General features: G+C 36.7%; 13 protein-coding genes and 3 non-coding genes across 43 annotated transcripts; 6 read left to right on the top strand and 10 right to left on the bottom strand.

Moving 5' to 3' along the window:
• Positions 1–1,693: 1,693 nt before the first annotated feature.
• Positions 1,694–8,942, bottom strand: dhrs7b (dehydrogenase/reductase (SDR family) member 7B). 2 transcript variants are annotated; one of them, XM_067373436.1, is made up of 7 exons: positions 8,903–8,942; positions 6,971–7,128; positions 6,749–6,864; positions 6,319–6,529; positions 4,112–4,204; positions 3,450–3,602; positions 1,694–2,528 (listed from the first exon to the last, which is right to left on the bottom strand). In XM_067373436.1, exons 1-7 carry the CDS (start codon positions 8,917–8,919, stop codon positions 2,323–2,325), a joined length of 954 nt encoding a protein of 317 aa, XP_067229537.1. In that variant the 5' UTR covers positions 8,920–8,942; the 3' UTR covers positions 1,694–2,322. The 2 variants fall into 2 exon arrangements, with proteins under 2 accessions (XP_067229537.1, XP_067229546.1); XM_067373445.1 differs by having other exon boundaries at positions 2,393–2,528; positions 3,427–3,602.
• A 422-nt stretch (positions 8,943–9,364) lies between these two features.
• Positions 9,365–29,887, bottom strand: cramp1 (cramped chromatin regulator homolog 1). 3 transcript variants are annotated; one of them, XM_067373480.1, is made up of 20 exons: positions 29,789–29,887; positions 27,509–27,879; positions 26,130–26,329; positions 25,555–25,708; positions 21,768–21,851; positions 21,617–21,665; positions 21,353–21,438; positions 20,906–21,029; positions 19,409–19,490; positions 18,364–19,197; positions 17,376–17,544; positions 16,415–16,575; positions 15,805–15,873; positions 15,613–15,694; positions 15,225–15,335; positions 14,952–15,121; positions 14,677–14,863; positions 14,429–14,581; positions 10,920–11,056; positions 9,365–10,554 (listed from the first exon to the last, which is right to left on the bottom strand). In XM_067373480.1, exons 2-20 carry the CDS (start codon positions 27,876–27,878, stop codon positions 10,432–10,434), a joined length of 3,345 nt encoding a protein of 1,114 aa, XP_067229581.1. In that variant the 5' UTR covers position 27,879; positions 29,789–29,887; the 3' UTR covers positions 9,365–10,431. The 3 variants fall into 3 exon arrangements, with proteins under 3 accessions (XP_067229581.1, XP_067229571.1, XP_067229562.1); XM_067373470.1 differs by lacking the exon at positions 29,789–29,887 and adding an exon at positions 28,261–28,889; XM_067373461.1 differs by lacking the exon at positions 29,789–29,887 and having other exon boundaries at positions 27,509–28,888.
• A 3,338-nt stretch (positions 29,888–33,225) lies between these two features.
• jpt2 (Jupiter microtubule associated homolog 2) lies at positions 33,226–39,461 on the top strand. Its single transcript, XM_067381750.1, has 5 exons — positions 33,226–33,407; positions 34,226–34,377; positions 36,885–37,030; positions 38,489–38,531; positions 38,658–39,461. Exons 1-5 carry the CDS (start codon positions 33,352–33,354, stop codon positions 38,939–38,941), a joined length of 681 nt encoding a protein of 226 aa, XP_067237851.1. The 5' UTR covers positions 33,226–33,351; the 3' UTR covers positions 38,942–39,461.
• Positions 39,462–45,516: 6,055 nt separating this feature from the next.
• Positions 45,517–81,980, top strand: mapk8ip3 (mitogen-activated protein kinase 8 interacting protein 3). Of its 17 annotated transcripts, none has more exons than XM_067381751.1 (33): positions 45,517–46,425; positions 50,817–50,937; positions 51,044–51,114; positions 51,370–51,458; positions 53,231–53,254; positions 53,562–53,706; positions 54,426–54,654; positions 57,595–57,697; positions 57,904–58,022; positions 58,540–58,551; positions 61,794–61,851; positions 61,930–62,082; positions 63,681–63,738; positions 64,268–64,416; positions 65,515–65,571; positions 65,771–65,941; positions 66,860–67,019; positions 69,996–70,046; positions 73,004–73,090; positions 73,174–73,326; positions 75,181–75,346; positions 75,442–75,636; positions 75,712–75,868; positions 77,415–77,534; positions 77,637–77,717; positions 78,252–78,319; positions 78,447–78,595; positions 78,682–78,853; positions 79,048–79,161; positions 79,760–79,798; positions 80,473–80,634; positions 80,715–80,861; positions 80,942–81,980. In XM_067381751.1, the coding sequence occupies exons 1-33, from the start codon at positions 46,126–46,128 to the stop codon at positions 81,061–81,063; spliced, it is 4,002 nt and encodes a 1,333-aa protein (XP_067237852.1). In that variant the 5' UTR covers positions 45,517–46,125; the 3' UTR covers positions 81,064–81,980. The 17 variants fall into 17 exon arrangements, with proteins under 17 accessions (XP_067237852.1, XP_067237858.1, XP_067237861.1 ...); XM_067381757.1 differs by having other exon boundaries at positions 66,893–67,019; XM_067381760.1 differs by having other exon boundaries at positions 66,917–67,019.
• A 279-nt stretch (positions 81,981–82,259) lies between these two features.
• nme3 (NME/NM23 nucleoside diphosphate kinase 3) lies at positions 82,260–85,963 on the bottom strand. Of its 2 annotated transcripts, none has more exons than XM_067373503.1 (5): positions 85,285–85,476; positions 83,469–83,599; positions 83,260–83,361; positions 83,057–83,169; positions 82,260–82,977 (listed from the first exon to the last, which is right to left on the bottom strand). In XM_067373503.1, the coding sequence occupies exons 1-5, from the start codon at positions 85,364–85,366 to the stop codon at positions 82,860–82,862; spliced, it is 546 nt and encodes a 181-aa protein (XP_067229604.1). In that variant the 5' UTR covers positions 85,367–85,476; the 3' UTR covers positions 82,260–82,859. The 2 variants fall into 2 exon arrangements, with proteins under 2 accessions (XP_067229604.1, XP_067229595.1); XM_067373494.1 differs by lacking the exon at positions 85,285–85,476 and adding an exon at positions 85,915–85,963 and having other exon boundaries at positions 82,261–82,977.
• A 2,326-nt stretch (positions 85,964–88,289) lies between these two features.
• On the bottom strand, positions 88,290–91,276 carry mrps34 (mitochondrial ribosomal protein S34). The gene is made up of 4 exons (XM_067373514.1): positions 91,189–91,276; positions 90,070–90,392; positions 89,933–89,975; positions 88,290–89,236 (listed from the first exon to the last, which is right to left on the bottom strand). The coding sequence occupies exons 2-4, from the start codon at positions 90,385–90,387 to the stop codon at positions 88,938–88,940; spliced, it is 660 nt and encodes a 219-aa protein (XP_067229615.1). The 5' UTR covers positions 90,388–90,392; positions 91,189–91,276; the 3' UTR covers positions 88,290–88,937.
• A 915-nt stretch (positions 91,277–92,191) lies between these two features.
• Positions 92,192–112,706, bottom strand: spsb3a (splA/ryanodine receptor domain and SOCS box containing 3a). 2 transcript variants are annotated; one of them, XM_067373527.1, is made up of 7 exons: positions 112,558–112,706; positions 97,522–97,668; positions 97,179–97,356; positions 96,893–97,080; positions 94,854–94,956; positions 94,616–94,741; positions 92,192–93,831 (listed from the first exon to the last, which is right to left on the bottom strand). In XM_067373527.1, exons 2-7 carry the CDS (start codon positions 97,645–97,647, stop codon positions 93,476–93,478), a joined length of 1,077 nt encoding a protein of 358 aa, XP_067229628.1. In that variant the 5' UTR covers positions 97,648–97,668; positions 112,558–112,706; the 3' UTR covers positions 92,192–93,475. The 2 variants fall into 2 exon arrangements, with proteins under 2 accessions (XP_067229628.1, XP_067229638.1); XM_067373537.1 differs by lacking the exons at positions 97,522–97,668; positions 112,558–112,706 and adding an exon at positions 97,466–97,510 and having other exon boundaries at positions 97,179–97,351.
• A 2,371-nt stretch (positions 112,707–115,077) lies between these two features.
• atp6v0ca (ATPase H+ transporting V0 subunit ca) lies at positions 115,078–119,979 on the bottom strand. Its single transcript, XM_067381769.1, has 3 exons — positions 119,690–119,979; positions 117,193–117,376; positions 115,078–116,172 (listed from the first exon to the last, which is right to left on the bottom strand). Exons 1-3 carry the CDS (start codon positions 119,763–119,765, stop codon positions 115,965–115,967), a joined length of 468 nt encoding a protein of 155 aa, XP_067237870.1. The 5' UTR covers positions 119,766–119,979; the 3' UTR covers positions 115,078–115,964.
• Positions 119,980–121,599: 1,620 nt separating this feature from the next.
• On the bottom strand, positions 121,600–121,671 carry trnac-gca (transfer RNA cysteine (anticodon GCA)). The gene has a single exon. It is a non-coding gene; the product is annotated as a tRNA-Cys (tRNA).
• Positions 121,672–121,865: 194 nt separating this feature from the next.
• lasp1 (LIM and SH3 protein 1) lies at positions 121,866–139,971 on the bottom strand. The gene is made up of 7 exons (XM_067381771.1): positions 139,683–139,971; positions 136,064–136,158; positions 131,542–131,626; positions 129,103–129,210; positions 126,558–126,648; positions 126,382–126,470; positions 121,866–126,295 (listed from the first exon to the last, which is right to left on the bottom strand). Exons 1-7 carry the CDS (start codon positions 139,749–139,751, stop codon positions 126,122–126,124), a joined length of 711 nt encoding a protein of 236 aa, XP_067237872.1. The 5' UTR covers positions 139,752–139,971; the 3' UTR covers positions 121,866–126,121.
• Positions 139,972–142,941: 2,970 nt separating this feature from the next.
• Positions 142,942–143,013, top strand: trnac-gca (transfer RNA cysteine (anticodon GCA)). The gene has a single exon. It is a non-coding gene; the product is annotated as a tRNA-Cys (tRNA).
• A 2,171-nt stretch (positions 143,014–145,184) lies between these two features.
• trnac-gca (transfer RNA cysteine (anticodon GCA)) lies at positions 145,185–145,256 on the top strand. The gene has a single exon. It is a non-coding gene; the product is annotated as a tRNA-Cys (tRNA).
• A 1,487-nt stretch (positions 145,257–146,743) lies between these two features.
• On the bottom strand, positions 146,744–151,858 carry arl5c (ADP-ribosylation factor-like 5C). The gene is made up of 6 exons (XM_067373548.1): positions 151,476–151,858; positions 150,734–150,794; positions 150,454–150,601; positions 150,237–150,320; positions 148,873–149,024; positions 146,744–147,959 (listed from the first exon to the last, which is right to left on the bottom strand). Exons 1-6 carry the CDS (start codon positions 151,519–151,521, stop codon positions 147,911–147,913), a joined length of 540 nt encoding a protein of 179 aa, XP_067229649.1. The 5' UTR covers positions 151,522–151,858; the 3' UTR covers positions 146,744–147,910.
• Positions 151,859–155,189: 3,331 nt separating this feature from the next.
• cacnb1 (calcium channel, voltage-dependent, beta 1 subunit) lies at positions 155,190–192,313 on the bottom strand. Of its 5 annotated transcripts, none has more exons than XM_067381773.1 (14): positions 192,126–192,313; positions 186,658–186,744; positions 172,177–172,296; positions 170,270–170,392; positions 169,766–169,902; positions 169,554–169,621; positions 166,992–167,020; positions 165,831–165,911; positions 165,680–165,738; positions 165,360–165,469; positions 161,949–162,100; positions 161,331–161,426; positions 160,836–161,021; positions 155,190–157,244 (listed from the first exon to the last, which is right to left on the bottom strand). In XM_067381773.1, the coding sequence occupies exons 1-14, from the start codon at positions 192,216–192,218 to the stop codon at positions 156,774–156,776; spliced, it is 1,812 nt and encodes a 603-aa protein (XP_067237874.1). In that variant the 5' UTR covers positions 192,219–192,313; the 3' UTR covers positions 155,190–156,773. The 5 variants fall into 5 exon arrangements, with proteins under 5 accessions (XP_067237874.1, XP_067237873.1, XP_067237875.1 ...); XM_067381772.1 differs by lacking the exon at positions 166,992–167,020 and adding an exon at positions 168,070–168,215; XM_067381774.1 differs by lacking the exons at positions 166,992–167,020; positions 186,658–186,744; positions 192,126–192,313 and adding exons at positions 168,070–168,215; positions 181,065–181,305.
• Positions 192,314–197,223: 4,910 nt separating this feature from the next.
• Positions 197,224–200,077, top strand: rpl19 (ribosomal protein L19). The gene is made up of 6 exons (XM_067373559.1): positions 197,224–197,283; positions 198,556–198,662; positions 198,746–198,868; positions 199,133–199,253; positions 199,592–199,702; positions 199,875–200,077. Exons 1-6 carry the CDS (start codon positions 197,279–197,281, stop codon positions 199,996–199,998), a joined length of 591 nt encoding a protein of 196 aa, XP_067229660.1. The 5' UTR covers positions 197,224–197,278; the 3' UTR covers positions 199,999–200,077.
• A 9,309-nt stretch (positions 200,078–209,386) lies between these two features.
• Positions 209,387–247,931, top strand: st8sia6 (ST8 alpha-N-acetyl-neuraminide alpha-2,8-sialyltransferase 6). Of its 3 annotated transcripts, none has more exons than XM_067381784.1 (7): positions 209,387–209,478; positions 239,971–240,042; positions 240,247–240,327; positions 240,559–240,703; positions 240,787–240,899; positions 241,087–241,179; positions 243,955–247,931. In XM_067381784.1, exons 1-7 carry the CDS (start codon positions 209,402–209,404, stop codon positions 244,433–244,435), a joined length of 1,062 nt encoding a protein of 353 aa, XP_067237885.1. In that variant the 5' UTR covers positions 209,387–209,401; the 3' UTR covers positions 244,436–247,931. The 3 variants fall into 3 exon arrangements, with proteins under 3 accessions (XP_067237885.1, XP_067237887.1, XP_067237884.1); XM_067381786.1 differs by lacking the exon at positions 209,387–209,478 and adding an exon at positions 228,526–228,672; XM_067381783.1 differs by lacking the exon at positions 209,387–209,478 and adding an exon at positions 233,081–233,849 and having other exon boundaries at positions 243,955–247,927.
• Positions 247,932–253,738: the final 5,807 nt, after the last annotated feature.

Consider the following 253,738-nt stretch of genomic DNA (forward strand, 5'->3'; position numbering starts at 1 on the left):
GCATTTTGAAACATTGTTCAGTATTACCAGAATTGCACAAAGATATTCACTGATACACAGCCAAAACATTAAGACCAGTTGTAGGTGAAGCAAATATCATTGATCATCTCCTAACAAGGCCACATATTATGGTCAGGGTAGATTAGATTGTAAGAAAACAATCAGTACTCATAATCAACATGTTGGATGCAGGAATAAAGATCTGAGCAACTTTGAGTTGGGCCAGATTGTTATGTTAAGGTGATTTGGGTTAGAGAAAGGTTTGTGGGTTGCTCCCTGCCAGCAGTGGTGAGAATTTGCCAACAGAATTGGCCCGACAGGGTGTTGGGCACCCAAGGCTCATTGATGCATGAGGCCAACAAAGGCAGACTGGTCCGAGCCAACAGAAGGTCTACTGTGGCACAAGTCACACAAAATTTTAATGATCTTTTGGAGCAGTGGAAGAAGGTCAACTGGTCTGCTGAGTTCTGTTTGCTTTCACATCTTGGATGGCTGTGTACGACTGCACTGTTTACCTGGGGAAGTGATGCACGGTAGGATGACAACAAGCCTGTCGAGGGAGTGTGATGCTCTGGGCAATGTTCTGCTGGGAAACCCTGGGTTTGGCAATTCATGTGGAAATAAATTTGACACATGCCTCAACATGGCAGACCATGTGCACCTGGTGCCAAGGCTGATTATCTCAAGCCCCCAGGTGTTGCCTTGGCCTCCAAATTCTCCAGATTTCAATCCAGTCAAGCATCTGTGGGATGTGTTGGACCAAAAAGCCCGATCTACGGCGACTCCATCTCGCAACCTACAGGACATGCTGAACGTCTTGGTGGTAGATACCACAGGACACCCTCTGGTGTCTTATATAGTCCATGGCAGCACACAGAGGATCAACAGCATATTAGACAGGTGGTCATAATGTTTTGGCTCATCAGTGTATAACACTATATATAACACTACTATAATTCATGACGTAATGGATTCATGGATTTTAAAATGGATTCACCGTCTGACCTGAGAACGTAATGTTCTCAGGTCAGAAGGTGAATCTATTTTAAAAAAAGCTTTCTCAGAAAGAGAACATGAAACTAAAACAGATCTCATTTTAGGTAGTGCAGGATTTTAAGGGGACCGGAATAGGGCTTTTTTTTTTTTTTAAATAAAACATTTTAGTGTAGAGGAATTGAACAGTTTTAAACGATGTTGTGATGTTCAAATGGTGTACTGAGTTTCAAAGGAAACTGTAGGCCTGAAACTGAGAATGCGTAAATAATCTTAAGGCATCTGAAAGATATACTTGTGGAAAAATAATTGGGCAAAATACCACATATTTTTAAATCTGCGAGATGTGAATCAGTGGAAACGAAAGACTGAATGTGGCAGTAAATTTTCCTCTGTTTAGACTGACCATTTGAACACCATTTAAATAACATTGCCTTGACAGATCTGTCTGCTGAGTTTCCTCCACCAACATTATTTGGAGACCAAAATCACCTGGGCTGGTATTGCAAACTCCTTTTTTGAATGTTCAATATTTAAAAAAAACAATATCAAGGAAGCAAGTTTCAAATGGATAGTTTTCATGAACCAACATCATGGGTTTCTTGAGGAAAAATATCCCTTTATATGTCACTTAATGCAAAATGTAGAATGTTTTTCCTCCAAAGCACAACAGCTCAATCATGCACATCCATTTCCCAGGATCTTATTGAGAGCTGCAAATGTGTGGTGCATCGCTACCAAACGAAAATGAGTCATTAGTATCTGTCATAACCAGATTATCATGATGCGCTCATTGCAGACTGCAGTGATGCTTCACATCTGTTTTTATTTTTTGTTTTTGTTTTTTGTTGCTATGGAGACCTATTTAGGACAGAAGGCAGGTGAACAACTGCATTAAAACATAAATCATTAAATGTTCAAATTAATTCAACTTCATGTTAGAATAAGGGGCACCAGAACATTATGATAATGAGTGATAGCCAAAAGGAAACTACGAAGGGAAATGTGATGATTTATAACTGTAGGCAATTAAAGATGACATGCAACAGGGTGCATAGAGTGGAAAATTAATTTCATAATAAATTAGGGTTAACAAGTAGACAATAAATTAACAAACCATTTAATCCAGTACAATATAAATAGACAAAATCTAGTTCTTGTATGATAATGGTTTGTTCTCCTTATTTAAGGACTGGTCATTTTGCTGTTGTGTTTTTCACAGATCAGGGATGTTTCAATTCATTTTTAAATATCTATTAAATACATTCCGTTAGCATACAAATTACACTTTTTGGCTAAGATGCAAAGATTTTTTAATACTGTTTTCTCTTATTCTTCTTTCACTCTCTGTTCTTTCACGGCCCGTGAAGCCATCAGTCTGAAGTAGAGAGCAGGCCAGAGTGTACGAAGATAGATGGCTGCAGTAGGCAGCGGCCCGGCCAATACGACGTCTTTCTGTTTGTGAAAGACTGCCTTCAGAACAGCACGCGCCACGTCCACTGGATCCCACCCCTTTGCTGTGGTTTTGTCCATTACTTCAGACCCAAATGTACAAAATAAAAAGAAAAACTTCTTAAAGGATTCGTTCACTTTCAAATTAAAATTTTGTGATAATTTACTCACCTCCATGTCATTTAAGATGTTCATGTCCTTCTTTCTTCAGTTGAAAAGAAATTAAGGTTTTTGATGAAAACATTCCAGGATTATTCTCCATATAGTGGACTTCAATGGTCTCCAAACGGTTGAAGGTCAAAATTACAGTTTCAGCGCAGCTTCAAAGGGCTTTAAATCATACCAGACGAGAAATAAGGTTCTTATCTAGAGAACCCATCGCTCATTTAAAAAAATAAAAATAAATAAATTATGTATGTTTTAACCATAAATTCTCATCTTGAACTAGCTCTCTTCTTCTCCATTTGAATTCCAGCAGTGTAGACACTACTAAGTGTATTACTGCCCTCCACAGGTCAAAGTTTGAACTAATTGTTATATACTTGCAATAGCATATTGTATATGGCAATTTAGTTCAAACTTTGACCTGTGGAGGGCAGTAATACACTCAGCAGTGTCTACACTGCTGGAATTCAAATGGAGAAGAAGAAGAGAGCTAGTTCAAGATGAGCATTTATGGTTAAAACATAAAATTTGTAATTTTTTTTTTTTAGAAAATGAGTGATGGTTTCTCTAGATAAGACCCTTATTTCTCATCTGGGATCACTGTAAACTGTAATTTTGACCTTCTACCGTTTAGGCTCCATAGAAGTCCACTATATGGAGAAAAATCCTGGAATGTTTTCATCAAAAACTTTAATTTCTTTTCGACTAAAGAAAGAAAGACATGAACATCTTGGATGACATGGGGGTGAGTAAATTATCAGGAAATTTTAATTTGAAAGTGAACTAATCCTTTAAAAAATATATTTCATAACTCACACTCAAGAACCGCATTCTCTCACCTCCATACTGAGAGCCGTCCCCTGTGACTGCATTGATGGACAGGTTTGTTCTGATGTAACCTGGGCTGATGACAGACACCTGCAGGCCGAACCTGTCGACCTCTGCCCTCAAACAGTCAAAGTAGGCTTGCGTCGCATGCTTAGATGCAGCATCTGACAGAACACATTACAGATATGCAAGCAAACCTTATCACTTGTTATGGTTTTATTCATGAAGAAAATTCTTGATGAGGACATTGAAGATCTCAATGAAGATTACTGCAGCGTAGCAGTGACAAAGTACATGTAGTAGCACCTTATGTTCAACTGAGTCGGAATGAACACCGAACATCCTAATCTCAATCCTTTTATCCTGTGACAGTTTACCAACCCCTAATGTAAATGAAGTTGCTCCTGTTGTAACAGCTGTGTTCTGTTGAAATTGAGATGGTCTGAGATGGTTCCCATTCTACAATTCATGACCATTTGTTCAGGATGTGATCGGCTCAAGTGGTGCAGAAACAATGAAAAAGTTGACTTTGTTCATCTCTATGATAATTTTGTGGAAGCCATTTTGTGGAAAGAGCTTGTTCAAGCACCTATCTTGGAGTAGAATCTGGGTCGAGGCAGAGATCTTCATTTCCATCATCTGAATACCTGTTTTGTTGTGTATGTATACTCACATGCAGATCTGTAGGGTATTGAAATCTTTCCCTGCACACTGCTGATGACAACGATATGTCCACTGCGTCTATCGATCATTGAAGGCAGAATGGCTGGACAGGACAAAAAAATAACGTGTAATAATAATGTGATATTATAATGTAATATATAATAAATTACATTTATTTATATTAATAACATATTTCACATTTAATATCATTTTTACACATTTTAAACGTCTAAACAAACTGTAAAATAGGAGCAATGATTAAATATGAGTCACATATTTCAGGTCTAAAAATACAACAAGTGTAGTATTTGTAAAAATTATGGTGGATTTGCTCGGGTGCAATGACAGTTGCTTCAAGCAGAGTGATACAAATGGTGAAAAGGTAAGAGCGCTGTTATCACTAAAATATCGCATGGTTATCAGCCAATCAGAAAGATCTGTTGCATATATGTATATGTATATATATTGCCAAAAGTTTTGGGTCGCCTGCCTTTACGTGCACATGAACTTTAATGACATCCCATTCTTAATCCGTAGGGTTTAATATGAAGTTGGCCCACCCTTTGCAGTTATAACAGTCTCAACTGTTCTGGGAAGACTTTCCACAAGGTTTAGTGTGTTTATGGGAATTTTTGACCATTCTTCTAGAAGCGCATTTGTGAGGTCAGGCAGTGATGTTGGCGAGAAGGCCTGCCTCACAGTCTCCGCTCTAATTCATCCCAAAGGTGTGCTATCGGGTTGAGGTCAGGACTCTGTGCAGGTCAGTCAAGTTCCTCCACACCAAACTCGCTCATCCATGTCTTTATGGACCTTGCTTTGTGCACTGATGTGCGGTCATGTTGGAACAGGAAGGGGCCATCCCCAAACTCTCCACAAAGTTGAGCATGAAATTGTCAAAAATGTCTTGGTATGCTGAAGTATTAAGAGTTCCTTTCACTGGAACTAAGGGGCCAAACCCAACCCCTGAAAAACAACCCCACACCATATTCCCCCCTCCACCAAACTTTACACTTGGCACAATGCAGTCAGGCAAGTACCCTTCTCCTGGCAACCGCCAAACCCAGACTCGTCCATCGGATTTCCAGACAGAGAAGCGTGATTCGTCACTCCAGAGAACACGTCTCCACTGCTCTAGAGTCCAGTGGCGGTGTGCTTTACACCACTGCATCCGACGCTTTGCATTGCACTTGGTGTTGTAAGGCTTGGATACAGCTGCTCTGCCATGGAAACCCATTCCATGAAGCTCTCTACGCACTGTTCTTGAGCTAATCTGAAGGCCACACGAAGTTTGGAGGTCTGTAGCTATTGACTCTGCAGAAAGTTGGCGACTTCTGCACACTGTGAGCCTCAGCATGTGCTGATCCCGCTCTGTGATTTTACGTGGCCTAACACTTTGTGGCTGAGTTACTGTTGTTCCCAATTGCTTCCACTTTGTTTTGATACCACTAACAGTTGACCATGGAATATTTAGTAGTGAGGAAATTTCATGAATGGACTTACTGCACAGGTGGCAACCTGTCACGGGTCCACGCTTGAATTCACTGAGCTCCTGAGAGCGACCCAATCTTTCACAAATGTTTGTAGAAGCAGTCTGTGTGCCTAGGTGCTTGATTTTATACACCTGTGGCCATGGAAGTGATTGGAACACCTGAATTCAGTGATTTGAAGGGGTGTCCCAATACTTTTGGCAATATAGTGTTCATATACACACGCACTACTATTCAAAAGGTTTTTTTTGAAAGACATGAAACTGATCAAACATGGGAATAAAGACATTTATAATGTTACAAAAAATTTTATTTCAAATAAATGCTGTTCTTTTGAACTTTCAATTCATCAAGGAATCTTGAAAAAAAAATTTATCACTGTGTCAACAAAAATATTAAGCAGTACAACTGTTTTCAACATTGATAATAATCAGAAATGTTTCTTGAGCATCAAATCATCATATTAGAATGATTTCTGAAGGATCATGTGACACTGAAGACTGGAGTAATGATGCTGAAAATTCAGCTTTGACATCACAGGAATAAATTACATTTACAAATATTTTTAGTAATAATATTTCACAATATTACAGTTTTCACTGTATTTTTGATCAAATAAATGCAGCCTTTTTTCCAATTTATTTATTTATTTTTTTAAATCTTTCCAACCCCCAAAAATAAACTATATAATAGTTTCACTGATCTCTTTCTTTGACTCGTATTCACTCACCTTGTGTAAGAGCAACAGGACCGAAGTAGTTGGTCTCCATGACATCTCGCTGAACTGAGACTTGGGTGTCCAGGATGTTGCCACGGTAACTAATGCCGGCATTGTTTATAAGGACATCAACATGACCGTGGCACTTCAAAATCTCCTTGGCGGCACTGGAAACCAGAGATGTGCTGGAGAGGTCAAAGGTGACAGTGCAAGGAGTGTAAGTCTGAAAAAGAAAGTAATAAATAAACCTAGTTAAGAGACTGGACATAAGATTGGATACATTCGCATTTACATTTTTGCTTAGTGTAAATAAATGACACCTTATTTTTCACATGAATTCACTATATAACCACAATCGCATTTTTAAACAGGCATAAAAGATAACATAACTTTGACTGAACAGCCAAAAAGGAGAGTAACAGATTTGATTGAAGGTTTTCACCTGTATTTTTCCATTGTTTTTATTTCTCAGCTCCTCAACGACCTCCTGCAGTCTCTTCTGGTCCCGTCCGCAAAGGATCAGTCGGGCCCCCGCCGCGTGGAAGACCCGGGCACACTCTGAAAAAAGACAGATTAAGACATTAAACAATGATTTAATATCTAGTTAAATGGCACTGATAAGACATTATGATAAGTATTATAAGAGAGTTTATGTGCATGTAACCTTTGCCCAGGCCTGAGCTGGCTCCAGTGATCACCACCACTTTATCCTGTAGATTTTGCTTGTGTCTGAGTCTCTGGATCACTTTCAGCAAAATCAGCAGCCCAACAGTCCCAGCAGCCAGTGGTGCAACACCTAAACCTAACACACGCTCCATGTGCCTGTACACACATGAATTTATTAATTTACATTTATAAAAACTCATCTCAACCCAGCATCTTTATCTAGAAGTAACATGGCAGCATTCAGTGAGAACGCCACTGACCAAGTTAATGTGGATCTGTTTACATGGGAGACAGAACTGTAAATTGTAAACAATATTTTAAAGAAAAACAGAAAATGTTATTGTAAATTTATTTAGTAGGCTCTTTTAACATATTTTGACCTCACACTAAGAGACTACATGGAATATTTGTATTTGAAAAAATGAACTAGTGAAGATAAAAGATTAAAGTCAGCATGAAACGGAGGTTGCAATAGGTTTTTCTTACCTACTGTGTGTCAAGGTATTTTATTGTTAACTATAATTTTTGCTAATTGAAATAAGCCGAATATATATATATATATAAACTATATAAATATTAGATGAAAAAATTAAGCTTAAAAAACAGGAAATTTGTCATGCTGCCTTGGCAACTAACTGAAATTAAGGGGGTTATGATCTTTTGACATATAATAGGTCTTTAAAACATCCATCAATTTTCATAGCTTAAAACGTCCTCCTTTTAATAAACGGAGCATTTATTTAAACAAGCTGCAAAAATGGTTTGTTTGGATATTGTGGGATCTGTGACTTTTGAACCAGATATCTGCATATGACTGCCACCAGAACAAGACATCGACAAATAGTTACATAATTGCACCATACGTCCCGGCCACAGGCAAAAGATACAGTTAAATTTCTGACATACTCCATGTGCTTGAGTCTGTCGACAACAGGACAAATAGAAGAGTGAAAGAACATTCCCTTTGATGTATCTGGTTTAAACAGCTTGTTTCTCTTCAGAAGGACACCTGTGCATCAGGAACAAGTGGATGATTTATTTATAATGGCAGAGGATTATGTTTATTCTGAGCATTTGACTGCATATTGTTTAGTAAACGAGGCAAGTAGTTATTTGCGAAAGATGAAACAGCCAACTTTATTGGATCTTATGGCAGCTACATGCAAACTGCAAGTTAACAATTTCATAATACTTTGTATGGATATTTTTTTGAAAACACTTGCGTGCAATAGCGAGTGGGCGTTCCTATGCAGTGAGGCTAGCCAATCACAACAGTGGCCGTTTCTGACAGAGGTTCAGAATGAGGGAAAATATCATTCTTCAGAATATATATATTTGTGCAAAAACGTTTTAACATTATATGTGAACCTCAAGGAACATTATTAAATATTACTATTCATATTAACATTATTAATATTAAAATAAAAGATCCATGTCATGACCCCTTTAAAATGACTGAAATAAAAATAAAGCTAAATAGAAATACAAAAAATGACAAAAGCACATGAAACTGCAAAAGCTTTAAAATGAAAATAAAAAATAATAGCTAATTTAAAATATTAATAAATTCTAATAGTATGTAAATAATACTGATATAACTCTTCATTAGTGGTAAAGTGTTGAGACATTTTAGTGATTGATTTATCGTAATAATAATACAAAAATCTTAGCCTCTTCGAAAATACTGAACCATGTTTTCACTGATGTGTAGTAGTACAGTAACTAATACACAGCAACTATCCTGACTAGCAAGTCACGTATAAAGGTTTCAGTGCGCTGTGCAACCGAACTTATTTTCACAAAACATACCAATCCATTTCTCCCTTCTCAGTATCTCTAATAATCGTTATCTCTAAAGGCTGTTGTATCTACATGCACTGTTTTGTAAATATATAAAATGAACAGGCAGGGATATTGACACATGACCTACCTAAAGCTGAGACCCATTTGATTGAATGGAGAATCCGGAACTCGACAACATCACGTGATTTCAGCTGTGCCCGAAGGGGCGGGGCCATAACGCCCTCTACAGAATCCAGCAAGTAAACGCATCAAAACAATGGATATATATATATATATATATATATATATATATATATATATATATATATATATATATATATATATATATATATATATATATATATATATATATATATATATATATATAAAAATGTGTATATAATTTATTTCAACAAGTTGCCAAGGCAACATTTATCACTTTCATTTAAGTTGATTACTATAATAATCTAAAACAGAAAAAAATCTATAAAAACCATATAGACAAATGAAAAAGTCAAAACAAAACAAACTTTAAAAACAAAATGGAAAATATAAAAAAATAATAATCTCAAATAACACTGACAGACACATAGATTTGTTGTAGCTCTATTTATACACAGTGGGTTTTAAACCCCCTTTTAACAACACAGAACTCTTTAAAACAGGGGAGAGGAGCTCCTAAATGCCTGCATGTGGCATGTTAAACAACAACAAAAAACACTGTCTCAGTGAGTTATCAATAAATAATCCAAATGACAATAATTTACAATATGTTACAAAAGCAGTAAATACTGGGGTCTGTTATTGTCTATTTACATCTGTGCAAACACTCATATATGTACACACGCACACACACACACACACACACACACACACACACACAGTTGCACATAAGAAAACGTTTCAGAATCTACCACTTATTGGCTTCATATTCATTCAACAAGAAATATAAATCCTAGTGTTGTGGAAAAAAAGCATAAATTGAAAAGAATATGCTCAATCTCACTTTTGATGCAACTACACTGCATTTGTGTTATCAGTCATTTTGTTTAGTGTGTTAGATATTCAGTCTTTGTAATAATCTCACAAAAAGAAGCCCTTGTCCCTTTTAGTAGTGTGGCATTCACCAACTGAAGACATTCAGATGAAAATAAACCAATCAGAATCTGAGGTCTCATAGACGGAGAGTGTGTGCAGACGCACTCTTATGGCTTTAGAGAGTTTTGCACAAATGTGTTGTGTACAATAGAAAGAAGTAACAAAGACAAAAACACATACACGGCTACACTTACAGATGCATGCACATGTACGCACACAAAAGTGAAACGAAGACATCACAGACAGATAGACAGATGAGAAGACTATATTTGTTCAGATATGGCAGGTCTTATTTTTCTGTACATGAGGTTGCGCTGTAAACTGTTTTTTTTTTTGTTGTTGTTTAAGTGTCCTGGGTGTGGCTCAAAAGACAACAGCCACATAATAATCAACACACACTCACTCTCTCACACACACACACACACACACACACACAAACCCACACACACACATTAGAGCCCAAAGGCGGTTGTGGACCCTGCCAGTCTATTGCACTTCCTACATCTGAACCACACTCTGGTTAACATTCTTCTGTCCAATATGAAAGGGGCATGGCTGCGACAGGATCCGCCCCTCGTATCAGTCCCCTGGAGGAGGTGGGAGAGTCGGTTCTGTGACAGACAGCTCCTGTGCGAGGTCATTGAAGCGGGCGATGTAGTCGACGCTGCTCTCACTCATCATACAGGCTAGCTGGGTATCGACCTATAGCAAGAACACAGCCTATCAGCGAATGTCCAAATGCTTTTTGGGTCTGCAGCTAGGGCTGCATGATAAACCGAATAAAACCGTAATCGGGATATGGCTTAGTGTAATTGTCAAATTGCAGAGGCAACAATTTAATTAATAATTACAGATAATTATTCATATAAAACACTTTGAAAGATGAGGACGGATGCCACATTTAATTTGCATATGAATTAATTTCAAACACCCTCACTTCCTGTTTATTTCCAACTTAAGCCAGGATGTGAAAAAACATGAACAGGAACACCTGGTGATTAATGTGCCATATCGAATAACATTAAGCTACCAGACAGCTGTTGGGGACTTTCTGTGTTTCCTCTCACCTCGGCTACATCCGGCAGGCCGCGGGACTGAAAACAATCGTGGGAGTTGCTGTCCAGTAAACTTGGTCCAAGTAAGGCTGTGTTACTCGAAGGGGGCAGGGCTGTCCTTCTTGTCTTATCAGGAGATGCCAGACTTGCTGCAAATCAGGAAAACAAAGATGCGCTTGTCAATAGTGCTGAGACTGATGAGGGTTTGCAGTAAGAACACAGATAGGGAACATTTTGGATTCAGTATGATACCAGCCTCTGGAAATCTCAGTATCAATGCTAAATAGATACCTTAAGCAACATATAAAATTATGAAATTAAACTAGGGTTGCCATCGATTAATTCAATGCTAATTAGCCCTGCCTCCACCAACTAGCATGAGCTCAGAGATCCACTTGGTCAACTGAGGTAAACGCTGCACAACATCTGACACATAACGGTAATTAATATGATTAGCCTTTTGTTTAACTATGTTATCAAACAGCTGCTAATAATGTGTTGCTAATGTTACACAAACCATGTTCAGAGTCAGACAGCTTCTAACAATCAGTATGATTAGAAACACTTTGAACAACTCAAAACGTCGGTGGAGATATGGGCATATACATCGTAATATGCATCATACACTCGATATATTGCTAAATCTACCCGATTTTTCATATCAACATAAAAACATTCCAGGATAACCTGGCTTCTCGTGACTCCCTTGCTTCAGAGCGCTCATAGTTAATGATATGCTAAAGCCCGCCCGCACTTTTACATGATTACAAGGTAGTTTGTGATGTTACAAATGCCAGCAATTTCAAACCATGTTTTTGTTTTTTGTCTTTAGATCACTGCAGTTTTAAAGAGAAAATACTCAGCAATGGTGTTGACATGAATTTGCACATAGTTTGCCTGAAAGCTTATTAAAAACACCACATAGACATATCAACGACTTAAAAAAAAATTTGATTTTCACCACATGGGGACTTTAAGGGTTGGTAAGATTTTTGAAAGAAGTCTCTTCTGCTCACCAAGTCTGCATATATTTGATCAAAAATACAGTAAAACAGTAATATTGTCAAATCTTATTACAATTTAACTGTTTTTCTATTTTAATATATTTTAAAATGTCATTTATTCCTGTGAAGGCAAAGCAGAATTTTCAGCATCATTACATGATTCTTCAGAAATCGTTCTAATATGCTGATTTGGAAGAAAAAAATCTTATTATAAAACTGGCGAGTTGCTTAATATTTTTGTGGAAACCAGGAAACATTTTTTCAGGATTATCCGAGAAATCTGAGAAGTTCAATAGAGTAGCATTTATTTGAAATGATCTTTTGTAACATTATCACTTTTGAACAGTCAACATTATTAATTAATCAAAAAAAAAATAATGCGTCTTTGCTGAATAAAAGTATTAAATTCTTAAAAAAACCTTACTGACAGAAAACTTTTGAATGTTGTGTATATACAGTGGAGCAAAAAAGTATTTAGTCAGCCACCAATTGTGCAAGTTCTCCTACTTAAAAAGATGAGAGAGGCCTGTAATTTTCATCATGGGTACATTTCAACTATGAGAGACAAAATGAGAAAAAAAAAAAAAAATCCAGAAAAATCACATTGTCTGATTTTTAAAGAATTTATTTGTAAATTATGGTGGAAAAGAAGTATTTGGTCAATAACAAAAGTTCATCTCAATACTTTGTTATATACCCTTTGTTGGCAATGACAGAGGTCAAACGTTTTCTGTAAGTCTCCACCAGGTTTTTACACACTGTTGCTGGTAGTTTGGCCCATTCCTCTATGCAGATCTCCTCTATAGCAGTGATGTTTTGGGGCTGTCACTGGGCAACACGGATTTTCAACTCCCTCCAAAGATTTTCTATGGGGTTGAGATCTGGAGACTGGCTAGGCCACTCCAGGACCTGGAAATGCTTCTTACGAAGCCACTCCTTCGTTGCAAGGGCGGTGTGTTTGGGATCATTGTCGTGCTGAAAGACCCAGCCACGTTTCATCTTCAATGCCCTTGCTGATGGAAGGAGGTTTTCACTCAAAATCTCACGATACATGGCTCCATTCATTCTTTCCTTTACACGGATCAGTCGTCCTGGTCCCTTTGCAGAAAAACAGCCCCAAAGCATGATGTTTCCACCCCCATGCTTCACAGTAGGTATAGTGTTCTTTGGATGCAACTCGGCATTCTTTCTCCTCCAAACACGACAAGTTGAGTTTTTACCAAAAAGTTCTATTTTGGTTTCATCTGACCATAAGACATTCTCCCAATCCTCTTCTGGATCATCCAAATGCTCTCTAGCAAACTTCAGACGGGCCCGGACATGTACTGGCTTAAGCAGGGGGACACGTCTGGCACTGCAGGATTTGAGTCCCTGGCGGCGTAGTGTGTTACTGATGGTAGCCTTTGTTACTTTGGTCCCAGCTCTCTGCAGGTCATTCACTAGGTCCCCCCGTGTGGTTCTGGGATTTTTGCTCACTGTTCTTGTGATCATTTTGACCCCACGGGGTGAGATCTTGCGTGGAGCCCCAGATCGAGGGAGATTATCAGTGGTCTTGTATGTCTTCCATTTTCGAATAATTGCTCCCACAGTTGATTTGTTCACACCAAGCTGCTTACCTATTGCAGATTCAGTCTTCCCAGCCTGGTGCAGGTCTACAATTTTGTTTCTGGTGTCCTTTGAGAGCTCTTTGGTCTTGGCCATAGTGGAGTTTGGAGTCTGACTGTTTGAGGTTGTGGACAGGTGTCTTTTGTACTGATAACGAGTTAAAACAGGTGCCATTAATACAGGTAACGAGTGGAGGACAGAGGAGCCTCTTAAAGAAGAAGTTACAGGTCTGTAAGAGCCAGAAATCTTGCTTTTTTGTAGGTGACCAAATATACTTATTTTCCACCATAATTTGCAAATAAATTCTTTAAAAATCAGACAATGTGATTTTCTGGATTTTTTTTCCTCATTTTGTCTCTCATAGTTGAAATGTACCTATGATGAAAATTACAGGCCTCTCTCATCTTTTTAAGTGGGAGAACTTGCACAATTGGTGGCTGACTAAATACTTTTTTGCTCCACTGTATTAGGGCTGCCCTCAACTAAAGAATTTTCTAGTTCATATAAGCGATTAGTCGACTAATAGCACATGTATATTAATAAGCCATTTAAATCATAATAACGAGCTTTTAATTGCCTATATAATACATTGCCTAATGCGGTCGTGGGTCCTGAAAATGTGCAGGTGTCAGTTCGGTTAAAGAATGGGGTTTTTATGTTTGTGAAAAAGAAAAAAAAAAAACGCTGTATGAACGCAACCGTATTAAGTGCCACAGCCATACTAGCCATTAGCAACTGCTCTAGAGTTTTGTTTTGTGCGAAACATGACAGGGGATTAGGGATGAACATAAACAGTGCGTACCTTGACGCATAGTTCCAGCCCTAGTTTCCTACCGTTACTGGTGTAAATTAAGTCTAAAATAAAAAGCCATAGATAACAGGGTATTGAGATGAGACGTGTTTGATACTTACAGAGTAGGCAGCCGAGACTTGAATCAGTAGAGTCACTGGGGTACCACTGAGGGTCATGTGTGGGGGACGGCATCCAGCTGTCACATGAAGAGGGAAGTAGCTTAGATCTATCACTCCCATTCAGCTTAGGAGGTGAGAGCAATGATCCATCACCTGGGAAAGACACAGAGACCAAAAGTGAGTGAGTACCCACTGACAGAGACATTCATCTAATACCCATGTTCAACACCATAGGTAACAGGTCATACCATAGTGCGAGTTGATGGCGAGCTCAATAATAGAGTCGCTGATTTGAGTTTGTGGCTCTCCAGATGGAAGAGACTCCTCTGGGGGGCCCGGTAGAGAGATATCCAATAGGGAAGCAACACTAGGAGGGGCCAAGAGGGAGTCCCCACCCCCTGGAGATGGTGGAGAGACGCCATTCTGCAGGGATTCCTGCAGACAAAGAGAACAAACAGACCAAGATATGATCAGCTGTGCATCCAAAAGTGAAAGAGGATCTAGGGAGAGGATTATTTCTTACCTCAGAAGGCTCCTGATCAAGTAGATCAGGCTCTAGCTCAGGTGCAGCAGGTGCCGAGTCCATGGCCTCCTCAGACTCCACAATGGCCTTATCTATATTTGGGGCTTCCACTTCCCGACAAGGGCTGCCAGGGATAATACCTGCGGATTTTGCAGCCAGGTCAATTGCACCTGAAAAAAATTCAAGAGAAATTCAAGAGTGTGTAGTTGTGGGATTCAAATGTTCAGTGCATGAATGCATCTTTTATCATTTCGTTTCTAATTTAATTCTTACTGGACAGCTGAGTAGTGGGCGCAGGACTAGCTGTAGTGGACAAAGCTTTTGAGGAAAGTTGGCGGTTGGATGGGGCGAGACGAGCTTGTATTGGACGAAAAGAACCAGTGCCTGAGAAAAAGATTTTAAAAAGAATGGTGGAATTAAGATCAGATCACTCAAAAATACATACATTTCATTGCTTGACTTCAAGTCACTTATCATTTAAATCTAACAATTTTATTTTTTATGAAATATTTGCTTGAGTTTTTTTTATTTTTTTTATAAAATGTCACTTGATGTGTGTGATGACATTAACATGTGGCATAAGTGTCCAAATACTTCATGTGCAAATAAAGGTGCATTTAAAGGTGTGCACGAGTGTTATGCATTTGTGTGGATTTATCACCTGTAGCAGATGAATTGGAGAGAATGGAGAAGGAACACACATGAGGCGAAGTGTCTCCGGTGGTTCGTGGCAGCAGCGTTCGCTGTGAAAAAAATGCATGTACAAACTATTATTATTTGTAAGTAACAAATACAACTGAAGAACAGCTCCAAGCCCCACTTCCTATTGGTTTTTCCTTCCATCCGCACTCACCTGAACCACGAGAGGTTTCCTTAGTGGACGGCCTCTCCCTATTTTCCGCTGCTTTGAAAATATATCTGACTGAAGACAAAATAAAGCATAATTAGTTGAAAAAGGCTGTTGATGGAAACAGACAAAATTGTTGCTGATTAAGAAATTATATTTTAAAAAATTAATAAATTAATTTACATTAATAATTTATTCACCAATGGGGCCTTAAATTGATCAAAAATGACATTTTTAAATCGTTACAAATGAATGCTGTTCAGTTTAATCTATTCAACAATCCTGAAAGAAATGTATCAGTTTCCACAAAATTATAACAAATATTATGTTTGCAAAATTGATAACCGTTTCTCGATCACCAAATCATCAGCATATTTGAATGGAAGGATCATGTGACACTGAAGACTAGAATAATGATGCTAAAAATGCTGCATTTAAAAATATATTTAAATAAAAAAAAGTTACTTTTAATTGTAATAAAATTTCACAATATTACTTGTATACATGATTTGGCCAAATAAAAACTTTTCTGAAATGCATTTCATTATTATATTTAAATATAAAAAGGCTTTTCCAACATGTCCTATCACTTTCTAGAAACACTGACACTACTCACACTGATGGAGTCCAGTTGCTGGCGAAAGGCTAGCTCCGCCTCCTTATTAGGAGAGAACATCCGCAACTGGCGGGAGCTGTTAGGAGGCAGGGTTGTCGGGACAGCAAACCCTTCACTGTCACCTCCGGAGGCCAGCAGTGAACGCGGCAGGTTCCTTCCACCTGCGGAGAACACATCTATTTAAATTTCAGCTGGTCAAATTGATACAGAGCAGGAGCATTGCAATGCCATTGTCACAATATTGATTCAATTTTTTTTTCTTTTTTTCTTTTCCCAAGAAGAAATGATATGAAACTTCAGGTTTTTCCCGGATGTTACCTGTTGCTGGTCTATTGATGTGGGAACTATAAACTCACTTAATATACTCACTTTACATGTAAAATATTTCAGTATTTAAATTCTTTCTTCTCTACAAGTTTAATGTGCAACTTTAAGTAAACCATTTGTAGAATGATTTCTCTAAAACTTTAATATGAGAGCAAGGTGAACACCTGTTTAACCAGTTGTCAAAAGTACTGACTTCGGTACCTATCTGTACTGAAATTTTAAAAATGTGACGCTTTGAGCGCTGTTGAGCGGATTCGTAAACACCTCTGATTGGCCATTGTGTTGACGCGCTCATCGGATATGCCAGTGATTGGCTACAATGATCAACGCATGGGAGCATTTGAAAGCACACGGAAGTGTTTGAATATTAAAGCGTTTTGAAAGTGGGAGCGCGAGCGATTGGAAGCAGGTGTCTAACAGTGGACCGATCCAAGCTCAAAGCGTCACATTTTTTAAATTTCAGTACCGACTAGGTACCGAAAGTCGGTACTTTTGACAACTCTAGTTTGGCGCAAAACTATCTGCCAAACAAAGGCAAATAGGGGCAAACGGTTTAGAAAACAATTATTTCTACAATTCCAGATTGCAGAAATGACACATCTCAACTCAAAGAAACAATTTTATCTACGTGTACCTGTGATGACTGCATTATTAAGAAAGATTTTGGAGCGTGCCGCATGTTGCTGTCGCCCCCAGCTAGGACTGCGGGTCGCCCCAGCTGCAGTTCTGCCTGGAGGAGTCACAGATGATTCCTCTTGACCTGATTTCAATGGTGAAGTGCCCACTGAACACACCTCTGGAGTCTAGGAGAGCGAAAATAATAAATAAATATTATAATAATAAAATGAAAACACTTTTTGTAAATTAATCTAAAACATACTGCAGTTTTTTAAATAAATATTTTTTTAAATATAAATAAATACATGTAAATACAATATAAATATATTCAAACACAGAATCACAGAAGAACAACTTCTAAGGAAGAATTAGCGTTAACTGGTCTTATATTTATTTATATAAACAGCATTCATTTGCAATTTCTAACAGATGCTTGTTTTGTGCAAGTGAACACGCCGAGAGAACTACAGCCGACTGTCAGCCAGCACGTGCGTTCTGCTCCTGCGTGTAAGGAGACCGCTGTCTATTTTTTCATACATATTCATCTATATTTGTAATTGAGAAAGGGAGACCAGCACTGCAGGCTGCAGATACACAAACCGTAAACAAAGCAGCACGTGCTTATTGTTTTGAATATCATTCATGCTGATCACTTTCTATATTCCACTCGGCTCACGTTAATATTAAACATCCACCCAGAAACACTCAGGTACATGACAGAAAATTAGAACAGCCTTCTGTCTGTACCGCCTTGACTGTTTGCCCACTGTTTTGCTATTATTCTCGTGCTTCGACTTCACTAAACTGAACAGCCAATCAGAGTTCTCTCTCTCGCCCGACACAGATTCTACATGTTGAATCTGCCCCCCAAAAAATGACAGCGTCCAACTAGAGCCACCGGGAAAACCTGGTCAGTCGGTGCTGAAAAACGGTCTGACATTGCCTGATCATCGGCTTGGTGCGTCAGGCTTAAGGTTTAAAAGAGAAAAAAAAAACAGACTCACTGGTTTGGGGTTGACCTCTGATGACACGAGTCTCAGGAGACACCGAAGCACACTTTGAGCGCTGGGCAGGGCTGAGGGGTGGGGCTTAGGTTGCCATTCATACTCCAACTGTAGTTTCCCAGGTTTACCCAGCATGAGGTAGAGTTCTGCCAGTGTCACATTCTCAGAGCCCTGTGAGCTCCAACCTTCTTCTCGGATTTGTTGAGGAGATCGTTCCGTCCCGACCACTTCCTCGCCACGCCCTTGAGGCTCTGACTGTGGCGGTGCTTTTTCTGATGCAACTCCACCAACTGTTCCAGGCTCCTCAATCTGGCCGTCTATAAGGGTGGAGTCTCCCTGAGTGACAGTCTCTTTGTCCCGCCCACTAGCATCAGTCTGAGTCTGACTCACTGCCTCTTGCTCCACAGTCCCCACCACATTTCCCTCCTGTCCAATGGGGAGTGGTGGATTGATGGTTGGACTGAGTGGAGAGGTAGTGTTCAGGGTGGGGTTTACAATGGTCTCCAATGCTGGAGCTGAAGTGCCACTATCAGAGGCTTCAACAGGATGCCCATCGCTTCTTTTTGGGTCTCCTCCCATCAGGCCAGACTTGCCTGATTTTCCTCTAGCAGGCTGAATTCCCAGAATATGAGCTGCAGGCAAGTCCCTAATACCCGTCCGGCCACGACCACTCTCCTGCCAGTGTACCGTGCAGGAAGCCTTGGAGTGCACAACACGAGCCACACCTGGCAAAGTAGTAACTGTGCTGTTCTCTGCTGGAAATAAGAACAGGTCCTCCGACTCGCTAGACTGGGCTAGGCCGTCTAGAGCTTCTCGTTCCGCTAGACTCTTACGCTACGCGTGACAAGTTAAGGAGAATTACTGTTATAAAACAAATAGGGATGGATACTGACTGTAGCATGGAGATCTCTGACAAATTTCCCAAACAAAGCAACCAAATCTATCACAAAAGTATTTCATAAAACAGAGGAAGGAAGAAGGAAGGAAATTAAGCTCTTGACTGTGCATACTGAGACATCTGACCGAGATCTGAGTGGAAGGATACAATTCGTTGATCCTGGACGGCCCACTTTTGCTTCAGGAATTCAATGAGAGTGGAGACCTTCCGGTGCAACTCGACAACCATCCTACAAACAAAACACAAGCATGGTTCAAATTTGTTGTAACTTTAATGCCACAATGAAACTGAAGTATCATATCGACAGGTTTTTTTTCCCGAATATCGGAGTGTAACGTATTATCGGAAAAAGTGGTTCTTGGTTCTATGTATCGGTTGATGACTGTATTTGCTGAATGGAAGCAAATTAATGCAAGCTTGGAGGGGTGGGTTTAAGTGGACAAAATGATTGGAGAAGTCTACCAGAAAGAAATCTGATGTTTCGCCAGCAGAACAACTTATGATATTTTTATTAAAAATTGTAAGGTCAAAAAAATTAAACATGCACGGATGAACTGCTCACAATAAGATCAATAGCATGCATTTAAAAAAATGGAAGTCAATATGAAATCAAAATGCATTTTCTTGACTCCAAAACTAAAAATGAAGCAAAAATTATTATTAATTAATTTAACAAAAAATAACATTCATATAACGTTACAACATTTCACTTGAAAATGCCAATACTAATAGAACTTTAGATAAACAAAAAAACAAACCCCAAAAAAAAACAAATGATATGAAAACAAATAATAACAATGACAGCATGGAAACTATGCTAAATCAAAAAAAAAAAAAAAAAAAAACATTTTACAAAATCTATTATAATAGATATAATATAAATTATTCAAGCATACTTTTTAGCAAGCTGAAAACGCTAGGCACTCTGCTGAAAACGCCTATCTGTGAGCGCTTGAGAGCGCTTCAGCTGCGCAGCGTTTTTTTTTCAGTTGAGACGCTTTGTTGCTATGATACGGAATATCCGCGACACTGTTACCTATAACTGATTGTGCAGGTAATTTGTTTCAGACTAAAATGTTCACACAATGTGGAATTACTTGCCATGTATGTTCGGAGACAAGCAATATTAATTTCTCATCCATTTTGTTTCTGTTTGTTGATGTCGCTGTGCAGCAAGAATGTTGTGATAGTTGGTCAGTGTTGTATTTGTCCCACCCCTCCTCCACTCTGATTGGACGGCTGGCTAAAAAGTGACAGTGATGAGCGCAGCGTTTTACTCAAAGTTGAACATTCTTCAACTCGAGGCGACCAGTAAAAAACGCCCAGCTCTCAGCGCTTGAGCGTGAAAAAGACGCTCAGCGCCTCTTTACGCTCCTGGCGTTTAAAAAATGCGGCACTCCCATTAAAATCAATTGAAAAAGTATGCTAGTAGCTGGAAAAAACGCTCCGGTGGACACACGGCCTAACAGTCCAATCAATTCCCAGATTCCCAGAAGTAAAAGCATTTCATGTTGTCTTTAAGATTTCAAAATAATAAAACTTTTGCAGTAATCAATGAAATAAGCCAAGTGAAGGTAAGATTTAAAACAGGTGGATCAGTGGAGTATGCACGAAAGGTCATGAGTGTGCATTAGTGAAGCTAACCTGAGCCGAGGATTGTGGGCTAGACTCTGAACCCGAGTCCAGGAGTGGTTGCTCCGGGGTTGAAGTTCGACGGCCACCTTCAAGGGTAAACGCACAGGCTTCTGATCCTCCTCATCACTCACACCTGAAACGGAGAATGAAAAGAAGAAAACTATAAAGCCTACAACACTTTCTCCATGACTCTGATTGATAGTGGCCTAAATCTGCATTATCTGCGCATTTCCAATCAGTCCCACATCCTGAAACCATGGAAACAAAGAAAAATCACTCCTCCTACACCCTGGAGAGCAGCCATGGCACACTCATCCGTTGTCCCGGTCCACCAAAATACCCATAGTGCTCCATTTTCTCAGCTTTCTTTTGTTACCCCCTATTCAATCTGTTCAACTCATTAACTAAATCAATCTTTTAAGAGTGTTTCTTTTTCTCTCTCACACACACACACACCATCTGGATCGCAGAGTTTCTTCAGCGCGCGGCACATGGGAGCTTTGATCCTCAGGTTTCTGCCTTTGGAGCGCACTGTGGTGGCCCTGAAACAAAACACACACAAAAAAAATAATAAATGTACCCCAATATGATCACAACCAATAAAGATGTACAGTAGATGCTCCAATTAGATATGACCTTACTCATCACTACTGTGTATTATTGAAATTTATTTTTCTCTCTCTCACACACACACACACACACACACACACACGCACTTACCCCTGTTGGATAAGCTCATTTAGTTTGGCCACATTTTTGTCATCCATCACTAGAAGGAACAGGAAGACAAAATATATTCAATATGTTCCCATGTGCAACCACTTAAAATGTCCCCCCTTGATCTAGAAAACCAATTGACTGATATACTTACAGCCTCCGACCTTCTTCCTGAGTTCAGCATAACAGATGAGGCCATAGAGCTCCTGAGAGGACTTTTTCAGGACACGAGAATACACTGAGAAAGATGGACAAAAGGAAGCAATAGAATGGGAGAAAGAAGAACATGAAATTGAGACAGTCAGATCAAAAATACAGTAAAAAAAATGTAATATTACAACAATGTTTTCTATTTCAATCTATTTTATTTATTCCTGTGATGGCAAAGCTGAATTTTCAGCAAATATAGAAGTGTATATTATATTTATATATATACATATAAAATGTGGAATATAGAAGTAGAGTTTAATGTTGTTTATAATACATGTATATATGCTAAACATGTATGCTTCAAATCAGAATAAGGATACAATATATAATCATTAACATGCAGGCAAATGTGGATACTGTGGGCACACTCATTATTTGATAATTCCTTAAATGACAAAAACCAGGCGATGTGGCAGCCGAGAAGATTAAACATCAAAGATGAAGGTGACAGAATGAATTTAAATTTAATGCCAGGTACATCTTTGTTGTGCCAAGTTGACTGATGGACAAACAAATTATGTGTGACCCAAGGGGAAACAAAACCCAATGTGAGCCATGTGTTCTGAAAATTGCTGGAAAATAATACAGCTAACTTGAAGAGGCATTTGAATGTGCACTATCCTGGAATTCATGCTGAGAAAATGAAGGTTCAGTGGGCATGGTAGTCAACAGATGATCTGAAAAAATGGCTATGCTACTGTTGAGTTTAGAAAAAAGGCAGACCATTTAAATTGGTACTTTTTTGTTCCTGGCATTTGTTACCCATGCAAGCATTACCTTAACATTGAAGCAGTAAAGCTTAGCTAATACTATCACAATTACCATGGAGGAATTACCACTAAATAGCAACATACAATTTTTATAAGTAAGTTTGTTGCTTACACACTAAGTTTCAGGAATGACAACAACATTTAAATACGGGAGTGAATCCCCTAAATTATTGTTACATGTATGTACGGGACAAAACTCTCTCGAAACTCGGATGATTGACAGCTTGGAAACCATAGCAACGTTCTGGCATCTCGTGTGTTTGGGGTCCATTATTGTCATCAAATTAATATTACAGCAACAAAATACTCATTTTCAGCAATTGTAACCGAAGCAGAGTGCACAGATTGCGGTGTTGCCATGTTCACTTATTTCAAAAGTTTTTGAGCTTGTTGTTTTAAGCTCGGCTCATAAAGTGAATGAGTTTACAAAGTTATTAACCCTTGTGCATTCAAAAAAAAAAGTTACACTTAGGTTAAAAATGGACAAAAATGTCCATGCCAAAAAACTGTCATAGAAATATGATTTATTAATATTTTTTTCCACTTTCACTGATGTCAATTTTTTAACCAGCATCTGTTCTATCCATAGATACCAAATATTCATTAATTTTAAGAACTTTAACCCTTTAAATGCTGGTTTGTTTACATAATGCCATAGGTGTTTTTTTATGAAAAAATTAAAAATAGTAGTTAATTTTCATAAACTAAATGCTAAGCAGAATTTTTTTTCTTTGCTTATTAGATTCTTGGGTGGGTCAATGAAGAACAACAACATTAATTTTGAGGCATTTATATTTTTTTTGTAGTGTCAATTTTTTTAAAAAACTAACACTTAGGTTAAAAATGGACAAAAATGTCCATGCCAAAAAACTGTCATAGAAATATGATGTATTAATATTTTTTTCCACTTTCACTGATGTCAATTTTTTAACCAGCATCTGTTCTATCCATAGATACCAAATATTCATTAATTTTAAGAACTTTAACCCTTTAAATGCTGGTTTGTTTACATAATGCCATAAGTGTTTTTTTATGAAAAAATTAAAAATAGTAGTTAATTTTCATAAACTAAATGCTAAGCAGAATTTTTTTTCTTTGCTTATTAGATTCTTGGGTGGGTCAATGAAGAACAACAACATTAATTTTGAGGCATTTATATTTTTTATGTAGTGTCAGATTTTTTACAAAAAATAACACTTAGGTCGATAATGGACAAAAATGTCCATGCCAAAAAACTGTCATAGAAATATTATATATTAATATTTTTTCCACTTTCACTGATGTCAATTTTTTAACCAGCATCTGTTCTATCCATAGATACCAAACATTCATTCATTTTCAGAATTTTAACACTTTACAAATCGGTTTCTTTACATCCTCGGCTTCTAATGCACCTGTGTGCTCAGTGTCAGTGGGCAGCACTAGTTTCAGAGCTTCCTCTGCTGAGTAACGTCTCTTCAAACAATGAAATGATCAACCCCTCAAGCACCACATATGTATAGGTTTGGCTGTGAGGACACCTGTGTGAACTCAAACTTTGTATAAAATCTACCAGACTGAAAAATCAGTATTTTCTTGTGGTGAAAACTAAAATAATGTGTTTAGGGGCTTCTGAACGTCTACTTCAAATTCAAGCGTAACTTTTATCTCCGTACAAAAACAATAACAAGTGAAAAAGTGCAATCAAGGGTTAAGATGCGTGTTTGGTCAAAAAGAAGAACCTTAAAGCCTTCTTTGACCTTTTTCATAGTTTTCACCTGACCCTATGACCCTGCCAAGGGTGTGACTCATACATGGAGTGGGATTTTTGATTGCCAGTATGATATAATTTCTTTCAAACTAATTACACAAATTAAATTTTCAGTAAACACCTGCAAACTACACTCTGACATCCTTACCAGTATACCCACACAATTATAGCTGCATTATTTTTCAAATTGACTCTATCATAGACTATAATATGCATAAGCAGAAAACTCAAATAAAGCGAGTATTTCTTTTATATGCCAAATTTGAAAATATGGCACAATCTAGTAAAAAATGGTAAAAATGTAAAATTTGAAGCCTTGCCGATAGAATGAATGCCTATTTGCAAATATTGTATCATTTTATAGTCAAATGGCCCTGGGTTAAAAAATTGCAGTTTTAATGGGTTTCAATGTGGACATTTTTGTCCTTAAGGTCCTAAGTGTGAGTATTTTTTGTACGGAGGGTAAAATTGATTTTTTGAAGGAAATGAGGGTAAAATATTAAAATTCCAATAAAAATAAACACCTGAGCCAAAATTCATGTAGTTGGCATTAACAAAGGCACACTTAGAACAAAAAACAAAACTGAAATGGACAAAAATGTCCTTAAGGATGCACAAGGGTTAAAGTGAGCATACACGAGTCGCAAAATTTTGGTCTTATTTTTCAGCATAAACCATTTGGATTTATTCCAGTTTATGACGGGCTTGTTCTTTGCTGTTTTTCTAGAAAGATCTGGCAACACTCAGTGATTGTGCTACTTTCCCTGTTATGTCTTGCACTGCACATACAGAAAAGAGAAACATCTCTGATGTATGTTAAAAACGTCATTAACAACAAGTTGTTCAGTTTGGTTTGGTACACACCGCGTAGACATTTCTATAAATGCGGTTGTCACTATCTGTATTTTTCTAGAGTTAATGCAGTTGTAGTATGTGGTTTTCATTCCCATAAATTGCTGAACTGTGTGTACAGAACAGGATTAAGCACTAAAAGGTGAACTGACAACCGAATTTAGTTGCAGTGTGTATGTGGCCAATAATCCCAAGCGTTTGAATGGTAGTGTGTATATTTAGGAACTAATCTTGACAACTAACCATCTGGTGAGAAGCTGGACAGGGGACGCCTCTCCACAAAACAATATCTTCCTATCAAACAAATGACTCCACTGTGGTCTGTAAATGTCATACAATATTTAAACTGTCATTCTTACCGTTGGTGAAATCGATGTGTTTAGAGATTTTGTGCCAGGTCCTGTAGTAGAAATGGCGCACCTGCTCCTTGTTCTTCACCATACTTGCCGGTTTACCCTTCTTCTTATATTTAAGAGCAATATTGTTCTGAATAGCCTCAAAATCCTTCCCATGCTATAAGAGGACAGGAGAGAAAATGACAAACAGTTATCCATAGCTGGAGATTTAAATAAAATACAAAAAATATGAATCTTTCAGGTACATGACAAATTAAAATGTAGTAAGACATAAATATAAGACATCACAGACCTCAACTCTACCTTTAGAGATGACATGTAAATAAATTAAACCTATTAGGACAGTAAAAATTTCAGTCTGTCCCTTGCAAGTAAAGGAGGGAGGGAAACTTTGATAATGGAACTGATTCAGGAATTCTGAAAATTCTATTCTGTAACCGTCCCATAAAATGAACTAATTGAGTTGTTTTTCAAAACACCATTTAAAAAAAAAAAAAAAAAACTACAGTTTACTAAACCTCCAGAGTGCCGCCAAGAGCTTTCAGTGAGTTTTATTATCATTAAAGTTGACAAATAACCTCATAAAGTCCTTCAAAGAAACTGTTCTTGTCCTCAGTGCTCCATGACTCCCACTGTCTGCGCACTCGTTTCTGACTCCCCCCTTCCTCCTTCTCTGCAGGACCCTGGCCCTTTGGGGCCGATTTGGATGCTCCACCTGCCCCAGAGCCGGCTGAACCTGCAGCGGCTGGCAGACACACAGAGGGTCCTGCTTCTGCACCTGAGAAAGAGAGGGGAAAAGAAAGAAGGTTAGTATGTCATTTCTAACACATGCTGTAATTCTTGCAGAGAAAAGCTTTGCAACAAGTCCAAGATCAAAAAGTACTTGTAAGTATGTATAAATACAACACAACACTAAACAAACTGTCACTTATATACAAAATATATCAATAGAGATTGCTAAAATGAGCTAGCTTAATTTGGACGGCTGTAAAACAGATCTACTCAAATTTACTCATAACACTTTGGACAGTTACGTTTATTTTTGGCTTAACACAACAGATTTACAAAACCAAAGAAACATTTCCTCTCTTTTAAAAATCAAAGAACCCCCTCAAACCAATAAAAAAATAATATTCAAATAATAGCATAATGTCAGACTGAGTCCTAATGGAAAAAATATTCTTTTTCTGTTCGTAGTTTGGAAGGCCACACAGATTATTAATCTATTTCAAGCTTTGTATGCGCCGTGTTAATGTGGGTGTATATGTCAGCAGGAGTGTATGTGCATGTCAGGAAGTATGCATGGAGTCCCGACTCCCTCGGAGGGCGTCTAGACCTGCTACTCAGTGCACTGATCCAAAAACAACACGTGGAGAACTGGAGATGCCAATAACTCTCTCCACTTACACACAAGAGCATGCAATGACAGCACCCCAGAATACATTACAGCCTGCAAGGCTATTGTCTACATTTAATATAAACACTGATTCCCTTATAACCCCTGTGTACATTGAGATCAGGTCATTCAGATTCCTAATTACAAGAGTGATCTTCTCCTGATCAGATGCACAGCTGGCTGCTGCATCAGAATTAAACTCCTAACAACAGTGATTTGTCACCTGCTGAATGACAGCTCATTGACATGAAAAACGTATAAATATTGAGTCTGCTAATTTGAAATAGTGCACTGACACTTATTAAGTCATTTAATATGGTTACAAACATCCAAAACATTCCAGAGCAGAGATTTAACAGGCTTCAGTTTGAGTAGTTTGTCAAGTCACTCTCACTCCAGAAAGCGAGAGAGCTTCCCCGCGTTACGTCAAATAAAAAGCAGCCCACAAACTCCCAAATCATTATGCAAATGCCTTAAAACACGACCAAAAGTGAGATAAAAGCACAGAGATTGGGTTCACTGACAGGTGAGCACCGGACACACGTCGAGATGGCCACTCACCTTTCGCTTTCGCACCGCCGTGACCGTTCAGCGCCGGGGACGAGGCATCTTTCCGTATCCGTTTGCTCGGAGGTCGCACGCTGGAGCGAAGAAAATGATGCTGGTCCTGGTTGTTTGGGGCGGCCAGGACCGGGGAAAGGGCTGTCGGGTTCACCTGGACCCCGGGTGGACTTGATGTTTGGGTGGAAAGAGTCGGAGCCAAACCGGGGCTGGCCGTGCTTGATGGATTAAGTGTTTCCTCTCCGACTCTCTTTGTACTCGTCTCCTCGCTCGCCTGATCTGCGCTCTCTCCATCCTCGCCTCCTTCGGGCTTTCGGTCCGGTTTGTTCGGCCCCTCGACTCCCGAACCGCCCCCTTGGCCCACTGTCATCCTGCGCAAACACAAACGAAGCACATTCGTAAACATTTTCCGCGACTCAAAACAACGATCAACTTGGAAAGACGACATTCTGCTCAACTCAACATGGCCGCCGCTGTTTGTTTCAAATCCCCTCTCACCGTCCCGACAAATCGCATCGAAAAATAGCCATTCGCTTATTCACGAATGTGACCAAAAACACAGATTCTGCTTTCACCCCAGCCTCCCTTTTGTGCAGTTTCGCGTGACTCGAGTTGCAAGCTGCCCTTTATTTATCTTGAAATTCAAGCGCGAGCGCCTACACTTTAGCGCCCTGCAGAAACGACAGACGACAACGCAAATCTTTCGCGCATTCGACCTCTATCTAAAGTGCTTGTTTCTCAAGCACTCTTACCCATTCTCGAGCTCTTCGGAAGCAGACGGCGTCTTCTTTCTCTTCACCATGAGTTCGAAGATTTTCGAGACCAAAACTTGACGGATTTGAACATATTCAAAGCGCAAACGAGGTCAGGCAAAGTCGTCCTCTCCTGGCTGCTGCTCCTACTGGGGTTCAACTCCGCGCAGCGCAACTGGGAGCTCTCGTAGCCACAGCAACTCTGACTCATAAACTCACTAGTTTTATCACAACAACAAACACCTGTCATTTAGCATATGTTTGTGATAAAACAACACACGGTGACGCTAACTTTGAATCTGACTGCTCACCGGATCTGCTTTTGAGGCATTTCGGTCAATACAAACCAATGCACGCGCACACAGCCAATATTCTCTCTCTGGACTTTGCTTACACTATCTACGTCACCATAACTAACTAACAGAGCAGAAGCTGATTTATTATTAACATTTTAATTTTGCTCAGTGACACCCACAGTCCCAGTTTATCCCAATATAAAATGGCTACAGTGCTCGTTGATTTCATCATCTCAACAACAAGCAGGACAGACTTGATAGAGCACATATAGATCACGAGAGGGGGTGTGGTATGGTGCTTTGCATACACAGCAATAAATTAAACATTAAACACCCGCAATAGCGCATATAACAGTGACTTCTTCTCGAATCTTTCATCTTTACCGTTTAGTTTTGTTTTGTTTTAAATAAAAAGTTTGCACTGGTCGCTTGACAATGTTTTGCTTGATTAGGGTGTGTCTTTAGTTCATAAGAGCTTAAAAACCTTTGACATAACAGACTTTGTCAAACAGGTCAAATATTAAAACACCTTATCCTTGATAATCGTGGATGTTTGTGCATGTTTAGATGTTAGAGGCCCGTTTCTTCCCATTATGTTAGAAACATTATTGCAGCCAAGGCTGTGAACTCTATATAGTGGGTGCAAACAACTTTTAGCTTGATTTATCGCATGAGTTACATCATCATAATGTCTTTATGAAATAAGATACAGCTAGGCTAGGCAATGTCGACCTCAGCTGCTCAACCACTGCTACCAACAGCTGCAGCTGTCAATGCTGTCAGTGTCCAGTCCAGGTTGAATCAAGCAAAATGCTTTTATATTCCCCCTTTGAGCATTCGGTTAAGACATGTAGATGTTTGAACAAGTATAAAACTAAACTAGTTTGCCTGGGAAGAAGCCCATATGACTGAGCACAGAGAGTGACAGGTACAAATGAACTATCTGAAATACATTGTTAACTTTTGCACAATTGTAAATACTACAAATCCAGGTGATTTAGCTATCAAAATATGTATTTTGGGGGCTTACAGTAAGAGGCTGTTAGTCTGATTACACCATTAACGAATTGCAACAACTGACACCTAACCAGCAGCACATTCATTGACAAAGTTGCTCCGCTAACTTGCTAGCTAAACAGTTACCGTTTCGTTTGCGGTAAAGTCGTGTAATTAGCTCAGACATGTAATCAATAATGTCGTATTGACAAAAATCGATTTTACAAGTCCTATACCTGTTTAGGAGATGCCTTGTTGGCCTTGAGAAACTCCACGGTATCCAGAAAGACCAAACAGAGGGGTAGCAGGAGAACCACTGAGAAGTGCATCCCTTCCTGTTTTCCTCTGCTGTCAGGCACGCCTACCACAACTCAAAAACAAATCCCCTGATTGGTCAATGTGATGCGCATCGACGCGTTCGTAAAATGATTGACGGAGAAGTTGACCCAATCAATCATGGAAGAACAAGAGGGGGCGTTTTTTCAAAGCAGCCAATCAAAACGTACGTTCAACCTGCGTCATTTCATTCATCTAGCAAATGTTTTAAAATAACGGTCCCACCCAAAATGAACAAAGACCGACAGAGACACTCAAGGGAAACATGCGGGAATCAGTTATTATTGTTAGCGAAAGTCAATGTGATTTAATATTCTATATTTTATTTCATTTTTTAATATTCGATATTTTAATTGTTATGTCCAGAACAAAATACTATGCTCAGTACAATATATCATAACAATATAACTCAACATAATATAACACGTCGAGGGTTTAAAAAATATACAAAGCACAATAAGGTCTTAAAAGCACTGAAGAAAAAAATATATAAATATATAATTTATATATATATATATATATATATATATATATATATATATATATATATATATATATATATATATATATATATATATATATATATATATATTAGTAGTATATTAGTAGTATGTTAGTACTGATCATCATAATAGAATTTCCAGAAATCATACAGTAAAAAAAATTCTGTTTTGTAAATTTATACCTACAATGTACTATAATAAAAAAGATCACATATGCCTTATTTTCAATACCCTTTTCATAATTTGTCATAACACAAATTAATATAATTTATATGTGATGTGATCTACGAAAAACCCACCACATGGTGAAATTTTACCTATCACATGTTTCAGTACCATAATTAGAGCCCTTTCCAAATCTGTTTTTACTTCTTTCATAGCTTGTCTGTAACAAAAGTTATGGTTTCTTTCTTTCTTTCTTTCTTTCTTTCTTTCTTTCTTTCTTTCTTTCTTTCTTTCTTTCTTTCTTTCTTTCTTTCTTTCTTTCTTTCTTTTAAAAATCTGTTTATTGAACTTTTACAATAATACAATAATAACAGGATACAGATAAAGGAGAATCATGAAAGAATTTTTTTTTTTTTCCTCTGGGGAGTGGGGTGGGAAAAATATTCTTTCATGATTCTCCTTTCATGATTCTCCTATATATATATATATATATATATATATATATATATATATATATATATATATATATATATATATATATATATATATATATATATATATGTTTAAAAAATAATTTAAAAAAATAAAATTTAAAATTTAAAAAATAAATAATAATAATAATAATAAAAAGTAATTAAGCAAACTAAATAAAACATAAAAAATAGAGAAAAAAAACTCTAAATGTCTAATCGCTCTGATTTTCAGGACTGGAATTTTGAGAAAAACAGTTTAAATAACTGTCACCCCCTTTTTTCACATAGACATGAAAATGCACTATCCAAATATAAATGGTTGTAATTCAAGAATGCTTTATAGACCTAAGGTTGGTATAGTTTTAAGTTTATGAAAATGTAAAAATATAATTTTTTATTTATAATAATATATTACAAAGCATGTTTTACTCTTAAACTGCAAGAAAATAAAAGCCAAAAATGTAAACATAGCAAGTTTTAGGTTGAAACATTTCAAAAATGAGCATTCAGTAAAGTTTGTTTGGGCGCAGTACCAAACTTTTTCACTAGATGACACCCAAGCTCCATATCTAACCATTAAAGGGCACCTCCATTTATTTGAGTGATCTGAACCATATATTTCCATATTTTCATACATTTTATGAAGTAGACATCATATTCAGAAGTAGTATGGTCAGGATTTGATTTGAATTCAACCACTAATAAACACATTGTGTGTTCATTATAGCTCCGTTGTTCTCTTGTGCTCCGCCTTCTCACGATAACGTTGTATTAGGAAAAAAAAAAATATTTGCGTGCAGCTTATACAGGACTGGCGGGAAATTTGCATTAATACACCTTCATTCTACATGTTATGTGTGGTTTATTAGATAGTTGAACCGTCTTTGTAGTGTTAAGAGAGGGAAAGCTATGGCCGCTGGGAGTGTAAAAGTTGAGTACTTACAATATCCCAAATCTTTGCAACTATTTGTAATTGTGAGAAAATTGCAATTTTAACCAAGGCTCCGGGACGTGTAAGGAGTCGCCTGTCAATTGCGTCATACCCGCGTTACCCTCGGTTTCCGGTTTTATTTTGTAGAAACCATGGAAACACCAAAGACGCTTTAATATATTACAATAGACAAGGGAACAACTTTTTTGATATATTTATAGACAGAAAACTAATTATTGTTATATAGCTCAACACATTTAGTCTTATTGTTTAAATCTAATTTTCTTGATTTTTTGCGAGTACCATTACCATGCCTCAGAGAAAAACACTATTTTGTCAAGTAGCTAACATAGCATAATCAGATGCAGCTTTATTTTTAGTAACAGTAATACAGCATTTTCTCAATCATACAATGCGTTTTAAAATTCTTACTGCAGTGTGCAACAAGTGTTTCACAGCAGCTGCCGAGCGAACGCACAGAGTAACGCTATAACATCATTTTCAGCACAGTCAAATGTATCTAATATGATAAACAGAGCTATGTTACCTCATTCTCATGACCGGAAAAGCGGAAGCGGCGCCGGCGGCTGTGACATAATAAAAGTCCGCTGCTCGTGAGGCGTGTGTTGCACAATCGCTCCAGCGGCCTCGTTCAGCTTCCACAACACTCGCTCCTGCTCTGCTTCATACTACAGTAACTATAATAATCGCATCCATGAACATGATTTCTTCCCGAGTCCTATCCCTATTCTTTTGCACCCTCCGTTGATGTGAAGACCACATCTCCCAAGATTCCGCGCTCAAACCTGGTGTCATCAAGCTACGCCTTTGTTTTGAATAGGCCTCTAGCGGACAGAAAATCTTACATATTGCACCTTTAACAGGCAAATTTTGGCAAGATATTTTCAGAGATGATAGACAAGATGTTATAGAATGATAATTGAATGAAAACCCAATTTGGACAAAAAAAATTACATTCGACCTATTTTTTTACTTTACTGAAATGTTCAATCGCGACATCCGACGGGTTTTCCCAGATCGCATCACATTTATATTTTTCTCTATGAATTTATGTATTTTATTTCACGACAGACAGGGAAGTAAGACGAAGTAAACCAATCATCATCGGATCTCACTCAGTCTGTTGGCCATATTTAACCTCACAGCCAATAGATTTCTGCTTCAGTCAGATTGATTTGTACCAGAGCCATTCCCAGAATCATATTTGTAGCTCTACCCCAAACACATATGAGCTGTCTAAGCCTTTCTGGGCGGGGTCAGTCAGACTTGACTTTTTTCTTCGAGTTAAGCGGTTGTGGCAGAGCACTTTCTGCAGGAGGGCTGTTGTTGAAGTTTTTGGGTCACGTCGCAGCAGACCGAGACAAGCAATCATGACTTCAACAAACATGTTTCAGGGGCTTGATAGTAATGGCAAACCAAGTTCAAGGTATGGGCTGTGTGCTGACGGTTAATCTGGAGCAAACCAGTGTTTGTCGCGGGTTCAATGTTGACACTTTGATCTGTTTATCTGAGCCAGCAATCATGATTCTTTACGGGGTGGAAGAGGAACTTTAGCATGGCCAAGCGCTACATGCTAACTCATACTAGCTAAGCAACAATTATTGTGTTAAATGTACCGTGTGAGGTCACATTTCTGGATATAACTATTTAAATAAACAGTCGTGGAGTGTGTGTGTGGTGGTTAAACACGATATTACAATTTACAAAAGTATATTGGTTTTAATTTAGTCAATATTGTTTGTTAGCCGTTAGCGGCAAATGTCCCGAGGCTCAAAGTTTTATCAGCCACAGAGACGCATTTGACTTTTAATCAAATACGCATTTGCAAATTAAAAGGAAGGCTACGTTTAAAAAAATAAAAGAATAAATATAAGTTTGTGCACAATCCAGACTTTGAAGTAGGCACATTTCCTGAAAGTGTTGCTGCTCGGAAACTAGATCATGCCGCAGGCTTTCGTTTTGTTTGTTGTGCAGGGCTTTCATTTTCGTTCATAAATGAACGAAATATTATTAAAATTAAGCGTTTGATGTTAAGGTAAAACTTGGTGGCCCACATAAAATCCTGACCGCCTAAACTCACAACTGCAACTGCAACGTTCCGCCTCACACATATATGGTGGCGTCGTTCTGCAAAGTTATGTGTTGCTTTAGGACGTTTTATTAATCTGCAGTTTTCAGTATTGATGTATAATGTATAACACTCGTGGTGTGAATCCGTGTACAAATTTGCATGTCTGTATTTAGGGTACTAAGACCTCCAGGTGGAGGGTCCAGCAATCTCTTCGGTGGTTATGAAGAAGACCCTTCTGCCTCCAGAAGGCCAAACAAAATGTCCTCCTCTATTTTCGCTCCTGCAGAAGAGTCTCAGGGGAGTCCCAAACGCTCCAATCCCCCAGGTGAGCTTTCAGCAGACGCCGTGTTTTCTGGCTGGGGCCTCTTGCATTCTCTGAGTCATATTCATCACCACACTGTTACTCATTTTGATGTGTTTAAGTCTCCCTCTCAGCTGCTATGCAAACCAGCACTTTTGCATTTGTTATCTTGTCACCAATAGCAACATCAATGCCTTTACCTCAGTCTGATAAATTAACCAGTCAGTTAACTCTGTGAGGTCATACACAGTCTGAACTGATGAAATTTCACATCTACATAAAGTTAAAGGTCATATTGCTACTAGCAGCTCTATCACAGGATAAGAATTGAGTTCAAAGTGCCTATATAGTTTTTAGACTAAAGGGGTTAGTTCACCCAAAAATGAAACTTCTGTCATTAATTACTCACCCTTATGTTGTTCCACACCTGTAAGACCTTCGTTCATCTTCAGAACACAAATTAAGATATTTTTGATGAAATCCGATGGCTCAGTGAGGCCTGCATTGACAGCAAGACAATTAACACTTTCAATGTCCAGAAAGATACTAAAGACACATTTAAAACAGTTCATGTGACTACAATGGTTCAACCTTAATGTTATAAAGTGACTAGAATACTTTTTGTGCGGCAAAAAAAACGAAATGACGACTTTTTAACGATATCTAGCGATGGGCGATTTCAAAACACTGCTTCATGAAGCTTCGAATCTTTTGTTTCGAATCAGTGGTTCAAAGCGTGTATCAAACTGCCAAAGTCACGTGAACCATTGAAATTCTGAAACGTTTTGAAACACGTATGACGTAACAAAGTCTCGTTTACTGAAATGAAATCACTTCGGCAATTTGATACACGCTCCGAACCACTGATTTGAAACAAAATATTTGTGAAGCAGTGTTTTGAAATCACCCATCAACTAAAAACTATATAGACATGTTTTAAAAAAAAACTAATGAAAATGACAAATGCATAATTACTAAAACAATAAAGGCACAATATGTAAAATTTTTGGATTAAAATATCCAAAAAAAAAAAAAAAAAACCACTAGAACAATGTTATATATTTTGTTGACTTGTGTATCCCAAAATGTTCCCAAATGTTTCCAAGAAGGTTTAAATCCAGAGAAATAAGTAATTTTAACCAGGACACGGATCGAGCATTGTAACAGAGTAGCATTGTAACAACACACAAATGTATCTAATATGATATAAAAGCACTGCGTTACCCCACATACGCGTAAGTGCTCGCCTGTGACATGATAAAAGCTCCACTGCTCTCGAGCCGTGTGTCGCGCTTGTCTCTCATTAGCAACTCCAGCGGCCTTGTTCCGCTTTAACGGCTTTCAGCCACACCCAGCTTCATACTACAGTAATGTTAATAAATCTTTAACACATTTACTCATACATGAATATGATTTCTGCCTGAGCCCTGTTGGATTCTTTTCCACTGGCTGTAGATGTGAAGACAACACCTCCCATGATTCCGCGAAATGAAATAAATAAGCGCCCTCTACCGTCAAAAAAACTCCATATTGTGCCTTTAAAGGTACAATTTGTGATATTTTTTTCTGCTAGAGGTCGCTAGAAGCCTATTCAAAACAAAGGCGTAGTTTGATGACACCAAGTTTTAGAGCAGAAACTTGGGACATGTGGTCTCTATCTCAACGGACGGTGCAAAAGAATAGGGATTGGAGTCTGGAAGAACTCATGTTCGTGGATGCGATTATTAACGTTACTGTAGTATGAAGCAGAGCAGGACCGAGTGTTGCGGGAGCTGAACGAGGAGCTGGAGCGATTGATCAACACACGGCTCACGAGCAGTGGGACTTTTATTATGACACAGTCGCCGGCGCCGCTTCCGCTTTTCCGGTCATGAGTTTACGGGAGCTGTCCTTGTCGACAGAACCAGCGGCAGATGGTAAACAGTAATTATGTTCCATAAATAAGTAACACAATCCACCATAAAACGTGCAAGAAGTAAATAAGGAACTGCTTGAAGCAAGCTACTGGTTTGCTGGACGCTAGAGACTACTTCCGCATTTGTCCACGGCACTGTTGTCATGTGGTTTCTACGTCAGTAAAGGCGGTAACAAAGGGAACTGACGTCATTGACAGGCGACTGCACTGCCCCGTGTCACTGTTTAGAATGGGAATTTTCTCATGATTTACAAGTAGTTGAAAACATTAGAGATATTGTTAGTAATCAGCTCGACAAAATATATAACACTAGCCTAGTGGTTTTTGGATATTTTACTGCAAAAATTTTACATATTGTACCTTTAACTAAAATGGAAAATAGAAAAACAAATTCAAAATATTAACAAAACTGTAATAGTATGTTAGTGATACTAAAATAACATTGCTGCAAAGCTGACATTCACTTGTGTAAATTAATATTGTTTCATTGAGAATATAATTGTACATCATTGTTTGAATATATTTATAACAAGTATATATGATGTTCCAGTAATTGCCATAACTAGCATTAGTGTATCTTAACAAGCTCTGATTTATGTGTCTCTTATTGTCTCAGGTGGAAAGAGCAGTGGGATATTTGGGGAGCCAGAGGCTCCTACGGCTCGGAGCAGGCCAACTCACCATGGTGGAGCATCCAGTAACATCTTTGGGGCCGCAGAGTCAACCCAACCTTCTGTGAAAAGTCATCCCAACAAACCAAAGGTAGACAATCTCTAGCCAACACCTTGTACACCTGTGTTTGTTTGTTTGTTTGTTTTTTAATAAATATATTAAGACTTTACGTTGCTACTAAAATGCATCATGGTTTCCACAGAAATCTTAAGCAGCACAACTATTTTCAACATTAATAACAATAAGAAATTTTTCTTGAGTTTCTTGAGCACCATAACAGAATGATTTCTGAAGGATCATATGATGCTGAAGACTGGAGTAATGATACTGAAAATACAGCTTTGACATCACAGGAATAAATTACATTTTAAAATATATAAAAATATAAAAGTTATTTTATATAGCAGTATTTCAAAATATTAAGCAGGGCTTGACACTTGCCCGATCGGGCCAGTGCAGCATCATCACAAAAGTTTATAACTTGCACATGTTTTTAATCCATGCCCATTTAAATATTCAAATGCAAGAAGATGCGAAAGATAACTCGATCCGGTAATAGCTCAGAAAGCACACAATTATAGAATTGAGTTCTCTTTCATGTCTTCTTGCACTTGAATGGACATATTCACACATTATTATGTAAAAATGCTAGTATTGGCAAGTATCCTCATAAAAATAGTCTATTATGTCTTAAGTGAATGTAAACAGTTTAGAAAAGGCATTTGTAACCGTATATTGGATCCGTGCATTGTTTTAAAGTGACAGCAAACTAATATACCTGCTGCTGTCTGTGTTTTTAATGTTAATCACTCACTGCTCTTGACTGAATATCTTTTATAACTTTAATACTAACAATAATGATTACTCTACCTTTAACTTATACACTGAGGACTATGCAGTGTCATTTTAAATTGGATTATTTAAAATACTCTACCTGGAAAAACCTGAAAAGCACTGTTTATTACTTGTAAACTAGTGAGTAATCCAAGGCACTCGAATCAAGTAAAAAATAATGTTAAAAAGCCTTTATTTCATCTCGGCTAATTCTTAAGAACAGGTGACGCATACAGACTGCACACCTTTATTTAGCACTATTTATTTCATGTGTATGTTTGTTCTGTTATTTATTTGTGCTGTTCCTCAATTTAATTTGTTCTTATTTTATTATTGACTATTTACTTGTCTTTAACAGTTTTTGAAATTTTAAAAAGCCTGTAGTTTTTGGAGTTATTTAAGGTTACATGGGTCAAAAACAACAAAAAAACAGTAACTAGGCCTAATTTATTTTATTTATAATATATTTCTGGTAGGCAAGTGAAAATTTGATATTGTGGAGCTCAGTTACTGATTTACGGTATTTTTTGTTTTGTTTTTTAAATCCAATTAATGCATTCTTGTTGAGTACAAAACTCTACTTTTAAAAATATTCATACCTTTCCAAGCCCAAACATTTGAACAGTAGTGTATGTAACTCAACACAAACCATAATTGAACTCAAAATCTGTATTTCCACCCATTTTAATTCTCATGCCCTTTTGTTCTCTGTAGGACAACTTAAGTGTGGGTGTACCTGCTACTCCAGATCCACCAGGTAAAGAAACGCTGTGATTTACAAAATGTTAATCCTCATCTGTTCTTCACACCCTAGTCTATTTCTCCTCAGTCTGTGTTGTTGGCATGCCGTTCCTTTTCCCAACGATTTTGATCTCTCTTGCAGCCCCAGTGCCTAAGCAGGCGACTGTAGTTGAGGAAGTGAAGGTGGAGCCAGTGTCTCCTCAACCCACTCCTGAAAAAGAGGCAGCAGCCCCTCCCCCTGCACCTGCCCCTGCTCCCGCCCCCGCCCCCACTCCCACTCCTGCGCCAGCAGCCAATCAGAATTCTGAGCCAGCCACACAGAAACCAACAGAAAAAGACCATGAGCCACGCCTCGGACCACGACCTCGCTCTCACAACAAAGTGCTCAACCCACCAGGTGGAAAGTCCAGTGTGGTTTTCTATTAGCCACAAGTGCTGCTTTCTATCATTGTCACTTCCCATCTTCCATCCTCTTTTAACTTGTACTAAAACTTATCCTCTCTTATTTACTTTTTCTTTTGGTTATATCTTTACCCTGAAGTCTGTCACTCTTCATTCCTTTATTGCTTTTGCACTTTCTTATTCATTCCTCACTTTCCCTTTCTCCTCTTCATCTAATAAGAATCACTGTTAACGGTCACTCCAACAACTGAATGGTTGTTTCCTTTCAAATGGTTTGCATATACTGTTGTTTCTCTGTATTGATTATGTTCTCTCAGTTTGCTAATGTATTAAATGCAAGTTTGCCTCATGAAACTCAGTACAGTCTATGCAGTGTTCAACTGGAACCACTGTTGGTCGCCAAAGCAAGCTCTTCAGTATCGCCTGTTCAGATCTTCCTTTGAAACTCAGTGAATGTGATCTGATGGCAATGGAAAATTTACTTTTGTGCAATAGGGTGACATCTTTTTTTTTTTTTTTCCTCTTGCATTTTTTTTTAGTAAGACACAAAGCCAAATGTAAAAGTAATGGCTCCGATGCAAAACCAAACAGAATGCACAGTTGTTGTAATTGATAATCGCCGAAGCACACATGTATGGCAGTGGACAGAATGTGTACAATCAGATATCACTAACACATCACACTATGTGTGTGCAATGTCCATACATGCATTTGAATGTAACCAGAGACCCTTAAAAATGCCCTCTGATATGCTTGATTCTGTACTTGAAAAGAGTTGCTCCGCCATTAATGTTTAATACTTCTGTTTAATTTGGCCTTTGTTCCCAATAGCCATCTGCTTTATTCTTTACATGGCAGTTGGAAGGTCAAATATGACACATCTGCGAGCATGTGTGGGCATTTCCCACATTACTGGTGCCATCCCTGCCCAAAATACTTCAGTGGTTGCTTGGCAATGTGACTGGCTGTGATGATGTCACAGAGGCCTGTTTCATACAATACACTTGTGTATTGTTCATTTGTGTGCTGTATTGTATTGCTTTTTTTCCCATGACAATAAAAGGATGTTTTACCATGTTGCTCAAAATAAACAGAAATCTTCATTTAAAAAGTTACTTGTGTGCATGTGCTTGCTGAATTTTAGCTTCCTGACTCAGTCGGGTCAATGTCAATGATTCTTGAGTACAAAACAGGCAGAATTACAACTAAATTGGTCTGTGTAACACTGAATTGTTTTTAGTTTGTTTTGGTGCAAGGCCCTGCTTTAATTTTTCAAAATATGTGTCATCACTGTCAGATACAAATATATTTGTGCACTTGTCATGTAAACTGTTTATAAGTACATAAATATTTAGTCCTACTTGAGCTCATAGCAGGTGAAATGGAAAGATGATCTTGTGGGTGGAGGCTGAATTTGATATTGCCTGATTTTTATTAATGTTTCTCAAGTAGCAACACAGATGTGAAACCTTATAAAAGGTATATTTTTAACTCTCTGGTATTCTCGGCAGCCAGAAGAGATGGCAATAAGCATAATTTTTACTGCTTATAAAAGTGTTTTCAGTCATATTTTGTTTTTGTTTTATTTGGATATATTTATATATTACCAAAGTATTTCATTGTTGCTGATTGATTTACCCCCAAAAAATTGCTCTGTATTTTTTGTATTTCACATTTGTGTTTGTTCACAAAAATCACTAAGTTTCCTTCCATTACCGATGAAGTACAATTTTTAAAAAATCTAAATGTAATTTTTTTTCAGTCTACCAGAAGGTTAAATAAATACAATTTACATTTCCTTCTGTTACAACACTAATGATGTTTCTTTCAAAAATACCTTTTCTTGATATTTTTAAAGGGATGGTTCACCCAAAAACAAAATTTTTGTCATCACTTACTGACCCTTCCAAACTTGTATGAGTTTCTTTCTTCTGTTGAACACAAAAGATATTCAAATCAACAGTTGATGGTAGCCATTGACTTCCATAGTAGGAAAAAAATGTTTAAAATTTGAATGCATTGTTTTCTATGAGTGTACGCACACCGCATACCTGCGCCCAGCGACGACTCAGAAAACAATTAGAAAACAATGCGTTCGAATCTTAAAGAGGTGTCGCAGCGCTGAGCTTCGCATTCGGTGTGCGAGCCCCTTAAGAGTCAATAACTATCGTCAACTGTTTGATTACCAACATTCTTTAAAATATCTTCTTTTGTGTTCAACAGATGAAAGAACTTATAAAGGTTTGGAACAGCATAAGGGTGCACTATCCCTTTAAATTGGAAGTATTCTGCATGAGGTATTGGGTTATGATCTGATTTTATGATCTAGTTTCATGACCTTTGTTCAGGAATCAGGGGTGAATACAATGTTACAGAAATGACAAAAGTTTGCTAATAGTTTTAGAGGTATTTAACTAAAATTTACTTTTTTCATGAATCTGCAGACTATGCCACATTAAAGGGTTAGTTCACCCAAAAATGTCATTAATTACTCACCCTCATGTCGTTCCATCTTCAGAACACAAATTAAGATATTTTTGATGAAATAATATGACTTGCCTATAGACAGCAATTTAACCACCACTTTTACAGGTCACCCAGGTCTTACGGGTGTGGAACGAGATGAGGGTAAGATATTAATGATAAAATATTTTAATTTTTGGGTGAACTAACCCTTTAACAGAAAGGCTACTCGCTGCAGAGCCAATGGGTGGACCTTGACGTCCAGCTCCGCCTCGCTGGTTGGAATGGGTGGAGCTAGACGGTCCAACCACACCCTAACCCTACTATAACTCCAGGTCCAGAGAGTATGGCAAGCCGTTTTGACTTTTATTCATTCTCAGGATATGAATTCTGGATATCAACAATTCAATTCTTGATATCAGGAATTACATTTCTAAAAGTAACAATGTTAATTCTTGATATTATGAATTTTCACTATAGTTAAAATGCTAATTTTTGATAAAGAGAATTACATTTCCACTAGTAAAAAACACTTGATATCTGTAATTGTATTTTCACTATAGTGAAATGTCACCATAGGCTGCCATTCAAATTCACTTGTTGATATCAAGAATTGATTTCTTACTAAATCCAATTTCACATATGAGAAATACAATTCTTACTAGTAAAAATCACAATTTTTGTTATCATTAAACAGTTGAGTTTTACCTTTTTCGAATCCATTCAGCCGATCTCCGGTTCTGGCGGTACCACTTTTAGCATAGCTTAGCATAGTTCATTGAATCTGATTAGACCGTTAGCATCGCGCTTAAAAATGACCAAAGAGTTTTGATATTTTTCCTATTTAAAACTTGACTCTTCTGTAGTTAAATCGTGTACTAAGACCGACGGAAAATGAAAAGTTGCGATTTTTTAGGCTGATATGGCTAGGAACTATACTCTCATTCCGGCGTAATAATCAAGGAACTTTGCTGCCGTACCATGAGTGCAGCAGTGCAATGATATTACGCAGCGCCCGTGAGCCCCTGCTTGCACAGGGAACGTGCCTTGCAACCATGGAGACGTTTGTGAGAGACGCTGCGTAATATCATTGCACTGCTGCACTCATGGTACGGCAGCAAAGTTCCTTGATTATTACGCCGGAATGAGAGTATAGTTCCTAGCCATATCAGCCTAAAAAATCGCAACTTTTCATTTTCCGTCGGTCTTAGTACACGATTTAACTACAGAAGAGTCAAGTTTTAAATAGGAAAAATATCAAAACTCTTTGGTCATTTTTAAGCGCGATGCTAACGGTCTAATCAGATTCAATGAATTATGCTAAGCTATGCTAAAAGTGGTACCGCCAGAACCGGAGATCGGCTGAATGGATTCGAAAACGGTAAAACTCAACTGTTTAACTCTAGGGAAGTTGGAAAATGAGCCTATTTTCAAAAAAAGTGGAGTGTTCCTTTAACAACATCAGCATTGCTATGACTGTGTATATTAGCATTACCTGTAGATGTCAATTTCTGTAGCCACTCCACAGTCGAAAGTCTTTTGCTTTTTGACTACGGGTGAATCTCCAGTTATCACTGATGATTGTCATTTGTACCTTTCTGGATTACAATCCACCATCAAAATAAGTTGATTTCAGCTGCTGTGAGAAAAGGCTATAAATGATCCACTACAAGCAGCATCCTCACGTGATAAAACCGACTAGCCTGAACCGGACTCCTTCCTTTCTGTTTACAGACATGACGTAATGACACACAGAAGAACTGCTACATGCTCAAATTTCCCGCGGAAATCCACCAGGTCACTCTTATTATAAAACATTATTACAAGCTTACCGTTGTGAATCAAGCTAAGATAAGGAGATAGTTTTGAACACTGGCTGGTTATGTACTTGCTCAAAATTGACTTTGGATCATTTTTAACCAAAAAAAGTTACGGACTGCAGCTTTAAAATGAAAATGTAATTTAATATTTTTTTGCAAAGATAAAGGACAAAATATGTTTGCAGTTACATATTAACAATGTCATAGTCAGGTATATTTAATAAAAACAAGTCTAACACAAAAAATCTAGCTTGTATTGTTGTGTTACTTTTGACCCACCTGACGGGGACGAAAGTAACAATGTGCAATTTATGTTCAAAGTGAAATTATATTGAAGCCGTTCTACATATATACAAAATTCCACCTGGTACTGATAGATCACACTTGTGAGTTATTGACCACAGCAAAAAAATATATCGCTGTCTAAAACATTAAATTTGAAAATTACATTTTTGGGAAAAATGGTACTTTCGTCCCTGCTCTCCCCAACTACTAACAAAGTAATTAATGATATAAAAAATTATGATTTTTCTAGTGAGAATTGTATTTCTGATATGTGAAATTGGAATTGACCCTTCGCCGGGAGTTTGATTGACAAGCGATCTAACCAATCAGAACGCCGAATCCGCCATTTTGTCTGACAAAGCAGTCAGGAGTTAGAAGATTAACCTCGGTGGACTTGAACGTGAAAAATGGTGTGGACTGACGTCTTTCCACAATTGAAACAACATTCCTTCTGATGTTCATTCATATTTATTTGATGATATAAATTAACTAGTAGGAAGGGATGATCGGTTCACAAGCAGTTTGAGCTGAGGCGCTACAGATACGACACATTAAAGCCACAAAATGGTTTTTATTGTTCAAATTTATTAAAAAATACACAATTTGAAAGCTGGGACTTTGTTTAATATAATAAGTAACCTGCTTTGTCTTGTCTGTCGATGTGTTGTCAACCCGGAAGTTAGCGGCGCACGGGTTCACTCGATTGAAAGCCTATGCATTTTTCCCACAGACTTTTGGAAAATCGCAGAAAATAAGCTCTGTGTTTAACAAAGGGTTATGACACTTACACGTTTTGTCTATCAAGATAATCTTTACAAGTTAACACAACATTTATAGATTTTGAAGCCTAAATAAAGTCGTCAGATATAAAAGGCTAAGAGTAGGCTATAAACGGACTACAGCACACCATGGTCGCGGATCAACGTTGTCACCACCAAACTTTCTCAAACTGTATTTAGAAACATTCTCGCTGATTATGATCTGTGCTGTGTATGAATACTTATCCACTTTTTCATGAGAAATGCTGTCCAAATGTCCTGTTAGTCATGATGACGTCGAAAGTCCCCGCCAAAGGAAGTAGTCCCTTTTAGCAATTTGTTAGCAACCGCCGATTTTAAGACACAGTAAAAGTTTAAAAAATCACAAGCGGGTTATAACTGGTGTGTTTTATGTCATAGATCAAAACGTGAAAATATTTAGAGGCTTTGTTAACCACAGACCTCATTTTAGGCGATTTAGCAAAAACCCATTCAAAAAACCCATAGACTTTACGGCGTTGGAACCGGAAGTCCTAAAATGCTAACTCGCTTCCGGGTTTTGCATACAAAAATGCGTAATCCCTGAGGCACTCCATTATTGATATAAAAAAAATTTGCATTTAAACTAGTGAAAATTGAATTGTTGATATCAAGAATTAATATGTAATTCCAGATATCAAGAACTGATATTGTTGATATCATATCGAGAATGAATAAAAGTCAAAACGGCTTGCCATACAGAGAGGGGGCACTGCATTGCATTGACAATTGACTTAATCGCAATGCCATTTAAAGACGCGTGGGGGCTTGTGAGCAACATGATGCAATCTGTGATGGGTTTGGCCAGAACTTTTGCGGTCGGCTCTAAAAAATTGCTTCTGTGATGATGCCTTAAACCTATTATCTTCAACTAGGAAAGTGACCTTATGCATGATTCCCTGGCCCCCTGGTTTATTTAATAGTGTTGACAGCTCGTTAAAAAATAGGCTACATAAAAAAAAAACCTAGCCAAATAAGTTAAGAACAAAGAACAGATATATTTACTAATGCGTTAAAGTTCACATTTAATAGCCTACTTATTTACGTGATATGATATATTAGATATAACAATAACACAACTGGCCATAAATAATGTCTTTAATGATGTTCCTACAGCAGCAATGAGACATCACTATTCAGGCCTGCTCCATGCAGGCGCTGTGACGTCAGCTGGCCCCTCCATCATCAGCCTGCGAGAGTCACCGACGGAAACAGCATCACGAACCCCCGCCGCCCTGTCAACCACCGGACTGATTTCTAATGCCAAAAATGATCTGACATAGCGCTAGAAGACACTATCCGATTTTCAATGACAGCCAGAACCTATAGGCACATCGCACGGTAGCCGTTTATTCCCGTATTTATTTATGAATTAATTTATTTATTTATTTTCCTCCATTGATTTTTCCAGCAATGGCTGGGCTCGCGAGCTGCGGCTGCTGAGAGGCAGGTGCGTCGTCAGACAGACGCTCGCTGGGCGTGATGTGATGCGATGGATTTCGCTCCAGTGCAGCGGAGAGACAGACGCAACCGGGGAATAATCGGGCGGTAGCGAGGCGCGTGTGATCGTGCTGCCGACACTGGCGCAGGAGAGCGCGGGCGGGGAAGAGGGCTCGTCCCCTCGCGAACGCTCCGTCTGATCAACAATTATTGAATATTAAACGTTCGTACGTCCCGAAATCCGGCTGTTGCTGGTGAAACCGGGCCGTGGAGCGCAGTGGCATCATGTGCACCTGATGACATTGTCATGAATTCATAGAAAACATTTCGCCATTTCGTGTCGTGTCGCCGGTGATTTATTTATTCTTTCTCTAATAACGAGCTTCGATCAAACGCCGCCAAGATGATGGAGCTGGACGAGGTGGTGTACCAGGACGATTATGGGGCCGTGTCTGTCATGTCAGAGCGGGTGTCGGGCCTGGCCAGCAGCATTTATCGGGAGTTCGAGCGCCTCATCAAGAGCTACGATGAGGAGGTGGTGAAGGAGCTGATGCCGCTGGTGGTGAATGTTCTGGAGAACCTCGACTCGGTTCTGACGGAGAACCAGGAGCATGAGGTGGAGCTGGAACTTCTCAAGGAGGACAACGAGCAGCTCATCACGCAGTATGAACGGGAGAAATCGCTGCGCAAACAGGCGGAGGAGGTAACTTAGGCTAAATAATAATATTATCTCATTACACACACCTTCATTCAGTGCAGGGAAGTTAATTTGACCATAACTGAGTCTGTAGACATTTACAAGAGCATTGTAAACATTGACAACTCTGTAAATCCTGACATAATAGTAGGAAAAATCTATCTTTTATCCATACATCAGGCAATTTGGTTGATTTGGTTAATGATGTAGTGAGAATTCACTTCTGATGAGGAAAAAACACCTCAGTTTTACTCAGAGGCCCAAACCGAGAAAAATTGAGTATAGCAGACTACATAAAATGCATATAAATATCAGTTATCAGTCTATATCTCCCAATAATATGTCTTAAGATGACATTTAAATGCTTAGTTTTATGGTCAAAGCTCTTTAATTGTATGGGACAAAACATATAAAGCATGCAAAACAATGATGATAGATACATACAATATACAAATGAACACTTCAGATGCAAAAGCCTCTAAGTGCCGTCTGAAATGTTCTTCTAAAATGAGCATTTTTATCAAGCTTGTATGTTTATGTTCAGTTATTTCACTTTAATGGCAATGAAAAGGACCTATTACGAACCTAAACATACAAGGTTGATAAAAATCCTCATTTTAGAAGAAAATTTCAGATGACACTTAGAGGCTTTTGCATCTGAAGTCTTCAAATATACAAATAAATGTTCAGATATACAAATGTTCCTCAAAAAGCCTTATGTATCATGATTTTCTAAAAGAAAAAAGATTTATAGATAATCAAGTAAACCTATGTTGCTTCAATCTAGTAAATGTCCATTTTGATATACAATATAAAAGTAATTGTTTATTTTATATGAAAATAATTAAAGATGCAACATGCAAATGATAGCGAAAATGCATGTGTAACATGACCTGAAAGTGTTAATTTTTAGAATTGTACTAAAAGGCATTTTACTTATTAAAAAGTATGAACTATCAATTAGATGGCAGAAGGCATGTAGTATATTGTTTGCAGTGTTTCAAGCAAAGTTTTGTTGGCTTTATAGGAATAAAACCTCTATCTATGCACATTCACATTAAGTACTACCTTTTTGTTTTATTTACACACAGTAACTGAATGTTGTAAACGATTATTGCTGCTCTTTGAGAAAAGTAATTATGCTGTAATATCTGTTTGACCTGGTCAATTCATTGCCCTTGAACCTGGGACATCCACTTGAGAAACCTGAGCCACCAAATACAGTCCTGTCATGTGCCCTATAGTTCCTTCAGAAATCCCTCTGTTTTATCCCATAATGAACTATATGTGTTGCTCTGCCTATGCACTCTGAAAATAAATCTCTAAATCCTATGCAAAAGATTATCTCATGCACACGTTTGTACATAAATCATATGCAGACATCCTTTTTTTTTGTGCATCAGCACAGGCACTACCACTATGACCAGACAGCTACAGGGAACAGATGCCCTTTATGACCCATCATCTCCACATGCTAACATTGCAAAAACATTTTCCAAATGTAACTATATTATCGACTGCACAACTAGAGCATTATTGGCATTCTTGTTGTGTTAAGCTTTATATCAGAGTTTAAACAGTACAAGTAGGCTGTAATGAAAATGTGAGTGTGTTTCCTCTTTAAGCGGAAGTCATTGTTGTAATTGTAAAGATTTAGTGTGTGAAAATAAAATGGAGAGTGATGATAGAGCAGAAAATTATTTTACCACAGGACAGAAAGAAGTAGGCTACATATAAGAGAAAATTGAGGCTGTTTTTTAGATTCAGAGAAGTAACATGTGCTGATGTGATGGAGTGTTGCTTCTCACCTATTACTTGGTTACTTTCACACAGTGTGTACAGTTTCTACAGTGTGAATGCTGGGATTTGCTATGTCGATCCATGCACATGTGTAATAGTCTATTTTTTCTTTTTGTTTATTTTGTTCTCCTTTCTTTTTTTTGGTGAACGATTTTTATTCCAAAGAACCAGCATTTTTAAATAATGTGTTTTTTTCTTATGTTTTATTTCTATACTGTATTATATATATGCTCTCATAAAATATGTTTAAGATAGTACTATAAACTATATAATAAACTATATTATATAATCATTTCACAATTGTTTCGTTCCTGTCCAAAAATAATAGATTTTTAGGGAATTGGGAATTTTGCGTGTAGCGGGCTTGTTTATACTGCAGAAAGAAACAGTCTGTGGTTTAAAACAATATGATTCATTGAATAAAAATAGTTAAGTGTTAGGAATAGCTATTTTCTGTTTTCATGTTTTAATGCAGCAACACAAAGATTTATTTGCTTGGGGTCTAGAGGACAAAACTGGGAGGATGATGGGCGGGGGGTGATTATGGGTAATCAATTGTCTCATAGAAGGAGCTTGGCTGACGCTGTAACCCGATTCTCATGTTATGAGACAGACAGAAAGCACAGAGTGAGAGAGATAGTGAGGGATGGAGAGAGAGAGAGAGAGAGGGAGGGAGTAAACAGCATTCTCCAATTTCGCATCCTGTGGGATTATTGCAGTAGAATATAATGGCCACAGTGAGAACATTCAACTCACTTGCCTGTATTAACGCACATTCTCACTCTTACAACAAAAAGTTCTATATAGAACCTTAAATGATTCTGTCAGGTGCTTCATAGAACCTTTTAGACCAGGGGATTCCATCAAGGGATCATTTTATGGATTACTTTTAATTAATACATTTTGTTTTAAAGGGTACATAACACACACAGTTTCCGCCAATCTCATGTTAATCTTGAGTATCTATAGAGTAGTACCGCATCCTTCATATCTCCGAAAAGTCTTTTATCATATTTATAAAAGATATATGCGCTGTACCGACTCTTTCCGAAAAAAGCTGAGCTCCTGGTGGCATGCCGTTGGCAGAGCTAACGTGTCACGAGCACGTGCAGCTTTTGCGTAGAGATCGTCTTGCAAGCTGCGACATCATTATAAATAAATTCTGCTCGTTATGACATAATACAGGGCCATACTTGAAAAAAACTTTCGGAAACTTATCAGAATTCGAAGGAGTGTATTTGGCACAATAATACGTACGTCATAAGTCATACGTCCAAGTCATGTTTTGAAGCTTTGGCCATTTTGATTAAATATATGAATTAAACAGCTTTTAAACATACCATCACGTGGAAAAAAAAATGAACTAACCTATAAAACATGAAAGTGTAGTGCAAGCATTTAAGACATTTCTCCTTATATAGAACCTTTTTTGGCATAAAGGGTTATTTAAAATTGCGTTCTTAGAAGAAGAACCTTAGGGTTCTATATAGAACCCCATTGAACTTGTGTATGTAAAACAGCTTGATATAATACAATTATCAAACCTCATGAGAGAAATCAGAATGTCTAATGTTAATGTTATTAATGTTATTTTAAACATCATTAAAATAAACATGCAAGTTTAGATGTAATTTAGCTTTAGAAAAACTGACATATCTTACAGTATAACATCTTAATGAATACAGATTATTTATGATATGCATGAGGTATAAGAAGTTTTTATATTCAAAGGTTTTTTTTCTTTTGCCTCATATTCACATCTTTCTAATGTATGGTGACGCAAGAGTTTGCACGTTATTGAGTTTGTTTGGGCATCTGAACCGGCCTGCCATGGCAACATCAGCTCAGCCAATGATAGATGGGGGAGACCTGTTTGAAAACACACATTATTTTTGTCCATTTTATTTGGTGAATCTTGTGACGCCAAAAAAACCCACTTCACCTTTAATGACTGTTTATGATTAAACTGCAGTATTAGTATTGAATGAGGGATCTTGTAATGTCAATGTATAGTCTGAACTCTAATCAGCATTCTGGGATTACATATAAAAATCTTTACATAACATCCTAACATCTATATAATCCCAAATGTAGACATGCTGCTGATATGGGACATATATAGTACTGCAGAAAAGACTTTATCAGTCAAAAACCCATTAGAATGACATGATGGACCTTTTGTGATGTTTTTATTGAAGGGGGATTTGAAGTTTATAGTGTTAGATGGAGTGTGTTTGGTTTTTCCCTCTCTTTGCAGTGCTGGGATTACTGAATTCCAGGAGGCTGTCTGTGGCTGGGCCGCACTGCAGAAAGAGCCTATTGTGTTCCACTTAAATCCTTGCAGCTCAAAGTCACCACACACTGCACTTGGAGTGTGTGTGTGTGTATGTGTGTGTTATGTACCCGGTAACTGGTTGTGTGTGTAAATGTGACTGTATTGTATTCAAAAAACAATCCCTTCTCCAAATGTTTCTTTGACCTTGTGCTGTTCTGCTTCATAATCTATCCATCCATCCATCCATTTCAGGCCTTCACCTGATTCAGGCTGTAAGTTAAAGGATCTGACCATGTATGAATGTGTGTGTTTGTTTTAACAGAAGTTTATTGAGTTTGAAGATGCCTTGGAGGCAGACAAGAAGGAGTTGCAGTCCATGGTGGAGACTTTGGAGCTACAAACAAAACAACTGGAGCTTAAGACCAAGAACTATTCTGACCAGAGTGAGCCTGTGCACTACATTGAACTGCATTCGTTCCTATGCACACATTGACACAAACAGATATTTGAGTATCTTTCTCTATGCTTCTGTGTTTCCCTCTCTTGTAGTCTCTCGTCTGGAAGAACGAGAATCAGACATGAAGAAAGAGTATAACGCCCTTCACCAGCGACATACAGAGGTCAGAAGAACCCCCTTTTCTGCTTTCTTCTATTTTTTATCTGCTAAAAAATTGCTCTTTGTGATTATAATCTTTTATTTATTTTTTTTGGTATGGAAAATGAACAGAAACTTCATGGAAATTCACTTTAGGACCAATGAATTTCCATGAAGTTTCCATTCATTTCATTATTAGCAATAACTCAAAAGTTACAAATACAAAGCTCCACTTCCTGAAAATGTCAGCATACAATGACACTGATTTTATTTTCTCCAGATGATACAGACATATGTGGAACACATAGAGCGCTCAAAGATGCAACAGTCAGGTAGCAACCAGTCCGAATCCACAGGCTGCGGACGGACGTGAGTAACTTGTATAGTTGGCGTAATGCAGCCATTCCAAGCCTTTGTTTAAATTCAGAGTTTGGAATGTGCATTTGGAATTCATTTGTGTTTTGCATGTTTCTTTTGTGCTTTTAAGTAACATGTTTTGTGGGTAACCAGTTTATTTTATATTTTGGAATTTCAAACTGCAGACTAGTATTCTCTTATTTTGGAACATCAGCTATGGCTCTGTATTGCAGTTTGGATGTATGTATTGGAATAGTTTAGATTTTGATGATACAAAATGGCCCATTATTGGAACAGTTGTCTTGGAGACAGTGTTGCTAGGCACTGGGTGATGATGCTCAGTGACAGATTGTCATGTCTTGCTTAGTCAGATCTAGTGTTGTGGCTGGCTTTTAGTCATACTCGATTATTCACACATCTACTCAAGCTTCACACATTTCTATTTTCATTTAAACAGAGTCAGCTGATTTTAACTAATTAAACATTTTCACAGACATACTTACAGGCCCAAATTTTGGTACATAATTTGTTGTTAGAGTCAGAACTGATTTTTTTTTGTGTCTGATTCTTTTGCCTAAGAATAACCACGATTTCAAATGCTGTAAACTTAATTAAAATATATATATATATATATACAGTCAAACCAAGATTTATTCAGACACTTTTCATTAATTAATACAGTTTGTCAGGTCAAAGTGTCTGAATAATTTTGGTTCCAAATTTGTATAAGTTTTACTGGTAGTCCACGGTATGAATAATTTTTGGGTATAATACGTCACAGTTTACTTTATTTTGCTATCCTTACTTACATAAATGAACTATAGTGTCCTGCACCCACTAGTAAAAATATATAAAAAATATAAAAAATGTCTGAATAATTTTTGGTTTGATTGTATTATTAAATTATGAATTTATCAAATACAAAGCTTTTAATTAGCTTTGGGGTTTAACCTTGACATGTCTGAGCTGAATTAGTAATCTGTACTGCTGATTACTCATTACTGCTGGGTTTGGTACAACAGGTTGAGAAAACTAAACATTATATTGCTACATGGCATTGTTTACAAGCTATTTTAATGACGTCTTTCCGCGGTTGAAACACTGATTAAGCGATTACATGAGAAATTATATGTTTCAGTAAGTTGTACTGTATCTTTCAACATACCTCAAGATGTTCATTCACGTTTTTTGTGTAACTAATATTAACGAGGAAGAGATGATCGCGTTCATTTGCGCTCCGTGCTACCACTTGAACTGAGGTGTCTGTACAGCATCAAAATAGCATTTATTGTTTGAATTTTGTTATAAAATGGACAGAATTTGAAAGATGACACTTTGTTTCTTATCGAAAGTAGCAAAACATAGAGCTTATTGTGATTATTTTTAATGCTGGTTAAAAGTAGTTAAGTTACAGTGCATTACCGCACACGCCCCCTTCTGGATTGGAGTGTGGATCGCCTGTGACTGACTGTATTCGTCATCTGACTGTATGCTCAGAACCTTGACATCCGTACCATGACGTTTCGAGACGAATACATGTATATTCAATAATGTTATTTATTATAAGGTATCCTGTGACAGTTCAGCTCTGAGATAATCAAGGTGTTTTCAACATGAATCAGTTCCATCCTATTCTTTTACACACTGTACACTGTATGTAACGTGACTTTATGTCCAGTGTTAGTATAGTCACTGTGTTTGTGAGTGTGTTCACTTTTTTTTTTCTTTCTTTCTTTCTTTCCTTCTTTCTTTTTGTGTGTGTGCCGCTGTGTGTGTCTCTGCAGTCAACGACACAACTGGAGGAAAAGGTAAAATTGCCCGCAATCTCTGACAGTTTCCCAAACCCCTGTCTCTCTGCAGCCCTTATATCTCCTGTTTTACTCCTTTAAAATAAAAAAATTAATGAACCCCCTGCCCATTCACCCAAATACCCTGCCCAGTTCAGCAGTCTTAGTGTCAGAGACTGAGAAACCTGTACCTCTTTCTCCTATGTGGTTTTGTGTCTTTATATGTTTTCACCCTGTCCACTGAGTTTTTTGCTCATTTTTATGTGCCAATGTTGGGTTTAGTGGGAAATATTTACCTTCTACTTCTCTCTCTTTATTTTTTCTGCAGTAAAACAGAGCGCCCCCCATCATTGAGTTTGTTTCCTGGCGGAGATGGCATGGTACGTGGGGGTCCTGGGGGGGCTAGAATGGTATCGTCAGACGTCTGGCATTCGAGTGATCTCAGCAGACCTGTCTACGCCCCTGGCTACCAGGTGTGACAGATATGACTCCACCCCGAAGCGCCAGGGGAGGAATCATGATAATCATCATTCTGTCAGACACACCCCCTTAAGCCTGCTTGTGTCGAGATCAGGTTCATGGGTGGTTGTTCGATGGACACCAGCAGGCCTCCAAGGGTCCATGATTTTGGTTTGACCGTCCGGCCTCTGCCTTGCTCTGTGACGTTTTTGTCTTATTTTAGCTATCTGAAATGAACAGATGTGTTTTAAACAAGCTGATTGAATAAACTGAATCTCACCTATATGAAGTATCTGTCAGCTGTGCACACATAACTTAACATCTGTTCTTTGAAGGAAGAGAAAACATGTCATTCTTCACTTCCTGTTTTCCAAATGACTCAAGTCACGTCATGAGTATAAGCAGTTTGAGTTTTGGTGCTTTGTTTGACAAAGCTTTTTATCTGTGGACCTTTCCTGTTGCCATTTCAGCTTCTAGAATTTTTATCTCAAAGATAAATATTTTTATATTCAAAGGATATAGTTTTACTGCACAGATATTTTAGCATTTATAAACATTGTTTGAATTTGTATGACAAAATATTTTTGCTTTGCTAGTAAGTCTAAATATTTGTGGATCAAACAACAAGTAATATCCTATTTAACAGTGTAGAAGATTAAGTTTAGAGGTTTAGCAGAATATGTTCATTATTAAAATGCGTATGTGTGTAATATGTTGTTTCCTTTCATTTAAGGAGGATGGCTCCGATTCAGACTCCGTCGCAGCCACACCCAGCAGCACAGGCAGCAAATCAAACACTCCCACCTCATCTGTTCCCTCGGCAACAGTTACCCCTCTGAACGATGGGCTGGTATCGGTGGAAGAGTTGAACATGCAACGGGGGCGGAGCCGCAAAAATACAAAGCGTCTTAGCAGAAACATGGAGGTGCAGGTCTCTCAGGAAACCAGAAACGTCAGCATTGGTGAGAGAGAGGGAGAAGAATTAGGGCAAACTGAAAAAAAAAAAAATCATTCTAATATGCCGATTTGGTGCTCACAAAACATTTCTTGTTGTGGATATAACTGATATATTTTTTCAGAATTCTTTGATGAATAGAAAGTTCAAAAGAACAAAATAATATTTCTAACAGTGTGTCTTTACAGTCATTTTTGATCAATTTAATAGACCCTTTTCTTAACGGTCATCAATATCGTAAAAAAATGTATGCACGTTGTAACACTATGGCTCCTATTTTAATGATGTAAGTGCATGGTCTGAAGCGCACAGCGCAAGTGCACTTAGAACGTGTCCGAATCCACTTTTGCTAGTTTAAGGATGGGAAAAATGGTCGGTGCACCCGGCGCATTGTCTAAAAGGGTTGTCCCTATTCTCTTAATGAGTAATGGGAGTGTTTTGGGTGTAACGTGCAATAAACCAATCAGAGTCTCGTCTTCCATTCCCTTTAAAAGCCAGTTGCGCTCGTGCCATGGCGGATTCGCTATTTACAAGATCGAATTTGCAAGCGGAAAAACTGAATGCGTCTATAGTGAGGAAACGGATCTGCTCGTACGTGAGGTTAAAGTGCGAGCAGACCATCTACGGGAAAAGCCGGATTCCACCAAAGCATTTTTATCTTTATGCACACAATAATAATCTTTTACATAGCAATCCTTTTACTTTTAATATTTGGCATGTTTGTGAGCTGCTGCGCGTCCCTGTGTGTGTAATAAGCAGAGTGTACACATGTTGTGCACCCGCCTATAGGTGCATATCACTAACGCGCTCTTTAAATAACAAAACAAATATTGTGCCATTGACTTTAGACCAGGTTTCTGTTGGTCAATGGTGCAGTCTATTTCAGTTGCCTAAAAATAGTAAAGCATCAACAATGCACCAGAACGCACCTCGTTTTCAGATCGGCACGACCATGGGCGCACAAATGGGCGCAAATGCATTTGCAATTTAAACAACGTGGCGCAGGACGTCAAAATTATAACTGCATCAAGCTGAAACTTGCAAAAAACACTTGCGTCTCGCCTGGCGCCGCATTGCACCGGGTGTATGATAGGGCCCTATTATATTACATTTGCATCAAATTACAAAAAAAAAAAAAAAAAAAAAAAAAATATATATATATATATATATATATATATATATATATATTCATAACAGTTTTTATATAAACATAATACAGATGAAAGTCTTACAAAATGTATACAAAATATACTATACACAAAAAAGAATAAAACAAAAGAACCCCCCACCCCCACCCCCCACGAACAGGCACCAGATACAATGAAAAATTTACACGTTAAAAAAAGACATACGTCATCAAACATAAACAAAACATTAAACCAACATGTCCTCCAACCAATACGACCATATAGGTCGTTTGTCACTTCCCTTAAATATGACCCATAGGAGCGTTTACTAAAGTTGCGCCCCTATCGACAACAGGACACTTTCATTTTAATGCATTGTTCCCTTTTATCTGCATCTTATTTCGGGTTTTGCGTAGTTCAGTTGGCAATGCATTGGAATAACAATATGCAATCATGTGATCATGCGATTGTGGGTTCTATCCCAGCGAAGGCATGTGCTCATAAAGTGTATATGCACTATAAATCACTAAGGATAGGTTTAGGGTTGGGGTAGGTGTAGTCGTTAATTAAAAAATGAGTTTCGCTAAATGAAAATAGGAGAAATGGTGTAAAAAGTCCACACATTACATATAAATGAACATGCATTTTGATTGGTAACGAGGGTCATACGTCATTTCATAATGACAGACGTAACACGACACTCATTATCGTTGTCATTATTTTTACGCCGGCTAGAGGGCGCATGACTTTAAAACATAAATATCGGTCGTAATAAGGTGCTTGAAAAACAACCTATAGGGACAGTCTCCATTCTAATCCACCCTTTTTGCTATCAACATACTGAACATAAGAGACAATTGCTGAGAATGTGTTAATGCTAATATAGGGTCAGAACATCCAAGCAAAGCTAATTCAAGATCTGGACTGATATCTTCTCCAAAAGCATTTGAATATCACTGAAAAATATTTTTCCAAAACTCAGAAATCTTAGGGCAAAACCAAAAAGTATGAGCATGCGTGCCATCTGAGCTTTTACATCTATCAAATAATGGGGAAACTAGTTAACGCTGCTGTGAGGGTGTTTATAATGATGGTAAATATGACATCTTTATCTCTTCTGACTGCCGTTATCTATTTTTAAAGTTGTGAAAACACTATTGTGGAGTTTTTCTTTTACTATTTATGCAAATGAAACACGCAAAAAAAAATTCAAAGTCTCTCATTCACTGCTATAAAAGTTTACCCAACTATGATGACTTCTGCTTCTGAGAAACCCGGAAATGTGAAAAGGGTCTATTGATTGGAATGGAATATAGGGCTGTCAAACGATTAATCACGATTAATCGCATACAAACTAAAAGTTTGAGTTTGCATAATATATGTTTGAGTACTGTGTGTAATTAATATGCATATATAAATACACACAAGTTAATGTATATATTTAAGTGAAATATGTTATTTATGTACAAAAATATTTGTATTTATATATAATATAAATTATATAAAAATATCAATAAATACATATACTTGTAAATATTTCTCAAATTTGTACATGAATGTGTTTGTATTTATATGTACATAATAATTACACAGAGTACTCACACATATAGTAGGCAAACTTAAACTTTTAGTTTGTATGCGATTAATCACAATTAATCGTTTGACAGCCCTTATGGAATACTGAATAGAAGTATTAAAAACACACAATTTTGTGTAGATTACATCTACAGATTTACAAACAATGCAAAATTCAAATGTTCCCTTACAGGACTATGATTGTGTGTTCTTCTTTTCAATCATGTGTGTGTGTGTGTGTATAGGTATGGGCAGTAGCGATGAATGGTCAGAATTTCAGGAAATTATAGACTCGACACCAGAGCTAGAAATGCGCTTGGACCCTCGAATCTTTGGAGGAGGAAATAGGTAGACGAATACACATCATCCACACCATTAAATAGTGAATAAACAGTACAAAATACTCAAGTTTAAGTACTAAAGGACAATCAAAATCAGTTTCAAATCATTAAGAATACTGTTTAGAAAGTTGCTTTGTGGAATTGTATAGGATTCAGCAGAAATCACACAAGCTTTGAAGTGAAATTATGACGAGAACTCTTGTTCCTTTGAAGTCCTTCTCAGGGCATTGTGAATGAGGCATTCGGCATCAACACAGACTCTCTGTACCATGAGATCAAAGACGCCAAGTCTGACATCATCGGTGATGTGGACGCAGGAGCAGAACTTCTCGGTAAGTTTCATAGTTCAGATTATGACCTTTATTGAACATTTTGCCTCATCATTTGATTGACACTTTAACATAAATGCAGATTACCTTGATTTATATGTAACCTGCATTTAAGATCAATGTTTTTCCTTTTTTAAAAAATATATTTTATGTACCATTGCTAAGCGTATGGTGGCTAAGGGCCTTTCTTCCTTGCACTTTGAACTGCATGCCCTTTGTCAGGAAGCCCACACTGCTGGATGTATCCTCAAAGCAAGGTCTCTTGGGATATCACGCTTGCTTCATGGCTGTATCTCCTGCCCCTAAGCACATTTTGGTGTGATGAAGTTGTTTGAGTACTTTCTGTTATTTACGTTGGCAGTTTTCTGATTTGTTTTGTTTCATTATCAAGGTAGAGCTGTTGATTTGTTTATCTCAGTGTGAAGGTGGATCTTTCTTTTGATTGGCCGTCTCACTCACTGACCCTTGACCCCTCTCTGTGCTTCCTTCCCGTGTGTGCTTCTCTCGGCCACGCCCCTAGGGGAATTCTCAGGTGTGTATCTGATCACTGATTGGTTGGTATTTTTATTTCTCATTCTTTTTTGCTCTTTATTATCTTTGCATGGATTTAACATAACAATACACATTAGAAAACTCTATTAGTCATATTACATTAAAGACCACATTGAACTATACTTCAGAAACACATAACAATAAAAGGTTACACTTTATTTTAAGGTGTCCTTGTTACAGTTTAATTATACATTTAAATACTGAATAATTTTAATTAACTACCCCACGGTTTCACAGAAAAGTCTTAAAGGGATAGTTCACCCAAAAATGAAAATTCTGTCATCATTTACTCACCCTCAAGTTGTTCCAAACCTGTATGAATTTCTGTTTGGTTACTGACATTCTTCCAAATATCTTCCTTTGTGTTCAACAGAAAAAAGAAATGTATACAGGTTTGGAACAACTTGAATAAATGATGACAGAATTTTCATTTTTGGGTGAACTATCCCTTTAAGCCTAGTCCCAGATTAATGGCTAATGGTTTGTTTCCACCGAGCAGTACGATACGACACTCAATTATTTCCGTTTCGATTGTCAGAAGTTGTGATTTGTATCAAAATACTGAACTGTACCGCTTTTTTGGTACCTTTCCATTGGGGTACCTAGCACAGTAGTCCGGTACCTAAAGGGTGGAGCTAGACTCACTGCAGACTGTTGATTGGTTGACAGAGAATCGCCACTTGCGTGTGCTAAAAGGGGAATGACAACACAAGAGGTGCCATTTTTTAAATATACAGTTGAAAACAAAAACAATGTCGGTGTGCATCAAACAAACAACCACATGCCGAGAAGCAAAAACAAGGTCTGCTGCATGTCCTCTATTGTTGTTTACTGTGTCGCTTTCTTCTTCATGTGAGAATGATGTTGGTCGCTACTTAGTTTCTGGCATACACCACGCCTATCAAGTAAGGGTAATTGTTAATGGTGGAAACGCAAGCCGGATCAGGGTTTACCATCCCGAATCATACTGTACTGTACAGCTCGGTGGAAACGAGCCATAAAATGCATGTTTGAGCTGTTTTAACTAAAAGCAACTTGCACTGAGATATCTTAAAATATGTCAGTTTCATTGTTTTGTCTCAAGATGCACACCAGTGATGTTTTTTTCTAAGGCACGTTTATAAAAGCTACTTAAATGCCCTAATTGAACTAAGATCTAATCCTGGCTTAATCTAAACCCTGTCTGTGAAATCGGGCCTACGTGTACTTAAAATAGGGTTAGAATTTGGTTTGGTTCAGTGTTAGTCACATGTAATTATGCATATTTTATAGTTATTGCTATAACAACTAGATGTAACATGAGTAACAATAACACTAAAATAAAGTGTTATCCATTAAAAAAAGATATTTAAAACACTTAAAAGTACACTACTGTTCAAGTTTGGGGTCAGTTAGTTTTTTTTTTTTTTAAAGAAATGAATACTTTTATTCATCAAGGACTTCAGCAAAAGTGTCAGTAAAGGCATTTGCATTGTTAGAAAACTTTCTATTTCAAATTAATTCAGTTCTTTGAAACTCCTGGAAAAATTATCACTTTCCACAAAACTTTTAAGCAGCACAACTGTTTTCAACATTTATAATAATCAGAAATCTTTCTTGAACACTAAATCATCATATTATTATGATTTCTGAAGGATCACTTCTGTCAGGACCACTATCGTCAAATATGATAGATAATGCATAGAGTTTGTATTGGCGGTATGGTTCTGTTCTGGGCAAGAACTCCCTGTGCATCCATGCAGCCTAGCATGGATAAGAGCAGGGAGAGCAGCAATAAACCCCCCAGGGTAAACAGAACAGGACCAACAGATATCATTAAATGTCATGATTTAACATACACATTTTTCAAGAATTAGTCTGATTCAGGGGGAAATAATAAGGCCAATCCTGACTGAAGAGAGGAGGAGCTGGGGATGGAGGAGGGTAATTTGCTCCTGAGAAATGCAATAGCTGCTGATAATACTGAGGAGCTTATATATAGATGCCTAATAAGCGTCGTATTCCTATAGGTAGACATAAGTCACCTGGGAGTCAGCTGATGCAAGCTTGACTGACGTGACCTGCCAGAACTGACGCTAACGCTAGATGTGACACTGAAGACTGGATTAATGATGCAAAAACGCAGCTTTGTCGTCACAGGAATAAATTACACTTAAAATATACTCAAATTTACAATTTTAAAAATAACAACTATATATATATACATTTTATTTTATTTTTTCATATTGTATTTTTGATTAAATAAATGCAGCCTTGGTGACTTCCTTCAAAAAAATTAAAATCTTACCAACCCCAAACTTTTGAATGGTCTTTAACAAATAGCTCCTTTGTAATTGTTATATTGTTCGCAATTATTGGCAATTATTTAAAGATAAAGGTCTGATATATTAAAAAAATACTTTAGAGTGTACTAGTGACAGCTGATGATTTTATTACATTTTCTTTAAAAAGGATCAGGTGTGTGTGTGTGTGTGTGTGTGTGTGTGTATGTGTGTGATGATAAATATCTAACATGTGCCTGTCCATTTTTCTCTCTTGCTCTCTTCATCTTTTTAATTCCTTCTCTTTTCACTTCCATCATTATCTTCCTATTTTAATATCCTTTTCTGTCTTCAAATTCATACCTGTACTCCTCCTGTCTTTTGGCTGCCTCCTCTTTCCTTGCCACTTTCCCTCTGTTTCCTCCTTGGCTCTCTATTTCAGTCCGGGATGATTTCTTTGGTAAGGCTCATAGCCTCCTTTTCCCCCTCATGTTGTTTTCAGTGGGACATTGTGACACTTTCCTGATTTGTAGCGATGCTTTTTGTGAGATGTTCTCCTGTGCTTCTGCTCTTCTAATCCTATTAACTCCGGCTGCTCAGTGCTGTGCTTTCAAATGCATGGCTTTTCAGCTCATATGAATCATATTATTTTAATCAAGTCAGTTTGGATGTTCTCCAGTCCACTTATCAAGTTAGACTGTGATTATGTCCCAGTAGATGTCCTGTAAATGAAACATTGAAAGGTCATTATTTAATGCCACGATAAAGAACTGAGCTGATTTCACTCATTTTTTTAAATGGCTACTAAAGTAATAAATGCATTGTAATTCTTTGTGTCTGTGGTGTAATTTCAATCAATTGCGAATTTGTATTTTTGAATCGGCTGTCCCTTAGTCTATTCATTTGAGATTTATCAAGTTCATAGTGGTCTGTACTCCTGCTAACACTGCATATCCCATAGGAATGGGGAAAGAGGTGGAAAATCTACTAACAGAGAACAAACAACTACTGGAGACCAAGTAAGAGATAGAGACAGTGTATTTGCACATGTTATGTATGCATCTGCATGTTTTGACAAAGTAATTTGCCGTGTGTAGGAATGCCCTGAATATTGTGAAGAATGACCTGATTGCTAAAGTGGACGAGCTGTCGAGTGAACAGGAAGTTCTCCGGGAAGAGCTGGAAACAGTGAAACAGTCCAAGAGCAAAGTGGACCAGAGAGTGAAAGAACTGGAGGAGGAGCTAAAGAGGTCTGGAACTGTTAAGTTTTCTGTCCCAACATTGACATTTGTTAGTTAATTGGTCCTTAATAACTATTTTAAATCAGGGCTGTAACCAGTATAGGACATTGAGGGAGACCAGTCCTCCCAACAATGAGATATGACCACATTGTCTCCCCAATATTTAATATTATTGATGTACTACATTACACAGAGGGTTGTTAGGATGACAAGAAGTTACGTTTTTAGGCTGATCTGCCTCAGTGGTCTAACAGCGCACGTCAATGTCAAAATGATTGAGATGGCAAATCAGATTAAAACAAGGCGAGCTTTGCTATTCACAGAAGCTGAACAGGAATTCAGTTTTAAGCTTGAAAGAGTGTGAGAAAACTGAGGGCTTATAAACACAAGAATGACAATCAACTAAACAGAGAACAGGTGCGAAACTAATTACAAACCATGGTAACAAACAAGAACTCAAGCAAATACTGTGAAAGAAAACCAAACCATCCAAATCTACCACACCGGAAAAAAAAATGGAAAAGCAGTGCAGTTGAAGGCAAAAACATGTTCTGTATGAACAGCCCCTTAAGCCCTGGGCATACTTAGTTTTTTTACGTGTACGCTAGTGCACACACACAGCCTTGGAAAACTATACTTCATTTGACTCATACACAGACATTCGACACATGCGCAGTTTTGAGCAATCTCTCGCTACGAGTTACAGCCCATGTCAGCATCTTTGTGTTCTTTCATGCTAGAGTTGTACGAATGAGGGTAATTTCTAACCTCTTCACACAATCTTTCGTCTGTGTAGGCCTCCATTGTCACTGTAGCTCGCATGTGTTCTGGTCTTTTCTGTTTATGCAGTTTTTCTTGGACTACCTTGTGAATCGACACCCCCAGGGCACAGTTGCCACCTTGTGGATAAAATAAATTACTGCAATTAATGTGAACGTGCGACCTGCGCGTACAAGTATGTGCAGTTACAATAATCTGGTAGTCACGCGCACTGTACGCTGACCCTCACGTACATGTAAAAAGTGAATTATACTTTGGGCATTAGTTTGTCTTTGAAAGTGGCTCATGGTGTTTTTTAGAGTCTCTAAGGCCCTGTTTACACCTGTTATTAAGATGCATTTTGGTCGATCGGATCACAAGTGGACGACGCTATATACAGGTGTAAATGGGATCTAAAATGTTTTGAGCTTGTCCAATTTCGACCACTTTCAGAGGTAGTCGAAAACGCATTCAACCGGATTGCTTTCGTAGCGTAGACGCTCATGTGGTCAAATGTGTTCAAACAGCTACAAAAGACTGCCTATTCTCCACCTACTAACCTAATGCGTAAACATTATGGGAAGTTTGCTAGCCAGACATGATTTAAACTTTGTCGCTGAAGACCTAAGTTTGGTTTGAAGACAAAAAACGTACCAAGCACAATGCTCTCGAAGAAATCAGGACAGAAATGGTTAAAACTGACAAAAGTGCTGGATTAAAACACCAGGTGTAAACAGGAATGTGTGTCCCTCATTTACTTGTGATCGACCAAAACAGGGTGTAAACAGGGCATAAAAGTCTCTATCTTTTCACTCTAATTAAAGTCTGAATGTCTCCTTTGATTAAAGGTTGAGAGCTGAAGCATTAGGAGCATCTCAGGACTCTAAAGATGAGGGTGGAGAGGATGTAAGTAAAACACTTCAGTCTCATTTCCAAAAACCTTTGCTCTGCTCCAAAAACTAGTGAATTGCCTCACCGAAGTGAAAAAGTAGTAGTAATTTAATTATGATTACTCCAAGAACATCCTGTTTTAGCTCAGTTCAAAGGCAGCATGGCATGAAAAAATTGCATTCACTAGGTTTTGGAACTGATAAATGATAACTGAAATAATGTTTGTTCTTATATCATTAATAACATTAATACCATCTATGACTTTATAGTCAGATTTTTTAATGTATTAATAAACTGCAAAGTGCAAATACACAGTCAGTGGTTGGATGTGTGTATTACCAATCACTTCTACAGGCCTTGCTTTGTTTTGCACTAACAGTTTTTAATTAAAACGCTCTGCGCGGTAAACCTTTAACCTTCTCTCAATGCTTCAGTACCCACATATTTGATGCTGTGAAATGCTGAAGAGCTGATGCACTAACCTCCGCTTCACTGCTGCTGTGTTTTGTGGTGCTGCTCTGTTCTGTGTGGCTCTGTGGTACAGTACTCATCTCCACTGCAGGACGATGTCGCCATGACGCAGAGACGACGGTTCACACGTGTAGAGATGGCGCGTGTACTGATGGAGCGCAACCAGTACAAGGAGAGACTGATGGAGCTTCAGGAAGCTGTGCGCTGGACCGAGATGATCAGGTGAGGGAGAAGCAGCCACATACATAAAATCTCACATCCAAAACAACATTAATTTAGATACTTACAAGCCTCTGTTATCGTGCATCCAAGCATGTGAAAAAAATCTCATACATTTGCAAATCTAAATGACTTCATCAATAGTGTACTCATAAAAAACGGTCAATAGGGGTGTAAAATATATTGATGCATTGTAATGTAATGCATAAAATGGAACAAAACACCCATGATAATAGTAATGTACATAGATAACATACACTACCATTCAAAAGTTTGATTTTTTTTTTTTTTAAAAGTTAATTTTATTTAGCAAGGACTCCAATTTACAATACAATCTCCAATACAATTTAGAACATGAAAAAAGATTTTAATTTTTAAATATATGCTGTTCTTTTGAACTTTGTTCATCCACAAATCCTGAAAAATAAAATGTGTTATTGTTTCCATAACAGCACAACTGCTGATAATATGATTGACAAATGAGCAGCTCAGCATTTATAATAATAAGTGTTTCTTGAGCATCAAATCATCATATTAGAATGATTTCTGAAGGATCATGTGACATTGAAGACTGGAGTAATGATGCTGAAAATTCAGCTTTGACCTCACAGGAATAAATTACATTTAAAATATATTATACAGTTATTTTAAATTGTAATAACATTTCACAATATTGGTGTTTTTGCTGTGTTTTTGATCAAATAAATGTAGTCTTGTGAGAATAAGAGACTTCTTTTCAAAACATTAGAAAATCTCAGACCCAAAACTTTTGAACAGAAGCATAATTAAGAAAAACACTATTAAAATAACATAATCACATGTGATGCATCATGCAGGGACTTCTGGGAATGTCCTTTTACTGTTTTCCATTGTACAATATAAGGTGGTTCTTAAAAAAAAACAATAATTTACTGTGAAAATATATGTATTTTCTTGTTATGTATTACATGGATTAATTCATAATTTTTCCTTAAAAAAACAAATGTTTACATTTAATGAAATTTTGTTGTGCTATTAAGTTTTAGCATTTTTAATACTAGCATCTATTTGATGTAAAAAAAAAAAAAAAAAAAAATGTCTTTGTCCATTTCACTTCCACAGGGCATCTCGGGAGAGTCCTCCTCTACCAGAGAAGAAGAAATCTATCATCTGGCAATTGTGAGTATAACGGCAGATTTAGACATTTTGTCTTTGTTTCTAACTCTTAAATCAGTATGTTAAAGAATTGGATTGATTTCACACCATTGACATGTCTTAATGTTAAAATAGAGAGATGTTACTAATTGTATTATTTATATTCCACCTGATTTTTCCCGTTCCTTTTCATACTCACTTTGCTCTGCGTCTATGTGTCCAGCTTTGCACGTCTATTTAGTTCATCTGCGAGCCCTCCTCCAGTGAAACGGCCGTACACCAGTGTCAACATTCACTACAAGTCTCCTTCTCCTGCTGGCTACAACCAGAGACGCTCCCAAACCATGTGCCAGATCTCCACTTCCAACTGCATACTGGAGTTCCTGCCAGAAGAGTGAGAAGAAACACACATATCTGTCTGTGTTTTTGTCCCATATGTCCTCATGTCCTCATCCACACATCCACCTGTCTGTTTGCCCTCCCTCTGTGCCCTCAAAGTGTATTCTCTCTCTCTCTCCTGCTCAGGCAAGCTGACTCCTGCTAAATGGTGTGTGCTAATGCTGCATTTGACTGTTAGCTGTTGCACACTCACACGTTTACTTAGCTTACCTAGGGAAATATCATAGGCCTCTATTGTTTTCAAATAAAACTAACTAATAATAAAAACCGCAGACTAAATCTAACATAACCTCTAAAAAAGTTTCTTGCATTTTTAGAATAAAAATAAATTTGATTTTTGGTTGTGGGGTTCAGTTCTCAGTGAACATATATCATCATAAATGTGTATTATTTTATTATTATTATACCATTCATTAATATTTTGAATTAGCTTTTATTTTTATATTTCCAGTTATCATTTCAATTTTATTTTTTTTGTTTTTTAATTTTATTAATAAAGATTTTGTTCATTTAAGTTAAAGTTTTCATCTAATATTAATTTAATCTTTATTTCAATTAACAAAAATGATTTCTAACAGTTTTAGTTTTAGTTTACAATAACACTGCTGCAAATTGAGTAAATCGAAATATTTGATTAATTCGTTAATTTATTACGTTTTATTCATCATAACATTTTAAAACCTCAGTTCACATCAACATATAAATTTCAAATGTTCTTTTTTTAGTCTGCTTGCCAGTACATTAGCATGAAATGGCATCTGCCAAATGCGTAAATGTAAGTGAAATATATCACACGATTTCACATCACGCCGTGTGTCTGTGGCATTTCTTTTCGGCCTCTGCTGGCTGGCTGGCTGGTTGGCTCTCTCGCTCTATCGCTGACCGCTCCTCTCTCTTTCTCTTCGCCCTGTAGACTGCCCAGTAATGGTGTTGCGTCTCTCCTCAGCGATTCTGCTCTCTGTACACGCAGAGAGCAGCGTCGAGAGCAGTACCGGCAGGTGCGCGAGCACATGCGCCGGAAGGACGGCCCCATGCAAACCTGTGGCTGGAGTGTCCCATCCCGATTCAAACAGGTATCTGCCCATATGTTGTCCCTTCACCTGTGACCTCTGTAAGCAGTTGATCTCCACACAGAAACTGGAGTGGCTCTGTCTTGTCAGGGAGCGCCCTCCTCAAATGAAGTGAAATAGAGGAAAAAATGAAAATAAATAAGCAAAGTGCACTCTAGATATGCACTCAAGAGGCGTGTCTTAGTTTAGCTCCACCCAAGATCAGGGATGAGTGTCATGAGAGTTCATGTTAGGTGATGATATGGATGGCTTGTTGAGGATGTGCGAGAGCAATTTAGCTACTTTTTTTTTGTTACGCTATAACTAACAAAAAGTTTGTTACAGTATCAAATGGTTTATAACACTGTTTAAAGGGGTCATGAAATGCATTTTTTCTGCAGTTTCCTGAGGTGCACTTATAATGTTAAAGGTGCCCTAGAATTAAAAAATTGAATTTATATTGGCATAGTTGAATAACAAGAGTTCAGTACATGGAAATGACATACAGTGAGTCTCAAACTCCATTGTTTCCTCCTTCTTATATAAATCTCATTTGTTTAAAAGACCTCAGAAGAACAGGCGAATCTCAAGATAACACTGACTGTTACGTAACAGTCGGGATCATTAATATGTATGACCCCAATATTTGCATATGCCAGCCCATGATCCCAATATTATGAAAGGCATTAGACAAGGGCAGCCAGTATTAACGTCTGGATCTGTGCAGAGCTGAATCAACAGACTAGGTAAGCAAGCAAGGACAATAGCAAAAAATGGCAGATGGAGCAATAATAACTGACATGATCCATGATTACATGATATTTTTAGTGATGTTTGTAAATTGTCTTTCTAATTTTTTCGTTAGCAAGTTGCTAATGTACTGTTAAATGTGGTTAAAGTTACCATCGTTTATTACTGTATTCACGGAGACAAGAGAGCGGTCGCTATTTTCATTTTTAAACACTTGCAGTCTGTATAATTCATAAACACAAATTCATTCTTTATAAATCTCTCCAACAGTGTGTAATGTTAGCTTTAGCCACAGAGCACTATCAAACTCATTCAGAATCAATGTAAACATCAAAATAAATACAATACTCACATGATCCGACGCATACATGCAGTATGCATGACGAACACTTTGTAAAGATCCATTTTGAGGGTTATATTAGCTGTGTGAACTTTGTTTATGCACTGTTAAAGGCAAGCGCGAGCTCCGTGGACAGAGAGCGCGAGCATTTAAAGGGGCCGCAGCCTGAATCGGTGCATTTCTAATTATGCCCCAAAATAGGCAGTTAAAAAAAATTAATTAAAAAAAATCTATGGGGTATTTTGAGCTGAAACTTCAGACACATTCAGGGGACACCTTAGACTTATACATCTTGTAAAAAAACGTTCGATGGCACCTTTAATAAGATTTTTACATCAAAAATTGTCATAATTTTTAAATAAATCACCACATTCTACCCTTATTTTAACCCTCTGAATGAATGCTCTATTTTAAGGGGTGTGTCTGCTGTGAGACTTCAATGTAAACGCCCACTGCTGTGATTGGCTGACATCTTTGCATATGAAATTATGAAGTATTATATGTAGAATCCTCTGGAATACTTTTACTACGTTTTTACTATTACAGCTGTCGAGATTAACGAATCGTGAAAAATGTTGATTATTGCATTATATGTAGATCACATGAAAGGTTGCAGTGATGAGCATGTAGCCGATGACAGTCTGTTGTAAATGGCAGTAAAATGAAGTGAACAAAGGGCCAAGTTCTTACTGACGCAGTCTGGAACTTCATTAAAAATAAAGTTCATCCACTCAAAAGGAAGGCAATGCAAAGACTGTGTTGTTCCACAGCTTGGCACTGCACAGCGTCTTGTTGTCATCTTTATCGTTCTGCTCAGACCTGCGTTTGCATCTCTCATTATTTACCTACTATATGCATGAATCGGTGGGCGGAGCTAAACAGGTAGTGATGTAGAAGCAGTTGTTGATCTTCTGCGGAGGCGGTGTTTAGCCACACTATCATGTCATAAAGTGGCACTTTTCACAACCTGTCATTTTGGCAGATTGGCTTCAATAAAAGCTGTTTTAGACTAATGAGAAAGTTTTAAGTTCTGAAACGTATAGGATGTTTTTATAGTACAATCAAAATCAAAGGGAATTTTGATTTCTCAGTTCATGACCCCTTTAATTCTGCAGTTATACCACAAAACTAAGTCACTTTTGTTAATTGAAATAAAGCTGACAATAAATAAAATCACATTTAAAAATGAAAATATGTTAACTTTTTACATTTTTATAAAAATTAAAATGAAAAATGTTTCTTTGGCAACTAGCTAAAATAAAATAAGTTTAAGCTGTAAAAAAAATTAAATAAAAATTAATTAAAGGTAAACATAAATATTGAAAAATATAAAAAATAAAAGCTAATTCAAAATATTAATAAATACTATCATATAAATAATACAAAAATAATACTGAACATTGAATTGTTTATTTGCAATGTAATTTATTTGATCAGTGAATAGTTTATTTACATGGACCATGCAAAAGAAACTGATTTACTAAAATGAATCTGGCTCCCAGATGATGATGTAGCATTTTGTCACACTTACAACTTAGCAACTGCTATTTTCCAACACTGTTCATGGTAGCTTTTAACTATAATAAATGGTTTGACATGTTTGTGCCTCATCATCCAGCTGAACTCTTGCTAGCGGGTCTATGACACAGGTAAAAGCTCTAGCCCATTGTCAAGTAACAAGTAAAAAAGTAAAAATTATGACTGTTAGCTTCCTGCTGCTGTTGTCTTAGTAACGGCACAGTGGTAAGTCTGAAATTGTGCTTCCAGGTTTTTTGTTCTATGGAACTAGTTAGATAGTCCATGTTGTGCTAGGTTGTGGCAACACTGTTAGGGTTGCCACAATGACAGTGTGTTTGTCAGGGTTGCCGTGGTGACAATGTCGCCGTGGCGCTAACTGTGATCTCCCACAGAATGGCTCCCAGGCGGACAGCACTCAAGATGCCGCAGCGAAGAGGACGCAGGCAAGTCTGAGCGGCAGAGGACCAGCATGCACCTCTCCCACCCTGTCCCTTTAAATCCCGGCCCTAAACCTGACTCAGCTTCAGTCAGCAAATCATAGCGTAGACGCAGCAGAAAACTGATATAGCAGAAAATGTCTTTGCTGAAGCTGAATATATCTTTAGGAATTAAACCTCTGGTGTTTATAGCTGTCGACATGCTTTCCTGCTAACAATGTTTTGCTAACACTATCACGTTAACACAATGTTTAGTGCATTTTAGACATTTGGCTGAGTTGCTTACAACCTACGATGACATTATTGTGCCAGACATCAGAATTTAGATGCCAGCGTTATTGCAAGACAAAAACAAATTAGAGTATCAAAATGTCATTCATATACAGTGGTACATGAATATGGTAATCATTCAGAATTTGATATGCAATAGTATTTTGAAGTACCAAATGATTACATCCGATAGCACTACTGTACCATGGTACCGCCCTAGTACTTTTTTTTCCATGACTATGCCCAAATAAGATGACACATTTTATAATATTGCCATATTTTGTGAAAAAAACAGACTTCAGCTAATTTTCACTTTTAACTTTAATGTTAAAAAGATGACCTCATGTTGTCATGCAGGTTTAAAGGTGCTACAGAGGATCTTTTCGTCGACTGAGAAACCAAAGACTGTTACTGAGTTTTTGAAATGAGCGCATGCGTAAGAACAACCCCCCTCCTTTCGAGGGAACGCCTCCCAAAACGTGTGCACGAGTATTGGAACACGAGTGTTTACCACCGGCATTCGCTGTGTCGTGTTAGTGGATTCATTATGTCGGACTCACCGCAGGTAATTCATAATCTGCAGTTGTTACTCCTGTCTCCGGACAAAAACACTGCATGCGGCGCCTGTGGAGTGTGGAAAGTTACTGGAGCGCGTCTCGTCTCTCACAAGGAACGTCACGGCAGTGATTGACAAGCCAGAGGGCCATCGCGTAAACGATGATCGCGTAAACGATTGGCTGATGTTTTTAAGGCCCTACCTCGTGCACAGATGATGTATATTAATATTATTACTTTCAGTGCACCTAATAAATAGTCTTTTATCAGTTAGTAAAGACAGTTTCAAGTAATATTGCAGAAATGTATAAAACAAAACATCCTCTTTAGCACCTTTAATTCATAAAATTCTTTATATTCATATTGTTTAATATTTATCAGTAATGCAATGGCATGTTGATTGCTATTACATTTTACATAGATTGATGTGTTGACTAGCACATTAAAAATATGCATGTAAAGTACTTTATTATTATTTGAAAATGTTATAAGTTAATATATTTTATATGTACTAAATTGTAAAATCATTACAAGTGTAATTACAAATATATTTAAATGCATGATATACAAGTTTCAATAGAAATGACATTAATAATTATTTTAGTTTACCATAAATGTTTTTAACCAGATTTTAAAAACAATTGAAGTAATTATGAAATTTCATCTAAAGATATACTTAAATCCTACTTAAGTGGGTCAGAAAAAGCACTGAAGTTCATTTAATATAAATTTAAACTATTATACATTTTCTAACATTCAATTAAGAGTCCAAAAGCAGGCTACGAAATGAAAACAAATGAAAATAAACATTTGCACTTTTAAGTATATTTTTTTAAACTGCATTATCTCCATAATAAGTGCTCTTATTTAAATTATGCTAAAGTATATTTCCTTTGCACAAGGGATATGTTTTATAAAGTTCATAAAGATAAACGATTATTCTAATTCAAAATATTAACTGTGTTTAGTTGAACTCTGGTGGTAACAGTTCAGAACAAATTCCAGGGGCTAGATTTACTAAATGGGGGATATTAGCATGAGATCGCAAATCCACAAATGCGCCGATGGGAGTGGCAAGTTTTGTGCATGATCTACTGCTGATGCGCAAATTAAAGAACACATGCAGTCAAATCATTTACATAATGACCAGCGTAATCTACCAAGAGCAGTGAAAATTAGGGTTGAGTCGCAAATAAGCAGAGCTGATGCTCATCAGGTGCGGGTCGACACAGGCGCGACTTGTTACATGTAATTTACGGATAACGTCTTCCTCTGGCATAAGAAATGAATACGAGTGGAAAATATTTTCTCCCTTCCACCACGCGCTCTCTGTTCTCTGCGATGTCTCCCCCTAGCAGCAACAATTGCAGCCATGTCGCTAAATGGGTTAAGACATGCTTTTTTGGGGGCGTAAAATATTGGCGCAAATACCAGTAAATTGACTAGCTCAAACATTAGTGATTCATTTAAATACTCTTCTCCCATGAATTTTGCATCTGAAAGGAATACTCCTACAAATACATATACAATAAGGTCAGCCGCAAAAACATATCAGTCCACACCTTTTTAGCGCTATTTTTGCACTGCATGTCTTTAGTAAATCCTGACAGTAGTTTTTTTTACCACCAAAACAGGGTTTGCGCTGGCGCAAATCTGACCCCAGATGTCTAAAATGTAGCGGAAGCTCATTTTAATATTTTCACCTTCCAATATTTAATTGTATACAGAAAACAGAGTCCTAGATAAAAGTAAATTAATTCAGACGATAATAAATGGTATTCTCTCAGCATTGTGTAACATGATATCCTCCTGGTCCGTATCAAACCTTCCTCCATCTTAGAAACAGTTGAAACATGATTTGCTGCTCTCTCTGTCTTTCAGTGGCATTTGCTGACTGTACAGTAGATTAACTCTTGTCATTGCGCATGCATCTGCCTTGTAACCCTCTAACAGACTTTGATCTGCTGCTCTGGTTTGCTGTTCTTGGTTTTCCCTTTCTCTGTATGCCCTGGATCAAGACTATCTTAACCAGGGCATGATGGGAGCTTTGAGTATGGCATCTTTCTGCTTGTAGTGTGTGGCACTGATCTTATTTACAAAGGCCTTGTGAACATCACCGCCTTCCTGTGTTCTCACAGGCCAATGAGAAAGAGGATAATCGCATGAAAAACGTCCCTGTGCCAGTGTACTGCCGCCCTCTGGTGGAGAAAGACCCCAACAGGAAGGTACAAGATGACTGCTGAACACACAGACTGTTGGTTCTGAGGTTGTGAAGTTCTGAACTCAGACTCTTGTTCTTCTGACACAGCTGTGGTGTGCTGCTGGCGTGGATCTCACTGGCTGGAAGACATCCAATCAGGAGGCTGCAGCTGTGAAGCCGTCCAATGGCTCTGATCCCTTGACTGGTGAAGACGAAGGCGGAGACGGCAAGAGCGAGCAGGGCTCACCAGAGAAAAAGAAGGTAAACAGCTTTAATAAAAACACGAGAATGTAATTAAAGGGGAAAAACACTTTTTGAAGACATTCAAAATAAACAAAAATTTGGGGTCAGTAAGACTTTTTTAAAGAAATGAATACCTTTATTCTGGGATGCATTAAATTAATCAAAAGTGTCAGTAAAGACATTTATAATGTTAAAAAACTTTTCTATTTCAAATAATGCTGTTCTTGAAATTTTAATTAATCAAAGAATACTAAAAAAATAGTAACACATTTCTACAAAAATAATAAGCAGCACAAATAAGCAGATCAAATGTAAATATGTATCTTGAATGCTGTGGATTAATGCTTCTGTCAAATGCATGAATGTAAATGTTTTCAACATTGATAATAATAAGAAATTGGCATTAAATCATCATATTGGAGTGATTGCTGAAGGATCATGTGACACTGAAGTAATGATGCTGAAAATTCAGCTTTGCATCACAGGAATAAAATGCATTTTAAAATATATGTAAATATAGAATAAATAAATGTAGATTTGTTGAGCATAAGGGACTCAAAAGCAATAAAAAATCTTACCTACCCCAAACTATTGAATGGTAATGTATACAAATACAAACACACACACACACACACACACACACACACACACAGTGGGAACAGAAAGTTTGAGATCACATTGAAAATTAAATTTCAATCAAATTTAAACCTGGAAAAAAAGCAGAACATTATTTTACAGCAGAATTTAAAACAAAGAAATATTGTGATGTAAATTTATAGGATTAGTTCACTTTCAAATGAAATTTAGCCCAAGCTTTACTCACCCTCAAGCCATCCTAGGTGTATATGACTTTCTTCTTTTGATGAACACAATTGGAGATATTTTAATAAATATCCTGACGCACCCGTGCTTTATAATGGCAGTGAACGGGAACAATGAGTATGAGCTGAAGAAAGTGTCTCCATCCACATCTATCCATCATAAACATAATCCACACGACTCCGGGGATTTAATAAAGGTCTTCTGAAGCGAAGCGATCCGTTTGTGTAAAAAAAAAAATCATCCGCCTTCTGTATTCATATTACGAAAAAAAATGGAAGTTAGTTAAGCTTTTTCTTTAAGCTGAATAGGGAAGGTGTAGGATGTAATGTAAGCTTTTTTAACTGCAACAGTTTTACGCTTTCTTCGTAACTTGAATACGGAAGGCGATCAAGCAGAAGCTAGATATTTTACTTCATAACATGTTAAATATGGAATTTTTTTTTTTTTACACAAATGCATCGCTTCAGAAGGACTTTATTAACCCTCTGGAGCCGTGTGGAGTATGTTTATGATGGATGGATGTGGATGGAGACACTTTCTTCAGCTCATACCCATTGGTCCCGTTCACTGCCATTATAAAGCTCGGATGCGTCAGGATATTTATTAATATTTCTCTGATTGTGTTCATCAGAAAGAAGAAAGTCATATACACCTAGGATGGCTTGAGGGTGAGTAAAGCTTGGGCTAACTTTCATTTGAAAGTGAACTAATCCTTTAGTACAAAAATATTTACAATTCTCCACTTTTTATTGGTCACTAATCAAATAAGCATATTTGTGACACTGAATGCAAAAGGGAGACTAACCAAAAAATTCATGCAAATTTTTCGGTTATTACATAATTTGTTATGCAAAAATAACATTTTTAATCAATTTTTGTATTACTTTTCAATTTCATTTACTTAAAAATTTTAGAAAATTAAATTTACTAGTCACTAGCCCAAAATGGGTCTCAGATGTTTCGCAGCTTACCTATTTTAATTTCAGTAAAATGTGAATTTTAAGTATAAAGTGAATTAAATCTAAACATTGGTATTTCACCCTCTTCTAGCCTAAGGAGCTGCATGAAACTGACTCCATGAGCAGCCGCGTGTGGATTCTGACCAGCACTCATTCAGCCAGTAAAGTGGTCATCATCGATGCAAACCAGCCCTGCTCTCTAGTTGACCAGTTTAACGTGTGCAATGCCCATGTGCTGTGCATCTCCAGCGTACCAGGTTTGTGTAGTGTTATATACACAAGTAAATGCACTAACAAAGAGTGTAGCAGATGAGTTAACTGTTAACTGTATTTTTAATGCTTGTGCATGTAGCGGCTAGTGAGAGTGATTACCCAGCAGGTGAGATATTTCTGGAGCAGCAGGCTGGAGACGGGGCTTCGGAGGAGAAGGGTGGAGTGGAGGGCATGTTGGCAGGGATCACCATTGTGGGCTGCGCTACTAACTGCAGCGTAGTGCGCAGCAACTGCTCCTCTCGCACTGACACCCCCGTGCAGGACCGAAGCCAAGGTGAGCAAACTGACTGAAGATGTATGCTCTGAATCTGTGAGGCTACATATTGGTCATCATATGCTTTGTGTTTAGCTCCCACAGCTCCAGTGTGTAGAAGCTTAGCTGTGTCACAGTCTGCGGAGGAAGCGACAGAAGCCATTGAGGTGTCAGAGGAGACGGGGCCAAGTGAGAACACGGACAGCACCCTCAGATCTTTCACCGAGCATGTCTTTACTGACAACACACACAGGTATCTTACACATAACATACTTTTAAAACCATAAATGTTACATTAGGTAAAAGTGCCTAGCAAATACATAAATTGATAGCTTTAGCATCTTAACTAAATATTGTTAAACCGGATGTATGAAGCAAAAAAAATTTAGGAAGGATTAGATCACTTCAGAATTAAAATTTCCTGATAATTTACTCACCCCCGTGTCATCCAAGATGTCCATGACTTTCTTTCTTCAGTCGAAAAGAAATTAAGGTTTTTGAGGAAAACATTCCAGGATTTTTCTCCATATAGTGGACTTCAGTGGGGTTCACCGGGTTGAGGGTCCAAATTGCAGTTTCAACGCAGCTTCAAAGGGCTCTACACAATCCCAGACGAGGAATAAGGGTCTTGTCTAGCAAAACAATCAGTAATGTTCTAAAAAAAAAATATACTTTTTAACCACAAATGCTTGTCTTGCACTGCTCTGTGATCCACCACACATGACGTGATCACATTGAAAGGAAGGCAGAAGTACCGCGGTAGGGCAAAAAACTCCATCTTATTTTCTCCTCCAACTTCAAAATCGTCTGATATCGTTGTTTTACCTTTTTTTGTAAAAGGGCGTTTGACTTAATCTTTACACATTCGCTTTGTAAACACTGGATCGGTACTTCCGCCTACGTCACGCCTGACCTTTCCGACATGATTACGTAATGCGTGGCGCATCACAGAGCAGTGCAAGATGAACATTTGTGGTTAAAAAGTATAACATTTTTATTTTTTAGAAAATGACAGATCGTTTCACTAGATAAGACCCTTATTTCTCGTCTGCGATTGTGTAGAGCCCTTTAAAGCTGCATTGAAGCTTCAATTTGGACCTTCAACCCGGTGAACCCCATTGAAGTCCACTATATGGAGAAAAATCCTGGAATGTTTCCCTCAGAAACGTTAATTTCTTTTCGACTGAAGAAAGAAAGACATGGACATCTTGGATGACATGGGGGAGAGTAAATTATCAGGAAATTCTCAATCACAGAAGTTCATTTTAATCCTACCCGTAAGTGCTCTCCATATAATATGTGTATGTACTCTTACGCTGATATATGTGAGATGTTGACATTTGCCCTGCGGAGAGAGTAAACTCAAAGTTCAGTCTCTAATCCTTGTCCATTGACTCCTTGTTGTTTTTAGTTACTTTCAACTTGTAACATTAAAGAATTAATTATTTCAAAATCAATCGCTGAATAGAGGTTGTTTTTTTTTTTCAGTGTTCTTGTATAGATATTCATGATATTCATAATCATGAAGAAAGCTAAATTGTAGTATTGTTGGTTTACATAGTCAAAATTGTGTAATTATTGTCATAGGAACATGCTGGCATAAAAAATACTCTCTTTGGCTACCATATCTTAAAAAGTCACATAAAAAATGAAAAATCTATCATATATGCAAAAATGGGGAGGGGGAGGGAGCTGATTTTATGTCCCCACCAATATCAAAATATCAAAATCTTTTGGAAATAGTTTAGTTATGTGTGTGGAATTTAAATGGTCTATGGCTCTGTGTGTTCTGACATCAGTGAGGCAGGTGTGCCAAAGGAGCAAGTGGCATCAGCCCCCATAGACTCAGAAGAGGCAGGAGACGATCGGGCAGGGACAAGTGCTGCTCCAACCATGTGGCTCGGAGCCCAAAATGGCTGGTAGGCATTACATATTTTATTGCATTTTCACATTATAAAGTCATAATTCCATTTGCAACATTATATGCACCACGTAAAAGACTTTGTAAACTCTGTCCACAGGCTTTACGTCCACTCTGCAGTGTCCAACTGGAAGAAATGCCTCCATTCAATCAAACTCAAAGACTCTGTACTGAGTTTGGTGTAAGTAGAATCCTAATGAAGTATGTACACTACTGTTCAAAAGTTGTTATTGTTTTTGAAGGAAGTCTCTTATGCTCAACAAGGCTACATTTATTATAACAGTAGGTTTAAAAAAAAATTGTTAAAAATATTTTAAAATGTAATTTATTCCTATGATCAAAGCTGGATTTTCAGCACCATTACTCCAGTCTTCAGTGTCACATGATCCTTCAGAAATCATTCTAATATGATGATTTGCTGCTCAAGAAATATTTCTTATTATTAATAAACAGTTGTGCTGCTTAATGTATTTTTGGAAACCATCATACTTTTTTCAGGATTCTTTGATGAATAGAAAGTTCAAAAGCATTTATTTGCATTATTATTTATTTGGCTTTAGATCAATTTAATGCATCCTTACTGAATAAAAGTAAAAATCTTACTGACCCCAAACAGTAGTATATATATATTTATATAAAGACCAATAACAAGTATCACCAGTTATATGAAAAATACTGTTATAATTTCTTCTGTCTTTGTCTGTCTGTGCTTCAGACATGTGAAGGGGAGAGTTTTGGTTGCATTAGCGGATGGAACACTTGCAATCTTCCACAGAGCTGAAGGTTTGTTTAATCTTACCTGTGTTAAACGTATTAGAAAAAGAACTGTCATTTATTATTAAAGCAGGGTTTTGTTGTAAATATTTGTATTCAAGCTCTCTACAATAACAAATGTGAAATGTAAACATAGATGGACAATGGGATCTATCCAACTACCATCTAATGGATCTGGGAAGACCTCACCACTCCATTCGATGCATGGCTGTGGTTCATGACAAAGTCTGGTGTGGTAACAAGAACAAGATCCATGTGATCCAGCCCAAGAGCATGCAGATTGAGGCAAGTCTCAAGACAGTTAATGTTATGTCCTCACCATGATCTTTGTCTTGGGACTTTTATTTTATGTCTCTTTCTCTTTCATATAGAAATCATTTGACGCTCACCCACGCAAGGAGAGCCAGGTGAGGCAGCTGGCATGGATCGGTGATGGTGTCTGGGTTTCAATCCGTTTGGATTCCACGCTCCGCTTATACCACGCACTCACACACCAGCATCTTCAAGACGTGGATATCGAGCCTTACGTCAGCAAGATGCTGGGTAACACTTTGCTTCTGTGAATTCAACTCTTCTCATTTATGGGTTCTGGTTAGAGATGAGTTTAGCAGTGACATTAGATGTTTGCTGAATTAGCATTGAGGCTTAGCTTGGCAAAATAAAATAAAATTCTAATTTATCATCAGTAATCACAATGTAAATGTTTTACATCCTGCTGTGTTGTCTGTGATTGACAGGTACAGGAAAGTTGGGCTTCTCTTTTGTCAGGATAACTGCCCTGTTGATTGGAGGAAACCGTTTGTGGGTGGGGACTGGAAATGGTGTCATCATCTCAATCCCTTTGACTGAAAGTAAGTCTCAGGAGAGTTTGTTTGCACACACACTTCAACGTTCACGTGATCATCCAAACCTTTTTCCTTTCCACTGATCAAACTGTCACTGTCATAATGCATAATGGCTGCCCGCTGCTTCGGGTGTGTATCACAGTGGGTGTATCACTTGGATGGGTTAAATGCAGAAGACAAATTCTGAGTATTGGTTACTATACTTGGCCTTCACGTGTCACTTTCACTTTCATTGGTTTATGCTGGTTAGTTCTTCTTTGGTGGTCTTCTTTTGGTTGCATGGTCTTTATTCTGGAGCTGGCTGGCCAAGGAAGTCTTGCCAGTTAAGCTTGAATCTCACTAACTGTTCAGTTCATTGGGTTGCCACCACCTTGGGATTAACCTGCAAACTTTAATGTCATCATCCCAGATCACTGACAACTAGGTAAATCTCCTTAATCCATTAATTACCCAACAAACCCTGTGCCACCTCTTGTCATCTACTTTCTAGCCTTTCGTCTCTGTTCCATTTCCTCTATTGTACCACTACCCTCTTTAGCTTTATCTCATGAGTGTTGCTCTTTTGTCCTGCCTTGTTCCCCTTCCCACTTCCTCCTTCCTGTAGCCGTAGTGCTTCATCGAGGGCAGCTCCTCGGACTGAGGGGTAAGTGTGGAGCGTTACGACTGTCATTCATATTAGATCAGTCACATCACAATTCTTTTGGGTACACCTTGGTCTTCTTCCGTTTATTCCTTCGTTCAGTTAACTTTATTTCTTTAGCATGTTTTGACTTATTTCACTGTGCATTACTATATTTGTTGTTTATTTAAAATGTTTTTTTTTTTTGTGTGATCCCCCCCATTATTTTCAACAGGGAAATGCAGAGTCATATAAATATAAATACATAATATAATTGCTATATCAAAACAGACAATATTTCAACAGACAATAGAAATGTGTGTGTGTGTATATATATATATATATATATATATATATATATATATATATATATATATATATATATATATATATATACCTATATACCTATATACCTTGGTCTTCTTTTATCACATCTTTAACAAACTGTTTTTTAGTGGTTTTGTTTTAGTTATGAATGAATTGCCTCTTTTTGCATTACTATCTTCATTATGTACATTTTAATTGTCATCATTTTTATTAATGTTTTTTTTTTTTTTTTTTTTTGCATGCTTTGAGCTCATTATTACATTGTTTTCCTCTTCAGCAGATTGATTTCTTTATTTAAGCTCTGGCAGTTCCTGTGAGTTTCTGTGATTGGTCATTGCGCTTTATGATTGGTGGGTTATTTTCTCTTGTAGCCAATAAGGTGTCACCCACGTCGTCGGGGGGCGTGATCCACGTATATGCAGATGACAGTAACTCTGAGAAGAGTAGCTTCATACCATACTGTTCCATGGCCCAGGCTCAACTCTGTTTTCATGGACACAGAGATGCCGTCAAGTTCTTTGTGTCAGTGCCAGGTTAGTGTCAATTTAATATAGTAGTATATAATATGCTGTGAACTGTGTCAGTCCCAAAATATGTCATCTTGTGTTTCCAGGCAACGTGCTGGCCACCCTGAATGGTAGCGTGTTGGACAGCCCATCAGAGTCTCAGGGGTCCTCAGCCCCAGCAGACACAGAAGCACAGAGCCTTCAGAACGTACTGGTGCTGAGTGGAGGAGAGGGTTATATTGACTTCCGTATCGGTGAGAAGCACTTGATATGCGAAATTAGCATGTACAATGGGTCATAAAAACATAACTTATCCATTCTATGTCTTCCTCAGGTGATGGCGAGGATGATGAGACAGAGGAAACAGATGGTGAAGCTCCTCAGATGAAGCCAGCTTTGTCTAAAGCAGAGAGGAGTCATATCATCGTGTGGCAGGTGTCTTATGGTCCGGAGTAACACGGACAGACACCTCCTGCCTGCCCCCCTTTCCGCCCTACAAGTCCGCCCCCAAAGATAAAAGTATGAATCCTTTCTGTAACTATGCCCCGAATTCTGTACCTAAGCTATGTAACTACCACGGCCTTGTAACTACCCCTTTAAAGTCTTATATTGACCTCTTTAGCCTGTATTTTCCTACCCTCAATTATAACTACCTGTACGATCCTTCAATCCGCCTTGTAACGTTCCCTTTCCAACAAAAACACAAAAGGTTCAAGAACTTCCTGCATCTTATGACTGAATGGCAATTTCAAATGAAATGCATATAAACAGCTTAAACCAGTACCAAACTATGTTCCTAAAAGAACTACCCAGTTTTTGCCAAATACCATGACCTTTATCGTTTACAGTCCCTCAGCACACAGCTCACTCAATGACAGGAACCCATTGTGAACTCAGAGTTTCAGGGATCAGCAATCATTTTTGGAAAAACCAGCTAGATGTATATTGGAATACAAGAAGGAAAATGCAAGAGACTTATGTAAATACTGGAATGCATCATGCACTGCAGAGAGAAATGATTGAATATGTGAGGATAATCAAATAAATGGTGGTCAGGATTTGTGGGTAATCTAGCACAACCCAAACATGTCCCAATGTCATTTCAACTCATTACTCATTAAGTAAATATGTAAAAGAATATTTAATTGATTAAAAAATAAAAATTAAAAAAAAGCACGCAAAATCGCTAGCCATTTTTCAATCTAAGTGAGACGTGTGCTGATTGGATCTGCTAACTTTCCTTTGGGATTAAGCATGAGGTTAACAGCTAAACTGAAGCTTTGAGAGAGATGGACGTCCTGCCCAGTCGCCTTGTATGTAAATCATCACTCTGTGTTTTCTGTGTGGTTAAGTATTAAGAAATAAACATGTTTATGTGCTGAATACTTCTGTCTTCGGGGCCATAATTTATTGAAATGCTGTCATAATTTCATGATATTTTCCTTGAATTAGTAGGTAGATACTTCAGCATACTTAATACATTTTTAGTGGAAAATACACTTTTTTTTTTTTTTTTTGAAAGAAAAAAAATTTATTTTGCAAGGACACATTAAATTGTTAATGTTTCAAATACATTATAAAAATCTTACCGACCCCCACCTTTTGAATGGTAGACTACAGTTTACACAAAATAATACACACAAAGACAAATGAACAAAGGAATAATTTATTTGTAAAGTAAGGCGCCCTTTGGTCAAGTGAGTTCCAACCACTAGAGCGAGACCAAGCATTACTGAGATATTCAAGTTTTTCAGAGCTTGCTGGCCATTGGTCATTCATCATTACTTTCCTTTTGAGTCACGAATAATTAATGTAATTTTTACATAGTGCATCAAGATGACAAGAAGCAGGCCCATATCAAAAGTTGGATGTAAAAATGTAAACAATGTCTTTTGAGTGGATGTAAACACAAAGTAACTTTAGAGTAGTGCATGAATTACCAACCCAACACAGACTGGTAATGAAGTGAATATCTGCAAAGATTTAACATATTTGCAAAGAATACCTTACAAATGTTCACAACAGCATGAGAAAAATGGTCACATTCAAAAATAGCTTGACCAATAACTGGATTTCGCTGATCCAGACAAATGCAGGTTACCATGTCAACATAAGCTACCCGTTCCTTTGTTATTTTGGTCACTCTATGGCTTGAGCAGAGCAGCATTCACTCTGAGCAGCAGGTATCAGAAGCAGATGAAGCTGCAAAAGCTGTATGTTACGATGAGTGCATGAGTGTTACATGACGGCTTTCAGGCATTGATCCAGTGCTGACTGCACTCTTCCCAGCAGAACAACTCATGATCCTCGAACCACAGCGAGATCTCTCTCTGAGCACTGTCGACTGAATCACTGCCATGGATCACATTCCTGCACAAGAAAAACAATTTAACATCCATCCATCCATCCATCCATCCATCCAGTAAAACATGCACATACACACACTAACCTGCTCACTTCCACACAAAAGTCTCCTCTGATAGTGCCTGGGAGAGAGTCTGCTGGATTTGTCTCTCCAAGCATCTTTCTGGCGGTCTTTACCACATCCAGCCCTTGCCATACCTAATAAAACACACATAAATACACACACATAAAGTGTTGAAGACACTGAAATCCCATCTTGGACCAATACGGAGGCACTGTGTTTCATACCATAGCAACAATGGGACCGGAGCTCATGTACTTGACCAAGCTGCTGTAGAAAGGCCTCTCCCTCAGGTCCCAGTAGTGCTGTCTGAGCTGCTCCTCAGATGCCTACAAGCATACAGTATTTAACACAGATGATATATTTCTTATGACATAGTATTCATTTTCGTTATGAAAGCTCAGTGAAAGATACTGTACTCCAGTGGTGCTCTCACCTGCAGGAACTTCATGCCGACCAGTTTGAAACCCTTGCGTTCAAAGCGGTGGACGATCTCACCCACCAGTCTGCGCTGAACACCATCTGGCTTCACTGCGATGAATGTGCGCTCGTTTGCGCCAGTCCATCCTGAAAGAAAAAAACAACATCTGGAATTAAACCCTTTTAAACCCTCTCGACTCTCAAAGACATTACTTGTTTTTTTTTTAGTACTTTATTACAAAAAATAAAATGGGTCTGACAGAGGTTAGAGTGGTATTCTAATTTATTACACATACTTCATTCTGATTGGTCAATCACGACAAATAAATATATATATATATATATATATATATATATATATATATATATATATATATATATTAAAGTGTAAAAAAACAATGGAGATAATTAAGTTTGAAGTTTTATTAAGTGTTAAAAATGAGATTATTAATCAATATACAGTGCTTTTGTAATTTTTTACAAGATGGACAAAAATTGTCAAAATTTCGGTTTGACCGAATTACACTTTTGGTTATACCGAATTATGATATTTTCAGTCAATGCTAACAGGCTGATATCTAGTTAAGAAGAAAAAGAATAATCAAACATTTTATATTTAGTACAAGTTTTTGAAATATTACAACATTTTCCATGTTTTATAACGGTTGTACTGAATGACCTGATGTTTCGAGACATGTGTATGAGCAAGTGAAAACATGAATTTTTCAAATAGTTAAGAGAGAGTTAATCACTTTTCTTCATGACCATGTGGTCCTTTGCAGGTGCCTGAATGATGTCACATCCTGTCACATGATATTGACCACATGACTTTATCCAAAATGGTCCCTTTTTATTGGTTACTCCGAATGACATCAATAAAATTCATTTTTCCAGACATTCTTTCTTCTAACGACTTCTACACATAATTTTAATACCATTTTGCACCATGTTGAAATATGTTATAAAATCATCCCAGAATAAAATATTATATACATTTATTACATTTTAGGATATTTTAATCACAAATGAAGGTTGGACGGTTAAACCGAATGACCTTTTGACACTTCAAAATCTTTAAAATAACTTTATATGTAGCAAAAAACCTTTTGGATTCAATAAAAGTGATCTAGTTGTACTACCTTAAATACTTTGGATGTCAAATCTTTGTGTTTTATTATTATTAAGGACAAAAAAAATGACCCGTATATATAGTGTGTGTGTGTTTGTGTGTGTGTGTGTGTGTGTGTGATGACTTTCTACATATCTGTGCTTGCACTATATCTCTCCACGGTAAATATAATAAAACAATTTAAACAAATCAAAATTTAATTTCCATATATTTATTTACTTGGTAAGTATCCGAGTAATGCAGTGAAACTCATGAAACAAAGTTTATTTTGACTAGCTGTATAAATACCTAATAACGTACAGAATCAGATATACTATAATATTGGTGTATAAACAACAAGCTTAACATACGCACAAAAATATTTCAGAATCCACCTACACATTATAAATAAACCATTATGAGAGTAGAATATGACCTAAAATCCTATTAATACCAAAGCAATAAACCTCTTAGCCCTGGCCATCTGTATGGGTCACAAACATAACTGACCTCGACTCTGAACTCAGGACCATGTCAAATGTCTTCTTTTTATTTACTTGCAAATTAATATTACTATAACTTTATGAAATACATGCAGAATATCATAGTCAATATCATTTTAGCGCAATCTATTCCTGTTCTAGTTCCCTGCAGGGCAAAAAGTGTCCATTAAAATGACTGCTGCTCGGTTTCTTTGAAAGAGCACGTATATTCTTCAGCATACCTGATTCAATGATCCTCGCGTGTTTTGACGCTAAATCAGCGAGCTCTTTTGTGTCGGATAATGACCTTTTAGAGCCCATCATGTGTGCAGCCGTCTCGCGCGGTTCTGCACGCCAACTGGCCAATCACAAGCGAGCCTCGCGCAGCCGAACACTCAAGAGCCAATCGCAGCTGCGCTATTAATAGGATCAAGCCAAGAACATGCAGAGGAAGCGTTTTATTAACCGCTTTTTATTACTCAAATGTTATTAATTCATATGTTTATGAACAATCTCAAATGCTACTTCGTTAACAGAGTGGACTAGGACTCTAGACACATTTTAGGTGGTAACCTACTTATGTACGTTAGATGAGTGGCGTGAACGCGTTACTGCGTGTGTTTCATTATGCAAACCGCGAAAAGCCTGTGTTACTGCATGTTCGTGTGCCGAAACAGTGTACAACCACTCCTAAAACTTGGCAATATGGGCGTACATACCTAGTACGTGTACATCTGGATAGTCAGCCTAGCAAAAAATAACAATAACTCACGAGAATAAACCGCCAACATGAGGACTGCTCGAGTCGTTCCTTCACTTTATATGTGATTCAGCAGATTAAACGACTACATTCGTCTAAAGGCACTACTTACCCGTCTTGAAAACGTTCGCAAATATTGTTAAGAAAAGTATGATCATCTTTGCAGAGCAGGAAGCCGGGCTGCCTCAAGAGTTTTCGGGAGAGAGAGGGAGGAGACGCTTGCGCGCGCTGATGATGACTGTCGCTAGGTGACATGCGCGTGCTTGTCTGAATGAGCATGTCCGCACTAGATAGAAAACATCTTACAAGGGTGTCTCTATGCTAAAGGTTTTCATCTAGAGGTCCTTGTATATTGTTGCATTATATCAAGAAAATGCAATTACCCTGCCTCCTTGTTTAGATTTTAGATGTCTGTTGCTACACATTTGGCCAATATATTAAATATTAGGCATTGCTTACAATATTATTGTTGTTTATTTCTAAGAAATGTATTATACTGTATGGCCAGAGATGTACAGTTATTGTGTCCAGGAGAAGGAGGAGCAGAACCGGACTGCAGCACACAGAAGTGTTTGTGGTTCTGTGTGTGTGTTTGCTCAAGAACACAAGACAACTGTAGTTCTACTACTAGAAGCTTATAGGGACATCAGACATCTTGGCTGAGTTTACTGGAATTCAAGGACATGAAAAGGCAGACGGCTTGCACCTGCAAGGCCTTGAGAAGGATCTGGGAAACTTTGGGAAAGTTACAACATACGTCAATCAAGAAGATAACTTAACGTATGTGATAAACAACACGAGTATAAAAGACTGATGAGTTGATTGCCTCTTCGGATACTGATACGTCAGAACCCTCGACGCCTAGAACCCCAGAAATGACTACACCTTTGACTCAAAAGAGTGATTACTGTATTTTATACTTTAATGATGAAGTTTTATTTGCCTTTACAATTTTTACAACTTTTTTTTAATATAAAAAGTAACCAATTAAAAGAAGTTTAATTGATTACAAAAGCTGCCTACCTTGGTTTGATTTATAGTGTTTTAAAGGTCCCCCTAGAACTTAAAAAAAAATGTAATATAAGTCTAAGGTGTCCCCTGAATGTGTCTGTGAAGTTTCAGATCAAAATACCCCATAGATTTTTTTAAATAAATTTTTTAACTCCCTATTTTGGGGCATAATTAGAAATGAGCCGATTCAGGGTGTGTGGCCCTTTAAATCTGGTGCTCCACGCCCCAAGAGCTTGCGCTTGCCTTAAACAACATAAAAAAAGTTCAAACAGCTAATATAACCCTCAAAATGGATCTTTACAAAGTGTTCGTCATGCAGCATGTCTAATTGCGTAAGTACAGTGTTTATTTTGATGTTTACATTGAGTTTGATAATGCTCCGTGGCTAACGGCTAATGCTACACTGTTGGAGAGATTTATAAAGAATGAAGTTGTGTTTATGAATTATACAGACTGCACGTGTTTAAAAATGAAAATAGCGACGGCTCTTGTCTCCGTGAATACAGTAAGAAACGATGGTAACTTTAACCACATTTAACAGTACATTAGCAACATGCTAACAAAACATTTAGAAAGACAATTTACAAATATGAATAAAAATATCATGATATCATGGATCATTATTACTCCATCTGCTATTTTTCACTATTGTTCTTGCTTGCTTACCTATAGTCTAATGATTCAGCTGTGCACATCCAGACATTCTGCCCTTGTCTAATGCCTTGAACATGAGCTGGCATATGCAAATATTGGGGTCATACATATTAATCATCCTGACTGTTACGTAACAGTCGGTGTTATGTAGAGATTCGCCTGTTCTTCGGAGGTCTTTTAAACAAATGAGATTTACATATAAAGGAGGAAACAATGGAGTTTGAGACTCACTGTATGTCATTTCCATGTACTGAACTCTTGTTATTTAACTATGCCAAGATAAATTCAATTTTTGAATCTAGGGCACCTTTAAGACTTTGAACAAGAACGTACCACAGAGGAGTCTTCTGACCAAATTGTAAGTAATTTTAAACACTTATAATTTAGGCCAGACTCGACTTTACCTAACCTGAGAATAATAAATAATAAGGTTACAGGTGTTAATACACACCGCAAAACAATATACATATTTGTAAATGTGTATATACTGATGTTCCTAGAATTATAGAAAATAATGTTACACAGGGGTTTTCTACATCAGTGTTTCTCAACCAGACATAATGCCAGGGGTGCTTATAAAATATCTGAATATGCATTTTTGTATAATTTGACATGTTCCCATAAAAGAAGATAATAAATGTATAATATAACTGAGGAAATGACTAAATATAGAACAAGTCAACTAATGTAGTAGTAAATTATACTTGATTGCATTTTTTCGTCACAAAGGCATGATATTAATGAGCCAGTTTTATTCTGGGGTCCTTGAGGATGGTTCCAAATATGACAGGGGTCCATTAGTCAAAAAAGGTTGAGATTCACATGGTAACGGTTAAAAACATACAGTTTAATGTGTGAATTTTACACATGAATTTTTCTCAGTGGTGAATTTTAATAGGTTTTAATGACTCTGTAAGGCAATTTTGTAAAATAATGCCTCAAAGCAAAAATCTTTTTCCTTCTGCAAAATATTTATTTTGATTTTTGTGGGGAAATGTTTTTGACAGGTTTTGTGAGTTTAACACACAAGTTTATCAATCTTTAAAGAGGTCTGCGGTATGCTTTATGATCTACTACGAAACTAGACCAAGTTCAGTTGACCCTTTTTAATTCTATATCCCTAATAATGCATACAACTTAATCATATTTAGCTTACATATTGTAAAGAATGTTACACATATATTTACACAGACATTAAAAACAAAGAGTCTTTCCACAGAGGATTCTTCTATTGGTCACCTGTCCAAATATGCTTTTTCCCCCCCCCTCAGTAAATAGCGACATGATCCAAGGAAGATGGATTGAAAACTTAGCTATATTTTGTTCTAATAAAACATAGCATTAATCACAAACGAGTCTTTTACTGCAAGCAGTGCCCATCAAATTAGGAGCAAGAGAAGAAGTTCCCATCAAGACCACTGCAAGAGAACTCCAGATCTCCACAGCATGACCTTCAAGTGGACCTGAGCATCAGACAGGTGTACCCTCTTGTTTCTTCTCATCCTGACTCCTGAAGTACTCATAATTGAGCAAGACATCCCGTTTCAATGGTAGAGAGGGATCTGGGATAGTGCTGGCATCCACACCTAGCTGTTTGGCTTGCTGGGCCAGGATCATGGCACGCAGCAGGGGCGGGTATTTCACATAACGGACAGGGGGCTCAGGGACAGGTTCACAGTGCTTGAAGACCTCTTCTTCATGTTTGGGCACCAGTCGCCAGTCATGATACATCACTTTATCCACTTCACGCTCTGCAGGCTCCTCTTTACCTGAAACACATCCAAATTATGCGTCACAGTGAGGCTGCTGTATTTATTTGCTACATTTGTTAATTATTTGCTTGCTACATTTCTTTACTCTGTATAGTTCTAAAGAAAATATGTAATGCTGTTACTCATTCACTATCATTCATTAGATTTAATTGATCAAAATACAGTAAAACAGTATGTTGTGAAATATTATTACAATTTAAAATAGTTATCCATTTGAATATATTTTAAAAGTATTGTATTCCTGTGATGTCAAAGCTGAATTTTCAGCATCATTACTCCAGTCTTCAGTGTCACATGATCCTTCAGAAATCATTCTAATATGATGATTTACAGCTCAAGAAATATTTCTTATTATTATCAGTTGTGGATATAAAAATGTGTTGTGTAATTTTTTTTGTGGAAAGTGACGTTTTACATTTACTGAGCTCAATTTCCCATATAAACAATTTTATCACAAATACTCCACTAGAGGCCAGTATAAAAACAACTAGTCATTAATCTTAGATTTACATTTATTCATTAAGCAGATGACTTTCAAAACAATTGACCTTAAATATATTAGCAATGCCACAAATTTTAAGAAGTCATAAGGCAGAACATTTATTTAAGGAACTAACTTTTATTAAAAAGAAATGACCTCATTAATGGTTGTGGATTAGTTATTAGTTATTCACAGAAAATGTCTTTTCTTACCTCTAAATGTTAGAATACCCCATGCTTTCCCATGATCCATGTTCTAAAGGAGAAAGCATCAGTGTTTGATTTCACATACACACTCATACATTAACATTTGTACAATTAAAATAGTCACACACACACACAGAACGTACCTCTGCTGTATAATCCACCTTGACTTTTGTTATTTTCCAGTAGCATGGCTCTGTATGCTCGTCCAGCCATGATTTGCGTGTGAAGAGTCGACCCACACCAAACATGCGCATGCCAGATAGTAACGAAAAGAGGCGGGTTTCTCTCTGCACATCCTTCCAAGCCAACACTGGCAGCTTTTTGCCAGTAAAGGGCCGTGTCATGGTGTCATAATCTAAGGCGTAGCGCTGAGAGTCCTGGGGCCGATTCTTCAGCTCCCGGTAGGCCCGGATCTTCCGTGCCATCTCAGCTATAAGCCTCAGACGCTTCTTCTTTACCATGTTGCCTGGATGACCAATAAAAAAAATTACAAAAAATGATGCACCAAAATATAGACATAAATATACTTGAGTGCTGCTGCCATTAATGCATATCAAATACTGAGGCTTTCTGAAATTCATGTAATGTTCAGTTCAGCTTTTCACTCAAATTGTTATGCTAATATAATTTGAAATGAAAAAAGTGAGAAAATGTAATTTAAACTATTCATTTACATGTTTGAACTTCACTGCATATATAAGCAGGGAACTCACAAAATAAACTGGAAGAAAAGTCTTAAATATTACCTATAAAAGTCTGTTATTATAAGTATTATATGTAAAATATAATATATTAAGAGCATGGTACACCTTTATTCATATGCTGATGTATTTCGCACAAAACACTCAGAAGACTTTCTATTTAACATTACGATATAGGTTTGAAGGCTAACTTATAGGTTTTAAGTATATTTACAGATGTGATTTACAGTTGTAGCTTTGATCTCTCCATTGATGACACTGCGTATGATTCAGGAACCGTTAAGTATCAGTTTTGCCAAAAATGTCCTCATTATTTTGGACGTATGTTAATATAAAATGTACAATATCTAACAGATACATCTGAACAGTAACTACTTTCATTGGACTAGCTGCATAGTCTCGTGCACACATGCTGCACGTGTTACAGCAAATCATAAGGTATCAGATATATGGGTGAACGCAAAGCACTACAGCCAAAGTCAACAGAAGAATAATGAATTAATTAAGTGCAAATAAGCCCACATCATCAAACCATTTTCCAGTCAACGACAGTTATCTTACCTATCTGTTTGATTTGACCTCCACACAATTACGTCACAGCTGCTGCTGTCCGTGACGGAAATCAGTCCGTGCGAAACGCGCGTGCGTGTTTCTGTTCCGCTTAGAGCGACGAACGAACACTAGCGATTTTGTAGTCCATAACATATAATTGAGTTTAAAGCAATATATACACTGCCCTCCAAAAGTTTGGAAATGCCCTAGAAAAGTGGGGTTTTGGACAATATTGGCATTAAATCCTTTTTAATTTGTGATAATTTAGCACTGATAAGGGACAACACAAACGACGAAAACATATTTTTATTACATAAACAGTTTATACATAGAAAAAATACCATCAAAATATCCAGCATTAGCAGCTATCTGACCTAAACTGGGTTCTAATTGGTTCATTGTATTCTAAACTTAATTGGCAATCAATTGTTGAGGCTATTAAGGTGTGCTGCTGACCCCAAAAATCTTTTACAAACCTGGGCCAAGTTTAATCCAGTAACCAGGCATCACAGCTGGCAAAGGGGCGTGTCTGACTTTACATAATAATGGAAATATATACATGTCAATCAAAATGAAAATTATTATTGCTGGTCTTCAATGATAATGTCAAGTTACTTTAATATGTTTGCACCAGAAAATGATAAGGATTTATGCTGATATTGTCCAAAACCACACTTTGCCAGGGGTGTTTCCAAACTTTTGGAGGGCAGTGTATATGTACATATATATACACACACACACACACACACACACACACACATAAAAAAGATTATCTCAGATGTTTCTCATATGTTCAGCTACAAACATTGTCAACTTGTTAGTCAGGCCCAAGTTACATAAATAATCTCTTCTGCAGTATTTTCATAGTGCAACATTTTGTCAGAAATATCTGTACAAAATTAATTAGAAATGCATCATCCAAAAGTATGAGGTGAAGTTTAAATTTTTCTTTGTAATGAGACCAACACTATAATTGAGTTTTGGAAACCTTTATTAAGATCTCAAAAAGAACAAACAAACAAAAACATATTCAGCCCCTATTTTAATGCATATATATTTTTACTTATTTTTTTCTTGACTCATATAAAAGGCCATGCTTAATGAAGGTTGTAGAAGAAGTAAGAAAATGAAGAGAGAAGAGAATAAAGAGAGAGAGTGAATGAGAGAAAGAGAGCGCTTATGACATACAATACGTGCAGAAGACAGTATAGGGACCTGTATATATTTCTATACATACAATAAGCGCAAAAAGTGCTTTATGCATAACAAAAACATGATTTGCTTTTTTTTTTTAAACAATGACTTACAAAACCTGCAATATAAACCCCATATGAATTCAATATGAACCTCATGTAGAGATGTTGCACAGATTGAAAACTGAATCAACCTCTACTTCTGTTAGCATCAGTCAGTTTGACAACTGCATCAAGGTATTTTCAGGGAAACTGAATTCCTCTGGAAATACTGTTCAGATACACATACACACACACACACACTTTGAGTTATAACTAGGGCCCAAAGTAATTCCTAGTGACAAAAACTGTCAAAATACACAATACATTTTCCTTACCATTTGAATGTAATGGTATTTAAAACACATTTATGCAGACAATATTCATCATAACGTCACTGTTGTCGCTTACTGTCTGTTTGTAAGTCCAAGTTTGATCAAATAAGAATAGAGTAAAAACAGACAATGGTTGTTTAAACATAAAGAGGGAACAGACCGTGGCACTCAGAAGTACTGAGATGTTTGTCTGGCCTGTAATGGAGAATGACATGTGAATATGCATTACTTAAGAGAAGATCAGGTAACGTCTCCTGCCTCCACGGGACACCAGTAATGAAGAAACTTACAGTTCACTCAAGGTGTCATGTATTGTTTGTGTTCTTTGTGCATGGAAACAGTTTGAGTGTTTGCCTGTGTTTCATATGGTTGCACGCTATTGTTCCCCACATCAAAACAGGTTTATGAGGTTCATATCTTGCTTTTTGTCTGAAGAGCTAATAGTCTTCATTCCACTGGGAGTTCACAACAGAATAAAAAGTGACTATGAATACTGTAACTACCTTTAGAGCCTTGAATGATAGATGATTTAGCGACAAAACTAGTAAAACAGGCTTGACTGACCTTGAATTCTTTTCAAAGTTAATTAGCAAGCTCTGTTATCCACCGTTGTGACTGACAGCACACGTCCAGTGTTTATAGATGTCGATTCTTCTTTTTTTTGTGGAGACATTTTCTGATGTGTGCATAATGACAAGCTGAGTGGATGCGCACGCGGCACACGCGGCCTCAGGTCCAGCGGCAACGTTTCCGCTGGCAGGCCTCCGGGTCCGAGGAGCAGCCCTCAGAGTCACTGCCCGAGGAGGGTCCTGGCGGGGTGTGTGTGTTCGAGTGCGTGTGCGTATGATCCAGGCTTAGCACCCATCCCAGTTTGGAGTGAAGAAGGTGTCTGAGGCCGGGCGGCAGGGGCAGGACTCGAAGGGCGTCGACTCCAGATGGGAGCAGCTTGCGGAGTCGTGAGCAACAAAGGTACTGTAGAGAGGTGGGAGCGGAGACGGAGCGAATCACCTTCATGCTGCTTTTGGCCGCGGTGGAACACGCCATTGGAAAAACACGTTTATTCTTCATCTCTGTAGCTGCTACACCTGCCACACACACAACATACAGGTTAAATGGTATTAAATGAGTGGGTCAATAGTGATAAACCTGCTCTCCAGGTGTGTGACTGCTCAATAGTGTCTGATCTCCAAAACACAGGGATGTGCAATTACAAGATTTTCACACAAGACTAGTCTGAACAACTAGTTATTATAGCCTAGACTTGTAATATCATGATCACAAACACGGAAACACCTGTTTCTTATGCATATATGAATGCAAAGCACAGCCCTTGACAATTTTTCAAATAAGTAGAATACTATAACTAACAAACTATTTGTTACAAAAAATTGGCACATTGTAGAGATGTTTTAAAGGGGGTGAAATAAGAGATGTAATCTTTGTAATCTTGCAAACGTAGCAAAGACATGATGTAAATCCATGTAATAATTTTAATTCTAACAATAATTACAATTTAATGACATTTTAAGTTATGTTGCAAATTAGAGAAAACTGAAATACACACACACAAATAACTGCTCAATAATAAGAAAAATGCAATAATAATAATAAGTATATAACAATATTTTATTACCGTTTCTTACAGTTAACTAAACAGAAAAAAATGTATTGGTAATATTGTCAAAAACATGTTTGTCTGGTTACTATAAGCTTTGACATTCTTAAAAACAATCTTTTCCAGGAACATCACTGTTATCTCTGTTACATATCATCTCCCCTAGAGATAAACTGACACTTAAAAATGTGAATTATACTTAAAAAAAAAAAAAAGAAAAGATCGCAGCTGGCATGTGCAAGATTAGCTCTTACCGATGCACTTGCGGTTTTTGTAGAAAGTGAGAGTGCCGTGCCAGGTGTCCAAGTGAACGCCAATAATGGATCCCTGTCCGAAGCGTGACGAAAAGCTCACTTTATCACCGTTGTGATGTAACAGACCTGACAAAAACACATATGTAACATTGCAAAAGAATCCTTATGCACTATGCTTTCATGTAAAGTATAGGTGTTTTGAACACAAGTATGTGTTTGCGAACTGAACTCGTTTTACCTGTATATGACAGACCCCAGCTGTCTTCATCTTTACCCAGCAGGCTGCAGAATGTGTGTCTGTATTTGTCCAGATTCACATCTGATGTGCCAATACCAACCATCTAACATAAACAAGCAGAGAATTCAACCATTAAGAATAAACAATCGCACATAAACTACCGTTCAAAGGTTTAGGGTTGGTATGAAGTCTCTTCTGCTCACTAAGGCTGCATTTATTTGATCAAAAATACAGTAAAAACAGTAAAATTGTTAAATGTTATCATTTAAAATAACTTTCTATTTTAATATATTTTAAAAGGTATTTTATTCCTGTGATGGCAAAGCTTATTTTTCAGCATCATTACTCTTCAGTGTCACATGATCCTTCAGAAATTATTCTAATATGATGATTTGATGATCAAGAAACATTTCTTAGTATTATCAATGTTGAAAATAGTTGTGCTGCTTAATATTTTTGTGGAAACTAGCATTGACAAATTCAAATCTCATTCTGTCATTTTTGCCCTTGGAGTGCCTCAAGGATCTGTCCTTGGTCCACTTCTATTTTAAATCCACATACTTCCTCTGGGTCAGATCATGCGGCACCATGGTTTTAATTTCCACGGTTACGCTGATGATACGCAAATCTATTTTATGGTACAGCCCAATTCTTAACATCTTGCTTTCATGATCTCAAAGTATGGATGGCTCAAAATTACTTAAAGTTGAATACAGAAAAAAAATGTAATTCTGTTAGTAGGCCCTAAATCCCTAGTCTCCTCCCAACTTGACTTCTCCATTAAAACTGACAGAGTTATAGTCCATCCCTCTTCCACTATACACATTCTTGGTGTATTGTTAGATTCTTTTGAACCCCATATCAATCAGCTTGTCAAGTCCCGTTTCTTCCATCTTCACAATATTGTCCATTTACAACCCTCACTAAATTTCAAAGATGCTGAAACTGTTGTTCATGCTTCTATAACTTTGCGTCTGGATTATTGCAACTCCTTGTTTTATGGCCTACCTAACAAAGTCCTAAATCGCTTGCAGCTAATTCAAAATTCAGATGCTCGGGCCCTCGCATTCACCAAAAAAATCAGCCCACACCACTCCTGTCTTACAGCAACTACATTGGCTCTCTGTTATCTATCATATTCAGTTTAAGATTCTTGTTCTAGTGTTCAAGGCTCATCATGGTTCAGCGCCTTCATGGTTCAGCCGGTACTCTGAGATTGAGAATATGCTTGCAGTACCCAAGGTCCGTCTGTCTAGTGTGGGTAGTAGGGCTTTCAGCATTTCAGCTTCTAAGCTCTGGAACAAACTACTACAAAACATTTGTGTTGTCTCTTCACTTCAGACCTTTAAAATTGCTCTCAATACTCCAATATTTACAATATGTTTTGTTAATTGATTGCTTGCCTAAATTTTCAGCTCTATGCCTGCTTTTCTAACTTATCTTGTATATTTTATTATCTCTGTTTGCTCCATTTGGTTGATCATGTGTTGTATACTGACTGTATACCTGTATATATCTGTGTTCATGTTATCTATTAACTTTATGTAAAGCGTCCTTGGGTCCTTGAAAGGCGCTACATAAATAAAACTTATTATTATTATTATTATACTTTTTCAGGGTTCTTTGATAAATCGAAAACAAAAAACAGTATTTATTTGAAACGGAAATCTTTTGTACCATTATAAATGTCTTAACTGTGACTTTTGATCAGTTTAATGCACCTTTTCTGAAATATTAATTTATAAAACAAAAAAATCTTGAGCCGAAACTTTTGAACTGAAGTGTACACATTTTCAAAAAGTAATGCAATGTGGTTCACATCTTAGAAAACTCAACTGATTCAGCAAGTTTCATCCTTAGTAGCTATATGCTGACAGTTATGCTTCAGTCTGCTGAATCAGCCATGCTGCTAAATGTCTAAGTTTAGCATCAATCCTTTTCAGATAAGATGCCCAAAATAAGCAGGATGCCTCATATTCACAAAAATCATACTGACTATTACTACCAGACAACCATGCATAAAGATGCACATCTCTCACCATGTCTGTGCCGTAGACAGGGGAAGTCATTTTAATCTCCCAGAAGTGTTGTCCCTCCGAGAGTTCTTTGGAGCCGCGAATGGCTGCAGTTCCACAGCTATATTCTGAGTGGAAACTCACTTTCCTGTTCTCACAGCTCAGCAGCGTTGCAGATGACCGGCTGCCCTCATCCCACACCCAGTCAAAATCTGACAAATAAGTGAACAGCCAATAAGAGAACAAGTTTAGTCACAATAAGCATGATCAAGGTAAAAAAAAAATGTATTAATGTTGCATGTGGCACCACCTTGGTCATCTTCTCCACAGTGGCAGTCTCGCAAGTGCGTGTAACCCCGGAGCCGTGGGTTACAGCTGAGCTCCATCTGTGAATCACAGCTGCAATACGACTCTCCCGTTACAGGCACTGCACTCGGAACCGCCGGCACAATGGATGGATACTCGGCTTCGGAATCAGAGTCACTGTACTGCGGGACATATGTGTGCAAATTCAGATCTGTTTTGTCAGCCATTTGTGCTTTTTTGAACTGAAACAGCTCGTGTAATGTTCAGCACTTCAGACAAAAGGCCACTCACACTAAAAAAATCATTTCTGCCTCATCTAAAGGCATTTCCACATCATCCACACCAACCTGCTGGCGATCATAACTCCATTCGTCACTCTCGGAGGCGAGCACCAGCGCTCTCGCATCTGCATCCCGTCGGATTCCACTCCACACGTACCTCCACGCCCTGCTGTTTCTGCTCCGCCTTGACATGCCAACCAGGAGCCACCGCACCTGTCAATCACAGTTGTTTAACATAAAGCATAAACAAAGAGAACAAACTGTCAAGTCAAGTCAAATTAATGTGTATTGCACTTTTCACAATGCACACTGTTTCAAAGCAGCTTTACAGAAAGTCATGATGTTAATAATATCTTACTATCTTCATGTCTTATAGTCACATATTAGCAGATTAAAGCTTGCCGACCATATTCAGAGGTTTACACTGTGCGATGAAACAAGCAATCAAGCAGAAGCAGTTTATGTTTTCTATATACAGTAGTGACCAAAAGTGATGTCGGGCCAAGGAAAATTGACATCTTCACTCTTTATATCATTAAATATTTGTAAAGATTTGGTAAGCATATTGCATAGTTGTGCTTGGAGTCAACTGTTTTATTTGTGATAATGCAATGAAACGTCATATTGTGCAGACATAATGTTAAACCAGGCTATCTGTCATTTAAAGAAATTATGAACACATGCAAAAACAAGAGAACCAACAAAATATTAATAACCAATTATGTTGTAGTTAGGGTTGCAAAATTCCGGGAACTTTCAAACCTGGAAACTTTCCATGGAAATTAACAGGAATATATGGGAATTAACGGGAATTAATTGGAATAAAATTTGTAACTACCTTACCTAAATTGCAGGTTAGCCTATAACAGGTACTTAAATGTAGTTTGAATCTTGCAGCATAATTTTGGTTTAAACAACCAGATTTAATGCAGTTTCAGTTGATTTTTTACCCTGCACATTCCTCAATCACATTCACACAGCACACTACTTACTGCAGGGCTATTGAGGCCACACCCCCTGCATTCACTGTGCATTCCCCCAGTCCATAACATGCACATTTGATCAAAAATACAGAAAAAAACTGTAATCTTGTGAAATATAACTACAATTTAAAATAATGGTTTTCTATTTTAATATACATTAAAATGTAATTTATTCCTGTGATGTCAAAGCTGTATTTTCAGCATAATTTCTCCAGTCTTCAGTGTCACATGATCCTTCAGAAGTCATTCTAATATGATGATTTGATACTCAGTTATCAATGTTGGAAACAGTTGTGTTACTTTTTTCTGTTTTTAAAATTTAAAGAACAGCATTTATTTAAAATAGAAATATTTTGTAACAATATACACTACTGTTCAAATTTGTGGGGTCAGTCATTTTTTTCTTTCTTTTTTTGAAAGAAATTAATACTTTAATTCAGCAACTATGTGAAATTGATAAAAAAGTGATATTAAAGTGATATTGTTAGAAAGGATTTCCATTTTGAATAAATTACAGTGCCCTCCACAATTATTGGCACCCTTAGTAATTATGAGCAAAGGTGGCTGTGAAAATAAATCTGCATTGTTTATCCTTTTGATCTTTCATTAAAAAAAAAATCACAAAATTATAACCTTTCATTTAAGGAAAACAGTTGAAAGTGGGGGGAAACTCACATTATGAAATAAATGTTTTTCTCCAAAACATGTTGGACACAATTATTGGCACCCCTAGAAAATCTTATGAGTAAAATATCTCTGAAGTATATTCCCATTTGTATTTATTTATTTATTTATTTTTTTTTTGCACACCAGGGTGATCATGAACATGAAATTGTCCAGCCGTGACTTCCTGTTCCACAGGAGTATAAACATGAGGAAACACAAGGGCCAAATTCCCTTAATCATTCATCACAATGAGAAAAACCAAAGAATATAGTTGTTGAGCTTAAAAATATTGTTGAGCTTCACAAAATAGAAAGTGACTGTAAGAAAATTGTCAGGGTTCTGCCCTGACAGCCTTGTCTGTTTTGTCTTTGTTTAATGTGTCCTTGTTAATGTTGTGTCTGAGCACATGGCTTTGTCTGTGTTTGTGTTTGCCATGTGCTCCTCTGTTCCCTCCTCCTTGTTTATTGTTACCATGCCCTTTGGTCTAGTCATTGTTCAGTCCTTGTTTGTTATTAGTGTTCTCACCTGTTCCCTGCTCCCTTACTTGTAGAGTCCTCGTTAGTCTAAGTGTTGTCACCTGTTCCTCGTGTTCTTTGCCTCCTTTATATTGTGCACTCTTTCCCTCATGTCTTTGCCAGTTCGTTAAGCTTCGTGCTTGTGTCCTAGTCTTTTGTTCACCTAAGCCCATAGCGTCTTTGTGTTGGAGATTCTTGTATCCATTTTGTCATTGTTGTCTTCCCTGTTCCAGACCATCTAACCACCTGTCTTGTCCAACTGTCTGAGGATCCCTGTGGCTGCTCTTTCTCCCCGCCAAGCAGCAAGACCGGTTCAGTGCCTGATCGTAGCTGATGGTTCTAACTACTTATGCTGTGTGATCCTGTCTGGCTCCTGCTACATCTTTGGGCCTCATACTGCACACCTGCCAATGCTCACCGGCCTGCTTACTACCTGGGCTGTTCTCAGTGGCCGTTCCCTCAGCGTGCTGGTCTTTGTGTCTCACCCCCTTCCTGTTGTATGGACTGTGTTCACCTCCTCACCCTCTATATTCTGAAGTCTAGTCAATAAACCTGTAAAACTCATCCTGGGTTTGAGTCCTCCCTCACAGACCCCTGACAAAAATAGCTAAAGCATTGAAAATCCCCATTTCCATTATCAGGGCAATAATTAAGAAGTTCCAATCAACTAAAGATGTTACAAGTCTGCCTGGAAGAGGACATGTCTAAATCGTCCTAATGTGAACTGAAGAGGAGAGTTTGAGTGGTCAAAGACTCTCCAAGGATCACAGAAGGAGAATTGCAGAGATTAGTTGAGTCTTGAGTCTCAGAAAGCACCAAAAAAATGATCAAACAGCACCTACATCCCCACAAGTTTTTCAGGAGGGTTTCAAGAAAAATCCTCTGCTCTCATCCAGAAACAATCTCCAGCATATTCAGTTGTCAGACATGACTGGAACTTCAAACAGGACCGGCTTCTATGGTCAGATGAAACTAAAAAATGGGTTTGGTGCACATGTGGATAAAAAGTACCCCATATCCATGGTTAAATATACTGCTGGATCTGTAATGTTGTGTGCTATTTTTCTGCTGGAGGTCCTGGACATCTTGTTCAGATACATGGTATCATGGATTCTACCAAATATCAACAGATAAAAAAAAAACAAAACCTGACCGCTTCTGCTAGAAATTCAATAATGGGCTGTGGTTGGATCTTTCATCAGGACAATGATCCAAAACAAACATCAAAACCAACACAAAAATGTGTCACTGAGCACAAAATGAAGCTTCTGCCATGACCATCCCAGTCCCCTGACCTGAACCCTAAAGAAAATGAGTGGAGTGAACTGAAGAGAAGCAGCACCAACATGGAGCTGGACTCTGACGGATCTGGAGAGATTCTGTATGAAGGAATGGTCTCTGATCTCCTGTCAGGTGTTCTCCAACTCATCAGGCTTTATAGGTGAAGACTCAGAGCTGTTATCTTGGCAAAAGGAGGTTGCAAAAAGTTTTGAATAAAAGGGTGCCAATAATTGTGGCCAACGTGTTTTGGAGAAAAACATTTATTTCATAATGTGAGTTTCCCCCCACTTTCAATTCTTTTCCTTAAATGAAGGGTTATAATTTTGTGATTTTTTTTTAATGAAAGATCAAAAAGATAAACAATGCAGATTTATTTTCACAGCTGCTTTTGCTCATAAATACTAAGGGTGCCAATAATTGTGGAGGGCACTGTATGTTCTTTTTAACTTTTTATTCATCAATGAATCCTGAAAAAATTATTACAGGTTCCAAAAAATTATTAAGCACAGACTTAAGCACAACTGTTTCCAACATTGATAATAACAGCAATAAATCAGTATATTAGAATGATTTTAAAAGGATCATGTAACACTGAAATAACACATAACAATTGCTGCAATAAAAATATATTTATTTTACATATTTATTCAATTAAAATTAACAATGCGAAAAATAACTTATTTCATTATTTATTATTATAAATAAATGTTTATTATAAATAAATAAATTTAATATAAATATAATATGGAAATATAAATTTCCCAAAATTTCCAATGAATTCCCATAAAATCTAATACATTCCCATAAATTCCCGCTAAGCTTACAAATTGGAATATTTCCAAAATTCCACAGGTTAAGATCCAGTGGAAAGTTTCCAGAAATTTACTGTAAACTTTCCGCCCCTTTGCAACCCTAGTTATAGTTAATGTATGCATTTCCCTGTGAGCTTTTTGTTTTGCTATGCATTTCTATATTATTTATTTGCATAGTAAAATAAAACCTGTAGCTGTAGTTGGCTTTTTTTTTCAGTTTTTGCAATTTTGTCAAATAAATACCTTAAGTAAGTTTTAGGGGTGTAACGATACGCTCAGGTCACGATACGATACGTATCTCGATACGGAGTTCACGATACGATACGTATCACGATATTTTGAACAAAATGAAACTGAAATTCAAACAAGATTTATTAAAAAAAACATTAACAAATTTCAATAATTGTCCTTGTTGTACACACAAGATCACATTTCAATTAAATAAATAAATATAAAATTTTAATAAAAACCTTCTGTATTCAAATTAACAGTTGAATAGGGCTGTCTGTCACTAATTTTTTTTTTTTAAATTTAACATGAACTTAGAATTATGAATAGGGGCCGTTCACATATCGCGTCTAAAAACGCGTGGAAGGCGCGGCCGCACCGCTTCTCCTTCTTTCCAAAGCGCTTGCGCTCCCGTGGCTTCGGTCGTTGCTATGCAACCTTGAACTGAGCTCTCCAAGAGGATCAGAGGAACAAGAGGATTTTCAGCAAAGGATAAATGATTTCTAGCCCTTGCATTAGTTTTACTACGAGATATATTGATGGAGATAAGATATAAAAACCACCATGTACAGCTATGATCAGCTGTTCGGCTGAGCTTTTGATGTTTTGTTACGGAAAGGCCATAGCTGATCGGTTGATTCTTGTCACACGACCTGCTTGCGGCATTCTGAGGAGTTGAGAATTGTATGCGCGTCGATCCCATTATGAGCGCGCCTGCCTACATTTGAAAATAATAACTGACTTGCACGCGGAAAAGACGCAATATGTGAACGGCGCCACAGAACTTAAAGCAAAGCATCGCAATCGTCTTTTGCTTTTCTGTGAGCACAGCTGTTGCTGTGCACTGCGGTGAAAGAAAGCCACGACTTTTCTCACGCGACCATGCAAGAGACTGACATGAGAAACGTTTAAACCTGCTTGCAAGATTCAATGTGTGCCTGAAACACTTAACGTTACTGAACTAGAGAGCTGTTTGAGACACACCATCTACGATAAATCGTTACACCCCTAATACTTATAGTAATTTTGAAAATGTGGTAGCATTGGATCTGGACAGGAAGGATAACTCTGGGAGTTGGAAGGGGTGTGTCGCGATTCTGCCTTCTCAAATCGCGATACAGGTTCGTGGACCTGCGTATCGCGATTTCGATTTCATATCGCATATCGTTACAGCCCTAGTAAGTTTAGTGTTTAGTCCTTCCTTCATATTTAAAATATTTCAAAAAATATCTACTTGTATCGAACTTGTACTGTAGGTTCATTAAAATCTCCTTAACATCTTCTTTAGTCACTACTGTACACACACAAATATATATATATATATATATATATATATATATATATATATATATATATATATATATATATATATATATATGTATGTGTCAGTGTGAGATTGTGTTTTTGTGACATATCAGGACACAAATGTGTATAATGACATGGGTATGACATAGGTATTATAAGGAGAGGGTGACTTATGAGGACATTACCCCATGTCCCCACTTTTCAAAAGGCTTATAAATCATACAGAATGAGTTTTTTTGAGAAAGTAAAAATGTGCAGTTTCCTGTGATGGGTAGGTTTAGGGGTAGGGGTAGGGGTAGTGTAGGGCGATAGAAAATACAGTATAAAAAACATTTTGCCTATGGAATGTCCCCACAATTCACAAAAACAAACATGTGAGTGTGAGTATGTGAGTGTGTATAAACAGGTTATACAAGATTCAACTCATCTTTTTAAGTCTGTTTAATAGAATTAAAGTTTATTGACTTATACAGTCAAGCAAAAAAAATAGTTTTAAGGAACTGTGTGTTAATATACAGTGTACCAATATATTAGTTTGATATAAGCCATATAAACTTTTGTGTCCCTACCTCATGTGCTCATTGTTTAGTATTACACTGTAGTATTTCAAATATTTAATACTACAGTGTAGTATTTCACTGTAGTATTACACTGTAGTAGTATACTGTAGCATTTCTCTGTAGTATTTCACTTTAGTATTTCAAATATTTAAATACTACAGTGTAGTATTTCACTGTAGTATTACACTGTAATATTACACTGTAGTATTACACTGTAGTATTTCACTGTAGTATTTCACTGAAGTATTTCTCTGTAGTATTTCAAACATTTAAATACTACAGTGTAGTATCATACTGTAGTATTTCTCTGTAGTATTACACTGTAGTATTTCTCTGTAGTATTTCACTGTAGTATTTCACTGTAGTATTTCTCTGTAGTATTTCAAATATTTAAATACTACAGTGTAGTATTTCACTGTAGTATTTCAAATATTTAAATACTACAGTGTAGTATTTCACTGTAGTATTTCACTGTAGTATTATACTGTAGTATTTTCTGTAGTATTTCAAATATTTAAATACTACAGTGTAGTATTTCACTGTTGTATTTCACTGTAGTATTTCAAATATTTAAATACTACAGTGTAGTATCATACTGTAGTAATTCTCTGTAGTACTTCACTGTAGTATTACACTGTAGTATTTCAAATATTTAAATACTACAGTGTAGTATTTCACTGTAGTATTTCACTGTAGTATTTCTCTGTAGTATTTCAAATATTCAAATACTACAGTGTAGTATTTCTCTGTAGTATTTCACTGTTGTATTTCACTGTAGTATTACACTGTAGTATTTCAAATATTTATATACTACAGTGTAGTATTTCACTGTAGTATTACACTGTAGTATTTCAAATATTTAAATACTACAGTGTAGTATTTCACTGTAGTATTTCACTGTAGTATTTATCTGTAGTATTTCAAATATTTATATACTACAGTGTAGTATTTCACTGTAGTATTTCACTGTAGTATTACACTGTAGTATTACACTGTAGTATTTCAAATATTTAAATACTACAGTGTAGTATTTCACTGTAGTATTTCACTGTAGTATTATACTGTAGTATTTTCTGTAGTATTTCAAATATTTAAATACTACAGTGTAGTATTTCACTGTTGTATTTCACTGTAGTATTACACTGTAGTATTTCAAATATTTAAATACTACAGTGTAGTATTTCACTGTAGTATTTCACTGTAGTATTTATCTGTAGTATTTCAAATATTTATATACTACAGTGTAGTATTTCACTGTAGTATTTCACTGTAGTATTTCTCTGTAGTATTTCAAATATTTAAATACTACAGTGTAGTATTTCTCTGTAGTATTCCACTGTTGTATTTCACTGTAGTATTACACTGTAGTATTTCAAATATTTATATACTACAGTGTAGTATTTCACTGTAGTATTACACTGTAGTATTTCAAATATTTAAATACTACAGTGTAGTATTTCACTGTAGTATTTCACTGTAGTATTTATCTGTAGTATTTCAAATATTTATATACTACAGTGTAGTATTTCACTGTAGTATTTCACTGTAGTATTTCTCTGTAGTATTTCAAATATTTAAATACTACAGTGTAGTATTTCTCTGTAGTATTCCACTGTTGTATTTCACTGTAGTATTACACTGTAGTATTTCAAATATTTATATACTACAGTGTAGTATTTCACTGTAGTATTACACTGTAGTATTTCAAATATTTATATACTACAGTGTAGTATTTCTCTGTAGTATTCCACTGTTGTATTTCACTGTAGTATTACACTTTAGTATTTCAAATATTTATATACTACAGTGTAGTATTTCACTGTAGTATTACACTGTAGTATTTCAAATATTTATATACTACAGTGTAGTATTTCTCTGTAGTATTTCACTGTAGTATTTCAAATATTTATATACTACAGTGTAGTATTTCTCTGTTGTTTTTCACTGTAGTATTACACTGTAGTGTTTCAAATATTTATATACTACAGTGTAGTATTTCACTGTAGTATTACACTGTAGTATTTCAAATATTTAAATACTACAGTGTAGTATTTCACTGTAGTATTTCACTGTAGTATTTCTCTGTAGTATTTCAAATATTTAAATACTACAGTGTAGTATTTCTCTGTAGTATTTCACTGTTGTATTTCACTGTAGTATTACACTGTAGTATTTCAAATATTTATATACTACAGTGTAGTATTTCACTGTAGTATTACACTGTAGTATTTCAAATATTTAAATACTACAGTGTAGTATTTCACTGTAGTATTTATCTGTAGTATTTATCTGTAGTATTTCAAATATTTATATACTACAGTGTAGTATTTCACTGTAGTATTTCACTGTAGTATTTCTCTGTAGTATTTCTCTGTAGTATTTCTCTGTAGTATTTCACTGTTGTATTTCACTGTTGTACTTCACTGTAGAATTTCTCTGTAGTATTTCAAATATTTAAATACTACATTTATTTCACTGTAGTATTTCACTGTAGTATTATACTGTAGTATTTTCTGTAGTATTTCAAATATTTAAATACTACAGTGTAGTATTTCACTGTTGTATTTCACTGTAGTATTACACTGTAGTATTTCAAATATTTAAATACTACAGTGTAGTATTTCACTGTAGTATTTATCTGTAGTATTTATCTGTAGTATTTCAAATATTTATATACTACAGTGTAGTATTTCACTGTAGTATTTCACTGTAGTATTACACTGTAGTATTTCAAATATTTAAATACTACAGTGTAGTATTTCACTGTAGTATTTCACTGTAGTATTTCTCTGTAGTATTTCAAATATTTAAATACTACAGTGTAGTATTTCTCTGTAGTATTTCACTGTTGTATTTCACTGTAGTATTACTGCTTGTAGTATTTCAAATATTTATATACTACAGTGTAGTAGCTCACTGTAGTATTACACTGTAGTATTTCAAATATTTATATACTACAGTGTAGTATTTCTCTGTAGTATTTCACTGTAGTATTACATAATAATTATTTCAAATATTTATATACTACAGTGTAGTATTTCTCTGTAGTATTTCACTGTTGTATTTCACTGTAGTATTACACTGTAGTATTTCAAATATTTATATACTACAGTGTAGTATTTCACTGTAGTATTACACTGTAGTATTTCAAATATTTAAATACTACAGTGTAGTATCATACTGTAGTAATTCTCTGTAGTACTTCACTGTAGTATTACACTGTAGAATTATGAATAGGGGCCGTTCACATATCGCGTCTAAAAACGCGTGGAAGGCGCGGCCGCACCGCTTCTCCTTCTTTCCAAAGCGCTTGCGCTCCCGTGGCTTCGGTCGTTGCTATGCAACCTTGAACTGAGCTCTCCAAGAGGAGAGCTCTTGGAGAGCTCTCCTCTTGGAGAGAGGAGAAACACTAGCCCTAGTAAGTTAGGGCTAGCCCTAGTAAACACTAGCCCTAGTAAGTTTAGTGTTTAGTCCTTCCTTCATATTTAAAATATTTCAAAAAATATCTACTTGTATCGAACTTGTACTGTAGGTTCATTAAAATCTCCTTAACATCTTCTTTAGTCACTACTGTACACACACAAATATATATATATATGTATGTGTCAGTGTGAGATTGTGTTTTTGTGACATATCAGGACACAAATGTGTATAATGACATGGGTATGACATAGGTATTATAAGGAGAGGGTGACTTATGAGGACATTACCCCATGTCCCCACTTTTCAAAAGGCTTATAAATCATACAGAATGAGTTTTTTTGAGAAAGTAAAAATGTGCAGTTTCCTGTGATGGGTAGGTTTAGGGGTAGGGGTAGGGGTAGTGTAGGGCGATAGAAAATACAGTATAAAAAACATTTTGCCTATGGAATGTCCCCACAATTCACAAAAACAAACATGTGAGTGTGAGTATGTGAGTGTGTATAAACAGGTTATACAAGATTCAACTCATCTTTTTAAGTCTGTTTAATAGAATTAGTGTAGTATTTACAGTATGTACAGTGTAGTATTTCACTGTAGTATTACACTGTAGTATTTCAAATATTTAAATACTACAGTGTAGTATTTCACTGTAGTATTTCACTGTAGTATTTCTCTGTAGTATTTCAAATATTTAAATACTACAGTGTAGTATTTCTCTGTAGTATTTCACTGTTGTATTTCAAATATTTATATACTACAGTGTAGTATTTCTCTGTAGTATTTCACTGTAGTATTACACTGTAGTATTTCAAATATTTATATACTACAGTGTAGTATTTCTCTGTAGTATTTCACTGTTGTATTTCACTGTAGTATTACACTGTAGTATTTCAAATATTTATATACTACAGTGTAGTATTTCACTGTAGTATTACACTGTAGTATTTCAAATATTTAAATACTACAGTGTAGTATCATACTGTAGTAATTCTCTGTAGTACTTCACTGTAGTATTACACTGTAGTATTTCAAATATTTAAATACTACAGTGTAGTATTTCACTGTAGTATTTCACTGTAGTATTTCTCTGTAGTATTTCAAATATTTAAATACTAGTGTAGTATTTCTCTGTAGTATTCCACTGTTGTATTTCACTGTAGTATTACACTGTAGTATTTCAAATATTTATATACTACAGTGTAGTATTTCACTGTAGTATTACACTGTAGTATTTCAAATATTTATATACTACAGTGTAGTATTTCTCTGTAGTATTTCACTGTTGTTTTTCACTGTAGTATTACACTGTAGTGTTTCAAATATTTATATACTACAGTGTAGTATTTCACTGTAGTATTACACTGTAGTATTTCAAATATTTATATACTACAGTGTAGTATTTCACTGTTGTATTTCACTGTAGTATTACACTGTAGTATTTCAAATATTTAAATACTACAGTGTAGTATTTCACTGTAGTATTTCACTGTAGTATTTATCTGTAGTTTTTCACATATTTATAGACTACAGTGTAGTATTTCACTGTAGTATTTCACTGTAGTATTTCAAATATTTAAATACTACAGTGTAGTATTTCTCTGTAGTATTCCACTGTTGTATTTCACTGTAGTATTACACTGTAGTATTTCAAATATTTATATACTACAGTGTAGTATTCACCTGTAGTATTACACTGTAGTATTTCAAATATTTAAATGTTTACAGTGTAGTATTCACTGTAGTATTTCACTGTAGTATTTATCTGTAGTATTTCAAATATTTATATACTACAGTGTAGTATTTCACTGTAGTATTTCACCTGTAGTATTTCTCTGTAGTATTTCAAATATTTAGCTACATACAGTGTAAATATTTCTCTATTAGTATTCCACTGTTGTATTTCACTGTAGTATTACACTGTAGTATTTCAAATATTTATATACTACAGTGTAATTATTTCACTGTAGTATTACACTGTAGTATTTCAAATATTTATATACTACAGTGTAGTAATTTCTCTATAGTATTTCACTGTAGTATTACACTGTAGTATTTCAAATATTTATATACTACAGTGTAGTATTTTCTCTGTAGTATTTTCTTTCATTGTTTTTCTTTCACTGTAGTATTACACTGTAGTGTTTCAAATATTTATATACACCACAGTGTAGTATTTCACTGTAGTAATTACACTGTGTGTATTTCAAATATTTAAATACTACAGTGTAGTATTTTCACTGTAGTATTTCACTGTAGTATTTCTCTGTAGTATTTCAAATATTTCATGCCTGCAGTGTAGTATTTCTCTGTAGTATTTCACTGTTGTATTTCACTGTAGTATTACACTGTAGTATTTCAAATATTTATATACTACAGTGTAGTATTTCACTGTAGTAATTTTTTCACTGTAGTATTTCAAATATTTAAATACTGCAGTGTAGTATTCACTGTAGTATTTCACTGTAGTATTTTATCTGTAGTATTTCAAATATTTATATACTACAGTGTAGTATTTCACTGTAGTATTTCACTGTAGTATTACACTGTAGTATTTCAAATATTTAAATACTACAGTGTAGTATTTCACTGTAGTATTTCACTGTAGTATTATACTGTAGTATTTTCTGTAGTATTTCAAATATTTAAATACTACAGTGTAGTATTTCACTGTTGTATTTCACTGTAGTATTACACTGTAGTATTTCAAATATTTAAATACTACAGTGTAGTATTTCACTGTAGTATTTATCTGTAGTATTTATCTGTAGTATTTCAAATATTTATATACTACAGTGTAGTATTTCACTGTAGTATTTCACTGTAGTATTACACTGTAGTATTTCAAATATTTAAATACTACAGTGTAGTATTTCACTGTAGTATTTCACTGTAGTATTTCACTGTAGTATTTCTCTGTAGTATTTCAAATATTTAAATACTACAGTGTAGTATTTCTCTGTAGTATTTCACTGTTGTATTTCACTGTAGTATTACACTGTAGTATTTCAAATATTTATATACTACAGTGTAGTATTTCACTGTAGTATTACACTGTAGTATTTCAAATATTTATATACTACAGTGTAGTATTTCACTGTAGTATTTCACTGTAGTATTACACTGTAGTATTTCAAATATTTGAAATACTACAGTGAAATACAACAGTGAAATACTACACTGTAGTATTTAAATATTTGAAATACTACAGTAGTATTTCAAATATTACAGTATAATACTACAGTGTAGTATTTCACTGTAGTATTACACTGTAGTATTTAAATATTTGAAATACTACAGTGAAATACTACAGAGAAATACTACAGTGTAATACTACAGAGAAATACTACAGTATGATACTACACTGTAGTATTTCAAATATTTAAATACTACAGTGTAGTATTTCACTGTAGTATTTCACTGTAGTATTACACTGTAGTATTTCAAATATTTATATACTACAGTGTAGTATTTCACTGTAGTATTTCACTGTAGTATTACACTGTAGTATTTCAAATATTTAAATACTACAGTGTAGTATTTCACTGTAGTATTACACTGTAGTATTTCAAATATTTAAATACTACAGTGTAGTATTTCTCTGTAGTATTTCACTGTAGTATTTCACTGTTGTATTTCACTGTTGTATTTCACTGTAGTATTACACTGTAGTATTTCAAATATTTAAATACTACAGTGTAGTATTTCACTGTAGTATTTATCTGTAGTATTTATCTGTAGTATTTCAAATATTTATATACTACAGTGTAGTATTTCACTGTAGTATTACACTGTAGTATTTCAAATATTTAAATACTACAGTGTAGTATTTCACTGTAGTATTTCACTGTAGTATTTCTCTGTAGTATTTCAAATATTTAAATACTACAGTGTAGTATTTCTCTGTAGTATTTCACTGTTGTATTTCACTGTAGTATTACACTGTAGTATTTCAAATATTTATATACTACAGTGTAGTATTTCACTGTAGTATTACACTGTAGTATTTCAAATATTTATATACTACAGTGTAGTATTTCTCTGTAGTATTTCACTGTAGTATTACACTGTAGTATTTCAAATATTTATATACTACAGTGTAGTATTTCTCTGTAGTATTTCACTGTTGTATTTCACTGTAGTATTACACTGTAGTATTTCAAATATTTATATACTACAGTGTAGTATTTCACTGTAGTATTACACTGTAGTATTTCAAATATTTAAATACTACAGTGTAGTATCATACTGTAGTAATTCTCTGTAGTACTTCACTGTAGTATTACACTGTAGTATTTCAAATATTTAAATACTACAGTGTAGTATTTCACTGTAGTATTTCACTGTAGTATTACACTGTAGTATTTCAAATATTTATATACTACAGTGTAGTATTTCACTGTAGTATTTCACTGTAGTATTACACTGTAGTATTTCAAATATTTAAATACTACAGTGTAGTATTTCACTGTAGTATTTCACTGTAGTATTTATCTGTAGTATTTATCTGTAGTATTTCACTGTTGTATTTCACTGTTGTATTTCACTGTTGTATTTCACTGTAGTATTTCACTGTAGTATTTCAAATATTTAAATACTACAGTGTAGTATTTCACTGTAGTATTTCACTGTAGTATTTATCTGTAGTATTTATCTGTAGTATTTATCTGTAGTATTTCACTGTAGTATTTCTCTGTAGTATTTCACTGTTGTATTTCACTGTAGTATTTCACTGTAGTATTTCAAATATTTAAATACTACAGTGTAGTATTTCACTGTAGTATTACACTGTAGTATTTCACTGTAGTATTTCTCTGTAGTAGTATTTCACTGTAGTATTTCTCTGTAGTATTATTTCACTGTAGTATTTCGCGCGGGATGTAAACAGGCAACACGTTCAGTTTAACTGTTAATGACGTGCATTCAATCATTTCATTGCGCACAAGCAGTCATTATGAAGTCTTTGACATGTCGGTACACCGTATCTTCTTAAAACAGATTCCAAAATAAATACCGTTAAATAAATGAAATAAAATAAAATAAATAACACGTTCTCTCGTTAGGCCTCGCAGAAAATGGTCAGCGAGAGCCAGGCACCTTGCAAGTCTGAAGAGATGAAGGCTTAATCGCTTGCAGGAGAACAGTTCGCCTGTAGTCAAGCTAATAAAACCCAATGCTGTTTGGATTTCAACACTACACCAGTCCGTATGACAATAATTGTCAGAAAGTGCAACAGGCTTCGCCATATAATATATGATCTTGGCGCTAACGGACTTAGCAGGCGCTACATCCTGGCTGCTGCATTCACTAGGACAAACACAAGCAAACTTACCTGTCTTTTGGGGGTACCGCCGCGATCGATGGAGTCCCGTATACCTAAAGATTTTATTATGAAACTCTAATGTATGTATCTGTGAAGAGAATCGGATTCTGTCCACTAGGCACCAGCTAACTGTCACACTTTCCTGTGACCTACTTTCACGACAGACGTAAACAATGCTTTAGCAAGTCCCGCCTCTCCAGATCGAAACTCCATTGGCCGGAAATTCCAAGTGGGCGTGGTTTATTGTACAGCTCGCGTAACTACAGGTCTAAACAGCTGTCACTTAAATGTCAAGCTCGTCCCAAGCCTGAAGGCAAAACCCCTTTCTGACGTTCAAGGCACGCTTCCCAATCGTTCCCAAATCCAGGCAAGTGTAGCGGGAGCGGGAGTACCTAGAGGCAGAAGTTACATTTGTTATTATTGATTAAATTGAATAGTTTCAATTAGTTTCTTTCTGCGTTCTTCATGTTCTGATATAGCAATTTTCAAGCGATCAATTCAACCAGAATATTCTACCACATGTTTCAGAACAATCTGTTATCTACAATTTTTTATCTACAAAAGTTAGACCCGAATTTTGTTCATTTACAGTGATTAAGATTGGTATTTTGTTGACATAACACACAGCTGTCAAACCTGATCATTTTGAAGTCTCGAGATGACACCACGTGACGTTATGTTCGGATTCATTGACGTCCACTGACTGGGAATTATGCGTCTATAGCATTATGAGCTCTACGAGGACATGAACGCTTTTTACAAGTTTAAATAGCGTCATTGCGGGACTTAGGAACGCACCTTTAGGCCAAAATCAAAAGAAAGAAATAAGATATTACATTTTGCATAAAGAAAATGAAGCCTATTTTAGGACCATTAAGCTTCTAGTCTTTTTTTATTATTACATCTGTATATCACAATTTCATGAATACATGGTAACACTTAGAATACTGATCCTTCATTAATTAATACACAGGAACAAATGAGTAATGCATTATTAACACTCTAGTAACTACTATTAACTAACAAGAAACTCATGAATGAAATAGTAAGTAATAGTGCTCAGTTGATTGAATGTGGTAGTTCACTATTAGTTAATAAATAACTACTGTTTTTTTTTTTTTTTTTTTCATTCCTCCCAGAGAACTACTAAGAACTACTAAAAGTAAGTGAAGATCATGGTAAACCACAAGTGATGACTGAAGTATTACCAAATCCTTCAGAAGGAATTACTATAATTATTTGGATCAGTATTCTAAAGTGTTCTCACTTTAGAATACTGATCCAAATAATTAGTAATTCCTTGATAATTCCATGATAACTCTCTAGTAACTACTGAAGTCATTGTAAAATGTACAAAGGTTTTTGTACAGTTTTGTACAGTAATTCCTTCTGATGTGTTTGGTAACACTTAAGTGGGTTACCATGATTTTCACTTTAGAATACTTATCCAAATAAGTAGTACCTTTAGAATGATGTAGCTCTTGAGTTATTACTATCCAATACTTTACAAAAACCTCAAAAGTTTACAATGACTCTAGTAGTTACTAGTGGTCTTCACTTTAGAATTAATTATACATTATGCATTATTCACATTAATTATGAACCTGTATTTAGTAGTTCTTAGTATTAGCTAATCAGTAACTATTGTTTTTTTTTTATACCTCCCAATGGGAGGTATAAAAAAAACAATAGTTACTGATTAGCTAATAGAACTACCACCTTCAACTGAGCACTATTACTTAATAATTCATTCATCAGAGTTTCTTGTTAGTTAATAGTAGTTACTAGAGTGTTAATAATGCATTACTCATTTGTTCCTGCATTCTAAAGTGTTACAGAATACATAATTTATGTGTATTTAAAAAAAAAAAAAAGGAATTGTATAAAATATAACTTAAATACCATAAGTAATTTTTTTTCTTCTCTTAATTGTCACTAAAATAATGTCACTGTAAAAATACCGTAATTGTTAAAAAATAGACTTAATTTTATTCAAAAATGAAACATGACCTGGATGCTCTTGGCATAATTACAGTAGGCTATGATGTGTTGCTGTTATTATACAATTCAAAAATCCTCGTATAGACATACATTTTCATGTCTTTTCCTACTGCTGATGTGACATTATAAACGGACTGTCACCGTTTCTGGTAATGATGTGGTCAGTGCTGCTCTCTAGCGCCCCCTCTCCACCTGTGGAAGCGTGACTGCAGCAACGAAGAGCGGGATGAAGGTGAAGTTTGGTTGAGGCTGCAATGCAGATTCAGACAACCAGATGGTAAACCTGTGGATTAATCCCTCATATCAGTCTATTCAAATCTTGACTCTCTATGATGTGAGAGCATCATGATTGTTAAATGTATAGTTTCTGAATATATTTAGGCGACACATAATTCTCAGATATTTTTGCTTTTTTGAATGGCAATGTTACACTCCAAGGATTGACTTGAACTTTGAACATCTGCAGTAGCTATATTTCCATCTTCACATCACATGTATGATTGAATAAAAGAGAAACCGAAATTAGGTTGAGGAAGTTTTATTCGGAAACTGGACAAGCTGCGCTGGTGTTCACCCATTAATGGAACCAGAAACAGTATCAACTACAGGTAAAACGCTACACGTCTGAAGAATCATGTTAAGAGTTAAAACACACTCTCGCTCACAAACACACGTGTGCATACATTCGTTTCACACGCACTTAGTAAACTTGCACATCAATACCTTAAGACAATGGTCTCCATGGTAATCAATGATTAACATACCCAAAGGAACTCAAATTTCCCACAGAGCAATTCACCTACCTATACAGATATATTTATTTATATATTTCTGATACACTCACTCACGTAATTCATTTAGATAATCAGGATATCAATAAAGACTTTGATCCATTTAAACTGTTTAATGAACATCTCAATCTTCATAAATAATCAGCAGAAACAAACAAAACAAAAAAAAAAACAAAAACAGTAATAATCCATCTTTTTTTTTTTTTTTTTACATTTAGGTCCTCGACATCAGTGTCTCAATTTGAATGGTCCCAAAAGTGAGAAAACAAAATGACAGTTGATTTGTTCTTCAAACATGAATAAAATTGACAAAATAAAAGGATGACAAACAAGTGTAGCATAGGAGAAAGAGGGCATCTATTTAAACAGACACACAGGACGAGAGCAATAGCTACACAGCGCATTTACAGGGGAACACACATCAGGCTACTATACACAGAGAGGAAGTTCAATCACACATTCACTTGCAAACAGCACACTCACGATACACGCATGCACGCAAAAAATCCTCTCATCGTTTGGGTGGTGAAATTTGTCAATGTGTTTCATTAGGAGGATGTTTGTGTTGGTGCGTGTGTGTGTGGTTGATGGTTGTTCATGTGTAATAGATGATAAGAGCAACGATTAACCCTTGGTGGACAGGATAAGGGCGACAATTAGCCCGTAAAGCCCCAGAACCTCAGCGAAAATAAGGATGAGGATCATCCCCACAAACAAACGAGGCTGCTGGGCTGTTCCCCTCACTCCTGCGTCACCCACGATACCAATGGCGAAGCCAGCCGCCAGACCACTCAGACCGACGCTCAGCCCGGCACCAAGGTGCAAGAAACTCCTAAAGAGAGAGACACGCACACATATTTTACATTATGAAGACAGTTGGGAAATGTAGTAATTGGGATTCTACCATTACATCCTAATAATAATAAATGCTAAAATCTTACACCTCCATGAACAGATGTAGCCTCTTTAATTGTTTATATACTCTCACTACCTATTAATTCTAAAATACATAATTTGTCAAACATTACAAAGACAATAAAACGTAACAGTAATTAGGATTTTTCATTATAACTAAAAATGTATTTTAAAAAAAAAACACTGCATGGTCTTCAGTTACAAAAGTGATTGTTGAGCAGTGAGAGATTTCCTCTCTTTTGTTGTTTGATTAACATTAATGACAGACAACAGCAGGTTTATTCATCTGCTGTCACTGTAAGATTGAATGCACGGATCCAATATACTGTTACACATGCGTTTTCTTTCTCAACTGTTTACGTCCACTTAAGGCAAGATGAGTTGTCCTTCGCTGCTTATTGTGCTTCGATAGTTTAAAATCACTTGTTTTTACAACCGCAATGCTTAAAAATGCATGTAAACGATAAGCTTTCGTAACGGTGCAGCATGGCAATGTCACTTGGAGTAAAAACAGGTTATTAAATGTTGACTTTTGCTGGACAAGAGGTTCATATGTATGCTTCTCATTTTTGGAAAGATGTTTGATGTGTGTTGCTGATTTAAATGCATGTTATAAGCAACTCAAAGTCGCAGTGCTTTCAGATGGGGCAGCATTTACTACTGATCACAGAGCCATGATTCACAGAGAAGCTGTGCTTAAAAAAAATTAAATAATCTTTTCAGCACTAAACCAAATGGTTTAAGCAATATAATACCCTTACACTTCCACGTACAGAAACTGTAATGGCCTCTTTAATTGTTTATAAACTCATTTCAAATCAACTCCAGTGGTACACCTAGATTTTTCTTATAGTTAGCTATCTGAATTACAACTCAAGAAAGCTGACAGTGACTTGTAGGAAAATCAGACAAGACACTTGTGAGGTATGTGACTCACTTGAAAAGGCTGATGTTGGCAGCGATGTTGTTGGCAATGAGTACAGCCACCACCAGGCCGTAAATGGCAATGATACCCGCCATGACCACGGGAATGATGGACTTCATGATCAGCTCCGGTCGCATCACTGACATGGCCGCAATGCCTGTGCCGCTCTTGGCTGTCCCATATGCAGCACCCAATGCTAAAAAGAGAGAAGAGGATGATTTACATGTGCAAGGAGACAAAGAGAGTGAGAACAAGCACTTATGATGGGTTAAAGTTATATGACCTTCCCGCCCCAATAAACACCAGCTGTTTCATGTACACTGTAAGTGTTTAAGAAAAAACAATACAGGCATAACTATTGTTTTTTCATGCATTGTCAAAGTTGAGATTTGTAGCCATTTTGCTTCCATAACATGTCTTTTAGTGCAAAGAAAACATCTAAAATACACACTAAGTGTTTATTTTATTACACATTACCCATTTATGTCTGTAGATTTCAAATTTCAAATAATTTTGAACCTGCGTTTATCCAATGTTCAGATTTCTGGAAATCTGGAATGCAAATTACAGTAGGCTATGATGTGTGCAAATCCATGCATATTTATTGTTTGTCAACATTTGTGTGTTTAAACAACATTTCAGAAAACCTGCAATACAAAATCATGTTATGAGGTAATGTAGTGACTGATAATGCTGGGTAAAAAAATATTGCTTTCTCGATTTTAATTTTTACGAACCGATATTGATTCTTAAATCCCAAGAATCGATTAGTCTAGTGTTGATGAATGAACAGAACATGTAGCGCCTCCCATCCAATAAATCGCAATAATCTTTGTGCTTTGTTACTTTTGATATGAAGCAAAGTCTCAGATTTCAAATGACGTCCATCTTATGAGATTCAAAAAATAAATACCGTTTTGGTGCTGTTTAATGTGGCATGACAGATCGCTTTAGTGCCTCAGTTAAAGAGAAGTGGCAGTACGGAGCGCATGTGAACATCCTTTCCTCCACTTTAAAGGTGCTATAGAGGATGTTTTGTTTTATACATTTTTGCAATATTACTTGAAACTGTCTTTACTAACTGATAAAAGACTATTTATTAGGGGCACTGAAAGGAATAATATCAATATACATCATCTGTGAACATCACATTTACCTCAGAAAAACATATTCAGTGACCATAAACGCATTAGTCAGCTAGAAAAGTGTACTCTAGAAAGCAACATATTGATAAATATATCTATGCACCGTAATATATTCATTATAATTTTTTATGTTCTTCAATATTTAATGCAAGTTTGAATAAATCAGTTATGACAGCCGTGATTTAAATGTTTATATTTAAAAAAACGAATTGGAGTAGAAATGATTATGTAATTCGAAACATTATTTATAATAAAAACACAATTGAGTGTAATTTAAGTGTTTGTATATAAATAAGTTACTTTAACCTTCAATATTATAGTAAAGTAGTACCAACTGTCTTACATGTGTACTTTTTACAGCATTAGTTGAGAGATTTTTTTCCTCTAGAAAATTTGCCATGTACTGTAACTAAAATACTACAATACTAATATCGAATACGAATCGAAATCGAAAGCATGTGAATAGAAATCGAATCGAATCGTGAAAATTGCGTCAATACCCAGCCCTAGTGACTAATCAACAGAGAAAGTATTTTGATATTTATTAATTATATTTGTACCCTATTTACACGTGTCGTCTTGCTTTAAAAGACTTTAAAAGCCAAAGTCAGCGAAACATTAAGACAGTGTCCAATTCTTGTCGCTTTCAGTCACATGACTGACAACAGTAGCGGTTTGGAGGAAGAAGAAGAAGAAGGAGGAGGAGGAGGAGGAGGAGGTGCGTCAAATTTATTTGGACCATACCGGTGTGCTGAGACGGCACTTAAAGTGTAAAATACTAAGAGTATCGGCCGTTGTTGTTGTTGTGGCTCTGAGATAAACAGTTAAAATGACAAGGACGTTTTTGTCTGGGCGTGTAGTTCGTGTTTGAAAAAGGACTGTCGCATTAGATAAGAGCAAACCTGTTTATGTTAATTAAGTAATGCATTTCCTATTGGCTTGAGAAAAAAAAAAAATCAATGACACTAAATCAGTTAGACGACGCTACTGTTCCAGTCTAGACAAGGTATAAGAATATATAACGTTAGAGGACATTAAATAAATGACCTCCTTGCGCAAACATTAAAACAGCAGACTCGGCTCGTCCGAAACGAAAGCGTCTTAAGTTTTCCACGCAGGGCTCGGTAAACCGTGACAACGAAGGAAATAATGAAACGAAATAAATAATTTATAGACATTACGTCAAGTGAGACGTCATGTGCCGTGATGGAAACCTTCGCATCTCTTCTACTCCTACTACAGGTAACACGGATCAGCGAGCCGCAACACTGCCGTTCACATCGATACCAAGCGATCATCGATTATATTTCTCATTTAATAAGTGAAGGACACTCGATTTAAGGTTCAAATGACGCGTCTCTTACCGCTGAACACCATCGCCGCTGAGGCACCCATCACGGCGAAGAAGGGTGAGTATTCGGGGCTCGTGGAGGCGGACATTCTTCTGGCGCGTTCAGGACACTAAAACTAAAGACAGAGAGGGGTGAAGGCTTCAGTCTAGGAGGCTAAGGTCCCAAAGAAGGTCTGTTCTGGGTTGACAGGTCTTGTAAGAGCAGGAGAGGAGCGCGAAGGATGGTCACGAATCCGACAGGACGCTTATCGCCGGTGGAGAGGAAGAAAATGGCGAAATGGAGAGTGTCACATGATCAACCATGAGTGCAGGGTCCATTTCCGCTTCTTCAGGGATGACTTATGAATACGCAATCCGTATCTTTTTAGGATTTTGAAATGACTGACTGTCACGGGATCGCAGAACGGACTTTTAGCGTTTTAGTGGAATTAAATGCACATTGGTAGTCTTGTGTGAGCATTCGGTGGTTTTGTCACTTGAACGACACCCCTATTTGAAAGGCATTTTGGTATATTCCATTGCAGGCTTCCACTTTGATGTGAAAGCAATCCCAGATCATAGAAGGAATATAGGCTTGTAAACCAGTTGTTTTTCTGGTTTAATTCTTTCATAACCACCAGATATTAGGCACAAGTGATATGGATAAAATTAAAATCTTTTAACCATTTTAAGAATAAAGCATGCTGTTCCAAAAAGCTCAAAATCCAATTGCTGAATGCATTTACTACAGCTCTTTGTAGACCCCCATTAATGAAACTAGAAAAAGGTTTACTGAAGCATTTAAATGTCAATGAAATGTTGAAGTAACGCTATTTTAACATTGCCCGTGGACGTGCATGAGGTGTACATTGTCATGTGCTTAGTCTCATGACTTCTAGGCTTGGAGCTGGAGAGTCCAGAGAGGAAGTAACGTTATGTTACTCACTCCCAGGCACAGACATGAGCAGACTCCTGCAATATTAAAACTATTGTATTGTATGAACTGCTCTATTGTGTGTGTGTGAACTTCCCTTTTCTGATTTTTGATGTGAACTAAAATACTAAAAGTTCCACTCTGATATATTCCTTCCTCTGCATGATGGCTGCTAATGACAGTCACCTGAGATTATATATTACCTACATTTTACACTGCTGTAGTTAAAATAAAACCTCTTCAAGATAAAGAAGACTGAATAGTAAGTGAAAATGTTAAGGGAAAATACACTCTTTTCTTCTATTGAATTAAAAAAAAAAAAAAGTGTAAATTCACTCTGTTTACACATCTATACACTAAAATGAGATAAGACATAACCATGTAGGTACCAGTGGCAATATTTTCAATCCATAATGCATTTTGTCTATAAATATTAATACCACAGTTGATTATATTGCTCAAGATTCAATGCTTTACTGTTGCAACAAGCTATTTGGAAATTGTGCTCATTGACTTTAATAGTAGCAGGAACACCAGCCATTTAATAAACACATGTAACATGACAAAATAGCCTACTTAAACTAAAGAAATTAAATGCTACACAATATAGACAACTATATTTAAGCTAGATACATATAATATTCTTGCATTTGTAGAGTCAGTAAAGAAAAGTTCACATTTTTAAGAGAGTAGGCTGATTTGACACAGGAAAATCTAAATCCACATATATTGCACAAGATGTTTAAGGATTAATATGGGTTTCCATTGGATGTCGCTGTAATTCTTCATATTTCGTTTCTTTGTCTACGTGGCACTCGCTCATCTGGTGTCCGGTGCTGCTCTCTGTTGGTAATCTGGATCCTGCATCGCTGAAAACCAACCAAATCACTCCTCAAGTTTAAAGAAGCCTTCATTTTTGTCTCGCCCGGTCTTGTTATGAGCGCGGATGGCTTGTTTTATTTTCTGATATAAGGTTATGACATAAATGTGTATTTTCTCAAAACAACTGTAGGGGGCACCCGGATTTGAACCGGGGACCTCTTGATCTGCAGTCAAATGCTCTACCACTGAGCTATACCCCCTCACTGTACCACTGCCGTGCAGTTATTCATATATAAACATGTACGTGTACTGATGTAAACGCTCATGATGAAAAATTATACTGATTGATTTATTAATAATAGGCTAATAACTCCGCAGAATTATGTTTGTTTGACCATATTTAATACATTCGTGACACATGAATAATTCTACACATTAGACCGTTTCATCCTCACTATGGCTCTTTATTTTGCACATCCATTGACATAAAATACATGCATTTGAAAATAGTGAGAGTTTGTAAATAGTTATTTGCAGAAATTATAGACTGAAGAATAGGGGAAAAATATTATACAGACAACCGTTTCAGCCATGGACTGCGCCTTTAGGAAAATATATTTCAGTAGTGTCTTCTAGATCAAAGGGAGGAGGAACACAGCAGTCTGCTGTGGGTTTTGTTTGTCATGTGCTATCCTGTAGGAACAGTGTTTGTATGACAGATAGATGAGAGAGACTTCCTAGAGGAAGTGCGAAGTCTCATCTTGTGAGTGTGTCCTGCGTCCTCCAGGGAATTCACGTTACAGCTGTTCCTCATCCCAGAATCCTGAGGCATGATCCCACCAACTGAGCTTCTTCCTGTGAGGCGCAACAAATACAGCGCATATAGCTATTATTGTAAGGCCTAGCAATATTAATAATAATAACAAAATAAGCCCGTGTTAGGCTATTGTGCGATTTCATTTACTAATACAATTCTAATATCTAGCTACATTTTGAAATTATAGTCCTAATTATTAATTTATATTTTAACATCATTTAACCATAACATAACCTGCCTTAATATAATTTGTTCCGTAATACCACTATCATCAAGGACAGCTAGTATAAACAGCACAAAGAGTGTTATTTTTCCTCGATGAAGTGTAAAAACACAATTTGTTAACATTCATCGCCAACCTTTGTGTTCAAATCCCTCCCGAGGACGTGAATCACGCATCAGCTCTTCATCGATGCTGCCGTAAAATCACAGCATGTAGATGATGTAGGACAGGAACATGAGGCCGATGATGGCGAAGAACATCAATATCAAGATGTCCAGCATGATGTTTGCAGAGCAGCGGGTCAAAAAAGATGGGGAGGATGATCAGTCTCGGCTGTTCCGCTGTGGACCGTCTGAGACCCTCCCCAACAGCTGCACACTACACTGTCCTCCCTTCTAGAAAGATGCAGCGAGCAATAACATGGGCTCAGAGTGGAATTTATCGTGTGCATCCTCTTTTGAAGAGTGCACAATTTGCTTATCAGGATCAAACTAGTCTGTACTTTAGCCTACTATACGAAAAAAAAATAATAATAATAAGGTGAACTAGATGATAAGGAAGCAGATATTTTATATGGATTTGTTTATTAGGAATAATAATAGGTTAGGCAGCTAATTCTGTTACATTTGAAAGTTGAGCGGGATGTGTCTGCTTCTGCTGAGTTATGACTCCAAATGCATGTTTAGATGCGCACATTAGGTGAATCATGACATGAAGGCAAGCATTTACACATACATACTCACAAGGGCTTTTTTTGACACATTTTTTCACCTTTTAGTTCCTTTACAAAATCCTTCCTCTTTATTTTTGGGTGATCTGTCATTCGATAATGACCATTGCTAACAGTGAGATGATAAACATAATGTCATACTTCCCACCAGTGTGTGTAAAAGAAGAACAATCAACTTGAGCTAAACCTTGTTAGATTTATGCTAGAATAGATATTAGAGTAAAGAGTTGGAACAAAAGAGTTACTGCAAAGAAAAGGATTTAAGTATTTAAATGATCCGATTTGGATATTTATGCAATCTTGTATATTTTTAGTATCTTGCTACCTCATAAAAAAAAAAAAAAAAAACTGCATCGCAAAATTGTTTTACAAAGGCCATGACATGAGCATGAGAATCCACATTCATACAGTACAATACCATTCAAACTATGGGGTCAGTAAGATGTTTTTTTTTTTTTTGTTAAAAGTAAAATAAAAGTAAATAAAAGAAACATTATTCAGTGAAGATGCATTAAATTGTTCAAAAGTGACAGCAAAGACAATTTTTCAAAAGATTTCTATTTCAAGTAAATGCCGTTCTTTTGAACTTTCTAGTCATCAATGAATGCTGAAAAAAATGTATAAAGGTTTGCATAAAAATATTATGCGGTACAACGGTTTTCAACTATGATAAATGTTTCTTGAGCCCCAAATCATCATCATATTAGAATGATTTCTGAAAGATCATGTGACACTGAGGACTGGAGTAATGAATAATGCTGAAAATTCAGCTTTGACATCACAGGAATAAATCACATTTTAAAATACATTAAAATAGAAAACAGCTATTTTAAAGGGTTAGTTCACCCAAAAATGAAAATTCTGTCTCATTACTCACCCTCGTTTCGTCCCACACACGTAAGACCTTAGTTTATCTTCAGAACACAAATTAAGATCTTTCTGATGAAATCCAATGGCTAAGTGAGGCCTCCATTGACAGCAATGTCACTGAACCTTTCAAGATCCAGAAAGGTACTAAAGACATTTCATTTCAACAGTTCATGTGAGCCTGAGCAATTGGATTTCATCAAAAATATCTTAATTTGTGTTCAGAAGATGAACAAAGGTCTTATGGGTGTGCAACAGCATGAGGGTGAGTAATTAATGACAGAATTTACATTTTTGGGTGAACTAACCCTTTAAAAATTTTAATATTTCACAATATTAGTTTTTACTGTATTTTTTGATTAAATAAATGCAGTCAAACAAAAAAAATCTTACCCACCCCAAACCTTTGAATGGTAGTCTACATATAAGATGCATACTACAACATCATGCGTTAAAAGTGCAGCAGCTGGTGATAGAGAAGGTGTTATGAGGAAATATTGGTGTCAGTACACTGATAAGATACTTAAGAAATTCCGAGAATATGTTTTTAAGAAGAAGAAAAAGTACCCCAGATGTTGTACCTTTGAAAAGTGTAAATAGTGTGAAAGCAAAACACTTACTTTGATCATTCTCTGCATCTATATTTTGGCATTTTGGAGAACAATCATCAGTAGAATCTCATTAGAGTCTTTGCACAGTAACATAGTTTCCAGTTATACATGCTAGGCTCTAAAACATTCTAATACCGTTAACAGTTCCCTCCGTTCAACAAACCCGCCTGCCTTGGTATACAAATAGATTTTTTTATTCCACTGATATTGATAAATTGACATTAAAATTCCATCTCGTACAATACCAGCAAGGCAATGTGAATAAGCAATGATATGAGGAAAAATCAAACTAACAAAAACATCAATAACAACGTCTTACAGTTTCATACTATGCACATGGAACGCCCCAGAACCGTAATGGAACAAAACCAATGGAATGATTAAAATCCAAAGCATAAATGGTCCATGAAATTGTGCTTGGGCTCCTCACTTCTATTCTACAATGCTGTTCTGCTTCTCTTTCGCTAAATGACTATATAGTTTCTTTTTTTTTTTTTTCCCTTTATGAAGAACAAAGTACATCACTATTTCCTTGTCATTCTCAAAAGCAGGAGCAGCAGAACAAAATTATGCTCTTATATTCTAATTAATTTCGTAAAGGGCTAGAGGAATGTGAAGGAGCTTAAGTATGCAAGTAGCAAAAGGCTCCGCCTCTTTCATACAGTTTTAAGAATGTCCAGTTGAAAAAGAGGAGCCTTTTTACTTTCCAGTTTGAACACATGATGCAAATGGTCAGACGTATGGAATGATGATTGGAATGACCAGAAGTCTTATATTCAAACATTGTTACAAACCTACAGCCAATGTGGTGTGAAACTGCACTGAATACATTGCAATTACAGGCTGCAAACAAGATATGAAACATTTAAAAATATATATATATATATTAAAAAAAAAAAACTTGACAAATGAAGTTCGGACCAGAATTTTTTTCACATATTGTCATAGCAACCGATAAGATAAATGTGTTGAGACGTTTGAGAAGTGCTCTATGGCAGGCCGCAAATATTTTTAGAGGCCTGTGTGGTCATGTATTTTGTGGGTTTGTGTGTGCGAGTCTTATTAAGACTTAAGTGCCACTTGTGACAGCACCTTTCCATGACTGAAGAAACGCTTACTTAAAAGACAAACAGTCAGACAGACAGAGAGCAAAAGCAATAGACAGGGATCAGGTGCATACAGAGAGAAAGATATGGGTGAAAGGAGTAAATCATTCACTATTTATGCGAGTACATGTATGCGCTGTTGGTGTGTATGATTACATACTGAACTATGTTTGTTTTGGATCATAACCGGGTCATAGCGGCTGACCCCTGATAGGACAGTTAGTGCAGGAATAGAAGAGGAAAAAGATGAGATCTTGAAAGGTGAGATGGCACTCGGCTAATCATCTGCGTCTCCGCCGCAACCCCCTCTCTCTTATTTTTTTAAAACCTTTTCTTCCTTTCTCTTGCACTCATGTTCAGATGGCCTCTACGTAGTTAGCCGGCAGCATCCCCTGCTGGCCGGTGCGCTCCACTCTTCCGTACATCCATCCCTCGTCGATCTGCTGAACATCCACGATCAGGTCGCCGTCCAGGAACGACACCTCGTCCTCATCGGCTGCGGTATAGTCGTACACCGCTCGGTAGCGCTTCTGCAACACACGCAAAGAGGATTGTAAGGATTTGAAAAGAATGAGTGCGTGGGACAGCGTGTATTAGAGTTTTAAGAGTTTATTACCCCAGAGCTAGGAGGAGGGGCGGCAGCGGCCTGGCGCACGGGCTCAGGCTCATAGTGATAGTTCTGAGATGCTGCTGGGGGTTGATATGCTACAGGAGAAAAAGGTTAATATTTTATGGCTCACAGGAAATTGAGTCTGTAATGATCATCCAGACAACGGTCAAAACATCGTGTACCTGGAGTTGTGTTTTGTTGAGGTGTATGTGGGTGCTGAGGTGGGCCATCCCCTCCCATTCGGCTCTTCTCAAAGTCCTCATGGTATTTAATCTAAAACACACACAGACATATACAATGTGTCAAAACAAGAAGAAAGAACAGTAACTATGATGTTGTCACTGTTTTATGTTCATCATCTCACAGTCTACATGTGTTTTTATGCCTTGGCAAAGGAGCATTTAGTTTTGTGACTAAACATTGTTGCTGTGAATTCTGCAAAATATGTCACCAAAGTAACATTTTGCTGAATAACAGTCTAAATTGTGAGAATTATTTGTCATAAAAAGCAGATGTCTTGGAAGCAGCTGGGTTGATAATTATAAACAAATGCAACATGTGACACTGATTTTCAACAAAAACATGTTCATGAATTATGAAGTTATATTACAGTTGTACTGTATACTTTTCAGTTACTATTGCAAATTTAAAAATCTAAAAGTATTTGTTGTAGAGAAAAAAATAAATGAAATTAAGTTTTGTAGAAAATGTAGCTAAAATTTAATAAGGGCTGCACGATTAATCGTAAAAAGATAGCGATCTCGATTCAAACACCCATGTGATCTTATTTTATTAACGACAACACAATGATTCGCTCGCGTGCTGCCACGCTGATCCAGAGAGAGCCGTTTTGAACCACACAGTAGTAGTTATTCCTGTGTTACAAATACTCAAATGATCACAGAAGTACTGAGAAAAAAAAAAGTTTACAGTTAGGACATAACACTGTTGTGTATGATAGCGATCAAAATAGAGCAAAACACCACTTGAAACCAACTTGGCGCTTCAAATACCGGTTGTATAAATTACATTGTTGCAGCTCTATGGCACAGAACAAAAAAAAAAAAAAAAAAAAAGTTTAATAATAATAAAACAAGTTTTCTATGTTTTCTTTGCAGTGCGGGGCTAAATCGATGCACAGAAAAGACCAATTATGACCAAACATGATCCTTCAAAAGTCTAATATGCTGATTTGCTGAACAAGAATTGCATATATAATACATGTACACACACACAAGTTTGATTTTGTGAATTGTGGGGACATTCCATAGACGTAATGGTTTTTATACTGTACAAATCATATTTTCTATCGCCCTACACCTAAACCCATCACAGGAAACTGTGCACATTTTTACTTTCTCAAAAAAAAGAAAAAAAAAAAGAAAAAGAAAAACTCATTCTGTATGATATATAAGCCTTTTGAAAAATGGGGACATGGGTTAGTGTCCTCATAAGTCACCCTCTCCTTGTAATACCTATGTCATACCCATGTCATTACATAAATTTGTATCCTGATATGTCACAAAAACATGCACACACACAGAGAGAGAGAGAGAGAGAGAGAGAGAGAGAGAGAGAGAGAGAGAGAGTCTGGTTCACTATCCTTGTAGGGACTCTCCATAGACGTAATGGTTTTTATACTGTACAAACTGCATATTCTCTCCCCTACACTAACCCTACCCATAAAACTACCATCACAGAAAACTTTCAGCATTTTTACATTTTCAAAAAAAAAACAAAAAAAACATCATTTAGTATGTTTATTAATCTATTTCTCCCATTGGGACTGCTGGCTGGTCCCCACAATGTAATATAAACTTGTACACCCACATTATATATATTCCATTTGCAATACAAATCTTTTAACATTATGTATATTCACTTTTGATCAATTAATGTTTAATTAATGTATCCTTGCTGAATACAAAGTATTAATTTCTGACACTAAACCTTTGAACTGAAGTGTATGATGAGTCCATTGACCATATACTAAAAACAATCATAGAGCAACAATGAAGTCAACCACACACCCATACCACATTTTGCAAACACAAACTCAAACCGAGAGTGGTTTTCTTCTGCAGCAGTGGGCACTTTGGCTAAGCGGTTCAGACTGAAAATTAAAGTGAGGAAGAATAAAAATAGAATGCATGAGAAATACTGATGCAGTGCCATCTTATAATTAAACTACTCAGAAAACTGTCCTTCATTTTGTAAAGTGGTGGTTTCAGCAAGTGGTTTTAATTTAATTAAACTTCATTCTGAGCCAATGTGACAAATTAATAGTAATTCCTGCACCATCCACAGGGTGTCTCCTGAGCCAGATGATGGAGTGCTGTCTTGCTCGCTTTCATACTGACAGGAAATGACATTGCAAAAAGGAAGTTCGGTGACATAAATGTTTCCAGGCAACCAACACAGATACTTCAGCAAACAGGTGTGGTGTAAAAGAGGAAGAATGGGACTAAATAAGTGCCCCATCAAGGTCAAATAATTTTGAATTTTTGTTAACAATTCATTAATAAACAATGAATGGAGATTAGAATGATAGATGAACTGTGTATGTTTGTGTTTGTTGGAGAGATGAAGAGAAAGGTTGGGAGGCACAAACCAAAAAAGAGAGGAATACATAGGCGAAAAAGAAAATGAACATAATATATGTTTGTAATACATTTACAATTTTTTTGGTAGATGATTTTGAATTTGACATTTAAGAGTTGGACCTACGTTGCTGATTTGGTCTTGCGTTTTCTTGATTCTCTGCAACTCCGGTGTGTCGGCCACAACGCTGAAGCCCCTTCCTTTGTTCTTCTCAAATTCCTCCTTGTAGAGCACCTGCAACACAAACACACATGCAAATTAATAGCAAATATCAAAGTAATCATGTTCATTTCGAATGTAACAGGTTCGCAGGTGTACTTCCCTCCCTTATATTATATCAGCATAAATGCAGATTAGTTAATAGATCATCATGAAAACAACATTTGGCATTTTCATTATTTCACAGGCCGGTAAAAAGGCCCTCAGACTTTTACAAAGTAAAGGGTTAGTTCACCCAAAAATGAAATTACTGTCATTTATTACTCACCCTCAAGTCTTTCCAAACCCGTTAAGACCTTCATTCATCTTCAGAACACAAACTACAGTGGTTCAACCTTAATGTTATTATGAAGCGACGAGAATACTTTTTGTGCGCAAAAAAAACAAAAAAACAAAAATAACACAATAGTCACGTTGACTGTTTTAACCATGTCTTTAATAGTTCTCTGGACCTTGAATGTGGTAATTACATGCTTTCTATGGGGGATAAAAAAAAAAAAACTCGGATTTCATCAAAAATATCTTCATTTGGTCTTAAGGGTTTGGAACGACATAAGGGTGAGTAATTAATGAGAAAATTTTCATTTTTGGGTGAACTAAGCTTCAAGTAATTTTTCTTTTTAACAAATGGTTAGTGAAAGCAGGTGCATAATATTTAGAAAATGTTTATTGTCAGCTTCAGAAGGACAAAATCTAAATATTACAAGCCGTTTTATTTTCTATTCATTTTATTTGAGGTCAATATTTTTTGCGAATCTGTTTAAAACCCTGATTTATGTGGTTTTGTAATAATCTAGAAATAAATTAAATAGAGGTAAATAATATAAAAATCAACAAAAACAATCATACAACAAAGGCCTGGTTTCACAGACAGGGCTTAGATTTCAGGATTTAAAAAATCCTGGCTTAGCTCAATTAAGACATTTGGGCCCAGTTTCACAGACAGCTCTTAGCCTAAGCCAGGATTAGGGTATTCAATTAGGGTATTTAAGTAGCTTTTAAATGTACCCTAGAAAAAAACATCACTGGTGTGCATCTTGAGGAAAAACAATGGCTCTAACATATTTTAAGATTTGTCAGTGCAAGTTTCTTTCAATTAAAACATGCATTTTAGACTAGGACTAGCTTAAGCCTTGTCTGTGAAACTTGTATGCAGGACTTTGGCAGTTTGATATACGCTTGATACACTGATTCGAAACAAAAGATTTGTAAAGCTTCAAAGCTTTATGAATCAGTATTTTGAAAACGCCCATCACTAGATATTGTTGAATAAATTTGCTATTTTGTTTTTTTTTGTGCACAAGAAGTATTCTCGTCATTTCATAACATTAAGATTGAACCACTGTAGTCACATGAACTGTTTTAAATATGTTTTTAGTAGCATTCTGGACATCTGAAAGTGTAAATTATCTTGCTGTCAATGGATTTTATCAAAAATATCTTAATTTGTGTTCCGAAGATGAACAAAGGTCTTATGGGTGTGGAACGACATGAGGGTAAGTAATTAATTACATCATTTAAATTTTTGGGTGAACTAACCCTTTAAAAGTAGCTTTTATAAACTGCTCTAGAAAAACATCACTGGTGTGCATCTTAAAGGGATAGTTCACCCAAATTTTTTTTGTTTATCTGCTTACCCCCAGCACATCCAAGATGTAGGTGACTTTGTTTCTTCAGTAGAACACAGTAGAAATTTGATAAACATCAAATTTTCATTTTTGGGTGAACTGTCCCTTTAAGACAAAACAATGGCACTGACAATGGTAAGTTGCTTTCAGTTAAGCTCAAACATGCATTTTAGCCTGGGACTAGGCTTAAGCCTTGTCTGTGAAACTGGGAAAAAAAATGTAACAGGGTTGCAAACTTAGCCTCGGTGAAGTCTCACACAGTAGGGTCCAGTTTGGGATACTGATAAACTTCTATTATAAATATATTTGTTTGTTTCTTTTTTGTGAAAATAATAGAGATAACAAGGATTAATGGTAATGCAGTCAATACAACAACTGTACATCTGCAAAAACTAGAATGAGACTATATAATAGTTTATCTGATCTAATAGGTCTCACTAAAATAACAGAGAATTTTAGTGCCTCTGATGAGAAGTCACGATACACCAGAATCTGTGTTCCACATAGTTCGTCATAGTTCTTCCTTACACAAGAGCAGTGCTGAGTGTTAGGGAGGGTGCAGCTGGAGCTCTGGGAAATGATTATGACTTATGCGTTCTTTGAGTATTATTTCATGCTTAGCAGTGCACTGACCAATGCCACAAAAACATACAAAAACCATAAATCACCAGAAGTGGAGAGAGAGTGATAAGAGAAAGCAAATATTGACATGTTGTACCTGGCTCTGCATCTTGCTTTGCTGTTTCAGGCGCAGGTTCTCCGGAGTGTCTGCAACACTGGTGAATGACGTCTTCGGATAGTGTCTGAAATAGACACAGAGCCATTTTAGTTAGCATCAGCATTTGAAATCCAATGAGGATTTGCAAACTAACACCTCAGTATTTCTCCTAGTTGAATGACAATCAAAAGTATTTTTTAATTATTATGCCTGTCATTAAACTCAAATGTTTAGGTATAATGTTATTCAAGTCACATTTAATGCAAAAACTATTTATGCTAACTGTAGCCCATTGTTATAATGGGATATTCTGTTACTTATCAAGGCTACTCGAATTGGACACATTTAACTGTGTTGCTGATAAAAACAAAGATCCTGTATTAGGGGTTGTGAAGGTGAATGTCCACATGTGCTTATCACTGATCTCTATGGGGATAGTGAAGCTGCACGGTGCATAGTGAAGTGTAATTTGTGCCTTGTGTAAACAAGGCAGTTTATTTGCCCTATTTTCACAGACCAACGCAACACAAAATTAGCATGACAGCGACAGCCCTAAACACAACCATCCGACGCAACACATAATTAGAGTGCCAGAAATAACAGAACATTACAACAGAGTACACAAATTACAATTACAGCATTAACTGATATATTTGGTAATACAGTAGTAAACAAAATTATTGCACTAATCATTTAACCATATAACAACATATAATGTATCACGACAGGATTTAACAGGACTGATTCAGTAAAATGAATCATACTGCACAACACAACAGCTGAGCCAATCAAAAGGATTTCTGCTCCTGGTTACCACAGGACACACGGTTTTCTTAGTAAACCTCCATATAGTACACAGATGCTGTGTTGCTGCAGGCAACCAACACATAATACAAGACATGCTCTGTAAATCAGTGTAAATAAATACAGACTGATCTTGTACTTACTCAAAAATCCACACTAAAGACTTCACATAAATCATGTAGTGGTAAACTAGGTTCAAACAGTACAATTATTTATTTATTTTCTGATCATTAAACTGAAAACCCTTACAGATACAGGGCTCAACATCAATGCAATTGCATATTTTTAATTATGCATTTATATATTATTATTATATATTTTGGTTATGTGTTTTGTCATTTTTCTATTTAGCTTTAATCTATTTTTAGTTTTTGTTAAAGGTGCCCTAGAACTTTTTTTAAAAAGAATAAGTCTAAGGTGTCCCCTGAATGTGTCTTAAGTTTCAGCTCAAAATACCCCATGGATTTTTTTTAATTTATTTTTTTAACTGCCTATTTTCATTAGAAATGAGCCGATTCAGTGTGTGTGGCCCTTTAAATCTGGTGCTCCACACCCCAAGAGCTCGCGCTTGCCTTAAACAACATAAAAAAAGTTAAACAGCTAATATAACCCTCAAAATGGATCTTTACAAAGTGTTCGTCGTGCAGCATGTCTAATCGCGTAAGTACAGTGTTTATTTTGATGTTTACATTGATTCTGAATGAGTTTGAGGCTGTGCTCCGTTGCTAGCGGCTAATGCTACACTGTTGGAGAGATTTATAAAGAATGAAGTTGTGTTTATGAATTATACAGACTGCAAGTGTTTAAAAATGAAAATGGCGAAGGCTCTTGTCTCTGTGAATACAGTAAGAAACGATGGTAACTTTAACCACATTTAACAGTACATTAGCAACATGCTAACAAAACATTTAGAAAGACAATTTACAAATATCACTAAAAATATCATGTTATCATGAATCATGTCAGTTATTATCGCTTCATCTGCCATTTTTCTCTATTGTCCTTGCTTGCTTACCTAGTCTGTTGATTCACCTGTGCAGATTCAGACGTTACTGGCTGCCCTTGTCTAATGCCTTTCATAATGTTGGGAACATGGCATATGCAAATATTGGGGTCGTACATATTAATGATCCCGACTGTTACGTAACAGTCGGTGTTAAGTTGAGATTCGCCTGTTCTTCTGAGGTCTTTTAAACAAATGAGATTTATATAAGAAGGAGGAAACAATGGAGTTTGAGACTCACTGTATGTCATTTCCATGTACTGAACTCTTGTTATTTAACTATGCCGAGGTAAATTCAATTTTTGAATCAAGGGCACCTTTAACAACAGCACTGATGGACAAACATTTGGTTTGATTTGATGAATTAAACACTGCTGTTGTAATTTCTGCAGATTTAAATTATCATCATGAAGATATCTAGCTGGCTAACATGATGTTGTGTCAAGTTACATTACAGCTCTGTCATTTCTAGCAATTACTGTACAACAACCTAACTAATAAAAGCTTAATAAATTTGACTGTTGCCAAATTTGACCGTTATTGACAATTTTTCTGCTGCCAGTTTTTTGACACTGTGTCAAGTTTAACAAGTTGAGCCTGACACATAAACATATATATATATATATATATAATATATATATATATATATATTCACATTTTTGTGATGGGCACAAAAAAAAACCCAGAACTGTTTGGGCAAGTAGAAACCTGAACTCCTGCTTTTCTTATTTAGAGGTTTTGTCTTGTTTCTAGTCCAAATTTCTAAATTTCTTAAAATCTATAAGCATTTTCTAGACAAGTAAAAGTTATTGTCTTGTTTTCAGAAAAAATGAGTCAAAATTAAGTAAAATATTCTGCCATTGGGGTAAGCAAAAAAATCGTATTTCAAACCGAAGACAAGATTATTTTGCTTACCCCATTGGCAGATTATTTTGGTTGTTTTAAGCAAAAACTCACTAGACTTTTTTTTTTTTTTTTTAAACAAGACAAAAAACAAGCATTTTTTAAAAATGCTTCTTGATTTAAGATTTTTTTTTTTAAACATTTGGACTGGAAACAAGACAAAAAAAAAGTAAGAAGAGCATTTTTTGCCAGTGTAGTTCACACTCAAATCACACAGACACAAAGAGGAAAACAAACACACACAGAAAATGGCACTCAAGCACCCAGGCTGATTTCTATGTTTATATCAGTTAACAGACAATCCCAACGTAATCCAATCAGATGCATTTTACTTCCAGTGGACTCATCATTAGACCATCCCTCTGAGAAGTAAACAGGCCTTTATCTGTTGGACGCAAGAGGAAATTACTCTGCCATGCACACTTACTCAGATTATCTGCGAAATAAGGACTGAGTAAAGAGAGGAAGAAGCAGATCTAGACAGAGGGACAGACAATAAATCATTTGCTAAATAAAGACTAAAATCCCCTGGTGTATTATGAGTGTGAGAAATAAGAACCTTGAGACACATCAGCACATCTCACAAAAGGGAGGCATTTGCATATTTTCTAAGCCAGGTGGTCATTGTGACTTTAAATATTTAATCTGGCCATGTCAAAGCAGCATGCTAAGACTGGTGGCCTGCATTAAAACACTTCAAATGTTAATGAAGAATGAATGGACAACCTCCTAAACACAGGAACGCTATAACTGAGGTATCTGACTCACAAGACTATTAGTGATCAGAAGTGGATTCCAGAGAAGTGAACTCATTTGTGTATGTATGTGTATGGGGTCATTGTTGTGAAATTATAGGAATTTCCCTCCAATGTCCTTCAACAAATGACTGAACAAGTCAGCTTCTGTGTGTGCAGACATGACTTTTCCAGAATCATCTAATGCTAACGGAGACAAATGACAGTTAAAAACACTTCACGCTGTGCTTACTTCCTTAATGCATGTTCCTCGTCTTATTGTGAATGATTCATCAGTGCATGTTTAGTCAAAAGACAAAAAGTGTCTTACTTTCTATCTTTCTACTAATTTGCTCTTCCCTTGAGATGCTCTTTTTCTGTCATTTTTTTTAAACATCATTTAAGCTGAGCTGGCTATTGCGGCCTAACGGTTAGAAAGTCAGACTTGTAACCTGAAGGTCTCAGTACCAGCGGGAAATGTAGGTGGGGGAGTGAATGAACAGCACTTTCCTCTACTCTCATTACCCACAACTGTGGTGCCTTTGAGCATGGCACCTAACCCCCAATCGCTCCCTGGGCGCCGCAGCAAAAAAAATGGCTCTGGTCCGGGTGTGCGTTTACTGTTGTGTGTGTTTGTTCACTACTCACTGCTGTGTGTGTGCACTTGGATGGGTGAAATGCAGAGCACAAATTCTGAGTATCGGATGACAATTGGACCGTTTTAGCCACTAGCCAAATAGCTATTCAGACAATGTTTCAGAAACTGTGAATTACATGTGGTCCATTTTAATTTTCAATACATCAAGCCCTGCATTATATTTGTTCTTGTTGAATATCTTTTTCACTAAAATAGGGTTGTGAATGGCACTTCATTGTGATTTTAAAGATTTTAAAGTTGTGACTGGCTTTGCTACCATATTATGACATTTTCAAGTGAAATGGCTTACTAAAAAAAAAAAAAAAAAAAAAAAAGGTGAGACATGACTTTTTCCAATGATTACAAGGCCAAATAAATGTTAATTTTATTTAATGCCAACTTTAAGAAAATGTATAATTAGACACATAATACGATACTTACGCATTACAGTATGGTCTCTTCTCAAAGCCTTTGTAGTTCTTCATGTTTAGAGTCATCTTACAGACTTCACAGCTAAAGCATCCTTTATGCCAGTACTGAAAGAGAGAGACACAGAGAGATGATAGATTAAAGCTTTAAAATGTGTTTGTATTGGGAGGTGTATGCAAAAGAAATTATCAGCAACAGTGTTGTGAAAGATAAAGGCAAATAAAAAGAGCAAATGAGATGAAGTCCTTCAGATCCCATAGTGTTGCTAATTCAGTCGCTATGGTCGTTACAAAGTCTATGCGTTTGCCTCTGAGGATTAAACGGGAAAAAAACAATGGAGTGCTTGTTCTTGGAAAGCACTTGGAAAGAAATACAGGCTCAGGCACCACATGTGTTGCAAAAGAAGCCCAACTTGAGGTTACATCCATTCGGAGTAAAGACAAGGTTTATTTCTGTGTGAATGCATTCATTTTAAACACTTCCTGTCATGTCTTGAGTAAAAATATTTTATGAAACCCCCAGAGCACACTGGTTGTCAAGTGGTTACTAAGCGAGTTACATCATCATTTTCCCAGATTCTTGCAACATTAGGAAGATCCACAACAAATGCTGGGAAACACACTGACACTACTGAGATATGGGTCTCCTATGGCTACAGACCAAAGTATGTAGCAGTAATTTATGCTGGTCTTTGATTACCAGCTTCCATAGTTAATGTTAACCATGGGAATGCTTCAGTGATAAGAGACCACACACACAGAGAATGACCTGACCCGCTACCCTACATTCCATCTATACAGCCAGTCATGCATGCAACTGCAATGCGTACAGTTTAGATGATGGTATGCTTGTCTTTCTATTTCAAACACTTTCATGCCAGTCAGTTGGAATGTCTTAGTTTGATCACATGTGTGTGTGTGTGTGTGTGTGTGTGTGTGTGTGTGTGTGTGTGTGTGTGTGTGTGTGTGTGTGTAACAAAGTCATGCATCTACTGCACCATCAAGGAGAGGAAGCTGCTATCAAACACTCGAGCACAGGTTCCGTTCATCCCCCCCACCCCCCAGCCAAAAAAACTAAAAAACTTTAACTGACTATTCAAATGAATAATCAACAAAGATAATAAAATAAAGCATAATGGAAAATTGATAAAGTAGGGCCTATTTGAAATTGACAGTGATTATTTATAGCACATTGTATTAGAAAAATAAACATTTCTGCAATGATCTCCACTTCATACTGTTTTGTAAGGGAAAATCTTTGCATGACATTAAAAACATCTGTTTTAAAACCAATTCTACATGTTTACAGGTTGCATTTATTTATTCAAAAATACACTAAAAACAGTAATATTTTAAAATATTATTGCAATTTAAAATAACTTTTCTAGTTTAATACATTTTTTTTTAAATGGCACAGCTGAGTTTTAGCACCATTACTCCAGTCTCCAGTGTCACATGATCCTTCAGTAATCAGTCTAATATGTGAGCCTGGACCACAAAACCAGTCATAAGTCACACGGGTATATTTGTAGCAATAGCCAACAATACATTATATTGGTCAAAATTATCGATTTTTCTTTTATGCCAAAAATCATTAGGATATTAAGTAAAGATCATGTTCCATGAATATATTTTGTTAATTTTCTACCATAAATATATCAAAAATATATTTTTCTGAGTGGATATGCATTGCTAAGGACTTCATTTTGACAACTTTAAATATTTTGATTTTTTTTGCACCGTCAGATTACAAATTTTCAAATAGTCTCAGCTAAATATTGTCCTATCCTAACAAACCATACATCAATGGAAAGCTTATTTATTCAGATGATGTATACATCTCAATTTAAAAAAAAATACCCTTATGACTGGTTTTGTGGTCCAGGATCACATATGATGATTTGGCGAAACATTTCTTATCATCAATGTAGGAAACAGTTGCGCTGCTTAATATTTTTGTGGTAAATGGGATACTTTTTAAAGATTCTTTAATGAATCGAGAAGTTAAAAGAACAAACAGAAATCTTTTTTAACATCATACACCTTAATCAATTTAATGCATCCTTGCTGAATAAAAGTATGAATTTCTTTTAAATAAAAGACTCCAAACTCAGAGACTATTTTATGATGTTTTTATATTTCTTTTTGAAGCTTGACGGTCGTCATCTTCTACTGCTACTGTATGGAAAAGGGCTTTCTGGACATTCTGCTTAACTTCTCTTTCTGTGTACCACACCAAAAAAAAAAAAGAAAAAAAGAGGACGATGACGAAGAAGAAAAAAATAATGTGTTCTGAAACAACATGAGGGCGTGTAAATGTTCACGTTTGCGACCCCCTCTCTTGGGTGAGGTTCTTCTGAGATGTTCTTCAGAGTGACAGCTGATGAACTCAAGCAATGAATCAGAATGACAAGCAATGTTTGGCCTCTCTTCAAGCTGAGGGAAGCATTAGCATGCCTCAAAAGAATGACACTGTGAAGCAACTTGTGCGAGGCCTTTCCTTCAGGCAACGAATAGGAACCAACTTGTGTACGTGCGTGGGGTCAGTGCCGTTTTTTGACAACATTTGTGCGAGGTGTGCCATCAAACGCCTCCACTTTTACTCTTACGTAAACTGCATGTCTCATTCACGCACTTTACGTCTGTGTAGTCATTCCTCAATCTGTTTCGTTCAAGGCCACGGAGACAGTCGCAAATCGATTCATGTGATTTTAGCCTCCATTAGACGCGTTATCACTCCGCCCCAGTTTCTCTCCCTCGCAAATACTTGCGCTGCATGAAAATAAAAGAAGGCGACCCCACCCTCTGGAGCACCTAAAGCAATTCAAACACTCAAGATTTCACCACACAAAAAAACGAGACCGATAAGGATATGGGTTAAGAGGGGGGTGGGGTCAGTATATAAACCGTTTCACAAGCATGTCGAGCAGCAACACTTCCTCTGGCCGGTTGGTAAACATGTAGTACAGATGTGCACATCATGTAAATGCAAGGCCCGTCTGATATGTTTGTTTAAAAAAAAAAAAATCGCACGGTTATAATAACTCACAGGCCTCATGCACGGGCGAAGTTGCACATCTGCAAACCTGGCTGGATAACAAACCCCCCCGACATAATGTACAGCCCAAACCGCCTGTATAAGCCAGATGTTTGGGACGGCATCTTATTAGCATTTGACATGACTTGGGCTGTTTTGGGATTTTCAGGTCCGTCCATGTCGCCCACAGGACAGACTGACACGTCATAAACAAACCTCCTCCTCCTCCTCGCGACCGAGGCCACGAACAGGCTGGAGCCGTTTGTTTGAAAAATAACGACTTCCGCGTAACATTTCTGTCGATATCAAACGATATTCATACTGAGAAAAATGAACATATAATCGACAACTTGTAGCATGCTATGAAGTTATCACAATCAAGGCATTGCATTACTAGCCCCTTCGCTCTTAGACGTTTCCGCTCTGCTCACAATCTCAATAGCCACAACATCGGAAATGGTCTCTTTTAAGCTACACTATTAAATATGAATTATACATATCTAAATCCATATATATCTATATATATATATCCCATTCTGGCGGGCAGATGTGTAAGAGAAGATGCTAGCGTATGCTAAGTTTCGCTTAGCCTTACCTTGTCAAGACAATTCACTTTTTCCGTGGGATACACCACTCGGTTACATCTGCTACACAGTGGGTTCATTTTGGAGGAATAGTAGCGAAGGAATAAGATGAAGAAAGGATCCGCAGAGCACTGTTTGTTTGATAACGCGCGAGGTGAGGATCACTAGCCGTTGATGAGTCCAGTTCGCACCGCTGGCTGTCAGCGCACGAATCAGACGCGGAAGGCGCGCTCACGGCACTGCAACGGTGTCCTGCTGCGCGCCCCCGTGCAAGGGCATTCAGCGGAAGTCTAACTCTCTCAAATAGTTAATTTTTATCTTTTGAAATAATAATAAAAAACTGCCCTTGAGTTGAATCACTTAAAGCTCATCGTACCTTGTGTTTATCTTCAGTTTTATTTGTTTTAAACGGTTTCTTACACAGTACCTGGCCTCGCCTTCAGTCAAACTAAGGCGTTTAGGAACTCTGATAATAACGAAGTTTTTTTTTTAAATAATGCGCATTCAAACTTTGAGTAAAACTAAATCAGCTACAGTTGTCTGTGCTATTTGCTCATGTACAGTAGTTTTCACACAAGCTATTCATATATTATATCCAAAACAGTGAACGTTTGTTCCAGTTTCGGATCGGATGCACCAAAATACTTTAGTTTGCGCTTTATATTGTTTGTGTCGCCCTTTGTTTGAGCGACACCCGCTGGCTAAATATGCAACTAACGTTACATACATTTCAGTGAAGTTAGGCCTTTCAACTCTGTCTGGTTTTAATATTCACGGTTTTAAAAAAGCAAGAGTATTGCTCAGATGTCAAAGCAAGGCTAATTCGCCATCTGTTTGTCGGAGTAAGTTGGTAAGTTGTCACAATGGCTATATCTCAGTGACTATACGGTTTTGAGTCAATAAGACAAATGTATGTTGTCTCCAAACTACAATTTCAGCTGCATCATCAAAACAGGGGTTTTATTGGACACAATAAAACCACACTATATACATCCAGACAGACAACTGTCAACTGTAGATTATTGTTTCAAGACATACGCATTTTTCATAAATATCAAAAGTTGTTATATGTGTTTTAATTTACATTAACTTTTTTCTTGTGCAGTATTGGTAGTGATTTTAAATATATATAAATATATATATACAGTGGCATGAAAAAGTATGTGAACCCCTTGCAGAATCTGAAAATTAGAATTATTTTAATAAAATAAGAGGGATAATAAAAAATGCATGTTATTTTTTGTTTAGTACTGTTACATAAAAGATGTTTTTAACAATAGCTGAATGTAATAAAATAACCCCATTCATAAGTATTGTGAACCACTGATTCTCAATACTGTGTGTGGTTACCTGTTGATCCACGACTGTTTTTTTGTTTTGTGATTGTTGTTCATGAGTCTCTTGTTTGTTCTGAGCAGTTAAACTGAGCTCTGTTCTTCAGAAAAATCCTCCAGCTCCTGCAGATTCATCAGTTTTCAAGCATTTTAGCACTTTAAATTTCCAGCAGTGGCTGTATGATTTTGAGATTCATCTTTTCATACTGAGGACAATTGAGGGACTCAAACTCAACTATTAAAAAAGGTTCAAACATTCACTGATGCTCCAGAAGGAAACACGATGCATTAAGAGCCGAGGGGTGAAAACTATATATATATATATATATATTTCTATCCTCCTGGGAACCAGGAATAGACTTTTGTCCTCTGTAGTGGACATTATATATTAGTGATTTTCTCTGACATTTAAGTCTGGATGTCTTGTAAAGAGCACATTCAAGGCTTTGCAGAGATGCAAAGTTATGGGGTTTCTAATCAAAATATGACTTTCTGTTACGAAACAGGGCTTTGATTTCACACATGTCTACTGTAGAAGACAACAGGACTTAAAGTATTTTAGGAGACGCAACAAGTGAATAGGAAAATACATTATATATCAATATTCCTATGAATTATTAGATATTATTATGAAAATGTTGCCAATTATTACTCCCATTATTACACTTCTTTTTTCATTGCATGTTGCTCCAAGAACACATTAATATGCAAATTAGATACAGCGTATAGATGCATTATATTGAATGGGAAAACCCATGTATGACTATTTTACCCACGTACCCACAAGTAAAATTACATTAATTACATTATATTTTTCATAACATAGTTGAATCATCTTTATACAAAGTTTGGTTAATTTTATTGGTGGTTAAATTTTGGTTAAAATTTATTGGTGACAAAAATTGTCATGTCATTTTATTTTTTTAAACAACTTAGTCCTGGTATCCACTACAGAGGACATGGCATAACATATGATTAAATAAAATGTTTCAATTTTTTTTTCTCCATTTGTTTCTTATGCTCTAAACAATGTAATGATATGAAAAAATACTAAATTCAAAAAACTTTTTTTTTTTTCTGGGTCTCAGATGCTATAATATTTATTTATTTTTTTCCCCAATATATAGTGGTCAATGCTGATATATACTGGAGGATACATTGTGACAACTAGACTCAGTCTCTCTTACTTGTTAGCCTAATCAGACAACAGTTGGCTTTGGTCTCACCACTTTTTAGGAAGATAGATGTAAAATGTACAAAAATGAAAAAGAAAAAAAAAAACAGTTGCAGTCATAAATGGACTAAATCTACATACAGTCAAACCAAAAATTATTCATTTTTTTATATTTTTGATATATTTTTTACTAGTGGGTGCAGGACACTATAGTTCATTTATGTAAGTGAGGATAGCAAAATAAAGTAAACTGTGACATATTATGCACAAAAATTCTTCATACAGTGGACTACCAGTAAAACTGATTGAATATTTTTTGGTTCCAGATTCAGACACTTTGACCTGACCATGTTTTGATTAAGTGTTATCTGACATAATTAAGGTTATTTTTTTTCTGACACAGTTTAACTCTGAGATCATCATATTTTATTACCATTTTTTTAAACTATAGTGAATAAACTGTATTAATGAATGAAATGTTCAAGGTGTCTGAATAAATTTTGGTTTGACTGTATGCCACAACAAGGTATTTCATTATTGTATATTAGATTTCAGATCACTATCCTCAATCACATTTAAACAAAAGAAGAAAACAATTCTCAGATTATTACAGTTATTAATGTGTAATGCAGCTGAAGGAGAGCACACAGTTATAAGCTGAGGACATGCAGCACAACAGTCACTCTTTAATGATTCACACCCATTAGATACACAATTGGCTGAGCTCTGTGAAAACATCACCTGTGGCACAGTAATTTCAGTGGGGGTATAGCTCAGTGGTAGAGCATTTGACTGCAGATCAAGAGGTCCCCGGTTCAAATCCGGGTGCCCCCTCTTTTTTTTTTTTTTTTCTTTCTCTAGACCATTTAAAAATGAGGAGAAATCTTTATTAATCGGGTTTCAAGTAACACTTGGTGATGATGACATAGGCCAGTTATCTGAAACATGCCAAGAGTATAATCTACCAGTAACACAAAGACAGGGCCTGGTTACCAAACACACACAGGTTCATGACTACAGAGACCTTTTTCTCTCTCCTTTTTTATAGTTGATGTAAAAAGATGTAAAAACTCCAACCAACTATAGCTTGTTTAGGCCAACAGGTTCAATAGTAAGATGACAATGGAAATATGTCAAGGATTGCACAGGATCAGGAAGGAGTTAGTGCTTCGTGGAAAGAAATAAGACGCTCAAACCGTATCAGGAATCACTAATGAAGCACAAATGAATCTGATGAAAGTCGCATGAAATCAAAATGTCTTACTGTATTTGGAGTGGAATGCATATAGTTATATACTTAGCCACCAGGTGTCGCCCCAAACAAAGGGTGAAACAGACCGGCGAACAATCTTATCAAGCATCCGACAACAGCATCCTAATCGTTCTTTCAATCAAATTATTTGAAGCATGAGCTATTGAGTGGCCATGACATCACAATATTTTTTTTTTTTGAGAACAATTAAACGGATAGTTCACCCAAACCTGTATACATTTCTTTTTCTGCTGAACACAAAGGAAGATTTGGAAGAATGTTTGTAATCCATTAGATCTCACCCCCCATTGGTTACTGCTTGGTTACTGTCATTCTTCCAAATATCTTCCTTTGTGTTCAGCAGAACTAAGAAATGTATACAGGTTTAGATACAACTTGAGGGAGAGTAAATGAGAGTAAATGATGACTGGATTTTAATTTTTGGGTGAACTGTCCCTTTAAGGCTGGAGTACACTACACAACCTTTAAAATATGAAAATATTTTAAAACAGTATGCATCAAACACTTGCTGACATTTTAAATGGTTACAAAGAAAAACTGGGCATACATTAGCTACATCAAACACCAAATCAGTGGATCTCAAATAGTTTGATTTCAAACTATAACTAGTGATATAAAATAACCAAATACTAAGAAATATCTGAATTTTTAATCGTTTTAGCTTATTTTAATGCTTGTTTTGTCTTATTAAAAATATTTTTTTCAGTAATCTCTGAGGCCACCTTATAAGTTTTTTGAGACCCCCTACTGGGCCCCAGGCAAAGTCCCTTTAAGTCTTTGCCCCAGGTCACTGGTTGAGAACCACTGCACTAAACAACTGAGAATCACACTCTACAGATTTCATGTTGTTCCGAACACAACACGGAATGCTTGTTGCTAGGAGACGCATGGCAAAACAACAACAATAGGTGTTCTAGAATTCCCTCGAAGTATCAAACATATTTGACATTCTCCAACTGGATGGATTCATAGCCTGACACTGACAAATCTAAGTCTGTCAACTTCAACTGCCCAAATTCAGCAGACTGGGGGGGTCACAGGGGTTCAGTTCTCCCCAGAACAGATGATTCAACAGTAGTTTGGAAGAAAGAGCATCACCTGCAGCTCAACCTAGCAAAGACAGAGCTTCTCGTCTTCCCTGCCTCTCCAACTGTACAGCACAATTTCACCTTCCAGCCAGGTTCATCAACAATAATCCCATCAAGTTGTGTCAGAAATCTTGGGGCAACCTTCTGACCTTCAAAGACCACATTCCCCTCTCATTTTCTACCTCAGCAGGACTTCCATGTGGTAATGTTCACCCCGATAAAGAGTAATTTAACAGGCAATCATGACGTCTACTAACAGCAGATGATCCTAAGCAGCTTTGATAACAGACTACAATATAAATACTCTGAGGTAAAGCGTTCTTCTAGCTGCCTTGTTAAAATCATTGATAAATGTGTTTTTAATATTTATTTCCTTACTGTAGCAGGCCATGAAGGCCCAATTAGACCAATGCAACAGGCCACACATGGAACAACTCTTTCCTAAAGTGGAGTGACACACAGTGCTGAATTAAAATAGTTTTATGTATGAAATCCCTATTAATCTTTTTGAATGACAAAACATACACAAAACAAATCCTCACACTGTCACACCTTTTAAATGCACATGGGTGTAGCCGGATCATTGGACAGACCGTTGGATGACTGCCCTGTGAAAAAGACACCTGTGAGAGTTGATTGTGTGTGGGGGTATAGCTCAGTGGTAGAGCATTTGACTGCAGATCAAGAGGTCCCCGGTTCAAATCCGGGTGCCCCCTTCTTTTTAATTTTTATTATAATCAGTCCACATGGTTAGATGACAAGAAACCAGTATTAGAAAGCATATAACTAACTAACTAACGTACAAACCTTGGCAATAACATAGGGCAAGAACGGAAGCCTTCTGTAATCTTCGTGGCCATAAATCTCCCCTACCAGTTACACACTGAGAAAGGGCCTGGTTACCTGACACACACCCTAGCTGACTACTAAGCAATTATTTCATTATTTTGGACTCATTTAATGACTCAACAGGAGGAGAAAGCATGAATCATCAGATTTGCTCACTCAACAAGACGGTGTTGTCATCGAATGTAAGAAATGATATTGATCCCACCCAGCGGTTCTCAACCCAGGGGCCTCAACAAACTTCTTCAAATTGTTTAAAAATAATACAAAACATGCATTAAAATAAGCTAAAACAACTAAAAAATTGGTTATTTTTATAATGAAAGTACGTCTTTCTAGTTATGCTAAGGCAAGCTCTAAAATATTAAATGAATGGATGATTTTGTGGACAAAGGTTGAGATCCAGTGATCCATCTTTTGAACACCAGGGCCCAGTTTTTCAAAAGTAATCCACTAGGATTTTGGATAACGGATCAAATCTTGAAAATGTGTTTTTCAAAATAAAAAACGGATTACATAATCGGATTAGATCACGTAATCCAATCTTGGTTTTGATCCGGATCAAACTTTTAGTTTGGGTTTTTCAGAACTTTTTTGTAGGATTTGGATCACTTTGATCCAAAAAAAACAGGATTATCCTGATCCCAACAGGGGGTAGGATTTCAAGGTGGATTCCAGGAGGAAAATGTAGTAAAACTTTAAAACTAGTCAAAAAATACAACATTTTTATCATGTAATATACATACACATTTTTATCTTGCTCTTGATTAGTTTAACTGTTAAAGTAATAAATTAAATGCAGACATAAGTCTACATATTTAGCCTTTCGGTAACCTACTCTAAAGTAAAAATAAATTTTGGTGCCATAAAACAATCCCTAAACAGCTGTAAATATCCAACAAAAATATATTTAATTCAAAACCCATATTCTTTCTATCAACATGTCCCTTTAGGGCCTCCGTAGAGCAGTGGAAATCCAGATTTGGTGATCCTGAAAAGTTCCTATCCGGATCAGATTGATCCAATCTGATGTTGCTTTAAAAAACTGGCTCCATAAGTAAGATGGATTACGCAAAAAAAGGATTACTAAATCCGGATCAATTTTATCCGGATTAAACCTTTTGAAAAACCGGGCCCTTGTGACATGCTAATTTCTGTGATTGTTATCTATTGTCATTTTACAACAGGTAGCCTAAAATTATATTGGTTGCCGCACACATCAGCACATCAAGTGTAATATACTCAGGCCTGTTGGCTAAAGTACTGTTTTCACCTCAGTATTAACAACAGTTTTAATTTATTCGTTTGTTGAATATTAAAAGGAAAGAACATCAATTAAAATGATGTACATTGCCTCTTTATTTACACCAGCATCATTTCAGGGTGTAAACAGCAGTATTCATAGTGCTTGGTAATGAGCAAATATACAAATGATTTACACCAAAATAAAATTATTACCTTCTACAAGTGAGAAAGTCTGTTTTTCTCCTATTTAAAGATTTACCAAATTTGGCATATCACCTATAAAGGGGTGCAAATCACATCTCACCTTTGTGAGGTGTAAAAAAACAGCTTATCCTAGATTAAAATAAAGTAAATGTAGCGTTGGGGACAGATTCGATACAATATGGTAGAAATCAACAACATACTTTCCAAATAGATGTTCAGGTCTTTGGTCTGTTTAAGAACAATTCATTAGCATACGGTTCTACATAGGGAGGGGACAGATTATCATCTGAATGATCAATGCAAATTGAGCTACAGTCAGCTTCTGTTTGATCTGATAATGATCCATCGTCTGTAACTCATTCAGTCAACACCTTTGTTTTACATACTTCACAGTAAAATACAGTTTGAATCCATGACAAATACATTTCTGAAAAGACAAAGGCATGTTTTAGTAGATTTTTTATTTGTACAAAATATTTTTGTACAAAATTATATAAGAAAACATACTATGAATATCCAGTCTACTTTCAAAATAAAATACTTGAACACTATGTCCCAGTCTGCATGCACACGTCTGTACAACATACACAAATCAATTCCTTTTAAATACTTCAAGTAATGCTTGTTCAATAGCTTAGTGGCTCATCATCACAGATCAGTACGGGCATGTGAACCGTCACCACCCCCCTCAGATGGCTGCCTGTAGACAATTGCTCCACATGGAAAGCGGAGCCGTCAGCACAGCCAGAGGTGAATACAGTGGCACCAAATCATCATGATCATGTCAGAGATCATTTCAGAAGTCTGTAATGTAAACATGTGGACCTCTAGAACGGAGTCACATAACGTACGAACACAAACGTGTATACACACATACACATTCTCTTACACACACAGAGTCTCTAGGCTCACTCTGGTTTCCAGAGTATGTTGAAGAAGTGTGTTCCTCCAGGCTTCAGCATTATTACAGTATTACTCCGAGCTCACCGAGAGGCACTGAGAGCTGGATAAATGCCGAAGAAGGCCTAATCTCTATTTCAACAGTTCCAGAGGTCCAAGAAGCATCGCTGCTGGACTAATTCGCCACAACACGGGAGCGCATCCAGTCTAGACTGGCTGGTAAACTGTAGGGGGAAGAGAAAGAGAGGGTTACACATTAAATAAACTGGCTCTCATTAAGCTTGGAAACATCTTAATGCCTATTGTATAATATTTGAACATTTCTAAGGTCTCTAATTTATCAACATGTTCACAACGCTCCAAAAAACTGTTGTACACAATCTGCTAGTTTTTATAAACTATCCGGTTTTTAAAAGTAAAAGGACTTTAAGTATAATTGTAATTCTTTTTGCTGTGAAATCAAAATTGAAAATAAATGAAAATAAATGTTATATTGTTAGTAATAGTTCAAGATGAACACATACTGGACTGAAGCGACTTGGGCTTACTTGATTAACCATTCATAATTGTTTAGAAAAACTATATTAAAAAGTAAGTATCAGATATGATACATCTAGACTTTGAAGAACGTTTACTTGAACATCTCTCAATCATTGGATTGTACTGCATTGTGCACAATTAAAACAACACAGCTTTGATCAATTAACCAAGCATTTTTAAAAAAAAGAAAAAAGGATCTAAATCCTATAATATTGGAAGATAAAGAGTTACAACTGATATTTATTTGCAGTTTATGCAAGTAGTTATTAATTTACACTACAGGCTATCAGAATTCTTAAATTTTTGCCATAAATATCAGCAACTGCAACAAATTACATATTTTTGCCTGTGAATAAAACTGAGGTGTTTTTTCCTCCTCAAGTATGAGCTACATATTCTCACTACATCATATGCCAGATGTATGAAATATGATTGTAGACAAAAATACACATACAAGCTTTTAGATTTTTTTCTAAAGGTTCAATAAGCTGTTCCATTAGAAATCTTTTCGGCCTACTATTTCATATGTCCAGCTTTACAGGGTTAAACAAGCAAAACACACCGGTAAACACAAGCACTCCTATAAAGCACACGTACCCTTCTCCAGTGAGTGCGCAGCAGGCCTGAACATGCCAGGAACGAGCGGTGAGCGAGCTGAGGGTCAGACTCTGAGATATCTCTGCAGCAGACATACTGTTCTTCATGTCCTGCTTATTCGCCAAAACCAGCACAGATGCGTTCTGCAGATCCTGTGTGGAGGTTTGAGGAGGAGAAGGAATTAGATTAAACTATTAACAAGAAAGAATAAACAGTTAAATCTCACTTGGGCTGATCTAACCCAACCCTAAAAACCTGATTCAATCATTTGTTTGCAAATCCAAATTGTAAACAGAAATCGCTAATGATATTTCAGTCACATTAAAATGTTTATTTTCTTCCTTTTATCCGTTAAGTGAAAAGCATACCTTATTTGCATGATTTTAACATTTATTGTTTGTACTGTATTTTACTTACTGCTTACTGAAATATTTTTAATTAAAAAGGCTACAGTAGCTGTTTGGCCAAAATTATGATTTCTCTGATTGGAAACAAGGCCATTTTATATATATGTGACCCTGGAAAACAAAACCAGTCATAAGTCACACAGGTATATTTATAGCAATACCAAAACTATCGATTTTTCTTTTATGCCAAAAATCATTAGGATATTAAGTAAAGATCATGTTCCATGAAGATATTTTGTAAATTTTCCTACTGTAAATAAATCAAAAATGTATTTTTCTGAGTGGGTATGCATTGCTAAGAACTTCATTTGGACAACTTTAAAGGTGATTTTCTCAATATTTTGATTTTTTTTTGCACCCTCAGATTCCACATATTCAAATAGTATCTGTGCAACTTTTTTTTTTTTTTTTTTAAATTGAACCTTGTGACTGGTTTTGTGTTCCAGGGTCACATATTACTTTGAACCAGTGTTATTACTAATAACTTAAACTACTAAACATTTTTGTTAATTTAAATGCAGCAGAAATAAAATAAAATATAAATATTAGATAAAAAAACTAAATGAAAATTAGACATTTTTCCTTGGCAACTAAAAAAAGTTGAAGTACTAAAGTTACTAAAAGGACAAAAAAACAAACAAACAAACAAACAAACAAAACATGTAACTAAAAATAAATGTTAAAATATATTAAAAAAATGAAATAAACCTAAATGGTAATATAAAAAAAAAAATAATAATAATAAAAATGACAAAAGCACATAAAAATGATTTATACAACAACAAAAAAATACTGTTTTGAACATATTTAAAAGGCTAAATAAATTAATAAAATATTATAATAAATAAATATAAACAGATTTTAAACCCAGACCTTGATACAACATGTGCAAAATGCATGAAAAACCATGAAATATTCATAACAACTGTGTCATGAAGCAGCTGAATGCAAACTAACCTCATGTGCAAGCATGCGATGAAGCTCCTCTTTAGTTATAGTCAGGCGTTCTCGATCAGTGCTATCAACAACCAGGATGACAATCTGTTACATTTAGAGAGGCAGATTATACATTCTGTAAAGTCTATACAATTGACAATAATATACTGTCTCTGTCTGTCAGCAATAGCAATAACTCCTGTCACACCAGCAAAGCATGCAGGTTAATGATACGCACCTCTGTGTTACAGTAATACGAGTTCCAGGTAGCTCTGAGACTCTCCTGGCCACCAATGTCCCAAACCAGGAAGCGCGTTTTCTTTACGGCGATCTCCTCGACGTTGCTGCCAATTGTGGGAGAAGTCTGCACGGCTTCTTTAGTTAAACTGGAGAGAACAAGGCATAGAAAGGTCAAAAGCTTTGTGGAAACATGTAACATGTCGAAGTGTCATGGTACAGTGATAGTGTAAGCAGGAGAAACACATGGCTTTGTACTTTCAAAAAGAAAAAACACTTACAACTGGTAGAGGATGGTGGTCTTCCCAGCATTGTCCAAACCGACAATAATTACTTTGTGTTCTGAAAAGAGAAAAGAGGGGTTTGTTTTATCTTTTCTGTGTGAAAATGTCATCTGATAACATCAACCTTAAAATCCAAGGAATGCACTTCTGAGAACTCAGTGTTCAGTTTGGGTTAAACAAAGTGTGGAAAAGTTGTGTAAATAGGTGTAGAATAACTATGGGTAAGCAGAACTCCTGATCTTTGAACCTCACTAGCATCTTATCTGACATAAGAGTACAGAACATCCTAACACAGACTTTCATAAACGTGTGTTTCTCAATGACATGTTATTAGTGTCACTTTTAAAGGCCTTTTCACATTGTTTCACATTTCAGCTCATATTTTATTCTGGTTTAGTGACTGGCTTCGAGAAATCACACTGTACATTATTATTATTATCATTTTTACAGATTAAACAGCACATGAAAGTAAACATAAACAAAGCTAATGAGTGTTCACTAAACACACACACTTTGTGACTGGTTGTCTGTTGCTAAACCATTAAGACGTAAAGAGTACGAAGTGTCACCAGGTACATTTTCTTTTAATTAATTATACTGAAAACAAGTAAGGTTATCATAACTACAACAACAACAATGCCATTTTAAAATATTTAACTTGCAAAAATAATAATTAAAACAATCAGCTTGCAAAATGATAATCTTAAAACAGCATCCTCTTTTTTTAAACCCCGCTTACCTCTATCTCCGAAAACAGTCATCAGTTTGGCGAACAGCAGCCCCATTTCCGAAAACAGTGAATTTAAAAGGCCGGGTTTGTTAACCGATCACACCGGGTTTTTTTAATTCACCGAGCGCTAAAGTAAATCTGATCTTCTGGTTCCCTCTTTATAGCTGAGCAGTTTACAGTTATAATAACGTTACGTTAAAACAACAGACCCGCGAGCGACTGTATCCTCTTAAACTGGGGTCGAAATGTTGAGCGATTCTTTCCCTGAGTGTCTGTTATTTAATCGACCGGTGTCTGTCTGATTACTCCTCTGCTCTAATACATAATATCGGGCCAGAATACGGAATTTCGTCGTGTTTTTCGTGGGCGTTTGCATATTTAAACGACGAGTAATGACGCAGAGGTCGCGTCACGCGTTTCAGGGGTAGTCGAAACGGCAATCCTCATTGGACGCCCACGGGGATGACGCAAATTTCCGTACAATTCTTTTTGTCCGTTTATAGAAGCGGGCGGGGCGTGTGGAGTTTGTTTTCGAGTTAGAGGGGAATTTGAGAGGAAGTTTAATGGAACTTTAATCAGAAAGTAAAAGAGATCTGACGGAATTCCCTGGACTCTCTGTTAAATAACCACAATAAAAAATATTTTCCTCGTTGTCATGTTAAATTATTTCTGATATAAAATCAGCAGAGGTGTAAAGAGTATCTGAAAACCATACTTGAATAAAAGTACAGATACCTTACATCGAAAATGACTCCATTACAAGTTACAAGTAACCAATTCCAATACGACTTGAGTAAAAGTCTTAAAGTATCTGATTTCAAGTATTTACTCATGCTGAATGTATGCTCAGAGATGGACCAGTCCTGACAGACATGCCAGTGTATATAACAAACAATTGATTTGTAAGATGAGAAATCAAGTTTTTTTTTTTCCAAAATCAAAATAAAATTGAACACCTCAATGTTGCAATAAATCAAGGTTGACACAACAACCTTTTAAACGTCTACAAACTCAAGTCTCAGATAAGTGCACAAAAAGGCCATAAGTAAACTAATATACTTCAAAACGGTCTGGTCGATAACCTGATAATGCACTCACATTCACGTAAAGTAGCCTTGTTGACAAGTTTTGGGTGAGTAAAGGGAAAATGCACAAGCTATAGTATCTACAATGCCCTTAGATGGTGATATTGTTTCTTTATAGCAGAAACAAACTGCTAGCAAAGTTAGCTGCCATGAAATATGTAATTTGTAATTGCGTTACTCATCACAAATGTAGTGGAGTAAAAAGTAGCCTACATTTACTTGTTCAAAAATGTACTCAAATAGAGAGTAAAAGTTGCTAATATCTTTGTTACTCAGTACAACTACAAAATAGCCAAAAAGATACTTAAGTACAGTAACTAATTACATTTACTCAAGTACTTTACAAACAGATCTCTTACATAACTAACTCAGAACAATGACATTTTGTGTCTGACCTCAGTGACCTCCTAGATTCTATATCAACCCTTATACAGTCAGAAATCAGTCAAAACAATATTATTGACTGAAGTTGCCTATATTTGATTAAATATTATAGCTTAAAAACAAATCAAATGAATTGCCACCACAACATATCAAATGGTGGAACCACATCCTTTCCATACTTGTAATGTCATGCTACTCTTTCTGTTCCTCTTGATGTGATCTGATGAGTTTCCTGTTGTCAATGTCCTTCTAAGAATGTCGTGAGCTGAATCAGGTTTCTCGCACACCCACACTCGTGTTTTCTCAGCATGAGTCTGTGTTTTGAACACTTTGGCTACTTCTTAAATGTCATGATATGTGGAATAATGAGACACAATTTGAGAACATCTGCTACAGGAAGAACAGAAGCATGCAATGTGCAGAGCGTAGACACATCGCTTCACATATGCGCAAGTGTGGTTAAGTGTCAGCCGCACATCTGGCCTAGAGTGATGTAAATTTGTTTTGTGTGGTGTTTTTTCACATACCCACCTGTGAACAGAAACGGTTGTTGGTTCAGATCAAGACGCTTGTGTTACAATAGGCAAGAAGAATGAAGGAAATATTCTCTTGACTAATTAGTTTCCAGGCAATGCAATCATATTTTGCATTCCATTAAAGAAATGTAATCATTTCAAGATGTTCAATTTATTGAGATTCAATTTATTGAGATGAGTTGATCAGACACTTTGCATGATCAGTACACACTCATGTGAATTCAGGAGTTTGACTGTAAACCAGGATTGCCCCCATAAATGAGAGGTGATAACCATCTTTTTACTTCTTCCTCGCACCCCATTGTCTCAAATCCTGCATTGTTTCCTCACTCCTTTTTTTGTGTTCTTCCCAGCCCCCAACCACCAGATATTCTTTCTCACCCTCTCCCACCCCCATCACACCCTTTTGCTCTTACCCCTCTATTTATCACTTCTTCTCATGTTTCCCACATCTATTCCAGTGGTTCTCAACCTTTTTGACTCAAAGGCACCTCGTTGATCCGTATATGCAAATATTTTTCCAGTATTTCTGCTGTATTATGGCATTAAATAAATCAACATGGTTAATAGATACTTATTTTCATATATTAAAGGTAATTAATTTATCATAATATGTGTATTATATTTAATTAATATGGAATATTTTATTTTTAATATACTTCATTTACTAAATTAATTAACCATTGGTGATTACAGAAGAATATAATATTCTTTGTTCTTCAATAAAAACAATATTTATTGTGTAAAAATAAAAAGAAGTGTGATTTTATTTTACATCTCGATTTTGTGTGTTTTTTTATATATATATATATATATATATATAATTTCAATTTGGTTATTGATTATCATTTTAACATTAAAGTCCCCCTGAAGTTTTTAAGGTTCTTTATATGTCTATCTGGTGTTTTTAATATGTTTTAAGACAAACCATGTGCATATTCATAAGTCAACACCATTGCTGTGTTTCTATTTCAAAAAAGTGAAGTGGAAAAAGACTGCTGGTGTCTGTGACGTCACAAACTACCTTGTAACCAATCATTAGCATATCATTAACCATGAGCGCTCTGAAGCAGGAGAGTCTCAAGAAGCCAGGTTATCCCTGTATATTTTTTTGTTGATATAAAAATCAGGTAGATTTAGCAATATAGTGGGTGTATGATGCATATTAAGATGTTATGATGAACTATATGCCTTTCTCAACTGGAGTTCTGAGTTGTTAAAGCGTTTGTAAGGATACTGATTGTTAGAAAACAGCTGTCTGACTCTGACATGATGAACGGGAACATGGTTTGTGTAACATTAGCAACACATTATTAGCAGCTGTTTGATAACATGGTCAAGAAAAAGGCTAATCATATTAATTACCATCACGTGTCCGAGTGGATCTCTGAGCTCGTGCGAGCTATTGGAGGCGGAGCCAATTAGCATATATAGATCCGCGTATAATGAAGCAAGGGTGTAGAGTTACATTCAAGCTATTTTAAGGCATGAATACACAGGATTTTTTTTTTTTTAAATGTCCTTTGGTGATCAAAGAAGAGTTTTAAGCGATAAATTATTGACTACAAGGGGTTTTTAATAATAGTTAACTGAAACATTTTTAAGTTCCCCTGCGGCCCCCTTGGAAGTTGAGAACCACTGATCTATACTCTGTATTAATTTTGTAGGCTCCTAAATGATGTGTAAATAGCAACGGCACAGGAAACAGTTGATCCAGATTAAAATTTTTAATTAAAATATGAATTTATCCACAGATTAAAAACAAAAAGTAAAATGGAGCTACAATCAGGCACCAAAGAATACGTCTGTTTTCCTTATATTTTGAAACAATTGCGATAATGCAACAATAACATTATTTAGTAAGCTATCTACTTGTATATTTAGCGAATTTCATCATGATGATCTTTTAAAACATAGGTGAGGGTAAAAAGAGGCTCATAAACATTCACCAATGCTCCGGTTACATAAAATAGTAAAGACTCCAGATTTTCTCCCATTTCATACACACACACACACACACACACACACACACATACAGTCATGGCTTAGAAACTGGCCACAGAGATAACAACACAAAACGCAGTAGCATTAGCATGAGTTTGGCAGTAGGATATGTGTATCTGCGTATGTCAGTGTTGATTTTGTAAGATTAAATGTGTTTCTATGCAGATTCTCAGACTGTGAAGTGAATCCTTAAACTGTCATGCAATAAACACTTTGTTTAATCTTAAAATGACTAGCAGTGCAAACATGTCGCTATGGAAAAAAGGTAGAATGGTAGTGTAGACTACTATTACACACTACAACAATAACAAGGACAACAACTGTATATGTTGCACTGAGTTAAGACAACCCACCATGTTTACGGTGGGAGTGGCCTGATGAAAGATTCCGGCACTTGTGATTGGTTGACCTGTGTGACTGACGTGCGAATAAGGCAGAACATGTTTCCAATGGCAGTGGTACACTAATGGCACAAATGCTAAAAGCCCTTGAGCAGGCACAGAAGACGAGACAGAGCCGGTTACGATCAACACAAAGCTATTTGTGTTAGTGGTCTCAAACATTTAGGGCTTTTAGTTTGAAAAATTGTAATTGTCTTATTTATATTTGCATATTAGTCTTTTATAAATGCTAGCTGATCTGGATTAACATTTAGATGCACTTGTTAGCCCTATTAAACTATAACATGTGAGCACCACAGCACCCCTTCTGGATTGGAGGAGTACGCAGCAGCGGTGGAGCTCTGTAAAGGTTTTAGCAGGCTAAAGACTGGGTAGACCTTTTGAGACTCAATAAATAAAATAAATAGAATAAAACATGACACAAAACACGCTCTGCAGTAGTGTAGTCTGGGAAATCAAACTGGAGGGTCACTCCCAAGACTTTCGTGTATCAGAAAGACCCTGTTTAAGACTACAGAGGATACACACACACACGCACATGCGCACCCGACCGACCACCGAACCATACGAACGAACGCACACATACTTTTGCAAGATTTTGGCTATACATTCTGAATCGTGTTTAATGCTCAGCAAGGACAGTTACTAACCTCATAATGATCAGGTGTCATGCAGTACTATACAAAAGTAAAACAGAATGAAGAAAGGTTCTCCTCAAAAACAGGTTGAAACTAAATATGTTATGACCAAGAGCTTTGTTAGCGTAATGCGAATGTCGTGAGTGTTAGCTGTACAGCATTTGTCAATGATTGTGTGTTTCTCTGGGTTGTAAACAGATCCAACTATAGAGATCCTACTTAGTGTCGTTCTAAACAACTCCTCTCAGGTAAACCTGCTTTAGCGAATGTACACATCTCTGCTCCACTCCTCTTGGCTATGGTTACGGGCCGTTGTCGCCCCGCCGCCTTCTGCATCCTGACAGTAGCGCTCCCTCAGCTTGCCTCGTCCACGCTGGTGCTGATTGGCTGGTGGTGGGACCACGTTGAGGTTCTCTTGGTCAGGCTCCGCCCCTTCATCCTCCCAGGAGGCCTGGCGAGGAGCGTGGTGGGCAGGGTTTAGACGGTACGAGCGACACGGGTCCGGCTCCTCGTATGGGTCGGTCTCCATGTCGTCGGTGTAAGCGGAATCGCGGCTGCCCTGGGTCTCGGAATCGAACGTGTCCTGCCGCGACAGACCTCGTCCGCCTGTTTGCAACTGGCTGCGTGAAGAGCGCAGCGGCTGCTTCCCACCCAGGTCGCTCTGGTAGTCTTGGAGACTGCCACGTTCAGGCCCTTCCCTCTTCTGTTCTCCATGCACCAAGAATGGCCCCTACAGCAAGCCACACCCCCAAAACACACCACAACAGGCCAAGGCACATGCAGACACACAAAAAACAGAGCAAGCTGCATGTTATTACAAAGGTTAGAGGTCAGTTTTTTACCTTACAAGTTAAAGGTGCAGTGTGTAAATTTTAGCGGCATCTAGTGCTGAGGTTGCAAACTACAACTAAAAGCGCACACCCCTCGCACCCCTCCCTTATGGAGAAGCTACGGTGGCTGTTTGGCCGACACAAAACAAGTATGTCATCTGAGACAGCAGAGAGTAGTTTCTTCAGAGAGGTTCACTCTTACTTCTAACAAAGAACGGTCTCTGCTTCTAATAAACCAGATGACTACTACTACTACTACTACTACCACTACTACTACTACTTTGTGCATATTCAACGTAGTGACGATGCAAGTTGCCTCTAAAACTATGAACAATTTAGAAGAAGAACAACATAGTGACTAAACGAACTCTGTGGAGTGTTTGTCCGTTTAGGGCTGCTGTAGAAACATGCTGGCGACTTGTCGAGTGGGGCCCGCAGTGTATGAGATAGAAATGGCTCATTCTAAGGTAATAAAAACATAATGGTTTCATTATGTAAAGTCTTTTTGCACCACTGAAAACATAGTTATGTGTATTATATTTCATTTCTGTCGATAGATCCTTCCAAATTTTACACATTGCACCTTTACATTACATCTGGAAAGTATTCACAGTACTTCACTTTTTCCACATGTTATGTTAAGTTACAGCCTTATTCCAAAAGGGATTAAATTCATTATTTTCCTCTAAATTCTACAAACAATACCCAATAATGACAACATGAAAGAAGTTTGTTTGAAATCTTTGCAACTTTATTAAAAATAAAAAACGAACAAAAATCACATGTAAATAAGTATTCACAGCCTATGCCATGACACTCAATATTGAGCTCAGGTGCATCCTGTTTCCACTGATCATCCTTGAGATGTTTCTATAAATTGATTGGAGTCCACCAGTGGTAAATTCAGTTGATTGGACATGATTTGGAAAGGCACACACCTGTCTACACACAGTGGCCTCCATCATCCGTAAATGGAAGAAGTTTGGAACCACCAGGACTCTTCCTAGAGCGGGCCACCTGGCCAAACTGAGTGACTGGGGGAGAAGGGCCTTCGTCAGGGAGGTGAGCAAGAACCCGATGGTCACTCTGACAGAGTGTTTCTCCAGTGTTTCTCTGTGGAGAGAGGAGAACCTTCCAGAAGAACAACCATCTCTGCAGCACTCCACCAATCAGGCCTGTATGGTAGAGTGGCCAGATGGAAGCCACTCCTCAGTAAAAGGCACATGACAGTCCTCCTGGAGGACTCTCAGACCATGAGAAACTAAATTCTCTGGTTTGATGAAACAAAGATTGAACTCTTTGGCCTGAATAGCAAGCGTCATGTCTGGAGGGAACCAGGCACCGCTCATCACTTGGCCAATACCCTCCCTACAGTGATGCATGGTGGGGGCAGCATCATGCTGTGGGGATGTTTTTCAGCGGCAGGAACTGGGAGACTAGTCAGGATCAAGGGAAAGATGAATGCAGCAAGGTACAGACACATACTTGATGATAACCTACCCCAGAGAGCTCTGGACCTTAGACTGGGGCAAAGGTTCATCTTCCAACAGGACAACGACCCTAATCACACAGCCAAGATAACAAAGGAGTGGCTACGGGACAACTCTGTGAATGTCCTTGAGAGGTCCAGCCAGAGCCCAGACTTGAACCCGGTTGAACATCTCTGGAGAGATCTGAAAATGACTGTGCACCGACACTCCCAATCCAACCTGATGGAGCTTGAGAGGTCCTGCAAAGAAAATGGGAGAAACTACCCAAAAATAGGTGTGCCAAGCTTGTAGCATTATGCTCAAGAAGACTTGAGGCTGGAATTGGTGCCAAAGGTGCTTCAACACCGTATTGAGCAAAGGTTGTGAATACTTATGTACATGTGAATTTTATTAATTTTTTTATTTTTAATAAATTTGCAAAGATTTCAAACAAACTTCTTTCACGTTGTCATTATGGGGTATTGTTAGAATAGTAGAATTTTGAGGAAAATAATGAATTTAATCCCTTTTGGAATAAGGCTGTAATATAACAAAATGAGGAAAAAGTGAAGCACTGTGAATACTGTGTAAATACTTTGAATACACTGTGAATACACTGTAAAATAAGTTATTTCAACGCATTCCAGGCAATGAGTCTATAATGTCCAAACATTAAAATACTTTCCTTACTCATGCTTTTAGGGGAAAAGGCCAAAAATTGGTAGTGAGAAGACAAAATTGCTCTGACTTTCTCTACAACATGCTACAGAAAGATCATTTCATAAAATGCTAAACCTTACATTTATGCAATAATAAATTCTCGCTTTACTTTAAAAAAACCCAGAAATGCCTTTTTCAGGTTTTCAAAAATATTAAAGTTAAATGCATCTGACAAACTACAGACACAAACCCACACCATGCGCAATATAAAAACCCCCACTACTCATTAGCGCCCTCTAATGGCCATATCAAACCCATCACACAATAAAAAAAAGCTCCTTTCAATGCTGATGATTAAAAAAAAATATTGGGCTATCTTCGGAGTTATCTCATAATGCACCTGAAAAAATTATATACAGAAACACTGACCAAAGTTTATTTGATCTTTTATCATTTAAATTACTATATAGGTTTTTATTTTCTTTCTATTTTCAAATCATTCTAAAAAAAATATAGGCTGTATTATATATAATTGATATAAATTATCAAATGAAGCTATTTCAGTATTTAAATATATTTGAGGTGCCCTGTGAATAAATTAGCTGTGTAACTTTGGTCTCCTAGACAACTGTGTACAGTAAAGACTGAGCAGATGGATGCTCAATTCTTCTTGTTCAGATTGCGGTGAGATAGTTGTGAAAGCGCACACACCGACACACTGGCATTGATCCATCCTCTGTCTGTCTCACTCACTTTCTCACTCGCTGTCTCTCACTTCTACACACAGACACACAAGCACACACTTTCATTTAACTTGGGTAAACAACACTGGCGTCAATGCACGTATGCAAGCTCCCATTAGAATTTCGGCTCAGTGTTAATAGGATAATGGATATGAGTGGGTTTTTCAGGGCTGGTGCCATGGCAACCTGGAAGAGGGTGGCGATCTGAACTATGTCTCCCAGACGACAAGAGGCCAATAGAAAGTCCGGCCGGCCAATCAAACGAGGGAAGGGGTGAAGTGCGCATGTTTGTGTGAACTGTAGCATGTGGTAGACTTACGGTTATGAGATGTTTTGTTCATGTGTATGTGTGTGTGTTGTATTATTTATTTAATTTGAGAGATCAGTCAAAGGAGAGGAGCAGAGACAGACAACAGAATTACAGTTGGGCATTTCTATCTTTTCAGCAGCCATCGCTACTTTTCAGTGATTGGGACACGGGTTCAGGACCCTTCAATATCCCATTGTAAGCCTGGCACCGTCTTTAGAGGGCATGTTCCTCTTCCTGTTGCCCTTGCCCTGTAGCGGGGGAGCCATCAAGGAGCTCCATGTTGCGACGCAGGGAAGTGAGCACCTGTACCTGCAGGTTGGAGACGGGTTCGGGCGAGGCCGCAAGGGCAGCTGTGGCCATGGTGCGATTCAGCAGAGGGTTGGGTGGGTTGCTGCTCGGAGGGTGTGTAGCCTTCCAGTAGGCCTCCAGGTATTCAGCCAGGTGTTCACATGCATCCTCCAGCTGATTCTCATCTAATATTATGTCAAAAAGCTCCTGAAAGAGAGAAAAAGAGATGTTTACAAAGAAAATAGTGAGCAAAGCAAATGTACAGTTTATATCTATGTTATCTTTGCATATGACTAGACAAGATCTGTGAGCACACAAACTTTAAAAATCCTGTATGTGTCTAAGAAACAAAGAATGAAGGAAGACGGAAATGGAAAAGGAGGAGGAAATACAGCTTAGGTGTTGAAAGTGTGCAGAAGCACAGCTTTCCCACCGAATTAAAACCAAAAGCAAATGCTGCAAACCTTAAAGTGTACATAAATTTAAATCAGTAGAAATCAAAAGTCATATTCTCACAGGAGGACACTGTGCGAGTTTATCAGCTGCAACCATTTGGACGTTGAGATGTTTGGCCTGAGATTTACCCCTGGACTTTATCAGCCTCTGCAAAACCTGATAGTGAGGGGGACACAGAAAAGCAAATATACGTCCAATAAACACGTTCAAATACACTGTGATGAAAACAAATAATTTGTGATTAGATAGTTGTTGTTTTTTTAAAAGAAATTAATATTTTTATTCAGCAAGGATGCTTTAAATTGATCAAAGGTGACAGTAAACATTTATAATGTAACAATTTCTATTTAAAATAAATTATGTTCTTTGAAAAAAAAAAGTCAGGTTTGCAAAAATAAAGAATCATGAAGGATCATGTGACACTGAAGTAATGGCTGCTGAAACTTCAGCTGTGCCTTCACTTCAATAAATTACATTATAAATTAAATAAAAATAGAAAACAGTTATTTTAAATGTAATAGTATTGCACAAACTGCTTTTACTATATTTTTGATAATAATATTTTAAAAAAAAATCATCCTTGGTGAGTAAATTAGACTTTTTGTTTTCAAAATCATTACAAAAATTATACTGACTCCAAACCTTTGAATGGTGGTGTGTATTGTAGCTAGTATTTACCTTTGGAGAGGCAATCTTGATGTAGACTATGATAGGTGCCAGTGATGTCTTGGCCAGCTGAGATGGATGGTTGATTGTGTCGGCATCCAGAGCCACTAACTGAAGTGTCCGTGCCAGCTCAAAGATTCTCTCGATTTCACTCTGTACCTCAGCTGCCGGATAAAAAAACAAAAAAAGTAATCATTTACGAATATACAACATATATACACACTCATGACTGCATCTCATCTTTCATCTATACACTGTAAAATGAATATTCTTAATTTTTATCTTACATAAAATAATGAAAAAACAGCATTATGGTATTAATACATGTTTTGAATATCTGGAATATGAGTGCATTTTGTCTGGTTTCATTAGTTGTTTTTACACTAAATGTATATATATATATATATATATATATATATATATATATATATATATATATATATATATATATATATATATATATATATATATATATATATATATATATATATATATATATATATATATTTTTTTTTTTTTTTTTTTTTGCAGCATATATCAGAGAATCCTGAAAGCACACACAACCACACCTCAAACTTGAATAAACAATGATTTTCAGGAAGACTTACCTCACAGTTTTATTTTACACTCAAACCCATGTTAGTACATATCATGCACGTGGGTGTTATTATGGTCTGCTCAGATATATGCATGTATGAGAGTGTGCATGTGCTCGTTTAGTTCCATTTAACTTAAAGTAAATGGAACACTGAACAGTATGACAGTAGTTTACAGAATAGTGGTTGCATGCTATGTGCAGCTTTCTGCATTGATCCATGGCACACTGTAGAAAGCTGCAGTTAGCTGTAGATCAGTATATGTGTTTGCGCATGGATACGTGTGGGTGTGAAGTGCTATATGTGAAGTGGCATCACACTTTTTACAGTGAGTTAGAATCAATGCATTCAGTCAATTTTTCAGAGTGTAAAAAAATCTGCAAGCCATACTTTTTAGTCACGTTACCATTTAAAAAATAAAATGTAAGTTGTGCTATTTAAGGGGCAATGTCTCTTAAATTATCCAGAATGCACAATTTAATTTATATTATATACATCAAAAATACAGTAAAACAGCAATATTGTGAAATATTATTACAATTTATTTCTTTAGGATTCCTAGAAAGTTCAAAAGAATAGCATTTTTTTTAAATATTCACTGTCACTTTTGATCTATTTAATACATCCTTGCAAAATAAAAGTATTATTATTATTATTATTTATTTATTTTATTTTTTTTAAATCTTACTAACCCCAAACTTTTGAATGGTAGTATATGTCATCAAATCATTGAAATTATTAATATAATGCTTTCCTGTAGCTCAGTGGTTAGAGCGTGGCACTAGCAATGCCAAGGTCATGGGTTCGATCCCAGGGATTGCACATACTCAGATACAAATGTATAGTATAATGCAATGTAAGTCGCTTTGGATAAAAGCGTCTGCCAAATGCATAAATGTAAATGTAATATCTTAAGATATTATGCAGGATTCCTAATTTTAGTCATGTAAACAATACCAACATACAGATGTCCAGTTTTTTTAGCCCACTGTCACTTAATGTAACATAAGATGCCTGTCACAGGGGTATAAATAAATGAATATGACTTGAGAGAGAGAGAAAAATTACTAGGAATGTTTTATTGTGATTGCTGTCTACTGAAAAATGTAGTCCTGTCATGACAACGGAGTCGGAGTGTTTAACATAGTAATGGATATGACAATGTAAATGTATTTGGTCTTGGCAGAATAGATCTGCTACGCTGTAGTAGCCCAAATGCAGGATTTGCTGCTGCCAATACATACACAGACACGCTGCTGTGAGCATGTAAGACTGATGCTGCACAATATAGTATACATGAATTACTCATAGCAGATCTAGCCAGGTGGAGCTGGGGAAGGTGGATAGTTTCTGAAAGCGCGCTGCAAACTGCTACAGCAAACACTGATCAAGTATTTGAAAGTTGAGCAACAAGCTCATTGGTTGCTGATGGAACAGGAACCAATCAGCTGTGCCCTTTAAAAACAATGTGATTGCTAAGCAGATTGAGTTAAGGGCCTATCACCCAGCACCATTCAGAGTTTCATGACAGAACACATGTATTTAAATTGGTAGTATTGTTACTTTTAAGCCGTGTTTCCACCGCAGGAACTTCCCCAGGAACTAGAGAGTTTGGAGCGCTACTCGGTGTGTTTCGACCGCAGGAACCAGAGTTCCGGGTAAAAATTTCCCCCTCAGAAAGTACCTACTCACTAGATAGTACTTTTCCAAAGTTCCGGAACTTTTGGGAGTTGGACACCAGCGCTGAACATGCTGACTGGTTGAGTTCACGCAGCATTTTATTTCAACCACCACAAGTCTGTTGCAGTGCGTGCAGTAAGAGTTGTTTGCTATTCAAATCAACAGTGGAGTTTAAAAACACGATCGACGAACCGACGACAAGGTTCAGGCTTTATTAAGCTTAAACTCGGAGGACAAAATCCAGCTGGAACTGAAAAGTTTTGCGCAGTCCCAGTACTTTAGACCGCAATGGAAACACAGACAGTAACAGGTCTGGGGGAAATAAAGTTCCTGGGACAAATTGTTCTGGGTAATTTCAGTGGAAAAGCGGCTTTAGTTAATAACACCACATCTGTGCCGGCAAGTTAAGACTGTTCACACCAAACTCAAGGTAGAGGGTTAAGTAAAAGGACAGATGGATGTAGAGTTAGATAAATGGATGGAAAGATTAAATGAATCAACAGATGGATGGTCATGAAGGGGAACAGGGTGGGATGATAAGATACGTACCCAGTACGTCTGAGGTGAAGAGAAAGAGAGAGGGAAGAAATGTGTGGAGGGAGGGTGTGGCAGGAGAGAACAGGGTGAAAAAGAGAAAAAAGCCACATCAGACATGACGTAACAGAGCAAGAGGAGGAAACACTAAGAAAAATGTTTATGAAAGAGAGAGAATGTGTACTAGTGTAAACTGACAGGGCTTGCTTGACAAAATCTCTATTAGCACAGAGAGCACATATTCACCCAAAAGTTTATTTCTTTCTTTGTCTGACTTTTTTTTTCTATATGAAATCACTTAAATAGTGTGATTATCTTCTTTTCTCTATACCAGCTATAATACCAGAATGAATGCATTTCATTCATTTCATAAAAGAGACTGTTTGTGAACAGTGAACAATGTGAACAGCTTTGGATTTTGAAATTTGCTTAATTTTTTTTGTTTGTTTTGGTCTTAAGTGTCTGCGTGGACTAACATGAATCCAAAATATTTGTTGATTTTGGTCATTCAGCCTGTTGCTAAACCACATGTTCAGTCTGCTCAGGCTTTACGACCACATGAGGGAGCTCTTTCAGATGCAGTTTCACATTTGTGTGCAGGTGTGTTTCGTACCCAGACTGGATCTAGTGCTGGAGCGCTCGATGATCGTGTGTTTGCTGGGGTTGTTTAGAACGGAACGTTTGGCAAGTGAGATGTCTGCTGTCACCCTGGTGATAGATATTCTAGAACAAACAACAAATAATCATGACATGCTGCCAAATACGGCATGAGTGTATTTTGATATTTCCAGCATTAATAATCCACACAGAACTTTGCCATCGATATTAACAGTTTCTTTGATAACAAAAATCTTGCCCAATTTCATGATGAGGAAAAGGAATTAATATTTCATATCTTCATTATGACCATGACATGCATATTTTAATACCCACCTGCCTTCAAATTTGTGTTTTAGAAAGTCAAAGAGAGCTTTCTGCATCATATCTGTCACCTGCAACGTAACAAACACAGACCTGAACAAGATGAACAACATGGCTAAAATGAAAAATTGATGGTTTTTGAGAGAGAGATGTATTGTCTTGCCTCGTAGCCTTTCAGGGATGGTCCCACCAAAATAATGGGTCTCATGGAAGGCACCACATCGTAAGGAGGAACATGTTCCATCTGAAAGTTCACACACAAAAATAAAGCCTCTTCAGTGACGTAAAAACAAACAAACAAACAAACAAACAAATCATGATTTATATATACATTTCTTCTCCCGCTTTTGTTTTTAAAGGTTTTTTTTAATCACTTTCTTCTTCCCCCACCCCTCCCTATCTCTCTGATCTTCTCAGCAGTGGCAGTCCATAAAGGGATAAAATTATCATAATTTCAGCCATGTATTTTTTTTAACTGTATGCTCTTATACATAACTATAAATCTTCATAGAGTTTTTAGGATGCCCAGCTCCCATTCCCTCCTCTGACAGACCATCACTTTAATCTAAGTTAAGACCTCTTCATGTCCTGCTAAGGGTCCTCCACTTTCTCTCCACAAGTGAGTGTGAGAAAAACAGAGACAGAGATCCTCCCACTCCTCTTTCCCTGTTATATAATAAAAAAAACTGACCAAAAGTTTCAGTGGGCTAGCTAGAGTTAGAGTGAACAACCTGAATATCTAAAAACAACCGGAACAACTGCAATATAATGTCATCATTTCGAATACTCTAATTCTCCTAGTCGGGCGTCTGTGCATGTGTGATTGTGTGTCGGTAGTCATTGTGACAGCAGTAACATGCGTGGGCTACTCTGTATTTCACAGAATAGTAATGGAAACCGTGGAAACCTGTCAGGGTGTTTTTGCCTCATCTTGCGTGCATGTGTAAGAGGATGGCAGTACGTCCACACATGTGGGTGGACACATGGGCCAGATTCATTCATTTCTTGATTCAATCTGAATTAGATTTACATGTCCCGTAGAGCTCTAAGACTAATACAGCCTGACATTTCTTTCCCTTTTCCGAACAATTTTATTGTACACAGGACTGTGTACAGAAATCCTGTGTCTATATGCCACAACAATTCACATTTAAGCCTTTAGAGAAGTGAACTAGCATAGAAGAATTTGTGTTTTCTGAAATACATTCACGGTATTTGCTGAGCTGATGCAGGGACACAATGACAATAGCCCAAAGCCTCAGATATCGTCACAACAAGTACACAGACACAAACACAAAACAAAAAGTTTGTTGCTATGACTCACCGATTTCTGTTTCTGTTTGGCAGGCCCACCTATCATTCCACACACACACACACACACACGCAGCAAGAGAGAGAAGGCAAGCAAGCAAACAAACAAAAGCTTGTTAGTGACAAATTGTTAATACATTTAGGATGCTGGGAGGAAATTAATAACAAAATTCAGATGTGGCCAAATGAAGAAAAGATTGAACTTCTAAAGAATTAGATAAGATGTGGCTTGACTGATCATTCAGGTTGATCTGAAGTAAAATTCTCCCAGCATAAACACAGTCTCACAAGTCTTAGCTCAAATTACTGGATTTGTTAGTCTTCTAGATTCACCCAGAAATGGACCTTCTGTCATCATTTACTCACCCTCATGTTGTTCCAAACCTGCATGACTTCCCACAAAAAGGTTTTGAAGAAATGATACACAGCACCAATAAAATACCATAAAAGTCTGACTGCACTAAGTCTTTTGAAAACCAAATGATAGCGTTACCCTAAAATATACATTGTTGTTTTTTGATAAAAGTCTTATCTGGTGCAGTTCTCTGAACTCATTCAAATAGGCCACTATGTGTCAGAGCTGGTTTTACATGAATGATGCCAAACATCACTGGATCTCGTATTTTGTTACTGATCACAACACAACAAATCTGAATATGCGCATATGTTTTTTTTCAATGACAACTTACATTTTACTCTGTTCTTTACACACACACACACACACACACACACACACACACACACACACACACACACACACACACACACACACATACACATATATATATATATATATATATATATATATATATATATATATATATATATATACAGTCTGTTCTGGCAACCTGGGTCATACAGGATGAGTAAATGATGAAAGAATTTTCATTTTTGGCTGAACTATCCTTTTAATATTGCATTCACTCAGTCCCTTAAATGTGAATTTTAACACACACAAACTCACACAAACAGACGTTTTTTCACATGTTTCAGAAACACAGAAGGTGCTCGGTTAGGAAGGAGTCTGATTATTAGTCACATCTGAAGGAGGCTGACTATTGATGCATTCTGGGGTTTTCACCAGGGGTTACCTTCTTAAAGAAAGGGAGGCGGGGTAGGTTGCCTTGAGGGGAGGTGACACTTCCGCCCACACCCTTTTGGTCACGGGTGTCGGCAGGCTCCACCTCCTCAACATCCGAATCCAAAGCATCGTCATAAAGCCCAGTGGACAAGTCAGCTAGGGGATCGATTGGGAGGTGGGTGGGTTTTAATGAAAGGATAGAACAAGAGAGAGGAGGAAATAGAGAAGGAAACGAGAGTGAAAGAAGAGGGAAACAAGGGTAACGGACAGAAAATGAGAGATGAGGAAGAGAGGAAGAACAGCAGCATGATGTACAGATTTTGCTGAGTCAGAAAAGCGATGAAAAGAACACAGGTGTTTTAAAAATGAGGAAAAGCAAAAAAGAAACAACCTTTTAAAGAAGTACAAACAGTGGCGTGTGTTGTGAAGTTTCTCTGAGTTTGGGTTTTTAAATAAATTATAAATTCATGTTCCAGTTTCATTTGATGTTTTCGGTTAATAGGACTATGGAACATAATTTACCGCACTAACAACAAACAAGTAATATTATATAATATTTTTATGTTCAAATGAACATACTGTTTATTAAAATAAATCAATGAAAGTCTCATCAAGTTTTATTTTTTTTTACATTAATTCTGAAACAATATCCAAGAAAAAAAAAAAAAAAGGTTAAAATGCGATAGTAAAAAACGGTCAAATTAGTTACCTTATCAATATGGGAAAAAAAAGAAAAGCAAAAAAATGTCTAAAATTACATTATACTGTAAAATCAAATTTAAAGATACAGATAAATACTATGAATTATCGTATGATTTACAGATAAAAACAGTAAAAGGACCTTCCAGGAAGACACATCACATATAATTTGATTTATTGAAATAAATTTGTTTCTTCAAATTTTTGTGTTACATTGTATGCTTTTTAGTCAATGCTTATTGCATTATTTTAGTGTGACGTGTGGTACCCTGATGGTGTTGTTTCTATATGTGTTTGACCCTGTGCACCATCTAAATTTGAGTACTGGACATGTTTTATGGACAGGCCATTTACGATAAACTCTGATTCATCATATGGCTTTTTGTTTTACCACCTGTATTATTATGGTGGTTATCAGTACATTTATGGTACAGCGCAGATTGTAGTAGTTCAAGTAGATTGGTGTATTAACATTATATAATTTCTTTTCATTCACTTCTTTTGAGGATGCATTGCCTCACCTGCATTGCCTCACTTACAAAATCATGAAACTCCAAGAGCTGACACAGCCATGACAGATTACATAAACCACAGGTAGTTCAACGTGAGCTACAATTACAGATGGTGATGACAATAAAGAGAAAAGGAAGAAAACAACAGACTAGAGGGATGAGTGATAAGAGGGAAGAGAGGAGGGTAGAGGGGATCCTAAGGGGACGTTCTACCTAACTGTCATTGTATTCAATGAGTACCCAAAGTGTACCAAAAACTCACAGCATTACTGTCTGATCATACCTGTTCCAGGTGGAGTGGGCCTCCGGGCACCTGTGGCAACATCCAGACTAGAGCTTCCACCGGACTTACTGGGAAATAAATAGAGAGATCAACGGAAAGTAGTTAAAACATACGGTACCCTGTAAAAAAGTTTGGAAACATTAAAATAATTGAATGTTTTTAAAAGAAGTCTCTTATACAGTAAAAACTGTAATATTGTAAAATATTGTTACCTGGAGCTAAGGCGGTTCTGTCTCATTCTCTGTTCTTGTAATTGACGGGTGCTCTCAAGCTTCACTGGACTAGGGATAAACCCCACCTCACATCCTTCCTTCACTAAACGTCCGATCCACCAGTCATTATTATACTTCTGTTGACAGAAAAACATACAAAAATACACAAGTTAACACACAGCCTCTAAACTGTGTGTACGCTGGAGATTAAAACATAAACATACTTTATCAGTAGAAAAATGTGAATAACACTGTTAAACATTAAAGTATTATGCAATCATACATTAAAGTGTCCTTTAAAATTGAGTCAAGAACCCTAGAGATTATATTAAACACTACTGAACCTTTTTCCCCCCAAGTGTATGATTACATATACCTATAAATACTGTAAAGAATAAATTAGATTAAAGGTGTTGTAATTTCAGATATTTTGATATTTCATAAATTTGCTGTCTGTGATGTGTCATTTTACTGAACCGTTAAATGGAAATGTGTCTGTCTAACCTCTTTGATGTGCAGGAAGTCTTTGGGTTCAAAAGAGATGGCCATGCCCTGAACCGGCACATCATCATTAGGGCCTGGGTTATAGCCAACATTAGTCCTCACCGCAAACGCTACAGGCTTGGTCTTCAGAGAGATAAATGGAGGTGAAAGTGAGTATTAAAACACAGAGTGAAACAATCCAGAGCAGAAGGAAGGACACAGGTCATGTGATTGGATTTACAGCTAACATATAGACGTGATCATATATAAAGTGAAGAGGTTGGAATAAAAGTGCAGAAGAACAGTATAGGGCTTCCAAACTCATATCCTGGTGGAACAGCAAGCAGCATGTTTTATGTAGCAAGCCTCAATTTTACAATAATTAAGAATTTACAGTAATGAATGATATATGGTGATGTGTGTTTTTTTGTGTGTGAAGAATAATTGCACTTAATGGTAACCAGTTTGAAACAACTTCCTTCTGTGAACTGACATGGCTTCATATCACAGAATGAGGCAGAAATTATATTATTTTATAGTATTGTATACAGTGATAAAGGCCACGTTGATTGACATTGCATTATAAATATACATTATCCTTTTTAAAATACTCGAGATGGCTTGAAGAACACAAATAATTCATATACTGTCGCAACGGTGTGTTAATTCTCTTCATGTTTAATCGGTCAAAAATGTCTCTTATTTGTGTTTTTTTCAGCTACAACATGCGATATTTGGGTGTCTTTGTCCATATTAGGGATTTCCTGGAATGTCACAAGTTTTATTACTCCCATGAACTTCACTTGTGGACTTTCTCGCGATTTCGCCCTCTGGCGTCGAGTATGAATAAAACAGAAATTATGTGAGAGTTTAGCATTCCAATATGCTCACACATCGCCCTATTTTGGGAAAAACAGAAAAAATTCTGCTCTCTAAAGATATTTGAAGTAAACATATAATCCATAAGTTTTTATCCAAATCAGCACACAAAATAAACTGTGAACAGGTTAATGTTTAATTTTCTGTTTCAGGGCTAGCAAAACAATTGCAACTTACTCTCTGTACAGTGGCCAAACCTGCAAGATAACGTAGGCGGGGGTAGGTGTACAGGTTGGCGGTTCTGCCCCCTTTTGCACTCACTGTTGATTGTGCAGTCTGGGCTGATTAACCAGTCATTTTCGAGGAATCTAAAAAACGTCTACACTGGTGAGCTAACTTTCTTGGAGTGCGAGTAGAGTGTTTCGTCTGTCACATCTGAAGACATGCTTTTATGCGGCAGTAGCAGCTGCACATGGTCTCTGCCTTCTGTATTCAAGTTATGAAGAAAGTGTAAACTGACGTCGCATCAGTTACACTTTTTCCGTAAGTTTAATACGGAAGGCTTATGACGTAGCGTAAGCTTTTTGAACTGCTAGAGTTTTACACATTCTTCGTAACTTGAATATGAAAGGCGGTCTGGCGGAAGCTAGAAGTTTTACTTCATAACTTGTTAAATATGGATATTTTTTTTTACACCAACACATTGCTTCGCTTCAGAAGGCCTTTATTAACCCACCTGGAGCCATGTGGAATATGTTAATGATGGATGGATGTGGATGTCTTCAGCTCATGCTCGTTTGGTAAGGCTTACTGCCATTACAAAGCTCGGATGTGTCAGGATATTTATTAATATATCTCTGGTTGTGTTCATCCGAAAGAAGAAAGTCATGGCTTGATGGCTTGAGGGTGAGTAAAGCTTTTTTCATTTGAAAGTGAACTAATACTTTAACAAACTTTAATCCAGTTAATCATACAGGTGTTTATGAGGTGTTAAGCCTCTCAAAAAGATGTTCTACAATCAAGTATATTATCATCACTCAGGGCAGAGTCAGAATAATGGACCCATGAGAAATGGAAAGAGAAAAAGAAAGAAGATAAAAGTAAGACACCTTAGCCTTCTCTAGGGTGGCAAGAGCTTGTCTATCGGCTTCTTTCCTGAGAGCCTCAGGGTCCTCCTCCAGAGACACGTCAGAGTCTGAAGGACGACTGGTGTAGGAGTCTGCTGAGCCCTGCCAGAGAATAGAGAAAGGGAGTGAGAGGGAGGAAGGGACGGAGGGTGAATCTATGTTAAAAGCCTTTGGCACAGTGTTTGGAAAAGCTCTTTTTTAATTAGTATTCCTCATCTAATATCAAACACAGTCACAATTTTACATCTCTTCTTCCACCAGGCCAAAAGAGAAGTAGCACAAATGATCACACACAACAAGTTATCATACGATATGCAAACTATTTGTGAATGAAGAACAGGGTGAAGGAGAGGGCAGGAACAGTGTGGGAGGAAGTGAAAGAGAGCAGAAGGTACAGTACAAGCAAGAGAAAAGGTGTATCTAAGAATATGAGAGGAGAAAAAAAAAGAAGCAAATACTTAAAGCACCTGAATCAAAGGAGATGAGCTTTCTATGATTCTCTCAGTTTGTGTATGTGCAAGGATGTAAACAAATGATCTCAGGGGGATATTCTTATTAAAATGAACAACGTAAATGTTTGTATGCTTGTAAATATTTGTTTATAAAATTAATAACTTTAACACAAATTCCATCATGACCAACAATTTAGCAATCAATACTTTTATCAAAAGTGTTACCAAAGAGACAGCGAAGAGCTTAAAATGAAATATGTGAGAAAAAAACAGAACAGAATATTATTGTTTTGTCATTTTGCAATCATCAGCATTTTCACAACAAAATTATATCAAACACAGTGTATAACTTGAAAGTGATTTAGAGGCATGCACACTGCTGAAGGTTGTATGTGGATACATTAAATAAACAAATTATATTGTAAAAAGCGTTATGAGAGTTTAATTCCACAGGGTCAGTTGAAGAAATGCGTATATGCCGGTATTGATTTGAACTTGCTTTAGAGTCTGGGTAAGTTCATGAACATATTTAAAAGCAGACACACACACACACACACACACACACACACACACACACACACACACACACACACACACACACACACACAAATCGTCGTGGCATTGACTTTCACAGTACAGTACAGTGTCAGAACCTTTATATAAGCCTCCCACTCCTCTCATCTCTTTTTCCCCACTTTCCTCGCATTTTCCTGTCTGTTTCAGGTGTCGAGCGGACTCTTTTTCGTGGGAGGTGTGGACGGGCGTGCGGACAGCTGCAAGAATGACTCATTGGATGGATGTGCTTGCGTGTGTACATAAGTGCATTAGGTTTGTCACATATTTGTGAGGATGTGTGTGCATGTTTTAAATAGAAATGAGAATGTGTCAGGCTGACATATGCCGTATGCAATGATGTTAAATTATTCATTGTGAAACAGAGGGTCACAGGAACCCAGTGCACACACACTATCACAGGCTTTACTAGGCAGCAACAGATTGTGCACACGCACACACACACACACACACACACACACACACACACACACACACACACACACACACACACACACACACACACACACACACACACACACACACACATACACCTGCTAGACTATGACTTTTATAGCATAGATGTTATATTTATAATTGTTGGTCCAGTGGACATAAAGTGGGCTAAATCCGAATCCTGGCAGAAACAAAGCACACAAATTTGTTTTTCTATGGTAGGGATTTTTTAATGACATCTAATTCAAAGAAACTTTTGTGAATTTTAAAATTTTCATTAAGTTAGGTAATTTATATAGCACAATAAAACAACAGTCGCTTACCATTGAGCTGTACAAAAAAGAATGATAAAAATAAACAAACACCAATCAAAACAATAAAATAACATACAAAGACATTACATACAGAGAAAACAAGCTCAAAACAACTCACATATTATAAGTGTTCTCTAAAAGGTATTAAGTAAGTATTACTCTCTTAAAAAGTTCTTAACTGTAGCCAGTAGCAGTGGTGGATAAAGTACTTGATTTGACTGTATTAGCCTGCTTATCAAATGACAGGGCAGAGACAAAGACAACACCCAAGTTCTTAACAGATGGCTTTACATAAGCAGCTAAGCTGCCCAACACTTGATTTAAGTTTCAAGAGACAGCTAACGGTCCAAACACAATTGCCTCAGTCTTACTCTCGTTGAGATTTAAAAAATTATTGGGCATCCTTAATGTCTGACAAACAAGCAGTTTGACCAGCATTGTCATTATGCTTAATGGGCACATATATTTCAGTGTTGTCTGCATAACAATGAAATAATACTCAGTGTTTTCTAAAAAATTGAACCCAAAGGGAGAATATATAAAGAAAACAAAATAGGGGCAAGAATAGATCCTTGGGGAACCCCGCAGGTCAAGAGTGATTTGGAGGATAAACATCTATTTATTTAGACAGAAAAAGTTCTATTGTTCAAATAAGATTTGAACCAGTTCAATGCATGATCTTGAATACCCGCACAATGTTTAAGACGAGAAATAAGATTATCATGACCGACCGTATCAAAGGCCACACTCAAATCCAACAGCAGAAGTTACTACAGAGTTCCCAGAATCAACAGATAATAAAATATTATTCGACACTCTTATAAGCGCAGTTCCTGTACTGTGCTTTTTCCTAAAACCAGACTGAAAAGACTCTATTTGACTCTAAAAAATAAAAAGGTAATAAAAAGGTTGAAATAAAAGATAAATTAGAAATTGACCGAAAATGTGAGAGAATTGTCACATCAAAGTTTAATTTTTTCAACAGAGGTTTAACAACAGCATGCTTTAAAGCAACATTATGTACACTCTAAAAAATGCTGGGTTAAAACCAAGTTGGGTTGAAAATGGACAAACCCAGCGATTGGGTTGTTTTAACCCAGCGGTTGGGTTAAATGTTTGCCCAACCTGCTGGGTAGTTTTATTTAAACCAACTATTATTTAAAAATTGCTATATGGCTAGCTTAAAATGAACCCAAAATGCAGATGCAATTAAAGGCAACAATAATAGACAAAAGGTGAATGTTTATTAATAAGCTTTAATATTTTATTAATATAAATTTAATAGTTTAATAGTTTATTAATATAAATTTATTAATAAGCAATTTAATAAATGTTTATTGTTTAATAATTATTCATTGATTCATTAATAAATGTTCATTTCCAACATACTTTGGGTTAATTTTAATTAAGCAATACAGTAATTTTTAAACAATAGTTGAGTTAAATAAAACTACCCAGCAGGTTGGGCAAACATTTAACCCTACCGCTGGGTTAAAACAACCCAATTGCTAGGTTTGTCCATTTTCAACCCAACTTGGGTTGTTTTTAACCCAGCATTTTTTAGAGTGTAGTTTTTCGACCTTAAATTAATGTCTCTAAAATTATTTTAGTGGTAGAACAACTCTTAACCGGACAAATTCTACTGCCGCTGCTACCTGAGCAGGCTCCTAGCGGTTACAACCACACTCTGCAAGTTTTGCGTTTGGGTCGGTATCCACTGCCAGTGGAAGAGTGCGACCTGCTTTACGGCATACTTCACATATTTTACTCGTAGCCTGGGTGGAGTTAGCCAACAGCTAACAATATGAGACGAAACGATTGAGTATGCAAGTCTCAAAACCATGCGGACAACATTTTATTCTATTATACAAATTACACCCTTTGAAAACAATGCTACATACGAACTATGTGAGCAAAAAAACTAGGCTAACATACTACCGTTCTTTTTGCCATTGTACTTTTCAATTCTGGAGTAACAATAAATAAAACTATGTAATGATATTTGTAGAACATAGTGTAAAACGGGCTACTTTACCTGGTCGGTGGACATGGTTTCTAAACAAGGTTTCTGTATTCCCTGGTTTTGTCAGCTTGGTCAACAAATTCACATGAATTGAGCTGCCCACGGGGAAGCTTATACAGTGACAGTATTTACGACACTGGTAACAGACAATTGCGCTTATCAACCACATAGGGGAATCGTGAGCAAATTTTCCATGGTGTTGCTTTAAATCTTCTGGCACAAGTCCTACATTGAGACATTACTTACTCTGATCTAAATGAGGACATTCCTTAGACTTGTATTGTTTAAAAATATATATATATAAATACAATAAACTAACACCCACAGTTAGCAGAAAATTTTCTTGATGTTTACAATAATAAAAAAAACAACTTGATTTGCTTTATATTTATAACATTTTTAAAAATGAGGACATATGTAGGTTTTGTAACATTTCACTTTTGGGTACAAATCTGTCCCCAAAATATGGTTAAGTAGGTATACACACACCAGAATGATTCAAATTTCAAACAAAACCATTTCTCATCGGACCTCAACCCCCCTTTTAGAGTCACCATTAGTCAGATAAATTATCAAATATGCTCAGCTAAAAGCTGAAATAAGAAGCTTTTGAGGCTTATATAGTCTCTATGTATGGTCAAGGCAGCAGCAACAATTAATAATAAAAAAAAAAAAAAATTAAAGAAAAAAGCTAATAAAATTTTCATTTAAGTCTGATATCACATCATCTGTAAGGTTCTATTGTGACTACATAGAGAGGAAATTCATTACACAACAATTAAAAGTTATAATATTAACATAAGAAAAAACAGCTTTTCAGGCAAAGTGCTGAAATACGGTAACTAGCTAAGGAAAAGTTCACTGGGGATTGAAAAGTCTGTATTTTTTTTAAAATTACACTCATGTCGTTCCAAACCATTATAACTTTATATCTTCTGTGGAACACTAAAGGAGACACACACACTCCTGAGCAATAAAATGGGCCAAGCACAAAATGGCTAAACACTAAGCTTTTAATTGTCATAGCAAAAATTATTGGTCACGAAATTAGAAAAATGTAAGCAAATGCACTACTTAAAAAGCTTGGTGTCTCAGAAAAACATCAGACAGAATGAAGTTTTTGGCAGAATGTGGAAAGTTGTGTGTAGAGTGATGAATCACAATGAAACACGAGTTGCATGGTGATGCTCCAGAGCGGTGTCTTCGAAAATCTGCTGAGAAATATAATAATAAATGCATCTCTAGCACAGTGAGGCATGGAGGAAGAGCTGTCATTGTGTGGGAAGCCTTTTTAGCTGCTGCTATTGGTGAGCTGCTTCACTGTGAAGCTTGCTTCCCACAATTTGACCTATCGGTAAGCCCCGCCACCACCCTTATTTACTGTTGCTAACTCGGACAAACAAATGGAGTTGCTAACTGTCTTACAATGACAACGGTCAGTGTGAAAACCTTGTCCCATAATGTTTTTGATAAATTTTGGACACAGAAGGATCACCTCTCATTGAGGAGCATTCAAGTGGGACTTAAATATGCCATGGAGAGATATATATATAAATATTTTAAAATAAATATGGTGGGTAACAAGATTAATTTGGAAGCGAAGGTTTGCAGATCACAATGCAAGCAGGAGAAGCCTCATGTTACGGTTGTCACGATCGCAGATGATAACATCCAGGATCAACACTGTTCATTTACCGCAGGGTAAGATTAAATTAATTTACATATAACCAGTTTAATATGTACTGTGCATGATGTGAGAACAGTATTTAGGTTTATACGTTTGCAAGGACTCACTAACTTTAATTGTAACTTAATGAGAGTATGGCATACTCTCAGGATTCCTGGAAACAATGTTACAAGTACACCAGGCACATCGTTTTACCATTTTTGTAGGATTAACACCATCAAACCTTCCAATGTTTCTTTATGGCACTGAAACCTGAAGATGTCCGAGTTCCAGTCTCCTTACCGATAGGTCAATTGAAAAGTTGTTATCTGAAGAGGAATGATCAGGTGTGACTTTTCAATAAGACAAAAGAACAAGTCCATCAGGCTCATGTTTTGGCCTTCTTCAGAGTTCAGATTTGAACCCTACAGTGAATATTTGTTCTCACATTAAACTCAAACAAACTGGGAGACATTTTTCAACTACTCATAAACTGTTTGAAGCCATTAACATTGAGTGCAACAACACTAACTTTTCTTCCTGTTCTTCATAAAGCATTAAAAGACCATTAAATATTTTGCCATTTTGGCTTGGCCCTTTTCTTTCTTTTTTTTTGCCCAGGAGTGTACACATTCCTCGCATTTTGGGTAATTTGGGTTAACCAATCTCCATTTTAATTCCAATGTTTAACAACACACTTAAACTACTTCATCGCAATTAAAAAAAAAACAAAAAAACAGATTTCATTCAATGACTCATTTTTGTGCACTCAAGATGCTTTGTATGATCTCACACTGACTTTTAATTCTGGTATTTGCACCTCGGTCCTGTTTTGTGTAACTGTCAGCCACGTATGTGCTAGGCAGTTTTCAAGGCCGGTACCAGGTCACTTCAGTAAAGGTCTATGACATTCATTCTCTTCAAACGGCACTGAGAAATTCACAGTAATATCCCAGGCCTAAATGTTATGAAGTTGGCTCCATTGTAGTAGCAACGTATTAACAATAATATTAGCTTAGGCTCTACAGAGCTCGTAAACAAAGTTGACATTTTCCGTCTTCCAGTGAGTAAAGTTCCCTATGCTGTGTAGAAAGCAGTCTGCGAACACTGCACAAGAATAACATTGTCAGACTCGCTCTAGTCAAGACATCAGTGGCGGCAAGACAGGAACTTGAAGCGGGGAAAGAAACAAAAGACATGCCAGAAGATGACGGCTGACCGAGAGAGAAAAAAAGCGAGAATTGGGACGAAATGAAAAGGAGTGTGTGGGAGAGGTGGAGAGGAAGGATTAGTACTAGCTCTGAAAACATTTTCTCCCACACACACATTGTGGGATGATCAACTGTACCAACTAGGCCTCTCTATATGAAATGAACAATAAATGACTGGAAGATTTTTCTGCTGTTTTCTCTTTTATAATCCTTTCCTAATTTTTTAGAAAAAATATGATTCCGGGTAAAAGTAATGTAATGTATTTAATGCATGTTAAGCTCTATCAGCAGCATTTGTGGAAAAAATGCAGATTACTACATAAAATAAATTCTCTCAGTCATGATTTTCTCTCAAAAATTATGGTTACAGTACTTCCATTTACAATGGAAGTATACAGGAACAAGCAAAACACATTTTAATACATTTGCAAACTTATAGCCACAAGTTTCATATGTCTGTTATTAAAAAAATTCAATCAAAATTTGTTTTATTTCTGTTTCATCCTGCTTTGTAAATACCTTTCTAAAGACTAAAGGTCTACAATCATCAGATTAATCAATTATTTTAATCTATTGACTGACACGTTTTTATGTTTCTCTTCAGGTTTATACATCTAAAAACACTCTAATGATGAGCAGAAAAATATACAGTGTAAACTTAACAGAAATAAATTATTTCCCCCAAAAAATATAGTTATGATATTTGTATTTTTCACATTAAAACTGCGTCTTTATACAAGAAAATATATAGGTTACTTTTATTATTAAGGGGGTCCTTGCAAGTGTATCATTATGGATTCATATTTAAAAGTGTTTGAAAAGCCATGCCTTTAAAAAAGATAGAGTTCAATGAGTGTAACGTGAAAGAGTTGCTTCTGGAACTGTGCAACAAATATTTCTGAATTAATTTGTTCCCAAAGCACTACAGAGATACATTATTTATCTTTAGGACAGCTGAATTGTTAAGGATATTAAGTGAACAGTCTACAGAATGATAAATAACAGTAAGCACTTGTACGCAGATAACATTCATGTATATATTTATGACATTGACCTTTACAGCAAGGATCAAGATAAGATTCTTCTAAACAAACCAAGAATTTTGATTGCTCATATGCATTTGATATGATACCATTCTCACAATCTGCATCAATCTGATCCTAGACTCTCAGACGTCTTCAAGCCACTTAAGTAATAAATCACAGCTTTATTATGCCAGTGACCGCCAAACTTGAAAAAAAAAAAAAAGAATGTCGGATCACATTTAGAGATATATTTCTTACAGCTATAAATTTGACAAGCCAAATACCCTGTTGATGATGAGACAAAAGATAATGATTTTTTCACATTTTCTCTGCATACTTAGCCCGTATACTTATTATTTTTCATATTTTTTAAACTACTTAAAAATCAAACCATAAATTAATTTCAAACTAACCAAATCTCCAATCTCCAATCAGCAGTCTTCCAATTTAAACATCCTATCAAACAACACAAATTTAATGAGCCAAATGAGATTCAGTCAAGCTTTAGTCAGTATGACCCTGATTATTCTCAAATACAGAGCGATTTTCCCTCAGCATTTCACCTGCTCTTTTACATTACATCACTGCATTTTAGCGTTGCAAATGCACAAGACACTTATGAAAGCCAGCTCAGCCAGTGATTTCACCGAACATTGTCTGAAAAAACACCTGCATAGAGATGTTTTCACCCTTATTTATTGTTCTGCCTCCCCAAAAAGCTCCTTTGAAATGATCATTGAGGAAGCATAATTAATCACACCTGATTCAGTTTGATAATGTCTTAATGAATAACTCTATAAATAACTCTATTAGTTGGTGCATATGGTGCATTTGTTAAATAATCACACTCCATGGGTGTCAAGAAGACCAGATGGAAACCCAGGCAAAGGGCCCTGGTACAGGGCAGCCAGTACCAGCAAGGTCCCTGAGCAGTGCTGGAGGTCTAATTTAAACCCAGCAGGCCTAAGCAGCTGCCCAGCCCAAAATGGAATCAGACGGCAGCACGACAGAGAGAAGGAGAGAGAGAGAGAGAAAAAAATAAAAGGAGAGAGGCAGAGAGAAGGTGCAAATAAAACTTATTGAAAAGATCCATGTGGCAGTTTTTTCACATAGTCGTTAGTACACTTAATTAGCCCCCACACAAACTCGCATGTTTCCGGGTGTTTCTTACCATTGCAGGCCTTTGAATCCGCGCGTTGGTCTCCATGGCACTTGTTCCTTGCCACGGTAACACGGCGTCACACCCAAAGATCCGAGTCCACACCGAACGCGATGTGTGTGTGTGTGTCACGCAAGGGTATGTATTAATGTGTGTGTAGCTGTGATGGGTGTGTGTTTCAAAAGTTAGGCAGAGGACTATACGTGTGTGTCAGAGAGTGACCAATTGCTCTGCTAACCTCAACACCCCCCTCCTGCCTCATTCTGACACACAAAAACACACACACACAGCTGAAACCTGTAGTCAGTTTCTAAGTTGAAGGGGGTAAAACGAGAGAGAGAAAGAGAGAGAGAGAGAGAGAGAGAGAGAGAGAGAGAGAGAGAGAGAGAATTGGGGGGGGGGGGGTGGGGTGCTCAAATTGCAGGACTTGTGCTACATTTGCAGACTGAGGGGTTAAATTTAGCTGTGACAGGCAGGGGCAGATCTCTCTCTCTCTCTCTAGTTCTCACTCAGTCTCTTCCGTGTTTAGCTCCGGTATGAAGTGGAGAGTCCCAGAAAGAGTGGGAATGTAAACGTCAGCCCAACAGGCAGAAAGAAAGAAAGAAAGAAAGAAAGAAAGAAAGAAAGAAAGAAAGAAAGAAAGAAAGAAAGAAAGAAAGAAAGAAAGAAAGAAAGAGTGAGCGACCCTCTTTACCAATCCTCTACATGACAGAAGGGCACCTGACTCATTGTGTCTGTTACTGGTAGATCCCACTCATCCGTTTAGTCAGTCACTCCACCTGACGTTGACTCATTCAAGTAGAATAGCTTCATTTCGTTCAAAATCACCTGCATGTGACCTTCTTGACTGATATATATTGGGCAGACAGATAAACTTGCCAGTATTTAAACATTATCGTACAATAACTCTGCCTGTTTGGCCAACAGCTCCCCCCCCCAAAACCCTAACTATATTAACTTTTATGCACAAAAGCATTGTTTTGATCTCTTTTTGCTTAAGCAGACTGTGTCTGTTGTTGTGACTTAGTTGAAAATCAGATCAAATTGTAAATCCAGATCGTATTTCCTGCAACTGTGTACCATATATCAATGAATCAATACAAAATGCCAACACCTGTACACAAAATTTAAAAAAAATATATATAAAAATGTGACTTTCGGAGTCACAGAAATTGGCGTATAGGCTGGCTTCCTCAAGTGTTATCTGTTTGCTAAAACCACTAGAGGGCGACCTTTGACCCTCAGGAACAGCCTCTGCAACACCACTCACCCATCACCTCGCTATAACGCTCTGTCTGTCGCCACTCACCATCTTTGTCTTGTTCTCCCTCCCTTTTTCTACGCACCTTCATGGCTCCTAATATAAAAAAACTATTGTAAAAAAGAAAACAGTCCCAAGTCCAAAAAGAACATTTACTGGAAATTGAATCAATTTCAACTTCAACAAACTATATTGGATGTGACATTAAACAAAACGTTTGTGTGCGAGTACTAGAGCTCTTACTCATTTAAAATTCAAAGGGGCATATTTCTTAGAGGTGCAGCTGCAAAAAACACAGACTACTTATTTAAGGTGGATGTGAGGTAAAGAAAAAGAATAAAAGAATACTAGCCAGCTGTGTGTATACACTATATACTGCTATATAACTACAATTAAGTTGTACAAATGATAAACTTTTCAAAATTACATTGTTATCACAGGACGTCATTACATTTAGAGTTGCAGCAATATTAAATTTCTGGCCAAAATGATAAGCTGATAATTATTTTTATGGCCAATAACTGCTTCCAAATGTATACCTTATTATTATTATCATTACTATTATTATTGTTTATTATTATTGTTGTTTATTAATTTTTTTCCTTAGTATTATTTAATTAACTTATGTTCTTTCAGTTCTTGTGTCATATATGCATATGTGTATGTATGTACCAAGAGCTCCTGAAAAAAACAAAAACAAATTCCTTGTGTGTTTGCACACAGTTGGCGAATAAAGCTCATTCTGATTCTGATAAATGGCTCATAGTAAAATTGAATATGTTTTTGTCTAAATAAATAAAACTTAAAAAAAAAACTAAAATCATTTGTTTTAAAAGCTACAATGCATAATGCTATTAGACATAATAGCAAAATAATGAGATATAACAAATTTTTGAAAAGGTGTAAACTGGTAATAAAAACAAAACAGCAACAAACCTGGACCTCGGGATAATCATATTTTTTTCTATATATATATATATATATATATATATATATATATATATATATATATATATATATATATATATATATATATAAAATATAACCCCTTTATTCCTGATTGAGGACACAAAAATATAAACCCTCCTTATCCTCCTTCATATACTTTCTGCATGCTGGTGTTTTTAGTCTAGCAATAAATCCATAGAGATAAATATGAAATACCACTCTAGACAAAACAGATATAACCAGGGCAAACAAACACAGTAAACAACTCATGCAAACACATGTACTGAAGTGGCTAGCACGCAGCGGCTTTTGTGTGGCATCAGGTGTGACCGACCGTGGCATAAAGGGAAATGCGAGGGGATGTTCTGTTGTGCAGCTGCCATTTGAAGCCATGATCAAACACACCAGCCGTTCCTCAGAGAGCCAAGAAGCACTCAACCTCAGTCCTGATCTAATGGCACTGAAACTAATGGGAAAATTAGAAAGTGATCCATCAGGAGAGCCCATGGGGATACAGGGCCAATTATTCAGGGGTCTCATCCTATGAAACACTGGCTTAAGAGCCACACCCATTACCTCACAACAATACAATAATGTGTGCGTGTGTCCGACAGCAGGACTGATATATGACCCCGGCAGTTTGCGACCACACATTTTGGTCAGCAATCAACACATCGACCTGTACACTTCCAAACACACACATGCACCTATATACACAAGCACACTAATCCATTTGCCTCCTCCTCTTCCGACTGTGCAGCATACTGCGGGGAGATTCGGGGCCCTGTCACCATGGAAACCTGGCCAGTATAAGAGCACAACTGTGTATGTGTGTGTGTGTGTGTATATTTGTTCATATGTGTATACGCGTGGGTGTGTATGAGACCAAGGCCTACACAGGTTTTCATACTTTCTGCTGCCAAAGAGGGGGCAGACAAATGTGGAAACATACTATATGGTCATAAATATTCATGAATCTTCTAAGAGCATTGTGTGGTAGAAGGAACATCTTTAAAAGAGCACTAAATATCTTCATCTTTGAAGGTACGCAAGTTTCTGAGGACATGTGAGGAGAATCTAATTTATGCACAGGTATATGTGAGGATAGGTGTGAATCCACCTTTCCAGTCTGCATTTGATGGGAGGGGGAAGGGGGGGTAAAGATCCCAGGCAAGGAGGAGGTATTTTAGCACGACGCCCCCTGCGGATGGGCAAATGTCGTTCAGCAGGGGCTGTGAGAAGGGCTTTGGGAGAGGAGGACATATTTCAGCGTGACACAGGAACCTTCCTTAAAATGTCAGGTGTATGTGGCAGGAAGAAAAAGAAGAACAGAATACTAGCCCACTGCTTCCCTTGTGAAAAAAATATACTAAAATGTAATTGAAAGACATTTATTTTGTGCTAAGTATACTACAAACACATTTACATATTTATGTGCTAAATAAAAATACCCTGCAATTGTACTTTTGGTATACTAAACTTGTTTACTTAAAGTCTTCTAAATTGGAACAACTAATTTTTTACTTAATGCACTTTAATTGTGCGGAAGTATACTTGCTGAGGTCCAACTAAAGACATACTTAAATATATTTGATTATGCTAAAGTGGAACTATTGCAAGTATACTTCAGGTACACTTTAAATATCTTGCATTTAAAGACTGATATTATACAAAGTCATAATAGTAAGAAATGTTCATTGTGCATTGCAGAAATACTCCAAATAAAGTTTAATTATAATTTTGTATCAGTAAGTCTTAAGTGATATGTCAATAAATATGTTAATGGCTTTGAAGTATACTTAGTATGAAATAAATGTATTTCAAATAGATTTGTTTTTACTAGGGTTTCTATATACATATACACTATACAAATGATTAAACCAACCTGCTATCTTTTTTAGATTTTGAAAAACATTTAAAAGTGTAACATGCTACATTGTTATCACAGGACCTCATTACATTTAGGGTTGCAACAATATTAAAACTCTGGCCAAAATAATAAGCTGACAAATGACTCATATTAAAGGGGTCATGACATTAATTATTTGAATATGTTCCTTAAGTTTCCCTTATAATGTCATTAAAGTTTTTTGCACAAAAAAAACCCAAATATTTATGCGAAAGAATGATTATTTTCAACCCTCATTCTTACCCTCTGTCTGAAATTATCCATTTTAAAGGGCGGCTTCATTAAGGCTTGTCAATAAACAGCCAACACTGTTATGACTGGCTAACATCATTGCATAGGAAACAATATTGATGTCCCCTTGCTACTGCATGTGAGTACCGGTATGTTTTTTGAAAAAATTATCCATATAAAAATGTCATTTAGAGACAAAGCAATGCAGCTGCTGTCAGATTAAATACAGTTGGCTACTTCATCTTTCAACAAAGGCTTCTTTGCAAACTCGCCATTACATTGTGCCTCGTATACAAAACAATCTGCAGTCAAATGCTCTGAACAAACATATAAACCTCGGGATGCCATTAAAAACAAACATTCAGTTGTTCCTGACACTGGTATCCTAATTAAGTCTGTAAAGAGACGCAAATTCGCTATTTAAACAGGTTTCGTCAAAGCGAGCATTCTTTTGTCCTGTTGAATGCACATCTGTATACTGTATCCATTGTAGATTATGAAAAATGGATATTCATTTTGAGATTTGCTAAAGATTACATTTATCAATGTTATTAAATTATTAAATCATTAATTTGTGTTTTTAGAAATGTACATCAAGGGATCGCTAACTGACGGCAAAGGAAATAAAGAAGGGGAAATAAGCATACACAATTATGCAAAATAAACTGAAATAGACTACCTTTGAAAGGTTTGTGGGTAGTACAAATATTTTTTTATAGAAACGAATGCTTAATTAATGCTTAAAGATGCATTAAATTGATAAAGCTATTATACTATTAGCTAAGCGATATGTATTTTGGCAAATGTAGTAGTAGTCATTCCATGACATAATAATGTACATAATGCACAATGCAAAAAAGTAAGAGTATTACTACTCCAAACATACTCAATGTGTGCTCATGTATCTAACACATTTGTTTGTTCCTATATTAAAAACTGCATCCTGCAGGCTTGAAGAAGGGAGAGCTTCCTGCAAAAAGGAGTAGAACTGCAAAAACACCCACAGACCAACAGCACAAACTACAGGTCAGAGCCTTTGACCTCAGACTGTCAGCACAGTCAGGCTCGGTATTGTAATGACTGCAACAACTATATGCAGCTGTAAGTTGGCATGTAGTTGTTTTAAAATGGATGCTGAGAACCTGATTACATGGTGTATGATGGTTCAAAAGGGGGAATTATACCTTACAATGACTTCTGCGACTGAGGCAAGAGTGACAGACGCAAGGCAATTCATAAAGAACTGGCCGTCTTACCTGTCGGACGAAGCTGTTGGAGGTTGTGTCTGAGGAGGTGCTGCCATCTGAGCGTTTGAAACGGCTCTTCCTCTTTGCATACTTCCCCTGAAAGAGGGAACATTAGAGAGAGAGAAAGAGAAATTAGGGGAAATTAGAAAGAAAGGACACTTTTTCGTATGCATGCCCACTCACTCACTTACACACACACACAAACTGTGGATCCCACGTCCTGTCTCTGAGTCCAGATATGATTAAGCATAATTACTTATGTCCGCCAGTGTTCTCTGGGAATCAGTAATCTGATTGGCCTTAACACTGGCCAATGGCCTCGCTGCCCTCAGCAGGGCCCTCTATGTGGCATTCATAGGCGCCAGACTCCGTTGCCATGGAGACCAGAAGGCGGCTAATTGGGTTTGGTGGCACTAAAAGACCCTGATAAATCAGGCAACACTGTAACATGTTCAAAACCCACATTAACAGTGATGCACAAAAGCTTTCTGACACAAATGCTTGCAAAAGCAAAAGCACTTTAACATCAAAATAAAAACAAAACAAATAAAAAAAAAATTTAAATTGGAAAGTTATTACGTAGGGCTCACACAGTCAACATCATCATAATTCCTTAATGGTAAAGAACATCTAAAAGTTGCTGTGTAACATTTTTTGTGCTTGAATAATAATCTTCTCAAATGTACAAATCTTTTTGCGGTTTAAGAAATCAAATCTCTCTGTAGGCAGCACAGAAAGAAAGCAAGCCTCAACAACAATGGTTTTCTGCACTGGTTACTCTAACTACACAATATTATGATTTCAGACACAGACTAATTGCAAGCTTACTGGAAACTTTTACATAAATCAGACCACAATGCCATATCTTTCTCAATATTGGTAACTCGCCTCTGTCTGTGCAGATGAAATAATAAATTAACATTCATTTAAAACCAAACAGAAGGACAGAACTGCACTGCCTGCATTGCTACTATGCACAATAAAAGGCTCCTAATAGTCTTTACAAAAAAAAAAGCAAGTTGTTGTGGTATATGCTCTAAATACTTCTTTAGTACCTTAGATAATGAATTTCAGAAGTCAAAATAAAAATAAACGTTTACCCAAGTTTACTTGCTGTCCATAAATCACCTGCTTGCATCATTCTAAGTAAATAAATTATTGTAATAAAGTTGAAATAAAAAAAATATGGTCACACTTTAGATTACAGTCCAATTCTGACTATTAACTACGACTTCTGCCTCAATACATTTCTTATTAATAGTTAATAAAGTAGTTGTTAAGTTTAGGTATTGGGTAGGGTTAAGGGATGTAGAATATGACTTATAAACTTATAAGTACTAATAAACAACCAATATCTTAGTAATATTCATGGACCCTAAACTAAAGTGTAACCTAAAATATAAATATTAGATTAACAACTTAATCCTGTAGGAGTAGATTGGATCAAACAAGAATTTCAGTTTTAGTTTCAGTAATTTTAGTACTTAAACTTATTTAATTCAGTTTTATTTCACATTTAAGTTTTTAATGTAATATAATTATTTTATTTCAGCTTCATTTCAATTATTGTGATAGTTTTAGTTTTAGTTAACAATAACAATGCTAAAAATAACCTCCTTGCATTTTTGACACCGCCTGTTCCTTTACCAATCACCGTACCCAAAGACCAAGGAGGATATCAGAGAGCAGCGCAGCACACATAAATGTTTTAATCCAACAACCATCTTTACAGACCATAAACTGTTTAATGTGGAAGGTTTGTGAGTGGCAGGAAATGCTCATATACTGCAAAACCAGATCTGAGAAAGGCCAGCAAAATGTCAAGGGAGGGAGGAGGGATGTATTGCTATGGTGATGAGAGGTTTCCTGTTGACAAACAGCCTCTGAGGCTAATTAGGTAATTAAGGGAGAAAAGCTGTGCCACAGGGCAGGGGGAAGGATTTTTGAGTTACACAGTGTCACCACCAGTTTATTACAGAAAATGGAGAAGAGAAGAGAAGAGAAGAGAAGAGAAGAGAAGAGAAGAGAAGAGAAGAGAAGAGAAGAGAAGAGAAGAGAAGAGAAGAGAAGAGAAGGCTTTACAAAGTTTAAATGCAATGTCCTCTAACGACCACGTGTGGCTAATGATATTAATCCAGTTAATAGCAACATTGAATTCTCACTTATTGTCCTATCCTTAACAAAACTAGGAAACACACTTTTTTCTGTACACAACCAGCTTGTTCACACACATTCACACTCGCTTCTCAACACTCCGCCTCCTCACAGCTATGTATAGACATGATTCAGATAGAGCACCTCTCCACAGCACAGGTCACACACATTCACGCTACTGCATTATATAAAGACCATTATATAAATACAGCCCTAACAATCAGAAACACTACTGAAACATCCATCCACACACCAAACACAGTAATAAACCATGCTGAAAAGGATGATGAGTGGCCTGCATGGAACAGGTGCACGTTCATACATCAACCATCCTCTGAAATAAACCACAAAACAGAGAAAAGAGCAGAGCCAGAGAGAGGAGAGGTGAGAAATGCATACAAAAAAAGTTTAACTTTTCAATGTAAACCTAAAATGTAGATAGAAAAAGAGAAAAGAAGAAGAGAGTGATTGGGAAGCTGTTTGTTAAAGGGTTAGTTTACCCAAAAATGAAAATAATGTCATTAATTACTCACCCTCATGTTGTTCCACACCTGTAGGACCTTTGTTCATCTTCAGAACACAAATTAAGATATTTTTGATGAAATCCAAGAGTTTTTTTTTTATCGCTACAGAAAGCAGCATAATTGCCACATTCAAGCTCCAGAAAAGTAGTAAAGACATCGTTAAAATAGTCACCGTGACTGCAGTGGTTCAACCTTAATGTTATGAAGCGATGAGAATGTGCACAAAAACTAGGGCTGCACGATTAATCGGAATCGAATCGAAATCGCAATTTTTAATTATATAAATATGTACATGGCGTTTTAATTGAAGAGCTGCTCTGTGATCAGTAGTAAATGACGCTCCATCAGAGAGCACTGCATTAGAAATACAACACACATCAAATATACAACTTTTCCAAACATGAGAAGCCTTTATGAACTTCTTTTCTAACAAAAGACAACATTTAATGTTTTTTTTTTTTATTCCAAACTCACTTCATAAAGTCAGTTCATAAAGTCACTTCATAAATTCAAAATAGCATTTTGATTAGCATTGGATTATAAATATACTTTATTATTACGGAAATACCCGAGAAGGCTTGAAGAAAACATATAAACCATGTATTGTTGTAGTCGTCTGTTTATTTTATCATGTTTAATCAATCAAAGCCTTTCTACCTTCTTTTTATTCAGTCACAGCGATAGCATGATGCCCATTGGGGACTTCCTGGAACAGCGTTTTTTGCGTATATTTGAAGTATTTAGAGTATCTGCTCAAGGGCGCCCTCCGGCGTCCAGTATGAAACAGACTTGTTTAGTGCCAAATAAAGCTCACTCAATCCTATTCACGGTAAAAATAGGAAAAATAATTCCTCTCTCTAAAGAACTTTGAGGGAAACATATAATCAATATGTTTTTCTCCAGCGGACATAAGTTTACAGGGTTTTTTTCCACAGTGGATGCATAAGAGACTCCATTTTTGATTTTGCATACCTCCTGATGACGGAAAAAAAAAGAGATTTTTTTCATAATATAATATTTGATAATAAATCCATAGACCTTTATAATGATTTATAAACATACTGCTTGCATGTTAACAGGCAATTGTTTTATAAAATTGCATTTTAAATCGCAAATCAAAATTTTAACCAGAAAAATCGCAATTAGATTTTTTCTCCAAATCGTGCAGCCCTAACAAAAACAAAACAAAACAACTTTAGTAACCTACGCTGTTTACGTTGTATAGACAGTTCAGCGCTTCCAGGTTCTACGTCCGAACGCCGACTCAGTATTGGCCAACGCTGTTCACGTGAGTACCACAACACATGCGTTTGATACTAAGCAGGCCAATACTGAGCTAGCGTTCTGACGTAGAACCGGGAAGCGCTGCAACATAAACAGTGTAGGAGACTGACAGGGTAGAAAAAAATTGTTGAATACAGTTGTTATTTTTGTTTTGTTTTTGCACACAAAAAATATTCTAGTCGCTTCATAACATTAAGTTTGAACCACTGCAGTCACGTAGACTATTTTAACAATTTTAATACTTAAATACTTTTCTGGACCATGAATGTGGTAATTACATTGCTTTCTATGGGGGATAAAAACAAAACAAAACTTGGATTTCATCAAAAATATCTTAATTTGTGTTCCAAAGATGAACGAATGTCTTACGGGTTGAGTAATTAATTAACTATGAGGGTGAGTAATTAATCATTTTTGGGGTGAACTAACCCTTTAAGCTTGTACAAGGTCATGTTATCATCACCAGGGAGAACAATTATGTTTTGGGCAATGTTTGATACTTTTGGCAGTACATGGACATTTTGCAGACTTGCTGAAGTAAGAGTTGATTTAAATAAAAAAAAAAAATGAAAAAAGAAAATATGGCGAAGTGGACTAAGACTCCATCACAAGTGGGCCAAAAACAGCAATTTTTTAAAACTAAAAAAAAAAAAGTAGATTACTTTTTTAATTCTTTTTAAATTTCATTCAGAATAGGTTCTCTTAGGAAAGCAAACACTACCTTCACAGTTATGATAGATAGATAGATAGATAGATAGATAGATAGATAGATAGATAGATAGATAGATAGATAGATAGATAGATAGATAGATAGATAGATAGATAGATAGATAGATAGATAGATAGATAGATGCACTGGATGATAAAATATCAATATAATAAGCCACTGGTGGTCCGGTGTGGGCGTGGTATAGGGTAAAAAAGATCCCCATGGTGGTGACATCACATTTTATAGCGTATGTTGACATCATCTTTCCTGCACTCAGTGTGTCAGACACCACTTTTAATTAACTTTAACAGAACAGCTCATGAGACGAGCCTTTAACTAGTACCAGATGTAGCCTACTTTTTACCTGAACAAAAAGCGATCTCTTGTTTAATTAACAGTGATGGTTCGTAACTTATCAACAGAATAGGCTGTCATAAAAAATGCAAGACTCTAGTAGACCAGCTGTCTAGAGAGACAGAGTGAACAGGGACTAGGTGATGAAATAATGCCATCCCATTAATTACAGGAGAAAATGCAGCTTTTTCCAAACAAATATCCATATTCAAAACAACGTAGCTCGTACATAAACAACTTTCTGTGGCTTTCCTCGCAAAGCACTTGTAAAAGACGTTGCGCCGAGCACAAAGATGCCGTCTTGTTGCCAAGTAACCACAACGAGAGACGGTTTATAACGACTAATCTTCGCCATAAACAAAACCTGTGTTTTCCCTCAGCCATTCTTAAATAGCGGGCAGCAGGTTGTATTTTGTCTTTCGTTGTACAGCTGTACAGTGTCTCTCTCTTACCTGAGCGTGAGAGCCGTGGTGGTCGAACATGTCCATTTGGATTTCCTGGGTTGAGGTGGAAGGCGTCCTGGACATAATACCCTCCTGTACCATTGATTTAAACTTTGAATTTGGTTTTATTGTTTCATTTAGAGCCCGCTTTCAGTTTATTATGCATTGTAAAATTATTAAAGATAAAATATAATAGGTTTTCCTCTTCCCTGTGCCTTGCGGAGTGCTGTTGCGCCCCCAGCCCTGGTGGCGTTGAGCAGAAACCCTCTCCCTTTACAAATAATACAACGAGCCCAGTCTCCAGCTGTTCAGCGGAGGGACCAAGCTCCGCCCACCTTCCTCATCAATCAATCAGGTAGGGACGGGGCGCTGCTTGTTGACTATCCTCGCGCTGATTGGCTGATCGAATGAATATTAATATGTAGAAGATGGACGGTGGCTGTTCTCTTGTTGCTGCGAGATGACCACACCCATTGATTCTGTATTATTAAAGAAAACCACAATATGTTTATATTTATTGTATTATTTGGTCAATCCGTCTCTGACAAATATAAAATATTAGGAACAGTTGAAAAACTGCATTTCTGTTTGCTAAAATCACTCAGTTCTTATTAGCCAGATTTTAGTACCTGCAGAGGTGTAAAGAGTAGAAAACCATACTTGAGTAAAAGTACAGATACCTTACAGCGAAAATTACTCAATTACAAGTTACAAGTGACCAATTCCAACACAACTTGAGTAAAAGTCTTAGAGCAGTGTTTCTAAACCAGGGGTCCATGGACCGCTAGTGCAGTGAATCTCAACCTTTTTTGAGTAATGGGCTCATGTTCATGTCTTTCTTTATTCAGTTGAAAATAAATTAAAGTTTTTGTGGAAAAAATTTGGATGGATTTTAGGATGGATTTTTGGATTTTTGGATGGATTTATGGATTTTTCTCCATATAGTGGACTTCAATGGAGCCCAAACGGTTGAAGGTCAAAATTACAGTTTACAGTGATCCCAGAGAAGAAATAAGGTTCTTATCTAGAGAAACCATCGCTCATTTAAAAAAAAAAATAAATAAAAAAATTATGTTTTAACATAAATGTTCATCTTGAACTAGCTCTCTTCTTCTTCTTCTTCTTCTTCTTCTTCTTCTTCTTCTTCTTCTCTATTTGAATTCCAGCAGTGTAGATGCTGCTAAGTTTATTGCTGCCCTCCACAGGTCAAAGTTTCAACTAATTGTCATATACAATATTCTAGAGCAGTGGTTCTCAAACTTTTTTCCCAGTGGTCCGCACAATGGTCCAAGTGCAGGTCTCACGGTCCGCATATAATTTGCATATGACGTCACCAATGCAAACCAATCAGATTTAATGTTATGGTATTAGCAGATAATACTATTATTATACTAAGATGTTGCACCCAATAAATAACAAATAAAAACTAACTTACTGACATTAGCTTTACAATAATAATCAGTAATGCTCAATGAACACACAAACTGTATCACTTTAAGTTGCTATTTAATTCTGTATGACTTTATGACTCTTTTCAACAGCATCGCAATAGTCACCAAACAATCACATAAACGCCTTAATAAGCAAATGTTACTCAGCTCTTTTTACAAACAACATTGAGCGCACTGTAGGCTAATTACAATCTCTGACGATATCAAGCATTCTGTCACGTCGCAATCCCTCGCGCAGCATCGAATCCGCGAGCGCGCGCAGAGTTGGGCTCATCCAGCCGCGGGTGCGCTGATGCGGTTATTTTACTGATTTAAAATACATCAAACAAACACATCGAATTCACAGTTCAGTCTTCTGAAATTGTAGGTTTTGCTTGTCAAGTACTTTACTACAGAGCAAACAGGAAGGCTGCCCATCTCGCTCATTAGGCCTAACAGCAAACTGATTCTTCCATTCTTCTTACCTTTGCTGCTGATGCTGCGACTCTTCTTGTGTCGTGTCATTTTATCTTCCACATTTAGCTTTTCTCCTTTAATAACAAATTTGACCATTTTGAGGCTTAAATTTACAAAATTAGCCGTTTGAATTCTTCCAAAGCGCGCACTTGTTTGTTTCGTTAACTGAGTGATTGAGTCATTAGCCTACGTTGCCTGATGTCTGAAAATAATAAATGCTCACCAAAATTATTTTATATGACAAATAAAGCATTATAGCTCATTTATATTTATTTAATTCACTTTAATTTAAATTTTAAAACAAAAATAAATTGTATGCTATTTTTGTGTATTATTATTATTGTGGTCGGCATATCGCGGGCAGCATTTACATTTGTGACGGGCCGCAGGCTGAGAACCACTGCTCCACACCCATTCAAACGCTCGCTGCGTCGCGCGACTCATATCCAATTACATCAAAAGTATATGCTCACTGGATGTCATGGCAACCGAATCACGGAGGAAAACTTTAAATATCTCGCCTTCGCTTTAATTTCGGACCATCTCCAAAAAGACATAAAACACTAAACAAATGATTTTGACATGCGTTTTTCAAAGTAAGAAATATATATATATATATATATATATATATATATATATATATATATATATATATATTTTTTTTTTTTTTTTTTAAATGAGCGATGGTTTCTCTAGATAAAACCCTTATTCCTCGTCTGGTATCGTTTAAAGCCCTTTGAAGTTGCGCTGAAACTGTAATTTTGACCTTCAACCGTTTGGAATCCATTGAAGTCCACTATATGGAGAAAAATCCTGGAATTTTTTCATCAAAAACCTTGATTTCTTTTCGACTGAAGAAAGAAAGACATGAACATCTTGGATGACATGGGGGTGAGTAAATTATCAGGAAAATTTAATTTGAAAGTGAACTAATCCTTTAATGTCTTTGTGATGAACAAATGCAATGAAGTGTAATTTACTGCTACATTAGTTGACTACATTAGTTGTCCTATATTCATATAGTCAGTTATACATATATTATCTTCTTTTATGGGAACATGTCAAATGTCAAAAAGGACCCCCTGGCATTATGTCAAGAACCACTAGGGGTCCACGGACCCCTGGTTGAAAAACACTGCCCTAGTGGTCCTTGACATAATGCCAGGGGGTCCTTATAAAATATCTGAATATGAATTTTTGTATAATTTGACATTTGACATGTTCCCATAAAAGAAGAAGATAATATATGTATAATACGATATGACTAAATATAGGACAAGTCAACTAACGTAGTAAAAAATTATACTTTATTGCATTTGGTCTACACAAAGGCATTAATGATACCAATGAGCCACTTTTATTTTGGGGTCCTTGGTTCCAGATGGGGGTCCATTACTTAAAAAAGGTTGAGATTAACTGTCTTAGAGTATCTGATTTTAACAGCACTTTAGTATTTTACTTGTGCTGAATGTTGGCTAAAAGATGCACTATTTCTCGACACGAGAGAGACATGCTGGTGAAAATAAGAAATAGTTGTAAGATGAGGAATCATGTTTATTTTGTAAAATCGTAAAAAAAACTGAACACCTCAATATTGCAATAAATTAGGGTCGTTACAACAGCCTCTTAAACGTCTACAAACTCTCAAGTCTTAGTTAAGCTCAAGTGCACAAAAAGGCAATAAATAAACCAATATCCTTCAAAAAGGTCTTGTCAATAAAACGGATAAATAAATGAATATTAAGTAAAATTAAACAGTCAAAGACTAGTTGCACTAGATGTGCTGGTTTCGGCCTCATCACCGTCTGCAGTCATGTCCTCATCTCATAAATCAAACACCTGTGATTCAGCAACTACCTGCTAATGCACTCACATTCACATAAAGTATCCTTGCTGACAAGTTTGGGTGAGTAAAGGCAAAACGCACAAGATATAGTACCTTCAAATCCCTCAGATGGCGTTATCACTTATTTATAGCAGAAACAAACTGTTGCAGAAAAAGTTAGGTGCCATGTAAAATATGTAATGTGTAATTGCGTTTCTCGTCACAAATGTAGTGGAGTAAAAAGTACATTTACTCGTTCAAAAATGTAGTCAAGTAGAGAGTAAAAGTTGCTAATATCTTTGATACACAGTACAACTACAAACTACAAAGTACTAATTACATTTACTCAAATACTTTACATCTCTGCAAACCTGGTCTCCTGCACTGCCCTCATTTAACAGTCAAAGACAAAAACAAAGACGACAGAACAGATTGAGAATAATCAAATCACAGTCAGAGCTTTATTGCCAAGTATGTTTGCACACACAAGGAATTTGTTTTGGTGACAGAAGGAGCTTCCAGTACAGAGACAACAAAAAACCCCTAACCTACCATCCTACCATCACAGAAAACTGTGCACACTTTTACTTTCTCAAAAAAAAAAAAAAAAAAAAAAACTCATTCTGTATGATTTATAAGCCTTTTGAAAAGTGGGGACATGGGGTAATGTCCTCATAAGTCACCCTCTCCTTGTAATACCTATGTCATACCCATGTCATTATACACATTTGTGTCCTGATATGTCACAAAAACGCACACACACACACACACACACACACACACACACACACACACACACACACACACACACACACACACACACACACACACACACACACACACACACACACACACACACACACACACCTACAGGTACAGCTATGTACAAATATAATAGAATGGAATAATAAAAAAATTCAAAGAGACCAATAGTCAAATGACAGCTACCCAGACTACAGTATGTCACTTTCCAATATTTTTTGCACTTTTTTTGCTAATACTACTAACACTGCACTTATCTCATCAAGACACTCTTAACCAGCTATTATTTCACTACTCCAGAAGAATCCCCATCTCTCAACAGGTGAAACACTGCCCCCGTGTGACCATTCTATCAACAGCAATCCAAAGCCAGTCTACAGACACGAGTGCCTACATCACCCAGCAGCGTCACTGGTGGACCGTACCATTCCTGCCGTCGAGGTTGTTATATCATGTTTTAAATGTATATTAAAGCTATTACGTGATTAAGTTATAATAAAATTCTTTAAATTTCTGAATTTACATCGAATAAGTACATTAAATGCCTTTAATTGTTTTTTAATCGAAATTACCTCTGTAACACGCCCCCCTCCCCATGAATATAACGGTACAATCGCAAAAAATCTTCCTCTTTGACAGTGGCATTCGACTTCCTCTGACTAGCAGCCATGAGGTACGGTATATTATGCGTGTTTTACTCTATTTTATTGATAGAACTCATATTTTGTTTTAGTATATTTTTAAGTAGAAACTACTTGCGCTTTTTTACACGCGCACAATTAAACCTTTGAAGACGATGTATGATGTAATATTAGTATATGGGTACGGGCGCCATGTTGTGTATTCAGACGGGTAAACGTGCTGTCGAAACGATTAACTTAGACGCTGAATTCTGCGCGATACATTAAATTAAATTCATTGTACACCGTAAAACGTTTGTCAAACGTAGTTTATCATTATCTGGTATTCTTAATTTGGCTTTATTTCCATTTTCGGAAACAAAAAAAAAAGTCTACGTGGTGAATGCGGCCTGCTTATCAAGCGTGCTCAACATGCTCAGACATAACCCCATTTATAGATTAGGGTTACTTTGACGTTCTGCCTGTCCTAAAACCAGGGACAGTTAGAAATAAACGGTCACATGGCCTCATGTTTTGCTAGATTTGAGCAAAACGGCAGGTTTAAATTATATGTATATATCTATGTGTGTGTATATATATATATATATATATATATATATATATATATATATATATATATATATATATATATATATATATTACACATATACATATACACACACACATAAGAAAGAAAGAGATGCACATAATAGTTTGTTATTCTGTAGGCCAACATTACTTGTGTGAACATGTGAAACTAATACTGCAGCAACACCTTGTTAGGCAGCAGTATATAGTTCATGGATGGATGAATATTCATCCATCCATGAACTATATACTGCTGCCTAACAAGGTGTTGCTGCAGTATTAGTTTCACATGTTCACACAAGTAATGTTGGCCTACAGAATAACAAACTATTATGTGCATCTCTTTCTTTCTTATGTGTGTGTGTATATGTATATGTGTAATATAAATATATATATATATATATATATATATATATATATATATATATATATATATATATATATATATATAATATAGAGAGAGAAAAAGATGCACATAATAACCTACAGAATAACAAACTATTATGTGCATCTCTCTCCCTCTTTTATATATATTTAAGTTATTCTGTAAGCTAACGTTACTTGTGTGAACATGTGAAACCAATACTGCAGCAACACACCTTGTTAGGCAGCAGTATATAGTTAAAGAGTGGATGAATATTAATTCAAATTGTTCAATGAAATTGTGATTGTATAGCTTTGTTCTAAATGTCAAGAATTTGTGTGATTTGATCTGAAAACTGTCCTTTTCTCTCCAGCATGCTTAGGCTTCAGAAGAGGTTGGCGTCCAGCGTTTTGCGCTGTGGCAAGAAGAAGGTGTGGTTGGACCCAAATGAAACCAATGAAATTGCCAACGCCAATTCCCGTAAGAAATTCAGACAACTTGAAGACTCTTCTCTGCATTTGTTCAATGAATTAATCATTTTCTGGTTTTCTTCCTTTGTTTAGGGCAGCAGATTCGCAAATTGGTGAAGGATGGTCTGATCATCAAGAAGCCTGTAACGGTGCACTCTCGTGCCCGATGCCGCAAGAATACACTGGCACGGCGAAAGGGCCGTCACATGGGTGTTGGTGTGTACCAGTTTAATGACATTTGGTTATAACTTATAAGTTGCCTGAATCCAGAGAAGTTGCTGTTATCATGGCAGTCTCTTGTGGCTTTTTTTTTTTTTTTGCAATTTTCAGTTAATGCAGCACTATTTTTGTGCTGTGAATACATTGTGTTGCAGTGTATCTAGAAATTAATAGGAAATGATAATTCTGTAATCCAGGGTACTAAAAGTGGGCAGTTGTAGAGCTCTTTTCTAAGTGTTTAATTGACTTGTTTGCATGCAGGTAAGAGAAAAGGTACAGCGAATGCACGTATGCCAGAGAAGCTGTGCTGGATGAGGCGTATGCGTATTCTGCGTCGACTTCTGAAACGTTACCGTGAGGCTAAGAAGATTGACAGGCACATGTGAGTCCACCTTAAAGATAGATTAAATTTAATTGTTTAATTTAAAAGTTTGTATTCTATATACAGTGGTCAATATTTGAACTGGATCAAAAAAGAGAATCAAAGCTGTACGTAGAACTAAAGGTTTTAGGACAACTTTGAGAGGTTTTGATCCACTTCAAATGTTGACTAGTGTAGTTTTATGCATCAACGCTCAACCATATAGTAGCATTTTATGACCGCTATTATGAACATATTGCAGATTTGGCAAGATCCATTTTCCTTAAAAGCTTAGTGAACGTACAGTCTGAATGTTGGATACACAAATGAATGGTTAACATTTTTTTTTTCTCCTTCAGGTACCACAGTTTGTATCTGAGGGCAAAGGGTAATGTTTTCAAGAACAAACGCATCTTGATGGAGCACATACACAAGCTCAAAGCAGACAAGGCCCGCAAGAAGCTCTTGTCGTAAGTTTGCAAACCACAATAAGCGTCATTACACCTCTCAGCTGCTGTGCTATTATCTTTTTCTAAATTGAATTGAAAATAACTGATATTCCATGGCAATTATAAATGATAAAACATGGTTGTACTCTGCTGTAAAGAACGGTGCTAATCTGTGTGTCCTTTCACCCTGCAGTGATCAGGCGGAGGCTCGTCGCTCAAAGACCCGGGAGGCAAGGAAGCGTCGTGAAGAGAGACAGCAGGCTAAGAAAGAGGAAATCATGAAAACTCTTTCCAAAGAGGATGAGTCCAAGAAATAAGTTTGTCTCATTGCCCTGTCCCAAACATTCAACTGTTTATTTATAAACAGTTAAAATAAATATACAGTTTGTTACAGCTCTTTGGTCTCCTGAGTGAGTGTTTGTGTGGATGGTTCACTTATAGGGCCCAACACAAGTTTATCCGAATGTAGGATACAGATTACAAAAGGGACTGGGAAGCATTCTTACAACAATTTAAAGGAACAATCTCTAAATGCTTAATAAAAACCACATTTCTCACAGCACTGCTGCCCCTGGGAATTCAGCTGATTTTTTTTGGAGACTAATTAACTTAAATGGCAAGCTATCAGCGTAAGAAATGACTCAGCAGAAGTCTGAAGCTGTGAATGCCAACAGAATGGCATTAGTCATTTAAGAGAAAGTAAGCTCTTTTGATAAAACCAGGAGGTCATGACAATTACAAATAATTACAGAACTAAACCAATTGTTAATGTAAGAATTTAATTGCCCCTTAGTATGAGTTTCAGCAGATCTGAAAATGGTATAATGAGCTGCAAAATGGCAATGCAAGAACAAGGAAACCATTCTCTGTTGCTTAATGGTGTTTTACAGTGTCCTGCTCCGTCTGCTCTGTCCCAGTGAGCTGTAGGGCACTTCTGTTAGTCTGGTATCTAGCTCATCCTGCTGAAACAAATAAACTTGGTGAAATGTTAAGTGTTTTACAATCTGATTTATAGTCCGACTTAATGAGTTCTAAATCGGTAAGCCAGTATTTCAGAGATTTTCTTGATATGCAAATGTGCATTCAGCCCCACTAACAAATAATTGTTATACTATACTAACAGAGGGTTATTATACAATATTTGTGTGTATATAAATTAGGAATGCAACCATACAGTTAGCCCATGGTTCAATTCATACCTCGGCCTTTTACCCACAGTTTTCGCTTCAGTTTAGTTCTGATGGCTTGGAACATCAGTGTTTTTTATTCTATGCTTAGTTGATAGGAACAGTAAGAGGTTAAGGAGAGAAAAAAATTAAATTATTGCAATACTCTTTATTTAATATTGATCTGATTGTGGCATCCCTAATATTGTACATATTTTATGTCAGAAAAAATATATTTTTAATAAAGTTTTTTCCAGGTAGTTCATTATTTGGCATTTAAATCAGCTCCCCTTCAGTAATGTACTCTGGCAGAGTCAGGGCATTTCTGCTGACACACAGGAGAAGTGACGCTGGTAATGTCGATAACAGTCATCATGAAGGTGCTTCTTACAGTGACATGATCATCTGATGTTCTGACTGTTTATTGTTATTTTGTAGAGGCCAGTGAATATCAGGCAAAGGCACACCTTGACTGACACACATGCAGAGCCCTTCAGTATCTGAAGGGCTCATTAAACATTATCAGAGAGAGTTAGCAAGGCTTTTCAGATTTTTCCACGTGATCACTGCTTGGTGATCCGCAGGGATGGGCGTATAAAGGAGATGTTCAGAATATCCTAAATATTCATGCATTTCTTCAGATTTGTGGGTTAAAACTTGTTTTGAGAGGAGCCCTTTTCCATGTTATTTTTGGATCAATACCAGGGCAGTGCTTTGAAAGGCTGCAGTTAAAAAGTAAAAAAAAAGTCTCTACGGATACATTAGAGTAAGCGCTTGAAGTTGGACCCACTTTTGCTAGAGAAAATAAAGACAGAAAAAGTTTATTGCAGAAGATTCAATTATATGAACCCTAAAACACAAAGAACAGTTATGAGAAAATAATATTTTAGTTTTACTACTTATAAATTTCCCATTTAATTCAGTTTGTTACTTGCCATTTGTTTGTAAATGTTATTAAAGTTTATCAATTTCTGAGTGAATATTAACCATTTTTTTTTCAGTGCGCCATAATTTTTCAGAAAAAAAAAAAATCATTCAATCATTTTCAATCAATCTCACATAACCTACATACAAACCAATGCATAAGGCCACTTTAACCCTATCAGGAAAAATGTATCTTTCATTTGCTCCCAAGCTGCACTCCTCAGATGAGTCCTGCAGGACCAGACACCACTCCTGCTGAAAAGACAGCAGACAACAGTGTTTCACACAGACTGAACTCATTCAAAGGTTGAGAACTGTTTGAAAATGTAGCCTACTCACGATTTCTTTAAAAAAAATGTATCTCAATCTTTCCATGTGCCATAAATGTTTGCTAGAGTCCTTCTAGTCTACATTTTTTTATTTTTATTTTTTATTTAAAGAAAGAGCTCTAGAAACTGGTAATATCTGGACTTGTGAGATCAGATCCTCTGAGAAGAAAAACTTTCCACAACATTTTAATGCCATTACGCATCAACAAAAACTTTGACACCTCTGAAAAATAACAACCTACCATCTAAACCTACAATCTAAGCATGTCTCTTGAACTTTAATGATTGATAGATAGATATGATTGATCTGGGACTTTGTAGTATTGTGTGTGAATCTCTCAACTACAATTACACAGGTTAAGGTTAGTGTTACTTTAAGTATTTCAATAGCAAGCACATAATTCACATGTCGCTCCACTGTGAATGAGTCATGACAAATGCACGTTATATAGTATAAACACCGCGCCATCTACTGGACTCTCTAGGTGTCAGTATTATCAGTATGACACTGGATTCATGGCACGATGGGTCAAAACTTTAGTGCTTCTAGATGGAGGCACTTTTCACCTATTGAATCATCAATAGTACCTTGAGTACTATTGCTTATTGTTTATTCATGTTTGTTCCCAAGCTAATTTAGATAATGTTAATTAATACATCTCAAGATGGTATATCCCCCCTTGCTGGTTCTTTTCCAGTTGCTATTCAAAGTCATAATCACCTGCAACAGTTTAAACAAAACAGAAAAACATTGTTATGCAACTGACACTTCATGACAACTTTGTGAATTATTGTTTATGACTGAAAGACTGCTTGATCTCACCTCCTGGAGCGAGGAGCCCATATATTGTTCAGTACACATGTGAAGAACAATGAGCAAAACAATGTCTCATGCGGAACGGTCCGTGTACCTTTCATCCTGCGATTTTTTTTTTTTTTTTAAGAACAGTATTATGAGATTTTGAACTGCAGGGATTCAAAAGCTAAAAATAGCTTTTTTTTTGTCTCAGTCTCACCATGTGGAACTTGAATATTCCTCTTTCAGTGCTTTTTGATGCTAGCTCATATTACAGTTCAGTGTGCTGCAGAATTATTTTTATCTGGTGCATAACAATAAATCAACGATCACAATGAATTAGAAACCTTTGTGCTAAATGCATTAAATGCAATATACATTTTAGCGGCATCTAGCGGTGAAATTGCGAATTGCAGGACAAAAATGTCGTCGCCTGAAGAAGAGAAACCAGTCAAGCAAACGCGCTTTGTAGAGTTGGTCCGTTTAGGGTTACTGTAGAAACATGCCGGCGCAAAATGGCGATTTTGCGAACATGTAAGTGGACCCGCGATGTATGTAGATAGAAATGGCTCATTCTGAGGTAATAAAAACAATGGTTTATTATGTAACATCTTTATACACCACTGAAAACATAGTCATGCATATTATATAGCATTTCTGTCAGTAGATCCTCCTAAAATTCACACATTGCACCTTTAAATGGAGAAATTTGGAAATACAATGAGCAAAACCTTCTCTAAAACCTCAAGAGATCCTCAAAGATGACTGCCCCGGACGTGATTCATAGGAATGTGAAATAGATTGTAATAAACACAATATCTGTCATGTAATATTTGACATGCTGCAACATTTACTGACTGCAATTTCTGATGTTCCCCCCATTGATCACGTCTCCCTGAGCACAGTAAACTACAACTCCATAATGAATTAAAATACTTATGTTTGTAGCTGAACTTTAGTAGGACATGTTAATCTTTCAGTGGCTGGAAACACATCAGCAGGCCGGTTGTTGCATAAATGGGCACTAAATATGCACACATTGTCAGGGTTATATGTTTCATTGTGCCTATGTTTCTTGTATAACCTTTTAGTTTAGCCTTCTTTATTTCCTAGTTAGTTTTGATTATTGTCACAGTCTGTGTTTCATTAAGTAGCTTGTTAACTCCTGTGTATTTATACTCCCGGGTCTGTTCAGTTCAATGTTGGTTGTCATCTTTGTTTGAAGTAAGGTTCGAGTTTGTTCTTGTGTATATTTTTAGTGTATATTAAAGACTTGTGTCTTACATCTGCTTACCACCTCTGTACTGGTGACACATAACTAAATATTTGACTGTTGCACCATTAAGCTTAAATCATTGTATAAACTAAATATTTAGGAAAGCCTCAGGCGAGGAGTAATGTTTGGAATTCAATTACAGACCACTAATTATATCAATGAGCTCTTGTTGACATTTATACTTGCTTACATTTTAGGAGAAAGAGCATTAGGTGAATACCTGACTGGCTCTTCTGCATGATGGTGTGTGTATCACTACACAACTTTGAAAACGAATAAACAAAAAACTTATCAGTATTTTTTGCTGTTTTATAGTCTTCTATTAATATTTATCGCTCCTTATTTGTTTTAGATTCTATTTATTTAAAGAAAACAAAGGAGTTGAAATAATGTTTTCAATGTCACAAATGCTGTTGATTGAGGTTATATTAATTGTACTGAAACAAATGTTCCTAACTGTCATGATCACGGTCTGCTCCTGTCAGTTCCCGGACTTCACTTCCCACTATTCTCCCTGCCAGTCACATGTTCACTCCACACCAATCACCTGTCGCCACATACAGCCATGCACACACTCCTCACTAATCACCACACCCAGCTGCAGCTTGTTTCCTGGACTATAAAAGGACTCTCATTCACACCATCCGATCGCGAAGTCTTGATTACCCAGTGTATCATCTCCGAGCGTTTATATTCCTGTCTGCCTGTCTGTTACCGTTGCGGCCTGTTCCTGTTTCTTGACCCGTTGCTGCCTGTCCTGACCCTTGCCTGGTATAGCGTTCTGTGTATGATATCCGCTTGCCTCGATCTACTGCCTGTACCCTGACTACGATTCTGCCTGTTCCTTACTGTTCCTGTTTGTTCCTGTTTTGACCCTGCATGTACGACCACTCTACTATAATAAAGCTTGCACATGGATCTTATCATGACTCCCGCTTCGTTACAGAAGACTTCGCCGCCACCACGATCCAGCAGCTTTCCCGGAGGAACTCTTTACGGTATGGACATTAACCAATTGTTGTTGTGGAGTACGCAGGGCACACGATCACTGGAGGATTACATCACGGAATATCTGAACCTAGCTTGTTATTCGGATCTGCCTGATTGCGCACTCATTGACTTTTTTTGTGATGGAGTGAACCAGACACTCAAAGAGCAATTAGTTCACAATGGACCCCATTCCACCCTTAGTCAATTTTTGGATTATGCCTTGTTGACTGTTGACTCTCAGTTTACTGTGGGTGAAGCGGGGGAACGTGATTCCTCGCTTAATCATGTAATGGCTGCCGCGCCAAAGGACACTCACAAGATGGCGGCTCCCATAACAACAACACCAGTCAACGTCTCCGCTGAGCGCCCAGAGTCACGTCACGTCTCCGCTGAGCGCCCAGAGTCACGTCACGTCTCCGCTGAACGCCCCGAGTCCCGTCACGTCTCCGCTGAACGCCCCGAGTCCCGTCACGTCTCCGCTGAACGCCCCGAGTCCCGTCACGTCTCCTGTCCGAGAGCGGAGAGGATTGCGTTCCAGCATGAATGATCCTCCACTGACTACAGCACGAGCAGCTGGCATTCCGAAACCCACGGCCGCTTCGCTCTCAAGCCAGCCGGACGCTTCGCTCTCAAGCCAGCCGGACGCTTCGCTCTCAAGCCAGCCGGACGCTTCGCTCTCAAGCCAGCCGGACGCTTCGCTCTCAAGCCAGCCGGACGCTTCGCTCTCAAGCCAGCCGGACGCTTCGCTCTCAAGCCAGCCGGACGCTTCGCTCTCAAGCCTGCCGGACGCTTCGCTCTCAAGCCTGCCGGACGCTTCGCTCTCAAGCTCGCCTGTTGCAACGCTCTCAAGCTCGCCTGTTGCAACTCACTCAAGCGCCCCGGACGCGATGGACAAGATGGCTGCTTTGCCAGTGCCTACGGGCAAGATGGCCACCCCTTCGGTGCTCACGGAGGTAGGGGACGTTCCAGCCATTGAGTCCGCTCCAGAACCCGCTTCAGCCAGTGAGTTTGCTTCAGAACCCGCTCCAGTCGGTGAACCTTCGCCGCACTCTTGGAGGAAGAGGAGGAAGAAGGCGTCCTCCTCTCCTCAAGACGCAGACGCCCTTCAAGAGGCCGCTGTGGGCCCTACCGGCGCCACTCAAGCGTCTTGCCCTGCCGGCTTCGCTCTCAAGCCAGCCGGACGCTTCGCTCTCAAGCCAGCCGGACGCTTCGCTCTCAAGCCAGCCGGACGCTTCGCTCTCAAGCCAGCCGGACGCTTCGCTCTCAAGCCAGCCGGACGCTTCGCTCTCAAGCCAGCCGGACGCTTCGCTCTCAAGCCAGCCGGACGCTTCGCTCTCAAGCCAGCCGGACGCTTCGCTCTCAAGCCTGCCGGACGCTTCGCTCTCAAGCCTGCCGGACGCTTCGCTCTCAAGCCTGCCGGACGCTTCGCTCTCAAGCCTGCCGGACGCTTCGCTCTCAAGCCTGCCGGACGCTTCGCTCTCAAGCCTGCCGGACGCTTCGCTCTCAAGCCTGCCGGACGCTTCGCTCTCAAGCCTGCCGGACGCTTCGCTCTCAAGCTCGCCTGTTGCAACGCTCTCAAGCTCGCCTGTTGCAACGCTCTCAAGCTCGCCTGTTGCAACGCTCTCAAGCTCGCCTGTTGCAACGCTCTCAAGCTCGCCTGTTGCAACGCACTCAAGCACCCCGGACGCGATGGACAAGATGGCTGCTTTGCCAGTGCCTACGGGCAAGATGGCCACCCCTTCGGTGCTCACGGAGGTAGGGGGCGTTCCAGCCATTGAGTCCGCTCCAGAACCCGCTTCAGCCAGTGAGTTTGCTTCAGAACCCGCTCCAGTCGGTGAACCTTCGCCGCACTCTTGGAGGAGGAGGAGGAAGAAGGCGTCCTCCTCTCCTCAAGACGCAGACGCCCTTCAAGAGGCCGCTGTGGGCCCTACCGGCGCCACTCAAGCGTCTTGCCCTGCCGGCGCCACTCAAGCGTCTTGCCCTGCCGGAGCCACCTGAGCTCCTCGCCCTGCCAGCACCACCTGCGCTCCTCGCCCTACCGGCGCCACTCAAGCGTCTTGCCCTGCCGGCGCCACTCAAGCGTCTTGCCCTGCCGGAGCCACCCGAACTCCTTGCCCACGAGCCCGCAACGTACCCTGTTGAAATCCCCAAGAACTTTTTTGGGGGGGGCAGTATACCTGAGGGTGGGGAGCTTGAGGGTGGGGAGCTTGAGGGTGGGGAGCTTGAGGGTGGGGAGCTTGAGGGTGGGGAGCTTGTGGGTGGGGAGCTTGAGGGTGGGGAGCTTGTGGGTGGGGAGCTTGTGGGTGGGGAGCTTGTGGGTGGGGAGCTTGTGGGTGGGGACCCTGCCCGGCCACTGCCGTCATGGGTCTTTGAACTGTTATGGCCACTAATGGACTCTGACCCGCTGGGGTCATCTATGGACTCTGCCCCGCAGTGGCCGTCCAAGCCACCTGAACTGCCGTGGCTGCCCAAGCCACCTGACCTGCCGTGGCTGCCCAAGCCACCTGACTTGCCGTGGCTCTCCCTGGCACCTGACCCACCATGGCTGCCCGTGGCACCTGACCCGCTATGGTGGCCGAGTTCCTGGAACCTGCATTGGGGACCCTGTTCATGTCTGCATACCAGTCCCCAATGCACCCACCCCCCCTCCCTAGCTGTTCCGTTTACGTCGCGAGGACGCGCCTTCCGGGAGGGGGGCATTATGTCATGATAACGGTCTGCTCCTGTCAGTTCCCGGACTTCACTTCTCACTATCCTCCCTGCCAGTCACATGTTCACTCCATACCAATCACCTGTCGCCACATACAGCCATGCACACACTCCTCACTAATCACCACACCCAGCTGCAGCTTGTTACCTGGACTATAAAAGGACTCTCATTCACACCATCCGATCGCGAAGTCTTGATTACCCAGTGTATCATCTCCGAGCGTTTATATTCCTGTCTGCCTGTCTGTTACCGTTGCTGCCTGTTCCTGTTTCTTGACCCGTTGCTGCCTGTCCTGACCCTTGCCTGGTATAGCGTTCTGTGTATGATATCCGCCTGCCTCGATCTACTGCCTGTACCCTGACTACGATTCTGCCTGTTCCTTACTGTTCCTGTTTGTTCCTGTTTTGACCCTGCCTGTACGACCACTCTACTATAATAAAGCTTGCACATGGATCTTATCATGACTCCCGCTTCGTTACACTAACTTAGGGGGCGTTTACACGACACAGTTTTCAATAAAAATGGAAAACTTTTTATGCGGTTTGGCCGTTCATTTACATGACAACGGCGTTTTGGTGGCCTGAAAATGCTAACTTTGAAAACGGGTTTCAAATGCAAGTTTTTGAAAACGGTCTCTGTGTAACAACAAAAACGCAAACCTGTGAAAACGATGACGTCATGCACATGTGCATTACATGTTCAGTCTATAGTGTTTCATCGCCATTTAATGGCAGTACAGCAGAATACAGCGTTTTTAGTCATTTTCACAGATTCGTATGAATGGAGATCGTTTTGACAATGGTGTCATCTGTACGTGGAAAACTCAAAGGAAAAACTTAATTTTAAGCATATCGTTGTCGTGTAAACGTACCCTAAAAATGATTAAAAAAGTCAAAAATCAGGAATGGAAGAAATTTGTTTAGAAATAAAGTAGAGTGTAAAGTCCACCTAGTTTGACTGATATAACTCTAATCTTTTCACCCAGGGCAGACAAAGACAGTAACATTTCACCACATCAAACATAATGAGTGTCTTTGCGTTTGCATGAGCACCATCTTGCTGTTCAGTTCTCCAAATGATTCTCGGACTATTCATCTTCTTGTGCTTCCTCTTTTACTGCTGACATGGAAAAACACAAATATTCATGCTGGAAAATGCAACAGGACTCACAACCCACACTAAAAGTGTCATTGATGTTTACTGGAAGCAGGCACGTGCACACATAGACAAAAAAGGGGCTTGAGCACCTGCCCTTTTTCTTTCTCGAGAGAAAGTGCCCTTTTTTTTCTAGGGTGCTTTTTTTTTTAATAAATTAATATTCCTCTTTGCGCACAGCTTCCCTGTCAAACAAATATATTTACTGAATAAAACAAATTAAAAAAATACTATATCAGGTCGGCATTGTCGAGTTCAGATGCCCTCACTCCGCGACGCGCCATTCATGCCCGCACGCTCGCGCGCCCCGCCCTTCCTCACCCCACCTCGAGTTTGCTGCTGGATGAAAACTTGTGACAGCTATTCCCGTGAAAATGCAACTGCTGTCTGGCGATGAGAAGCGAAAAAGAAAAAAAGCTCTAGATGGATGCATCCCGTGCATTTCTTTCAGGTAGGCTAGCCTATGTTCACAAACCTGAAATTTTGGCTATTTATGGTTATTTTTACATGTAACGCTGCATTAATAGTTTGACCACCATCAACGCATCTGCCTGATTTGATACTAATTTATGTTATATTATAATTTCAATTATTTTACTGTGCTATGCATTGCGTTTTGAACCATGGTGAAGATAACTGTAGGGCTGTCAATACCAGAAGAGGATCATTCCATGGACGCACATGAACCGCATTATTAGACAGTTTTCTAAGGATGCATGGTTTATTAAAACTATTTAAAAATCATAATACAGCATTAGCTACATAATTATATTCTTAAATCTACGCACATGATAATACATCAACAAAAGTTTAAACCCTCGCTCTGTCTTTGCATGTTTGGTGTCCACATATTCTTGTTGAAGAAATTACAGTGGCTGTAGCATTTCTATCACAAAGAAGTGGCCGAATATTATTATTTAGCTAATAACATATTTTGAATCATGGTTGGCTTTGATCGTGTATTTGATTGTGCTGTGCTGTCTAACAACAAAAATCAGCACGCTTTTGGTGCCCTCTGCCGGCATTTGTTATAATATATAATGCATTAACAGTTCAGGAAAACAAATTATTGACGTGTTTAAATATGCTGATTAGCTTGTTTTGGTTAATTTAGAATAAATCTACAGATGCAAACAGATGGAGGGTAGTAGGCTTAAAACAAACACCATCTAAATGTGTAGGTTAGGGTTGAGTTTTCTTTCCATTAGAGTAAAAGACATGGCAGCAAAAATGGACCACAATCTTAAAACTGTCCACTTCATGAAAGAAGTATTAATACCAAAAAAAAAAAAAAAAAAATTAAAATGATTTATTGATTTAAACAAATTATTAGTGAAACTATGTCCCTCTCCTAGATGCAGTCATTTATTCTAAATATATAGCTTGAAAATAGTTGCTGTTGCCTTCTCTTGTGATAAACCTAGTGAATACTAAAGAAGACCATGGTCTCTATATGTGAATTAATTATTTTGTAGAAATCTGTGGAGTATAAAACAATTGCATGAGTGTAAGGGAAGTCAGGAGTTGTCTTAATATATTTAAGGGTTTATTTTTTTTTTTTAATAAATATAAGTGCCCTTTTTTTTCCACTTGAGCCCCTGCCCCCCAAAATGTCTGTGCACGTCCCTGACTGGAAGAGTCATATTTGTCTTATCAAAGTCATTTCTGATGACAAACACTGGAAAACTGATGCTGGTAAAGTCGATAACAGTCATCGTGAAGGTGCTTCTTACAGTGACGTGACCATCTGATGTTCTGTTTAATTTAGTGTTGTAGAGGAGCAAACCCTGTTGCAGACTGCATGCAGAGCTTGTCAGTATCTGAGGGTGATCGTTGCAACGTAAACAAACATTAAACATTATCTGAGAGAGTTAGTAAAGGCTTTTAAGTGTAATAAATGAATTAGGATGTAAAATATAACTGCACTAATAAACTCCCAAAGTCATAACACTTGCACTAGGCTACTAAATATAGGCTAATTGCACATGTGATATCTGCTTGGTGATCCTTGTGATGGAATTTTTTAATTAATCATAAGGGGGCTGGACGATTAATCGAAAAATAATCGAAACCGAAATTCAGAACCTCTAACCGACGTAATTTTCCCATGTCGGTTATTTCGGTTTTTAAATCCTGTTAATACTTCCCGCTTAAAAACATTACCGTGTGTGTGTGTAGCCACGTTACTCCGCCCCGTCCAGTCAGTGGCATAAAAACAAAACACGGAGGTGAACGACGGTTCAACACATAGTGAAGGCGCGCGAGCCGTGAGCCTTTGCGTCTTCACTAAACTTTGTCAGTTGTATTTGTTTTATGCTTTGGACATTCAAGCGAATTTAGACGATCAGATGTGTATTATTATATCGAGCTACCATGCTCGCGCAGCTGCAATTTGGCATGAACAGTCATACAAACAGTAGCTGCGCAAAACGTGAAGATCGCGCGCACAGAGGAACAGAAACTAGTTGTCAGCGCTGTCGTGTGATTTATCACTTAAAGTAGCTTAGAAACTCAAAACATTTTATAGCATATATTTTTCTACTTTTGAAGGAACTATTTACAACCCACAGCTTCACAATTAATAGAGAGACGGTATGACTAATTCACACACGCAATCACTCTGGTAGCTACTGTGCTAATTTATCTTTATCTGATTTACAATGAGCAGAAACCTGCAAGAAATGTAACAAACCATAGATAAAATAACTGCTGGTAGTGAGCTATGGTGTCAGATCACTCTTTCAATCATATTTACAGTACAAACCTTGTCAGTGAACTATGAGGGTAAAAAAATAAATAAATAAATAATAATAATCGTTCATAAATCGTAATCGAGGTAAAATGTTCAATTAATCGAGGTTTTCATAAATCCGGTTTAACTTAAGTCATGTGCGTAGGGGAAAATCTACCACATCCTCAAGGACAGGGGTTTAAAGGAGCTGTTCAGTGTATGTCAAATATGTAAGTAGAGTATCATATACACTGTGTCAGAATAATGATTTATTACCCTGATTTATGGCCCTAATTTATGACCCAGATTTTCTGTGTGTTGTCACTCACGCTGGCTGGACAGTGGATGTCAAATATGTTTTATGAGTGGTTGTCAATGGTTGTTTTTTATGGTTGAATTTATGGCTGTTGTCCCCTGATTGGCAGGTCAAGAGTGTCAATGAGATATAGAGTGAGTTGGATTTATAGTTAGATATATGGGTAAATTTATGGAGGTTGTATCTCAGCCCAGATTTGGCATTTTTATGACATTTTGGTGAATCCTGGGTAACTGGCTCCTTTCAGTCTGTTGGGAACTGATGGTGACCATGTTTTTCCTTTGATTGTGGGGGTGAAAGTCACCCAAGCAAATTTCACACCTCAGTGTTAAAATCAGTGCTGTTTGGGGTCAATGGGGTATATGTTAATTGAGTCAGAATATCTGAGTCAAGACATTAAGGATGTATTACCCCTACACCACACTGGCTATATTTATTTAAAATTACATGTCTGGGCATGTTCTTTTTTTAGAACAACTGTGTGTGTGTGTGCGTGTTGGCACCATAGGATGATGAGTAATACCAAAACTATAGATTAATGTTAGTTCCTAAGACAAAGAATCAGAAATATTCATCAAGCCAAAGAGTCCTCATTAACCACACACCCCAGAATAGGTGTTGTTTGGGAGATGTTCTTTCTGGAGCATCTGTATCTGTGTTTCCAAACTCACCAATATGATCTATGTTAAAAAGACAAAAGAATGAAAAACATTTATTTAACTCACAGTGAAGGTGATTCTGAGTCAACCCGGTGGGGGGATCCTCTGTGTTTGTGTTAATGGTTTTACGACATTGCTTAGATGTCTTCATCAAAACCTTTCTGGTGATTCACTGGGCTCTCACACAAAAATATCTGATTTAGTGCTGATTTAGTCTACATAACATTATTCAATTCAATTCACATTTATTTGTATAGTGCTTTTCACAATATGCATTGTTTCAAAGCAGCTTTACAGGGAGTGCATGTCAACGTTTCAATAATCTGGTATCAGAGTGTGCAAGTTGTGCAATTTCAGAAATGTATATACAAATCACCCAGTTAGCTAACAATTTATTAATTTAAACAATGTATTAAATTATGGAAGAAACAATGTGCTTACTAAGGTTATGAAAATATGTTAACGAATGATTAGGATATATAGAAAAATTTAGCACTGGTGCATGTTGATCCAGAGTTTGGGGTCTTTGCAGGGGGTTGGGGTCATAGCTCCACAGGAGTTGAGGCAATCTGAAGTCTTCTTCAGATCTGAATGTAGTGTTGCACGATATACCGATACTAGAAAGGTATCGCGATACCCTGCTTTTAGAAACGGTACGGTTCTTCATTTTATTAGTACCGGTACTTTGAGTGCCAGCTGTATTTCCTAATGTGCGACAGCAGGGAGCAGTGTGTGTGCAGCGCGCTGCTTCTGAGGCACATTGAGTGCGTTTATTCCTGTCAACTGCGCAACCGCAGATGCACAAAGCAAAATATGGCATTATTTTGCTTACATTGCCGACAGTCAGGGCAAGCCCACGGACACCACAAAGCCCGTCTGCAAAATACGTTACAAAATAACGCAAGCGAAGGGAGCATCCAACTTGCCAAACATCCCGATTTGTACAGAGAATTTAAAGAGCGACAGGTTAGTGAATGTGATACCAGCGTTATGTTTATGCTCTCAAAAATTAAATGAGTGTTATTTATATTACTCATGCAAGCAGACATCCGCAAAGAGGTGTATTATTGAGTCTAATAAGTGATATCTGGTTGCTAAAATAAAATTAATTTTAAAAAACAAATATGTGAAGGGACTATACAATTATATTAAACCAATTTATGCTTTAATAACATTGCTCTAATTATTTACAGTAATCAATATTCTCACTGTCAAAACACTTACATGCAGGGCTTGATGACAGCCACTCCCACTAGCCACTTTGGCGAGTTGAATATAATTTAAGTTTACAGCCAAAGGGTCGTCGAAGATCGTCGTAGCACAAAATTACAATCCAATCACACAATTCGTTATTTACATGCAGTTAGTGAAGGAGGGATAGGCGGAATTGCGCTGAATGACACACAACAGAAGCGCTCTCTCGCGTGCGCTCTCTCTCTCTCTCTCTGTCTGTCGCGCGCGCGATCAGTTTTCCTCGCGTCTGAATAGTCAAATACACGTGCACACAGATGTCTAAATGTCCATCATGTGGAGTATCTCGCGTGAATACAGTCGGTTATGGCTTAAGTGGACGTAAACAGGTGGGTAATAACTGGATATTTGTCGGTTACGTCAATGCATTCAGCAGCCCAATTAAATAGGCCTGTCCATCATTAATGTTAATCAAACAACAAAAGCTGTTAAATATGTTAAATAAACCTAGTGTATCTGAAAAAAGATTATTTTTAATTTACTACTGTTTTTGTAATTTGCTTCTTTGTTCTTTTATATAGCATAACACAAATAACTTGTTCTCATACTAGCTCATGCTCATACATTGTCCACCTCTTGCCCACCTGTACATACCAGCTGATATAAAATGTAATCTTGATTTGGGTGGTCAGTCTGCATTTAAAAGTTTGAAAGTGTTTTAAATCTTCTAAATCAAGTAAAATGACTCAAAGTAATTTAAGCATAAAAAAGTCAGCTTTAATCATATAAAATGTAATTTACCAACATCAAAATTGTGGCCAATAAAAATGCTGAGTGGCTAGTTACTTTGGGAAACCACTAGCCACAGTTCTGTCATATGTTATTTATTTACTTTTCCTACTGTTTTAGGTTTTTGCCATAGTATTGTTTAAGTATCGGTATCGTGATACTGAAGTTGGGTATCGTATCGAAGTCAAAATTTTGGTATCGTGACAACACTATCTGAATGTGTCTTTACTTTTGATACATTTGAAAAGTTTTAGTTTTAATAGTTAGTGTGTGTGTGTGTGTGTGTGTGTGTGCGCGTCTGTGTGTATGTGTGTTGCAAAAGAACAAATACATACAAATACAGTAAAATAAGACACACAATTTTAAACGTTTAAATATTTACACATTTGTTTATACTTTTCCTACTGTTTTAGGTTTTTGCCATAGTATTGTTTAAGTATCGGTATCGTGATACTGAAGTTGGGTATCGTATCGAAGTCAAAATTTTGGTATCGTGACAACACTATCTGAATGTGTCTTTACTTTTGATACATTTGAAAAGTTTTAGTTTTAATAGTTAGTGTGTGTGTGTGTGTGTGTGTGTGTGTGCGCGTCTGTGTGTATGTGTGTTGCAAAAGAACAAATACATACAAATACAGTAAAATAAGACACACAATTTTAAACGTTTAAATATTTACACATTTGTTTGCCACAAAAGCAAGACATGTTGTCTATTTTCTTTAAACTTTTTACTTTACTTTTATTTTTTAATTTCTTTTAAAACAGTCTGATGACCAGCATTTTTATAACTAATGTAGCTGAGTGGTTTCCTCACACGAGCAAAAACTAATCTAGGTGTTATCTTTGTGAGGGCAGAACACAAAAGTTTGTGTTGAGTGATCAAGATTCATACTAAAAGAAAACTGTGAGTATGCTTAAACATGTAATTATACAATATTCTCAATTATACAACATTTTCAATAGGAATATTATGTTTTCATGTTGTCAAGTTTAGCTTGTTTGTTTTTTACTATCAATTTTTTTAACTTCAACATACAGCACAAAATTAAAGAGATGAGTGTAGAATGTTTCAACTATTACCATCGTCTTTGACCCCAAATAAACAGGTGTTTTTCTCTGTATGTGTGTGTGTGTGTTGCAAAAGAACACATTTACTTCAAATTTCTGAGTTAAATAAGTGATTTTAATCATTTAAACATTTATACATCTGTTTGCCATAGAAAGCAAGGCATGTTTAAACAAAACTTTTACTTTATTTTATCCTTTAATTTCTTTTAAAACAGTCTGATGACCAGCATTTTTTATTACTAATGTAGCCAAGTGGTTTCCTCACACGAGTAAAAACTCTTTGAATTTGTTTGTGACAAATACATAATTCCCACTTAGAAAACTTTTTTAAATGTATGGATGAACCTTTTTTCTTTTGACAAAACTACATTTAAAATTATTTACTTGAGGTGTTTAACAACCACAAGGGAATCATGTTGATCATTAAGTTTTAAGCATATAGTACAAACTTGCAAGGCTCAAGAAAACTCTTCTAGGTGTGATCTTTTTGAGGTCGGAACACAAAACTTTGTGTTGGGTGATCCAGACAAAGCTTTATACTAAAAGAAAATACTATGGAAGTCATTTTCAAACTGAAAGTATGCTTCAACATGTAATTATATAACCAATTATACAACATTTTCAATAGGGATATTATGGTTTCATGTTGCTTTTAAAGTTTAGTTTGTTTGTTTGTTTTTTACTAACACTTTTTAACTTCAACATCCAGCACAAAATAAAGAAAGTAGCTTAGTATGTTTCAGCTATTTCCATTTTCTTTGACCCTCAAATAAACAGGTAATGGAATGTTCAATGAAAGTGACAATATACAGTTAGATATTTTTCTGTGTGTGTAAATAGTTGTGCTAAAATCTATGTGTGTATTTTTACACATGGACATATTTTATCAGGGCTATGTCACACCGCTGTGATGCAAAGTTCCACACTTCTGCAAAAGCTATAGATAATTTTCAAACATAATCTTTATATAGAATTATATGTATCCAAAACACCAAAAAAGAGGAAATCACTAAGAAAAGAGGGTACAGCACACATTGAAAAGTATAGTTATAATAAAAATACAGAAACACATTCGTGAGCAGTTGTGAAAATTTGTAAATGTAGTTTTGCAAATTTTTATTACTCTCCTAGTTTTAGTCATCTTGTTCAGATAGCAGATGACACTGTTCACATTATGTTTGTTAGACTGTGTTTTGTTTTTTTGCTGTCAACATTCAGAATAGGAATAAAAATGAATAATTTAAGTGATAATCTTTCTGCTTGAGAGTGTTTGATTAAATTGATGTTTCTTTTAGTGCAACTTTCCAGCTATCTATGATATGGGATCACATGAAGCATTAACACGAAAAGTAAGTCTTGCTGTTTCACACTTAAGTACACTAACACTTACACTAAGCAACGCCCTGAAAGCTGCACATTCATTAAAGTTTGAGGTTGTTCAACAGCTTTTCACACTCTGGTAAAACTCAAAGATAAAATTAAAAAATATATGCACAAATCACCAAGTAAATTCAATTGTCAAATCACTAAGAAAAGGGTACAACATACAAGAGAACAACCATTTATAATAAATACAGAAAACACAAAAAGCCATTCGTGAGCAATTTCTAAGGTTGTTACAAGTTTGTAAATCTGGTTTTGTAAATGGCGTTTTTATTATTCCACTAAATTTAGTCATCTTGTTCAGATAGCAGATGACACTATTCGCATTGTATTGGTTGGGGTGTGTTTTTGTTTTAGGTGAAGACAAACCAGTGTAAGTGCTTTTCCTCACATGGGAAAGCATGTGTGATGAAACTTTTTAAATATATGACTGAACTTTCTTATTTGACAAACCAGCATTTCAAATTATTTTCCTAAGTTGTTTAATGTCTGCAGAATAATTTCTTTCAACATCCCGCTTGAGGTGAAAGATTATAGTATGTTTTCAACTATTATCACCATCTTCTCTGTCTCAAATAAAGCTACTGTATGCGCTAAAAATCTTTGTACATTTTTGTTCTTCTGTCAGGTTTGTTAGAGGGACTATGCTGCAAACACATTAAGAACCAAAAAGTTACATGTCCTTGTAAAGGCTATATATAAAATCAAACAATCTTTATACAGGTATTATATTTGCATAAAAGTACATTCAAGAGACTAAGTTACTATGAACATGTGTAAGGCATATAGGAAAAAAACAATTAGCTATAAAGAATACAGAAATCCTCTCTCCTGGTCTATTGTGAAAGTTTATGTTGTTTTGTAAATGACATTTTTCCACTAGTCGATGATGTTGTTTACATTTTGTTTCTTTGTTTTTGTATGTTTGTACAGTTTGTAAAGACTACTCTCAGAATGTGGTCAAACATGTTCACAGGAGTTAATGAAAACATTATCGAATACATCATAAAGAGAATTAAACGGCTTCTTCTAGTTCTTCGACATGACACTGCTTAAGACTAAACCAATGATATTTCTTTTAGGTCATCTTTCTGGTCTGTCTACAATGTGGGGTCACAAGACACAACGCCCCAACATGAAAAGTGAGTCTTGCTGTTTTTCTCTTATACAGCTATTACACTTCAAACTTTTCTAACTATTACATTTAAAGCTGTCAGTTTCATGGCACAGTCATAGATACACAGTTCTTTTGTGTTTGTCTTTAAGTAAATTAATTACACTTGATAAGTAGTAGTTTTAAGTGAAGGGTGGGATAATTCAAGCCCCTTTTTATTCTGTCAACACCAATAATTTGACACCAGTGTTTTTTGGTGTCTGTCCTTTAGATCTGATCCAGAAAACAGACATTGTGTTTTTTGTCTATACCATTTGTTATTCTTTTTATGGAAACGTGATAAGCAGTTTTTGTCCTCAGCACCAAAATACTAAAATGTTCTAACATATCGTAAATGTTAATAGTTATAACTAGTGAAAATGCAAGTGAACTGTTTTTACTGAGATAATTTACAGTTATATGTGAAAGAAACTCAGTCTCAGTCAGTTGGATTCTTCTTTCTATTTAACATTGTTATTGTACCGCATGTTTAACAATGCTGGTGTTCTCGGCCTCATCCAACTTCACACAAGTCACAAGGTTTTTCCCAGCAGTCAACTGACTCTGAAACCAGCTCAAATATTAGGATGCAACAGTTTGGAGACATTTGTGTTTATTATGCTTCTTCGATTTGTTTGCACTTTTCCTGAAACACACAGCTTTCGAAATTGTTTACCAGTTTTTAATATCAACATTTTCAGCGTATTGCTGTGTGCTTGTATTGTTTGTTTGTGTGTGTGTGTGTGTGTGTGTGTGTGTGTGTGTGTGTGTGTGTGTTTGTGTGTGTGTGTGTCTGCTTTCCTTACACATGGCAAAACAACTTTGAAAAACATTCTTTTTCCTTGAATCTGGTGTAATGTTTGTGAACTCTAGGTGTTCTTAGCTTGTTTGTCCATGTACGTTCCCCATGAATTTGCATGACTTAATAAAATAATGGTTTAAATCTTCGTCTTCGTCATCCGAGTTTTTAAATAGCGCTGAAATAGATTTTTTGGGGCGGTATGTGGATACTGAATATAGCACAAGGAACTCTGAAATATGTTATCTTGTAAAACACCTAAGTATTGGATGTTTCACACCTACAGGCCCTATCTCCTGAATTTGCCATTTAAATAAGGTTTAGGATAAAGTAACTAAAACACAGAGACATTCTACAGCTCTAGCATTACAACGGCTACTCCAAAAACTCTTGAAACATCTGTGATGTCTGTAACACCGACAAGAAGTTCTGTTGAAACGGATCAGTTTCATATAGATGTCCCAATCTCTGTGTTCATTGCTATATGTTTGTTTTTGTTTAATAAAACTGTGATCGGATCTAATGTCCCTGACTTCTAAGAATCTCTATGTTATAGAAATAATAATGGTTTATTCAGATTGCAGAATACTGTTTAAAAGTGTTTGTATATTTTGAAAAACACTAAAATTACAAATATGTAGTGTTATATTCAATATGTACGGTGCATTTTAATTTTTCTCAAAACAATTTAATATGACAATGTTACTAAAAGTCTTAAACTGAACATCTTACCATTATCTTCAGTATAGATGTTAACTTAAAGTTGCCATAGAATGAAATTCCATCCTATCTACATGTTATGGATCTTATTGTGAACAATTTTGTTTGTTTTGTTTTGATCATTTTATTTAGTTTTTTGCCTCATAGAACCAGGATTGCAAGGGACATCTATATGAAACTGATCCGTTTCAACAGAACTTCTTGTCGGTGTTACAGACATCACAGATGTTTCAAGAGTTTTTGGAGTAGCCGTTGTAATGCTAGAGCTGTAGAATGTCTCTGTGTTTTAGTTACTTTATCCTAAACCTTATTTAAATGGCAAATTCAGGAGATAGGGCCTGTAGGTGTGAAACATCCAATACTTAGGTGTTTTACAAGATAACATATTTCAGAGTTCCTTGTGCTATATTCAGTATCCACATACCGCCCCAAAAAATCTATTTCAGCGCTATTTAAAAACTCGGATGACGAAGACGAAGATTTAAACCATTATTTTATTAAGTCATGCAAATTCATGGGGAACGTACATGGACAAACAAGCTAAGAACACCTAGAGTTCACAAACATTACACCAGATTCAAGGAAAAAGAATGTTTTTCAAAGTTGTTTTGCCATGTGTAAGGAAAGCAGACACACACACAAACACACACACACACACACACACACACACACACACACACACACACACAAACAAACAATACAAGCACACAGCAATACGCTGAAAATGTTGATATTAAAAATTGGTAAACAATTTCGAAAGCTGTGTGTTTCAGGAAAAGTGCAAACAAATCGAAGAAGCATAATAAACACAAATGTCTCCAAACTGTTACATCTTAATATTTGAGCTGGTTTCAGAGTCAGTTGACTGCTGGGAAAAACCTTGTGACTTGTGTGAAGTTGGATGAGGCCGAGAACACCAGCATTGTTAAACATGCGGTACAATAACAATGTTAAATAGAAAGAAGAATCCAACTGACTGAGACTGAGTTTCTTTCACATATAACTGTAAATTATCTCAGTAAAAACAGTTCACTTGCATTTTCACTAGTTATAACTATTAACATTTACGATATGTTAGAACATTTTAGTATTTTGGTGCTGAGGACAAAAACTGCTTATCACGTTTCCATAAAAAGAATAACAAATGGTATAGACAAAAAACACAATGTCTGTTTTCTGGATCAGATCTAAAGGACAGACACCAAAAAACACTGGTGTCAAATTATTGGTGTTGACAGAATAAAAAGGGGCTTGAATTATCCCACCCTTCACTTAAAACTACTACTTATCAAGTGTAATTAATTTACTTAAAGACAAACACAAAAGAACTGTGTATCTATGACTGTGCCATGAAACTGACAGCTTTAAATGTAATAGTTAGAAAAGTTTGAAGTGTAATAGCTGTATAAGAGAAAAACAGCAAGACTCACTTTTCATGTTGGGGCGTTGTGTCTTGTGACCCCACATTGTAGACAGACCAGAAAGATGACCTAAAAGAAATATCATTGGTTTAGTCTTAAGCAGTGTCATGTCGAAGAACTAGAAGAAGCCGTTTAATTCTCTTTATGATGTATTCGATAATGTTTTCATTAACTCCTGTGAACATGTTTGACCACATTCTGAGAGTAGTCTTTACAAACTGTACAAACATACAAAAACAAAGAAACAAAATGTAAACAACATCATCGACTAGTGGAAAAATGTCATTTACAAAACAACATAAACTTTCACAATAGACCAGGAGAGAGGATTTCTGTATTCTTTATAGCTAATTGTTTTTTTCCTATATGCCTTACACATGTTCATAGTAACTTAGTCTCTTGAATGTACTTTTATGCAAATATAATACCTGTATAAAGATTGTTTGATTTTATATATAGCCTTTACAAGGACATGTAACTTTATGGTTCTTAATGTGTTTGCAGCATAGTCCCTCTAACAAACCTGACAGAAGAACAAAAATGTACAAAGATTTTTAGCGCATACAGTAGCTTTATTTGAGACAGAGAAGATGGTGATAATAGTTGAAAACATACTATAATCTTTCACCTCAAGCGGGATGTTGAAAGAAATTATTCTGCAGACATTAAACAACTTAGGAAAATAATTTGAAATGCTGGTTTGTCAAATAAGAAAGTTCAGTCATATATTTAAAAAGTTTCATCACACATGCTTTCCCATGTGAGGAAAAGCACTTACACTGGTTTGTCTTCACCTAAAACAAAAACACACCCCAACCAATACAATGCGAATAGTGTCATCTGCTATCTGAACAAGATGACTAAATTTAGTGGAATAATAAAAACGCCATTTACAAAACCAGATTTACAAACTTGTAACAACCTTAGAAATTGCTCACGAATGGCTTTTTGTGTTTTCTGTATTTATTATAAATGGTTGTTCTCTTGTATGTTGTACCCTTTTCTTAGTGATTTGACAATTGAATTTACTTGGTGATTTGTGCATATATTTTTTAATTTTATCTTTGAGTTTTACCAGAGTGTGAAAAGCTGTTGAACAACCTCAAACTTTAATGAATGTGCAGCTTTCAGGGCGTTGCTTAGTGTAAGTGTTAGTGTACTTAAGTGTGAAACAGCAAGACTTACTTTTCGTGTTAATGCTTCATGTGATCCCATATCATAGATAGCTGGAAAGTTGCACTAAAAGAAACATCAATTTAATCAAACACTCTCAAGCAGAAAGATTATCACTTAAATTATTCATTTTTATTCCTATTCTGAATGTTGACAGCAAAAAAACAAAACACAGTCTAACAAACATAATGTGAACAGTGTCATCTGCTATCTGAACAAGATGACTAAAACTAGGAGAGTAATAAAAATTTGCAAAACTACATTTACAAATTTTCACAACTGCTCACGAATGTGTTTCTGTATTTTTATTATAACTATACTTTTCAATGTGTGCTGTACCCTCTTTTCTTAGTGATTTCCTCTTTTTTGGTGTTTTGGATACATATAATTCTATATAAAGATTATGTTTGAAAATTATCTATAGCTTTTGCAGAAGTGTGGAACTTTGCATCACAGCGGTGTGACATAGCCCTGATAAAATATGTCCATGTGTAAAAATACACACATAGATTTTAGCACAACTATTTACACACACAGAAAAATATCTAACTGTATATTGTCACTTTCATTGAACATTCCATTACCTGTTTATTTGAGGGTCAAAGAAAATGGAAATAGCTGAAACATACTAAGCTACTTTCTTTATTTTGTGCTGGATGTTGAAGTTAAAAAGTGTTAGTAAAAAACAAACAAACAAACTAAACTTTAAAAGCAACATGAAACCATAATATCCCTATTGAAAATGTTGTATAATTGGTTATATAATTACATGTTGAAGCATACTTTCAGTTTGAAAATGACTTCCATAGTATTTTCTTTTAGTATAAAGCTTTGTCTGGATCACCCAACACAAAGTTTTGTGTTCGACCTCAAAAAGATCACACCTAGAAGAGTTTTCTTGAGCCTTGCAAGTTTGTACTATATGCTTAAAACTTAATGATCAACATGATTCCCTTGTGGTTGTTAAACACCTCAAGTAAATAATTTTAAATGTAGTTTTGTCAAAAGAAAAAAGGTTCATCCATACATTTAAAAAAGTTTTCTAAGTGGGAATTATGTATTTGTCACAAACAAATTCAAAGAGTTTTTACTCGTGTGAGGAAACCACTTGGCTACATTAGTAATAAAAAATGCTGGTCATCAGACTGTTTTAAAAGAAATTAAAGGATAAAATAAAGTAAAAGTTTTGTTTAAACATGCCTTGCTTTCTATGGCAAACAGATGTATAAATGTTTAAATGATTAAAATCACTTATTTAACTCAGAAATTTGAAGTAAATGTGTTCTTTTGCAACACACACACACACATACAGAGAAAAACACCTGTTTATTTGGGGTCAAAGACGATGGTAATAGTTGAAACATTCTACACTCATCTCTTTAATTTTGTGCTGTATGTTGAAGTTAAAAAAATTGATAGTAAAAAACAAACAAGCTAAACTTGACAACATGAAAACATAATATTCCTATTGAAAATGTTGTATAATTGAGAATATTGTATAATTACATGTTTAAGCATACTCACAGTTTTCTTTTAGTATGAATCTTGATCACTCAACACAAACTTTTGTGTTCTGCCCTCACAAAGATAACACCTAGATTAGTTTTTGCTCGTGTGAGGAAACCACTCAGCTACATTAGTTATAAAAATGCTGGTCATCAGACTGTTTTAAAAGAAATTAAAAAATAAAAGTAAAGTAAAAAGTTTAAAGAAAATAGACAACATGTCTTGCTTTTGTGGCAAACAAATGTGTAAATATTTAAACGTTTAAAATTGTGTGTCTTATTTTACTGTATTTGTATGTATTTGTTCTTTTGCAACACACATACACACAGACGCGCACACACACACACACACACTAACTATTAAAACTAAAACTTTTCAAATGTATCAAAAGTAAAGACACATTCAGATAGTGTTGTCACGATACCAAAATTTTGACTTCGATACGATACCCAACTTCAGTATCACGATACCGATACTTAAACAATACTATGGCAAAAACCTAAAACAGTAGGAAAAGTAAATAAATAACATATGACAGAACTGTGGCTAGTGGTTTCCCAAAGTAACTAGCCACTCAGCATTTTTATTGGCCACAATTTTGATGTTGGTAAATTACATTTTATATGATTAAAGCTGACTTTTTTATGCTTAAATTACTTTGAGTCATTTTACTTGATTTAGAAGATTTAAAACACTTTCAAACTTTTAAATGCAGACTGACCACCCAAATCAAGATTACATTTTATATCAGCTGGTATGTACAGGTGGGCAAGAGGTGGACAATGTATGAGCATGAGCTAGTATGAGAACAAGTTATTTGTGTTATGCTATATAAAAGAACAAAGAAGCAAATTACAAAAACAGTAGTAAATTAAAAATAATCTTTTTTCAGATACACTAGGTTTATTTAACATATTTAACAGCTTTTGTTGTTTGATTAACATTAATGATGGACAGGCCTATTTAATTGGGCTGCTGAATGCATTGACGTAACCGACAAATATCCAGTTATTACCCACCTGTTTACGTCCACTTAAGCCATAACCGACTGTATTCACGCGAGATACTCCACATGATGGACATTTAGACATCTGTGTGCACGTGTATTTGACTATTCAGACGCGAGGAAAACTGATCGCGCGCGCGACAGACAGAGAGAGAGAGAGAGAGAGAGAGCGAGAGCGCTTCTGTTGTGTGTCATTCAGCGCAATTCCGCCTATCCCTCCTTCACTAACTGCATGTAAATAACGAATTGTGTGATTGGATTGTAATTTTGTGCTACGACGATCTTCGACGACCATTTGGCTGTAAACTTAAATTATATTCAACTCGCCAAAGTGGCTAGTGGGAGTGGCTGTCATCAAGCCCTGCATGTAAGTGTTTTGACAGTGAGAATATTGATTACTGTAAATAATTAGAGCAATGTTATTAAAGCATAAATTGGTTAAATATAATTGTATAGTCCCTTCACATATTTGTTTTTTAAAATTAATTTTATTTTAGCAACCAGATATCACTTATTAGACTCAATAATACACCTCTTTGCGGATGTCTGCTTGCATGAGTAATATAAATAACACTCATTTAATTTTTGAGAGCATAAACATAACGCTGGTATCACATTCACTAACCTGTCGCTCTTTAAATTCTCTGTACAAATCGGGATGTTTGGCAAGTTGGATGCTCCCTTCGCTTGCGTTATTTTGTAACGTATTTTGCAGACGGGCTTTGTGGTGTCCGTGGGCTTGCCCTGACTGTCGGCAATGTAAGCAAAATAATGCCATATTTTGCTTTGTGCATCTGCGGTTGCGCAGATGCACAAAGGAATAAACACGCACTCAATGTGCCTCAGAAGCAGCGCGCTGCACACACACTGCTCCTGCTGTCGCACATTAGGAAATACAGCTGGCACTCAAAGTACCGGTACTAATAAAATGAAGAACCGTACCGTTTCTAAAAGCAGGGTATCGCGATACCTTTCTAGTATCGGTATATCGTGCAACACTACATTCAGATCTGAAGAAGACTTCAGATTGCCTCAACTCCTGTGGAGCTATGACCCCAACCCCCTGCAAAGACCCCAAACTCTGGATCAACATGCACCAGTGCTAAATTTTTCTATATATCCTAATCATTCGTTAACATATTTTCATAACCTTAGTAAGCACATTGTTTCTTCCATAATTTAATACATTGTTTAAATTAATAAATTGTTAGCTAACTGGGTGATTTGTATATACATTTCTGAAATTGCACAACTTGCACACTCTGATACCAGATTATTGAAACGTTGACATGCACTCCCTGTAAAGCTGCTTTGAAACAATGCATATTGTGAAAAGCACTATACAAATAAATGTGAATTGAATTGAATAATGTTATGTAGACTAAATCAGCACTAAATCAGATATTTTTGTGTGAGAGCCCAGTGAATCGCCAGAAAGGTTTTGATGAAGACATCTAAGCAATGTCGTAAAACCATTAACACAAACACAGAGGATCCCCCCACCGGGTTGACTCAGAATCACCTTCACTGTGAGTTAAATAAATGTTTTTCATTCTTTTGTCTTTTTAACATAGATCATATTGGTGAGTTTGGAAACACAGATACAGATGCTCCAGAAAGAACATCTCCCAAACAACACCTATTCTGGGGTGTGTGGTTAATGAGGACTCTTTGGCTTGATGAATATTTCTGATTCTTTGTCTTAGGAACTAACATTAATCTATAGTTTTGGTATTACTCATCATCCTATGGTGCCAACACGCACACACACACACAGTTGTTCTAAAAAAAGAACATGCCCAGACATGTAATTTTAAATAAATATAGCCAGTGTGGTGTAGGGGTAATACATCCTTAATGTCTTGACTCAGATATTCTGACTCAATTAACATATACCCCATTGACCCCAAACAGCACTGATTTTAACACTGAGGTGTGAAATTTGCTTGGGTGACTTTCACCCCCACAATCAAAGGAAAAACATGGTCACCATCAGTTCCCAACAGACTGAAAGGAGCCAGTTACCCAGGATTCACCAAAATGTCATAAAAATGCCAAATCTGGGCTGAGATACAACCTCCATAAATTTACCCATATATCTAACTATAAATCCAACTCACTCTATATCTCATTGACACTCTTGACCTGCCAATCAGGGGACAACAGCCATAAATTCAACCATAAAAAACAACCATTGACAACCACTCATAAAACATATTTGACATCCACTGTCCAGCCAGCTTGAGTGACAACACACAGAAAATCTGGGTCATAAATTAGGGCCATAAATCAGGGTAATAAATCATTATTCTGACACAGTGTATATGATACTCTACTTATGTATTTATTTTAATGAGGCATCTGAAAGGTAAACACTGCTTTGAGCTGAGCTCCTTCCAGGTTACTTTTGGATCACTACAGAGGCAGAGGTCTGGAAGCCTGCAAGTTATAAAAGACATCTTTCCGACTATACAAGGACCATAGTGTTTAGACTGATGTTCACTTTTGCTGAGGAAATAATAGAGCAGGTTGTGCTATTTACCTGAATGCAGGCACCCATTTCACGAGTTCACATTTACATATAATTAAACAGTGTAAAAGTTATGCGTATTTGGCGTGCTGTCCAGGGGGAGGGCTCCAAGTTCTGGATTTTGGCCTGAACCTAGAGTACTCACCCTGGTTGTGGTAAGAATAGATAAAACTAGAAGTGAGGAGATGGGGTGGTGGTGCTGATAAACACCAAATGAACGGAGGTAAGTCTGCTGTATATATACCTCTTGTTGTTGGTTGAGTTGATTAACTGAATGTTTTCCACTTGTGTTAATCTGAACCTGCTCCTCCCGAACTTTGTTAATAAAACATATCATGCAACACTGAAGAGACAAATATGTCAAATTCAGTTCTATGTTCTAAATGCCCATAAACACAGGGCTGCAACAAATGCGACAAAAATTAAACTGTACAACAATAATTTAAAGTCTTGCCAGGAAAACATTGTGTGTGTTTATATGCAGTTTCACATCAGTGAAATGTGCACAAGGAACAAAGTGCAAGACTTTAAGTCCAATTTGCAGTTTTTTATTCAATTTGCAGAGTCGGTCAAAGATTTACGAATAAAGAATAAAGTCATTCAGTGCCTCAAGGTTTCAAGCCCTGAAATAGGAAATATGTGGAAAAAAAAAAGAACAGTATTATGGGATTTTGTATACTCTATTGTTATAGGAATTCTAAGGCTAAAAGGATTTTGATCTCCCTTTTTTGAAATCTGGATATTTCTCTTTCAGGTGATTCTTGATGTTATTTCACAGTTTCCTGACAGTGTACTCATGCCTTTGTTTGTAAAAGAAGATCTTAATAAATAACTGGGCTTGTGGCTTTGTGTCTTGTATTGTGCATTCCACAATAAATCAAGTGCGTTATAAGTTAGAAACAAAACTTGTTTCTGCTAAATGCCTTAAATTAAAATTCTCATGAAAATTAAGAACTTCACATCAACACATTTATAGTTCTTCCTCTTTTAAAGCGATCAAAACTTTTTTCTAAAACCTCAGAGATATGACTGACCCAGACCTGATAGGATTGGACAGTGGATCTTTACTTCGGCGATTAAAGTCACACCAGTCCACATCAGCGACCCCAGTACAACCAGTACTATTGAGTTTCTTAGAAGATAAAGGAAGAACATGGAATAGAGTGGAATGAACATAATATCTGTCATGAGGTATAACAGGTATGCTGCAACATTTCCTGATTGCAATCATATTGACATAGTGAATTTTTTCTTCCATTGACTTCTGTGAGCAGAATTAAGTCCTCTTCAGCACAAAGGTGTGTGCATCATCCCGTGTCAACCCTAAGCAAGTTTCAACATAAAAAAATTAATAATATTAATTCTTATACATCAGGGGCGTCCAAGCCTGCTCCTGGAGAGCATCTGTCCTGCAACGTTTTAGTTCAACACACCTGATCCAGCTAAATAAGATCTTAAATTTAAATCTTGAGATTGGTATCCGTAATGCCGCATTAGATTGGTTTTCTTCGTACTTCACCAATAGGAGATTTTTGTTTTGTTTGGCCCCCATGCCTCTTAGTAAATTTAAGGCCTCCCCTGGGTCCCCTTCAAGAAAATATTCCTTTCTTTCTCTCTTTATTTCTTCTTATATAGTACAGTTTAATACAACACGTTGCTCAAAGTGCTTTACAATCACACACAATAAACAATCACATAAAAAAAAAAAAAAAAAAACAACAACAACCACAAACAGTCCTTAATGTCCTGTAGACAAGCTGATAAAGCATCAATTGAATTTGGCACATATAAATCTGAATATTAGCAATGAAATACATTGCGTTTTCGAAAGATATCACCCAGAGGTAATATATAAACACTCTAAAAAATGTTTGGTTAAAAACAACCCAAGTTGGGTTTAAAATGGACAAACCCAGCAATTGGGTTGTTTTAACCCAGCGGTAGGGTTAAATGTTTGCCCAACCTGCTGGGTAGTTTTATTTAACTCCACTATTGTTTAAAAATGACTGTATTGCTTGCTTAAAATTAACCCAAAATATGTTGGAAATGAACATTTATTAATGTTCAATGAATAATTATTAAACAATAAACATTTATTAAATTGCTTATTAATACATTTATATTAATAAACTATTAAACTATTAAATTTATATTAATAACTTATTAAAGCTTATTAATAAACATCTAAACGACCCTTGCGGGACACCCCAATGAAGATAGTTTTGATGAATAGCAGTTCCCCATGCTAACTGAAAAAGATCTGTCCATAAGGTATAATTTAAACCATTTCAGGACATTACCCTTCAGACCAACCCAGCATTCTAATACAGTATTATTACTGTACTGTGATGCAACAGTTGGTTTTTTCCCCAGACTACATATCAGTAACTGTTTGAATGAGGTCTGAATGTGGTAAACAGTAACTGCAGTTGACAGATAAGGTCACGATTAGTCTCAGCCTCAGGCGTCACGCCCACTGACCATTGCTAAACGTCCGATGCATATGGCACACTTAACTGAACCACTTCAGGAGTCATCTGGTTGGTTGAATTCTACAGGATGTCTGGAGATGTGTGCATCACATTCTTTAACGGTCCGCCTGGAAACAAAATGCTGTGGCTTCTTCATGGAGGAAGAACCCCATCGTGTTTACAGCTGTGACAATGAGCGCTTACCAAGATCAACTAAATGTTGGATTTTCAAAAGATTGAGGTTAATTGGCCAATGAAAGCTGCAAAGGAGTCTAGACCATATGCCATCAGTCTGAGACTGCTGGCTACGCAAACTATGTCAAGATTAAAATTAAGATTTTAGGTGACATTTATATGCACTTAAATTATGAAGCAGTGTGTGACATGTATTTGAAATATATGTATAATAAAAACAATATTTATAATTAAGACAGCATGTAGAAACTATACAAGAACATAGTTTTAGATTTAGATAAGTTTTAAATGTCAAAATGTCAGAGAAGTTAAAATGCCATCTACTCAACTTCAGTAAAATACGGTGCAGTACAAATTTTTGTGCTGTACAATGATTTGTTTTCTTCAACTTTTTATCATCAGTCAGGATCACATGGAGATTAGGAAGTGCAGTAGTGTCTCAGTGCGTCATGAGATTTTCTTCAGCGCTTACATACAATTTAAGAATAGAGTGATGGAAGGAAAGACACTGTGGCTCAGACTATAAAGAAGTTTCTTTATATTCATTCTCGATGCTACATTAAGGGATAGTTCACCCAAAAGTCATCCTATGACTAACTTCTTTCAGACGAACACAATCGGAGATATATTTAGAGTTATGGGGGGAGGGGGGGGGGGTACTTTCGTGAGTACTTTCACTTTCGCGATTAAAGGGGCAGGGGCTCTTTTTTTTTACTTCAAAATGCACTGTAAAAAATAATATGTTATATCTACTCAATAAAATTGTGGCAACAGATTACAAGCAATATTATTAATTGATTTCAACAAATAAGAATTGAGTAGGAATTAATCAAATTAATTCCTTAAAAAAAGTAAACTATTTAAAATGAGTAAAATTTACATAAAATTTAAACAAAAATATCTGAATAACAGACAGACGTCAAAGATGAATTAAAAACTATTTTACGTTGTATGTCCTACGCCTTCCCTATTCTACTTACGGAACGAATGCGGCATCGGTTTCGTTTTTTTCCGTAAGTAGAATAGGGAAGGCGTAGGACATTCAGCATAAGCGTTTTAAAGAATGCTGAAAGCGGAAGTATGTTCAAGAAGTATGTTCAAGGCAACTTACAGTGTATTGAAAAAAGGAAAATTAAGAATATCTGATCTGAGCCCACAAAATTTTGTTAGTGAACATCTATTATCAATATCAATAATGTACTTTTGGTCAGTTATGAGATTAGTTAATTTTTCTTTACGATTGTTAAAACGTTTTCATCTGATCGTTTCTGTTCATGGTTTCTTTTGCAATGAATTATGTGCTTTAATAAACACTGTTACAAAAATCACAAACTGACACAAAAAGCAAAGCCAACTAAATGAAACACTGATCACCATAATGGTAGTCAAATATTTTTGATAAAACATTAACATCTAAACCTCTGTTAATTCTCAAAAACAACTGTATACAAATGACAGAAATAAAGCCAGTCTGGTTTGTGATAAGAGCGATTTATTGTCTTTTCAGTTGATTTCTTCTGAGGCGGTGGCTGAAGTCAGGTGTAGTTCTTGTGTTTCTATTCCTTCCAACACGATCACATGAGAATGCGTATCAATAGTACGAGATTGTAATCTCGTAGAATATATACGCCAAAATGAGTTTTGGCGTACTTATGTTACGCATTTTTTCGCGTGCATATGATACGCACTTTATGGCGTGTATATGATACGCTCTTGGGTAGGATGGGGGTGGGGGAGTGGGGGTTTCGTACGTATAATACGCCATAAAGTGCATATCATATGCAAGCGAAAAACTGCGTACCATAAGTATGCCAAAACTCATTTTGCCATATATATTCTACGAGATTACAAACTTGTACTATTGATACGCATTTTCGTGTGATCGGGCTCTTCCTTTAGTGATTCTTCTCGTTTTCATCAAGTGGCAATAAAAAAATAAAGAGTTTTTAATTCATCTTTGACGTCTGTCTGTTATTCAGATATTTTTGTTTAAATTTTACGTAAATTTTACTAATTTTAAATGGTTGACTTTTAAAGGAATTCATTTGATTAATTCCAACTCAATTCGTATTTGTTGAAAATCAATTAATAATAATAGTAATCTGTTGCTACAATTTTATTGAGTAGATATAACATATTACTTTTTACAGTATGTGGCCCTCACAACCATTATAAACCGTGGAGGACTAAGGATATTTTTAAATATATCTCCAACTGTGTTCGTCTGAAAGAAGAAAGTCCTATATGGCTTGAGGGGGAGTAAATCATGGGATCATTTTCATTTTTTGGGTGAACTATCCCTTTAGCAATCTATATGTTCAGGATGATTTATTTACAACATCCATACCCTAAGGTCCGTGCACAGGAATGTTTTTGTGTGTAAAGACACTGATCCAAGAATAAAATAAAAAAAAATTAAAAAAAAGGTAAAATCATCATCATTTAAGGTCATAATTTACTCACTCTCCCGTCATTCCAAACCTGTATGACTTTTTTGTACTGCAGAAGACTTATGATTCAAGGAGGTCAAGTGTTTTTTTGGACCCTATTGAATTTCACTGAATGAAAAACAAGTTCTTATATAAGTTCTATATTCTGCTGTGTTCTACAGAAGACAGAAAGTAATAAATGTTTGGAATGACATGATGGTGAGTGAAGGAAGACAGTTTTAATTTATGGGTGATCTATCCCTTTTAATTCCTACAGTTTCACTCACTAGAAAACAGCACATGTATTAACTCACAACTACTAGCACCACAGAATGTTCTCTTTCTCAAACTATCAGAAGAAACGGGTGGCTGAGGGGGTCACATCAGACGAGCATTTGATTGGCTGAAACACTTTGCATTCTTTGACCATCATTGGCTACTGAAATGAAGGGGGAAACACTTCTCTAGCACACATAACCCTTCCTCCCAGTCATGAGGTGCTGCCATGGGCTAATTCCGTACTCGGTACTCGTATTACCCTGGGAGAGAACGAGAGAGTGAACGGTCTGTGTGTGTGTTTGAGTGAGATAGGGAGGGACGGACAAGCAAGTCCAAGAGTGAGCAAGAGGGGGAGGGGGTTGAGAAAGCAGGAGAAGCAACAGCTTCAGATTTCTAGGGAAACAGACGGAAGGGAAGTCTGAGCAGCTTCTAAGACAAGTACAGAGAGGAAACAGGATGAGCTGGAGAAGTATGGGGGAAAAAGGAAAGATGCCTCAACACAGAACATAGTGGACAAAAGGAGCAGAGGAATTTGTTCTTGTGTGAGCCAAGAAGATATATGAGAAGAAAGTAGGCTGATGGATTAAGGGATGAGCAAAGTAGCAGAGAAGTGATAAAAAGCCAGTTCTGTCAGTGGAGAAAAGAGAAAGAGAGAGAAAAGGAGAAAAAGGGGGTAGTTAAATTAAGAGAGAGAGAAGAGATTAACAGTCTGAGAGAAAGAAAGAAAGAGAGAGAGCAAAGAAAAGGGTGCTGTTGTCAAGAAACAGAATAAAATAAGGAAAGGACAGCGGAGCAAGAGAGGAAGTCGTTGGCAGAGGCAGCATCTGCATTTGAATGAGAGTTTACGAGAGCACATGCATGTCAGCGGCTATGTGTGCGCCTGAGCCCGAGCTTGTGTGTGTGAGTGGAAGCACGTTATGAAGACTCTTATGCTCTGGCTCCTTCCTGTCATTTTTCTGTGCTCCTTCTGCAGTGTGGCCTTCTGGATATTCCTTTCTAACAAGTGAGTATATCAGTTTCAGCCTTTGTGTGTCTATCCTTCTATTTGGAGAGTGAACTTTAAAAGACCTGAGTGTTAAAGCATATCGTTATGGTCTGCTGGCAACCAAGACTGAAATTAAGTCTTTGTTTCAGTCAAGTTAGTTAACAAAACATTTTTGAAAGTAAAAACCTCTCTAATCTTTGCACTGTCAGACACTGGAGTAGTAAAAGACTATATTGCATCATTACAGAGGAATTTTCATAGAAGCAAAGCAAGTAGATGATTCTTACATTTCGGAAAATGGTTCAGTGTTTCAAAATCCTGAAAGGTCTAAAAGATGGACTTTAGATGTTCATTGTTTACTTTGTTTCAGTAAAGTTTCGTATCACATTTCACGCTAGTAAATAATTGAAAGTTGTATTTTTTTTTTTTGTCTGAACACTGATCTCTTACATTAAAATGTAAACACGTTTAATGACAATATAATGATTTGAAAGAAAATAGATATAGCTATACAAAAAAGCTTAATTCTTTCAGACAGAGACATCTCTTCCTCTCTTTATATACACGTATATGCATGTGTGGTCAGCGTAAATGAGTACACCCCCTTTGAAAAGTAACATTTTAAACAATATCTCAATGAACACAAAAACAATTTCCAAAATTTAGACAAGAATAAGATTTGAACATCTGTTTAACTTATAACATGAAAGTAAGGTTAATAATATAACTTAGAGAACAAAATTTTCAGTTTTACTCAAATTAGGGTGATGCAAAAATGAGTACATCCCACTGAAAGTCTCTGGAACAAAGCTAAATTTTAGACTACAAATGTCTAATTTAACAAGAATTCAACCACAGGTGAGTCGAATTATTCGTTACACGGGTGTCCAGCAGACAGTTGACTATAAAAGGGTGTTAAAACCACTTCACATTTCATGCTGTCAGCAATGGCACCACATGGAAGAGAAATGTCACAAGACCTGAGAAAGAAAATCATTTCTTTACACCACAAAGGTGAAGCTACAAGAGGATCAGCAAAGCTTTACTTATTAGTCAGAATACTGTAGCAAAAGTGGTACGAAAATGTAAAAAAAGTTGGAACTGTAACCATCTCACAGAGACGTCCAGGTCATCCACGGAAGTTAACACCTCGACAGGAGCGTCTTCTGATGAGAAGGGCTGAAGAAAATCGGCATGCAAGACGGCATAAAATACTTGGTGCCGTCATTAAAAATCATGGAGACCATACAAAGTACTAGATGTAGTAGTTTTTGTTGTGGGGTGTACTCATTTTTGCATCACCCTAATTTGAGTAAAACTGAAAAATGTGTAATCTAAGTTATATTATTAACCTTACTTTCATGTTATAAGTTAAACAGATGTTATAATCAACATTTTGGAAATTGTTTTTGTGTTCATTGAGATATTGTTTAAAATGTTACTTTTCAAAGGGGGTGTACTTATTTATGTTGAGCAATGTATAGTCAAATAATATTAACTCATATATTGCATAATGTAAAGGATTATTATTGCTGTTATTATGTTTTTTTTAGCATGTTATATGTTTGGGAACAGATCTTTTAACCTTAACTGATGGAGTGTGTAATTTAATTTCTTAAGCAATCATGTAGGAAGACACATCATGGCCATATACCAGGATGACAATGTCAAGATTCATCAGGCTCAAATTGTGAAAGAATGGTTGGGAAGGAGCTTGGAGAATAATTTTCACACATGAATTGGCACCTTCAATTCATTGAACGTCTTTGGGGTGTGCTGGAGTAGACTTTACAGAGTGCTTACATCTTGTGTAGTCAATACAAGATTTTTACCAAAAATTGATGCACCTCTTGATGGTAATAAATGTCGTGATGTTATTTCTATTAAGAGGTGCATCAATTTTTGGTGCCAATTCATGTGTGAAAATGATCCTTCATGATTCCTACATGGTTGTTTAAGAAATGAAAAGCTACACACTCCATCAATTAGCGTTAAAATAACTGTTCTCAAACATATAACATACTAGAAACATAATTATCACAATCCGATCCTAGAGTTTTAAGTATTTGATTATTTAAATCCAAACAGTGACCTTTTTTTTTGGGCCAGGCAGTGTATATTATAATCATGTGATGAATGCCTTTCATATCAATGTGAATGCATCAAGTTTTTTAATTTAATTTTTTTGTAATATAATCTTTTTAAACACCAACTGACCATAACATGACAGAACATAAAGTGATTAAAAACAAAAATGAATTCTATTGTAAAAAGGGGAATAACAATCTTCAGATTAAGCACAATGATTAATTACAACAAAATTAAATTTATTTCATGGCTATTTCACTAAAAAATATGATTCTGATTGGTTAATCTGTATTTTATTTAGATATATTCATTGTCGTCCATGGCAACTACCCGCCGGAAACTTGCATTTCATTTAAAATGAACCCAAAATAGTTTGGAAATTAAAAACCAGATGCAATTAGAGACAACAATAATAGACAAAAAGTGAATGTTTATTAATAATCTTTAATATTTTATTAATATAAATGTAATAGTTTAATAGTTTATTAATATACATTTATTAATAAGCAATTTAATAAATGTTTATTGTTTAATAATTATTCATTGAACATTAATAAATGTTCATTTCCAACATACTTTGGGTTAATTTTAATTAAGCAATACAGTAATTTTTAAACAATAGTTGAGTTAAATAAAACTACCCAGCAGGTTGGGCAAACATTTAACCCAATCGCTGGGTTAAAACAACCCAATTGCTGGGTTTGTCCATTTTCAACCAAACTTGGGTTGTTTTTAACCCAGCATTTTTTAGAGTGTAACCTGCTGATTACACATTTCACACTTACATAACGAAAATGAACTTAGCACACATTTATGCATAATAATGCCGAAATTCAAAGTCGTCAGGATATTTCTTAATTTAAAGCATCTCTTTTCTCAGTCTTCCATTCTTCACATTTGTTGTGGCTATGCATGTCTTATGTTTGTATTTGTCTTGTTTACATTCTCGCTCTCAGTCAGTTGTGACAAAATGAGCACCAAACCTGCATATGCAAGGGTGGAGCATTCTGAATCTTGACTCATTGATGGAAATTAAGATACTGTGAATTCAGAAATGTCAACAAAATATGTTAATGTGTTATATGGAATTATTTACTGTGTCAACGTTACCAATATCATGCAGTTTAATTACAGTGATAATTACAGACTCTCTTCTTGCAGAATACGACACGACTAATATTATAAAAAAAGTACACATACAAATATATTTAGCAGACACTGTGAACAACCTAAAACAACATGCTTAATATGATAACACTGAAATGGTTTGCTTTTATTCAAATAAAAATAAATAACATCACTAAATTGAACTAATGGCTAGATCAGGTAAAAATAGCTCCTTAAAGTGACATTTGCAGATTACTACTTCAATACTGAACCAGTTTGTAGTGTTGTATTATCTATTTGTATTTTTAAATTATTTTCACAGACAGTTATTTATCATGCTTTATAACTTTCTTTGTGTACATTACTGAAATCAAGAGGAAATATACAAATGTTAAGCCCCCGCATTAATTACGTTAGTTGTTTGCTGTCTCGGCTGTGACCTTTCCCTTGTTATGTTCTGTTTCACTGGCAACAGCAGCCTTTAATCACAACAAGGCATGTGGGGGATTAAACTCCCTGAGAACTTCACGGCGACACAAAATCACTGGGTGCTCCACCATAGCTAATGTGAATTAAGCTTCTGCTATTAAGATACCAATTTACAAGAAACAATCTTAAGTCTTTAATATTTACTGTAAGTATAATTATTATAGTGAATCACATCTGTAACTTTCTAATGTTAAAGGGTTAGTTCGACCAAAAATGAAATTTCTGTCATGTCGTTCCACACCCCTAAGATCTTCATTCAACACAAATTAAGATATTTTTGATGAAATTTGAGCGGTATATGACTCGTCCATAGACAGCAACATATAATCACCACTTTCAAGGTCCAGAAAGGTACTAAAGACATCATTAAAACAGTCGACATGACTGCAGTGGTTCAACCTTAATTTTATGAAGTGACGAGAATGCTTTTTGTGTGCCAAAACTAAAACAAAAATAACGACTTTATTCAACAATATCCAGGTTGAATAGGTTCTACGTCAGAACACAGTCATTATCGGCAGGCTCCTGTGTCAGCATCACACGGCTTTGGCCAATACTGAGGCGGCATTCGGACATAAACACGGACAACAACACGAAAGTCCTTCACTGTGCTTACTGCGTCACCTGCATAAGGATAATGACAGGGAAGAGAAGAAATTGTTGAATAAAGTTGCTATTTTTGTTTTGTTTTTGTGCACAAAAGTATTCTTGTCGCTTTATAAAATTAAGGTTGAACCTCTGCAGTCACGTCGACTGTTTTAACGATGTCTTTACTACCTTTCTGGACGTTGAAAGTGGCGATTATATTTCTCATGTCTCGGATTTCATCAAAAATATCTTAATTTGTGTTCTGAAGATGAATGAAGGTCTTACAGCTGTGGAATGACGTGAGGGTGAGTAATTAATGACAGAAATTTCATTTTTGGGTGAACTAACCCTTTAAATTGCTATATGGGCCTCATTAAGAGTAAACCTACATATCGGCTGCGTCCGAAAACCTAGGTAGCTGTCTTGCTGCCTCGCTGTCTTATAAGAGAATGACTTGTATGGCAGCGTTTGTACATGAAGGTACCTCACGAAATTGATTTCTGAGGCAGCGTAACGGTTTAGTGATCTACAGCAATATAGCACGAGCTTTGGTGAGAACTAAACACATTTAATTACTACAGTAGTAATTTCTCGATAGAAATATCAAAATTTAAATATGTTGGTCAAAATCATACATTTATACACAAACTGAGCAGCAAACGCAACTTTTGGACGCCATCTTTATTTTTCTAGCTCAACTGTCACAGAATGGAAAGCACAGGATTGTGGGATATCAAAGGCAGCTAAAGATACATCCATGCTTCCTTCAAAAATCGATCTGAGGAAGGTATCTCATGAGAGAGGAAGTGAAGCTAACATTGGATTCAGGCGTGCCTTCATGCCTTCCTACCTTGAAATCTGTCCTCAGGAAGCAGCATTTTCCAGTTTTCGGACACAGCCATAGACTCTACCCAGAGTTTAGAAGGTCAAAGGTCACTTGTGTGGCCTTCAAAATCTCAGTGGTTTTTCAGTAGTATGACGATAATTTTTTTTTTTGTTACTCATTTTTTATTTTGAATTTTCTTCAGATCTCCTTTTACAACAATTACTTGCACACAGAAACAATATCTTTTACAGGGGATCATAACATTCACGCATCTTTACATGTATGATCAATTCCACAGAAAATATGTCCAAAAATACAAAGAAAAAAAGAAATAAGAAAATCATTAGTATGACGATAATTTTAAGCTTTATATCTCCAGAGCTATTTGTATGATTCCTTGACTAGAGGAAATCAGCTCTGTTTGAAGTTTAGATATGGGCCTTTGGTTTTGATCCATGTGAACTGCTCAGAGGAACAATATCTAGCATTTTTTTTTTTTTTTTTTTACAACACCTGTTTTGAAAAATGCAGTACTTTAAACAAATTAACGACACGGTACCTTTTACGCCAAAGGAATATATAACTCTCCCAGGTCTAATCAGTGTAGTTTATTTAGTGAAGGTTTACCTCAAAGACGTCAGGCTCTATTTTGCAAACAGTGCAGAATGGAGACAGAAAATGTGGGTGTGGATGAAATTGGAGTTACAGACAAGAAGGGAGGGACAGAAAGTAAAAACAAAGCAAGGGAGACAGAGGGAGAAATATATAGTAAGAGACAGACAGAGAGGGAAAGAAACAGGTCTTATGTTAGTAACGATCATGAAAAGAGGACTTGTTTTCTTTTTCTTTTCTTTTTTTTGATTGGCTGTTTGTGTACTGATAATTAAAACAGTCATTATAATAAATGAGCAGTAAATGTAAATATTGTTTGTTTTGTATAGGATTTACTTTGTGAAATTTACCAGCAATTTCTGAGTAAATTGTTTCAAATAATTACAAAAAATGGCAAGTAACAACATGAAAATCTGTTTCTCTTCACAGTAATGTAAGCCCTAATCCTTCATCTAAGATTGTTAAAAAAGTCTCAGAAACACAGCCATGCAAGGGATGCAAGTAAGTATGCAAACCTGCTTATATTACAGCACATAACACATTTTCTTTCTACATGACAGACACCAAAAGTAAATTTTACTTTAATATTATTATTATTTAATATTTATTGACTGTTCATGTTTACATATCTTTCATTTCTGTAATGGAACTTAATTAAACCTGAATACATTATAAGATGTTTGTATGCGTGTTTAATTTTTTCAGAGAGAGTGCATTCATTGCCAAAACACTGGGGAACTACTCTAACAGATGGAAAAAACATGAGGCAAACTTTAAAAGATTCAGGTAAAACAGTAGCCCAGAACACACCATGAACGGTTCTCATAAAGCTTAAACTTAGACATCTGTGCCAAAGCTTTGTTATGGGATGAAAGTAAAGGTACCGTTCATATTTAAACCAGTTTAACAGACATATACACTACAGAAATGCTTACTTAAGGCACAGTTCACTTAAAAATGAAAATTCATAACAAAGGATCTATTCCTTTAAGGTTAGATTTTATGTCTTCCTTCCAGGTCATTACTGAGTAGCAAATGCCATGCTGTGTCAAAGGCTGTGGTCACACAGAATAACACCCCACTGGGGTCTATGGTTATCTATGATGGAGAGAAGAGAAAGCCAGTACAGGTGACAAAAGCCCTGTTCAACATCTTGGCTAAGGTAATGTATAAGCATTCAGACATAGGGTGAATTACGGTTTCTCTGATGATTTTGCAGTTAACATTGTGTATGTCTGTTTATAGGAGCAGCCCTTTGGAAATGCTACATGGGAGTCATGTGCTGTGGTGGGGAATGGTGGTATTTTGACCAATAGCAGCTGTGGAGAAGAAATTAATTCTGCCCAGTTTGTCATTAGGTCTGTATCATAAACTCATATGACCTATTGCCTAGATTCATATCAGTCCTGTAATGTTGGTGGAACAATAATTATCCATGTTTTTAAGCTCTTATATGTAGTTACAACTACATATGATGTAGGACAAAATGTTTATTTCCTATCAGTACAATGGGTTAATTAACCCATGTCCACCTCTGCATTTTAGATGCAACCTTCCACCACTGGATAACAGATATGAGAAAGATGTGGGCAACAAAACCAACCTGGTGACTGCAAATCCCAGCATCCTCCATGAGAAGTGAGTATATGTAATAAATGTCCACTGAAGGCAAGTTGTGAAGAACCCATGTGCACCTTTATTCCAAATTAACATGAACCAAAAAACAAAGAATTGGCTTGATAAAAAAACTTCTACTGAGTGTAAACTCACCAACAGAGGTACAGGGAGAACAAAGTTAGGCAAGACAATGGGGACATGAGGCTTATATACACAGGGACTAATGACTAACAGGAAATACCTTTGAACAATCAAGACAATAAACCAATCACAAAAACAGAACAGAAAAACATATGACCTGAACAACCAATCAAAACATGACACATATGAACAGGGGAAGCACATGACATGACTAGGAACTAAGACTATGACATTTACAAAATAAAAGACATGAAAGCATAAACTTGAAACAAAACCACAAAACAGACATGACATTGTGGTTGAGGGTCTGGATTTGGTGACAAACAAGATGTCATTTTGTTTTCACAAATAATCAGTTTTCTTCCTTAAAATTCCAGCAGTGCCTAATACATCATATCATTGACAAGGAGAAACGATTATCAATCCATCATCCAAATTCACTCAGAATGGGTATCCAATCCATGCATCATTTTTCTATATGATTTGTGTATTTGTATTATTTTTATATACAGATGAATCACTGGAGTTAAGGCTGAGCGATATATCAGATACAGTTTGTCGCACATGTATTCTTCTGTTGATGTGGACGGAAGAACATACTAAAAAAGTTTCCTCTAATTTACTACATATTCTGTGAACAGGTGTCCTGACATTTCATCCTACCCATCAGATCAATCAATCAAATCAATTCAATCAGTTTAGTTACCTAAATCAGCCCCCCCCCCCCCCCCAACACACACACACAGACGAAAAAACAAAACAAACAAACAAAAAATTTATGTAATTATAAATACTCTAATATAGCTCAAGTATAAGACCCTCCAATAAACAGTGTTGGGGTAATGCATTACAGGTATTACTCAGACTAAGACTAACAGATTAACTATTCAAGTAGTGAGTAAAGTAACACATTTTTTTAAAATTGACAACAAAATATCTGAGATACTTTTAAAAAAAAGTTTAATTTTTATTTACAATAAGTTACTTTGTTTTCCCATTTATTAACATCTCCTGTCGCCAAGTTGAGAGAAATCGTGAGTTATGTGCAGCAGCAATGTGTGCGCTGTGTAAACATGATGATTATTGTAATTCTGGACTATGCGAGCATGCATTTACTCATCTCACTTGCACAAAAACAGATTCAGAATTCCTCAAAATGAATAAAAACAAAACGCAAATTCAGAATATTATGCATACCTGCAATAATTAAATATGTTAAATAACACAAATATACTTTATGTAGTTAATCTCACTTTATTAACCAATGTCTTTACTGCTGACCTTCGATGATCCAATTTAACCATACTGAGCAAAAATGACTTTAGTTAAACATCACATTTGTGTTTCTTTTCCCCCTTCTTTTTATTACTAAAGTAAGTGTTGAACTTTCTTCTCCTGTGACATTTCACTTTTGGTGTGAAAGGGCCTTTACTTTTGCCAAAAACAGAATTTTTATTTTTTTACATTATTAAACAACAAACAACCAACCCAGGTGAAACAATCCAGCCCAGGTGAGAAAAAGTACCGCAAAAGTAATGTAATAGATTACTTTCCATAAAAAGGAACTAACGCAATATTTTTTTTAGCGAGTAACGCAATATTGTTATGCTTTATTTTTTAAATTTAACTTCCCTCTACATTGGCATCCTAATTCGCCCACATTGAGCACATCAAAGTGCCCACTTTGACCCCATGCCCAGATGATGCTCATATAACCCAGATAAACCAATATTTCACTGGGATTGTTTGTTTAATGTGGTTTTGTACTATATAGTTAAATGGTTAGTTCACCTAAAAATGAAAATTCTGTCATTAATTACTCACCCTCATGTCGTTCTACACCTGTAAGACTTTCGTTCATCTTCAGAACACAAATTAAGATATTTTGATTAAATCCGATGGCTCAGTGAGGCCTCTACAGTGGTTCTAACAAAATAAAGGCTTTTCAACAATATAGTGATGGGCCGAATTCAAAACACTGCTTAGGAGCTTTACGAATCGAATCAGTGATTCGGATCTCCTATTAAATGGCTAAACTGATGAAATCACATGACTTTGGTGCTCCAAATCATTGATTTGATTCATAAAAGCTCTGAAGCAGTGTTTTGAATTTGTCCCATCACTGTATTGTTGAAAAGTTGTTATTTTGTTTTTTTGGTGCACATAAAGTATTCTCATCACTTTATATTAAGGTAGAACAACTGAACTTGCATGAACTGTTTTAAATATGAATCTTGAGAGTTTCAATGGCTTTGCTCTCAATAGAGGCCTCACTGAGCCATCGGATTTAATCAAAATATCTTAATTTGTGTTTCGAAGATTGACATTAAGGTGAGTAATTAATGACATTATTTGCATTTTTGGGTGAACTAACCCTTTAAGGCCAATTATCAGAATACATTTATGCTGCCTCTAAAAAGACAAGTAATTAAAGTAAAAGAAAGTAATTAAAAACTCTGTAAACACACATTTTGCAAGAATAATTTAAAATACATTTAGGCCTATTATTGACATTATTTTATAATTTGGCAATGGAATTGCATTTCTTTTTTTCACAAATATTTATTACTTAAAAGTACTAAAAGTTTTGTTAATGGGAGCAGACCTATTTAAGTGAAACACACTCAGGCTTTTTTTTATCCTCATCTGTTACAGGTTCAGTGGTCTGATGGAGCGCCGTCGTCCATTTGTGGAAAGCCTTCGTCCTTATGGACAAGCCTTAATGCTGCTGCCAGCATTCTCCTATGGTCACAACACGCCTGTATCCCTGCGTGCCTTTTACACACTGGAGGACTTTGGCAACAATGGCCCGCTGCCTGTTTTCCTGAATCCAGAATATATAAGAAGGTTGTCAGAGTTTTGGCGTGGACGAGGCCTTAACTCGGTTCGTCCCAGCACAGGACTTATCATGGCCAGCCTAGCACTAGAAATCTGTGCTAATGTCCATTTGTATGGTTTTTGGCCTTTCAGTATACATCCAGGTGACAAACGACGGATCACCAATCATTACTATGATGATCGGGAGAGCAAGAAGAATGTGCATTCTATGCCGACCGAGTTCGAACATTTATTTAAACTCCACAAGCAAGGTGTGGTTCGCATGCACCTGGGGGAGTGTCAACCTGCACACAGGTAAAACACAAACTAGGCCTTGCCTGTGATGGACGCTGGTGTATGTACTGTACACACCTACAGAATACTTCTCCACTTGATTAAGAACTGCAACAGGCCACCTGGATGATGTCTGGAAAGACATAGCTGTGAATGTGAAAGTGCACTAAATCTATTTTGCTTATAATGCTGTGCACATTCACAACAAACTTTTTTTTGTGTTACTTTGTGATAATCTTGCACACAAAAATAGCTGAAAAGAATGTATTGATTTTAGCCTTGGTATACTGTGAAAGAACTGAATTGGGAAAATGACTCCCAGAGCAGCAACCCTAAACACTCCTCAAGTGGTCTTGCCTTAGCCAGCCTTTAATGTGCTCACTACTGGTGCTTCTCCAGCTTTGCTGCATTCATCACAAGTGCCAGTCTGTCCTCTTTAGCATTTTTTTTAGCAGTGAATGTGAATTTGATATCAGGTGTGCAGAAATAGCTGTGAAAGCAGCACTGAATTACAACTCTAGACTTTGATTCCAGGACTCAGATCTCAGCTAAGAGATCGGTAGAAATGTCCGGATGTTTGGAAGCATGATGTCACATTCACAGTGTGAAACAATAATAAGCATGAATGTGGTTAGTGTAACTCAGAGTAAAAAAAAAGAGCTGGAGTAAAAGCTGAAAATAGAGGCAAATTTCAATGTGCCAATTCTGAATGCCCTATCTGATTATGAAATGACTCTCACGGCAATCGTTAATGTAAATAAAAAAAAATATTTGCTTTGAATTTTGACATAAAAATGACAATTTCAGATCAAATGCAAATAATGACATGAGATTTCTCTGTTTCTATGAATTATTTAAGTGACAAATTCAAAAATAAACCATCAGTAATTAAATGGATTGTTTGCATAAAATTTTTACTCACCTTCATATTTTCTTTCCTTTTAAACCTCAACTTTCCGATTTATTTCAGCCAGTAGGTTTGTGTGAATTACAGACCACATTTTTTCTTGTTGTTCACTAAAAACTCTTCTTGATGGATTCATCAGAGATATGGATGGCAATGTCCAATTTGTGAATGAATCACACTTTTTAGTGAGATTATAGTTTATAATCTATTATAGTTAATTATAGTTGATCCAGTTCACAAATCTAAATCTAAAGTTTAGGGTAACATGGGGTAATAATCAGAATTATATCAAAAGTAATTTATACATTATATATAATATAGGGGGCGAGCTGGGGCCATCTTACCCCTCTTTTGTGGTATAGAAACTAAATTAGCAAATGTTTCCATTTATTTCCTATAATCACTGATGCATTATCCTGCACATGCTAAATTTCTATAATTTTAAAATTAAATCCACATTGTTCTATCTTCCCCCGTGTTACGCTAACTTCGCCGATTTTCAACCCCATTTGTATTGTTACAGTGTTTATTATTATTGAGCTGTCAAAAGTCAGGGTCATCCGGCGGACTTTTGACTGCTCAGGGCTTTTGTGAAAACAGTAAGTTTTATGCGCAACACACTTCGGTATTCTGTAAAACAAGTCTCTTCTGGTTCATGACTTTTCTATGTGCTTTGTTAATTATAGAGCCGCTCTACTCAAGATACCTTCAATTGAGCGAGCAAAGATGAATTGATGTCCATCACATATGCAGATTGATATCTGAAAGTTTTTCTTCTTCTTTTAGATATCTTTTAGACATTTAGATATTTAAATCGAATAAAACACAGTCAATAAAAAGAACTAGCTCGGATAGCTAATTACCTTAAAAGTCCATTGATGTTGCCATCAGTTAATACTGCTGTTAACACTTTCTCCGATAAGCTGACACAATGAGACTTGTTTTCCTGTTTGTTCATGTGTTCAGCATAAAGCCTATACAAGTCGACAACATTATGATTAAAAGTTTACTAAGAAGTATTTCCTACTAAAGCAAGGTGGTATTTGACCCCCCCCCCCCATGTTTCCACTGCATGGGCAGCCAAGTTTTATTAAAAGCCCATTTTTCCAGTGATGAAGTGGCCCATTAAAAGCTTACTGGTGGTGAAGGTTTCAGTGAATAACAGCTTAAATATCTGTTTGTCACTCAAAGCTATGGCTTAAAAAATTGCTTCTGTCACCAGCAACAATAGGTGACAATAGCCCTCCATTCAGCTTGGTTTTGCACTGCCTTGGTCCAGGTATGCTGAAATCTACCCGATCTCGTTTCAGGGCATCTTTATACCTCAGCTTGGGCCTTCCAGCAGTGTGGGCACCCTCCTTGAGCACACTATGCAGAATTGTATGGGGTATGTGGGAGGGGGGCATTCTGGTGACATGTTCAGCCCATCTGAGACAATTTTAGGTGGGAGGAAAGTGGTTACATTTTAGTCACCTTAACCAGATCTTCATTTGTTGTTTTATCCCTCCAGGACTTGTGTTTTTTCCCCCTTCGTCTTTCTACTGTAGAGGCAGCCAAGTTTTATTGAAAGCCCAAATAGGCCTTTAAAAGCTCCCTGGTGGGAGTTGGTGGTTTATGGAAGTGGAGGGGGGAGGTGGAGGTGGTTATAGGTATTTGTACGGCTTGTTGGTCCTTTACGTTTTTAGTTTACATTAATCTGGGTCAATGCACTTATGTTGTTTATGTTCAGTACATAGTTCTGTAGGTATGTGAAAACTTTATTTTCTGATTACATGTCCAAGCCTAATAAATCCGACTTAAACTTGGAACATAAATGGCAAGAACAATGTCATGAAGAGAAATAGGATTTTCTCTCATTTATTTATTTATTTTTTTCAGTAAAGTCTTTGCAACTATTTCCCCTCTTGAAGATTACGCATGAAATATAGGTGGGAATTTTAACTGTGTTTTGAACACATCTTTGGACAGGTCCTTTAAACATTCAAAATTTCTGTAAGCAATATGGGTTGCTGGACCCTTATTTTCCTCTCCAAAGTGTTTTCCTTTTTTCCTCTTGTGCGCCACTTCTACAGTCGCACAGATTATTTCTTAGTAGATAAAAGTCTCATATCCTTTATTACAACAAGTACATATCACAGTATTGTCATATCCGATCATGCCCCCTCTTCTTTTTTTACTCAGTTTCTCTGTCCTGTACTCATCCTTTAAGCCCTGGAGGCTGAATCCCCTGCTTTTGGCAGATGGAGAATTTGTTACTTATCTAAATAAAGAGATAGAGTTTTACCTAGAGATAAACAATCTGCCTGATATTTCAAGTTCTATATTATGGGAAATACGCATTGAAAGCATCAAATAACTTAAAAAAATCATCACTGGCATCAGAAGACCTCTCAGGCTCTCTGTTGTTTTCTTTACATGATATTAACAATAGCTTTGTTCAGTTTTTCATACTTCAAAGTATCCATTTCTAAATGCCTTTTTTTTACAAAAGTGAATTTAACAACTATAAATGTCAACCTTAGCTTTGACCTCGGTAAACCGGAACAGATGCGATTACAGCAATGCAGAGGAGTAAAGCCCCAGTGCCAGACGGTTTCCCTATAGAGTTTTACAAGAAGTTCTCAACTTTACTGGGTCCACTTCTTGTGTCAGTTTATAATGAATCTTTTGCTAGAGGATCCCTTCCTCTGTCACTCACACAAGCTTCAATCTCTCTTCATCCAAAAGATAAAAAGGATCCTACTCTTTGTGAGCCTTACAGGCCAATTTTTACTTTTGAATGTTGATTTTAAAATATAAGTCAAAGTCCTTGAAATGCGTAATAGAGCCCGTTCTTCCAACTATAATTTCAAGTGATCAAACAGGATTTATTCATGGCCATAACTCTTTTAATAATTTGCGACATCCTTGTAATGTAATATACACCAATATTCAGCCAGATGAACATGAAGTTATAATCTCTCTTGACGCTGAAAAAGCCTTCAACAGAGCAGAATGAAAATACCTCTTTAACCCTCTTAAACAGTTTGGCTTTTCAGAACACTTCATTTCTTAGATTAATTACTGAATAATTTACTGAATTGTTCAAAGCTAACTTTTGCCCACTTTAAGGTCTTTGTAAAAATGATTTTATGAAGTGGTCCAGTATACTTTTGTCTTTAGCGGGTCGTTGTTAATCTAGTTGTTAATCTAATAAGAAAGAGTTTACTTAATTAGACAATTTAATATCTTCCTTTCTGTGCAAACATACAACGCACCTTATCTAAATGTCTTGGCTAATTTCTGCATAATTTGCCTAAAATGCCTAATTTCTTATTTTATTATTGGGCAAGTAAAATTCAGAAAATGATATGGGTAACTGACCTAGACCCACAAAGTACTCCACTGTGGGTGAAAGGGGAACAATCATGTAGCAAATTGGGCCTTTATAGTCTTTAGTTTGCACTCCCTTTAATAGGAAACACATATATTAGTTCTCAAAATTCAGTAGCTGCACACAGTTTAGGAAGCATTTTTTTGCCTCTTTTCTGGGCCTTGTTGTTTCCAACTTTATGTCCTCCACTTTTTGCCCAGCACACTTTTTGCTCTTTTGAAGATCTTGAATGTGGTTTTGCATTGATATCCCTTTTTTTCTCTCAGATTTTTGCAAATCAGAAGCTTTATAAAGAAAGTATTTAATTCCTTTCCAGGATTACCCCCTTCCTCACCCATTGAAACGTTGATTGATTTAAATCCAAGTCTTGGCAGTGTGATTTGGGCATAGATTTTACTGAGAGAGAATGGGAGGATGCTCTTGGCCAGGTACACTCTTCATCTCCTTGTGCTAGACATGGTCTAGTCCAACTTAATATAGTCCACAGACTTAATTTTACTAATTCAAAACTAGCTAAGATTTATTCCAGCCTTACTTCTGCATGTCAAAGGTGTTCACATTCACCCGCCACAACAGCTCACGTGTTTTGGTTGTGTACTTCTGCATTTTTATTGGGAAAATTATTGTAACTATTATTACAATTTCAAATGAATAGAGTATTCAAAAATAAATAAATAAAAAAAAAATTCACTGGTGGGGAAGGTTTCATTGAATAACAGTTTAAAAGTATCTTTGATAGTCAAAGCTATGACTTACAAAGATATAATATAGTGCATGAATCATATGGACTACTTTTATAATACTTTCACAAGTGAATTGAAAGCTGCAGCCCTCATTCATTATTACAAGGAGCAACCAACATTATCAAAAAGAACTTTAGACACAAATGACAGAATTTTAATTTTTGGGTGAACTCCTTCAACTCATTAGCACAGACACCTTTCAAAAGCAGATATATTACTGTCAGATCATTTGTTTAAAGGGTTAGTTCACCCAAAAATACTTACCCTCATGTGGTTCCACACCCGTAAGACCTTCGTTAATCTTCTGAACGCAAATTAAGATATTTTTGTTGATGGCTCCGTGAGGCCTCCATAGGGAGCAATGACACTTCCTCTCTCAAGATCCTAAAAGGTACTAAAAACATATTTAAATCAGTTCATGTGAGTACAGTGGTTCAATATTAATATTATAAAGCGACGAGAATATTTCTGGAGCGCCAAAAAAACTAAATAACGACTTATTTAATGATGGCCGATTTCAAAACACTGTTTCATGAAGATTTGGAGCATAAATGAATCAGTGTGTCAAATCAGCTATTCGGAGCGCCAAAGTCACGTGATTTCAGCTGTTTGCCGGTTTGACACGCGATCCGAATCATGATTCGACACACTGATTCATAACGCTCTGAAGCTTCCTGAAGGGTGAGTAATTAATGACAGAATTTTTGGGTGAACTAACCCTTTAAGTATTAATTGGCTTATTAATCAAAATATCGCACAAAGTAAACTCCTGCTGACTATTTCCATTCATAGTTAATCTGATGACAGTGAGTTGGCCAGTAGAAAGGCTTTTCACAGTCAGATGTTCTCAGTGTAGCTTGTTATGATAGGACAGCTTGGCAAATTGTGCCTTCTGAAATTCCTCTGCATGTGAATAAAAGGTGCAGGCCGCTATTATATAAGACAATCAACCTACAAAGAAACAAGTGGAAGTCCATTCTCTTGGAAAAGTTGGTACAGTTAGTTATCTACATCAGTAAAATTTTCAAATCAGTTCAATTTAATGTGATGCTGACTCAAGGCAACAATACATTTTCATGAAAACAAGCAGTACTAAACTGAAAAAAAGTATTGTAACACTGTTAACTGTACTGTTTTTCCTTGTTTGTTAAATATACATGTAAATGTACACCATTCAAATAATAATCAAAGTGATTTTGTTAGTGATTATTCTAAAATATTCTCTCACTGGGAAGCGCTGCCATGATGAATGTCAAAATAATTTTCTTGAATTTAAATCTTGTTCAAAAATTTCACTAGATTAATATCAAATTCATTTATTTGGGTCATAAATGATGCTTTGGCGGACACAGTTTTAAATCGCTGACTGTCTATGAAAAACCTGCTTCTGTTAATCTGGTGTGTTAAGGTTAATGTTAAGGCAATATGTACTGTCTCCTTCCTCCTCCTTCCAAAATTATCTCTCTCCATAACCCATGCTCTGTTGTCTTTATTTTTAACTTTTAATTGTCCGGGGAGTCCCACGGCCCTAGTACACATTTGTTGTTCAAAACGTTCCGCAAGCTGTTCCGCACACACTCGGGGGATTCCACTCATGTCGTCCTAGCAACACGGTTTTTCTGCATCTGTGTTACACCCATTTAAGGCAAAGACATTCCCATTGGGAACCTCATTTGACACTACTGTCCCCCCCCCTCATCATCTGTTAATGGTTCACAGTCCAATCTGATGCCTTATGGAATCCATTCTGAGAGGAAACCTGCTTTAACAAATTCCAAGAAACAGTTGATGTTCTGGACATGAGTTAGAGCGACAAACGTGGATCGCCCCCGCAAAAATACATCATCTGTCAAAGATAGGGATGAATAATAGGCTGACCCCTTCATGAACAATCAAAAATATTCATTTGACACGGGTGCCTTTATATGCCAAATGCACATATTTGCTCTCAGAGACGCACATGATTCCCATTTATTTCATTTTATTAACAAAATAGCTCTGAACATGCATTTCCAAATCCAAAGAGAGGGTTTTCAAAAATTGGAAATAATTGTACATTGCTGGACAATCCAGCATGGCACATTAAAAGCATTTTTTTCTCCCTCATTTTCAAACACAACATGACAACATTTATAGAAACACATACCAGTCAGGACAAAACAAAGGTCTTATCAAACACATTACTGGCTTGATGATAACCAGGAAAGGACAATAAATAGAAACGCATGCTCTCACACTCACACATGCTCGTCAGTAAGAAGAATGCCTTCACACTTCATTGTGACCTGCTGAGAAGACTTGCTTTCAAAGTGATGTGTCGAACTCTGGAGTAAAGTAGCTTACTTCAGTTTCTCTTTCTCAGACAGCTGACAAAAGTACGAGAGAGGCTTTTCTTGAGGATTACCTCGGCTAACCCTGACTCCACACACTCGCATATTAACGCAAACACACGCAGTGGTGCTCAGATGTGGGGCAGAGGGGTCTCTTATACTCACTCCATCTGGAGCGCTCAAATATATACAGCTGCTAGAAACTCCAACACGCACCCACACAGAAAAGGTCAAAGTAGTTACATTGAAAAATCCTTTTTGTGTACATGTAGTTTTCCATGGGAAAGAGTGCTGTGGAAATTCCCCTAAAACATTCCTATTTTCGCTCCCATGCAAAATCATATTCGAAGGGATTGATTATGACTATGAATAAAGGATTCACTGAACACACTGGGAAATGTCTGAACTGGTTGACTACAAGTACATACATAAAATTGTTTTGTTTTGCTACAATTAAAGGCAACTAAATCATAAAAAACCCATCCTACAAAACGTATTTTGTAATAATCAAATCATATGGGCACTGTCGAGTTCCTTGTATTAAAAAAGCTAATAAAAAAAGAAATCGAATTGATGTTTAAAAATACAAACAAGTCAAGTCTCGCTTATAGAAACCACAAATCTAATGCCACAATCTTCAGCATCAATAAATACTGCTGAAATGCTGATATGTAAAGGGATTCTCTTTTATTCCTTTAATTTGCTAATCAAACTTTTTTCACATGCACTCATGCAATCACTCCCCCACCTCCTCATCCTCAGCTACAGCACACGCAAGCGCGCACACACGCAGGCACACACAATGGTGTTCTATGGCGTGTTTTTCTCTGTCCGCATGACTGCATAGTAGCTTGATGTCTTTATTGTGACAAACAGTATTTGGTCTCCAATGGCAATCATCACAAAATGAAACATCCCACATAAAGGCAAAAGTCTCGCAAGTTGGAATGTGGCAGTATGAGAGAAAACGGAAGACTCTTAACACAGTGTGCATGAGACTGTATGTGTGTATCTTGGATGTCTACATTGATTGCACTGTTAAACTCTCAACTCTCCATTTGGACCAAGTTAGACCTGCTACTTGGATCGGATATATTAAGTCTCTTAGAGCCAGAGGATGTTCCCACAAATACATGTTCACTAGATCAATAGCAACAATGCACAGTGAGTTTCTGTCAAGACAACCCAGGAGAAAAAAAAGTACACTTCCATAAAGTACTTAAAGTGCTCTGTTTACTAAAATTAAAATTCTTTATTAGTACTTCTTAAGAACATCTAAGTGTACTCATCTGTGCTATTTTGAGACACCATGAATATGAACTTATCTTAAGAAGTACTAAAGAAGAATTTTTAGTATATTAAAGTCCCCCTGAAATCAAAATTTAAAAAGTTTTTTAGCTTTTAGTATGAATATGTTAGCCTTAATGTTATGAATAAGCTGGTGTGTTCCAAAACAATGACAAAATGCACATTTAGGAGATACAGGCATTCAAAACTTACATTCTCTCACTTCCGCTAAAATGGATCACGGATTTACATGACATCACCACGGACTTCAGCTTCTCATCAAATCTTCTGTCCAATCAAATGCTCTCTAGAATCTGAAGTCCCGCCCCCTCCTACACTATAAACAGATGCTGAAGCTGTGGCTGAAATTGGTCATTTGTTCACACATTTACTAGTTTCTATATGGTGAATGGCACATAGTGCACTATATAGAGGATCGGGAATGATTCAGACAGTGTAACTATGCTTAATATATTGACGCAAATGAAGTCGGTTTTCGCTTTAGTGTCATGTGAACCGCTGCAGTTCGAGTACAGAGACACGAGAGCACAGAGCGGATCATTCGCGCGAGTCGGCGTAGACCACAAAACGTTCAGACACATTTGAACTATACAAACAATGCTATATTTTATTGAAATATGGAGGGGAAACGGTTAGATATTATGAGGAAAATTGAGTTTTATGAGCT

The sequence above is a fragment of the Chanodichthys erythropterus genome, chromosome 3 (genome assembly GCF_024489055.1).
Source record: "Chanodichthys erythropterus isolate Z2021 chromosome 3, ASM2448905v1, whole genome shotgun sequence".
Classification (NCBI taxonomy): domain Eukaryota; kingdom Metazoa; phylum Chordata; class Actinopteri; order Cypriniformes; family Xenocyprididae; genus Chanodichthys; species Chanodichthys erythropterus.

Coding starts and splice junctions, on each gene's coding strand:
- cramp1 (XM_067373461.1), bottom strand. CDS start 27,956: ATGTCGTCTTTCCAAGTTGATCGTTGTTTTGAGTCGCGGAAAATGTTT. Junction 21,439..21,616: donor AATGAGCTTATCCAACAGGG/GTAAGTGCGTGT, acceptor GTTTTGTTTCAG/GGCCACCACAGTGCGCTCCA. Junction 15,122..15,224: donor GCCCACTACTCAGCTGTCCA/GTAAGAATTAAA, acceptor AATTTTTTTCAG/GTGCAATTGACCTGGCTGCA.
- dhrs7b (XM_067373436.1), bottom strand. Junction 6,865..6,970: donor CAGCTCAGGCCTGGGCAAAG/GTTACATGCACA, acceptor GTCTTTTTTCAG/AGTGTGCCCGGGTCTTCCAC. Junction 2,529..3,449: donor GGACGGCTCTCAGTATGGAG/GTGAGAGAATGC, acceptor TTGGGTCTGAAG/TAATGGACAAAACCACAGCA.
- nme3 (XM_067373503.1), bottom strand. CDS start 85,366: ATGATGGGCTCTAAAAGGTCATTATCCGACACAAAAGAGCTCGCTGAT. Junction 83,170..83,259: donor CCGGTCCCATTGTTGCTATG/GTATGAAACACA, acceptor GTGTTTTATTAG/GTATGGCAAGGGCTGGATGT. Junction 82,978..83,056: donor TTTTGTGTGGAAGTGAGCAG/GTTAGTGTGTGT, acceptor TTTCTTGTGCAG/GAATGTGATCCATGGCAGTG.
- mrps34 (XM_067373514.1), bottom strand. CDS start 90,387: ATGGTAAAGAAGAAGCGTCTGAGGCTTATAGCTGAGATGGCACGGAAG. Junction 89,976..90,069: donor AGGTGGATTATACAGCAGAG/GTACGTTCTGTG, acceptor TTTCTCCTTTAG/AACATGGATCATGGGAAAGC. Junction 89,237..89,932: donor GGGTATTCTAACATTTAGAG/GTAAGAAAAGAC, acceptor GATGTGTTTCAG/GTAAAGAGGAGCCTGCAGAG.
- atp6v0ca (XM_067381769.1), bottom strand. CDS start 119,765: ATGTCCGCCTCCACGAGCCCCGAATACTCACCCTTCTTCGCCGTGATG. Junction 117,377..119,689: donor AGCGGCGATGGTGTTCAGCG/GTAAGAGACGCG, acceptor CTCTCTTTTTAG/CATTGGGTGCTGCATATGGG. Junction 116,173..117,192: donor GCCAACATCAGCCTTTTCAA/GTGAGTCACATA, acceptor CTCTCTCTTTAG/GAGTTTCTTGCACCTTGGTG.
- arl5c (XM_067373548.1), bottom strand. CDS start 151,521: ATGGGGCTGCTGTTCGCCAAACTGATGACTGTTTTCGGAGATAGAG. Junction 150,602..150,733: donor ACCACCATCCTCTACCAGTT/GTAAGTGTTTTT, acceptor TGTTCTCTCCAG/TTTAACTAAAGAAGCCGTGC. Junction 147,960..148,872: donor TGCGCACTCACTGGAGAAGG/GTACGTGTGCTT, acceptor TTCCCCCTACAG/TTTACCAGCCAGTCTAGACT.
- mapk8ip3 (XM_067381751.1), top strand. CDS start 46,126: ATGATGGAGCTGGACGAGGTGGTGTACCAGGACGATTATGGGGCCGTG. Junction 78,320..78,446: donor AATCTTCCACAGAGCTGAAG/GTTTGTTTAATC, acceptor ATGTAAACATAG/ATGGACAATGGGATCTATCC. Junction 80,862..80,941: donor TTATATTGACTTCCGTATCG/GTGAGAAGCACT, acceptor TGTCTTCCTCAG/GTGATGGCGAGGATGATGAG.
- rpl19 (XM_067373559.1), top strand. Junction 199,254..199,591: donor AAGAAGATTGACAGGCACAT/GTGAGTCCACCT, acceptor TTTCTCCTTCAG/GTACCACAGTTTGTATCTGA. Junction 199,703..199,874: donor GCCCGCAAGAAGCTCTTGTC/GTAAGTTTGCAA, acceptor TTCACCCTGCAG/TGATCAGGCGGAGGCTCGTC.
- st8sia6 (XM_067381783.1), top strand. CDS start 233,764: ATGAAGACTCTTATGCTCTGGCTCCTTCCTGTCATTTTTCTGTGCTCC. Junction 240,328..240,558: donor GCAAACTTTAAAAGATTCAG/GTAAAACAGTAG, acceptor TCTTCCTTCCAG/GTCATTACTGAGTAGCAAAT. Junction 241,180..243,954: donor CCCAGCATCCTCCATGAGAA/GTGAGTATATGT, acceptor CATCTGTTACAG/GTTCAGTGGTCTGATGGAGC.
- cacnb1 (XM_067381772.1), bottom strand. CDS start 192,218: ATGGTACAGGAGGGTATTATGTCCAGGACGCCTTCCACCTCAACCCAG. Junction 165,739..165,830: donor CATCCCTGAAAGGCTACGAG/GCAAGACAATAC, acceptor GTTACGTTGCAG/GTGACAGATATGATGCAGAA. Junction 165,470..165,679: donor AAACACAAATTTGAAGGCAG/GTGGGTATTAAA, acceptor TGTTTGTTCTAG/AATATCTATCACCAGGGTGA.
- lasp1 (XM_067381771.1), bottom strand. CDS start 139,751: ATGAACCCACTGTGTAGCAGATGTAACCGAGTGGTGTATCCCACGGAA. Junction 136,159..139,682: donor AAGTGAATTGTCTTGACAAG/GTAAGGCTAAGC, acceptor TCTCTCTTTCAG/TACTGGCATAAAGGATGCTT. Junction 131,627..136,063: donor AAGAGACCATACTGTAATGC/GTAAGTATCGTA, acceptor TGTCTATTTCAG/ACACTATCCGAAGACGTCAT.
- spsb3a (XM_067373527.1), bottom strand. CDS start 97,647: ATGTCAAGGCGGAGCAGAAACAGCAGGGCGTGGAGGTACGTGTGGAGT. Junction 97,081..97,178: donor CTGTGGAGAAGATGACCAAG/GTGGTGCCACAT, acceptor CTTATTTGTCAG/ATTTTGACTGGGTGTGGGAT. Junction 94,957..96,892: donor CTGTCTACGGCACAGACATG/GTGAGAGATGTG, acceptor TGTTTATGTTAG/ATGGTTGGTATTGGCACATC.
- jpt2 (XM_067381750.1), top strand. CDS start 33,352: ATGACTTCAACAAACATGTTTCAGGGGCTTGATAGTAATGGCAAACCA. Junction 33,408..34,225: donor AATGGCAAACCAAGTTCAAG/GTATGGGCTGTG, acceptor GTCTGTATTTAG/GGTACTAAGACCTCCAGGTG. Junction 37,031..38,488: donor GTCATCCCAACAAACCAAAG/GTAGACAATCTC, acceptor TGTTCTCTGTAG/GACAACTTAAGTGTGGGTGT.